At 44.8% G+C, this 228,250-nt stretch overlaps 1 long non-coding RNA gene across 1 annotated transcript; it reads right to left on the bottom strand.

Moving 5' to 3' along the window:
- Positions 1 to 253: 253 nt before the first annotated feature.
- LOC138267972 (uncharacterized) lies at positions 254 to 170,092 on the bottom strand. The gene is made up of 3 exons (XR_011199897.1): positions 169,825 to 170,092; positions 20,255 to 20,333; positions 254 to 708 (listed from the first exon to the last, which is right to left on the bottom strand). It is a non-coding gene; the product is annotated as an uncharacterized lncRNA (long non-coding RNA).
- Positions 170,093 to 228,250: the final 58,158 nt, after the last annotated feature.

Consider the following 228,250-nt stretch of genomic DNA (forward strand, 5'->3'; position numbering starts at 1 on the left):
GGCTGGTGTTTCTTCACAACAAATTAGTCATACATCTGATAATCCCTCAAAAGGCAAATCCAGGAACAACGCTCTTCTCTCTCAGTGTTGCAAATAATGTCACACAACATTTTTTGTGAGGATTGGTAAAGCCAGTCTAGTTAGCCAACAGATGCAGCTTCTTTACTAAAAAGAAAGTACATGATTAATTTATAACACTTGAAAAAGGTAAACAATCGTTTTTCTAGTCTTTAGTAGAAAAGCTCCAACAATGTTGCAAAATTCAAGGTATTTAATTTTTACGTATTGAAAAAATATGTGGTCTAACAACATTAAAACTGTCGACCACTATGTTGTGAAACATCAAAAGAAGTAAGTAAGTGGAAACAAAGTGAAAATCTCAAGATCATCAGAGTAGGAACAATGCATCAAAATCACAAAAACATAAAGCAAAAGTGATTCAAATAAACACAATCCTTGAAATTATTCTGCAGCGATCTCATACTTTGAACCAAGGCAGGTTTTAAGGCTGGAGGGCCATCAATGCTGTGTGGATACAGGTCAATATCCATGGATCCCTTTATTTTGGTAGATGGAGTTTGTGTTATGCCAAAATGCCCCTTAAGGTCCAGCACTGATGACTTATCGGGCCAACTAATATGAAATTGTCTCACTACAAGAGAAGCAGCTGCATGCGGGTGAGGTTCTCCTCCAGGCACATCCTTGGACCTTGAGAAAAGAGAAGGTGAAGAATAAAATGTTGTGGTGTTATTGATGATCCTACTAAATAAACCAAAACTAAAGTTTATATCTAGCCATTAAGATGTGTCCTAACCAGACTCTCAAAATCACATGTGCAGCCATACTCAAATTGCTGGAATACTTGGTTAAATCAACTGCTGGAAAGGAAAACAGCCTTTACAATGAGGCTGTTACCACACAATGTTACCACACATTACCTTTACCATGCATCGATTTCAACACATTAGCCTTTACCACACATACCTTTACCACGCACAATTTTACAATGCATATGCCGCTACCACGAATGGCTTTACAATGAAAATGTAAGTATTTTGCAGATAAGTATGGAATGCATACATATATGCTGATCCTATGCTTAAAAATTTTGCTACGTTAACAGAAGAAGAAGAAGCTTTATTCGGTATAAAAAAATTCATCCATTACAGCACATAATCATCAAAACATTATAAGAATACCAATAAAAACCATGTATAATAAAAGCACCTATCGTAAAAACATGTACATATAAATATATATATATATAGAAAAGTAATAAAATAAAATAAAAATAAAATAAAATAAAAAAACTGAAGAAAAATAAATAAGATCATTCTAAACATTCTAAATTTTTGCGCCAAGTAGTAGCTCCCTTCAGAAATGATCCCAGGCCCTTCCATACCAGTACATCTGAGGCCATTTGCAGCCACATGAAAGCCGGACGGTATTGCACAAAACCCTAGGGCCTAAGGAGCGGTAGTAGGAATCGGGTTCTAAATGGAGCATAGAAGACACAGAACAGTGTAAAATGGATCAAAGTCTGATGGGATACCCCATCACAGGGGCAGGGTCTAATACATTTCTCCCCATACTGACCTAGGGGGAAACACAAATTACTTCTAATGATCCCCAAGCGAAAACGAGTTATGAGAGACCTTTCCCTCACATCCTTGATTTCTAAAAGATATTGCTCAGGACCCACCCACATCTTTAGCATAGTAAATTCCCTGATCGATTTTTTCCTTAGAGCCTCCCCCTCCCTCTTGGTCTCCTGGATTCTCTGATAGTTATCCTTAACCCATTTTTTATCGTAGCTAGTTAGGTCTTTGGGATAATCAAACAATTCAGGCCGCCCCAGGTCATGAGCCATCTTCCTTATGTGCGACAACCAGGGGATATGTTTTACATGGTCGCAGGCCAAACAATCCCTTAGGATATCCCTATTAAGAGAGGCATGTTCGTTACTCCAAACTGAAATCCATAACAAAAGGGGAGCCAGCTGGGTAGTGTCCTGTACATACTCAAGGTCCAGTTCCAGGTGGAGGCAAAATCCAGGAATATTTTGACCAACACCCAGAAGCCTTCTACAGAAACGATTTTCTTCCCCCATAAGGGCTCGGGTATCCCTAAACCCCCAAAGTGCTGAACCATACAGAAGGACAGGTAGGCATTTCCGCCTAAAGATTTCAAGCAGGGGTTTGATCGGTTTGCTACCTACCCTAGCCGCGAAGTCAAAGGTTGCACCAACTGTTGCATGAAAAAGCACAATCCTTCTGGCAATACAGGGTTTCCAAGACCCTTTCTCATCAAAGATGACCCCTAAGTATGGGAACTCGTGGACTCTGCTAATAACTTGATCCTCCACCCTTAGCTCCCCAACCCTGCTCATAGGTTTACCACACACCATAAAATGCGACTTCTTAAAATTGACCTCCATCCCCAGTGCTGACATAAAGATGACATAAGCTCTAACTAATTCTCAGAGACCATTCATCGTGCGGGCCATAAGGACTGCGTCATCCGCATACGTCAGCACAGGGATATCAATACCCTTCACCTTCGGGACATCCCTGCAGTATTCTAGGTTAACAGACATTTTTAAGGTGAGCAAATCTGGAGTGTCACTGGTGTTGTAGAGTGCTCCTTATTGGAGCTGCTCTCCACCTAAATTTGGGAACTACCCAGAGTTCTCGCTTGTATTTTGCATATATATATATATATATATATATATATTTAACCAAGAAGGGTGTTTTTAGGGTTTAGGCATATGTGGGTATGGGTGGAAAGTTTTTTTTAGGATTTGGGGTGGACAACTAACACGACAGTCAGTTCAGCTGCTGTCTTGAAAGTTTCGGGGTGATCTGTCAAGCGGGGGCTGAGAAAAAGGGGGGTCCCAAATCGAGTTTACCCCATGCATTTTCTCATAGGGTCTTTAGACATGACTACAGCCTGATCCGCTAAACAGAATTACACCAAATTTGGCAGGAAGCTACATATGGGTGCCCAGATTTGTAATTTTGTATAAATTTGATTAGAAGTTTTAGAGATATTTAAGGAAAAATAAATATAGATGTCTAGGGATGCAAAGGCTCTGTGGATCCCAGAGATTTTGTGCTGAGATCTGATTAGCTGCCAACACTTCAACCAGGAAGTGTCGGCAGCCATTTTGGAACTCAGTTTCGGCTTGGGTGGTTATAGGGGGCAGGCTGCAAGGCCTGGCCATAGACTGTGCGTATTGCGGGGTTGGTTGTGTTTATGGGGGTAGGCTGCGGGTCCTGGATGCAGGGCAGGCCCTGTGGCCAATCCCCACCACGTATGGGCAAAGGCCGTGCGTGGCACGGGTGTTGGGTGCTTATGGGGAGTTGACCGCAGTGCCATGGCAGGAGTTACATTTACCTTAGGGCACGAGTTATAGTTACTGCAAATAACTGTTAACTATGACTGCTGAATTCCTATGGTTTTGGACGTTTGAAATGTGAGCCTAACTATAACGCCCTTGCAACCTTTTCATATTTCGAGTGAAAATATAAGAAAAGTTTATAAGAGACAGATTGGATTATCAGCATGGTCGAGTATACACCTTAGCGAAAAAATATGATGGGCTGAGATCAAAGGAAAAATTGGAAGCATCAAAGATCCCATTGCTGAGTGAAAGTGACATCAACTCGGGATCCTGGGGCCAGTGCTGATGCAGCAACAGTGGAGAAAATGGATTTTCAGAGGGAACTCTGTTTTGTACACATGACCACACGACAGGTATGAAGGACTGGGCAACAGATGGACCACAGAAGAGGAAATGCAGGACGAGGAGGGGCAAGAGGAAGAGGCCAAGGAAGGAGCAGGGGATGACAAAAGCCGGTGCCACTCTGCAACAACCTTAGTTGTTAATGTATCATCGGTTATTTTAAATGAGAATCAACAAAGGTTACTCAATTTAGGACTCACCTTTTGCCCCACAGGATGTGCGGACTTTGTGGATACAAGAATCGAGCTTTACAAATACATTTGCAAACTTAAACTCCATAAATACCATCAAATGAAAAGTGTAAATGGAAGTGGAAAGAACCCTACGTCGGATAGATACTCATCCTTTAAGATATAGGACATTCCTGATCTGTTGGAAATCCGCGACCTGGCAATGGAAGGTAATATGAATGAAACACAATTGAACATTGAGAAAATAACACCACCTCCAGATGGAGTACGCAATGAAAAAGATGGCTCAATCACATTAACTGGTAATCTAAAAAATATTGGATTTAACTTGGATAATCAAGTATCAAGTGGGATGAAGCCAAAAAGCTAATTTTGTCCTCAATTGCCAGCTGGAAAACACATTGACTTATTTCAGGAATTGGTGGTTGAACAAATTAACAACCTCTGAAAGGAATGGCACAATGAGGAAGGAAAAAAAAACTTTTCGGCTAAGGACTAGAAAGACATCCTCAAGTTAAGGAACAACCCCTCTCTCATCATTAAGCCCTATGATAAAGGGGACAAAATCGTATAGATGGACTTAAGCTCATATCAATGGGAAGCAAGGAGACTGTTGAGCAATACCACACATTATAACCGTCTTCCTGAAAATCCAATTAAGTATATGGAAGAGGAATATCATATATAACTAAAAGCTTGGTTTTAATATGGGCTGTTAGATTGGGAGGAGTATCAATACCTAAACATTGAGCATGCAACCAGGACTAGAAGATTCACAAGAATAGAGAGGTCCCCCTGGTAGGCCAATAGTAAGGTCAATAGGGTCCCTGTTGTAGAACACATCTAGGTACATAGATATATTTTTACAAAAGTATGTTACAAATCTTCCATCATACCTAAAAGATTCTACTGATTGTTTGAAGAAATTGGATGGCATACCATGGAAAGATGAATACATCATGGTAACACTTGATGTCACATCACTGTATACCTCTATTGACCATGACCAGGGAATGCGGACCTGTGAATACTTTCTGAGAGATAGACCCATAGAGTTATTAGAACACACAAAAAATGTCAATGGATTTGCTCAGATACTGCCTTACCCATAATATACTTCTCTTCGAAAATAAATATTATCTACAGGAGCATCGTACAGCAATGGGAACCTCTTTCGCCCTCACCTACCCAAACTTGTTCTTGGGGTGGTGAGAGAAAGAGGCATCCTGGACTGAAGAGAATGAAAAATATAATCAGAGCATTGCTATGTCGGTATGATTTATTGATGACCTCTTTATTTTTTGGGAGGTAGATGAGATGGATCTGTGCTACTTTGTTGAGAGGTTAAATCAAAATGAGAATAGTCTACGATTCACAAGCTCATACAGTAGAACACGTTGTAAGTTCCTAGATGTTGAAATGTTGGTCCTTAATAACTAACTAGTGACCAAAATATATAGGAAACCAACTGCCACCAACACACTATCACATGCCAATAGTGGTCAAACGGATGCCCTGAAGTGGAGTATTGCATATGGTCAACTGTTGAGAACTAAGAGAGTTTGCTCCACTAATGATGAGTGAAATAGAGAAGCACTGGATATGATTAACAGATTCTTAAAGCAAGGATACCCTCTTAAGTGTGTAACGAAGAGTGGACATTAAATCAAGAGAGCAGTTATTATATCCACTAGAGGGAGGTTCGAATGAGCACAGAGGCAAATTGAAGAGATTGTTTCTCAAGTATGACTCAGTACAATCTGGTGTTAAGAAAATATTACACAGGAATTGGCATGTATTAAATAGAGATGACAATTTGAAAACAATAGTGCAAGCAGGACCACAGATAACCTTTAAGAAGTCCAGGTCTTTAGGGGATATTTTAACATCCATCTTCCTGGATATTGATAAGAGGGGTGGAAACCTTGGGTTTTCGTGGAGGCTGCTCCTGTAAAGCGTGCCAATAAGGCTTAGACTGTAAGAGTTATCAGACTTTTGAGGGGTGTACTATATTTATTCAGGAGAATATCCCCAGAACCACTGATCATGTGGTCTATGCTTTGAAATGTAGATGTGACAAATTGTGTGTAGGCAGCACCATCAAGAAGTTAAAGGTCAGGATCCTCCAACACATGAGAGCAATTGTGAACGACGATAGAAGCTACTACTTAGCAGTTCTCTTGGAAAAAGTACCATGCTCGATCCTTGAATACCCTTGGGTATTTTGATGTAAAATACATCAGGCTACATCCAAGGGGAGGCAACAGGGAGAACACCTTATGAAGGGAGAAATCCAGGCTAATACTATTGTTGGGAACTGAAGTCCTGTATGGGCATAACTTGGATGCCGAAATACATGTGCATTTGCGATAAAACACACATACACTCTAGCACTTTTTTTGCTCTATTTGCATTGTCCAAGCCATTCCACTGTGGGAATTATTGAAAAAACTTTTTCTGGAAACTGTATTGTTGAACTTAGTTCTCTTAGACTAATTATTTCACTTAAATATGTCTGACTATCAACATTGTGTTGTTAATTTTGTACCGTCTAGACCACTCTGGCGTTGGTGTACCTGATCCTCAGCAGTTTATTGCTAATTTTGTACCACCTAGGCCATTTAGGCATTGATGTATTCAATCCACTGCACTTTATTGCATGATTTGCACTCTTTTGTGTAATTTGCACTGTTATTGACTACCAAGCACTGATTCACTTGACCTTGTGCACTTTATTGCATAATTTGCACTGTCTCAATAATAATTATTTGTATACTGATACACTCAATCTTGGTAATTTTACTGCATGATCTGCACTATTTCGGTTGTTTTAATGTTGATGTACCTGCTTTTCCATATTTTATGTCCTGATTACACTCTCTGGAGCACTTTTGTGCACATATATATTTATGTTTGCCCGGGGAGGTGGCAGCATGTTCCTTGGAGGTGGCGATCCCTGGGGTTGTGGGTGGGACTGTGCGTCCCAGCATATAATTCAATATTAGCCTCAGGGAGGTGGTGGTTCCTGGCCTGCTGGGAGGCGTGACCCCTGTATGAAATTAAATGTTTGCCCCGGGGAGGATGCGGTCCCTGGGGCTTCAGTAATCTTCAGGAATGGGGCCCCATACACCCCTCTCCTTTATTTCAAGTGAAGTGTTGGCAGCCAATCAGACCTCAGCACGAGATCGGGAGGGTTCACGGAGCCTTTGTGTCCATATATATACAAATTTGATTTTTTTTTTACTATCTCAAATGGATTTACCCCAATTACCAACATGGGCATTTCCTGCCAGATATGATGTAATTCCCTCCAGGGGTTTGAGCACTGTATTAAACCTTTTTGGGAGGAGGCCACGTGGCTTCCCTCGTCAGGGCTGATCTTGGCCCCAGGGACCCCATCCCCCAGGACCCGGTCTAAGTATTAAATTTTTTTTAGGAGAGGGGGCTGTGTGGCCCCCTGCCCCAGGTTCGATCTCGGCCCCGGGTACCTCATTTCCTGGGGATCGGCCATGTGACCTGGGTGCCCCCCATGTCACTCAGTCACAATGTGGGAGACTGTGGTGTGAGCCTGAAGGCCGCTGTAGCACTTTATTGCTCTATTTGCATTGTCCAAGCCATTCCACTGTAGGACTTATTGAAACAACTTTTTCTGGAAACTGTATTGTTGGACTTAGTTCTCATAGACTACTTATTTCACTTAAGTATGTCTGAGTATCAACATTATATTGTTAATTTTGCACCGTCGAGACAACTCTGGCGTTGATGTACCTGATCCTCAGCACTTTATTGCTAATTTTGCACCACCTAGGACATTTAGGCATTGATGTATCCAATCCGCTGCACTTTATTGCATGAATTGCAGTCTTTTGTGTGATTTGCAGTGTTATGGACTACCAAGCACTGATGCACTTACCTTGTGCACTTTATTGCGTAATTTGCACTGTCTCAATAATAATTATTTTTTATACTGATGACATCCTATGGCATTGATAGGGAATTGCATGTAGTACTTGCATATATATGAATGTATTAGCCCATTAGCACTTTAGTTTTCTCCATTGACATTGGCATCCTTATCTTGTTGTTCATTGGGATCTGTATTGGCATTCAATGCTTTTAGAAAATTATTGCTTTTATCAAATAGGCATCATTTGTAATGACGGAGGGTGCAATATTTGCTTACCCAGTGAACAAAAAGAATATAATGAATGTTAATGAATAGAAACGACAACGGTATCAATGGCAATGAAAGATTAGATAACTTCTTGTTACTATGTATTATTATTAGGAGTAAAAATGGCAGACGTGGTGACGGGATTTTGGTTGAAGATTACGGCTCTAGTGTTCTGGGCCAGGGAAATGAATGAAGGACTTTATAAAGGAAGTCTATCGAGAGCGCGTGCAAGGCCCTGTTGAAGGCGTAGCCGAAACATGTAGGCCGTTATATATGCATTCACTTAAAACACCAAAGGTTACAGGGACGTTATAATTACATTCTAAATTTACTCGCACAAAACCAGAGAAATTCAGCAGTTATAGTTACAGTTATTTCAAGTGACTATAATTTTCGGCCTAGGGTAACTAAATCTTGCACCCCTCCAATAACTGAGGGGTCAGGGTGTCCCTACCTTGGCCCCTTTACTTTGTTTTTACTTTTCTTCTGGAACTCAGCTTCAACCTAGTCCCAAGATGGCTGCTAACACTTCCTGCTTAAAGTGTTGGCAGCCAATCAGATATCTGCAGAGGAACAGTCGAATCCACGGGAATACTCGTCCCTATATCTCTATATTTTTTAAACTCTAGTTTCTCCAAAAGTTCTAAACTGATTTACACCAAATCACAGAAAGCGTGCTTTCTGGACCAAGATCTAGTTTTCTACCAAATTTGGTGCAATTCCGTTCAGCTGTTCATGTTGTACTCGTGTTCAATATTTTGAAAAATCGTATTGACATAGAATGGGGAAAAACTGTTCTGGGCCCCTCTTCTTCTCAGCCCTCACTTGACAGATTACCTGGAACCTCTCTAGAAAGCAGCTTAACTGAACAAAGTATAAGTTTTGAAAATTGTGTGAAGATTAGTCCAGCGGCACCAAAGTTATTGGCAAAAAAAAAACGCTCAGTCTTTGGTAAAAAAAAAAGTCCTAACTATAACTACCTAGTGACGACCGCCACTAGGTCATATATATATATATATATATATATATATATTGATTCCAATGCGGTTGTTCAAGATGACGCTCTCCACAGCTGGTGCATGTGCTGGAGGGTAGACCGAGCCTTCGAAATAAAAAATTTCAACAAAAAAGTCTCACCGCACTCCGTGAACGTAGTAGTTCCTTTATTCATCTAAATGTGCAAACAACCAAAGTGTTTCGACCACAGCGGTCTTTGTCACAGTTAGTGAGTCCTTTCACTCTATTGCCTTTTATGCTCAAAGTCACAACATCCCTTAAGAGGGATTATGAGACATGTAATATATCAATAAAAGGCAATGGGAATTAAAACAAATAATATAAAAAATGTTCTCCAAACATCTTTTTGGAATGGTCAAATTCATCGTTGTAACAGCTAATTACAATTTAAGATTGTGTACCTCTGAAATCATAGCATGCCAATGACCTTATATAATAATCTATATCTCTTAGTGTATCTCTTCTAAGTTAATCATGATTTTCTAGGTATGATACCCACTATGAACTTATATATATTTATACCATAAATATCCTACTATAGGTATAGTACCCTCTCCAGTCTCCTAAATTGACATGTCTGATCTTACACGACCATGCATTGAACATTATGCATCATTTCAAGAAAGGTTACATTTAGATTATAAATGCACATGAAGCTCCTCGTCATTATTCAAACCTAGGGGGGCCTTAGTTCTTAACTGAATAATATATCTAGACTCTAGCTGCTGTAATTTTTTTGTTCTATCCCCTCCTCTCGCATGCTCTGGAATATGATCTATCCCATAATATCTCAATGTTCTCCAACTATTCATCTCATGTGTTCTCAAATGGTTAGCCACTGCATAAGTCAAATCTTTGGTGCATTATTGCTCTTATATGCTCCAGAATTCTCTTTTTCAGCATGCAAATAGTACTGCCAATATATTTTAACCCACAATGTCATTCAATCACTATATACTGCATACTTAGTATCACATGTTATCCTATGTTTAATGTGAATTTCAGTGTGATTATGCATCAGAAATATCTTTGTGGATCTTCCAATTTTGCAAGCTTTACATCTATTGCATTTTATAAATCCTATTTGCTGTTCGACTAGCCAATTACTTCCAGATTTTTATGAAAATGGTTCTTCGCCAAGATATCCCCAATAGAAGATGCCTTACAATATGTTATTGAGGGTACGGATCCCACTTTGGGACCTAGTTCCAAATCTTTGGAGATCACATTCCAATGTTTGCGTAAAATATTCTTGATTTTTCCATTTTCTTTACTATAATTCATTATCACCTTCAAATGATTTCCTTCATCTGTCCTTCCATTTTTGGATGTTCTTGAAAACAACACATCATTACGACTAATTGTCCTCATTATCTCCAAATTTTTATTCAGGATACCTTGTCCATATCCTCTCATTTTAAATCTTTGAATTGTGCCCTTAAATGTAATTTGTGCTTCTTCATCATTTGAGCAATTTCTCCACATTCTTATTAGTTCCCCATATGGTATACTGTTCAATAATGGCTTAGGATGGAGAGTTCTCTCCATGTAATATACTATTTGTTTATGTTTTTTTACGCTATAGCGTTGTTTCTCTTCGGCCATCTTTAATATAATTTGCCAAGTCCAAAAATTTATTCTGTTTTGACTTGTTTCACATGTAAATTGTAATCCAACAGTGTTTGAATTTAAAAATATGTCATACATTCTTTCTGCGACCCATGCCAATAATGAATAAATGTTTGCTGAATCTCATCCATAATCTCTACATACATTTCATTGGTTATACCCCATGCTATTACCCTTTCCCACCAAACTATTACTAGATTGGCATAATTGGGAGATGGAGAAATTCCCATTGCTGTTCCGCATATTTGGTGGAAGATTTCCTGATTGAACATAAAGACATTATTTTTAAGGCATAGCTCATTCATGGAGAGTAGCATCTCAGTGTGTTCCAACTCTCTAATACTTCTTTGTCTTAAGAAGTATTCACAAGCCTTTAACCCTATTTCGTGCTTTATTGATGTGTATAAAGATACCACATCAATTGTTACTAAAAGATACTCATCACTCAATTGATGTTTGATAAAATTCTCAATAAATCTCCTGAGTCTTTAATACAGGAACTTAATTTCATTAGAATAGGTGCCAGATAATAATACACATAATCAGATATTCTCTCATAAAGTGAATCACATGCAGATACAATTGATCTTCCTGGAGGGTTGATCAACGACTTATGAATCTTGGGGAGGAAGTCTATTGTAGGAAATATTGGATTGTCTTTCCTTAAGAATTGATATTCATTGTCATTAAATAACAATTGGTGATGCCAATTTTTTATTTTTAGATTTATGTGATAAATCATCTGATTAATTGGGTTATGATTGAGTTTTTTATAGTTACTGTCATTATTTAGTTGTCTATATGCTTCCTTAATACAGTCCCGTGTTTTAAGAATTATAATATTACCTCCCTTTTCTGCTGGTTTTATTATGATATTATCATTTTTTGCTAAATCTTTTAGTGCCAGACATTCTTTTAAAGTTAAGTTCTCTCGTATTCCATGATGTATAGACTTTTTAAATTTTTCCAAATCTCCTAATACGAGTTCCCAAAAGGTATCAATCTAATTTCCTGGTGACAGGATTGGACAACATTTTACCTTCTCCTTAAATTTATTAAATTTGTGTTGGTTAGTATCAATATCTAATTTTTCCAAAAACTTCCATTTCCGTAAACTTATCATCTTGCAGGTCAGGATGTAAATTAAAGATAGTTTAGTTTTCAAATCTGAAATTTGATCAACGCACAGTTCCTTATTTTCAGGTCCATTATGCACCTACACTTTAATTAGTCTCTGATTCATGTGGCCGTGTTCATAGAATTTAATTAATTTTAATTTCCTAATGCATTTATAGATATCAATACGTGCATCAACATAATTGAAATGGACTTCTGGGCAAAAAGAAAGGCCTTTGTTTAACACCCGTTGTTTTACTGTTGTTAGTTCATGATCAGATAAATTAACCACAAGATTTGATTTCTCTAGTGTTTTTTCTGACTCCTGAGAAGATATTGTCTTCTTTCTTTCTCTTTTCGCTCTTCTGGGTTTTCTCTTTCTTTTACCACTCGGTCCAAGTTTTGCGTTCGTCCTTGACCGCTGCTCCTTCCTCTTCCTCTTCTTCTCGACAATTGTTGATCTAAATATAGTACTTAAATTTCCTTTAAAAAAGTGGTCACTGTCATGCCATCGTCGTGTCTGGAAGGCACCTCCCTTTCGCTTAAGTCAACATTAGATTCACTTATAGGATCCACAAGATCCAAGCATTGATTTAAATCATTCCACTTTCGATTCTGTTTTAAATTTTTTAATCTCTTTGTAAAAATCAATGTTCTTCTCTGTTTATAATCTTTTTCATCTTTCATAAATGTACTTTTTTTACGTTCTTGCACAGTATCTTCATATTTATCGAGGCGACTCTCCATATTTTTTCTTATCACTGTCTGTTCACTTTTATCTTCATGGTTTTGTTATTTCTCTTCAATTTCTACAATCTTACCATGAGTTTATTATTTTAACCCCATTCTTTGAATAATTCAGATTTCACACCTGAGTATGTTGGTATCATAAAAATAGGTAAGAGTCTTGGTATTCTGTTGACTTCAATATATTTTTTCAATGAAATTACTACATAACTTTTATTAATCTCTTTTTTATACAATCTCTCTAACTGAATAAAATAATTTTTGAGTGAAACGCCTCTATATTCGTTCTCCCGATGTGTCTGAATGTGAGTTTCAAATTCCTCATATGTCTTGGCAAAGACCGTTGTTGCTGTCATTAATCATTTAGCCTTTCTCGCTTCCATTCTTAAAGATACAAGTTCCAAAGTCAATAAAAGTTTACCTGCAGATAGTAATGTCACTGTCTATATCTGGAAAATTGTTCACAGTCCGTAATTTAGGTTTTAAACCATTTACAAATCTTCAGGCCACCTAGGCAAATATGAAAAGGAATCCAATTTCTCCATGTGGACTTACCACCTGCACAGTTATCACTCCGCAGGGATTCTCCGATAGCGTCCTGTGACGCTAAACAGGGAACTACGTGTTCTCCTTCTCGTTCTCCTTTTCCAAATGCCGGGAGCAGTCATCAATCCATAGCGATTCCAATGTGATCATTCAAGATGACGCAGTCCATAGCTGGTGCATGTGCTGGAGGGTAGACCGATCCCTCGAATTAACAATTTTCAACAAAAAAGTTGCACCGCACTCCGTGAACGTAGTAGTTCCTTTATTCATCTAAATGTGCAAACAACCAACGCGTTTTGACCAGAGCAGACTTTCTTTGTCACGGTTAGTGAGTCCTTTTACTTTATTGCCTTTTATACATAAATCTAAAAATAAAAAATTGGCATCAACAATTGTTACTTAATGACAATGAATATCAATTCTTAAGGAAAGAGAATCCAACAATTCCTACAATATACTTCCTCCCAAAGATGTATAAGTCATTGATCAACCCTCCAGGAAGATCAATTGTATCGGCATGTGATTCACTTTATGAGAGAATATCTGATTGTGTGGATTATTATCTGGCACCTATTGTAAAGACATTTAGGGCCAGATGTAGCAAACTTTTGCGAGTCGCAAATGGCCCGAATCGCTATTTGAGACTATGCAAAATCGGAAATGGGATTCAAAAACCCCATTTCCGACTTGCAAAAAGCGATGCGAGCCGTTTGCGACTCGCAAAATTTGCGACCCCATTTTGCGACCCGCAATTAGCAAGTCGCAATTTGCGAGTCGCAAAGCTTATGCAATTGCAACTCACAAATTGCGACTAGTCGCAAAAAGCCCATTTTGCACTTGCAATTTACCACTAACTCAGAGCAGGTGGTAACCATAACCAAAGTATAAAAGGAGACCCAGAAAGCATCTGGGTTACTCAAGATGGCGGAGATATACCTGATAGCAGTGAGGAGGAGAGTCCACGCCGCACAGCAGAGGAGGAGGAGGGGCCACAGACAGGAGAAGATATATAGAACAAAGCAGACTCTTTTTCAGCAAACTGAGGAAGAGATATACGATAAATATTGCCTTAGCAGCGCAGCCATACTAGAATTAATTGATTTACTAAAACCACAGCTAGAACACCAGACTCTGCGTGGCTGCGCCATCCCTACGCATGTGCAAGTGCTATGCTCACTGCACCTCTTGGCCTCAGGGAGCTATCAGGGGGTCATTGCTGTGGCAGGTGGGGTATCCCAAAGTGCAGTGTCAAGGTTCCTCAGGGCCTTCCTAGATGCCTTAGTCACACACATGTCTCACTTCATATACCTACCAAGGAATGAGGCAGAAATAAACAGCACCAAGCTGGACTTTTACAGGATTGCAAACTTTCCCCATGTCATAGGATGTGTAGATGGGACACATATTCAAATATGCCCCCCTGGAAACCTGGAACATCTTTTCCGCAATAGAAAGTGTACCCACTCACTGAATATTCAGATTGTTTGTGACGCCCATTATGTCATCACTGACATTGTAGCTAAGTTTCCAGGCAGTACCCATGACTCATACATTTTTAGGCATAGTGGGATACATCAACCCCTGGAACGTGGGGAATTTGTAGACGGATACCTCCTAGGTAGAGCTACAGACACCTTGCAGACATACACACAGGTCACTGTGCACACCAACCAGGACTTCCTAACAGTGTACTTTTTGTGCCCAAGAGGTGACAGTGCATATGCTCTAAGGCCATGGATCATGACGCCGTTTTTAACACCCAGCAATGAATGTGAGAGGCGATACAACAATGCACATAACAGGACCAGGAACCTTATTGAGCGCACCTTTGGACTCCTGAAAGCAAGATTCCGATGCCTCCACCGCAGTGGAGGTGCCCTCCAGTATACCCCCATTACAGCATTCAAAATTGTGGTCGCATGCGCCATCCTCCACAACATAGCCACCCGACGTGGGCTACCTCTCACCCCTGCAGACCCAGATCCTGATGATGAAGAGCAAGAGCAACCACATCGCCATCATGGGGATCGGAGTATAGCTAATCAAGGCAGACTGAGACGGGAACACATCGCAAGCCAATACTTTGGAAGGTACGTGTCAACCCCAACCATACTCACCTATTGACCAAAAACACCATTTGTTAAGTGGAACAAAAAAACTATTTAATTAGTGCAGAAATAGAACTATATACAAGTAATGAATGTTCATGGGCATGAAAATGCAAACCAGGCATGTGGCACATTGACGTCATGTGCCACTTCAACAGGACCAGGGTAATCTCTATGTCCTTCTGCTCCTCCTGTCAGCCTGGCTGGTCCCTGGTGCTTCTGCTGTGCTCTGCCTGGTACTCCTGAGCACCCTATTGTCAGTGGCAGAGACACTGCTCACTGTAGAGCCCTCCTCACTGTCCTGGGGTGTTTCCCCTGTGCCCCTGGACAGATGCCGTGCCTCCATTAGGTCTATGACGTGGGTGAGACGTCCCAGGCCCCTAGCCACATCCCCTGCGAAATGGCCCATTTCGACCTGGAGGCCAACTGTCCTCCTCGACAGGCCTGTGGTGTTCATCGCCAGCCTGCCGATGGATGTGGCCATCCTGTCTAGTCTGTGCAGTAGCTGACGGTCCCCGCGCCGCCCACCCTTGGCCTGGGCCAGTAGTCCTGCCGCCAGTTCCCTCATGGCTAGGGCAAGGTCCCCAGTGTTTGTCACTATCATGTCCATCCTGGAGTTCAGTTGCTGCATGCTGGCCTCGTTAGTGCGCACAAAGCGGTGCAGCACACCACTAATCCTCCCTAAAATGTTATTTTGTAGGCGCTGACCACACAGCAGCTGTGCTTCACTGGTGCTGGGAGGTTGTTGGCCGGATGCAGACTGCAGCCCTGATGTCCTGGACCTGCGTCGCCTGCGCAGCGGTTGCTGCCCTGTGTGTTCCACTGTCTCACTCCTGCCTGTTGCTGGCGCAGCCTCTTGGGACACAGTTGCAGCAGGTGTGGATACGCAGGGATGATGTTGGCCGTGCAGGTGGGAGTGCTGGCGGGTCCTGAGGTGTCCTCATGGGGCTGGCTGATTTGAGTTGTGGTGGTGTCTTGTGGGAGACCTGTGGGACATGGGGAACAGACTGTCAGTGTCTACTATCTGTTGCACACTTCCTAATAAACAATTGCCTATGAACTGCCTACTTGACTACATTTCCCATAATGCATCATTCTGGTGTTTGCTACCCTGAAATGGAGCTATCTTGGTTGAGCATGCCCCTGTGTACATGGTGAGTGGGGGTATGGCATTGATAGGGGTACAGGCATGTCACATGGTACTCACCGGTTGATGTGCTGGGCTCTGAGGTGTCCAGGTCCCCAAATCCTGATACTGCCTCCTGCTCCAGGGTTTCCTCCACCCTTTCTTCCAGGGGTGTGGGTGGTGGCACTGACGATGGTCCCCCTCCTGTGCCTCTCATCTCCCGGAGCCTTTCAGCCACCCTCTCCTTGGTCCGGGAGCAGAGGTCATACCACCTTTTTTTGATGTCATCAATAATCCTGTGGCTCACCCCCAGGGAATTGATTTTGTGCTGGATGTCCTGCCACAGGAGTCTCTTGGTGGCTTCTGGCACATTTAGGGCTGCCTTCCCAAATAATTTGTCATAGTGCTGACAGCATTCGTCTGTCAGCACCTCCAGCTCCCTCTCTGAGAACTTCAGTTTTCTCTTCCTTGGAGTTCCTTCCATGGCAGCTGCTGTTTCTCCTGTGTGCAGTTCAGCAGTTATAAAAGGGTGTGGTCCTCCCTCCTCCCAGGTGTATTAGTAAACTTCCTGGCTGTGATGTCATCATCATGTGCCAGGAAGTGTTTCCAGAGTGTTCTGGAGTGGTTTCTGGAGTGTTCTGCAGCACCTGTAATCAATTTACATGCAACTCGCAATTTGTGACACCCATTCGCAAATTGCGAGTTCGTTTTTTGCACGGTCGCAAAAAGCGACCTCGCAATCGGCGGACTCGCACACTGCGTTGCGACTCCGGGTGCGAGTCGCTATTTCAGCACTGTTTTTTTTACCTGCATTTCGATTTGCGACTCGCTTTTTGCGAGTCGCACCAACTCGCAAATTGCGAGTCGCAAATTTTTTGTTTGCTACATCTGGCCCTTAGTTCCTATATTAAAGACTCAGGAGATTTATTGAGAATGTTATCAAACATCAGTTGGAGTGATGAGTATCTTTTAGTAACAATTGATGTGGTATCTTTATAAACATCAATAAAGAACGAAAGAGGGTTAAAGGCTTGTGAATACTTCTTAAGACAAAGAAGTGCTGGAGAATTGGAACACACTAAGATGCTACTCTCCATGAATGAGTTATGCCTTAAAAATAATATCTTTATGTTCAATCAGGAAATCTTCCACAAAATACGCGGAACAGCAATGGGCATTTCTCTATCTCCCAATGACACCAATCTAGTAATGGGTTGGTGGGAAAGTGAAATAGCATGGGGTATGACCAATGAAATTTATGTAGAGAAAATTGCATTATGGGTGAGATTCATCGACGATTTGTTCATTATTTGGTGTGGGTCACAGAAAGAAAATATGACATATTTTTAAATTCTAAATTCTAACAATGTTGGATTACAATTTACATGTGAAACAAGTCAATACTGAATACATTTTTGGGACTTGACAATTTGTATTAAAGATGGCAGAATAGAAACAACGCTATAGTGTAAAGAAACGTCAACAAATACAATATTACATGGAGAGAGCTTCCATTCTAAGCCATTGTTGAACAGTATACCATATGGGGAACTAATAAAAAGGCCAAGAAATTGCTCAAATGATGAAGAAGCACAAATTGAATTTAAGGACACAATAGAAAGATTTAAAATGAGAGGTTATGGACAAGGTATCCTGCACAAAAAGTTGGAGAAAATGAGGACTATTAGTCGTACTGATGTGTTGTTTTCAAGAAGATCCAAAAAAGGAAGGACAGATGAAGAAAATCATTTGAGGGTGATAATGAATTATAGTAAAGAAAGTGGAAAAATCAAAATTATTTTACGCAAACATTGGAATGTGATATCCAAAGATTTGGATCTAGGTCCCAACGTGGGATCCGTACCCTCAATAACATATCATAAGGCATCTTCTATTCGGGATATCTTGACGAAGAGCCATTTTTCACAAAAATCAGGGAATGATTGTCTTGTCGAACAGCAAAAAGGATTTATAAAATGCAATAGTTGTAAAGCTTGCAAAATTGGAAGATCCACAAAGACATTTCTGATGCATAATAATACTGAAATTCACATTAAGCATAGGATAACTTGTGATACTAAGTATATAGTATTTGTGATTGAATGGCACTGTGGGTTAAAATATATTGGCAGTACTATTTGCATGCTGAAAAAAAGAATTCTGGAGCACATAAGAGCAATAATGCACAATGATTTGACTTATGCAGTGGCTAAGCATCTAAGAACACATGAGATGAATAGTTGGAGAACATGGACATATTATTGGATAGATCATATTCCAGAGCATGAGAAAGGAGGGGATAGAACAAAACAAATTATGACGGCTAAAGTCTAGATATATTATTGAGTTAAGAACTAAGCCCCCCCCCCAGGTTTGAATATTGACGAGGAGCTTTATGTGCATTTATAATCTAAATATAACCTTTCTTGAAATGATGCATAATATTCAATGCATAGTCGTGTAAGATCAGACGTCAATTTAGGAGGAGATTGGAGAGGGTACTATACCTATCTTAGGATATTTAGGGTATATATATATATAAGTTCATAGTGGGTATCATAACTAGAAAATCATGATTAACTTAGAAGATATACACTAAGAGATATAGATTATTAAAGAATATACTCAAATTCAGGTCCTTAGAGGCAATCAGGACATGCTGTCCCAGATGAATTTATTTTTGTTCAAGAAAGGAAGTGGCGGGGTGTTAGTTTTTAGTTTACCCAGGATCTCTATAGCCTGCATTAGAATAGAAAGATGAATATCAGGAGACAGGCTGATAGTACTTAACCATTCAAACTTCTATCTTTGAATGGTAGAGACTTTACTTCCCTAATAATAGCGTCAGAGTGTAGAGATACCTAAACACTATATACTGCAAAAAAATCATTTACTTAGAGCTGACTTTTTCCTAAAGAAACAGAAGCTGTGACCCCTTTAATTTTGGACAGTGGCCAAAAACAAATGCTGCATAGGCGCAACGTGGGGGCTAACCTACCAAAGGGATGGTACATTGTGATGAATATAGACATTCAGGGTGAAGGTTACACATTTATAAATATGTACACTCATAACTCACACCTCCAAAACATTCCGACCAAAATTATTAAGGAACATGCTGGTCAGGCGAGTTCTGGCCTCATCATGAGGAGGCCCTGAACGGAGTATGGGACCAGGTCCTAGATAGACCGGCTCAAGCCTCAGAAGACACTAGAGCGATGTCTAAATTGGTGGAAATTCTGATCTCTGATCAGAGGATGACAGACTTAGTCCACAGGCCATATAACGGAATAGATAACATTTTCATCTTGTGGGCACTATTGGGCAGGTTACATAAGGTACATACAACCAGCAGGGCCATTTCTGATCATTCACAAATTGAGCTGGAGTTGAGGGGGGAACCACATAGTGCTTGGGAAATGGAGGATGCAGGTACGGTTACTCAGGGATAGATAAACATGGAGGAGCGTCATCAGAAGGTGAACAACTGTTTTGTGGGAAACAACCCCCAACAGACAAATAATGATACACATAAGGATGCCTTCAAAGTGAGACTAAGGGGAACAGCATCATTCTTGACCACTAGAATTCATAGGTGTGAAAGACTGGTTGAGCATAGGCTCCTTAGAGACATTGAAGCAGAATGCAGAAATAAGAAAAAACCCTCTCTTAAACAACCTGTGGAGATAGTTATGATTAGAGGCCCACTCCAGGTGTTGAGAACAAATGAAGTACAATATGCTCTCCCTAGCCTAAAACAACATTTCTACAATAAAGGCAATAAAGAAGACAATTTTGCAGTACTATGACTGAGAAGACAAAAAGCTAGATTATACATTTGAAAGTTACGCTCACCTTAAGGTAATCAACTGGCAGATGTGAGAGGGATGAACCATATTTTCATTTTTGTGTAAAGATATCTACACAGCCAACCCTGGAAAAGAAAAAGACATAAAACATAATCCAAGGGATGTGTATTGGCCACAACTATTAGCCTCAATGGGGTGAAGAATTAGACAAATGTATTGAAGGTCAGGTGGCCATCTCTGCCATGAAAGCAATGAACTTAAACAAGACACCACAATTGCTCGGCCCACTGACAGATTTATCTAACACTTTCAACATGTTCCTTGAAGTCATAGCCACAATGAGTGAAGCTTATATCATACTTATTCCAATCATGGAAATCAGCTAGAGGAATGCATATCTTACCAACCTTTAGCACGCCTGAAAACCAACGCTTAGATTTTTACTAAAGTTTGCACTAATAGACTGGATAAACCTTTGCCTTCATTGGTCTAGGCTGACTGGGTGAATTTGTGCATGTTAGACAGGACTCAGACAATATTCATAGGATGCCACATTTGATTGAGAATTCAAAGTGGAAACGGAGACCAGTAATTCTAGTAGTGCTGGATGCAATCTTCTGTAGAATAGAAAGGTGACCAAACTGAAAGGATGGGCCTTTTAAATTACTGTTTCCTGGTAGCCAATGTCAAAGTGAACAGAATAGCTTAGACAAGTCTCCAGAGAGGCACAAGACAGGCTGTCCATTACTTGCTATCTTATATGCCCTGGCAATTCAACTGTTAGCTTACAGGTATGTAAATAGGCTTCAGTAAAGGGAATTCCATTCGGTGGCGAAGAGCATAATACAAGAATATTTGTTCATGATGTTCTCCTTACAGTCACTGAGTCCAAAACACCTTTTCAACATTAATTAAGATCTTAGAAAACTTTGAAATGTTCTATTGCGTCAAAATAAACAACAACGAGTCAAATATTCTCAACCTCACATCTCTCATATGTTTTCTAGATATGGTGTAAAGGTTGAAAGGACCCTGCCAGATTAAATGGATCTGCACATCACATAAATATTTCAGATTCAATATCACAAGTTTGGTAGGGGTATGAGTGAAAACCCACGGGTCCTCTTTAAAAACCTAGATAATAGTAGACCTGGTAAAATGGCGTAAATTATAGTTCTTTTGGTTAGGCCTTATTAAGGCCATTAAAATTAACATACTACCTTGACTACCTTACCTCTATGAAGCACTACTGTCCCTTTTTACCAAATTGAAGTCCATCTGAAAAACAAAATTGTCCTTCTTTGGGGCAAATGGTTGGGCTAGGTAAAGTAAGAAGTAGTGATGGCTCCATGAGAGACTCAGACCTAGCATGCCCAGACCATCTGAAATATTACTATGCAGCCCAGTTATGAATTATTTTTGAATGGCTGGTGCGAGAATAGTAAAAATATTGGCTCATATAGAGAAGGTATTGGCTAGGACACCGCCTGGCTACTTAGAAAGAGTTCTGACCCAAGAATTTATATATCCAAATTAACATGAATGCCCCATGAAATATGGGACAAATTGGTGAATAGTGAGGAGCTTGCCATGTTTCCTTCGTCACACACTTATGTATTAATTTGCTGTGAATATACATGTAAGTCAATTTGATAGGGACCGGCTGCAAATGTCAAAGCGCACCCTGTTCCTGGAAGGTTCCGATCAGAGACTGTTCAGGCTAAATGTATACATGTTCGCTCCAGGCTAGTGTTTCTTTACATATTACGTAAGTCTCCTGCGATTTTTGGGAGCATACCCAGAACCCTGAACTACACTGAGAACTATTTTTCACATAATCTACATTCATGTCACAGTCTTAGCTCAGACGTCCTTATGGACAACATTTTGGTTCTCATTCTTAAGCTTGTAATACATAGCTACTATTCACCTTTCTATTCGCTTTATGTTTCAATACTGATTTCTACTTTCGTACCAATACACAACACTCTTATGAACCTTTAAAGCGTTTTTTTATTGTGTACCTCACAGTGTTGCTTTGTCACTCACTCATTTGTGCCCTTGAAATATATTTGTATATATTTGTTATTTTTATTAAACACTTAGGTCCTCATTACGAGGCTGGCTGTCACAAGACCACCAGCCTCACGGTGGCAGTTAGACTGCCAACTGACCACCTTCTCCGCCTCCGTCTTGGGGTGACGGAGGTTGTGGTTGTAATCAGCCAGTGCGGTGCTGAACTCAGCACGGCCCTGCTGATTACAACCTTGTTCTCTTCCAGGGGTGGGCGGTGAGCTCCGCTCTACTGGCAGAGCTGACGGAATCCAGCCAAAAACTCCATTAGCCCCGCCAGGAGAGCAGAGCTCACTGTGGGCTCACTGCAGCCAGTTATGGGTCACACAGCACAAACACAGACAGTATGCGCTTGTGCTGTGTAGACATAACTCGGCTGCAGTGTGCACTCACCCGACATCAGCGGCATGGTGCCACTCGTCGGCGGCCCAGCAGCTCTGGATGATTCAAGGAGGCAGAGAGCCAGCAGGCCACTGGCAACAAGGACCCCCAGGGAACAAGGACCCAGGTAAGTCCTCGTTTTTTTTCTCTGCATACACTGATGCACAAAAGACCTGAACCGTCAACTTTCACGGCCTACGGCCCTGGTCTGAATTCAGGTCAGGGCCGTAGGCAGTAAAAGCTGTTGTTTCAGGCCTCTTGTGCAATGGCCCACCTTGTGTGCAGTCAGTGCACTTTATCATAGTTACCAAGGTTTCAATTTGCTTTTGTGTGCCATTTTCAGCTAGTGGGTTTGCTTATGTGTGACATTTTGAGGCCATATGTGTGAACTTTGAGTAACGCTTTATCTTGAATTGAATAAAGCAGTTATAACCATTAAATTAGATAAATATTGGGAAACTCTCGCATTGCACATTAAAATAGTTTAGAAATTGCCTAAAACAGATCAGAAAGCAAAGTGATTCTCTGTGAAAAGCAAGTACAGACTTAAGAATTCAGTCATTCAAGGAACAGATGACTTGCCAGCTATATCATGTCATGGCTTGCCGCTTTCCCCATCACTCCCCCTATGCCAGACCTCATAATTGCCTTGGGTAGCAGCGTTTCAAGAGCACTGACTTCTGCAATGCAAATTATACCCCCACAAAGTGAGCTGACTGGAGAGTTTAGACGGCCTTCTGGGAGCTAGCTTAGTATGAGTGACTAAGCATTTTAGTTCGGTAATGTGGACACCAGCACGAAAATACATTACTCTGACTCCTGATGTGTGGTACTTGGCAGGGCTGCTTTATTCCGTTTTATGTCTTTCCGCCCCTGAGGCCTACCTGTGTGCACAATAACAGAGTCCTGCAACCTCCAGGGCTCAATGCAGGGTCATTTCTTCAGAGCCAGTATGGGTCGCATGCGCCACGTCAACGTCACCACTATGCTCTAACTGTAGTAGTGGCTGCAGATTATAAATGCAAGGCCTGGGATAACCACAGCAGAACCCACTGGTAGCAATGTTTGAGTTGCGCAATGAGCTGAAGATGTTCGCACTGCCTCCTCGTCCATGAAGGCACATGCGCACAAGTAAGTGCATGTTAAAAATTCATCCCACAGAGCAACCGTGCTCATGTTGGTGCAGACTCTGCCCTCCAAGTTTAGGGCCATACCACGTAACAATTTAATTTATGGCACAAAAGCCAGTTAATGCATATTATTTTTTTAAGAACAATAAACTTACAGAGTTTCCTAGCAAAGGTTAATTGAGGCCTGCAAACCAAGATGGGTTGCAGTTGGTTGCTTAGGAGTCGCAGATGTGACCCCTGGAGGCCCTTAATTGACGTCCATGTGTTCAGGGGCCCCAAACATTCAGGGGCCCCATTCTGCCTAAGGCCAATGTATATCTGTGAGATATGGGATACTCAGGGGCCCTTCAACACATTCAGAAGGAGGGCCCCATCATTTTGCGTTACTCCATTGGGAGCAGGGGAATAGTAGCCAATAAAGAATATATTTTTCACAGCAATCAAATTTTGTCACCATTTCAGGAGTATAATGTTTGATGGATGTTAAGCAACACTTTATGATCGACTAAATATTGTTTAAGACTTGAGGGCTTATTTAGAAGGAACTTGCGCCGCTGTTACATAATTTGTTTTATGCATTGGCGGCACTGTTTTAGCTCCCTATTTACAATGTGACGCATTTGTCCAAATGCATCACTTTTCCTGGCCCTGCATAAAAAAAAACTGTTGTGGCTGCATCACGTTACATTTAATTTAATGTATGCAGAGTAGGCACTCGGTCTGAAAAAGTCTCTTATAACTGATGTAGTGCAGAATTCGTACTCCACCAAAATGCAGGCGTAAAGACTGACGTAGTGACTTTAAAACAGGAATCTGGCCATTTAGAGTCACTTCACACCCTGGAAGATGTCTGTTTTTCACATTCCCACCAGGTGTAGTCGGTCTACACATGTGAAACTCAGGACTGCTTGACCAAGCTGGGACAATGGCACATATGATATCATCATCCACTGCAGACAGGCTATGTGACGTAGTGTGCTTTTTGTAAGGGACAGGCCAGGATTGTCATTTCTCCATTGAGGAAAGGGTCCACACATCCAGGTTTACATACTCCAATGCACAACAGGTAAGCACACACATAAGGTAGATAATTCATGTATTGCCACTTCACATTCCAACTCATACTAGTTTTGACTTACATTACATTGTCACTCACTATGTCATACATAGTCAGGTCTGTACCTACACATACGTTGACTATGCCCACTGTAATGTAGCACATAACCATACTGCATACACTACCTCTCACATCCAGGACCAATGTAAAAGTGTAGAAGGTGATATTCCACCATATTACAGTCTTTTACATTGGTCCGCACACATTAGGCTCCATGCGTCAATCTGTACTGATGCATCGCCTCATTTGTTAACACATTGCTGAAGTTGTGTCAGTTCTGACACCAACTTCAGCAATACATCACTTTTTGAGTGGATGTATTGTGACATCTATCTTTCGGATGTGTCAGTATTTCTGACGCATCCTGGAACCCTACGCCATGGAACGTCTTATTGTAAATACCATGCATCAATGGTGTCTTAAAGCTTTTTGATGCAGCCCAAGTTGTTTTGATGCATCGCTGTCACAACAGAACAATGCATCAGTTCTTGTAAATGAGGCCCGGGGCGGGGGGCTTATTTAAAAGCCACTGTGCACTGCTGAAACATCACTTTTAATGATGGTCTGGTGGCGCACACTGCAGAGCCATATGTACAAGGTCACCTAAAGCCACCCTGCATGGCTTTTCATGGCTTTGTGTATGTGGAGTGAGGCAACGCAGTGCAAGTCGCTGCGTTGCCTCACACTGCAATAGGGAGGCATGTCCCATGTAACACCCATGGCATTCGACACATTCCCAGATTTACAACATGCTATAAACATGGGAATGCATCAAAATACGTAAGGGAGGCGCAAAGAGGAGAAATAACATTATTTCTCCTCTTTTTTCCTCTTTCTATGTGTGCTGCATTCTGCATCACACATAGTAAGAAGAAATCACCTCCATTGATTGTTTTTGCGCCGGAAGGTGACCATTCCTGCACAAAAACAATCCACCCTACAATGCAGACACCCTTGTACCATGGTGCATGGGTGCCTGCGTTGACGCATGGCAGCTAATTGTGCACCAGCGCTGTTGAATAGGACATAATTGTGCTGTATCTACTAGATGCGGTGCATTCCTGACTTTTCTTTGACGCAGGGCAGCGCCGCAAGAAGGTTTCCGGTGCTTCCCTGTGCCAAAAAACTGTGAACGTAGACCTGGTTTCTAATTTCCTACCTCGAATATTGGCCACTGTAGATCTTATATCATTATTCACAAAGCTGATAATCTATCAGAAGCTAAACCTAAGAACAACAGTCTTCTCTCTAAATATCACTCTACATTTTGTTGTTAGGACTGGTGAAGCAATTCTATTTAGCCCACAGCAACAGCTTCTGTATTAAAAATGAAGCAGAAGTCTAATTTGTAACACTTGAAAAAGGTGCGAAATCTTTCTTTCTAGTCTTTATTAAGAAAGCACAAAGGATGGTGCAAAATCAATGTGTTTAATCTCAATGTGTAAAATCTCAAAATCACCGTATTAGTATAAATACATAAAAATCATAAAAACATGAAATTCTTGAAATTATTCTGCAGCAATCTCATAGCAAGGAAGGTTTCAAGGCTATGGGGCCATCAAGGATCTGTGCATACAGCTCCGTTTCTATGGATCGCTCGAATTTTGCAGACGGCACTTCAACCTAATTTTGAAGGGAGATGGAATGCGTCCTGTTCCAAAATGCCTAGTTAAGTCTGGCACTGATGAGTCATCGGGCCAACTAATGTGAAATTGTCTCAGAATTGATGTGAAGAAGAGAAACAGCTCCATGCGGGCGAGGCTCTCCCCCAGGCACATCCTTGGACCTTGAAAAAGGAAAAGAAGAATACATCTTTGTGATATTATTGGTGATCCTACTGAATAACAAAAAATAGAATGTATCTTCAGTCATTAAAACTGTTCCAACTACACGCTCGAAAACGACATAGGGAGCAACACTAATATTTCGGGAATACATGGTTAAATCAACTGCTGAAAAGCCTCCTTTTTCAAAACATGTTTTAATGGTATTTAACAGTAGACAAGGGGTCGAGTTACGATTCACCTTAGATGTATTTATCCATTTTTGTCTGTAATCTGATACTGCACATACTATGTGCTTTTAAGCTTGATTCTTGTCTGCTCCTCACTGTCAATTTTATTACATTCTCATTTCAGTGAGTGATAACAATTTATGGTCTTTGCACTAAACTTAGATGGTAAACCTTACTGAAACAAACTCCTAATCTAGACAGAACTTCACAATTTACCCAGGATCTTGAACAACATCTGCAATCCTGCTCCAATTTAAATTAAGAAATTCCTGAAGACACATTAGTATATCATGACGTAGTAATAGCCCCCCTCTACTCTCAACACACATCAACCTTTCCAATAACTCATTAACCATGCCTTCGAGCCTGCACAACGCTCCTCAGCCTTTCAACTAGGTTTGTGTTATGCAAATACCACATACACACAGGTAGGTTACTTAAAGAGCTTTCAAAAGTATCATTACAGAAGTCCATCTGTTAATGCAACTCTGATGAAACAAATCTTTGGCCCAGTTTTCAAATCATCAAGAGTGCATTTGGTTTATTTTGCGAGTTCAAATTCACAATGTGAAGCTGCTAGATTTAAGTAATATACCCACGTGGTGAATTAAGGTAGTCAGGTATAGATTTACATGTAGGAAAGGCTAGTTAAAGAGGTGATGAGATGGTGTTCTAGGATGGGAAAGTGGGTGAACATCGACAAAATTATATGTTTGATGGATTCCAGATGCAACTGCATACGTATTCACACTAAGAATATGATCTAAGTTTTACTTCTGCCTAAGGATGAGTGAATATATATCCACAGCGGGAATAGGGAGGGAATACCCCAAAACTGGTGAGTTTCTTTAAGGGAATATTGGTTAAAAAGAGTTGAAAACAATAAGGTTTTAAAGTGCAAATGCAGTTTTGCAATTAATTTAGCATTGGTGAATCAGACCCATGCATTCTATCTAAACATCTATCTTTTTCTTGTAATCTCAGCAACAAAAAGGGGGCAAAGGATGCCTCTCTACGCTTAGTTGTAAATGTGTGAAGAATTAATGAGTATGAGATGTCCATAACTTTGAACAATCGTTGTCTCTTGCAAAATCAGAGGACATGAAGTGTTCGATTCACAAAGGGACTTACGACTCTTAAAGTTACGAGTGCAGAGTCTTGATGAAGCTGAAATGAAGGTTTTACATTTATTGACGCATAAACGTAGAGAGAAATAATCATGTGTGACTTTAACCGAACTAATAAAGATTGTACGGGGACAAAATGTGCCCTCAGAGTAGTTTGCCAACATTTATAAGCGTGCTTTATATAACGTGATGTATTAGAAGTGCATTAATCCGACATAATCATAAACGTGTGCTATGATTTTGCTTGTTTGAAATGTTTTAGCTTAGCATTACTTTAGTGCAGGCTTCGGCCTAGTTGCCTGGTCTCACGGTTTAGATGCTCGTATTTTTCCAATGTGCTAATAAACGTGTATTTTTGCTTGAAGCTGTACTTTTCCACTGAGATCGTTCACATGCTTATCTTAAGGTTTCGTGCCAGCCTGGCATATTTCTCTCTTTACTCCAAGGTCGATCTGCAGGTGCGGACAATGGAAGCTCTGAAAGTGAGTTAATTGGTATAAAATGTTGCAACTTGCGTACTCGTCTCCAAGGATAATGTATGCTTAAGTAAAAGCTTGAGAACTGTTGTTTTTGATTGGACAATTTGAAGCTAACCTATGAACCCTCCAATGGAAGACCCTACTGGATTTGAACTGTTGTCTATTTAAACCAGGTGCACGAGAAGAAAGTAGCCATTGCAGCCATTACAGCCATTACCAGCTATTGCCCGACATCACGCCATTCCGTAGCTATTATGGCCCACCTTGCTGCGACGCCATTTTGAAAGAGACTTCGATGCTTTCTCTAATCGAGAGAAAGAGACTTTAAATGATTCTTGCCCTAGAGACTTTAACTTTGATCCCTTGCATGAAGTAGTAGTTTTACCTTGCCGCCGTGAGGCAATTGCCCCGTCCACCTTGCCCCTTGCCCCGTCCCATGCTGATCGAGAAACGGTACCTGTGAGACGAAGACTTCCTTGTATGCTGATCGTAATTGGTAAATATGAAAGGAAATTGTAAAATTGCATTGTGTTTCTTTTAGGTAACCAACTGCTGGTTTTGATAAGATCCCTAGCTAGGAGTTTTTCTAAATTAATGTTGCTAAATTGTTTTCGCATGAAGCCCCACATGCCGATGCTAATTTGAGGTTAGATGAGGATTCCTTTTGTTGCACGATGCAATTTGAGACCTTGTTATGCTGACTAAATGTATGCAATTAGTTCATTACAGATTATAGTATTGGTGATTTGCATTGCTATTATCGAATGCCTTGTTATTCAAATGCTACATAGATTGCACCTGTTTCGCCGCTATGGACAGCTATTAATGTTCATTTATGTTTATCATTTGGTGTTGAGACACATTTATATTGTGCTAGCTTTGTTAATATAGGGAAATAAATTCACTAACTTTGAATAAACTGGTGTGGTTATTCCTGACTGAAAGGTCAGGGTTCGCCGAAATGTATTCTGGATTAATTGTTAAGTGTTATGTTGATCAGGGTATTGCTTATGTTCGTTATTGATTATTGATTTAATGAAATTGACTGATTAAGGGTGGCGAGGGTCCCACTTAGCCAAAAGTTTCATCGGCCTAAAGAGCGTCCAAATACAGGTAAATTATTAGTACGGAACGCTCTATCAGTCTCTGCATCATGGCAGAATTTCCGCACTGCAGTACGGAGGCTCAGTCACGAGTGCAGAGTTTCTGCTCTGTTAACTTTATGAGTCATAAGTCCCTTTGTGAATTGGGCATGGAGTGTTCTGCATTTCCTATTTTCTACATAAGTTTGAAATTATAACTCTGCAGGATCACTTGAGTAGCCTGTTTTCACATTTGGTACTCTGTGGCCCTGATTACAAGTTCAAGGCTAACCTAGTAACTTTAGAAACAAATCTTTGCCCAGGGATCAGAAGTACGAGTCGTGTAGTAATTATTGCACCTTCACAGTTTTCCCCTTATAGATTTGAGAAAGTTAAACCTGCCAAAATGTATTGGGGAAAAAGGCCTGTAAAAAGGCAAACATGTAGAATTGATTGAAATAGATACTAATTTTGCATGCTATGCCTCATTATCAAGTTAAAAACTAGGAATACGAGGTACTTACCAGACTGGATAAGATAGGTACCTCAGCCCACAAAACTTGTAATCAGGGCTTATATGCGCATCAGGATCATTCAGATAAACAGTGTGCCTATTTCCAGAACACAACATAAAGAAAATAGAATCTTTGCATACTCTAACTATTTAAACTGATTAAAAAAGGTGAATGGGTGATAATGCAGTTACTTTAAATTAAATGAGTACAATTAAACAACCTCATACTTTTATATTCTGTCTTATACAGAGAAAACACCAGTTGGAAAGTGGAATATTATGCATCGACGCTGGTTAGTCTTCACTATGTAATACTCTCACATTACTCCAAAGATAGTCCTTGGATTCATAATTATAAATCCTTAGCTCAAACTCAATAGTGTGGCAAAGAGCAGTCAGGCTTTACTAGAGGATGATGTGTTAAGCATTTCAGAGTACTAACATGGATGATAAGAAAACTCAAAAGAAATCTGACACCAATTTTAAAAAATAAAGCAGATTTTCATATTAATTTAGACACCAACACAAAGTAAGTCAGACACGTATAACCGGAGTTATGGATTTTCAAGTGAAAAATAATTCAATGCAGTTCAAGCTGTCAATCTTTTACCATTGTGGTCAATGGGGAAAATCATTAGTGACACTCAGTCACTTGCGGGGTGAGGTCAGAGTACCACCTTGTAGTTAAGGTTGTGTGAGTCCCAGGACTAATGCAACCATCAGGCCAATGTTGGGGCCCATGTGCAGAGGTCACCTGGCTGGCCTTAGTGCTGACCGTGGGAGCCGTGGGTGCTGAAAAATTGTACTTGTGACACTCGGTCACTTGCAGGTTGAGTTCGTTGGAGCCCACTGGTAGTTAAGCTTGTGTGGGCCCCTGGTCCAAGAGTCACCAGGCAGAACAACCCCACCTAGCTCAGGCGTCTTTGGTGGAGAGGCATGTGTGGCTATCCGTGGTGTTCAAATGGAGCTGCGGTTGCTGGCATTACCACTGAGATGGTGAAGTTGAGGAAACAGATGCAAAACTCGACAACAGAGCCACTGATAACATCACTGGACCACGTGCTTTTGGGTGATCTGATGCCCAGCGCTTCTTCAGCTCTAGTAGGTGCTCTTCACCTGCGGTGTGCAGGGGACTAGTGCCACTAGTACAAGGGAGTCTGTTCATGCCTTTGGCTCACAAAGAGTTCCTTGTTGCTGGGGGAATCAGTATTTGGTCCAGGACAAGTCACAGTCAAGCAGTACCAGAAAGGTTGCCACAGGTTCAAGGTATCTTGCCTTTGGTTTGTGGAGGTTTTTGTTGTCGTCGATGTGGGTCTTCTTCTGTCCTTTCTTCACCAGTTGTTACAGATTTGAGATTCTGGTGCCTGGGGTGCCCCTTAAATCCTAGATTTAGGGGCTTTAGGGTTGTAAATTCAAGTAGCCAATGGGGTACTAACCTCAGCAACTAATACGCCCCTGAGGTGACACATCAAGTGGGTTGTGGCAGCTTTTTTACCCATAATCCTCTATTTTGCCACTTTTCAAGATGGCAGATGTATTCCTCAGCTGTACAGACCAGGTAGCCCACGCTAGAGGTGTGGCTAGCATTCTGGGGGTGTAGGTCTTCTGACTAACTAATTTTCTCATCTGCCGGGTGCAAATGTACCTGGGGCAGGGAGATGGTCTGCTTGCATATCAGAGGCAGTGTGCCCTTTGAAGCTCAACACTTAGATGTGCCACTTCACTAGCCTTCTTTGGAGGGAAGGAGGTGTGACCTCCTTCACGTCCAGGCCTTTCTCCTTTCTCCTGGGAGCATTCACACTTCTGCCAAGGGGGTCAGAATCCTGTCTTGGCAGCAAAAGCTGCAAGCTGGCAGCCGGAGCACAGGAAAACCAGGGCAATTAGGTGGGAAACCTGTGATGTGTTTTGGGCGTCCCTTTAAAAAATATAGATACCATATGTATACATGATTTGCAACAGTAAGTGCCGGAAACCAATTATAAGTTACTGTCTGATTTGGTAACTCATTGGTAAAAGGTAAGATGCTCTTTTGGGACCCTGTTACCTTTCTGAGTTGGGATGGCAGTTTCAGGGGGAGTAGGCAGTAGTCCATGGGAATTATTGAAGTTTTTCAAAATTGAAAATGTTTGTTTCAAACGCAGTCCTGTTTCCTTTAAAGAAATCAAGCGCTTAAAGAAAGAAGTTTTAAATTTGAAATGCAATCACAGGGATGGTGGTCTGTTGTTCCTTTGCAGACCACCACCCCTATGACTATAGTGAATTGTAGGGAGTCGCAAATTACATCCCACCTAATTAATATCCATTAGGCAGATGGATCGGCAACCTCTACAAATCAGTATTTTGCTAACTGACCTACTAGCATGTGGTTCGGTTTCAAAATGCATTACTGGTTGCAAAAAAATGAGTTAAAGCTTGGCCCACTTTATGAAAACAAAATATCTTATTATCTCAGACCCTAAATGTTACCACTTTCTGTCCCCCCTTCAAATAATCTGACTGAGAATTGCCATTGAATCAGCACCCACTGTTGTGCACATGCCAAATATATGGATAACAGAACAAACGTTTTATCTGCATGCCATCAAAAAGATTGAATATCTCCTCTTTCCAAAGAACTCAACAAGAACTATGCAATCACTTATTATTAGTTGCCCAGCATTGTGCAAGGATTTACTCATGAAATTTAACAGACAGTGCTTGTTTCTCTCTAGGCTGTCTTGTACTTAGTCACAAGACTCTTCTCCTCCAAAAGGAAATGTGACCACATCACTCAGGTTTTTAAAATACTAATACGCTGTGGAAGTCTGGGAACAACCCAGCTTGAACTGCTGTCATGTATCGCAGTCCAAGTATTTATTAGGATTCTCCTGGAGTCACATTTATCCCAGTCTATTTAAGTAATATGCGTGAGCAAGTCCTGGAACTCTCCATGACCGTTAGTTGGATTCAGTCAATGACTGGAGATGCCTTTTCTATTTGTTGCATCTTAGTCACATGAATAGTATAATCAGTTACAATATTTCGGTTTTTCATTATTGCATTATCATTCAATGCCATTACAGTCTAGACAACACATGTTTTGTCCACAGTGATAAAAGTTTTATCAAAGCCAATTATAATGGTTGTCTCTTTTCATGGATGTAGAGCCAATAAATATATAGACAAATTTGAAGGTATCCCTCTCCCCATAAATGTCCATTTGAGTAAGGTCCACATTTGTACTGCTCTGCCTAATAATAAAAGCCAGAATATATTTCAAAATCTGTTGCCTTGCCTGCATAGCTTTTCTTCAAAACAAACCTCGCTGTTTGCCCAAGCATTTAGAGCCTCATTACAAGGCTGGCATTCCAAGTACCGCCAGACTCACAATGATGGTCGGACCACCTCACTCTAGGTGGCCTGACTGCCACATTACAACCCTGGCAGTGGGATCGCCAGGGAACCCCTGTCCCCTCCAGGAACATGGTTCCTAGTGGCATGACAGCAGTCGGTGTCGTGGTCAGCTACTGCGGCACTGAGTTCAGCACCGCTGCACTGATCATGAGTCCTGTTTCCACTAGCATTTCCATGGCTGGGACCCTGCCAAGGAAAGGCTGGCGGAAACAAAGTGCAGGATGCCACAGGGAGGCCCTGTACTGTCTACGACCATGTCGTGGGCAGTGCAGTTGCCCATCTTCCCAGCAGCCTCACAATGCGCACTGTCTGCTGTAGCAAGGGTGCCAAAGGCCCTCTCTGTGCCACGGCATTGGCCTCGGCTCCATGAGGAGCTGAGGCCAATGCTGCTGCATGGTTTACTCTGAACTGACCGGTGGAAACCTCTGATTTCAGAGGTTTCTGCCAGTCAGCCCAGTGATAACCTCTTAAGGTGCCCGGTGGGGGGAGACTGCCAGTTCAGGGTCCGTCTACTCTCCAGAAGTTTGGTAGTCGACTTGTCTGACGCCAAACCCGTAATCAGCCACTTAGTCATCCCCACTGCCTCAATATGCATAAGAAACAAAAACTGTCTTTTCCTCAAATCTCCACATTTTAAAATATCACAAACCCCAACCGAAACCTTCTCTGATGTGAGAAATGCCAGCTGAAACTCACCCATCTCACAGTTTCATACTTAACCCACTTTTCTGTTCTTTGGAAAAACAAAACATCAAAATACCCAGGTTTCTCTGTCTACTCTTTCACCTGTAAAATACTCTGTTCATTTGATTCGTCTGTCTTTTGTTTCTGTGGTTCATTCAAAGTTTGATCTTCCTCTATTTAATATAATACCATATATAATGTTACTAACCCTTGTCTGGTTCTGTATATGGGCCCTGATCATGAGTTAAGTGTAGTTTTAATTCGTTTTAATTAACGCATGCCAGGGTAAATAGCTCATGAATTTTTTGTACTCGTCTGATCATGAGTTAAAAACCATATGTGCTTTTTATTACATGTGCTCACTACCACATGTTTGTGGTCCACGTGCACTATTTATTTCCTATATTATTTACAGCATGTGATAGTTACCAAATGCAAAAAATAACACAAGTGATAACTAACACACAATTGCAAGTACGGCAGGTCATCAAAAACAAGTGGATAATACCATCTTGAAAGTCAAAGAACGTACTAAAAATTCCAGAAAGTGTAGAGAATAAGAGGGAATGCAAAACTGCTGCAAAACGCTAGATAATAATGAAAACAGCAATATAATGGGGAAAAAACACAGTATATGCACCTTTTGAGCTGAAAAAATTAATTTTGACACACACCCGCACACAGGGCGAGACCTACATACAAACAGCTATAGACAGATGATGGGTGCTTTGCTGAGATTTGGGGTCATGATGGAAGAGTATGGATGTGTTTTGCTTCTGATGACTGAGCGATATTAGAGGATGGCAATGGATTCTGTTTACCTTGTTTCAAGGTGGTTTGACCACGCAAAATGAATGCTTGCACACAGGAAATAGTTGTCGGTGTACTTTGGAGGTGTCCTGGGATGTTTCTTTGTGTTGCGCTGGTTGTTTCTGCTCTCCAGGGATTCATTTTTCACTGTAAGAACTTTCAGTGCCTGAAAATGGCCACTTCCCGGTGTTTTGTGCATGTGCAATTTATCTGGTGCAATATTTAACAAATGCAGTTAATTGCACGTTTGGTATTTAACACATGCAGTAAATAACACTTCAGCTGTGTAAAGCTCACAATCAGTGTTATTTAACACACGTTATTTACAGAACCCCACTGAATCAGTATTTACTTACAGTGCAAGTTTTCCCACCAAACTCGTAAGCAAGGCTACAATTTTCTAATACCTCTCAAAGTGCTGTCGAACTATATAAAACAGTTACATAAATAAAGGCCTTTGTGTCCCTCTGTTTTCCAGCCTAGTGATGTTTAATACACTATTTTGTGTCTCTTCAGCAAATGGCTTACAACATTTCCTGGTTTGCAAGAGGGAAGCAGTTAATTCTCTTACCTTCCCCTAGTAATTATTGAGAGATGAACACATTCTTCAGACAAATTTCATTGAAACTTCAAACAGTCTTGAACACTAATAATAATTAAACAAACACTTCTGTTGTATATCATTCTCTCAAAAATGAGACAAAAAACATTTTCTAAACCATCCATTTCAGCACAGCTTTGCCACACAGCTAGTGTCTGGACAAAATATTGAGTTTTAAATCTCAACATACAGAAATAAAGGAAAAAAATATTGTGAGACAAAAATATTGTGATGCAGAATTATTGTTGATAGGAATCTTGATTTTTAGGTAAATAATATAGAATACCTGTGTTGTTATTATCGTTTTCAATAATGTAGGTGTAAAAATATCGTTATTATTTTTATATGTTTTAGCTCATATATTAATTTAGTATTGGTAAATACTGTTTGTACAATTGTTAACAATATTTTTGAATATTGTTTGTAATTTTAAGTGATTATATTTTAAAATGTATTTGCTACTTGTAATTTAAAGTGTGATAGTGGGTTGTGAGGTTTGTAGGAGTACAAGGTGGGAAGTTAATCAAGTATAATTAATTATTAATGTATTATTAATTAGTTGATTTATTATTATTTATGTAAATTGTACCATTATATTTTTTATGTTATATATTAGGTGCACGTTTTTGGGTGTGTAGGGACATAGGGTGGGAAGTTAATTAAGTAACAATTAATTACCAATTATTTATTAATGTATTAATAATTATGAATTCATTATTAACTATGCTAATTATGTAATAATTATATTTGCTAAGTTATATATAAGATGCTGGCTGCTGGTCTGTGGGGGCACAGGGTGGGAAGTTATTTAAGTAATAACAAATTAATTATTCATTATTAATAATTATTTGATTGATTATTACCAATGCTAATTGTGTTATACTTATTTATTATAGTTATATTGTAAGTGTGAGCTGTTAGGTTTGTGGGAGAGTAGTTGTGTGAAACTTAAATAATACGATAATAACATTTTTAATTTATAATTAATTATTCCAATGTTTAATAATGATGTAAATTTATTAAATGTTTTTTTTTTAAAAATTATATAAACAATTTTCCTATAGGGTTTTATATTTCTGGCCATATAAATAATTTTCCTATTAAGTTTTATATTTCTGGTCAACTAAAAGGGTTATAAAAATCTTTTATGGGTTTTAAGTGAAGTACTTTCCCTAGTGCTGCACAGACAGGATTGGGATTAGTAAATATTATCCCTCTTGAGTCCAACACTTTCCTTACTGTTGCACAGACTGGTATTGGAAGAGTAAATTTAACTCCTCCAAAGTCCACCACTTTCCCTAATGCTGCAAAGACTGGGGGAATAGTACATTTCACACCTCATTGAACTCTAACACTTTCCCCACTGTTGCACAGTGGGAATAGTAAATGTAACCACTCCAAAGTCCAACATTTTCACTCCTGTTGCATGGATTGGAGTGAGACTAGTATATTTTACCTTTCTGAGGTCCAAACATTTTTCTACTGTTAGCACAGACTAGAGTGGTAATAGTAAAGTTTACTCCTTCGAAATCCAACGCTTTCCCTACTGTTGCACAGACTGGAGTGGAAATAGTGTATCCTTTATTTTCTGATTTAACTACTTATTTTAAAAATCTTTCAATATATACATATATATTATTATTATTTTAAATTTTATTTTTTATTTTTTAAATAGAGATTTTTAATAAATATTCTGTTAATGTTAGTTTTTATATTAAATTAATTTGGTATATTATTTTAATGTTTTGTACTTGTGTTTTAATTTTTTTATGTTTCATTTAAAAATACATAACTACAGATATATATATGTCTATATTTATACTTTGTATAGTAGTTAATTAAAAAAATAAGCTAAAAATGTAATATAAATTTTAAAATATATTTTTATTAGGTGTTACATTATATATGTATATGTAAACATGTATACAAATATATATATATGCGTTTTATATGAGTATATATTTACATATATTTTGAAATATTATTTATAATTATTTATCGTACATTAATGTTATATGTTGACATGTTTTAGATTTACTATTTTATACTGTATACATAATGAAGATCAATATTTTGTGTTATTTTTAAAGATGACTTACCATTATAAGTATAGGTAGACAATATTTTTGTCATCAATATATTTGACTCAATGTTTGCGTGTCTTGATAGTTATTGCTCCGATATTCTGTTAGATATCAACACAGCTGTAATGTTGCATGCGATCCAGCTCTGGGCCTCATCCCCTCTCCCAGTGTGGTTACAAGTTCCTGTGCTGGGAGTAAAGACACGTATGCATACTTCAGTTGGCACACGGGCACCAATAACGGCAAATCAGCCCGGTTGCACCAACCTTATTATATAACTGTTCATTTCCACAGTGGGCCTCTGAAGTGAAACATCATTCATACAGTATCAAATATGCTCAAGTGATTGCGAAGATGGCAATTCATCAAGAGTTGTTTATGAATAAAGGAATGATTCAAGTTCCAAACAGTCATTTCCTAGTGCGTGCATGTGCTGCTGTTCAGTAAATTGTTTACAGGTCATTACTCTGGCAACAAGAATAAAGGAGGCATATTTAAGGAATATGATGGTCCCCCTTCCCTCCTCATTTGAAGACGACAAAACCAGTAGTATTGATTGATACTCCCATTAAGTCATCATCAATCAGTAGGCTAGCAACCCCCAAATTAACTGACCACCTATGAGTCATTATTGTCCCATAAGGTGCCAATGGATCAGAGACTTCAATGTTTGTACAGAGCCTTAGGCACAGAAAATAAAAAGAGACTGACATGCCTTCTTCTGCACTGCGTAAGGCCTGGCACTTTTGATATCATATATAATTTCAGAGTCTATAAAAAGTCGGTTATATGATGGTCTGAAATAACTGCTGATGGGTACTTTCTTCCCAAACGTATTGTTGACTACGAAAGATATATTTTTCACTCCGCAAGGGAAATGCAAGGTGAGACTACAAAGGGCTTTGTGATAAAATTAAAGGATCAAATGCAGCACTGTAACTTGGACAAATACAATAATGAGGAGGCAGCAAGAACTCAGATTATTGCTGGCTGTGATTCTGAAATCTTCAGACAAAAACTGCTGAACAAGTCAAGAAAACTAAAAGACATTCTTTGCATAGCAAACCATCTTGCACCATTGAATATCAAGCAGAAGTTATGGGCCATAAAGTCAGGCAAGAAAGAAGTTGCTATACAAGGTTGTGGGGACGCACTCTCTAAACTGGGATGTTAAATACCTCTGTTTCAGATGTGGATTTAATTCCCTACACTCAGGTGTTTGCCCTGAGGGGCAGAAAACTGTGGATAGAAGGGTCACTTTCAATTAGTGTGTCGAAGTTTTAAGTAGAAACAAATTAACTCACGCTTGACACCAACCTCTTGATAACAGAACAGCTATGAAAGAGGGATTGAAATGCACCTCTTGTATTCATCACAGGGTAAAAGAAGCAGCGTCGTGCCCAGGGACACTGAGGTAACCTTGTTTGTCACTCTCAGATACTAAACAATCATAGGAACCTGAAACAACTTGTTATAGGCGTGGACAAAGGTGGAATGCCCATTCTATTTCTTGTGGACACAGATGACACCATTAATATGATGACAGACACTGATGATGCCACACTCTTGCATAAACCTGTTGTAAAAGACACTTATGTACACATATACTCCAGTGGATCATAAAAAGCACTCAAATGTTTAGATGTTTGAAGTCCACTTGTTAAACATGGTGATCATTCTTTGGAAACCAAAGTATATGTCTCTGAAGCCACTGCAGGCAGTTAAGCATGGCCTCTTCAAGGTTTTATGTTGCATTGCTCAACAGGTTATAAGGGAAGAGCCTAAGAACCATGAAGTTTGCTGATTTCTCTACACATTGACAATGATGTGATACAATTGCCTTACAATTTAGAGGCATTCCATTCACCATTCAAAAACAGGTTGAGCAAAAACTCGATACCCTTGTGAAACTTGACATCATTAAACCTGTTGAAGGTCTTACACTGTGGGTCTCCCCCATTGCCTCTGTTTCCAGGAAACAAGAGGAAAACAACATCTGTTTTTTGGTTGTGGATATGCACCAACCCAATTAAGCAACTCAAAGAGGGAGACATCTTGCTTCACGAATACAATACAAGGTACATTAGCTGAACGGTGCCTGCGTCTTTTCCAGCCTTGATCTGCACAAAGGTTACCATTAATTGGAGTTAGAAGTAGGCCTAGGCTCAATGTTTCATTCTGCTTGTGGAATTGGAGGACTTTGATGGCACCTCGTTACTCTTCTACCACAGAGTTCTGACCAAATTCTGCAAATTGCGATATGGAGGAATTTTATTTTTTTCCTGTGTGAGCCACGTGATGATAAGGGGAACAACAGGAGGCTCCAGTAAGTGAGCTGGCGAGCGCAAACAAGATTTGAGGTCCCGTGGCAAGATTTCAGGTTGCTAGGAAGGCTTCTGTTGTGACTTTATAACACAAGAGGTCACTGTCAGAGGGTCTGTTCTCAAGATTTTCCACTGGAGAAGCAGCAACTCAAAATAGTTTTTTGACCAGGCATTCTACTCGAACTGAATGTTCAGGTACACTTTTCAGCATGAAACACATTTTTCTTTATTTTCATTTTTTTCCAACAGGAAGGAAGTGCCACAGAGACTCAAAATTCCCCTTCCTGTCCAGAAGGCTACTCCCACTGCTTTGTCCAACTCTTGGTCATTTCTCATTTGGATTTGGAGGGGAAAAGATCACTCACTTTTTTGTTTGTAAATCCTGCTGCATTTATCATTGGATCTTAGGGATGTTTTTGACAGAAATCAAGTAAGTTAAATCATTTTTCGATAAGCTTGTTGTTTGATGGAGGGCGTACACCAGTTGTTGTTTTTTTACATTTGATTGTGGGTGTCCTGGAGTTGCAGTGAGGGGCCTATTTTACAATCTTTTTTTAGCTGTTGAATTCACAGGGAAAAACCTTGCACATTTTTGGGAGGGCTGGATTGTTTTTTTAATACTTTTTCTCCATTTTCTTCCATGTTGTTTGTGAATTTTGCACTAGTATTTTGCTCATTTGATTGTCTGGGGCCTAATCTGCCCATGGACCATGGCCAGACAGTATTGGGCACTGGGTGGATATTAAAAAACATTTGTTTTCTGTGCTGTATGTTATTTTAAAACATCTATTGATTTATAGATGGCCTTGGATTAAATGTAAAATGTGTTTTTTTTTTTAATTGTAAATTTTTCTGCAAAGTATTAAAGTGTTGTACTATGGTGTATTTTTTGATGCGTTGGGATGTTTGTGGTTGGGGAATTTTTAAAGTTTACTTAACTTTGCCAAATTAATCATATTGTTTTCGTCTTTGTTTACCATGCCTCCTTTCTTTGCTGGCCAAATGGCAATTTTTATGTGGCCAGTGGGTGTGTGTGTTTGCATGTGTTTTTGTCATAGTCCATCATTTTGTCTTTGTTCTAGGTCTACTTTGTTCTCTGTGCTATGAGGCAGGACAGCCATCTAGAGTAGCCAATGTGCATTTCCCATAGACTTGCTTGTGTTCTTTGTTGTCAATGCCTTCATGCTTGTTGTTGTGAACATGTGGCCAGTAGACAGTGTGTGTAGTCACTGTGCTTTTTCCATAAGTTTGCAAGTATTCTTTTTGTCCATGCCTTCATCCTTGGTGGCCATGTTTCAGGGCAACCATTTTGTGCAGCCAGCATGCTTTGCTTTTGCCATAGGCTTGCTTGTGTTCTTTGTTGCCCATATCTTCTTGCTTATTGTTCTGAACATGTGGCCAGTGTGTAAATCCTTTTTTTCCACATTTCAAAGCCTTTTTCTGCAGACATTGATAGAAGAGGCCTATGCCTTTTTGTTTTCTGATTATTTTTTCATTTTTCCCTGATATGAGTTTAATGTGCTCAATGATGGTTGAAGTAGAGTGTTTTTTATGCATTTTTCCATTTTCCCCTGTGCCTCGAATAGGATTTCTCATAGTCCCCAGGACACAATAGCTTTTTTTCAATGATTTGATTTTTCCCTGCACCCGTTGCCTGCCATAGGTGCCTCTTAGTTCATAGGAGCGCACCAGCAATAATTATGCAAGAATTATTCCTTTTTCCATAACACCCCCTGTCTGCCATAGGTGTGTCACAGACTGTAGGGGCACACTACCAATAACATTTTTAAGGATTTTTCTATTTTCTCCCGAACCCCCTGCCTGCCATAAGTGTTTCATAGGCGCACATCAGCAATACTTTTTAAAGAATTATTCAATTTTCCCCTGTTCCCACTGCCTCCCATAGGTGTCTCATATGTGCACACCAGCAATAGTTTTTGAGGATAATTCCATTTTCCCCTGCACCCCATGCCTGTCATAGAAGTCTCATAGGGGCACATCAGCAATAATTTGTTTAAGGATTATTCCATTTTCCCCTGCATCCCTCTCTGCCATGGGTGTCTCATAGGCCACAGGTGCATGCTAGCAGTTTCAGGACTGCTTAACCTGTTTTGTGGTTAGAAAGTATGTTTGTAAAGTGTAAATGCAGCACTCAACAACTATATATAAAATAATAATAATAATAATAAATAAAATACAGTACATTTTTTTTAATTTACAGCAAAAATGGAAAGCGTAGGATTGTACATATTTATCCATGGATGTACTCATTGGACTTTATCCAGTAAAATTTATAATAATTATAATAATCATCATAATCACAATAATCATAATAATAATACATAAAATGAAATCAATGTAGGCCCGCATTATGAGTCTGATAGTCCAAGGACTGAACTCAGCGCTGCCATGCTGATTACAAATTAGCTTTTGCCCAGCTTTCCATGACGTTCACCCCACCATGGAAAGGCTGACATTCAGCCAGTGCCGGGGGCCACAGGGGTTCCCCTGCACTGCCCATTCCCATGGCAAGGGCAATGCAGGGCCCCCTGCCTAGCCTCATCAGAATGAGTAAGGTCTGCTTTGCAGACAGTGTGGATTCCGAGAGTGCAGGTGTGCTACAGAATTGGCCTTGGCTCGCTTAAAGAAGTCAAGACCAATATTGTAGCACTGTTTCCCCCGGGCTGACCGGCAGGAATGTCATGATACAATGTTCACGCTGGCCAGCTCAGCGGGGAACATTGTAAGGTGAATGGGAGTGATGCCACCGGCATGACGGTGGCATCCTCCCCAGAGCATTGGTGATCCTGTGGTGGAACTGCCAATGCAGACCCTAAATTTATAGAAAAACTGAAGGCCTGAGTTTGTAAATATTTATCCATGCATGTACACATGGGACTTTATCTCATGATTTCTTTCTATATGTGTATCATCTTAAAATCTCTATGTATGTATACCTCCTAAGTGTGGCCATGTTGTAAGAAATACAGCTATACAGTGGAGCAGCAATGAAATATATGTAATTGATTCCAGGTATCTCTGAAGCCTTCTGCTTGCTTCGGTCTCCCAGGGCAGAATGCCCTCAACCGTCAAGAATCCTCCCCACCTTCCAATTCCCCTGCATTCCATAATAATATTCTCAAGATAGCCTAGACATAACACATTTCCCTTCCTAAAGTAGAAAAAATTAAATAACATTTTTTAAAAACAATAAAAATTACATAAACACAAATATACAGAAGAAATAAAGAACGACAACAAATAATTAAAATAATTTCAGAGTATGCAAAACAACTTTTAAACAGCTATAGCATTACATTTCCAATTACACAAAGTCTCTAAGTTTGAATGGTAGAGCACATTTCCTCGCATTACATTTCACTCTAGAAGCAACAGAATCCCTGTTCGTTACATTATCCCCATAATTCCTTTGATCTCCAGCCACCCTTACCTCTTCATAGGTTTCTTCAAATGCCTCATCGGATACAGGCTGTCCACAATCACTCTCACTCCCCACACTCTCAACAAGTCATGCAATTTCCTCACCAAACCCACTCCAACCTGCTACAAGGTGATCAAAACACTTACCTTCCTTAACGTCCTGACAGTTACCACAGCATTTCGCCACCCTTCTCACATTCCACACTTTGCCATCCTGCGTAACCACACTATTCCTTAACACCTTGACCACCTTAATAGCCTTCCCAAACTTGCTTTCAGTCTTTCTTACAAACCCCGGATTAGGTATTTTAACCCAATCTCCAACCACAAGGTTCCTTCACATTCCACTTTCTGTCACAAATTTCCTTAATCTTTTCCTGTTTGACCTTGACCCTTTCCCTGACTTCTTCCAAAGATATAAAGATACATTTTCCCATTCTTTGCCATGCTTCTTCTTGAACCACCATGGACATAATTTTGACACAGAATGTCTTCCCCTCAACAACCTGAAAGGACTTACACCTGGCGTGGATTGTGGAGTAATCCGATAATTCCATAATTTTTCTCTTAACTTTTCCTTCCACAAACCTCCAAACTACGTGCCCAAATAATGCTGTCTTTAAGAACTCGGTTAAATCTCTCCACCTGTCCGTTGCCTTGTGGTTCATCCAACGGAGTAGTAACATGTTTAATGTTGCAGTACCTAAAGAAACTCTGTGTTTCACCAGCAATCAGTTGGACCCCATTATCCGAAATCAAGACTTCTGGATAACCCTCCCTGGCAAAAATCTCCTTGAAAAATTCTATGATGATACCCGCTGACACACATGGAACCATTTTTACCTCTGGCCAGTTGGAAAAATAGTCTAAAAGCACTAAAGCATACCAGGCATCAGATGGAAGAGAATAAAATGGACCTGTAATGTCAAATGCCAATTTTTGCCAGGGAGAGGTCGGCCAGGAGACAGGTGTCAGAGGTGCAGGCACAGTTCTTAACATTTTTTCTGCGTTTACACAAACATCACATTCTTTGACAACTCTGTCCACCATTTTGTCTAAGCCCGGCCACCAGAAACGTGCGTACCAACTGTTTCACAGATGACATACCCGGATGCCCCTCATGAGCTATACTCAAGATGGTCTTCATCAAATCTCTCGGAGGAATTGTAGGAGGCTGGCCTGGCTTGTAGTGGGTACCAGAGGTACTTACACCTTGTGCCAGGTCCAGTTAGAAGAGGTGATTCTAGCAGCTTAGGCTGATAGAAGGTAGCTATGGCAAAGCAGCTTAGGCTGAACTAGGAGACTTGTAGAGCTCCTACTATACCACTGGTGTCATATGCACAATATCATAAGAAAACACAATACACAGAAGTACTAAAAATAAAGGTACTTTATTTTTATGACAATATCTCAAAAGTATCTCAGTGAGTACCCTCAGTATGAGGATAAGATATATACACAAGATATATGTACACAAACCAAAATTATGCAGGTAATAGCAAGAAAAGTAATGCAAGCAATATAAAGTTACAGTAGATTGCAATAGGAGCACATAGGTAAAGGGGCAACACAAACCATACACTCCAAAAGTGGAATGCGAACCACAAATGGACCCCAAACCTATGTGAGCTTGTAGAGCGTCGCTGGGACTGTAAGAAAACAGTGAGGGTTAGAAATATAGCCCACCCCAAGACCCTGAAAGGTAGGTGTAAAGTGCACCTACTACCCCCAGAGAGCACAGAAGTCGTGATAGGGGGATTCTGCAGGAAGAACAAACACCAGCAATGCAACAACAGTGGATTTCCAGAACTGAGTACCTGTAAGATAAGGGGACCAAGTCCAATGGTTGAGACAGTGTCGAGAGTAGGCAGGAGCCCAGGAAATGCCAGCTGAGGGTGCAAGGAAGCTGCCACCTGTTGGAAGAAGCATGGAGTTCTGCAAGAAAGAAGAGAGCTAGGAACTTCTCCTTTGGAGGATGGATGTCCCACGTCGCGATGAAGCTTGCAGAGGGGTTCCCACGCAGAAAGACCGCAAACAAGCCTTGCTAGCTGCAAGGTTTGCGGTGCAGGTTTTTGGGTGCTGCTGTGGCCCAGGAGGGACCAGGATGTCGCCACTTGGAGGAGGGGACAGAGGGGGCACCCAGCAACTCAGGGAGCCCTCACAGAAGCAGGCAGCACCCGCAGAAGTACCTGAACAGGCACTTGGAAGAAAAGTGAACTGGAGTCTACCCGAAGTCACAAAAGGGAGTCCCACGACGCCGGAGGACAACTCAGAAGGTTGTGCACTGCAGGTTAGAGTGTCGGGACCCAGGCTTGGCTGTGCATGAAGGAAATCCAGGAAGAGTGCACAGGAGCCCGAGCAGCTGCAAATCACGCGGTACCCAGCAATGCAGTCTAGCGAGGGGAGGCAAGGACTTACCTCCACCAAACGTGGACTGAAGAGTCACTGGACTGTGGGAGTTACTTGGACAGAGTTGCTGAGCTCCAGGGACCACGCTCGTCGTGCTGAGAGGGGACCCAGAGGACCAGTGATGCAGTCTTTTGGTGCCTGCGGTTGCAGGGGGAAGATTCCGTCGACCCACAGGAGATTTCTTTAGAGCTCCTGGTGCAGGGAGGAGGCAGGCTATCCCCCAGAGCATGCACCACCTGGAAACAGTCGAGAAAGCCGGCAGGATGAAGCGATACAAGGTTGCGAGTAGTCTTCTTGCTACTTTGTTGTGGTTTTGCTGGCGTCCTGAGCAGTCAGCGGTCGATCCTTTGGCACAAGGTCAAGAGGGAGATGCAGAGGAACTCTGGTGAGCTCTTGCATTCGATAGCTGAAGAATTCCCCAAGGCAGAGACCCTAAATAGCCAGAAAAGGAGGTTTGGCTACCATCTTCTGGCACTGGCCACTCAGAGCAGTCCAGTGTGCCACAAACACCTCTGTTTTCAAGTTGGCAGAGGTCTGGGGCACACTGGAGGAGCTCTGGGCACCTCCCCTGGAAGGTGCAGGTCAGGGGAGTGGTCACTCCCCTTTCCTTTGTCCAGTTGCGTGCCAGAGCAGGCTGGGGGATCCCTAAACCGGTGTAGACTGGCTTATGCAGAGATGGGCACCATCTGTGCCCATCAGAGCATTTCCAGAGGCTGGGGGAGGCTACTCCTCCCCAGCCCTCACAGCTATTTCCAAAGGGAGAGAGTTTTACACCCTCTCTCAGAGGAAGTCCTTTGTTCTGCCCTCCTGGGCCAGGGCTGCCTGGACCCCAGGAGGGCAGAAACCTGTCTGAGGGGTTGGCAGCAGCTGCAGTGGAGACACCGGAAAGGCAGTTTGGCAGTACCCGGGTTCTGTGCTAGAGACCCGGGGGATCATGGAATTGTCCCCCCAATGCCACAATGGCATTGGGGTGACAATTCCATGATCTTAGACATGTTACATGGCCATGTTCGGAGTTACCATTGTGACGCTGTACATAGGTAGGGACCTATGTACAGTGCACGCGTGTAATGGTGTCCCCGCACTCACAAAGTCCGGGGAATTTGCCCTGAACAATGTGGGGGCACCTTGGCTAGTGCCAGGGTGCCCACACACTAAGTAACTTTGCACCCAACCTTCACTAGGTGAAGGTTAGACATATAGGTGACTTATAAGTTACTTAAGTGCAGTGGTAAATGTCTGTGAAATAACGTGGACGTTATTTCACTCAGGCTGCCCTGGCAGGCCTGTGTAAGAATTGTCAGAGCTCCCTATGGGTGGCAAAATAAATGCTGCACCCCATATGGATCTCCTGGAACCACAATACCCTGGGTACCTCAGTAACATATACTAGGGAATTATATGGGTGTACCAGTGATGTAGGAAGAATAGGAATACATCACATACAAACAAACATAAGTTCCCAAATCCCAATACAAACATTTTAGGCTAGATAGTTGTAAACCAAAGTAAGTAGTGAGAGGCTTAATACATGACATGTTAAAAAAGACAGACTGTGGGATCAATAGAAAAGGCAGGTCATATTTAGGACAAACAAACACTTATTACTTGGGAAACGTATACACATGCTGCATTGTTAAGTTAGCTGTGCTGAAACACACAAGAGGCCCAAGCCACATTAGAATAAGACTTTTTCTTTAAAGCTGCAACAACTGTTGCTTTCAAAATGTTCACTTAGCATGAACAGGGTGGAACAGAAGGGTGTATCCTTCCTTAGCACAGGGGTCCTAAAAACCACAAGTCATTCATATCGTCTTAAGGGGAATTGTTTAAGGGTCAGATAAGTATTTGCAAGGCAGGGCTACCATGAGCAGCACGCAACATATAGGGGGTCATTCCGACCCCGGCGGGCGGCGGTCGCCGCCCGCCTGGCGGGAACCGCCATATAGCCGCTCCGCGGTCGGAATACCGCTGGGGCCATTCTGACTTTCCCGCTGGGCCGGCGGGCGCTAGCCAATATAGCGCCCACCGGCCCAGCGGGAAAGAGGCCTGCAACACTGAAGGCGGCTCCGAATGGAGCCGGCGGTGTTGCAGGTGTGCGACGGGTGCAGTTGCACCCGTCGCGCTTTTCACTGTCTGCTAAGCAGACAGTGAAAAGCTTCATGGGGCCCTGTTAGGGGGCCCCAGGACACCCGTTCCCGCCATCCTGTTCCTGGCGGTGGAAACCGCCAGAAACAGGCTGGCGGGAAGGGGGTCAGAATCCCCATGGCGTCGCTGCTTGCAGCGTCGCCATGGAGGATTCTCCCAGCCGGGGTTAATCCGGCGGGAAACCGCCGGACCCGGCTGGGCGACCACGGCTGTACCGCCGCGGTCGGAATGACGATTGAAGCACCACCAGCCTGTTGGCGGTGCTTCCGTCATTCGCCACCCTAGCGGTCTATGACCGCCAGGGTTGGAATGAGGGCCATAATCTCTTGTTGTGCAGAAAGATAGATATGATGAATGACATCATTGTAACTTACCCACCCATGAGGCCAACAAGTGCAAATGCTTCTTTCCAGAGGCACCTCATTATCTTATCTGTACTGCTTGTAGTTGCTTACGTAAATGCTGAACTCTTGAACACAGTTTTTTGTGTTTTTTACAGTATAAATGCTACTGGTGTTTGAACCAGAACTTCAGTCATGGCCTCTATGTGAGACTGCCTGTTGTTCCCAGCTGAAAATCGATTAAACCTATATTATTGTGTCAAAATGATTTGTTTTATTTTATTAACAGATTTCCCTCTAACATATTGGCGAGCTAAAAGCCTAGGAGCTCTACTTTGATCTCACCAACTGCTGGACTGGGGGCCCTGCCTGTCTCCACGAGGTGATTTGTGCACATTTTAAAGAGGTAAGGGAGATGCCAACATTTATGTAAAAATCTCTGATTTCATGGGGACAGATGGGTCTCAGTGGAAGGTAGTGAGGTGGACAAAGTACGAGGTCTGTTCCTTTTATTTTATAAAGACATTTACAATTTTGACACTGTAATGCATGTAATTTTTGTGTTTGCATGCAAGATTGTGTATGAATTGAGAGAATATTAAGGGATCCCGGTGGTAAGTCCGGAAGATACAGGGAGCTTGACTAAGTAAGTCAAAAGTGGTCAGGATTAGTGTTGGGGGATGAGCAATCAGTGTATGTTTTAAAGAACACTCATGTCAACCTAACCCAGAGTTTAAATCTGGAAGTCACATTTTTTTTAGTTGAAAATATTGAAAAGTTGTCCCCTCTATGAATCCAGAGGGAAGTGACCAGTAGTATTTTGTTTGCCCTAGTATGAAATTAAGAATTACTGTGTATGTATATTAAAATTTACTGTGTATGTATATGCATGTATAGACAGAAATGTGGCCACATAATAATGTCAATATATAAGTTTGTTATTTAGTGTATAATTTAGGAATAAGTATCAGACCTCCTATTCTTATGAAGGTTAAGTTATAATAGAATACTCAAAAGTAAAGTAATTGACTGGATTGGGCAGGTCCCAAAAAGTCAACTAATTAATTCCACATCCCTGAATTAATTATTCAATTTTATAATGGTTAGGCTGTCGCCCTCTGCAGCAGAACTGACCTTAGTAGATTAGCAATATCAATACCATAGAATCATTTTTTAAGTCAGAAGTTTATGAATGCCTAGGTATTTATAGTATATCACCTCTAGGCCTTAAAACAACCTACATTGACATAAGAGAAATGCCTGTTAGACAATTATAAATAATTATTCAAAGAACTAATACAAGGACATTGTCCTCCAAGTTAAAAGTAGTGTAGTAGCCTCATGATCCCCATAACAAATATTGACACTACTAACTATTATCCCCATTATGAAACTATAGAGCCTCAAGATTGGAGGCTAGATGAAATATCAAATAGTATAGACTGGGACATTCATACATATATTGAAGATATACAAATAGAAGGAGAATTATCAGCTACTATACATACAAATATATTTAACCACCTTTCAGATAGATGTGAACAGGATCTTCACATAATTAGAATAAAAGAGTTTATTTTGAAATCTACAAAAACTGTTGCAGTTGTCTTTCCAAGTACCCCTTTGAAGGCCTATAAAAAATGTTTTCTTCATGTGTGACACTGGTGCCACCTTGTGGCTGGAAAGTGAATATATTGAAGTTAATGCAATTTTTCAGTGGAACCATGGGCAACAGTCACGTGAATTCCCTTCAATAATAACAGACTCATATTTAGCATTAGACCTCCTACTGTATGCATTTATTAGGGACCTCCCAGTGTGGAATTTAGGATATGAGTAATTTATAAACATGTATATAGATCACAATAACATTATTGTTTGTTGTGTCAGGCAAACAAACCACTTAGGCCACACATTAAAGCACCTACCCAATATATATAATGAACAAAGTCTTTCAGAGATTAGGGATATATATATATGAAGTTCACCTTCACAGCCTAATAATAGTTTATGTGAAGTCTGGAAATACCATAGGAAGTAAATAGAAGCCCATTTAGAGTGTAAAAAATATTGTACAAAAGATTAAGTTCACTAAAGAGACATGGGGTCTCCTTTAGAACACATGGTTAAAGTGTTCTCCTGAGACAGGGACAAGATAGGAAAATACTGTAAGGAATGGCACAAAGCAACATTAAAACTTGCACATGTATGGCCCAAAGTGGGCACATTTGATAATACAATCAGAACACATGGCCACCTTCCTACAGAGTAAATTAAAGGGAAATAAACTAGAGAAAAGGAAGATCACACTAGACCTATGGAGGGTCTTTTGTGAAGCAAATATGAATGAGTCAAATACAAAGCCTCAGACCCTCCCTTCGGCTCCTCCAACCCCCTATCAAGATGTGCAATTAAGGTTAGGCAGTGCAAAGGTACAGGGCATGTATACTTTGCAACCTGGTGCCCCACACTCATTACCCACCTCTTCACATCCCCCTGCTGTGGGATATACAGACCCAGAGTATAGCGCACCATTAGAATCTTTTTCTAAACATAGAGAATATGTTCACCCATCTCCATGTCCTCAAAAGGCCAGTACACCACGGGAAATGTCAGGTGGGGACAGTACTAAATACATAGGGACAGTAGATGCCACATTTACACTTCATTTAGAGGACGAGATGTCCCCCACTAGGAAAAATGAAGGTATACCTAATGATGGATCAAGAGAGGCACAGATAATGGATGGGGCTAGAAAAAAGGAAGGTGTTTTGAAAAAAACGAGTACCAATATTAAAAATAAGACAAGAAGGTTAGCTTTCACACCAGAAAGTTCTCCCACAGAGTACTGGAGGTTAATATACCCAGGAGCAGAAGAGAATAGTGTAGGCAAGTGGGTCACAGAGCAGGAAGATGGACGGGTAGACAAAAAAGCGACTTGGGAAAAGGAGGAAGGGCCCCTGAGGCAGACAAGGGCCCTCACTAGGTCACAAATAATTGAACAAGAAGGACTAGATGACACAGTCTCCACACATAGCAGCTTAGGTGAAAAAGATCTGGATTTAGAAAAATCTTACAAAGGATCAGAGGGGGCATTAGATGACATCACTGAACATTTTAAAAGAATGTCCCTTCTTGAGGGTCATAACAAGGAACAGTCACAATATGTCTGTAAGGGAGAAGAAAACAATAAGACAGGCCAGACTTTACAAAAGAAGCCAAGAGAATTACAGAGATTAGTATTTGATGGGGCGAATGCACGCCCATATGAGAGAAAGGGAACATTTGATAAGGCAGGAAAAATGACACTGAGGAAAGACATGGCACATGCATTCCCTGTATGCCCTGGCAATAATTTGACGCCCAATGAAGTGTAGCTCAGTATGAAAATAGTTGGTATAATGTTGTCCCTTTTACTGACAACCTAGCAGGTTGGACAGAAGGATTGGCATCACAGATGACACCATGGCCGCGAGAGGGTTCCTTTGAACCCTGAGACTGGCTAATGCAGAAATGTGCATTTTTTAGGCCACAGGGGATCCTTACTGGGATTATCCCTATATGCAGAAAAGTTTAAGGGTGTGGCAGAGATATGCTTGTAAGTATGACTCTCGTCACCCTACTGGCAATAGGAATACAGTCCTGCCATAACTGCCCTTGATATTCAAGGGCCCACGGGTGCCTCAATATATACCATGGCCCCAAATGGACAAAGAAAATGTTTAAAAACAATTGCCACAACTTGCTGAGGGTGCTGGGAAATGGATAGAATCTCTGAAGAAACATACTGCAGGGATTACTCTTGCAATAGGGGACATTAAGAGTTTACTAAGTTCCCTTATAGGAGATGACACAGACACACTGTTCACAAAGGCAGGAGTAAAGGATGTAACATTGACCAACCCAAATGTGATGGGGCACCCTTTAATAGAGTACGGGGAATTGTTTGGAAACAACTGAGGAAAATGTATCCAGACAGGCCAGACATTGGGTCCCTTATGGCACAAGCAATGCAGCCAAATGAGGACCTAGCCCAATTCCTTAGCAGAATGAAGGAAAAATGGACACAGGAAGTGGGGGAGAGTTGGGATGTAACTGGACATAATGCAATACTATTTTTCAATATAGTGAAAAAGTGTCTGCCAGTTGAAGTACAGGATAAATTAGATAATATAGTTGCCTTAGAGGCCAAACCATGGACAGAGATACACGCACACATAATAAATATTTGTAAGAAGAGTCAAGAAAAGGAAAAGAGCGAGGAAGATAAAATAGTGAAAGCAGCAGCTAAATTGGTCCAGCAGAAACTAAAAAAGAAAACAGAGGAAGGAATTGCCACTGTAATGGCCAGGTGATGACGGCTGTCCTCACCCAAATGTATCCTTTAGGCCACAAACCAATTGAATAAATTTAGTGGCCTTCTTGATTCTGTCATGAAAATTCATTACCCTTGTGAACAAGTACTAGCCACAGCAGCAGCCTTTGCAGTAGAGAAAAGTGCTCCCATTGTCATGGGTGCACCCTTGACCCTGTATGCTGAACATCCTGTGTTTTCAATAATTCAGAAAGCTAAAACAACACTAACAACACGGAGAGTATCAGGCTATGAGATAATATTGTCACTAACATCCTTGAAGGTGGTTAAATGCCACACACGTCAATCCTGCTACCTTCTTTGCACACCCCATTTCAGACACTGATGATGATGCCCATGATTGTGCCACATATACTCCAGATGAGTGTAGCCAAGCAACCGAAGTCCCCATTCCAGGTAGTGTTGTACATTTTGTGGATGGATCGTCCACAATAGATCAGGACACAGGGGTAAGACATACAGGTGCTGCAGTGGTCAGAGTGATGTAGCACAACTCCTCAGACACACTGCAGATAACTGAACAGATAACTTTGCCATCTCAATATTCAGCCCAGGCTGGTGAATTAGTAGCTTTAGTGGCAGCCCTCAAACAAGGGGAAGGAGAAATAATAACAGTATACTCTGATTCAGCCTATGTCACTACAACAGTGCATTCCAGCATTAAGCGGTGGAATAGTCGAGGATTTCTCAAGTCTGATGGAAGCCCTGTCATGCACCGCCCCCTTTTAGAGGACTTGATACAAGCTTTAACACTGCCACACGCAGTTGCAGTAGTGAAATGCGCAGCCCAAACTAATGCTCAGGATTTTGTGTACTGTGGAAATGCCCTGGCTGATTGGGCAGCCAAAGATGCAGCAACACGCCCTCTTAGTGACACACATACCACATTTTTGTTAGCTAGTGAAACATTGACATCTTCAGACCCTTTGAGTGCATCCAGACATTACACAGAAACAGCTCACCTGCATATAAGAGAGATACAAGAAAATGCACCAGAGCATGAGAAACAGTTGTGGGAAGCTAGAGGATGCAGACAGACAGGATCAGATTTAATATACAGACAAATATCAATAGGGAAGCCTGTCATGCCCCAAGCATTGCTACTGATAGTTTTAAACCAGCTACATCTTCCTTCACATACTGCTAGAGACAATATGTCCCTCCAAATACGTCAGGATTGGTTTGTCCCTTACTTACATGAGATGATTATAATGTACACACACACCTGCACAGTATGCCAGCAGTATTCACCAAATCCCACCTTTGAGGTAATAGCTTCCACAATACCTCGCCCACAAGGTCCCTTTAAGGAACTGCACATTGACTACATTGATATGACTGACAGATGCAATCATTATCGCTATCGTATAGTTGTAGTCTGCCCATTCTCAAGGTGGATTGAAGCAGGAGCTTGTGTTCACCGTAATGCCAAGTCTGTTAGCCCTCTTTGCTTTGAGAAATACCCCAGGATCAGATCACCATTTGAATCCTCATCAAATAGTGACAGGTAGAACAATGAGCACATTTGTGCCATCAACTAGACATAAGTTGGAGACTGAGAGTGCACCTGAAGTTGTACAAACTGAAATGAATGAATACATGTCTGAGCTAACCAAAGTTGCAGTTATTTTCTAAACAGGTTACACGTGCAGCCAAGAAGCGCGCCAACGCATCTCCTGTAAAGGATCAACAAACACCATTACCTTTGGGAACTTTAGCAATTTTGCAAGACAATGGAAGAACTGCAAATTTAATGGACCCTTCGCAGTGCCATCCATCCCTTTGGACACCGAGCAGGAAAAAGAGGGGGGAGAACAGGAGAAGCAACCGGAGTAAAGCTTCCCTCTAAAGCTTCAATCTTAGACAATTCTTCTTTTAAGTTATGTATTTTATGTTTGTTTTTCCTCCTCGTTGCACTGATATTGCTGCGTTTAGCCCTTGGATATATATATTTTTTTAATCCTATATCAATTATTACACGCATGCGTAGAACTGTTGATAATTATACTGACCATGACCCTCTCCATATTGCTTTGTTTGACAATGTGTGGTATCAGCACATGCTCAGTATAGGCACATCCACATCCAACACCAGTTGTTATGTATGCTCTCTCATCCCCCATGCTGCTGGAGTAGATAAATTGCATCTCCCTAAAGAGGTATCCCCAAACATTACACATTGTCTCCTGCACCTATTTTTATGCAGAATGAGAGCACAGCTACAGCCAACTCACTTTAGTCCTGCTACTGCACGAGTTAACACAACTAGATTTGACACCACCCCAGAAGTCCTACAAGTCCTGACAGAAAAACAAGAGATAATGGAAGAGATATCAAGAATGAAGGAAGCAGGGCAAACAATGTTTCACCAAGATTGGGAAAAATGGGTAGTACGTCAAGGTACTTTTGGAAGATCTTACCCATCATATGAATGTAGTAACTATTTAGCTAAACCCCTGCTTCCTGATTGCGCAGGCAGGCCAGTTCTTAGTATCACAGGATCAGTATTTGCCCATGACAAATGGTACCAAGACACAAGGTCCACTAAGCTTTAATAAGATAATAGGCAAATGTCAGGAAATATGGGATGCGAACATACAGAGATATACATGGACAGGGACTACCATACACCCTAGAATAGCAATGAAATTAACACAGTTTTCTCTTCGTTTCAGAGGGAATGGGACAATGAAGGTGGGGAGAAACCTCAACTGCAACATGACCACCTACAACGCTGATATGCAGGGCGGCACCTCCAGCCTGATGGATCACTACTGGATGTGTGGGGCCCGGCTCCACATGCAACTACCCCCGAACTGGAATGGCCTCTGCTTCCTAGTGACTTTGCACATCCCCTCCCTGGTTATACCAGGTGTGGACATCTCTCAGTTACATGACCATCCCATGAGCCATCCAACAACCTTGCTTCACCATTACCGGACAAAACGAGCTGCTGAGTTTCTTGGTACTGAAGTGTGGAAAGACGTTCCACAGGAACATAGACTATTTAATGATGCCCAAATCTTTTTTAGTAGCATCCTACCATTCATTCAGGCGAAGGCAACTGCACGCTGGATGCAGATCACGCACTTTGAATTGATGAAGACCATAAATGCAACTGAAGATGGGTTCAATGCTATCAAGGAAGAACTCAGTGCCCTTAGGCTGATGTTAATGGAACACAGATATGTATTTGATTTAATGACGGCCATGGATGGAGGGGTGTGTAAGAAGATTGGATCTTTATGTGCCGGCCAATGATGCGGACAATGGGACATTAACTCAGGCCATTCAGACATTGCATGATCTACAAAAGAAAATGATCGATGAAGGGGGTGCCCCTGATGGGGGTTCGAGGGCTGGATCGAATGGGTGCCGTCCTGGATGTCGGGGTTGTTCAAGGTCTTGTTGCCTTTGATTGTGTTGTTGCTTTGATGTGTCTTATATTTCAGGTAATAATAGCATGTTGCAAAAGGATGACAGCTAAATTGGGAGGGACCGAGTAGTCGGTATGTGGTGATTCCCCTAGTTTCATTAGTAGATGGGAAGGTAGGAAAAGTAGTTGAATAATCAACTAGAGGGGGGAATGATGTAGGAAGAATAGGAATACATCACATACAAACAAACATAAGTTCCCAAATCCAAATTCAAACATTTTAGGCTAGATAGTTGTAAACCAATGTAAGTAGTGAAAGGCTTAATACATGACATGTTAAAAAAGACAGACTGAGGGATCAATAGAAAAGGCAGGTCATATTTAGGACAAACAAACACTTATTACTTAGGAAACTTATACACATGCTGCATTGTTAAGTTAGCTGTGCTGAAACACACAAGAGCCCCAAGCCACATTAGAATGAGACTTTTTCTTTAAAGCTGCACCAACTGTTGCTTTCAAAATGTTCACTTAGCATGAACAGGGTGGAACAGAAGGGTGTATCCTTCCTTAGCACAGTGGTCCTAAAAACCACAAGTCATTCATATGGTCTTAAGGGGAATTGTTTAAGGGTCAGATAAGTATTTGCAAGGCAGGGCTACCATGAGCAGCACGCAACATATAGGGGGTTATTACAACTTTGGAGGAGGTGTTAATCCGTCCCAAAAGTGACGGTAAAGTGACGGATATACCACCAGCCGTATTACGAGTTCCATAGGATATAATGGACTCGTAATACGGCTGGTGGTATATCCGTCACTTTACCGTCACTTCTGGGACGGATTAACACCTCCTCCAAAGTTGTAATAACCCTCATAATCTCTTGTTGTGCAGAAATATAGATATGGTGAATTACGTCATTGTAACTTACCCACCCATGAGGCCAACAAGTGCAAGTGCTTCTTTCCAGAGGCACCTCATTATCTTATCTGTACTGCTTGTAGTTGCTTCCGTAAATGCTGAACTCTTGACCACAGTTTTTTGTGTTTTTACAGTATAAATGCTACTGGTGTTTGAACCAGAACTTTGAACTTCAGTCATGGCCTCTATGTGAGACTGCCTGTTGTTCCCAGCTGAAAATCGATTAAACCTATATTATTGTGTCAAAATGATTTATTTTATTTTATTAACAGATTTCCCTCTAACACCAGCATGCCAATGTGAATTGGTAAATTTAGTCACTAGCCTGTTAGTGATAAGTTTGGAAAGCAGAGAGAGCATAACCACTGAGGTTCTGGTTAGCAGAGCCTCAGTGAGACAGTTAGCCATCACACAGGGAACACATACAGGGCACATCCTTATGAGCACTGGGGCCCTGCCTGGCAGGGTCCCAGTGACACATAGACTAAAACAACATATATACAGTGAAATATGGGGGTAAGATGCCAGGCAAGATGGTACTTTCCTACACAACCCCCTCCCAAACGAAGGACAATAAGACTAGCGATGACCTGATGAGTCTTCATTGTCTAAGAAGAAATATCTGGAAAGTCCATCTGCATTGGAGTGGGTACTCCCAGGTCTATGTTCCACTGTATAGTCCATTCCCTGTAGAGATATGGACCACCTCAACAATTTAGGGTTTTCTCCTTTCATTTGTTTTAGCCAAAGTAGAGGTTTGTGGTCTGTCTGAACAATAAAGTGATTGCAAAACAGGTATGGCCTCAACTTCTTCAGTGCCCAGACCACAGCAAAGGCCTCCCTCTCTATGGCAGACCAACGCTTTTCTCTAGGGGTCAAACTTCTGCTGATAAAAGCAACTGGTTGATCCTGGCCCTCAGAATTCAGTTGTGATAAGACTGTCCCTACCCCTAACTCAGATGCATCAGTTTGAACAATGAATTTCTTGGAGTAACATGGGCTTTTTAGGACAGGTGCAGAGCACATGGCCTGTTTGAGCTCCTCAAAAGCTTTCTGACAACTAGCTGTCCACAATACCTTTTTAGGCATCTTCTTACTAGTGAGATCATTAAGAGGGGCTGCTATAGAGCCATAGTTTTTAATGAATCTCCTGTAATACCCAGTGAGGCCTAGGAAGGCTCTCACCTGGGTCTGTGTTGTAGGGGGAACTCAATCCATGATTGTTTGGATTTTCCCCTTTAGTGGTGCAATCTGTTCTCCACCTACCAGGTGTCCCAGATAAACCACCTTTCCCTGCCCTATCTGGCACTTTAAAGCCTTGATAGTGAGGCCTGCCTTTTGCAGGGCCTCCAAAACTTTCCAAAGGTGGACCATGTGCTCATCCCAGGTGGAGCTAAAGACAGCTATATCATCAAGATATGCTGCACTAAAGGCCTCCAACCCTTGCAGGACTGTGTTCACCAACCTCTGAAAAGTGGCAGGTGCATTCTTCAAACCAAAGGGCATCACTGTAAATTGGTAGTGCCCTCCTATAGTTGAAAATGCAGTTTTAGGTTTAGCATCCTCAGCCAATTTGATCTGCCAATACCCTGCAGTCAAATCAAAGGTGCTTAGATACTTGGCAGAAGCCAGTGTATCTATGAGCTCATCTGCCCTGGGTATAGGGTGAGCATCAGTTTGTGTTACCTGATTGAGACCTCTGTAGTCTACACAAAACCTCATCTCCCTTTTTCCATCTTTTGAGTGAGGCTTTGGTACAAGCACCACAGGACTCGTCCATGGGCTTTCAGAAGGTTCAACCACTCCTAGATCAAGCATTTTCTGAACCTCTTGTTTTATGCAGTCCCTGACATGGTCAGGCTGCCTATAGATTTTACTTTTGATAGGCAAGCTGTCTCCAGTATCAATTGTGTGTTCACACCAAGATGTGGTGCATGGCACAGTTGAAAAGAGTTCAGAAAATTGTCCCAGGAGATTTATGCAGTTGTCTTTCTGTTCTGCAGTCAGACAATCTGCTAAAACTACTCCCTCCACTAAACCATCCTCTTCAGTGGAGGAGAAGAGATCAGGGAAAGGGTCACTTTCTTCTTCCTGTCCGTAACCTGTTGCCATGAGCAGGGTGAGATCAGCCCTGTCATGGTAGGGTTTTAGGCGGTTGACATGAATCACCCTAAGGGGACTCCTGGCAGTGCCCAGGTCTACCAGATAGGTAACCTCACCCTTTTTCTCAACAATCAGATGGGGTCCACTCCATTTGTTCTGGAGTGGTCTTGGGGCCACAGGCTCCAATACCCACACCTTCTGTCCTGGTTGGTACTGGATCAGAGCAGCCTTCTGGTCATGCCATTGCTTCTGGAGCTCCTGGCTGGCCTGAAGGTTTTTACTAGCCTTTTTCATGTAGTCAGCCATTCTGGATCTTAGGCCAAGTACATAGTCCATTATGTTCTGTTTGGGAGCTTTTAAAGGTTGTTCCCAACCCTCCTTCACAAGTGTTAGTGGACCTCTTACAGGGTGTCCAAAGAGGAGTTCAAAGGGGCTGAAGCCCACTCCTTTCTGGGGTACCTCCCTGTAAGCAAAAAGGAGGCAAGGTAACAGGACATCCCATCTCCTCCTGAGTTTTTCAGGGAGTCCCATTATCATACCTTTGAGAGTTTTATTAAACCTCTCTACCAGTCCTTTAGTCTGTGGATGATAAGGAGTGGTGAATTTGTATGTTACACCACATTCCTTCCACATAGCTTTCAAGTATGCAGACATAAAGTTGCTACCCCTGTCTGATACAACCTCTTTTGGGAAACCCACCCTGGAAAAGATTCCCAGGAGGGCCTTTGCCACTGCAGGAGCTATAGTGGTCCTTAGAGGAATTGCTTCAGGATATCTTGTGGCATGGTCCACAACCACCAAGATAAACCTATTGCCTGAAGCAGTAGGCGGGTCAAGGGGGGGCAACTATGTCAACCCCTACCCTTTCAAAGGGGACCCCAACCACAGGTAGTGGAATAAGGGGAGCCTTTGGTGTGCCACCAGTCTTGTCACTGGCTTGGCAGGTCACACAAGACTTACAAAAATCTTTTGTGTCCTCTGACATCCTAGGCCAGTGAAACAGGGGGACAAGCCTTTCCCATGTTTTGATCTGGCCCAAATGCCCAGCCAAAGGAATGTCATGTGCAAGAGTTAGGAGGAACTCTCTGTACTGCAGGGGAATGACCAATCTCCTGGCTGCTCCAGGTTTTGGGTCCCTTACCTCTGTGTACAAGAGGTTGTCCTCCCAGTAAACTCTATGTGAGTCACTGACATCCCCATTTTGCTGCTTGACAGCTTGCTGTCTGAGACTCTCTATTGTGGGACATGTTTGCTGTGCCACATTCAGCTCTTCCCTGGCAGGCCCCCCTCCACCCAAAAGCTCAGCAGTGTCTGCTGCCAGCTCATCTGGTAAAGGTTCTGCACAGGGAGGAAATTCTTCTTCCTCAGAAGGAGAATCATCTGTAGAGGGAGGGATAGTGGGTAGGGATTTACCCTTGCTACCCCTAGCTTTAGGGAGCACTTGGTCCATTGTTCCAGGATCCAAGTTACCCTGTCCTTTTTGCTTTTTGGCCTGAGCCCTTGTCAAAGCAAAAATATGCCCAGGAATGCCCAGCGTTGCTGCATGAGCCCCCAACTCCACTTCTGCCCAAGCTGATGTCTCTAAATCGTTCCCTAGTAGACAGTCTACAGGTAAATCTGAGGCAACCACAACTTTCTTTGGACCAGTAAACCCCGCCCTCCCCAGTTGAGATTCACAACAGCCATGGGGTGGCTAAGAGTGTTGTTATGAGTGTCTGTCACTTGGTACTGCTGACCAAGTAGGTATTGCTCAGCGTGGACCAGTTTCTCTATTACCATGGTAACACTGGCACCTATGTCCCTGTAGGCCTGAACCTCAACACCATTTATTAGGGGAAGTTGCTTGTACTTATCCATATTAAGGGGACAAGCAACCAAGGTGGCCAAATCAATGGCACCTTCAGAGACTAACACAGCCTCTGTGGTCTCCCTAACAAGACCAACCCCAACTAAATTACCAAAAGTGAGCCCAGCTACTCCCTTGGACTGGCTATTAGTAGGTTTGCTCCCACCACCACTGCTATTACTAGGGCACTAGAATTTGCAGTAGGGGTTGTGGTAGTGGGAGGTTTGGTGTTTTTCTTTGGACAACTGGCATCAGTTGTCCAATGGCCCTTGACTTTACACAAATAACACCAGGGCTTTTTAACTTGATTATTGGAAGAGGATTTGGACCCACTACCCCCACCAGAGGATTTTTGTGGGCCTGATGAAGACTCAGTTTTACTTTTGTCCCCACCCTTGTCAGAAGAATTACTATCCTTCTTCTTGCCATCCTTGTCACCCCCTGTATGAACTTTTCTGTTCACTCTTGTTCTGACCCATTTGTCTGCCTTCTTTCCCAATTCTTGGGGAGAGGTCAGATCTGAGTCCACTAGATATTGGTGTAACAAGTCAGACACACAGTTATTCAGAATATGCTCTCTCAGAATAAGATTATACAGGCTTTCATAGTCAGAAACTTTTCTGCCATGTAACCACCCTTCCAAGGCCTTCACTGAACAGTCAACAAAGTCTATCCAGTCTTGTGAGGACTCTTTTCTGGTGTCTCTGAACTTAATCCTGTATTGTTCAGTGGTTAAGCCAAATCCATCCAAGAGTGCATTCTTCAAAACTGCAAAATTGTTAGCATCACTTTCTCTAACAGTAAGGAGCCTATCCCTACCCTTTCCAGTGAAAGATAGCCACAATATAGCAGCCCACTGCCTTTGAGGGACCCCCTGTACCATACAGGCCCTCTCAAGTGCAGCAAACCACTTGTTGATGGCATCCCCCTCCTTGTAAGGGGGGACTTTCTTGTGCAGATTCCTGGAATCATGCTCTCTAACAGGATTACTATCAGGAATACTGCTGTTGCTGCCACCATGGGGTCCTAACCCCAATCTCTGTCTCTCCTTCTCCAGGTCTGAGGATTCCCTATCTAAGGCCAGCTGTTGCTGTTTAAGCTTCAGTCTGGTCTCTTCAACTCTCAGCTTTTTGAGTTCCCTTTCTAACATATTGTCTTCACGGTGGGTATGTTTGGAATGCTTGGACACAGAAGATAAATTGGAAACAACAGAGGGGGGTCAGTCCCTAACTGACTGAACCCTAATAACTTGGCCTCCAGGAATAAAGACTCCACTACTATGATGGGAACTTCTATTAGTACCAACATTACTAGGTGTCCTGCTAGGGGGCAGATCTGGAACAGAACCCTCCCTACCTCCCTCATGGAGATCCCCTGAGTCAGAATGGGAACCTTCTATTAACCTCTCCTTTGAAGTGCCTTCTTGGGACTCATCATTCACAATAAACATGTTATATAGAAACTGTTTTGTAGGGTTCTTTCCTATCACTAAACCTTTATCTAAGCAGAGACGCCTTAGGCTCTTGTAATTCAAATTGTCATAAGTAGTATTGACCATTTTAAGAGTAGAGTCTACCACAGACATGATAGCAAAAGGTTTAGAGACAGTGAGAAGGAAGAAAAAGTTTCAGAACTTTTTAAAGAACAGAGAAAAAACAAATCTAACTTTTTAGAAACTTTTAGAAGTTTTAGAATACTTTTCAGAACTTAGTAAAAAGTTTAAGAGAAGAAAAGCAAAACTTTTTGGTTAGGTGTACATACACTGAACTTGTTTTGTATATTTTTCTCTTATGAAAAGTATACAATGACAAAGTGGTAAGTAGTTACAAGTACTTATCCCACCGCTGCACAACCAATGTAGGAGGCTGGCCTGGTTTGTAGTGGGTACCAGAGGTACTTACACCTGGTGCCAGGTCCAGTTATCCCTTATTAGTGTAGAAGAGGTGTTTCTAGCAGCTTAGGCTGATAGAAGGTAGCTATGGCAAAGCAGCTTAGGCTGAACTAGGAGACATGTAGAGCTCCTACTATACCACTGGTGTCATATGCACAATATCATTAAGAAAACACAATACACAGAAGTACGAAAAATAAAGGTACTTTATTTTTATGACAATATGCCAAAAGTATATCAGTGAGTACCCTCAGTATGAGGATAAGATATACACACAAGATATATGTACACAAACCAAAATTATGCAGGTAATAGAAAGAAAAGTAATGCAAGCAATGTAACGTTACAGTAGATTGCAACAGGAGCACATAGGTATAGGGGCAACACAAACTATATACTCCAAAAGTGGAATGCGAACCACGAATGGACCCCAAACCTATGTGAGCTTGTAGAGGGTAGCTGGGACTGTAAGAAAACAGTGAGGGTTAGAAAAATAGCCCACCCCAAGACCCTGAAAGGTAGGTGTAAAGTGCACCTACTACCCCCAGAGAGCACAGAAGTCGTGATGGGGCATTCTGCAGGAAGAACAAACACCAGCAATGCAACAACAGTGGATTTCCGGACCTGAGTACCTGTAAGACAAGGGGACCAAGTCCAAAAGTCGCCAGCTGAGGGTGCAAAGAAGCTGCCACCTGTTGGAAGAAGCTTGGAGTTCTGCAAGAAAGAAGAGAGCTAGGAACTTCTCCTTTGGAGGATGGATGTCCCACGTCGCGATGAAGCTTGCAGAGGTGTTCCCACTCAGGAAGACCATAAACAAGCCTTGCTAGCTGCAAGGGTTGTGGTAGAGGTTTTTCGGTGCTGCTGTGGCCCAGGAGGGACCTGGATGTTGCCACTTGGAGGAGAGGACAGAGGGGGCGCCCAGCAACTCATGGAGCCCTCACAGAAGCAGGCAGCACCCGCAGAAGTACCTGAACAGGCCCTTGGAAGAAAAGTGAACCGGAGTCCACCCGAAGTCACAAAAGGGAGTCCCACGACGCCGGAGGACAACTCCGAAGGTTGTGCACTGCAGGTTCGAGTGTCCGGGACCCAGGCTTGGCTGTGCATGAAGGAAATCCTGGAAGAGTGCACAGGAGCCGGAGCAGCTGCAAATCACGCGGTACCCAGCACTGCAGTCTATCGTGGGGAGGCAAGGACCTACCTCCACCAAACTTGGACTGAACAATCACTGGACTGTGGGAGTCACTTGGACAGAGTTGCTGGGTTCCAGGGACCACGCTCGTCGTGCTGAGATGGGACCCAGAGGACCAGTGATGCAGTCTTTTGGTGCCTGTGGTTGCAGGGGGAAGATTCCGTCGACCCACGGGAGATTTCTTCAGAGCTCCTGGTGCAGGCTGCCCCCAGAGCATGCACCACCTGGAAACAGTTGAGAAAGCCGGCAGGATGAAGCGATACAAGGTTGCTAGTAGTCGTCTTGCTACTTTGTTGCGGTTTCGTTATCTGAAGAATTCCCCAAAGCAGAGACCCTAAATAGCCAGAATAGGAGGTTTGGCTACCAAGGAAGGAGGATTGGCTACCAAGAGAGGTAAGAGCCTATCAAAAGGAGCCTCTGACGTCATCTGCTGGCACTGGCCACTCAGAGCAGTCCAGTGTGCCAGAAACACCTCTGTTTCCAAGATGGCAGAGGTCTGGGACACACTGGAGGAGCTCTGGGCACCTCCCCTGGGAGGTGCAGGTCAGAGGAGTGGTCACTCCCCTTTCCTTTGTCCAGTTTCGCGCCAGAGCAGGGCTGGGGGATCCCTGAACTGGTGTAGATTGGCTTATGCAGAGATGGGCACCATCTGTGCCCATCAAAGCATTTCCAGAGACTGGGGGAGGCTACTCCTCCCCAGCCCTCACACCTATTTCCAAAGGGAGAGGGTGTTACACCCTCTCTCATAGAAAGTCCTTTGTTCTGACCTCCAGGGCCAGGGCTGCCTGGAACCCAAGAGGGCAGAAACCTGTCTGAGGGGTTGGCAGCCGCAGCAGCTGCAGTGGAGACCCCGGAAAGGCAGTTTGGCAGTACCCGGGTTCTGTGGTAGGGACCCGGGGGATCATGGAATTGTTCCCCCAATGCCACAATGGCATTGGGGTGACAATTCCATGATCTTAGACATGTTACAGGGCCATGTTCGGAGTTACCATTGTGACGCTGTACATAGGTAGTGACCTATGTACAGTACACGCGTGTAATGGTGTCCCCGCACTCACAAAGTCCGAAGAATTTGCCCTGAACGATGTGGGGGCACCTTGGCTAGTGCCAGGGTGCCCACACACAAAGTAACTTTGCACCCAACCTTCACTAGGTGAAGGTTAGACATATAGGTGACTTATAAGTTACTTAAGTGCAGTGGTAAATGTCTGTGAAATAATGTGGACGTTATTTTCACTCAGGCTGCCCTGGCAGGCCTGTGTAAGAATTGTCAGAGCTCCCTATGGGTGGCAAAAGAAATGCTGCACCCCATAGGGATCTCCTGGAACCCCAATACCCTGGGTACCTCAGTACCATATACTAGGGAATTATATGGGTGTACCAGTATGCCAATGTGAATTGGTAATTTTAGTCACTAGCCTGTTACTGACAAGTTTGGAAAGCAGAGAGAGCATAACCACTGAGGTTCTGGTTAGCAGAGCCTTAGTGAGACAGTTAGGCATCACACAGGGAACACATACAGGGCACATACTTATGAGCACTGGGGCCCTGCATGGCAGGGTCCCAGTGACACACAGACTAAAACAACATATATACAGTGAAATATGGGGGTAACATGGCAGGCACGATGGTACTTTCCTACATGAAGGCACTTTCCTTTCTTGAACAACATCTCGTTTTCCACTTCCAGCTCATCCTTAACGCTAGCAAACGGTTCTAACTCTGCAGCCACCATACCTCTACCAGGCCAACCATCCGTCACATACCTTTTTACCTCCTGCAATATATGATCATTCTTCACGTAATCCATCCATTCTTCCTCCTTAATGCTCCCAAACTCTACAATCATGTACCTTGACACAGTGGAAATTACTTCATTCTCCAACAGCTCACGAAATGCATTGTCCTACTTTGTTTCATTCTGTGGAAGTCTTGACAGACAATCTGCCACCGCATTACTCCTCCCCGGCACATATTCAACCTCAAAACAATATTCTTGCAACCTTCACACAAATCTGCCAATACGAGCTGTGGCATTCCAACCCCCGCCTGGAGAAAGAATACCCACCAAGGGTTTATGGTCAGTTTGAAGAATAAACTTCGTACCCCAAATATAGTCCCTGAAGTGTTCAACAGCCCAAATATACGCTAATAACTCCTTCTCAATCACTGCGTATTTTCTCTCCGTGTCATTGAGTGTGCGTGAGGCAAACAAGACATTCCACCTGTCCCTACCCCATCTTTGAGATAACACACCTCCAATCCCATACATGCTCGCATCCACCGTTACCACACATTGTGCCCCCACACTGAAAGGTCTCACAGGTGGCGCCCCCACAATTTCCCTTTTAATTCTCTCAAAGGCTTCACTTTGTTTTTCCACCCATATGTACTGGGCCCCTTTCCGCGTGAGTTCTCTCAAAGGTTCAATTTTTGTGGCGAAACTGTCTATAAACTTACTGTAGTATTCAGATAACCCATTAAATGACAGTAATTTCTCCTCCCGATTATCAGGAGCATTCACAATAGCATCCACCAAAGATTGTTTAGGAACCACACCATTACTGGATATGGTATGACCCAAATATTCTACAGATTCAGCAGAGAACTTACACTTTTTTTCCTTAAGAGTCAACCCATTCTCCCTCAATACCTTACACACATTTACCACATGTTCCTTGTGCTCTTTTTCATCCCTGGAAAATATCAATATGTCATCTTGAAAGCATTTAACATATTTGTCCATGTCTTTGAACAAGTGAAACATTGCTGTTTAAAAGACTGATGCCGCAGATGCTAAACCAAAAGGCATCCTCTTGAACTGGAACAAGCCCTGTGGGGTAATAAAAGCTGTAAGGTGTCTTGAATCCTCTGTCAACTCTATCTGATGGTACGCTGATCTTAAATCTAGAGTGGTGAAAATGTTGGCTCCTTCTAACAGACTGATCACCTCGTTGATTTTAGGTAAAGGGTGACAATTCACAATAATGTTCGCATTCACCGCCCTCAAATCCACGCATAACCTCAAAGATTTGTCAGGTTTACGGGTCAACACAATTGGAGAAAACCATTCAAAGGATTCGATTTCTTTAATCACATTGTCCTCTATCATCTCTGCCAATATACACTTGAGTTCTTCTCTAACACTTATAGGGGGTCATTATGACCCTGGCGGAAGGCGGAGAAGCAGCGGTAAGACCGCCAACAGGCTGGCGGTCTTTCCTCTGTGTATTATGACCATGGCGGTTACCGCCATGGTCATCCGCCGGTTCTCCGTTCCGCCCGCCAGGGCGGAGACGACCGCCGGGCTGGAGACCAGTGTCTCCAGCCCGGCGGCCGTCACTATACCGCCGGCGGTATTTGGACCCGGCTGACCGCCATGGATTTCTTGCCGTTTGAAACCACCATGAAATCCATGGCGGTAAGCACTATCAGTGCCAGGGAATTCCTTCCCTGGCACTGATAGGGGTCTCCCCCACCCCCCACCTGAATCCCTCCCCTGCCCCCCACCCCACCTGCCACCCCCCAAAGGTGGCAGGAACCCCCTCCCCACCCTGACCCCCAACATCACAGCACTCATACACACACGACACGCACGCAGGCACCACCAACACACATACATGCACACACACCGACATATATGCCAACATCCACACACACAGTCAGACACGCACACCCACATTCAAACATACACGCACACATCCATACAGAGATACCTACAGACATACACGCACTCATTCCCATACACACAACACCCATGCAAGCATACACGCACTCACACACCCCCTCTACATACACACACACACACCCCCATGCACGCTCACAATACACAACACCCCCCCACCACCCTAACCTCACGGATGATCGACTTACCTGGTCCGACGATCCTCCGGGAGGGGACGGGAGCCATGGGGGCTGCTCCGCTGACACCACACCACCAACAGAACACCGCCACGCCGAATCACAGGACGTGATTCGCTGGGCGGTGTTCTGTTGGCGTGGAGGTGGAGCAACCTCCACTTCCCCGCCGCCCGCCAGTATGGCTGTTTGCGGCTCTCCGTCCGTAAAAGGACGGAGAGCTGCCAACGGTCATAATAGGGCGAGCAGCAAACCGCCACCACTGGCGGTCTTCCGCACGGCGGTCCCTCGGTGGTCTTGAAAAAAGACCGCTGAGGTTGTAATGACCCCCTTTGGCACATTTCGGAGTTTTTGCACAACAGGTTTAGCATTAGACTTAACCTTTATCTTGTGGATGTAATCCTCCAATTTTCCTAACTTTTCAGTGAAAACAAGTGGAAATTTGGAGTTGATCCACTCCTTGTTTCCCCATCTTCCTAGTGCCAAGACTGGTTCCTTGCTCCTGGGGTTCAATATTATGTTCCATTTTCCTTGATCCTTCCAACCCAGAACATTCACACCTTTTGTTGCCAAATACAACTTAATATTCGCTTTCCTTTCCATAAACACGATCTCCGTCTCAACAAACCCCATAACATCAATCGTCGTGCCATCAAAACTCTCAGCCACAATGTCAGGTTCATTTAAAACAGTCATGTCCCAAATTCCTTCAAACATATGTTCAAAATAATCCTGCACAACAATCATCCATGGCGACCCCGAATCTGCCATAAGTACCAACTTTCTTCCTTCCACCAGCACCTCACACATAGGTCGTTTTAACTCATTTCGATTTTCACCATTACCACTCTTCAGTGACAACACAGTGCCACAATGTTCATCACTTTTCACCACCTCACTGCCCCATCCCTCCATTTCACATTTTCCAACTTTCACACACGCCATTTTCCCTCTCAACATATTATTACGTTTTTTAACATATCGACATACCCTGGCAAAATGTCCTACTCTACCACAATTCCTACAATCCTTTCCTATAGCAGGACACTGAGATGACGACGCTAAGTGACTCAAACTACCACACTGAAAACAAGCAAATTTTTCTACTCTGTCATACCTTTCTTTTTTTCCTATTACACTGCTGCTGGTACTTAAATTACCATTGGAATTCCCTTTCACAGCACCTACAACATCCAATTCTATATTACCAGCTTTGTCCGACTCTTGCACGTTTTTTATCCATTTTTCGGACTGCTCTAACGCCTTAGCCGTTGTAATAACATCTTGTAATTTAGGATCCCCCCATAACCCACAAATGTTCCTAAATCTTCCTACTTTTTACGTGCACAATAATTTGGTCTCTGATCATTTCATCAATCATTTCTCCAACATTACAATGTACCGATAACCCACGCAGTGCCGTCAAAAAGTCATCAAAAGATTCGTCAGGATCCTTGTGTAGAGTTTAAATCTATTCAAAGCAATGCTTGGTGTCGGCTTGAATTTATTCTCCAATCTCAATAACGCTTCTTTAAATACATCCATATCTCCATCGCCTTGTCCCAACACAGCAACAGGTGGTAAAGTTCTGAATACCATTTGTCCCTCCGAACCTAAAAAATGCAGCAAGATATTTTTTTTCTTTCTTGGGACATGTTTACATCATCCATCGCCTTCATATAGGTCAAGAATTCTTCCTTCCATCTGGACCAAGGCATAGGAGGATCACCTTTTGTTTGTAAAAATTTAGCCGGTGGTTCAAATTGCATCTTTAAAAAAGAAATTCAGAACAATTCTAAAAAAAAATATATATATTTAATTGTTCTCTTTTTTTAATTTTTTTTTTTAATATGTAAACTTAAATTCAATGTACAAGTTGTTAATTGTTGTTCCAATTGAGAGTCTTTCTTCGACTTTTATTGTAGTGCAAACAGTCCTCTTTCTATTTTCATTTCAGCCAGGAAAACATTTAAGACAGGAAACCGGAAGCTTGATACCGGAAAATCACAAGCTCCACAAACTGTTCAGCACCAGATGAGGTAAGCCGCTGCCATAAAGTTAAACACAATACGCGGCTAATGTGTCTTAAAATCCGCACACACCAGCGCGAGTTGCTTCCAAATCAAAGTACAGTACTAGTACAGCAGCGCGTGTCTTCAACACCGCAGCGCGTGTTAGTACAGCAGCGAGTGTCTCCAACACTGCAGGGCGTGTTAGATTAAGCGCACTACATCGCCACTGAACCAGAATGCTGCCGCGCAATGAACCACAGTGCGCGTGCAGCGTGTTTTAAATTCCGCTTCATGAACGGCAAAATTCACTGCCGGTAAAGTGAATTGTAAAGTAACTAAAGTTATAGTTACCACACCCGGTCATCAATTCAGTGTCCTCCTCGTCCACATGTTATAAAGAGCCAAGCTTATGAGGTCTCCGTAACGGAAAAAAAAACGAAGAGAGAGAAAAAAAAAACTTCAATGACGCGTCCAGGTCCGAAATGGAGATACTGTAACGAAAATATCTCCAAACTCTCGTCGCCACTGTAAGAAATACAACTATACAGTGGAGCAGCAATAAAATATATGTAGTTTATTCCAGATATCTCTTAAGCCTTCCGCTTGCTTCGGTCTCCCAGGGCAGAATGCCCTCAACCATCGAGAATCCTCCCCACCTTCCAATTCCCCCGCATTCCATAATAACATTCTCAAGATAGCCTAGACATAACACATGTATCTACAAATTTAAATATTTTCCTCCCACTGCAGAGAAACAAAAATAATTAATGTCCAAAAACCTCAACAAATCTCCACTTTATACACATCCTATTCCTCTTCCAGAATATCCCCTACCTCCACTCTCTAAATCAATTCAAGCATCTTTTACTGGGTGTTTGGACAAAATAATGAGTTTTTAATAACAGAATACAGAAATTGCTGCCAAAATATTGTGATACAGAAATATTGTGATGCAGACATATGGTTGTTAATAATATTGCTTTTTTCAGGTCAGTAATGTTATTAATATTATCATTGTTGTTAATATCGTTTAAAAAAATATAGTTGTAAAGGATATAGTTTTGTAATTATTTTAATCTGTTCACTGTATGTGTGGTTATTGTTTGTATAATTGTTATTAATATTTTTAAATACAGTATGTGATATGATTTTCAGTGATTTAGAATTTTCAATTTGTTAATAGTAATTTATGGTGTGGTAATGGTTTATAGAGTTTGAAGAGGGAGGTCAATTAAGTAATTATTAATTAAAAATTAACTTTTAATGTAAAATTCATTTTTAATTGATTATTAATTTTGTAAATCGTGTAATATTTAGTTACATTTTATGTGCGGGTTTCTGGGCTTGTAGGTGTATAGGGTGGGAAGTTAACTGGATAATAATTAATAAATAAATATTTATGAATTTATTATTGATTATTTAATTAATTATGTCAGTTATGAAATATTGATTATTTTAGGTAAATTTTATCTACCTGCACACCTAGCCTGCCTATTGCCTGTGGCTTCTAGTTCCTTGACTGATCCAGTGACACCGCAGCTGCCTGGTTTTTCCCACCGGGGTTTTCCTGCTGGGGTTTTCCCACTCACTGTTCCCCCCATCAACAGAAGCTTTGCCCACCATAGGGCCTACTTTATGCAGGCCACAGTGTGGCCACATCAGTAGGTACCTGAACACCTAGCATGCCACTTGCCTTTGGCTTCCAGTTCCTGCTCGTTCCAGACTGATCAAGTGATGCCACACCTGCCTGGGTTTTCCCACAGGGATTTTCCAGACCAAGTTTTCCCACTCACGGTTCTTCCTGCTAACAGAAGCCCACCCACCCCAGGATCTACTTAATGCAAGTTGCAGCGCGACCGTGCAGCGGATTCACTGTGCCGGCACGCCGAAGGTACACCAAAGGCAAGCCCTTCCTTCACCTGTCTGCGCCTGGACTGTGCCCAGTGCCACAATACCTGGCTCTCCCTCCCCCTAAAGATACATCATCGCCGGGCTCTACACCCTCGGCCCCCGCAACAACCACTGCCAACACTCCGACCCACGCTCATGTTAGTACCTTTCACCTGCACCCACTGCCACTTCACCTGCCACTAGCCACACACAAGCCCTCCGAACAGTCCCACCCTGAACACACCACGGGCACCACCTGAACAAAAACACCAACCCGACGTGCCTCTCTCAACACACGCTCATTATGCAAGCATTCCACTGAATTATTGGACCTCATTGCCACCCTCGCATCCGACATAGTCTTCCTCAACAAGACCTGGCTCAGCTCCACATCTGCTCCAGACATTGCCACAGCGATCCCCGATGGATATAAAATCACTCACCAGGATCACACCAACATGCTGGGAGGAGGAACAGTTGACATCCTCAAAGAGATCATACAGTGCTCTACCACCACCGACAACACCACCACTCCCATGGAACATCTCAACTTCAAGCTCCACATGGATGACGAAACAAACAACAGAGGCACTCTCGCATACTGACCCCCAGGCCCGCACTCCAGCTTCTGCAACACCATTGCAGACTTCATTGCACCCCTAGCTTTCAACTCCAAGGACTACATCTTCCTTGGCAACCTAAATGTTTGCATCGATGTCCACAACAAAACCACTGAACACTTCATCAACAGTATGAGTAGCCTCAGATTGACCCACATCTTCCACAATCCTACACACACTGCAAGACACATGCTGGACCCTATATTTACCTCTAGCAACCGGGTTAAATACAGCCATGTCACAGAACTCACAGGGACCGATCACTCCATCCTCCACTTCAGCACCTCCATTCCCTGCACCTCTACCTCCAAGATGACCAGTGCCCCCCACCAGAGGTGGAACAAAATCTCAGAGACCAGATGGGTGGATGCCGTCAACACCTTCAGCCCCACTACTGCCACCAATTGCGAACAGGGAGTGAAAAACTGAAATGCCTAGATCACCAATTGCGCCAACAGCATCATCCCCATCAAGAGCAGCATCCTTTAAAATCCTCCAAAAAGACCAGCTGGTACACTCACAAACTCAGAACAGTGAAACAAGACAGCAAACAGCTGGAGAGGTGATGGCACACCAGCAAGGACAACTCCTACAGAGCAGCCTTCAGGACTTCCCTCAACCTGCCTGCTGAGGGTAAAAAAAGGAGACAGCCCTTGCCGCACACACGAAACTAGCACCAACATCAAGGAACTTTTCAACATTGTGAAGGAATTCTCCAACCTGGCTGCCAGCGAAAACAACATCACACCCTCACAGGAGCTGTGCGACAACCTCGCCCAGTTCTTCCACAACAAGATCACAGTCATAGAAGCTTCAAACCCCAACTTGCACCTACAGACTTCCTCAACTAATATGCCACCAGCGTAACCGACACAAACCACACACTGACCACCTGGAACATCCTCTCCACCCAAGACATCACCTCCACCATGAAATCCATTCACTCGGGAGCTCCGACACATCCATGCCTGCACCACATCTTCAACCTTGGAAACCAAAGGATCAGCCAGGAACTCACCACCCTACTCAACACCTCTATCACCACCGCAATATTTCTCAGTGCCTGAAAACATGCTGAAGTCAGACCCAAAAACTAGCAGCCAATCCCCCTGCTCCCATTCCCAGCAAAAGTACTAGCAAAGATCATCAACAAGCATCTCATGACATAACTAGAGAGGAACCATCTATTTGACGCCTCCCAATCCGGCTTCCATAGCAATCACAGCATCAAAACTGCCCTGATCGCAGCCACCAATGACATCTGAACCCTCATAGACTGAGGCAAAACAGCAGCTTTGATCCTCCTCGACGTCTCCGCAGCCTCTGACACCGTGACCCACTACATGCTGATCGAAAGACTCCACCACATCTGCATCAAAAGGGTCGCTCTCAGATGGATCACCTCCTTCCTCACTGGAAGAACCCAAAGGATCCACAGCCTACCTTTCACCTCCGAAGCAAAGGAGATCACCCACAGTGACCAAACTGCTTTATGCAGGTAAGAAGAAAAACAGTCAGGACAATGAATGTATTAGATTTATCACAACGTTTTCCAGTCAAGCTTTTAGTGTAAGAAGAATCTTGAATACTAATTGGTCTATTCTGAAAACTGACAATGTACTGGATAAGTACATTCCTGAAACCCCACATATAACCTTTCGGAGAAGAAGGTCATTGAGGATAATTTATGTCATAATATGGTAACTACCGATGGGAATAGGAAAGATCAATGTGAATGTTTCTACTGCTGTATGCAGTGCAAAGCCTGTGCTGAAAGCCATTGTTGCTCAGGGATTAGGATCCTGGGAAGCAAAAGGAATTTTAAAATCAAGGTGTGTATAATTGCAATACCACTTATTGTGTATATGTTTTAATTTGTCCGTGTGAGAATTTGTATAGTGAACGTACAATTCACAGAGCAAAGAAATGCATTCTGGAGCACAAGAGAGCAATATGGAATAATAATTTACAATATCCTGTAGCAAGGCAAATCTGACTTTCACTTCCAAAATGGTATTGCCCCTGATATTTGGGGAGGGAACAGAGAACCTTAGACTGAGAATCCTTGAATCTCTATAGATTTTGGATTTCAACACCTTGTATCCAGGGGGTTTAAATTTGAGCAAATAATTAAATGTGCATATTGTATGAATAGAATAATAGGTAATTTTATTTCTCCAGCTTCTTGTGTGTGGGAATTATATTATGTGTTTTCATGATTTTAACTTGTATAATGTTTGTTTTGTATTTACAGGTTTTCACTTGGTGATTGGCACTCGTTGTATATTGGGCACTGAATACTTTGTTGTAACTGCATGAGTACATGGGCATTATGGGGGTCATTTTGACCTTGGCGGTCTTTTTGAAAGACCGCTGAGGGACCGCCGTGCGAAAGACCGCCAGTCACCCAACCATCCAGTGACCTGCAAAAAGAGTCCACACATTTCAACCAAGTTTGGGATATCTTCTTTTTGTAGGACCTAAACTTATCCCTGTACTGCTCACGGGTGAGACGATATCTTGTAAGTAAGGCATCCTTCATGATAGAGTAAGTGAGCCCCTGAGGATCCCCTACGGATGTCAGAGTGTCCCTTCCCTCTACCTCAAAGTGCTTCCACAGATCCACCCCAATGTGCTTCAGGGACCATGTTCATGTGGAGAGCTGACTCATACCCCTTAAATCACAGATAGATATCATCCTCCCTCTTATAATCCTTTACCAAGTCCTTTGGTATGTTACCCTCCTTTCCGGCTGCACTGAGGTACTCCTGCCACCATCTCTGCTAGACTGGCTCCTCTGATCCAGCTCCCTCAAGCTGAGCTCATGAGCCAGCAGTAACTTTTTCTCTTCAATGGCCAGCCTCCTCCCTTCCATCTCCATTTTGAGCCTCTTCAATTCTATCTGGTGAGCCCTCTCTGCCTGTCTGTCCTGCAACTCTTCAGGAGTCAGACGCTTGGATGACACACTGCTACCCGGCCTGGTGACCCTCCCTCCGAGGCAGAACAGGCACATCCACCACCACATTATGAACACTATTCACTTCCTCACCCTCATCCTCCTTCTCTGTGTGCCCCTCAGCATCCTTGGCTGTCACCCAGGCCCTCAGTGCCTTTTGCAGCTCCTCCTTCCTGGTGGTGCTCTTAATGGGACAGGCAAGATCCTTACAAAACTGCTTCAGTTGAGCCACTGTATACTCCTCCAGTTTCTCCAACTCCAAAACAGCTTTTAGAGACACAGCTGATGCATTCCCAGATTGAGACATGGTGGAAAGGTTCACTCATATATGCAAAGTTTCCAAAAGAACAGAGAGTTCCCAAGAGAAATAAAATAAAAAAAATCACCAAAAGTATGGAAGCAGGAAAAAAGTCCAAAAAGAGAAAGAGAAAAAATCAAAAAGAGAAGTAGTATGCAGTCACGTAATGTTCTGCACTGAAAACAGTAGTGTCACTTAATCACTGTTTGTCAAGTACAAATACAAGTCTTATCCCAACCGCTGATCACCAATGTTAGAAATGAGGTCCCTGGTTGGCAGTCAGTTTGCACTCTGTCCAAGCAGGGACCCTCACTCTAGTCAGGGTAAAAGGAGATAAACACCTGGTCAACCCACTCTCGCCCCCTTGGTAGCTAGGCATGAGCAGGAAGTCTTAACCCAGAAGCAACGTGTAAAGTACTTGTGGCAACACACACAGTAATACAGTGAAAACACTACAAAATGGACACCACACTAGTTTAGAAAAATAGATAATATTTATCTAAATCAAACAAGACTAAAATGACAAAAATCCAACATACACAAGTTAAGATATGAATTTTCAAAATAATAAGAGTCTTACTCCATAGAAAACAATGGAAACGTTGTTACACAAAGTACCTGGTTTGGATAGAAAATAAAGCCGCACGGGTGAGCGTGCCTCGGACAAAACTATAATGCATTGATTCCTTACTCGCAAGTGAGGCCGTGCGTCGCTTCTTCTCCGGTCGCGCAGGCAATGTGTCGATTTTCTCCCTCACCAGAGAGCGATGTGTCAATTTTCAGATGGGCACCTCGGATCCAGGCAGGCTTTTCGTCGATTTGCCATGGCCAGCGATGTTGCATTTGAAATCTGGTCGCACGGTATCAGGAAACTGAACTGCGTGGGGTTTGCGTTGTTATCAGTAGCTGCAAGTGGGTGTTGCATGTCGTTTCTCCAGCTGCAATGCGTCGATCTTCCAGCTGCGATGCAGGTGGAGTGTCGATTTCAGCCACGAGGCCGGCGGCACATCGTTTATCAGCCGCATTGTGGATGGTGCGTTGAATATTTCCCGGCACGGCGGTTTTTACATGGATTTCTGACCTTTACCACCAGCTTCACCTCTCAAGATCCCAGGTACTGGATAAGGTACCACTGGCAGGGCAGGAGTCTCACCAGAGAGTCCAGGTGCTGGCAAAGGAAGTCTTTGATGGCCCTGAGACTTCAAAAAGAGGAGACAAGCTCAGTTCAAGCCCTTGGAGAGATTTCTCAAGCAGGAATTCACAACAAAGTCCAGTCTTTGTTAACTTTCACAGACAGAAGCAGCAACTGCAGGATAGCCCAACAAAGCACAGTTACAGGCAGGGGTATTACTTCTCCTCAGCTCTTCAGCTCTTGTGCTCTGCAGAGTTTCCCCTTAAATCCTTGAAGAAATCTGATTTTCAGGGGCTTGGGGTCCAATACTTATACCCCTTCCTGTTTTTGAAGTTGGCAAACTTCAAAGGAAAGTCTGTTGTTCACACGATTCTTCCTTGACCAGGCAGGCAGCAGACACAAACCAGGGGTTTGAAGACTGGAATTGTGAGAGGGCAGGCACAGCCCATTCAGATGTAAGTGACCATTCCTCCCTCCACTCTAGCACAGATTGCCCATCATGGTATGCAGGCTACTCCCCAGCTCCATTTGTCTCACTGTCTAGAGGGGATTCACAAACAGGCCAACTGTCAGTCTGACCCAGACAGGGACTCCACAAACAGGTAGAGTCACAGAATGGTTAAAGCAAGAAAATGCCCACCTTCTAAAAGTGACATTTTCAAACTAACAATCTAAAAAACAACTTTACTAAAAGATGTATTTTTAAATTGTGAGTGCAGAGACCCCAAACTCCACATTTCTATCTGCTCCCAAAGGGAATCTGCACTTTAAAGTTATTTAAAGGCAGCCCAAATGTTAACCTATGAGAGAGATAGGCCTTCCAGCAGTGAAAAACGAATTGGGCAGTATTTCACTGTTAGGGCATGTAAAACACACCAGTACATGTCCCACCTTTAACATACACTGCACACTGCCGATGGGGCTACCTAGGGCCTACCTCAGGGGTGCCTTACATGTATAAAAGGGGAAGGTTTGGGCATGGTAAGTGGGTACACTTGCCAGGTCGAATTGGAAGCCTAAAACTGCACACACAGACACTGCAGTGGCAAGTCTGAACCATGTTTATAGGGCTACTCGTGGGTGGCACAACCAGTGCTGCAGGCCCACTAGTAGCATTTGATTTACAGGCCCTAGGCACCTCTAGTGCACTCTACTAGGGACTTCCTAGTAAATCAAATATGCCAATCAGGATTAAGCCAACTGCTCATGCAATTTACACAGGAGCACTTGCACTTTAGCTCTGGTCGGCAGGCGTAAAGTGCCCAGACTACCAAAAACAGCAAAAACAGAGTCCAGTACACAGTCAAAACATGGGAAGCAGAGGGAAAAAAGACAGTGGGGTCCATGCTAAGGATGCCAGGTCTAACAGTTTGTGTGTGTGTGTGTGTGTATATATATATATATATATATATATATATAATATATATATATATATATATATATATAATATATATATATATATATATATATATATATATATATATATATATATATATATATATATAAATATATATTCACTTAAAAAACAAAGATTACAGTGACGAGCTAGGTTCTGAATTCACTCACAGAAAACCAGAGAAATTCAGCAGTTAGAGTTATTTCAAGTAGCTATAACTTGCAGCCTAAGGTAACTATAACTCCCACCCCACCATACACAATTTTGTCTTCAATAATTTGACTTCTAATGTTTCCTTGATATCTTTATTGTCATAATAAAAGTTGTCATGAGTGCTGTAATATCCGGAGTAATTAGCAGTGCATGGTGAAGGCACAAGTTATAGTTACTTTAGCCCGCAAGTTACAGTTATTTGAAATAACTCTAACTACAACTGCTGAATTCCTCTTGTTTTGTGCGAGTACATTTGGAACATAACTATAACAAATTTGGTGTAATTCGGCCCAGCAGTTTGGGCTGTAGTCGTGATTAAAATCCCTATAGGAAAATGCTTGGGGAAAAGATGTTTTAGGGCCCCCCTTTTTCTCAGCCCCCGCTTGTGGGATCACCCCGAAACAATCAAGGCAGCAGCTGAACCGACTGTCGTATTAGTTTTGAAAATGTTCATCAACCAGCACCAAAGTTACTGGCAAAATAAAAAAATGCTCTTCCTACGGGAACTAGGAACTAACTGTAACTACCTACTGGTGACCGCCAGTAGGTAATATATAATATATATAGTTATCTTAGATAGAGGTTGACTATCATTTATACAATTATTTAAGAATTTTTGTATATTTGATTGGCATATTTAATTATTTTCTTGGTAAATTGTTGTCTTAAGACAAAATTAATTTTAAGTTTTACTATGATCAGAACTGAGGGTGTATCTAGCCATAGTTATTATTCGAATATCTGCCTCTTTCCTCTATTCCACCTTTTTCATTACTCCTCGGTATGCTAGATACCCAGGTGTTATAGGCTGACCTGAGGTGGAGCACTTGCATAATACAACTGTAGCGATAGGGGTTGGCTGAACATTTTGAATTATTCAACAGGGGTCTACTGAAAGGTACAGTATTGCTCATGAAATACTTATACTATTTCAGCCGTACTTAAATTATGACTTATGCCATTTGGGCAGGAATTTTAGATGTAAATTTTTGCTTCGCCCTGACAGCAACACGTTGGACCATTATGGATGTGATTGCCATCATGAAGATGTATTGCAATTTATTTCATTGCGCTGCGGTCTATGACCGCCTACCGCAACGGTGTGCAACGCTAGCGCAGTTACCCCACAATCCCATTGTCCCAGTTTAGAGGTCAGGCAGCAGCCATTTCAGGGGCCCACATGGCTTCATTTACTACTGCGTCACGCATAGCTAGGTCTATACTCAACACACATACAGGAATGCTTTTATGTCTGCTGTAGTCTTGTGTGTAACTGTGGGTACATACCTGGAGGAATAGTGACTGGTTCTTCGCTGTTGTCCTTCTTAGGCACCGTCAGCTGGGACATATGAGAAGATGGCGGAATCCTCCGGTGTACCGACCGCTGGTGGACCTGTTGAAAATGGAAGAAAGACATATCATCGTCACCTACCGGTTTGACTGTGCCACAATCCAGGAACTATGTACCCAGTTGGGGCCAGACCTGATGTCACCAATCCGCGATCCAACTGGAATCCCCCATGACGTGCAGGTGCTGTCAGTGCTCCATTTCCTTGCAAGTGGGTCATTTCAGACAACAGTGGCCATGGCATCAGGGATGTCCCAGCCTATGTTTTCCAACGTGCTGTCCAGAGTGTTGTCTGCCCTGCTGAAACACGTAAGGAGATACATCATTTTCCCTGAGGATGAGGATTTGCCTACAGTGAAAGGTGACTTCTATGCCCTTGGACATATCCCCAACGTCATAGGTGCTATTGATGGGACCCATGTAGCTCTGGTTCCCCCCCCACAGGAGTGAACAGGTGTACAGAAACCGGAAGAGTTATCATTCCATGAATGTCCAGATGGTCTGTTTGGCAGACCAGTACATCTCGCAGGTAAATGCAATGTTCCCTGGCTCTGTGCATGACGCCTACATCATGCGGAATAGCAGCATCAACTGCAGAGCCACCGTGTATGGCTATTGGGGGACTCTGGTTACCCCAACCTTTTGTGGCTATTGACCCCAGTGAGGAATCCCAGGACCAGGGCAGAGGAACGGTACAATGATGCCCATGGGAGGACTAGGAGGGTAATCGAACGCACCTTCGGCCTTCTTAAGGCCAGGTTCAGGTGCCTCCATATGACAGGTGGATCCCTATTCTACTCACCGAAGAAGGTGTGTGACATCATCATCGCCTGCTCCATGCTCCATAATTTGGCATTGCGACGCCAGGTGCCTTTTCTGCAGGAGGATGATCCAGATAACGGTGTTGTGGCAGCTGTGGAGCCTGTGGAGCCAGTGGACAGTGATGAGGATGAAGCTGAGGATGAAGAAAACGACAACAGGGAGTCAGTCATACAGCAATATTTCCAGTGACACACAGGTGAGAACATTTTCTGGTTTAACATTACATTAACTTTCACACGTCTACCTCTATCCTGTACCGACATTTCACTCACTATTTGTTAATTGAGTTGTACCCTTCCATTTCAGTTTCACAAGTGTGGTAACCTACGTGTCAACTGCTTGCATCCTTCAAGGGCTTGTGATGTGTGACATTGGTATGTTAGCCTTACAATGGGTAACCCATTATGACACTGTAATTGATAATACAAAGTTGCAAATCATAGACTGACAAAAGATTTTTTTGGCTTTCAAGGGTGTTTATTTATGTGCTAAAAAAATCAAGGAAGGTTGTAAAATGGTGATGGGTGATGGTGGAGGAATGTCCATGGCAGAGTCCAGTCTATGGGGGTCATTCTAACCCTGGCGGTCGGTGATAAAGCGGCGGCCAACCCGCCAACAGGCCGGCGGTCCAAAAAATGGAATTCTGACCCTGGCGGGAACCGCCAACACAGCCCGCCACATTAACACTCCGACCGCCACGGCGGGACCGACAAACAGCGCGGCGGTCACCGCCAACAGGCAGGCGGCAGACAATGTACCGCCCACCCTATCACAACTCACCAATCCGCCACCTTTTCCGGGGCGGGAGCCCCGCTGATAAAAACACGGCGGAAACAGACTACGAACTGGAAAACGCTCACCTATACACATTCCATGAGGAAAGAGGACAGCATGGAGCCCGAATTACACATCCTACCGGCTATTGTCTACCTGCTCATCTACCAGGAGTACGAACGCCGGCGCAGAAGACAACGGTGAGTACTGCACCTACGACACAGGGGAGGGGGGAGGAGGAAAGCTTACGGGCACACACATACGCGATACACCCACCCCCCCCAACCCCTCCCCCAATACCTACACACCAATGCAGAGCAACAAGTCAGAGTGACACCCCCCAAACCCCCCGGAAGAATGCAAAGACATAATTCAAATGAAGTTTAAAATTTATGTATAAAATAGGTTCATTTAAGTCATGGTAAATATGCCATATGAAATATACAAAAGAAATAATGAACATAGTGCAAAGTATAAACATAGTCAATAAGTCCTGCACAGTCCGTTCAATATCCATAGTCCGTGGGCCAATGTGTACAAACACATGGGCAAAGCCCACACAGGAGACCGGAAACCATTGGAGAGAACACTGCTGGGGCATCAGATGAGAAAACAACAGGCACCTCAGGGGGAATGGAAAGGGGGGCACCTCAGCCACATGAGTCCACGACGCCAGATCCACGAGGGGCCTCCATGCCCACTGTACCATCCTGGGGAGTGCAAAGCCACAGTCCATCAGATGGATAACCGACTCCACTGGTATTGGAGGAGGCATGGTGCCCAGAGTGCTTCGTGAACACCTGCTCGACACAGAACCGGCACTGTCAATGGACCAGCGGTGCTTGAGACGGCGGTGCCCAGTGGAGCGGTGCTTGAGATGAAGGGCCCAGCGGAGCGGTGCTTGACAGGAAGGGCCCAGCGGAGCGGTGCTTGAGATGAAGGGCCCAGCGGAGCGGTGCTTGAGATGAAGGGCCCAGCGGAGCGGTGCTTGACAGGAAGGGCCCAGCGGAGCGGTGCTTGAGATGAAGGGCCCAGCGGAGCGGTGCTTGAGATGAAGGGCCCAGTGGAGCGGTGCTTGAGATGAAGGGCCCAGCGGAGCGGTGCTTGACAGGAAGGGCCCAGCGGAGCGGTGCTTGAGATGAAGGGCCCAGCGGAGCGGTGCTTGAGATGAAGGGCCCAGCGGAGCGGTGCTTGACAGGAAGGGCCCAGCGGAGCGGTGCTTGACAGGAAGGGCCCAGCGGAGCGGTGCTTGAGATGAAGGGCCCAGCGGAGCGGTGCTTGACAGGAAGGGCCCAGCGGAGCGGTGCTTGACAGGAAGGGCCCAGCGGAGCGGTGCTTGAGATGAAGGGCCCAGCGGAGCGGTGCTTGAGATGAAGGGCCCAGCGGAGCGGTGCTTGACAGGAAGGGCCCAGCGGAGCGGTGCTTGAGATGAAGGGCCCAGCGGAGCGGTGCTTGACAGGAAGGGCCCAGCGGAGCGGTGCTTGAGATGAAGGGCCCAGCCGAGCGGTGCTTGAGATGAAGGGCCCAGCGGAGCGGTGCTTGACAGGAAGGGCCCAGCGGAGCGTTGCTTGAGATGAAGGGCCCAGCGGAGCGGTGCTTGAGATGAAGGGCCCAGCGGAGCGGTGCTTGACAGGAAGGGCCCAGCGGAGCGGTGCTTGAGACGGCGGGGCCCTGTTCAGCGGTGCTCTTCACGGCGGGGCCCTGTTCAGCGGTGCCTGTCTTGGCGGGGCCCTCTTCAGCGGTGCTCCTCACGGCGGGGCCCTCTTCAGCTGTGCTCCTCACGGCGGGGCCCTGTTCAGCGGTGCTCTTCACGGCAGGGCCCTGTTCAGTGGTGCTCTTCACGGCGGGGCCCTGTTCAGCGGTGCTCTTCACTGCGGGGCCCTGTTCAGCGGTGCCTGTCTTGGCAGGGCCCTCTTCAGCGGTGCTTGTCCTGTCTTTCAAGGGAACCAGACCTGGCCAAGACTCCCCGCTTAGTCGCCCTCCGACCTTGCGGTAGCGGGGCCCTCCTGTGATGGAGTCTTGTGCCCATGGGTGTCGTCCGTCACACCCGGTATGGGGCTGGTGGGGCTCTCCTGGTGCGCTCGGCTGCTGCATGTTTTCTCCGCCCTGCTGCCCTTGCCCTCCTTTGCTGCAGCTCTCGGGCCCTTGCCTCCCTTAGATGATGTGGCAGGTGACGTGGCAAGGCCACTCTCCGTGGTGGCAGCCGTCTCAGGCTTTTCGCGCCGGCCCTAAGTTTTCTTGTCCTCTTCCCAGGGGGTGGGCTGGCTGTCCCCTTGCTGCTGGCCGATGTTCCTTCCCTAGGAGCTGGTGGACTCCAATAGCCCTGCACTATGGTGATACTAGATGCAGGGCAGGTGGTGGCTGAGGTGCTCTTTGGACTCTTACCAGATGGAGGGGGTGGGTCAGGTGATGCAAAGAGGTTAATTTTGGAGAGGAAAAGTTTTTTAGGAGCAATGGGAACGGTAGGTGCAGTGGGTATGGGAGTGGAGGAAGAGGATGTGGTTGTAGGAGAGTCAAGTGTGCTGTCTTTGGGTGCAGGTGCTTGGGCTGGAGGCTGTCGTGAGGTGGATGGCTGTTGGGTGGGTGGCTGCCTGCGTTTGTGTGGTTTGGAAGAGGGGGTGACAGACACAGTGGGAGAGGACACAGGGGACGTGTAAATGGCAGTGGGGGTGGTGACTGCACGTGTGCTGACTGTAATGGAGGGTGTGCTGGTGATGGAAGTAATGGCTGATGGTGGTGTGCATGCAGGTGTGAGTGGAGACGTCACAGGGAGGGAGGAGGGAGACGAGGAGGAGGGGGACACAGAGGTGGTAGTGACTGTTGGCATGTCTGCATCTGGATGTTGTTTGTGTGAATGCTTGTGGGATCTGTGGTGCTTATGTCTGGATGAGCTGCCCTTGGGTGTTGAGGTGTGTGCAGGCTGGTCTGATGGTGTGGATGGGATAGGCTGAGGAACAGGAGACTGGGACTGGGTAGAGGGAGTTAGAAGAGGGAGGCTGGAGACAGGGACAATGGCTGCCGTCAGTGCTGAGGCCAGAGCGTGGAACGATCGCTGATGGGCAGCCTGACCCGAATGAATGCCCTCCGGGTATGCATTGCTCAGATGCACCTCCCTTTCCACCCCCTGGATGGCATTCAAAAGGGTAGACTGCCCAACAATGAGCGTCCGGAGGAGGTCAATGACCTCCTCACTGAGGGCAGCAGGGGTAACTGGGGCAGGGCCTGAGGTGCCTGGGGCGAAGGAGATGCCCGCCTTGGTGTGCGAGCGGGCACGGGGCGAACGCTGAGGGGCTGCTTGGAGGGCGGAGCTGGTGCGCTGGGTGGCGGCTGTACCTGTAGTTGCGGTGGGCACGGATGTTGCCGCCACCGCAAGGGAGCTCCCTTCCGAGGACGTGTCGGTGTCGCTGACGTCTCCACGGGTCCCCGTTGTGGAGCTCCCCTCGCCCTCCGTCTCACTGCTGAACTCGGAGTCCGTTGCATGGCCCTCCGGGGCCATGTGAGATGCAGCTCCCTCGTGCGCCGATGCCACTTCTCCTCTGCCTGATGATGCTAATGCACACATGCACATGAAGAAAAAGAAAATGGGTGGGGGGGAAAAATGAAGACAGGTTGAGTGCATGCATTGGCAACACCGTTGGCGGAGAGGACAGACACAGAAGCCCCCTGAACTATGCTGCGCAATCGGGGTACACTACTCAGTTCTTGTGACTAGGCCTACAGGTCTATGTAAGACAAATGCACACATGGGTGATGGCGGACCATGGATAGCTGTACTTGGCACCCTACAGAGGTGGGGGGCGGGGGCACAGGGCCATGGCTAACGGAGGGGACTAGCCTACAGAAAGCGCCCTGGCCTTGAGTTACCCACAGCCCTCCTCCCCCACCCAGACACCTCCACTGCACGCAAAGATAGCAGAATGTGCTGATACTCACCCCGTTGTGTCTGCTGTGATGTCCTCACGCGCCCATCCAAATCGGGGTAGGCCACCGCCAGGATCCGGGACATCAGGGGGGTCAATTGGCGGCTGGCACCCCTCCTACGTTGGGAGGCCATCCCCAGCAGAGACTCTGCGGTCTTTCTGGTCCGGCGGCGGATGTCCTCCCACCTCTTTCGGCAGTGGGTGCCCCGTCTGTTGTGGACCCCCAGGGCCCGGACGTCCTTGGCGATGGCACGCCAAATGTCGACCTTCTGATGGGCGCTGACCTATTTGACATGTACAGGGTGGGAAAGGAAATATCATCACTTTTCAGCATGGTAGATGTGAGTGGACTCCCCCTCCCAACCTTGCCATGTGGCACATGTTCCCATCTGTCGTGCGTTGCACTCCTCATTCGCTCCCCCCCCCCACCATCTTACATACACCCCACTCAACACAGGCATAGCCCATTCAGCGTGCACCCTGTGTACTAACCTGTTGGTCTGGAGGACCGTAGAGTAGCGCATACTGGGGGAGGACCCCATCAACAAGTTTCTCCAATTCTTCGGAAGTGAAGGCAGGGGCCCTTTCCCCAGTCGCAGCAGCCATTGTATCTCCCAGACCGAGGTCACAGCAGCACTTGCAGGATAGGTTCTCTCCTGTGGATGCTCAGGTCTCGAGTGATTAATCAGATAGAAAATGGCGGTCATGCCCGCGGCGGTGCGTACCGCGACCGCCGGCGCACATTGTCATTGGCTCCTGAGACCCATAGGGTTCAATGTTAACCAATGCTGCTTTGCGCCGCGGTCTTCGACCGCCTACCGCCATGGTGTGCCACGCCAGCGCAGTGACCTCACATCCCACTTTCACACTTCACAGGTCAGGCAGCCGCCATTTCAAGGGCCCACATGGCATGATTTCTACTGCGTCACACAGGCCTAGGCCTTGCATTGCCACTAATACAAGCCGTTCCATGCATAGCGATTCGTGTACTGTGCAAGCTGTGTGAACGAACCTGTGGGTTGCTTGACTCTGTGCTCCATGTTCTCCTTCCTAGGCACCGTCCGCTGGGACTTGCTAGGAGAAGGATGAATCCTCCCGTGTACCGACCGCTGGTGGACCTGTCGACAATGGAAGAACGACATATCATACTTACATACCGGCTTGACAGAGCAACTATACATGAACTATGTGCCCAGCTGGAGCCAGACCTGATGTCCCCCATCCGCCAACCCACAGGGATTCCCCCTCTGGTGCAGGTTCTGTCAGTACTCCATTTTTTGGCAAGTGGGTTGTTTCAGACAACAGTGGCCATATCATCTGGGATGTCTCAGCCTATGTTTTCAAAGGTTTTGTCCAGAGTGTTGTCTGCCCTGATGAAATACATGCAGAGCTACATTATTTTCCCTGAGGTGGGCGAATTGGCTACAGTGAAGGGTGATTTCTATGCCCTTGGACATATCCCCAACATCATTGGGGCCATTGATGGGACCCATGTGGCTTTGGTTCCCCCCAAAGACAGTGAGCAGGTGTACCGAAACAGAAAAAGTTATCATTCGATGATTGTCCAGGTGGTCTGTTTGGCTGACCAGTACAGCTCCCATGTAAATGCCAAGTTCCCTGGGTCAGTGCATGACGCGTATGTCATGCGAAATAGCAGCATCCCTTATGTGATGGAACAGCTACAGAGACACCGTGTGTGGCTTATTGGTGACTCTGGTTACCCCAACCTGTTGTGGCTACTGACCCCAGTGAGGAATCCCAGGACAAGGGCAGAGGAACGCTACAATGAGGCCCATGGGCGAACTAGGAGGATCATAGAAAGGACCTTCGGGGTCCTGAAGGCCAGGTTTAGGTGCCTGCATATGACAGGGGGATCCCTCATGTACTCACCAAAGAAGGTGTGCCAGATCATTGTGGCCTGCTGTATGCTTCACAATCTTGCATTGCGACGCCAGGTGCCTTTTCTGCAGGAGGATGGTCCAGATGGTGGTGTTGTTGCAGCTGTGGAGCCTGTGGAGAGTGAAGAAGAGGAAGACGACGGGGACGACACGGACAACAGGGATACAGTCATACAACAATACTTTCAGTAGCACACGGGTAAGAAACAGCCACCCCAATTTACATTTACTTGAGGCCTCATGCGTCTCCACTGTCTGTGTTTCCCCCCAGTTCCTGTTAACTGATTTGTGACTTTCCCTTCCCTTTTCAGAGCTGTATGACCCACTGCCTGACTTCAGCTTTGTTTGCCCATGGACTAAAGCTTATTGAAATTGGTATGTTGTCATCACAAACTAACTGGACATTATTGAACCGTTATGTGTAATACATTTGTTAAGAATACAAGCAGACTCCTGTTTATTTAAGTGGAATAAGTGATTTATTTAAAGTGCTAGATATAGGTAAATGATTGGGAAACGGGGATGGGTGGGGGTGGAGTAATGTCCATGGCAGAGTCCAGTTCTCAGTCGCACAGGTGCATTGTTCATATGCCTGTGGAAGGATGGAGCAGGGGCAGTTCAAGGTTGGACGGGGTGACAATGTGGGACAGTGGGATGACATCAGGGGGTATCTTAGGCTGGCGGGGGTCTTGCAATCCTACTCTGTCTTCTTGTGAGATCTCAGGTTCCGCTTGCAGGGTGGTTCTTCTTCTGCAGGAGGTGGGGTTCTGGTGGCCTGTCGTTGTGTGGGGGCCTCCTGTCCACTAGCGCCGGCGGAGGTGGTAGGCAGTTGCTGTCCTGGGCTAGTGACAGGGGCCCTTTGGGGTGCCACATGGTCCCGCAATGTGGTGACGATCTGGGTAAGGGCCAGGACGATGGTCCCCATTGCGGAACCGAGGTTCCTCAGTTCCTCCCTGAACCCCATGTACCGTTCCTCCTGCAGTTCCTGGATCTCCTGGAACCGGGCCAGTACCGTCGCCATCGTCTCCTGGGAGCGGTGGTATGCTCCCATGATGGTGGAGAGGGCCTCTTGGAGAGTCGGATCCCCGGGCCTGTCCCCCCCCTGTCGCACAGCAGCCCTCCCAGTTCCCCTGCGTTCCTGGGCCTCTGTCCCCTGGCCGGTGTGCCCACTACCACTGCCCCCAGGTCCCTGTTGTTGTTGGGGTGGTGGGTCAACCTGGGTGCCCTGTAGTGGTGGACACACCGCTGATTTACGTGCCCTGGAGACAGAGGCATGGGCCCGCTGGGTGGGAGCTGTGCTGGTGTTCCCAGAGGGGGTTGGGTCTGGTGTAGCCTGTGGCTGTCAGTGGGGAACCGACTGTCCAGAGGTCCCAGATGGGCCGGGCTGGTCGTCTGGCTCCAGGGAGACAGAGCTGCTGTCATCGCTGGGGGCCTCTTCTGGGGGTGGGATGGCCATCTCTGGACCCTCCGTGGCGGTGTGGTGGCGTTCGGGTCCTGCAGGGGTATAAAGGTATGGTTATTGCTTCTGTGTGTGGCATTTCGTGTGATGGGTGGGTGTCCGTGTCCCCATGTGCAGGCATTTCCTTGTGGGGGCTTTTGTGAGGGTGGCTTGTGGGGGGATGTGTGTGTGCAGTAGGCATGCTTTGGTGATGGGTGTCCATGCTTTGGGGTTGCATGCAGGGCTTGGTGTTGGGATGGGTGGGTTGTGATGGTGAGGCTTTTGCTAGGGGTTGGTGTGATGGGGGAGGGGGTGATGGTGGGGGTATGATTTGGCATTCATGTGGGGTGGGGGTGGGAAGCAGTAGTGAAGATTTGCCTTACCAGAGTCCATTCCTCCGCCTACTCCAGCGAGGCCCTCAGGATGCAGGATGTGCAAGACTTCCTCCTTCCACGCGGTAAATTCTGGGGGAGTAGGTGGGGGTCCGCCGCCAGTCTTCTGCACCGCTATGTTGTGCCTTGATACCATGGAACGCACCTTCCCCCGTAGGTCGTTCCATCTCTTCCTGATGTCCTCCCGATTACGTGGATGCTGTCCCACCGCGTTGACCCTGTCCACTATCCTTTGCCATAGCTCCATCTTCCTGGCAATTGTGGTGTGCTGCACCTGTGCCCCGAAGAGCTGGGGCTCTACACGGACTATTTCCTCCACCATGACCCTGAGTTCGGCGTCACTGAACCTGGGGTGTCTTTGGGGTGCCATGGGGTGGTGTGGTTGAGGTGTTGGGTGGCGTTTGTGGTGATGAGTGTGGTGCGTGTGGTGGTGTGTGGTGTTTGGTGCGTGGATTCTGTTTGGGTGATGGTGTTGTGTGCCTCTGTGTTGTGGGATTCGCTATTCTGTGCTCTGTCTCTAGCCTTCGTCAATGATTTCGGGTTGTAGGGGCTTGTGGGTGATGTGGGTGTGTGTTTTATATTGTGTTGGGTGTGTGGGAGTGGTGTTAGTATGTGTTTCAGGTGTGTGTATTTCGAAGTGACCAATGTGGCTGAGTTTTCTATGTGTGTGTGTATTTTGACCGCGGCGGTGTGTACCGCCAATGGAATACCGCGTTTGAAAGACCGCCGCATGGATTTGTGGGTCGGAATGGTATGGGCGTGTTTCTGTTGGCGTGACGGTGGAGGTTTGGTCAGCGCTATTTTTTCGCTGACCTTTGGTGTGGCGGATTATTGAGGATGTCGGGTTTTCGGCGGTTTGGCAGTTGCGGGTCAGAATGACCGTGGCGGTTTACCGCGGACGCGGCGGTGTTATGGCGGGCTTCTGACCGGCGGTAAGCGCCTTTTACCGCTGAGGTCAGAATGACCCCCTATGTGTCTCACAGGTGCACTGCCCATCTGGGCATTGGAAGTGGAGCTGGGGCAGTTCCAATCTGGACAGGGTGACAAAGTGGGGGGACAATCAGGGTGGTCTTATTTCCTGGCGGGGGTCTTGCCATCTTGCTCTGTCCTGTTCCTGGATCTCAGGGACCGCTTGCGTGGTGGTTGTCCGTCTGCAGGGCATGGTGTTGGGATGGGTGCTTGGTGTCATGGGTAGATTGGTGTGGATTTGGGGTGATAGGGGAGGGTGTGAGGGTGGGGGTGTGTGATAGCATGCAGGTAGGGTGGGGGATGTGATAGTTAAGATTTGACTTACCAGTGTCCCATCCTCCACCGACTCCTGCGAGGCCCTCAGTATGCAAGATGGTCAGGACTTGCTCCTCCCATGTTGTTATTTGTGGGGGAGGAGGTGGGGGTCCGCCGCCAGTCCGCTGCACCGCGATGTTGTGCCTGGAGACCGTTGAATGCACCTTCCCCCGTAGGTCGTTCCACCTCTTCCTGATGTCCTCCCTATTTCTTGGGTGCTGTCCCACGGCGTTGACCCTGTCCTCTATTCTGCGCCATAGCTCCATCTTCCTGGCTATTGATGTGTGCTGTACCTGTGAGCCAAATAGCTGTGGCTCTACCCGTAGGATTTCCTCCACCATGACCCTGAGCTCCTCCTCGGAGAAGCGGGGTGTCTTTGGCGTGACATGGGGTCTTATGTGTGATGTGTGGGGTGGTGTATGTGTTGATGAGTGTGGTGAGTGTAGTGGTATGTGGTGTTTTGTGCGTGGATGTTGTGTGGATGATGGTGTTGTGTGCCTCTGTGTGATGGGGTTGTCAATAGCTGTGCTGTCTCTCTGGCCTTCTCTCAGAATTTCTGGTTGTAGGGGTTTGGGTGTGATGTGGGTGTGTATTTTATATTGTGTTGGGTGTGTGGGAGTGGTGTGTGTATGTTTATCAGGTGTGTGTATTTTGAATTGTCCAATGTGGCGGTGTTTTGTATATGTGTGTGTATTTTGAGCGCGGCGGTGTGTACCGCCAATGGAATACCGCGGTTGAAAGACTGCCACGTGGATTCGTGGGTCGTAATAGCATGGGCGTGTTTCTGTTGGCGTGGAGGTGGAGGTTTTGTTTCCTCCAGTTTATCGCTGACCTTTGGTGTGGCGGTGTTGTGTGGGTGTCTGAATTTCGGCGGATTCCGTGTTGTGCGTCATAATAGCTGTGGCGGTCTACCGCGGCCGCGGCGGTGTATTGGCGGTCTTCTGCACGGCGGTAAGCGCCTTATACCGCTAATGTTGTAATGACCCCCTTTGTGTTAAAGCTACAGTTGATCACAAGATAGTTAACTGACAGGCTGCTGCTGGTGTTGAAAGTATGTTTCAGTCTGCATGTAAGAATGTTTTAGTGATATGGATGATAAAAATATTTGAAAACCTCTAGAAAATGTGTCCTCATTTTAGCTTTCTAGAGCACTAACTATAATTTCTATAACAAAAAGAATCCTCTTATTTTTCAATTTCTAAATGAAGAACTTTACATTTGAGTTGGCGGTGGGAGCAGCCCACAAGTGCACCGCACTTGGCGTGCGGAGCAGAAGACCACATCAGGCCACTGAGCGATAGCAGAAGATACACAGGGTCGCTGCTGCAGGCTGCGCAAGGCCGTGTCCTGAGGTTGGAGGGTGCTGCAGCCCTGAATTGGGGCCCCCGCACACACGGTAGAGTGACCAGAAGAACATGCAGATCACCAGCACAGTGAGAAATGGAGCAAACAAACAGGAAAACAATCTGAATAAGGGCCGCCTGCCGGAGCTCAGGTGTTGTGGCGAGCCCTGGGTACATGTGCCGTCAGATGGAGGATCTGTGAGTACACTGCAAGGCTGCTCGAGACACAGGCTGGGGGACCACATGCAAATTGATGCCCGCTGACATTGTAACTTGGAATGAGGATACCCACACTGGCCACAGGTGGCTTCCCACCCCACCACTATAACCGTGAGTGATCAATTTAATACACCCACATTAATGCCCCACTTCCCAATAGAGGAGATTAGGACCTAAGTGTCAACTGTGGTGTTGCTGGTGTTGAATAGGTGCTTCTATCGGGGTGCGCTGAGGGGCCTATTTGTCTACATCTCAGGTGGAGTGGGAGACACACTACCTCACGCATGGGAAAACAGAGACTCAAACATGGGGAGCACCATGTGGGGACATCGGTTTTGGACCACCCGCCACCAGAGATGGAAAAAGACGCAGAAGCGGCCCTAACTCTCCAGGCACAGTTTATTTATTATTATTTTTTTTATTATTATTTTATTTTAAAGATTTTTATTGTAAACACTGCAAAATGATACATAAGCCAATGAGGGAACAAGATCCCCACATTTTTGCAAACAATAGTACATAATGGGTCAAAGAATAGTGGGGACATGGAAAGCCTTGGGGTGCTGCCAATCGTATTTTGAAAAACCTGTCCCGTCGACAGGTATAAAAAAAAAAAAAGGAAAAGGAAAAAAAGAGGGGGGAAGAGAAAGAAAAAGGAAAAGATGTATGTGAGAATAAGTAGTTCGCTCCTCGCTATGTCGGGATCCTGGTTGGGAGCAGGCCATGGTGCATGTGGGTAGGAAGACGTTACTTTTAGACCGGGCATGTTTATTTTGGAGGTCATAGCACCAGAAAACGGATATATGCCAGGATAGTAAATTAACAGGGTAACAGGTCTTTCGGGACATTAGAGCCTGGGTCTTCTATCCTTGCTCGGCATAGGAAAAGCTTAGTACTCAGTGTCCTCTCCTGTCCTCCAAGAAATGGTTCTATGAGGAAGAGTATGCTAGAGGAAATAGGCGAGGCCGGAGCCAGTATCCTGATACGGTAGAGAGGAGAGAAGGAAGAGAGAGGAGAAAAGAGAAAAAAGACTAGTAGATAAAGAAGGAAGGAGGAGGGGAAAGAAGAGGGTGGGGGAGGGGAAAAGAGAGGGAAAGTGGGGGTTAAGGGATGAATGAATGGAGGGGGGCAGGGGTAGGAAAACAAAAAAGGGGGGGAGGGAGTGGCAGGTGGCGTCCTACAGGCTACGGTCTTCTCTCAGTGAGGAAGGGAGCCCACACTTGGCTGAATATTTGAGCTTGATCTTGCAAGTTATTGATGATTCTTTCATGCATAGTGATACGACTCATGGCTGTGATCCATTCTTCCGAAGTTGGGGGAGTCATCGACCTCCAATGGCAGAGGATGCAGATTTTTGCGGTGGCTATTGCTGTGTGCAGCAACCTTTTGCGTGGTCTAGAGAGATCCAGGAGGGAAGTCATGTCTTGTAAAAGTGTAAGAGAGGGAGGGAGGGGTGACGGAAGAAGCATGGAGTCAGCTAGAGTGGAACTCATCGCGTCCCATATTGGTCGGATCGTTGGGTAGTCAATTAAGATATGTTTTAGGTCACAGCATGTCTCTGGGCATCGCCAGCATGTCGCAAGTGGGAGCAGTCCTGTTCTATGCAGTTTCGCTGGGGACCAGTACCAATCATGCAGGACCTTGAAAAGGCAAAACTTTAAGCGCGCCTCCGGGGTACCTCTGTCCAGGGCCTCTAAAATGTCCTCCCAGTCATCTGGGTCAAAAGTCTGTTGTAGTTGGGTTTGCCTCTGTAAGCGTAGCTTATCTAGGAGAGTCTGGGAGTAGAGTGTTCGGGTGAGTAGGTCGTAAAGACCTGCCATGACTCCCCTATCGTGTCCCCATTGTTGAAGGTAGGACACCACGGGTGAAGATTGGGACCCCCGTCGGGCAACGTCGGCCCCCTGCCTAATGCAATGTTTGAGTTGCAAGTATCTCCACTCTTGACTCGGCTGGAGATCAAATTCTTCCCGCAATTTATGAAAAGATTTGAGTGAATAATTTTCCAGGATCTGGGAGAGAATGTGAATGCCAGCCCTCTTCCACTGTGGCCAATTGAGCACTTCGCCACCTATCTGAAGTCCACTGTTGCGCCACAGGGGTGCTTGGGCTTGGAGGAGAGGATGGACTCCAAGCAGGCGGTGGGCCCTTCGCCAGGCGGCCTGGGATGCCTTCAAAATAGGGTTCACCGGGTTGGCGGATGGTATGTCATCACGGTAGGGCCCTCCGAGCCCCTCAACAACCTTTCCACGGCAACCCATTGGGGCGGGTCCGACTCTTTGGACAGGACGTGAGACAACTGGGACAGGTGCAGTGCTAGTGAATAATGCTCCACCAACGGGAGCTCCATACCCCTGTGGGATCGACGGGCTATGAGTTTGGCCGGCGATAAGCGTGGCTGCATGGAGCCCCAAACGAATGCTCTGATGAGTGTATCTATATTTCGTAGTGTGTGACGGGGGACCTGCAGTGGGAGAAGTCCCAGAATGTAAGTGAAGCGGGGAATCGTAACCATCCTGACCGCTTGTACTCAGCCCCACATCGAAAGGCCTAGTTGGTTCCATTTTGCAAAGTCAAGTTTAATTTGTGCGATGAGAGGCTCAATGTTGTCCGCCACCATGTGCACCAGTCCCGGATTAACTAGCACCCCCAAATATTTGAGGCGGTTCGGTGTCCATCGGAATGGGAAGCCTAGGAGGGCCACTTTCGTAGTCATCTGCGAGAGGGGGAGCGCTGCACTCTTGTCCCAGTTGATGCGATAGCCGGAGAGGGTTGCGAACCCATGTATGAAATCCAGCAACGCTGGGATGGATTGTTCTAGATCTGTGAGAGTTAATAGGACGTCAGCGGCATATAAGTAGATTTTAGAAGTGCCTTCCGGCAGTGGGAAGCCTATTACGGAAGGGGAGGATCGGATAGCTGCAGCAAGGGGGTCCATGGCTAGCAGGAACAACAAGGGCAAAAGGGGGCAACCCTGTTGCGTGCCTCTACAGATAGGGTAAGGGTCTGAGAGGAAACCTCCGCAATTAAGTCTCGCCGCCGGTTGGTCATACAATAGCCGCACCATTGAAATGAATCAGTTTCCCAGACAGAATCTCTCTAATGTTGCAAACAAGTAAGGCCACTCTATGCGATCAAATGCCTTTTCGGCGTCTAAGGACAGAGCTAGCGCCGCCTCCGGTAGGTCCCTCAATGTCAATAGGGTATGGCATAGGATGCGCAAGTGGTTTCTAGAGGTGCGGCCTGGTACGAACCCCACTTGTGTGTGGTGGATCAGGGACGGTATAACTTTGCGTAGTCTATTTGCTAGGATGCTTGCTAGTATTTTGATGTCACCGTTTAGGAGGGATATAGGTGGGTAACTGCCACACAGCAGGGGGGCCCTTCCGGGTTTAGGTATAATGGCTATTGTGGTGTTGTTGGAAATGGCTCCCAGGGCCTGCATCGAACAGGCTTCGTTCAAGGCCGCAAGTAGAATGTCGGTCGCCTCTTTCCCTACCCATTTATAAAATTCTACCGGAAATCCGTCCTCCCCGGGTGATTTATGGTATGGAAGGTCTGAGATAACCCTTTCTATTTCCTGACTGCTAATTTCCCCTTCCAAAAGGCCGCGTCCCTCTTCTGACAAGGAGGGTAGGTCAAGGCTCTCCAAGAAGGCTGTGATTTGGGCAGGGTTGGACGTTGTCTCTGGAGTATAAAGGTGTCTATAGAAGGTTGCAAATTCATTTCCAATTGCTTGTGGGTGTGTTAATATTTCTCCAGAGGAGGCGCGGATGGCCGGGATAGTGAGAGCAGCTGTCCTCTGACCAAGCTGAGCTGCCAGTAGGTGCAAAAGAGGGCTGCTCAGTGTATTGTCTAATGAGTCGACGAATGTCGAGTTCTAGTGTCGCTTGTTGTTCCTTTCTGTCATTGTTCGCCAATGCTGCGTCTTTCATTAACTGTCCCCGTATCGCTGCCTTGGCTGCAGCCCACATGATTTGACTAGAGTCAAAAGTGCCTAGGTTGTCTTGGGCGTAAGTGGTTGCGTGGTCTTGTAACTGTAACTTTCCCTGGGGAGAACGATAGCGGTGGACTGCACGTCTCCAGGGTTTACGGCCCGGGGATACGAGACCCATTCGGATGTCTACGATGATTGGGGAGTGGTCCGAGAGGCCACCTTCTAGTATACAATCGTCTTGAGTGTGAGCCACTGGGTTGTGGGATAAGAGAAAATAGTCAAGGCGGGATTGGGTACCGTGTGCCAGTGAAAAAAAAAAATAAATTCCCTGTCTGCCGGGTGTGTGAGCCTCCAGTGGTCCACTAGGCCGTTTTCCGATAGTATATCGGTGTGTAGGGCTCTGTCTGCATTGTTGCTTACGCCCATGGGTCCCGTTCTGTCCAGTACTGCGTCTCTGACTAGGTTCCAGTCACCCCCTATTGCATAGCGGGATGCTCCTATCTCAGTCAAGAGTTGGTTGAGTTGTAGGAAAAAGAGGCGTTTCGGGCCCGTTGGTGCGTAAACAGAGCCCACGCATAGTGAGGCACCGCCTATCTTTAATTTAGCAAATATGTAACGGCCCTCAGGATCCGTCCATGATTTAATAACTGTGTTAGCAGTAGCGCTACCCCGCATTTCCTTGGGGTATTTTCCATATTGGGTGATGTTGGATTACTGCTAGACAGGACTGTGCTCACCCAGTCGCGGCGCAATTTGTCAGATTCTGGTTTATCTAAGTGCGTCTCTTGCAATAGGGCAATGTCAGCGCGTTTAGAGTTGAGATAGGATAGGATTTTTTTCCGCTTTATGAAGTGGGTAAGGCCATTTACGTTCCATGGTATGATCCGTACAGGCACTGTTGGTGCTGTGTTCGGGTTGGACATCCCTGCGCCTTATGGACACCTACCTAGTGGGGGTAGAAGGAGAGAGGAAGAGGGGGAAGTAGGAGTTTGACGCGACTCTTGAAACGAGGAGGGAGGGTAGGCAAAGGGGAATGTAGGGGTAGGTAAGTGGGAAAGATGGAGAGGGAGGGAAGAGGGGTAGATGTGTGAATGAGAAACAAGTGAGCAGGACTAAGAGAAAGAAGAGAGATAAGAGGCAAGAGAAAGGAATAAGGAAGAAAAGAAAAGAGAAAATCGGGACAAAGGTCCCGGCCTTCACGAACTGTTACCTGCGGGTCTAGAACGCAGGACTATTGAGCTCCGGTGCCCGACCAGCGGGCCCCAGGCCGAGGGGGGCGACGCCACATGGCGCCCCAGTCCCCTCCTGGTCTAGTTCTCCCCACTGCATGTGGATCTATGTGACTTAAGGGGTAGGCAGGAGAGTATGGGGAGAGGGCTGTATGTATATTGTATGTGGCTCTTGTGGTGACCCATGTCGAAAAGTCCAAAGACCCGGAGTCAGGTGGCGCAGTACCGCTAGGAGAAGCGAGGAAGGGGTGGGGGGAAGGGGAGGGGAAGGAGAGGAACAAAGGGCATGGATAAGGTGCTGGGTGGACCTGCAAGGATTTTGCGAGATTAGATCAACGTCTGGGTCGCGCCTAAGCAGATATAGCAATAGTTCCCATGTGTAGTGGAGTTTCTGTTTTTGATTTGGGATTTTTGAGGGGGAGGAGCGGGAGGGATGGGGCGGGGTGGGTGGAGCGCAGTGGGGAAGCAGGGGGTGCTGCGCCGCTGCCATGTGCTGGCCTGCTGCAATTATCCGATACCGCTGATAAAGGGGAATCAGCACCAATCATGAAAAGCAATCCAAAATAGGACAGAATATTAACAAGTGGGAACGATACGACAGGTCTGAGGAAGTGCCTAATTTTTGCTTTTAGACAGATAAGTAAATAGATTGAGTGGGGACTGTGTTGCTAGAGGCAACCAGATTTCTCAACGTCTAGAAAGAGAAATTAGAAGCACGAGAGATGTGCGGGAATACGTGATTATAGATGGTTATGGCAGAGTTGCATCGGGATTATTACAGGATTATAACCGGAATATAACATATAACATGCAGGGGCAAGCAAAAAAATAAACAAGGGCAGCCAAGGGTGAAAGCCCCTCGTAGCATTATATCTGTTAGTTCACAAAATCAGGTACTCATCACTCTGGTTCGTCCTCTCCGCACCTGGTCCCTTTGGTGCATCCAGGGCAGTCCGCGGGCAGCAGCAGCGAGTGCCCCCCAGAGTCCGATGCTGCCTTTTACTCTGGTGGGGGCCGCAGTGGGTTTTAAAGGGGAGCGAGATTTGTCTCTGTCCGATGTCTGGTTATACATCGTCACCGCCTGGAGCACTGGGCCCCTGTCGTCACAGGTTTTTGAGAGTCTGTCCAGGTCTCTTCCTCTGGTTTGGGGATCAGTAATGAATCTTCCCTCCGATTCGGGTGCTGGTTCTGGATGGCCGCCTCATGCGGGTAAGTCCTGTGTGTCCAGGAGGGTCTGGGGTGCCATTTCCATGGTGTGGGACTGGTCGTGGAGCCCATCTAAAAAATGCTCTCAGATCCTCTGGTTCGTAGAAGTTCCGTGATTCCCCGTTCTTGGTGATCCACATCCTGGCTGGTTCGAACAGGCCTAATTTCATGTCTAAATGACGGAGGCGAGTACGGAGGGATAGGAAGGCTTTCCGTCGTTCGGCAGTCTCTTTGGAGAAATTAGCTGAAAGTCGTATTTCCAGGGCGCCCGATCTGAATGGGCCGTGCATTCTGGCTGCCTGTAGCAGTTGGCGAGCCTGCATGTGTCGCAGCAAGCAGACTATAATAGGACGGGGCGGCCGTTCCCATTTTGTCTCTTGGGGCCCAGCCTGTGTGCCCTTTGGAATTCCAGAGGGGGGTCGAACGTTACCTCCGTTAGTTTGGGTAGCGTTTCCCGCAGGTAGGAGAACAGGTCTGTACCCTCGATGACCTCCGGAAACCCAAGGAGGCTGACGTTGTTCCTGTGGTTCCTGTCTTCCAAGTCAATCAGTTTACTACGAAGGTGCAGGAGTTCTTGATCTCTGTCGGTCCAGGAGGCTACCTGCGTTTCCACTGTAGCCACCCGCTGATCGAGCCCGGAGATTTGCGACTGGAAGCCCGCTATGTCCAGGCGCATAGATCTTGTCTCCGCTGTCAGTGCCACCATGGCACTGTCCATGCCTTTCAGTTTACGACTCACCGCCGATATATCTCCTGCAGTATTCGGTCCATTGTCGTACCTTGTGTGTCATGTACCATGCTGCTACAGGGGGAAGGAAGGGGGACCTCCGCAGAAGGGTGTTTCTGTTGGTGCAGGGCTTCAGAGAAGAGTAGTTGGCGGGCTGGCTTACCCAGTGTTTTGCCCGCGGTCTTGCCCCTGGGCATTGCGCGTTCCCCCGTGCAGATAGGGATCCGAGAGGTATCAGCCTTTGGCTCTGTAGGGGCAAAGAGTGTAAAAAGGAACGGAGGGGGACAGATGGAAGGGGAGACAGGTAGTCGCCAACTTCAGGTGCATATTTTACTGACGCACAACAGGGTCTCGAGGAACAGGCCTCCAGTCTCCCGGGCAGCGCAGGGGTACAGGCGCTGATGTTTTCTCAGGCGATCTTCCTGTCCTCCAGAGGAAAAAGAAGGTCAACGAAGTTGGCTAGTGGCTATTGGCATTTGACATTTGACATGGGGTGCAAGAAGGGCCCATCATTGACAATGGCGACAATCCTCCCCTACCTGAAGGTCGTAGCATGCCTAGGATCCCCGACAGGAAAGAAAAGAGGAGGGAGGTGAGGGGGGGCTCCGTCGGACCCTGCTCCAGGTTGGTTGAGAGGGTGAGGGTCCACCTAGATCGTTTTGGCATCTCCGTCGTGCCCTCCAGGGCGCGAACTCTCCTATGTCCGAGCGAGGGGGGTGAGAATTGAAAGTAGGCATCCCCGTCGTCCCTGGTGTCAGTCTAGTAGTCCACCTTGGCAAAGTGAAAGTGAGGTGCGTCTCCCGGGTGGGGCCTCCCCGCTGCTCCAGGCCCTGGCCGTGTTCTTCACAGTAGGCCTCATTGCAGGGAGATGGCAGAACCTGGTGTGTGGTGGCAGGTGGGGGCCGGTGTGGACTTTAGTGATGCCCCCGTTCACCTGGAGGCAACAGCCCACGTCTGGGTCCTCAAAAGAAGGCACCGAGGACCCAGATCTTCTGGCCAGGTGGGGGAGGGGTCCCCAGCTCTCTCGCTGCCTCCCGCGGGCCGCCCGACCCCCCCCGACGCTCCCCAAGCTTCCGGGCGAGGGGAGTAAGGGGGAGAGCAACAAGGTTGAGTGAGCGAGCGGGGGGGCTTCGGGGGAACCACCGTCTCCGGCGGCCTTAACGCAGGGAGGTGCACCGCCCGGGTCGAGCCTTCTTTAATGTGAGGGTGCGGCTTCAGATCTCGCAGCGGGCCTCTGCGCCGTCGCTTGCGTCTCCGGAGCGCTCGGGAAGGAGGGCGCGTCTCTTGACCCTCCCGCGGTCGTCCATCCGGCGCCGGCCCTCGTCGCCTGGTAAAGCGATGGCCAGGAGGGGCTTTCTGAGCACCCCCAGCCCCGCCGTCCTCGGTCGGCTGCCCGCCGCCTTGCGGAGCTTGGGACCTATGCGGCCATCGTTAATCGTGGCCAGACCACGCCCCCTCCAGGCACAGTTTAATAGAATACCAAAGTGGCATTGAGGCAGGACATCGGAATCTTGTCTGTAGGACTCAGACTGCTATGAATGGAACACTATAAATTGGCAAGCAGAGTGAAAGAGGTGGAAACAGGACTCGGAGAGGTACAACTAGCCCACCTGGACCCCAAGGAAGCAGGTGGGTGAGCTGGCAAACAGAGTGCAAATTTTGAAGCGAAGGGCTGAAGATGCTGAGGGATGCAACCGCAGGAACAATGTCCAGGTGGTGGGTCTTCCGGAAGGCTCAGAACAGGAAGATATGGTGGCTTTCTTGGAAAAATGGTTCTCAACAGTAGTAGCGCCAGAACGCTTGACACCCTTTTTTGTTATTGAGTGAGCTCATAGAGTCCCTGCTAAACCTCCGCCACCGGGTAGACCACCATGTCCGATCATTGCCAGACTGTTACACTTTCGAGATCGGGACTCACTGTTGCAGAGAGCCCAAGAGGATGGACCATACACCATAGGAAACGGGAAAGTGATGCTATTTCCTGACTATACCTTTGCAGTCCAAACTAAACGAGCTTCGTTTTTGTTGGTTAAGAAGGCACTTTGAGATGCAGAGGTTAAATATTCCTTGATGTTCCCAGCTAGACTGAAGATAATGATGGACTGCAAGACCCATATCTATGACGATACAACGGCAGCATTGGACTGGCTCGATTCCTACAGAGCAGGAATAGCGCCTCCTGCAAAGAGACCACGATCCGATGGTGACCAGTTGAACCCGAGAAAGAGACACCAGAGAACACTCCCCAGGGGGATCCCAAGGAAACCGAGCAAAACGAAAACAGACAGACTCAGGGCAGTTTCCCTGCAGGTGGCAGCAGCCATGATGTGCAAAACGGGTTTGGACTCGGAACAGGACAGTATGTCAGATAAGCTTAAGGTGGACTCTGAGTCGGAAAGCTCCACTCTGACTCGAGAGGTCCTGCCTGGTGTGACGCCAAAATCAGCAGAAGATCTACTTTGACTTGCATCATGGCCCATAGCGTCGGAGACCTGAGATATAGATAGGAGTCACCCTTTTAGTTAAGGGGGTTACCTGCTATGCTGCTGGAACTGTATTGTGAAATGCAGCCACAGTGGATGACACACACTGCACGAGGCCAGGAAGATGTGGGACACTGAGACCGGTCGTTGGCAGCCTTGGACTAAGGAAATAATGCCCCCCTCCGGGGTGAGCCCTGGAGTGGGCTGGAGCCTCACTGGAGCCTTTTTCAGCCCTTACTTCCCTTAACCCGCAGCAGGAGCTGGGTGAAGCAGACTTGGTGTGTTTGGTTCCTATTGTTCATATGTTTGGATGGCCGGCGCAGGGCTGGGGATGGGGAGTTTTGTGTTGGGGTTGGTGTAGTTTTGTCATCTCTGGGACAAGATACTTTCCTATTGGGTTGACTAAACACAAGCTACAGTACTTGAAACAGGTGGGAACTGTAGCATATATGGTTGTCATATGACAGATGCAGGCAATGTATTGAAATGTATATCCTGGAATGTACGAGGAATGGGTTCTGCACATAAACGCTATGCTATTCATTGCTACGTGAAGCGTAGAGGGGTACAGATAGCCATGATACAGGAAACGCATCTGGTACGCAAAGAGATTGAATGCCTGCACCGCAGAGGGCGAGGTCACCTATTCGCAACCTCCAATTCTTCTCATGCCCAGGGGACGCTAGCGTGGATAAGGGAAGGTACCCTGTTTGAACCATTACTGTCTCTGATTGACACAGAAGGCCGATATATCCTGGTGACGGACAGACTGATGGGCAGGGAAATCACACTAGGCAGGATATATGCGCCTAAGACCAGCTTTCCTTCTTTCAGTCCTTGTTCACACCTTTGGGGCAGTTAGCGAGCACTGCCTTAGTGCTTGGAGAAGATTACAACTGTGTGATGGACATAACACTAGACCACTCCACTCCACCTCTTCCTGGCACCTCTGCCTCCAAACTGGCTACCAGCTTTGCAAACTGCCTAAGTCAATGGGGAATAGTAGATATCTGGAGGGTTCAACATTGTAAAAATAAAAATTACTAATTTTACTCTCCCATTTACCCCATTGCACACACGGCTGGACGCATTCTTCTGCCCTGACCGTCTGAGTAGCTGTGTAACCTTCAGAGAGTATCTTGGAAGAATGCTGTTAGACCACAGCCCTATACTTCTGGGGCCCCACCTATCAGGGGATAGACCAGCGATCCCCACATGGCGCCTGCAACCAGAGATGCTGGAAGACCCACTCTATAGGCAAGCATTACATACAGCAATCAGCGATTACTTCACTACAAATCAGGGCACAGCGTCCTCCCCTTTGCCGGAATGGGAAGCTTTCAATATGGTCATCTGGGGGCACTGTTTGCGACAATCTGTGGGCATTAGTAAGGAACTCACTGCAGAGTTGCATAACCTAGATTCAGTTTTACACACAACCTGGAGACTTCCAAGACCCTAGAAGCCACAACAAACCAACAGCTGTTAGACACCAAGAAACAATATGGGGATGTTTTGGAAAAGTTGAGGTGCCACAAACACAGCACCTACAGGGCTAAAGTACATGCAGAGGAGGGAAAATCAGGGAGATTACTAGCATGGCTGATTAGACCTGAGTCCCGGGATTCTCCAATCACACACTTGATGACTGAGACAGGGGCTCGGGTCTGTCTACCAGAGGACATTAACAAAGAGTTTTGACAATACTACGAATCTTTATACTGTATGCCGACGACACTGCTGGACGACACAATAAGGACTTTCCTAGACAACCTTCCTCTCCTGAACTTACCTCTGGCCACCAATAAGGAAAAGGAGGACTGATAACCCTTTTAGAAATTAAGAAGGCTATCAAAGACATGGCGAGGGGTAAGACCCCAGGCCCAGACGGACTCCTGGTGGAGTTCTACGCAACATACATTACCTTACTAGCACCAAAACTAGAACAAGTATATGCTGAGGCTTTACGGTGTGGCTGTCTTCCGGCCTCTACCCGATGTGCCACGGTTGTACCCCTCCCCAAGACTACAACACAAGGAGCTCTGGTAACAGCCTATCGTCAACCATCCATGCTCAAATTGGACTTTATAATATTAAGCAAGATCCTAGCATCCAGGCTTCTCCCCCACATGCTAGCTCTAATACATGAAGATCAAAGTGGGTTTATCCAAAAATGGAGCACGTTGGTTAACCTACGGAGGCTCTACCATGTGCTCCACCACCCTAAGACCTTAGACCAACAGGCAACATATATTATGTCAGTGGACCTCGAGAAGGCTTTCGACTTGGTACGCTGGGACTATCTGTTAGAAGTCATGCGCAGGATGGGACTGGGTGCGGACTGGATTAAATGGGTTACTTTATTGTACGAGAAACCAACAGCAAGGGTGAAAACAGGAACTACCATTTCTGAGGAGTATAACATCTACCACAAGAAAAGGGTTGCCCACTGTCTCCCCTCTTATTCGCTCTGGCCACAGAACCCCTGGCAGTGTTTTTTCACCGACACAGGAGGGGTGAGAGTATTATGATAGAGGGTTTAGAACACATCATCTCCCTCTATGCTGATGTAATTTTACTATATTTATCCAAGGGTACGAAAGGAGATTGGAGAGCACTCCAATGCCTTGATGAATTTGGAAGACTCTCAGGCTTAAAGTCAACAAATCCACAACATATTTGTTCCCATGTCGACAGGACACCCCTTTAGCACAGGATTTACCCGAGGAAATCCAGTGGGCACCTGTGACCTTCAAGTATTTAGGAATACAAATTTACCACCAACTATCAGACATGAAGGAAGGGAATCTGGACAGGGCGTTGTGCTCCTTGTACATGAGTGTAGCCTTCTGGAGATCGCTGAGCTTGACGCTTATGGCCAGGGTAGCACTCTCCAAGATGGTGATGTTGACCAGGTTGCTTAATTATTTTACTAACACACCAGGGAAATTATCAGGGTCATGGTTCAAACAACTCAGCACGTTGCTTAGAGAGCTCATTTGGAACGGGGATAGGCATAGAGTTGTACTTCACATACTACATAGACCAGTAGTGCAGGGAGGCCTGGGAGTACCAGACTTCGATTTGTATTATTTAGCAGCCCACCTGCAATAGGTGGCAAAGTGGCTAGATGACACCAATGACTGGGTCTTTGACAATGTAGTGGTGATGCCGCACCATCACAATCTCCTGGCCAAACTATTGTGCCCTAGAATACCGATGAGCTGACAAGGGGTATTATTACAAGTAGCATTGTATGGGTGGCATAGAAGCGTAAGAAGGTCCCAAAAGGCTCCACTGTACGCACAGCATCTACCCTTGGTGGGTCTACCACATGGGACACTAGCTAGCTGCTTTACTAAAGCTCAATTACGAACTTGGACTGTGGCTGGGGTAAGGACAACTGGTGATTGTTTTGAAATGTGAACCCTAGTCCCACTAGCAGACATAACTGAAATATTTCACATACCCGCGGGGCAATTCCTGATATATGAGGCACTAACACGGACATTTGGAGACTTATGGGGAAAAGGGAGGGAAGAACCCCTTCAACATCCAGTATTGAGTGCTTTACTAATGTTGGGGTCTGCTAAATGACAAGTGACATGGTTATATAAAGCGTTGTCTGTCATGGTGCACTTGCCCTTGGACACACTCAAGGCTAGATGGGAGACAATGTTAGGCCACCCCCTACCAGAAAAGGACTGGGAAAAGATACTTTCGTACCCTCAGACAATATTCCACAATACTAGGTTAAAGTATATACAGTTTAACTACCTTCATATGACATACCTTACTCCGCATCGGGTGCAGGTGATACATGAAGGGAACACATTGAACTGTCCAAAGTGTCTCACACTAGATGCCGATTTTAAGCACATAGTATGGGAATGCTCCATTGTCCGAACCTCCTGGGAAGCAGTGCAGCAGTGAGTTGAGGACAAAATTGGGAGGGTAATCCTGCTGACTACGGGTGGGTGCATGCTAGGGAATTTCACCCGACCCGTAAAGCGTAAGGTAGACACAAAATGTATAGACTTAGCCCTTGCATTAGCTAAATTCAAGATTGCAATGCATTGGAAGGCCAAGTCAGGGATCCCAATGGAGACATGGGTCCAAGAAGTATCCATGTGGGCGATGGCAGAAGGACGTCTTCTGTGTTGGAAAGGCGTGCGAGGCATACGAAGACAACCAGTGGCTGAACTGTGGCTAGAAGTTTTAGAGAACTGGGATGCCACTCTAGAATTTGAATCAGAAGATGAACCAGATATTGCAGACCAAAGTGAATAGGGGTAAGGACTGACACCTAATAGACGCTTATGTCATGCCCCTAACGCCCTGACTGGATTGTCCATGGAAATCCCCCAAAACAACACCAAAAAAAACATATGCACTAGCTACATTGCTTCAAATGATTAGTCCTCAGGACAGATGCAACCCACATATACATGGACAGTAACAATAAATCCAAATGACCCCCTGATCCTACAGTTTCTAGACACATAAACACACAGATACAGCCCCTTCTTTACTAATTGTGATACCCCAGGACATAAGATTGACCCAGAGATGACCAAGTCAGTTTCATAGCTTATACTTAAATATTAAGAAGATAATCATTAATAACACACATTATTCTCACCATCCCCCCATACTCAACATATGCCAAAGGGGACCAAAAACCAGCCATATTGAAATCACATGTGCCAAATAGAGACGGCCATAGACCCAACCCCGAGCACAAAGGGGCTAGTCTTAGGAATTTGAATGACACTACTTGATCACAACACCTTTGCATTACCATCTTAGTACAGAGATTATGTCAGAACCAGTGCCCATACCTGAAGAAAAATAGCACAGAAAATGTGGCGATGGTAACTGGCCAGATTTGTTTAGAGTATAATAATGTATATACCATTTGATAGATGTGGTAAAGTCAAGAGAAATTGTAAATGTGAATATGTATGCAAAATGACAATAAAATATCTTTAAAAAAAGAGTATGTTGTAGAAAAAATATTTTTGATTTAATTTACATACTGCATAGTTATATTTTTTATATTATACTATTTTTTAATTGATGTTTTTAACAATTTTATTGAAATTAAATGTTTGTTTTTATTTAGATATTTATTTTGCAAAAGTTTATTTTTTTAATGTTAGTGAAGTCAAATACTTAAATGTTAAATATGTATACAAATTATTGTTTTAGTTTACTATAAATATACATCAGATTTAATATATATAGGTTATTGTTTTATTATTTCTATTACTTTATTGTTTAGTTTTATTTTATGTTCTAGATATTTTTTGTGTTGATTACATTGACAAGATTTATTAGATAGCAGTAGTAATAGTGAATTTCACCACTTTACTCTTAAACACCTTCTCCAAAATGGCTTATATAGGAGTTGGGATAGTAAATGTCACTTTAGTTTCCAACTCCTCCCCCTAATTGTTAAGGGGCTGATTATGAGTTTGGCGGACAAAAGCATCCGCCCACCAAACTCCCGACGGGGAGGTCGCTGCTGTGCTGACAACCTCCCTGCTGGCCCAATTACGACTTTCCCACTGGGCTGACCGGCAGAAACCAAGGTTTCCGCCGGTCAGCCCAGTGGGAAAGGCGCAGCGGCTTTGTTGCCAACTCATAATAGAGCCGGCGGCAATGTTGCCACACACAGGGGGAACCAGCACCCTCAAAATGCACATCAGACAGTGCCCATTTAGAGGGTGATGGGCATGGGGAACCCTGCACTGCCCATGACATGGGCAGTGCAGGGACCCTCCTGTGGCCTCCTGTACTTGTTGTCCACCAGCCTTTTCATGGCGGTCAGACTGCTGCCCTGGCGGATTACAACCAGGACTTCCGTCAGCCCATCGGGATCACTGATCCTGGCGGGGATGGAGGTAGGTTGGCAGGTCTGTCCACCAGCCTCGTAATGTGACAGTCGGATCGTCACAGCTGCGATGCTGGCTGTCTTCAGACCTCCACCCTCATAATAAGGCCCTTAGGTTGGAATGGGAATAATAAATATCACCCTTTTAGTGTTCGGCACCTTCTGCTAAATGGTTTCAATTAGTGTGGGGATAGTAAATGTCACCCCTTTAGTATCCAACACCTTCCCCTAAATGGCTGTAGATGGAGTAGTAATAGTAAATGTTACCCATTTAGGGCCTCATTATAAATTTGGTGGTCTTTTGGCAAGACCGAGAGCCATATTAAGACCCACACAGCGAAGCCCTCCAACATCCAGCCAAAATCCAAAACCGCCAGGACACTGGAGGACGAGAAAGAGGCAGTGCCACCACCAGCACCGCCAGCCCGCCTAAAAATCACGATCCTATTACAATCCACAAATCACAAGAGCGGTTCTTTCATGGCGTAATACTAATTGCAGTGCAAACCTCAGCGGTCACATCAGTAATACACAGTACCACATTAGATAGTTTGAAAACCCCACACCTGACGCACATTCCCATACCCAACTCACCTACATGCTTCACTATAAAACACACCCCTTCACACCCCACATTCCTTTGCAACGAAAACAATATACACTGCTAGATATAGTCCGCACAAAAAATATGACTAACCATAGAATAGGCACCCCTACACACTTTATGTAGCACTCATCCCACAATGGCACAATAGACCCAACACATACATTAGTACCCCAATCATTTGACCCCACCGGCCAACAACTCACATCACAGCACCCACACCTAATCACCAATTGTTATACCTTGTCAATTTTTTCTCAACCTCACCGTCTCGTCCACCACTACCAGGACCCCACAAAAACATCCCTGTTTCACAGATGATGAATCAAGGGTCATGGTGGACAAAATCATCAGAGTAAAGCCACACCTATTTGGAGCACAAGTCCAGCAAATATCTATGGCCAGGAAAATGGAGCTGTGGCAAAGAATAGTCAACAGGGTGAATCTTGTGAGCAACTATCGACGCATAAGGGAGGACATCAGAAAAAGGTGGAATGACCTCAGGGGAAAGGTGCATTCCATGGCCGCCAGGCACCAGCTGGCAGTCCTCCAGACTAACGGTGGACCCACACACCTCCCTCAAAGTTCACATCATGGGAGGAGAAGGTCTTTGACATCCTGCATCCTGAGGGCCTGACAGGGAGTGGAGTCAGGTAAGTCACTACACCAATAATGTCACCAAAACATTTTGTTTTGCTTGCTCACTGATCACCTTTAGACATATTAACAGGCAACACACTCACCACCCGTGTCCAAATGTCCAAATATCCCCTGTGGCATACTACATATCAACTGAACTTGCCTGGGGCACACTGTCTGTCTATGGCATGAGTAGTACAGGGACTGACAGCACTACAACTATCAGTAGGCACTATTCCACCTTTAAGGAAACCAGAACAGTGTACTACGAGTTAAATAGCCTTGCATGTTAAAATAACAATCAGTCCAACCCACCTGACTTCTCCACTATTGTACACTCCATGGCAATAACAACAATGCCATGGCCATCTGTCATTACTATTACAAGCAACACACAGCTACAGCTGTGTCCCCTACCAAACTGGCCTTTAAATCACTATCTAAACAATGTCAGGTACTCACCTGAGTGGGGCACCAATATAGGAACCTGGATATACTTGCAGTACACCCATATAGAGGCCCAGGAATAATTGTCACACCTATACTGTTTGCCAGCTCGTTTACCATAGTACATTTTGCAGCTGTTAGTTGACTCAATGATGCTATACACCTAACTAGAAGCTGACTTTTCATTATCAACTCATTAATCAGACATAATATGAGTCAATGAGCAGTCATCTAACCACCAAGATACACCAACATCTTGTAGCAAGGTGTAAGCAATTTGTAATATCTGTGTCCCATATAGCTCTATCCAAGATTTGGAATCAGGTGTCATCATATCTGGGGATCATGTAAAGGCTTTGTGTGCATGTCACATAGCATGTCTAGTAGTCAAACTTTGATATCAGATGTTGCATTACTTTCAGCAACTGTGTGTTCCATTTCTTCCACAGGTAACCTAGCCAGAGTCACCATGAAAAGGATACCAGAGACTGCCACTACCCCTCTGGATGAAGGCCGCAGTGAGGAATTCTGCCCTGGATTTGTGGACATTGAGGACAAAGCTGGCCCATCTGGGACACCTGGTGAGTCAACAACTGTTAGCCTCACCTTGCCCTCATCGACTCTTCACAGCCCTGTTGCTACAACATCACAGGCAACCATTTGCCCACAAACCTGTGTTCCAAGGACAGTGTCTACCATCCTGTGCCCTCCAGTGCAGGTACCTGAGTCTCCTGTCCTAAACCCAAACAATAATGGACCTGGCATCAGAGGGAGTGGGCCAACTGTGCCAGGGGCACAGACACTTGGGGTAGGGTGCATGGGAGGGATGGCGTGGGCCAGAGGATGGAGGCTCCTATGGATACAACTGGCCAGGACACCATCTCCCAAGTCTTGGGAGCTTACCAACAATCCCAGGGAGTGATGGGCCAGGTACTAAACCAGGATGGGGGAGATCAAGCAGCTGCAGAAGGGAAACCACCAGGAAGTCATGCAGCATTGGCAGGCCCAAAATGCCAACTTGGCTTCCATTGCAGGGGTGCTGGGAGACATGAATACCATCCTGAGTAGATTTTGTACCCAACAGCTGGCCCCTTCCACTAGCAATGAGACATCAGCCCCTTCTATATCTGTGGCTGCTAGTAGAATGGAGGCCCTGCCAGGGGAAAGATATGCCTCAGACACCCCTGCCTCTGTAGCTGAAGAACCCCCCCCCCCCCAGAAATGTGGATGTCCCCCCAAACATCCTGGAGGAGCAGATGCAAAGACCAAATTCACTGCAAGGAAGTAAACCTCTACTGATTGGTTCACCTTGTGTGGCACAGATACACCCTGTTGAGTGTTCTGAAACATATCTTCATTTTCCTATGGTATAAGGACACTGGACATGTGTCTCTAAATGCTGTAGCAGCTACCCTAATGATTTTATCCACCATGACTGAACCCTTCACTGTTTATTTTGTGTTATATTGGATCCAATTCACTCATTTTGCTGTGCACTCCTCAATAAATGCAACTTAACCACAGATCATGTGTGAGAGTCATTTATCAACCATATTTCACTATCATCTATAACACCTCTTGACAAAAAAGTTTCTCTCTAATGTAAAATATTTGTTAAGTCCCATCTCATATGTACTGTTCAATAAGGCTTGATTTTGCAGTGTGTCATAATGAAAGAAATAACTCAAATCACTGTTATTGAACTTTCCCACGTATAGGTTGGGAGAATGCCAATGATACCACGGAGAGGTACTGCTGCTCACTTCAGTGTTTCAGCATAGGTATCAATCACTAGCACCCCACAGACTTCTGAAGTTAGGGACATGTCAGTTGTTCACTATCCCAATAGACAAACATATTGGCTCAATGCATCATCAGCTAAAGCCTTATCACATACCCATACCATAGATCCCAAATGACCATACTCCATGAAACAGACAGAGGTCAGTACAAAGGCCCCCAGTCATGGAACCTTCCACTTACCATGGTCAGGTATCAGTAGGCCTGCTACTCACTTACGTGAGTCTTGATACACATGCACAGTGGCCTGCAGTGAGGAAACACACTGACAGCTACATACAAGTTAGTTATTACCAATATAAACCAATCTGATGGTTAAGGGTATGGATTGCACAGGATGACATGTGTCAGAGACGCACAACGGGGCCCACCTCCCATGGCAAACAGGTCTATAGTGTGGAATAGGACACTGTCATTCCACTGTCCTGAGAGTCTGGGCATAGAACTCACACACCACAAATCTCATTCCTGACAGTACCTGTTTGAATCCATGTTCACCTCATATTTAAGTCTTCAAATCCCACCTGCCTGTGACACTGTCTGATATTGCCAAATGAGGATAGCCTTGTGAAGTAACCTGCAAAATATTAATGTCAAACATAATAGAATAGTCTGCATTGAAACAAAATCATTACACAGTCAATTCCCATATTCAGTGGTAACTCTGACTGTGCCTTGGGATAAACGTAGACTATGTTGATCAAAAACTGCACACTACTCTTTGTAATATTTTGCATGCACATCTGAGTTATGGGCTTTGAAGCTACGTATGACCCCCTTGATGGTCATACTAAGACCATAATCAAGCATTCCCAACCTCACCAATACCCCACTGAGCCACTGAAAGTCAGGTGAAGTACTGCGTGTTGAGATCAGCCCTGATGTCTCCAGCTTCGTCCTCATCACACTCATCCTCACTTGGCAAATCTGCATTCTCAACCGTAGGAATTGCTGGCCCCCCTCATCTGGTATAAATGGGATTTGACTTCTTAGTGCGAGGTTGTTGAGCATGCAGCAGGCCACAATAATTTGACATACTTTGGTGGGTGAGTAGAGGAGGGCTCCACCAGACTTATCAACGCTACGGAATCTTGCCTCCAGGAGCCCAAAAGTCTTCTTCATGATAAGCCTTGTCCTTCCGTGAGCCTCATTGAAGCTGCCTTCCACTGGCGTGGTTGGGTACCTCACTGGTGTCAACAACCAGGCACAGTTTGGGTAACCTGAGTCCCCTGTAAAGTAGGTTTTAGAAAGAAAACCATAAGTAATGGAAATCCACACATTTGTTAGCAGATGAATGTTATAGACACACATGACATATGTGACGTGCCCACCAGCCAGGCCTCTCTGTGTTTTGTCGTGTCATCAGCAGTGGGATATTGCTGTTCCGCATGATGAAAGAATCATGGACTCACCCCGGGAACCTTGCACAAACTTGTGAAATGTAAAGGTCAGCCAAACAGACCACTTAGACATTAATGGAGTGAAAGCTTTTCCTGTTCCTATACACATGTTCATTGGCATTTGGGGTAACAAAGGCTACATGGGTGCCATCTATAGCTCCAACCACATGTGGATTGTGTCCCAAAGCATAAAATTCAGCCTTCACTTAGGCCAAATCTTCATGTTGTGGAAATCTTATGTAGCTGTCCAGATGTTTCAACAATGCAGACTGTACAGCTTTCAAGACCAGACTGGACATAGGCTGAGACATCCCTGCAGTTAAGGCCACTGTATCTTGAAAGGACCCTGTGGCCAGGAAGTGCAGCACTGACATAACTGTACAATGGGTGGTATTCTATAGGGATTACGAATAGAAGGCATCAGATCTGGCTCAAACTGACAGCAGAGATCCATGATTTATGCTTTTCCAGGCGGTAGATCTGAATGACATGCCGCTCCTCCATGGTCTGCAGGTCTGCTAATGGACAGTACACTGGAGGTTCTCTCGCTCTTCTCATTCCAGATTAACTATGTGGGTGCAAACCAGAATGTATGTGTAACACTCGTTCTGTACAGCATAAGCATGATTACACCTATGTCACAAATAATGCTATAAACTGCCACATGAAACTGTTAAAACATACACAGAACATACCTAGGCAAATAATGGCTTATTACTGCATTCACATCCCCTTTCCTCTATCATGTATTAGAAATGGAGAAGCATGTCACTGACAGTCTATGTGACAATCACATTCTTATAATGTTGCACATATATGGTACACATATACCAGATTTCAGATTGTCATTGCTCTGCTGACTATACTACTACGTGTAAATTACTCAATACATATCAATTTTACATCCTGTACATACTACATGCACATTTCTATGTGTTTGCTCAAAGCCAAAAGTGAACACAATGTCGTAGATATGTTTCACAGCTTGTGACACAACGTTTAAATACTTTGGTGGTCATTACAACCCTGGCAGACGGTGTTAAAGCAGCAGAAATACCGCAAACAGTCCCGAGGATAAAAAAAGGGAATTATGACCCTGGCGGAAACCGCCAACAAAGACAGCCACTTTAACACTTCACCCGCCACGGCGGTACAGACAAGCAGCGGCGGTCACCGCCAACAGTCAGGCGGAAGACAATGTACCGCCCACACTATTACAACCTGCCAATCCGCCACCTTTTCCGGGGCGGATTCACTGTGGATAAAAACACGGCGGAAACAGCTTTTGCTATGGGAAAACGCTCACCTTAACATATCCCACGAGGAACGAGGAATCCATTGAGCCGGAACTCCAAATACTCCCTGCCCTTGTGTTTCTGCTCTTCTACGACCAACAGCTATGTAGGCGCCGCAGACAACGGTGAGTACTGCACCTACGACATGGGGGAGGGGGGAGGCAAAAGTTAGGGGGACACACACCAAACACCCCCAACCCCACCCTCGCATATTACAACATACACACCAATGCATTCACAAAAATCACAGTAACAACCCACAATCCCCCCGGAAGAATGAATACACAAAGTGAAAATCAGTGAAAATGTACAATATACATGCCAATATACATGTCATACAAAAATATACAGATATATATTTGAAAATCAGTCAGAATTATATACAAGACGAGAAGTAGTGCAGATATGTACAGAACAATGTCCGTGCACCATCAGTCCAAAAATACATGGACGAGGCCCACAAACGATACCTGACTACAATCGGAGAGAACACTGCCGGGGCATCAGATAGAAATTCTACAGGCACCTCAGGGGGAAGGGAAGGGGGGGCACCTAAGCCGGATGACTGCAAAGCCAGATCCACAACGGGGCTCCATGCCCATTCATGCCCTCCTGGGAAGTGCAAAGCCACAGTCTCTCAAGTCTCTACAGTGGGGGGTTTGCCCACTGTGACATCCTGGGGAGTGCAAAGCCACAGTCTTTCAAGTCTCTACAGTGGGTGGTTTGCCCACTGTGCCATCCTGGGGAGTGCAAAGCCACAGTCTCTCAAGTCTCTACAGTGGGTGGGTTGCCCACTGTGCCATCCTGGGGAGTGCAAAGCCACAGTCTCTCAAGTCTCTACAGTGGGTGGTTTGCCCACTGTGCCATCCTGGGGAGTGCAAAGCCACAGTCTCTCAAGTCTCTACAGTGGGTGGGTTGCCCACTGTACCATCCTGGGGAGTGCAAAGCCACAGTCTCTCAAGTCTATACAGTGGGTGGTTTGCCCACTGTGCCATCCTGGGGAGTGCAAAGCCACAGTCTCTCAAGTTGATGCAGGTCTCTACTGGTACTGGGGGAGACTGGTGCTCAGACTGGATGAGTCTCCCCGTGAAAGGTCATGTCCTGTCACTGTCCCAGCTGCACATGGGATAAGGATGCCTGATGTGGCGGGCCATTCATTCCTACCCGGTGCATTGCCCTGTTCAGAGGTGCTTTGCCATGGCGGTCTTTGCCCTGTTCAGCGGTGCTTAGCCATGGCGGTCTTTGCCCTGTTCAGCGGTGCATTGACATGGCGGTCTTTGCCCTGTTCAGCGGTGCTTTGCCATGGCGGTTCAGGACAGTTCAGCGGTGCTTTGCCATGGCGGTCTGTGCCCTGTTCAGCGGTGCATTGACATGGCGGTCTTTGCCCTGTTCAGCGGTGCTTTGCCATGGCGGTCTTTGCCCTGTTCAGTGGTGCATTGACATGGCGGTCTTTGCCCTGTTCAGCGGTGCTTTGCCACGGCGGTTCAGGACAGTTCAGAGGTGCTTTGCCATGGCGGTCTGTGCCCTGTTCAGCGGTTCATTGACATGGCGGTCTTTGCCCTGTTCACCGGTGCTTTGCCATGGCGGTTCAGGATAGTTCAGCGGTGCTTTGCCATGGCGGTTCAGGACAGTTCAGCAGTGCTTTGCCATGGCGGTCTGTGCCCTGTTCAGCGGTGTATTGACATGGCAGTCTTTGCCCTGTTCAGCGGTGCTTTGACATGGCGGTTCAGGACAGTTCAGCGGTGCTTTGCCATGGCGGTTCTGATAAGGACATTGGTGTGTCTCATGACGTTTCATCATTGCCCAGCGGGGCTGTGGCAGCCGGAGCCCTCCAGGGCACTGACTCCGGTGGTGGCGGTGGTCTCCTGACCAGTGACGATAGTGGGGCTCTCCTGGGCACTGACTCCGGCGGTGGCGTGGTCTCCTGACTAGTGACGATACTTGGGCCCTCCTGGGCTGTGACTCTGGCAGTGGTCTCTGGACCAGTGATGATAGTGGGGCCCTCCTGGGCTGTGACTCTGGCGGTGGTCTCCGGACCAGTGACGATAGTGGGGCCCTCCTGGGCTGTGACTCTGGCGGTGGTCTCCGGACCAGTGACGATAGTGGGGCCCTCCTGGGCTGTGACTATGGCGGTGGTCTCTGGACCAGTAACGACGGTGCTGGCGGTTGTGTCTCGACCGCCGGAAATGATGGCGCACTTCTCCGCCGTGACACTCACAACAGGCTGGGCAGACTTCCTCTGGCCCTTCCCCATCTTTGGTGGAGTCACAGCTGACTCTCCAATCCCCTTGGAACCCATGTCAGTTGTTTTCCCACCTGGAGTCTTAACACAGTCCCGTCGTCCACTCTCCAATTTTATTGCCTTTACAGGGGGTGGGCTGCCAGTGCCTTGGCTCCGGGTCCTATTGCCTGCCCTGGTGGCCGGTGCACTCCAAAAACCTTGAACAGGCACCACTGGTATTGGAGGCTTTTTGGCTGAGGCGCTACGACGGGACTGATGAATTGGAGGGGTTGGGGTGGGGGCAAAAAGGTCAACTTAACAGAGGGACAGCTTCTGACGAACACTGGGATGGGTAGCTGGAGGGCGTCTGGGAGTGGAGGAAGAGGAGGTGGTTGTCGGAGGTGTCACTTTAGGTGTTTTGGGTGCAGGCGCAGGTAATGGAGGCTGTCGTGAGGTGGATGGATGTTGGGTGAGTGATTGCCGGCGTTTGTGTACTTTGGGAGGGGGCGTCACAGACACACTGGGAGAGAACACAGGGGATGTGTAAATGGCAGTGGAGGTGGTGAGTGCAGGTGAGCGGGGTGTGGTTCTGGGTGTACTGGTGCGAGTCCTAGTGGCTGTAGATGTAGTGCATGCAGGTGAGAGTGTAGACGACACTGGGAGGGAGGAGGGAGAAGAGGAGGCGGGGGACACAGTGGAGGCAGTGGATGTTGTTGTGTCTGTATGTGGGTGAGGCTTGCGTGAGTGCTTGTGGTGTGTGTGGTGCCTATGTTTGCTTGAGCTACTTGGGTATGTTGACTTGTGTGCATGCTGGTCTGTAGGTGTGCTTGGGATGGGCTGGGGTACAGGAGATTGGGTCTGGGTGGAGGAAGTTGGAGGGGGGAGGCTAGACACAGGGACAATTGCTGCCATCAGTGCTGAGGCCAAAGATTGCAGGGTTCGCTAAAGAACAGCCTGACCAGAATGAATGCCCTCCAGGAATGCATTACCGTGTTGCAACTCTCGTTCTACACCCTGGATGGCATTCACAATGGTAGACTGCCCAACAGTGAGTGACCTGAGGAGGTCAATGGCCTCCTCACTGAGGGCAGCAGGGGTGACTGGGGCAGGGCCTGAGGTGCCTGGGGCGAAGGTGATGCCCACCCTCCTGGGTGAGCGGGCACGGGGTGAACGCTGAGGGGCTGCTGGGAGGGCGGTGCTGGTAGGGGAGATGGCGGCTGTACCTGTAGAGGTGGGGGGCACAGATGGTGCCGCCACCACAAGGGAGCTCCCATCGTCGAACAAGTCTGTGTTGCTGCTTGGTGATCCGGTGGCTGACGTGAAGCTCCCCTCGCCCTCCGTCCCACTGGTGCATTCAGAGTCTGTGGTATGGCCCTCCATGGCCATGTGGGATGCAGCTCCCTCGTGCTCCGGTGCCACTGTACCTCCGCCTGTTGATGCTGATGTACAAAAGGACAGGGAGAGCAGACAAAGGGGGGGAGACAGAAGAAAGAGGGTTTTAGTGCATGGCATACCGCTACTGTTGGCAGACAAGACAAACGCAGATGCCCCCTGCATTACGCCGTGCTCCTGCCCTCTGCACATGCAATTTCTGGGATATGGCCTATATGGCAATGGTGGACATCGGCGCACATGGATGCCACAGGGGCAACTATACCTCGACTTGGCACTCTGCTGAGGTGGGGTAGAGTGCCACATGGGCTACATTACGGAGGGGCCTTGCCTACCTAACTCGCCCTGGCCTAGGGACACTCACAGCCCACCTCCCCCACCCAGACACCTCCACTGCAGGCAAAGTCTGCAGAATGAGGTTCTACTCACCCCCTTGTGTCTGCTGTGATGCCCTCAAGCGCCCATCCAACTCCGGGTAGGCCACCGCCAGGATCCGGAACATCAGGGGGGGTCATGGTGCGACGGGCACCCCTCCCACGCTGGGAGGCCATCCCCAGCTGAGCCTCCGCCGTCTTCTTGCTGCAGCGGCGAATGTCCTCCCATCTCTTACGGCAGTGGGTACCCCGTCTCTGGTGGGCCCCCAGGGTCCGGACCTCCTTGGCGATGGCACGCCAAATGTCCCTCTTCTGGTGGGCGCTGACCTACATGACATGCACAAGGAAAGAGGAACAGTCATTACCAACTGCACCGTCGTTGTGAGTGGCACCCTCCCTACTCTGGCCATGTGGCCCATTCATTCCCATGCATTAATGTTCTATGGACTCTGCCCCCTTCCCTCTTCCAACCAGCCCTCTCCACCCAGGCCTAGCCCATACAACGTGCTCCCTGTGTACTAACCTGTTGGTCTGGAGGACCATAGAGTAGCGTGTACTGGGGGAGGACCCCGTCTACCAGTTTCTCCAACTCCTGTGCAGTGAAGGCAGGGGCCCTTTCCCCAGACGCAGCAGCCATCGTCGCTTCCAGACCGAGGTCACAGCAGCACTTGCAGTGTAGGTCCTCTCCTGTCGAAGGTCAGGTATGTAATGATTGAACAGATAGAAAATGGCGGTGACGTCCGCGGCTGTGCGCATCATCACCGCTGGCGCACCTGTTCATTGGCTCCTGGGACCCATAGGGTCCAATGTTAACCAATGCAGCATTGCGCCGCGGTCTACGACCGCCTACCGCGACGGTGTGTAACGCCAGCGCAGTTACCCCACAATCCCATTGTCCCAGTTTAGAGGTCAGGAAGCCGCCATTTCATAGGCCCATATGGCTTCATTTCATACTGCGTCACACATAGCTAGGCCTACACTCAACACACATACAGGAAGGGTTATGTGAGTGGTGTAGTCTTGTGTGTGACTGTGGGTACATACCTGGAGGACTAATGACTGGTTCTTCGCTGTTGTCCTTCGTAGGCACCGTCTGCTGGGACATATGAGAAGATGGCGGAATCCTCCGGTGTACCGACCGCTGGTGGACCTGTTGACAATGGAAGAGCGACATGTCATCGTAACCTACCGGTTTGACCGTGCCACATTCCAGGAACTATGTACCCAGTTGGAGCCAGACCTGATGTCACCAATCCGCCATCCGACTGGAATCCCCCCTGACGTGCAGGTGCTGTCAGTGCTCCATTTCCTTGCAAGTGGGTCTTTTCAGACAACAGTGGCCATGGCATCAGGGATGTCCCAGCCTATGTTTTCCAAAGTCTTGTCCAGAGTGTTGGCTGCCCTGCTGAAACACGTAAGGAGATACATCATTTTCCCTGAGGTGGAGGATTTGCCTACAGTGAAAGGTGACTTCTATGCCCTTGGACATATCCCCAACGTCATAGGTGCTATTGATGGGACCCATGTAGCTCTGGTCCCCCCCCACAGGAGTGAACAGGTGTACAGGAACAGGAAGAGTTATAATTCCATGAATATACAGATGGTATGTTTGGCAGACCAGTACATCTCGCAGGTAAATGCTATGTTCCCTGGCTCAGTGCATGACGCCTACATCCTGCAGAATAGCAGTATCCTTGATATGATGGGTCAACTCCAGAGGCACCGTGTATGGCTTTTGGGGGACTCTAGTTACCCCAACCTTTCGTGGCTATTGACCCCAGTGAGGAATCCCAGGACCAGGGCAGAGGAACGCTACAATGAGGCCCATGGGCGGACTAGGAGGGTGATCGAACGCACCTTCGGCCTCCTGAAGGCCAGGTTCAGGTGCCTCCATATGACAGGTGGAACCCCATTCTACTCACCAAAGAAGGTGTGCGACATCATCATCGCCTGCTCCATGCTCCATAATTTGGCATTGCGACGCCAGGTGCCTTTTCAGCAGGAGGATGATCCAGATGACGGTGTTGTAGCAGCTGTGGAGCCTGTGGACAGTGATGAGGATGAAGCTGATGAAGAAGACAACGACAACAGGGAGTCAGTCATACAGCAATATTTCCAGTGACACACAGGTGAGAACATTTTCATTTTTAGCATTACATTAACTTTCACACGTCTACCTCTATCCTGTTTTTCGATTTAAGTCAACATTTGGTAACTGAGTTGTACCCTTCCATTACGGTTTCACAGGTGTGGTTACCTACATGTCAACTGCTTGCATCCTTCAAGGACTTGTGATGTGTGACATAGGTATGTTAGCTTTAGAATGGTACACCCATTATGACACTGTCATTGATAATACATTTTTACTAAATCACAGACTGACTCCAGATTGTTTTGTGTTTCAAGGGTGTTTATTGAAGTGCTCAGAAATGGGAGGGGGTTGTAAAATGAGGATGGGGGATGGTGGAGGAATGTCCATGGCAGAGTCCAGTCTATTAGTCTCACAGGTGCACTGCCCATCTGGGCATAGGAAGAGGAGCTGGGGCAGATAAAGTATGGACAGGGTAACAAAATGGGACAGTAGGAGGACAATCAGGTTGGTGTCATTTCCTGGTGGGGGTCTTGCCATCTTGCTCTGTCCTGTTCCTGGATCTCAGGGACCGCTTGCGTGGTGGTTGTCCGTCTGCAGGGGGTGGGGTGCTGGTGTGTTGGTCCTGTGGCGGGGCGTCCTGTCCACTAGCGCCGGCGGAGGTGGTGGTCATTTCATCGTCCTGGCTAGTGTCAGGGGCCCCTTGGAGTGCCACGGTGTCCCTCAAGGTCTGCTGGATGTCCTTCAGCACCCCTACGATGGTGCCCAGGGAGGAGCTGATGGTCCTGAGCTCCTCCCTGAACCCCAAATACAGTTGGTCCTGCAGGCGCAGGGTCTCCTGCAACTTGTCCAGAACCGTCGCCATCGTCTCCTGGGAGTGGTGGTATGCTCCCATAATGGAGGAGAGGGCCTCGTGGAGAGTGGGTTCCCTTGGCCTGTCCGCCCCCTGTCGCACAGCAGCCCTCTGGACCGTGTGCCCACTACCACTGCCCCCAGGTCCCTGTTGTTGTTGGGGTGGTGGGTTAGCCTGGGTGCCCTGTAGTGGTGGACACACCGCTGATTGACCTGTCCTGGGTAGGGAGGTTTGGTCCCGCTGGGTGGGTGCTGTGCTGGTGTTACCAGAGGGTGGAAGGTCGGTGTTGGGCTGTGCCTGTGCAAGGGGAACCGACTGTCCCGAGGCCCACGATGGTCCGGGCTGGTCATCAGGATCCAGTAGGGCAGAGCTGCTCTTGTCACTGTGGGCCTCTTCTGGGGGTGGAGTGGTGTTGTCTGGACCCTCTGGTGTGGTGATGGTCCTTCGGGTTCCTGCAGGGGCATAAGAGCATGATTATTGCATGTGTGTGTGTAATGGTGTGCAATGGGTGGGTGTTTGTGTACCCCAGTGCATGCATTCCTGTGTGTGAGTTTGTGTGGTGATGGATGGGGGGGTGTACTGGGTATGTGCAGTGGGCATGCTTTAGTGAGGGGCGTCCATGCTTAGTTGTGTCATGCAGGGCTTGGTGTTGGGATGGGTGGTTTGTGTCATGGGTACATTAGTGCGAAGTTGTAGTGATAGGGGAGGGGGTGTGTGATAGCATGCAGGTAGGGTGGGGGATATGATAGTTAAGATTTGACTTACCAGTGTCCCATCCTCCACCGACTCCTGCGAGGCCCTCAGGGTGCAAGATGGTCAAGACTTGCTCCTCCCATGTTGTTAGTTGTGGGGGAGGAGGTGGGGGTCCGCCGCCAGTCCGCTGTACCGCCAAGTTGTGCCTGGAGACCGTTGAACGCACCTTCCCCCATAGGTCGTTCCACCTCTTCCTGATGTCCTCCCTATTTCTTAGGTGCTGTCCCACGGCGTTCACCCTGTCCACTATTCTGCGCCATAACTCCATCTTCCTGGCTATTGATGTGTGCTGTAACTGTGAGCCAAATAGCTGTGGGTTTACCCGGACGATTTCCTCCACCATGACCCTGAGCTCCTCCTAGGAGAAGCGGGGGTGTCTTTGGCGTGCCATGGGGTGGTGTGGGGGATGTGTGGGGTGGTGTATGTGGTGATGAGTGTGGTGAGTGTAGTGGTGTGTGGTGTTTTGTGCGTGGATGTTGTGTGGGTGATGGTGTTGTGTGCCTCTGTGTAGTGGGGTTGTCTATTCTGTGCTCTCTCTCTCTGTCGCCTTTGTGTCTAATTTTTGGTCGTAGGGGTTTGTGGGTGATGTGGGTGTGTGTTTTATATTGTGTGTGGGAGTGTTGTTTGTATGTGTATCAGGTGTGTGTATTTTGAATTGTCCAATGTGGCGGTGTTTTGGAGATGTGTGTGTATTTTGAGCGCGGCAGTGTGTACCGCCAATGGAATACTGCGGTTGAAAGACCGCCGCGTGGATTCGTGGGTCGTAATAGCATGGGCGTGTTTCTGTTGGTGTGGAGGTGGAGGATTTGTTTCCGACAGTTTATCACTGACCTTTGGTGTGGCAGTGTTGTGTGGGTGTCTGAATTTCGGCGGATTCGAAGATGTGTGTCATAATAGCTGTGGTGGAATGCCGCCGCCGCAGCGGTGTATTGGCGGTCTTCTGCACGGCGGTAAGCGCCTTTTACCGCCAATGTTGTAATGACCCCCTTTGTCATTCATGTATGAGCCTGAAAATGGCAGCTGCCTGACCTACTGTACTGGACATTAGGAAGTGACCTAACTCCGCCAGTGTATGTCGTCATGGCTGTAGGCGAATACAACTGTGGTGGACATTGCCATTGGAACACGTTGCTGCCCTTGGTGGACTTGAGCCAATGACGATATCTGCTGGCGGTGGCGGTATTTTACGTGGCGGATGTGACCGCCATCCTAGACTTCATCTCTCACTTGACTCCTGACACTGCTGCCAGCAAAACCTCCACAACCTGAGCTGCTGTTATTGCCTCTGGGAGCAATCATGCCACATCCTACAGGTGATAGGGCTCCCGCGTTCTCCCTGGAGGAGCTTGAGAAGCTTGTGGAGGAGGTCCGTACCCTTTATGAATAGCTCTATGGTGCACCAGAGGAACAGGTAATTGCAAAGCAGTTGCAATCTTTGATGGTTTAAGTGTATGATGATGTACAATAAATGTGTCGGTGTGAAAGATTGTGGTAATGTGTGTTGGTAGATGGGCATGTGCATATGTGTACAGATAGATTTTGAGTCCTGAGACATAGGAGACAGTGTGTGAAGTATGTACCCTGACACAACTACAGACTGTAATACATGATCATTGAAGGTGGTGTGCATATTACTTGGAAAGATATACCATGTTTAGAGATATGCTTATGGTCTGGTCACATGTTTCAAGGTGACACCTGGTGCTGGATGTGTATGTTGTATTCCTGTCTCAATATAACACATGGCCTGACTGCAGATGGTCATCCCTCATTGAAGGGTGATGTTGAAGGCAGTCTGAGTAAGGCTAGTTGTGCTAACTTGTATTTTCACCCTGCTTGTTTTGGTATTGTGTATGTGGACATGACAATCTCTTCTTTTATGTGTCATCCATGCAGGTCAACACCCATCAGAAGAAGGGGATTTGGTGTGCCATCACCAAAAAAGTGTGGACCCTGGGGGTCTACAGCTGGTGGAGCACCCACTGTAGGAAGTTGTGGGAGGACCTGAGACGCAGGGCCCGGAAGACTGCAGAGGCCCAGCTAGGGATGTCCTCCCAAGGAGGTCACAGAACCTATTGGACCTTGACCCCCACTAATGGCCTGCACATTGGCGGTGGTCTACCTGGTGTTAGATGGCGTTTGAGGGCAGCACAGCAGCCACAAGGGGGTAAGTACAGGTTTAACACATTTTCATCTGTTTACCAGGGTAGCTTATGAGGTGAAAGAGTCTAAGCTGTGACAATGAGGTAAGTGCAAAGGATCATATATATTCAAGAAACACATTGATGTACAGTCCCCAACATTGGAACACAGGTGTGCACACACTTATTTGCATAGTGCCAAATTACTTTCCAATGTGGTCCCCTCTGTACTGAAGCATATGATCACGCACATGTGACTGTGTCCTCTGTATACCGCTATACAGCTTTTCATACCCTGCTGGTTGTTCCTTTCCACCCGCAGGTCTATATTCCCAATATCATGACAGTAAGTTGTCCAGGTCCCTGCTTTCTGTCCATTCCAATGTCCCTTGATCCATGTCTATGTGCAACATAGAGTCTGACAAGTTGAAGTCATTCGTACTTTTTAGAAGAATTCTGATGACTGACAGCATCATGTGAGGCTGTGATGTCCATCTGACATTTTACATGCCGTCCATGCAAAACTTTTTCTGACCTGTTACAAGGTTAACCTCTTTGGTAAGTGAGGGATGTAAATAGGCCTCTTAGGGTGTCATCTGAGTGGACATCCCACATGTTGGTAACCATAGAGGTATTGCTAGACTCCTATTGAATCACATACATTGGTGTCAGAGCAACGAATGTTAGTGCCATGTTCATGTTCTGTCGGTGGGAACTGGCTACCCAGCTATTTCCTTAGCCATAGTGTCGTAGTCATGATAAATAGGCCAAGACATCTTATTCACAGTTACAATTTTAACTGGCTCTTGCCAATATCATGTGTACATTGAAAGGTTCAGTCATGAACGCACATTGTCATGAGTTATCAACTTACTTTCTGTTACTCTTTTGGAAATGTTTGGACTCCTTGTTTTATGGAAACGTATTGTTTGCACAGATACCAATGTGGTGCAGGTGTGGTAGTTCACATACACATGGGAGCGGAATGGTATGTGTATTCTGGAATTTGGCTTGCATCATGGTGGGTGTAGCTGTCATGGTAACCCCAGATATAGTTTGTGTCTCTGAGTTTCCCCCAAACAGATGTAAGGCTGGTCATGTCTGATGTGTGGATAATGATGTTGTCACTCACTCTATGGGCTATTGATGAAATAGTAGCATGATATGTTGAACTGTATGTTAACTTTCATGCACATGACAGGTGTCCATTGACTTGAAAGAGTAGATATACTACCTGTGGTTGTATGTGGGAAATGCTTTGAGCTTATTAGGCCCATATATCACTGCTATACGTAGTTTTCAGAAGGACAATGACTTAGATGACTTGGTTCACAAAGTATGTATCATCCATTCCTACATCACTATTGGTACATGTGTAGGTGACATGTTTTCTGACTCTTTCATCATCTACCATTTGGTTATGGCAAATAGAGTAGTTGTGTGTTTGGGAATTTTCATTGTGAAGGTTGTGGACTCAGTGACATGTAGTGGGTACGGCTTGTATGCAACATTATGTCATGTGTTTACTATATCATGAGTTGCCTTGCCTGGTACATGACATCAGGCCAAATCGTCAGTATGTGATTGAGTTTGTGTATGTCATATGTGGATATCAATGTTACCCCTCTTTCCCATAGCTTGTTTGTTGGTTGAATGGGCAGTGCAGGGACCCTCCTGTGGCCTCCTGTACTTGTTGTGAACCAGCCTTTTCATGGCGTTCAGACTGCTGCCCTGGCTGATTACAACCAGGACTTCCGTCAGCCCGTCGGGATCACTGATCCTGGCGGGGATGGAGGCAGGTTGGCAGGTCTGTCCACCAGCCTCGTAATGTGACAGTCGGATCGTCACAGCTGCGATGCTGGCTGTCTTCAAACCTCCACCCTCAGAATAAGGCCCTTAGGTTGGGATGGGAATAATAAATATCACCCTTTTAGTGTTCGGCACCTTCTGCTAAATGGTTTCAATTAGTGTGGGGATAGTAAATGTCACCCCTTTAGTATCCAACACCTTCCCCTAAATGGCTGTAGATGGAGTAGTAATAGTAAATGTTACCCATTTAGGGCCTCATTATAAATTTGGTTGTCTTTTGGCAAGACCGAGAGCCATATTAAGACCCACACAGCGAAGCCCTCCAACATCCAGCCAAAATCCGAAACCACCAGGACACTGGAGGACGAGAAAGAGGCAGTGCCACCACCAGCACCACCAGCCCGCCTAAAAATCACGATCCTATTACAATCCACAAATCACAAGAGCGATTCTTCCATGGCGTAATACCAATTGCAGTGCAAACCTCAGCGGTCACATCAGTAATACACAGTACCACATTAGATAGTTTGAAAACCCCACACCTGACACACATTCACACACCCGACACACCTACATACTTCACTATAAAACACACCCCTTCACACCCCACATTCCTTTGCAACAAAAACAATATACCCTGCTAGATATAGTCTGCACAAAAAATATGACTAACCATAGAATAGGCACCCCTACACACTTTATGTAGCACTCATCCCACAATGGCACAATAGACCCAACACATACATTAATACCCCAATCATTTGACCCCACCAGCCAACAACTCACATCACGGCACCCACACCTAATCACCAATTGTTATACCTTGTCAATTTTTTCTCTATCTCACCGTCTCGTCCACCACTACCAGGACCCCACAAAAACATCCCTGTTTCACAGATGATAAATCGAGACTCCTCTTCTCTCCGTCTTTAATAAAATTAAAACATTTTGACGTAATAGCTAGAAAATATTCTGTCGCAGACTTTCCCAGTGCCATGCATGATTACCTCATGTAGTTTGGGTTTTTTGTTAGCAATATAAATCTGCCCTGCCAAGAGTAAACACTAACCTGTCAGGCTCCTGGCATGACCTGCAGCTGGTGCAGGATAGATGGCCACTACTCCCAGGACCCCAGAGCTTATTTTGGCATCTTGTTTATGCTGAGAGGTGACACCTCAAAAAGTGGTTAATTACTATACTTGATAAGTGTGTCAAAATAGTTGATATCATGTGGAAATACAGGGAATCCATACAGCAAGTTTATGTCTATTATTCATTAACACAAAAGGCGATCAATTGATATTACAGCACATGCACCATCTTTATAGGTGTCATCTATGGATTATGTGAGCGGGTCACACAGTAAAGACTGATTTATGTATGACTGGGTCTAAACTGAGGTGACATGGTGGATGAAAAACAATGGATAGGGATGAGACCTGAGTGACTGCAATTGGCTGAGATTAATTCAAGCATTCCATCCACCACCTTGTTTTTGATACCCTAAATGTGACGGGTATGTCCTGATGTTGGTCCTGTGCTCACTGTGCCACTGGATTTAAGCTATACCTGGCTGATGACCCCTAATAAAGGAGACATTGGTCCTGGGTTGCTTGGTTTCCAGTTCAAGTAGAACCTGGCCTGGCAGTGCGGGCTGTAATGTTCCCATTGGGGCAGGGTCAAGACTGATTTCCCTGTGGCTTGGTCCAAACTGAGGTGTTGTATTGGGTGAAAAGTGATGGGCTGGGATCCTGACCTGAGTGAATGCCAGTGGCTGAGAATAATTCAAGCATTGCATCCATCACCTTGTTTTTTGATGCCCAAAGTGTGCCCAGATGTGGGTCCTGGGCTCACTCTGCCACTGGAGCCTAGCTATAGCTGGCTGATGAACCTTAATATGGGCAAAACCAGTCCTGTGTTGCTTGTGTCTCTGTTCAGGGAGGTCCTGGCTTAGCAGTTCAGGCTGTACTGTTCCAACTGGAGCAGGGTCAATATTAATTTGCATATGGCTAGGTCCACACTGAAGTGGCATTGTGGACAAAAACTATGACTGGGATTTGGCCCGAGTAATTTCCAGAAGCTGATATTAATTCAATCATTCCATCAGCACCTTATTGTGATGCCCTAAGTGTGATGGGTATGCCCAGACATAGGTCCATGCAGACTGGAATCAAGCTATACCTCGCTGAAAGCTCTAATAAAGGCCAGGTGGTACTGAGTAGCTTGTGTTCCAGTTCAGGAAAGACCTGACCTGGCAGTTTAGGCTAAACTGCTCCTATTGAAGTAGGGTCAAGACTGATTTGTATAAGACTCAGTCTAAACTGTGGTGGCATGGTGGATTGAAATGCAGCCCTGAGTGAGTGCCAGTGGCTGATAATAAATCAAGCATTCCATACATTACCTTGTTTTTGATGCCCTAAGTGTGATGAGTGTGCCCAGCCATTTGTCCCGTACTCACTGTGCCACTGGAAACACGCTATATCTGGATAATGAGCCCTGATAAGGGTGAAACTGGTTCTGTTCAAGGATGGCCTTGCCCATCAGTTGAGGCTGGACTGTTCCTTTGCCTTTGGAGCAGGCCCAATACTAATTTGCATACGGCTAGTTACAAACTAAGATGGCATGGTGGGCAAAAAAGGAGGATTGGAATGGAGCCCTGAGCGAATGCCAGGGGCTGAGATTAATTCAAGCAGTCCATACATCATATTGTTTTTGATGACGTATGTTTGGTGGTTATGTCCAGACATTGGTCCTGGGCTCAATGTGCCACTGGTGCCACCAAAATGAAGTTATGCCTGGCTGATAAGCCGTAATAAGGGTGAAACCAGTCCTGCATTGTTTGTGGTATATTACGGTATGGTTTTATTTATAATTTCAAGGTTATAAAATTAAGTATAACATTCATCAAATGAGCAGCGCTTCCCCCTGAATTCGTCCCATCCCACATCTCTTCTTTTCCCCGCCAACTGCCACCCTCAGAATCTCCATGATTTGCCGTTCTATGGGAACAGCGCATGCCACCTGCCTCTTCATACTATGCGGACAGCGTGTGTCAACATAACACCACACATCTTCCCCCAACAATATTTTCAGATTATTCCTTAACGTTATAACATTCATAGAACATCCTGACTTTAGATGTGATAGCAATATTCACATTAATGTCTTGCAATATAGAATTAAAACCTATAACATTTCTAGATGGCTAACATTTTTATACATATATACAATTACGTTTCTTTTCTGTAAATGTTGCAATAAATATACCTTCTTAAATAGACTACTTTACCCCCTTATATAATTTTCAAGACAGGTTGGAATCTTTTTCTTCCTCTCACTGCACCTAGGCATGTTACTTCTCTGCAATCACACAAAATTATCATTCACTTCCTCCTCTCTATTGTTGCATCCGATACCATATTATATCCGCTTCCCATCATAAACCCACCACACCTCTCATCACATTTCGCATTCAACCCATCTGAATTGATTCTCTCATTTATGCACACAGCCACACATAGCAAATTCCATATTCTTCCATCCTCTACTTGAACAGCACTTCCTAATACTTTACTAACTCTTACTGGTTCTCACCAACAGGGCACCCACCTTCTCAATAAATCCAGGTTTCTTTATCCGTACATATTGAACTTCTACTATCTTAGAAATATCATTACCACTACCATAGTATCTCCTCGTGCGTATCTAATACTGTTCCACTCTGTCCACCATTCCCTTATCAACTAGGTAACCACATTTTTTGTAATTCATCTCCCTTAACCACCAAGGTACTAAACTAGTTGTCAGTTTCCTTTCTCTTAGTAGTTCGAAAGTCATTCTCCCTGTAACTTAATGCAGTATTATTCTATATGATAAAAGCATGCTTTGTAAAGATTTCTTCCACGGAATACTAGCTTTCAATGTTTATTGAATAACTTCTTGTATGACCCTGTTGAATTTTCCACTTGCCCATTCGCAGCAGGATGATACAGAGTTACTCTTCTGTGTCTTATTCCATGATTACTCAAATACAATTTCATTTTAGCAGACACTAGTTGTACCCTACTGTCTGATACCAATCCTTCCGGTACTCCTTCCCTTGCAAATACATCTTCCAAAAATTCTACCATCACATCTGTCGTAATTTTCGTGGCAAAAGGTGTAGGAAAGTACCATCTTGCCTGGCATGTTACCCCCATTTTTCACTGTATATATGTTGTTTTAGTTGTATGTGTCACTGGGACCCTGTTCACCAGGGCCCCAGTGCTCATAAGTGTGCCTGAATGTGTTACCTGTGTAGTGACTAACTGTCTCACTGAGGCTCTGCTAATCAGAACCTCAGTTGTTATGCTCTCTCATTTCTTTCCAAATTGTCACTAACAGGCTAGTGACTATTTTTACCAATTTACATTGGCTTACTGGAACACCCTTATAATTCCCTAGTATATGGTACTGAGGTACCCAGGGTATTGGGGTTCCAGGAGATCCCTATGGGCTGCAGCATTTCATTTGGCACCCATAGGGAGCTCTGACAATTCTTACACAGGCCTGCCACTGCAGCCTGAGTGAAATAACGTCCACGTTATTTCACAGCCATTTTACACTGCACTTAAGTAACTTATAAGTCACCTATATGTCTAACCTTTACCTGGTAAAGGTTAGGTGCAAAGTTACTTAGTGTGAGGGCACCCTGGCACTAGCCAAGGTGCCCCCACATTGTTCAGGGCCAATTCCCCGGACTTTGTGAGTGCGGGGACACCATTACACGCGTGCACTACATATAGGTCACTACCTATACGTAGCTTCACAATGGTAACTCCGAATATGGCCATGTAACATGTCTATGATCATGGAATTGCCCCCTCTATACCATCCTGGCATAGTTGGCACAATCCCATGATCCCAGTGGTCTGTAGCACAGACCCTGGTACTGCCAAACTGCCCTTCCTGGGGTTTTACTGCAGCTGCTGCTGCTGCCAACCCCTCAGACAGGCATCTGCCCTCCTGGGGTCCAGCCAGGCCTGGCCCAGGATGGCAGAACAAAGGACTTCCTCTGAGAGAGGGTGTTACACCCTCTCCCTTTGGAAAATGGTGTGAAGGCAGGGGAGGAGTAGCCTCCCCCAGCCTCTGGAAATGCTTTCTTGGGCACAGATGTGCCCAATTCTGCATAAGCCAGTCTACACCGGTTCAGGGGACCTCTTAGCCCTGCTCTGGCGCGAAACTGGACAAAGGAAAGGGGAGTGACCACTCCCCTGACCTGCACCTCCCCTGGGAGGTGTCCAGAGCTCCTCCAGTGTGCTCCAGACCTCTGCCATCTTGGAAACAGAGGTGCTGCTGGCACACTGGACTGCTCTGAGTGGCCAGTGCCACCAGGTGACGTCAGAGACTCCTTGTGATAGGCTCCTTCAGGTGTTGCTAGCCTATCCTCTCTCCTAGGTAGCCAAACCCTCTTTTCTGGCTATTTAGGGTCTCTGTCTGTGGAGAAACTTTAGATAACGAATGCAAGAGCTCAGCCGAGTTCCTCTGCATCTCTCTCTTCACCTTCTACCAAGGAATTGACTGCTGACCGCGCTGGAAGCCTGCAAAACTGCAACATAGTAGCAAAGACGACTACTGCAACTCTGTAACGCTGATCCTGCCGCCTTCTCGACTGTTTTCCTGGTGGTGCATGCTGTGGGGGTAGTCTGCCTCCTCTCTGCACTAGAAGCTCCGAAGAAATCTCCCGTGGGTCGATGGAATCTTCCCCCTGCAACCGCAGGCACCAAAAAGCTGCATTACCGGTCCCTTGGGTCTCCTCTCAGCACGACGAGCGAGGTCCCTCGAATCCAGCAACTCTGTCCAAGTGGCCCCCACAGTCCAGTGACTCTTCAGTCCAAGTTTGGTGGAGGTAAGTCCTTGCCTCACCTCGCTAGACTGCATTGCTGGGAACCGCGACTTTTGCAGCTACTCCGGCCTCCGTGCACTTTCAGCGGAAATCCTTTGTGCACAGTCCAGCCTGGGTCCACGGCACTCTAACCTGCATTGCACGACCTCCTAAGTTGTTCTCCGGCGACGTGGGACTCATTTGTGTAACTTCGGGTGAGCACCGTTTCACGCATCCTCGTAGTGCCTGTTTCTGGCACTTCTCCGGGTGCTACCTGCTGCTAAGAGGGCTCCTTGTCTTGCTCGACGTCCCCTCTACCTCCTGGTCCAACTTGCGACCTCCTGGTCCCTCCTGGGCCGCAGCAGCGTCCAAAAACGCTAACCGCACGATTTGCAGCTAGCAAGGCTTGTTGGCGTTCTTTCGGCGGGAAAACACTTCTGCACGACTCTACAAGGCGAGAGGGATCCGTCCTCCAAAGGGGAAGTCTCTAGCCCCTTGCGTTCCTGCAGAAATCACAGCTTCTTCTGTCCAGTAGAAGCTTCTTTGCACCCACAGCTGGCATTTCCTGGGCATCTGCCCATCTCCGACTTGCTTGTGACTTTTGGACTTGGTCCCCTTGTTCCACAGGTACCCCAGATTGGAAATCCAGCGTTGTTGCATTGTTGGTTTGTGTCTTTCCTGCATTATTCCTCTAACACGACTTCTTTATCCTTAGGGGAACTTTAGTGCACTTTGCACTCACTTTTCAGGGTCTTGGGGAGGGTTATTTTTCTAACTCTCACTATTTTCTAATAGTCCCAGCGACCCTCTACAAGGTCACATAGGTTTGGGGTCCATTCGTGGTTCGCATTCCACTTTTGGAGTATATGGTTTGTGTTGCCCCTATCCCTATGTTTCCCCATTGCATCCTATTGTAACTATACATTGTTTGCACTGTTTTCTAAGACTATACTGCATATTTTTGCTCTTGTGTATATATATCTTCTGTATATTTCATATCCTCTCACTGAGGGTACACTCTAAGATACTTTGGCATATTGTCATAAAAATAAAGTACCTTTATTTTTAGTATAACTGTGTATTGTGTTTTCTTATGATATTGTGCATATGACACTAAGTGGTACTGTAGTAGCTTCACACGTCTCCTAGTTCAGCCTAAGCTGCTCTGCTAAGCTACCATTATCTATCAGCCTAAGCTGCTAGACACCCTATACACTAATAAGGGATAACTGGGCCTGGTGCAAGGTGCAAGTACCCCTTGGTACTCACTACAAGCCAGTCCAGCCTCCTACATTGGTTGTGCAGCGGTGGGATAAGTGCTTTGAGACTACTTACCACTCTTGTCATTGTACTTTTCATAAGAGAAAAATATACAAAACAAGGTCAGTGTATATACACATAGCCAAAAAGTTTTGCATTTCCTCTTTTCACTCTTTTCTAAGTGCTGAAAAGTACTTCTAAACTTTCAAAAAGTCCTTAAAAGTTTTAAAAGTTTTTTTTCTCTGTCTTTCTAAAAAGTTCTGAAAACTTTTTTCTCTTTTTCTAGCACTTTAACTCTCTCTAAAAATGTCTGGCACAGGCCAAAATGTTGATCTGTCCAAACTTGCATATGCCCACCTTAGCTGGAAAGGAGCAAGGAGTCTCTGTATAGAGAGAGGTTTGAGTGTAGGGAAGAATCCTTCCTTGGAATTGTTACTTAACATGCTTAGAGAACAAGATAAGGCTATAAGTGCCCCATCAGTTGAAAAAGTACCTAATAGTTCCCAATCTGATTCAGGGACTCCCCCAGGAAAAGATTCAGGAAAGAAACTTCCTAGCCTGCCCATTACTAGACAGTCTAGCATAGTTGGTAATGATGATGAGCCACACCATACAAATAGTGTTGTCTCACATCATAGCAAAAGCATTTATTCTCACCATACTGGTAGTAATGTTTCTGTTAGCCAAGCTGTTAGGGTGGCTTCTGTAAGGGACCGGTCTCCTTCTGTTCATTCCCATCATACCTCTGTATCTAGGAATGTCCCTCCCACCAACCCTGATGACAGAATGTTAGAGAGGGAACTCAATAAGTTGAGGGTGGAACAAACCAGACTGAAGCTTAAAAAGCAACAGCTGGATTTGGATAGACAGTCTTTTGAACTAGAGAAGGAAAGACAGAAGTTGGGTTTAGATACCCATGGTGGCAGCAGCAGTATTCCCCATAGTCATCCTGCAAAAGAGCATGATTCCAGGAATCTGCACAAGATAGTTCCCCCTTATAAGGAGGGGGATGACATTAACAAGTGGTTTGCTGCACTTGAGAGGGCCTGTGTTGTACAGGATGTCCCTCAAAGGCAGTGGGCTGCTATCCTATGGCTATCATTTAGTGGAAAAGGTAGGGATAGGCTCCTTACTGTGAAAGAAAATGATGCCAATAATTTCCAAGTTCTTAAGAATGCACTCCTGGATGGTTATGGCTTAACCACTGAACAATACAGGATAAAGTTCAGAGAGACCAAAAAGGAGTCTTCACAAGACTGGGTTGATTTCATTGACCATTCAGTGAAGGCCTTGGAGGGGTGGTTACATGGCAGTAAAGTTACTGATTATGACAGCCTGTATAACTTAATCCTGAGAGAGCATATTCTTAATAATTGTGTGTCTGATTTGTTGCACCAGTACTTGGTGGACTCTGATCTGACCTCTCCCCAAGAATTGGGAAAGAAGGCAGACAAATGGGTCAGAACAAGGGTGAACAGAAAAGTTCATACAGGGGGTGACAAAGATGGCAACAAAAAGAAGGATGGTAAGTCTTCTGACAAGGGTGGGGACAAATCTAAAAATGAGTCTTCATCAGGCCCACAAAAACACTCTGGTGGGGGTGGTGGGCCCAAATCCTCTTTTAATCAGAACAAGGAAAAGAAACCGTGGTGCTATTTATGTAAAATAAAAGGCCATTGGACAACAGATCCCAGTTGTCCAAAGAAAAGCACCAATGTTCCTACCACTACAACCCCTACTGCTACCCCTAGTGTCCCTACTAATAGCAGTGGTGGTGGGAGCAAACCTACTAATAGCCAATCCAAGGGAGTAGCTGGGCTCACTATTGGTAACTTAGTTGGGGTTGGCCTTGTTAGGGAGGCCACAGAGGCTGTGTTAGTCTCTGAGGGGGCTATTGATTTAGCCACCTTAGTTGCTTGTCCCCTTAATATGGATAAGTACAAGCAGCTACCCCTAATAAATGGTGTTGAGGTTCAGGCCTACAGGGACACTGGAGCCAGTGTGACTATGGTCATAGAGAAACTGGTCCACCCTGAACAACACCTACTTGGTCACCAGTACCAAGTAACCGATGCTCACAACAACACACTTAGCCACCCCATGGCTGTTGTTAATCTCAACTGGGGGGGGGGTTACTGGTCCAAAGAAAGTTGTGGTAGCCACAGATTTACCTGTAGACTGTCTACTAGGAAATGATTTGGAGACATCAGCTTGGTCAGATGTGGAGTTGGAGGCCCATGCAGCAATGCTGGGCATCCCAGGGCATATTTTTGCTTTGACAAGGGCTCAGGCCAGAAAGCAAAAAGGACAGGGAAGCTTGGATCCTGGAAAAATGGACCAAGTGCTCCCTAAAGCTACGGCTAGTAGAAGCAAACCACTTCCTACTATCCCTCCCTCTACAGTGGATTCTACTTCTGAAGAAGAAGAATTCCCTCCTTGTGCAGAACCTACACCAGAGGAGCTGGAAGCAGATACTGCTGAGCTTTTGGGTGAAGGGGGGCCTGCCAGGGAGGAGCTGAGTGTGGCACAGCAAACCTGTCCCACATTAGAGGGTCTCAGACAGCAAGCTGTCAAACAGGCTAATGGGGATGTCAGTGACTCTCACAGAGTTTACTGGGAGGACAACCTCTTGTACACTGAGCATAGGGATCCTAAACCTGGAGCTGCCAGGAGATTAGTGATTCCTCAGGAGTACAGAAAGTTCCTCCTAACTCTTGCCCACGACATTCCCCTAGCTGGGCATCTAGGGCAAATGAAAACTTGGGACAGGCTTGTTCCCTTGTTTCATTGGCCTAGGATGTCTGAGGACACAAAAGATTTTTGTAAGTCCTGTGAAACCTGTCAAGCCAGTGGCAAGACAGGTGGCACCCCAAAGGCACCCCTTATTCCACTGCCTGTGGTTGGGGTTCCCTTTGAAAGGGTAGGGGTTGACATAGTTGGACCCCTTGACCCTCCTACTGCTTCAGGCAATAGATTTATCTTGGTGGTAGTGGACCATGCCACAAGATACCCTGAAGCAATTCCTTTAAGGACCACTACAGCACCTGCAGTGGCAAAGGCCCTCCTGGGAATATTTTCCAGAGTGGGCTTCCCAAAGGAAGTAGTATCAGACAGGGGAAGCAATTTCATGTCTGCATACTTAAAGGCCATGTGGAAGGAGTGTGGTGTAACTTACAAGTTCACAACACCCTATCATCCACAAACAAATGGACTGGTGGAGAGATTTAATAAAACTCTCAAAGGCATGATTATGGGTCTCCCTGAAAAACTCTGCAGGAGATGGGATATCCTTCTACCATGCCTCCTTTTTGCCTACAGGGAGGTACCCCAGAAAGGAGTGGGCTTCAGCCCCTTTGAACTTCTTTTTGGACACCCTGTTAGGGGTCCACTCACACTTGTAAAGGAGGGTTGGGAACAACCTTTAAAAACTCCTAAGCAGGATATTGTGGATTATGTACTTGGCCTCAGATCAAGGATGGCTGAGTACATGCAAAAGGCCAGCAAAAACCTTCAGGCCAGCCAAGAGCTCCAGAAGCAATGGCATGATCAGAAGGCTGTTTTGGTTCAGTACAAACCAGGGCAGAAAGTGTGGGTCTTGGAGCCTGTGGCCCCAAGAGCACTCCAAGATAAATGGAGTGGACCCCACACAATTGTTGAAAAGAAGGGAGAAGTCACCTATTTAGTTGACTTAGGCACTGCCAGGAGTCCCCTTAGGGTGCTCCATGTCAACCGCCTGAAACCCTACTATGACAGGGCTGATCTCACCCTGCTCATGGCAACTGATGAGGGACAGGAAGAAGACAGTGATCCTCTACCTGATCTCTTCTCTTCCACAGAACAAGATGCTCTTGTGGAAGGTGTAGTTTTGGCTGATTGTCTTACTGCTGAGCAGAAAGACCATTGCATAAATCTCCTAGATCAATTCTCTGAACTCTTCTCTACTGTGCCAGGTACCACTTCTTGGTGTGAGCACACTATAGATACTGGAGACAGTTTACCTGTCAAAAGTAAGATCTATAGGCAGCCTGACCATGTCAGGGACTGCATAAAGCAAGAGGTTGTAGTGCTTTCCTCTTAGCTGGTTTCTAAGCACTAACATAACACAACAGAAATGCACTTCTGAGGTCAAAGAAGACTTTTATTGTTGTTAATTCTTCCCCAACCCCAATTTTTATGTATGACGAATTAGTAGCTTTCAAGTCCGCGTTAATCAAACAAAATATATCAGTTTGCAATATACACAGCAGGTTATATTTATAAGATATTGAATGCAAAGCAAAACAAATACTTCACCGTGTGGGAACTATCTACATCTTCATCTTTCTAAGGTCTGCAAGCTGATGACCCCTGTCAGCCGCGAGAAAGAGATTCATCTACCCACACGGGATTGCTGGCAGCTGGCGCCAAGCTCCAGCACGAGGTCCGGCAGATTCGAATCTGACTCTCTGCAGCCTGTTACATTAGTTACAAAGGTGTGACCCCTCCTCTCAGTCCTGGGAAAACTGAGCAAGCCTTTTGGAGACTGGCCAGGTCTCCAAGACTTCTCCTGTTCCCAAGCTCAAGCGAAGAGAACAACACCATGTACCCTCTCTTATCAGGTCTAGTCTACTGTGAGAAAAACATCTTGGTTCTCTGGTGCAAAAACACAGCTTGGAAAAATACAGCTTGGATTCTCAACTGCAATGTCTAACTCCACGTTAAAGGCAATGGGCAGCTAACCTAAATATCAAATGCAATGTCTAGTGTCATGTCAAAGCCAATAAGCATCTAAGCTGAATACAAAATGCAATGTCTTATATCATGTCAAAGCCCATAGGCAGCTGAGCTGAATACAAAATGCAATGTATAATATCATGTCAAAGCCAATAGGCAGCTGAGCTGAATACAAAATGCAATGTATCAAAGCCAATAGGCAGTTAAGCTGAATATAAAATGCAATATATAATATCATGTCAAAGCCAATAGGCAGAATATCTAATAGCATGTCAAAGTCAATAGGCAGCTAAACTGAATACATCATGTCAAAGCCAATAGGAATGCAATGTCAAAGCCAATAGGCAGCTAGACTGGATACAGCATGTCAAAGCCAATAGGCAGAATACAGAATGTAATGGCTAATGCAATGTCAAAGCCCATAGGCGGCTCAACTGAATACAGAAAGTAATGGCTAATGCCATGTCAAAGCCAATAGGCAGAATACAGAATGTAATGACTAATGCAATGTCAAAGCCCATAGGCGGCTAAACTGAATACAGAAAGTAATGGCTAATGCCATGTCAAAGCCCATAGGCGGCTCAACTGAACAAAACATACCATGTGCTACTGGTGAACATTGAGCAACTAATATGCGCAGTGGTGAAACACAAAGTCATTGGTCAAAACAAACTCCATCAAATGGCAGTACATTCCGCCCTTTGACCAATGAATTTTTGTTTCACATATCTCTTGTTTCAAACAAAAACAAAAAACAAAAAACATCAGCACAAAAAAAAACATTATCAGCAAGTCACATTTGAATGATCAAAACAATCCCTGTAAAGCAATAGAAGTGAATTAACACATTGATCTCATAACCTTTCACATCAGATACATCTACATAGAGAAGACTGGGCAATTTTTATACTCTGAATGAGTCTCTAATTCAACAGTGTTAGCAATTTGATGTGGCATGAGTTCTGCTCATGTAAAGGTGCACGGTCCACCTGAAAGGTTTGCTGGAAGATAAGCAAAAGTCAGAGTTCCATATGAGAGGGAAAAAAAAAAAAACACAGCTTAGTTCCAGTGGAAGAATGCAATCAAACAAGTTAAACTTGAACTGAAGGCGCAGTTTGCGCAAAATGGATCCATGGTGCTGGCACTTTACTCAGCCAGGTTCAGGTTGGGGGTTCGGTCCCTTCCCCGACCCCACACGCACACACCGGAAGGGGGACCACACAGAACACTCAGGGACAGTGGCGAAACGTGGTAGGATCTGCAAAAGAAACAAGTATGACTTTTCTTGCAAATAACATTTTTCATTTAAACTGCACCCTTTCTCTTTCTTTCCCTGTTTTATTATCAGCAGGACGTTTTTGGGGCCCTTTGTTATATTCTCTGCAGGTTCTGGAGGGTCACTTGGGGCTTCAGCCCACACACCAGCACTGAGGTTTTTATCTGCTGCACCACAGCTTCCCTTTTCTTGCACTGTCAGAAGGGCTGGGGCAGACTCATTCTTTACCAAACCTCCATTCACTGCACTTTTGTCAATTTGGGCCATTCTGTCTCCAATTTGTATGAATAAATCAGATTCTTTTCTAGGTATCAGCATAATTTCGATTTTTCCTTGGTAATTTGCAGCAATCACTCTCCCTAAAACCTGATCACTTTGCCATTTCTGATCTGGTAACTTTCCTCTCCCCAACTGCTCTGTGACTGCTTGCATGACAGATTGCTTTTGTGCGTGCTGCACAGTTTTTATCAAAACTAGGGGAATGTGCATCTCTCTCATCTCTGCCCACCTGTAAGTGGCTTTTTCTCTCAGCTGTTCACATTTCTGGGGCACCCACTTAGCCATCCCCACTAAGGCAGAATTCTGGGTGTACACTTCTCTCTCTGAATTTTTCTCATTAACATCTTGTAGGTAATTGAACCAGTTAGGTGCTAAAACATTAGCAATGAACCAAAAATCAGCGTAAAAATGACACATCTCACGTAGCTCTTGCTTTAAAATCTGACACACATTATACAACGCTGTTCCTTCTACTGTGCCAGAAAGCAACATTTCAGTCAATGAATCATTAGTAAAACAAACATGCTTTTTATCTTCAGTGGACACGAATTCAAATGGTGCACACAATTTCATTGGTAATTCTTTTACCTGTGGTACTCTAGCCCTGTCTTGCAAGTACCAGATCCATTGTCTGATTCTAGCTAGGGGCACTATTTTCTTTCCTTGTTCATGATTTAAATGTACATAAGTATTTCCTTCTTGCACTGCGCAGAAACCTAAAGTCTGCATTATTTCATTTGCCAAATCACAAGCGCGCAGCTGCATATTATTTTTCACAGTGACCATATACAAAAGTGTTAGGATTTCTCTCAAATGAGGGCTTTTCTTTTTCCAAAAATCAAACAAGCTAATGAAACTCGGTGTCTCTTTCTCTAAAATCTTTCGTTTTACTTGTGCATTTTGCAACGGTAACTCGTAAATCACATTCTGGTCTCTCTCGTCCGTGTTATCAGTTAAGGAATGCATTTTGGCTGCCAAAAACCCTGGCTCACACGAAAACTCAAAGCAGCTCGGAGCTGTCTTAACCCCCTCATTACTGGAATGGGACAAGAAAGATTCTTCAAAAACAGCCTTTTTATAACTTTCAGTCGGGCTAATTTGCTCACGTAAATTCCTATTTTCATGTTCCAACTTCCTACATTTCTCCTGCATTTCTCTGTAAGCAGATAAAGGTATCCAGACCTTTCTGTCATCATTACTTCCAAAAGACACGTTTTCTACATATGTACAACAGGAATTATTTCTCAAAACACCATCAGGCATTTTAGCTACACATGCATTTTCTTCTGTAATTCCCCAAACAGAAAACAATTCACAGTTTTTCTTAGCACCATCAGGCAGTTTATCAACACATGCATTCTCAGACATGGTCTGCGGTGCTACTGTGATTCTCCAAAAAAAACAATTTCTGTAATTCTCCAAACAACAAAAAAACAATTACACTTTTAAAGTGTGCACTTAGAAATCTACCAACTCGTCAACACCCTCTTAATCACCTCTTAATGACCGACACCGCACTCCTGGTACCAATTGTAGTGCTTTCCTCTTATCTAGTTTCTAAGCACTAACATAACACAACAGAAATGCACTTCTGAGGTCAAAGAAGACTTTTATTGTTGTTAATTCTTCCCCAACCCCAATTTTTATGTATGACGAATTAGTAGCTTTCAAGTCCGCGTTAATCAAACAAAATATATCAGTTTGCAATATACACAGCAGGTTATATTTATAAGATATTGAATGCAAAGCAAAACAAATACTTCACCGTGTGGGAACTATTCACAGCTTCATCTTTCTAAGGTCTGCAAGCTGATGACCCCTGTCAGCCGCGAGAAAGAGATTCATCTACCCACACGGGATTGCTGGCGCCAAGCTCCAGAACGAGGTCCGGCAGATTCGAATCTGACTCTCTGCAGCCTGTTACATTCGTTACAAAGGTGTGCCCCCTCCTCTCAGACCTGGGAAACTGAGCAAGCCTTTTGGAGACTGGCCAGGTCTCCAAGACTACTCCTGTTCCCAAGCTCAAGCGAAGAGAAAAACAACACCCATGTACTCTCTCTTATCATGTCTAGTCTACTGTGAGAAAAACATCTTGGTTCTCTGGTGCAAAAACACAGCTTGGAAAAATACAGCTTGGATTCTCAACTGCAATGTCTAACTCCACGTTAAAGGCAATGGGCAGCTAACCTAAATATCAAATGCAATGTCATGTTAAAGGCAATAGGCAGCTAACCTAAATATCAAATGCAATGTCTAGTGTCATGTCAAAGCCAATAGGCAGCTGAGCTGAATACGAAATGCAATGTATAATATCATGTCAAAGCCCATAGGCAGCTGAGCTGAATATAAAATGCAATGTATAATATCATGTCAAAGCCAATAGGCAGCTGAGCTGAATACAAAATGCAATATATAATATCATGTCAAAGCCAATAGGCAGAATATCTAATAGCATGTCAAAGTCAATAGGCAGCTAAACTGAATACATCATGTCAAAGCCAATAGGAATGCAATGTCAAAGCCAATAGGCAGCTAGACTGGATACAGCATGTCAAAGCCAATAGGCAGAATACAGAATATAATGGCTAATGCAATGTCAAAGCCCATAGGCGGCTCAACTGAATACAGAAAGTAATGGCTAATGCCATGTCAAAGCCAATAGGCAGAATACAGAATGTAATGACTAATGCAATGTCAAAGCCCATAGGCGGCTAAACTGAACAAAACATACCATGTGCTACTGGTGAACATTGAGCAACTAATATGCGCAGTGGTGAAACACAAAGTCATTGGTCAAAACAAACTCCATCAAATGGCAGTACAGAGGTGCAGAAAATGTTAGAACTAGGAGCGGTTGAGCACTCTGAAAGTCCATGGGCTTCTCCTGTGGTACTTGTACCAAAACCCCATTCCAAAGATGGAAAGAAGGAAATGCGGTTTTGTGTAGACTATAGAGGTCTCAACTTGGTAACCAAAACTGATGCTCACCCTATACCCAGGGCAGATGAGCTCATAGATACACTGGCATCTGCCAAGTATCTAAGCACTTTTGATTTGACTGCAGGGTATTGGCAGATCAAATTATCAGAAGATGCTAAACCTAAAACTGCATTTTCAACCATTGGAGGACATTACCAGTTTACTGTAATGCCTTTTGGTTTGAAAAATGCACCTGCCACTTTTCAAAGGTTGGTGAACACAGTCCTGCAAGGGCTGGAAGCTTTCAGTGCAGCATATTAGGACGATATAGCTGTCTTTAGCTCCAGCTGGGATGATCACCTGGTCCACCTATGGAAAGTTTTGGAGGCCCTGCAGAAGGCAGGCCTCACTATCAAGGCTTCAAAGTGCCAGATAGGGCAGGGGAAGGTGGTTTATCTGGGACACCTTGTTGGTGGGGAACAGATTGCACCACTTCAGGGGAAAATCCAAACAATTATTGATTGGGTTCCCCCTACCACTCAGACTCAGGTGAGAGCCTTCCTAGGCCTCACTGGGTATTACAGGAGGTTCATTAAGAACTATGGCTCCATTGCAGCCCCTCTTAATGACCTCACATCCAAGAAAATGCCTAAAAAGGTATTATGGACAGCAAACTGTCAGAAAGCTTTTGAGGAGCTGAAGCAGGCCATGTGCTCTGCACCTGTCCTGAAAAGCCTTTGTTACTCTAAAAAATTCTATGTCCAAACTGATGCATCTGAATTAGGAGTAGGGGCAGTCCTATCACAACTTAATTCTGAGGGCCAGGATCAACCTGTTGCTTTTATTAGTAGGAGGTTGACCCCTAGAGAAAAGTGTTGGTCTGCCATAGAGAGGGAGGCCTTTGAGGTGGTCTGGGCTCTGAAGAAGTTGAGGCCATACCTGTTTGGCACTCACTTCAATGTTCAGACAGACCACAAACCTCTACTTTGGCTAAAACAAATGAAAGGTGAAAATCCTAAATTGTTGAGGTGGTCCATATCCCTACAGGGAATGGACTATACAGTGGAACATAGACCTGGGAGTAGCCACTCCAATGCAGATGGACTCTCCAGATATTTCCACTTAGACAATGAAGACTCATCAGGTCATGGCTAGTCTTATTGTCCTTCGTTTGGGGGGGGGGGGGTTGTGTAGGAAAGTACCATCTTGCCTGGCATGTTACCCCCATTTTTCACTGTATATATGTTGTTTTAGTTGTATGTGTCACTGGGACCCTGTTCACCAGGGCCCCAGTGCTCATAAGTGTGCCTGAATGTGTTACCTGTGTAGTGACTAACTGTCTCACTGAGGCTCTGCTAATCAGAACCTCAGTGGTTATGCTCTCTCATTTCTTTCCAAATTGTCACTAACAGGCTAGTGACTATTTTTACCAATTTACATTGGCTTACTGGAACACCCTTATAATTCCCTAGTATATGGTACTGAGGTACCCAGGGTATTGGGGTTCCAGGAGATCCCTATGGGCTGCAGCATTTCTTTTGCCACCCATAGGGAGCTCTGACAATTCTTACACAGGCCTGCCACTGCAGCCTGAGTGAAATAACGTCCACGTTATTTCACAGCCATTTTACACTGCACTTAAGTAACTTATAAGTCACCTATATGTCTAACCTTTACCTGGTAAAGGTTAGGTGCAAAGTTACTTAGTGTGAGGGCACCCTGGCACTAGCCAAGGTGCCCCCACATTGTTCAGGGCCAATTCCCCGGACTTTGTGAGTGCGGGGACACCATTACACGTGTGCACTACATATAGGTCACTACCTATATGTAGCTTCACAATGGTAACTCCGAATATGGCCATGTAACATGTCTATGATCATGGAATTGCCCCCTCTATACCATCCTGGCATAGTTGGCACAATCCCATGATCCCAGTGGTCTGTAGCACAGACCCTGGTACTGCCAAACTGCCCTTCCTGGGGTTTCACTGCAGCTGCTGCTGCTGCCAACCCCTCAGACAGGCATCTGCCCTCCTGGGGTCCAGCCAGGCCTGGCCCAGGATGGCAGAACAAAGGACTTCCTCTGAGAGAGGGTGTTACACCCTCTCCCTTTGGAAAATGGTGTGAAGGCAGGGGAGGAGTAGCTTCCCCCAGCCTCTGGAAATGCTTTCTTGGGCACAGATGTGCCCAATTCTGCATAAGCCAGTCTACAACGGTTCAGGGGACCCCTTAGCCCTGCTCTGGCGCGAAACTGGACAAAGGAAAGGGGAGTGATCACTCCCCTGACCTGCACCTCCCCTGGGAGGTGTCCAGAGCTCCTCCAGTGTGCTCCAGACCTCTGCCATCTTGGAAACAGAGGTGCTGCTGGCACACTGGAGTGCTCCGAGTGGCCAGTGCCACCAGGTGACGTCAGAGACTCCTTGTGATAGGCTCCTTCAGGTGTTGCTAGCCTATCCTCTCTCCTAGGTAGCCAAACCCTCTTTTCTGGCTATTTAGGGTCTCTGTCTCTGGGGAAACTTTAGATAACGAATGCAAGAGCTCAGCCGAGTTCCTCTGCATCTCTCTCTTCACCTTCTACCAAGGAATCGACTGCTGACCGCGCTGGAAGCCTGCAAAACTGCAACATAGTAGCAAAGACGACTACTGCAACTCTGTAACGCTGATCCTGCCGCCTTCTCGACTGTTTTCCTGGTGGTGCATGCTGTGGGGGTAGTCTGCCTCCTCTCTGCACTAGAAGCTCCGAAGAAATCTCCCGTGGGTCGACGGAATCTTCCCCCTGCAACCGCAGGCACCAAAAAGCTGCATTACCGGTCCCTTGGGTCTCCTCTCAGCACGACGAGCGAGGTCCCTCGAATCCAGCAACTCTGTCCAAGTGGCCCCCACAGTCCAGTGACTCTTCAGTCCAAGTTTGGTGGAGGTAAGTCCTTGCCTCACCTCGCTAGACTGCATTTCTGGGAACCGCGACTTTTGCAGCTACTCCGGCCTCCGTGCACTTCCGGCGGAAATCCTTTGTGCACAGTCCAGCCTGGGTCCACGGCACTCTAACCTGCATTGCACGACCTCCTAAGTTGTTCTCCGGCGACGTGGGACTCCTTTGTGTAACTTCGGGTGAGCACTGTTTCACGCATCCTGGTAGTGCCTGTTTCTGGCACTTCTCCGGGTGCTACCTGCTGCTAAGAGGGCTCCTTGTCTTGCTCGACGTCCCCTCTACCTCCTGGTCCACTTTGCGACCTCCTGGTCCCTCCTGGGCCGCAGCAGCGTCCAAAAACGCTAACCGCACGATTTGCAGCTAGCAAGGCTTGTTGACGTTCTTTCGGCGGGAAAACACTTCTGCACGACTCTACAAGGCGAGAGGGACCCGTCCTCCAAAGGGGAAGTTTCTAGCCCTTTGCGTTCCTGCAGAAACCGCAGCTTCTTCTGTCCAGTAGAAGCTTCTTTGCACCCGCAGCTGGCATTTCCTGGGCATCTGCCCATCTCCGACTTGCTTGTGACTTTTGGACTTGTTCCCCTTGTTCCACAGGTACCCCAGATTGAAATCCAGCATTGTTGCATTGTTGGTTTGTGTCTTTCCTGCATTATTCCTCTAACACAACTTCTTTATCCTTAGGGGAACTTTAGTGCACTTTGCACTCACTTTTCAGGGTCTTGGGGAGGGTTATTTTTCTAACTCTCACTATTTTCTAATAGTCCCAGCGACCCTCTACAAGGTCACATAGGTTTGGGGTCCATTCGTGGTTCGCATTCCACTTTTGGAGTATATGGTTTGTGTTGCCCCTATCCCTATGTTTCCCCATTGCATCCTATTGTAACTATACATTGTTTGCACTGTTTTCTAAGACTATACTGCATATTTTTGCTATTGTGTATATATATCTTGTGTATATTTCATATCCTCTCATTGAGGGTACACTCTAAGATACTTTGGCATATTGTCATAAAAATAAAGTACCTTTATTTTTAGTATAACTGTGTATTGTGTTTTCTTATGAAATTGTGCATATGACACTAAGTGGTACTGTAGTAGCTTCACACGTCTCCTAGTTCAGCCTAAGCTGCTCTGCTAAGCTACCATTATCTATCAGCCTAAGCTGCTAGACACCCTATACACTAATAAGGGATAACTGGGCCTGGTGCAAGGTGCAAGAACCCCTTGGTACTCAATACAAGCCAGTCCAGCCTCCTACAAAAGGTCCCATGAACTCTATAGCTAATTTTCTCCAAGGTCTATCTGGCAATGCTACAGTAACCAACGGTACCTTACAGGGTTTGGCACTTTTATGACTTTGTGCACATACTGTACATTCTTTACCCATCTATCTATCATTGCATCAATTCCTGGCCACCAACAATTTGCTTTAATTTTACTTTTCATGCTAGACATTCAGCCATGTCCTATATGACCATTCGTCACCAAGATCTCACGTAAAGGAGGAATAATTTTGTCACCTCTTGACACTACATCATTACTTACAGACAATTCTTCCTTTCACTTCCAAAAAGTGGTACTATCACCTCTCATTGCTAGTTCACTCTGCCCCCTTTATTTATGTAAGATATAATAGATTGCAATTCCTCATCTTTGCTCATTTCCCGTAACCACTCTTCTTCAGATAGCAACACACCCGACACACTTTGGTCTTTACACACATTATTCAGCACATCTTCATATGTAAACGCAACCTCGCATTCCATTTCCTTATTCTCTTTTTCTCTAGTTCCACCATCCATAGGAAGATGTGGCAATCCATTGGTTATCACATTTTCTCTACCAGGAACTAATTCAATTTCAAAATGATACATTTGTAGTTTAGAAGCTAATCTTGCCAACCTTGGCGATAGATTTCTACCCCCTTCAGGTCTAAGTATGTTCACGAAGGGTTTGTGGTCTGTACTTATTTTAAATCTTCGTCCCCAAATGTATAACTTGGCACAGCCAAAGATGCTGCTAGTAATTCTTTTTCAATCATGGAATAGTTCCTTTCTGCCTTGTTTAAAGTACGTGAAGCATACGTCACTATCCACTTGTACTTCCCCTTCTTCTGTACTAAAACTGCACCTATGCCATATTCACATGCATCTACTCAGATAATGTAAACAATATTCATTTCAAATGGTTTTAAACAAGGAGCTCGCAAAATCTCCTCTTTGATGCATATAAAATTGTCTCTTTGTTCCTGTCCCCATCCAAATGTAAAATTCTTCTTCAGTAATTTGCCTAGGTTCTCCACTTTTATAGAATTGTTCTCTATAAAACTCAAATAAAATTCAGTAAGGCCAAGGAAGGATATTTATTGTTCATTACTAGTTGGTTCTGGGGCCTTCACAATTGCCTCCACGTGTCCTATTTTAGGACATATACCATCTTTTGAGACATCATGACACAAATATTTTACTCGATCCTTGCCATATTTACATTTCCCAGATTTTAATGTTATTCCTTTCTCATTCAGTACCGATAATACACACTCTAGGTTCTCATCATGTGTAACTTTGCCTTTTTCCAAAAATCAAAATATCGTCCTGGAATACCTTAGACCCATTTATATTAGTCAATAGTCTTCTCATTTCTCTTTGAAATACAGCTAACACACTAGTCAGTACAAAAGGCATTCTTCTGATTGGGAAGGCCCCCTCCATTGTTATAAAGGCAGTAGAATGTTTAGAATCATTATCTAACATGATCTGGTGGTATGAACTAAATAAGTCTATTGCAGATAAAACAAAGGCATTACCTCTGGTAACGGATATGTGTCTACCCAAATTGCTTCATTACCAATGGAGGAGGCTGACCTGGCTTGTAGTGGGTACCTAAGGTACTTACACCTTACACCAGGTCCAGTTATCCCTTATTAGTGAAATGTAGGCTGTGTCTAGAAGCCAGATGTCTAGAGGTAGCTGTGGGCAGAGCAGCCAAGGCTGAACTAGTAGACATGCAAAGCTCTTGCAATACCACTGTAGTCACACGGTACTCACACACAAGAAAGACAATACTCAGTGTTACCAAAAATTAAGGTACTTTATATTAGCAACACAAGGACAAAAATATCTTAGAGGCTATACTACCTTAGCGTTGTCTGCCCTGTGGAAAAGCTCACATAGCTGCAAGTTCAGGCCATTGGTGGTGAAGGTGCACTTATCAGTGCTATCCTATGAAGGGACTACATTTCCCATGTTTTTAGAGGCAGCGGCCATCTTGGGGTGTGGCTGGCCTATAAAGCCCAGCCACACCCAAGCTTGTGGCTCACTATTTTGAAGACTTCAATGCAGTCAGACCTTGAGGGACCTTCCTCTGGAGCAAAGCAGCATTTCTTCAGAGCAGCTTGGCAGTAACTCGAAGGTTCCCAGTTTCCATGGGGAATTCAGACACGAGTAGGTCCTACTTGTGACGGTAAGGTCTTGATGAGCCCAAGCCAGAAGGGAGTTATTTCTTCCTAAGTTACAGTGTTCCCCTAGCCTAATGAGCAAGGCGTTTTCAGGCCACTTTGATCAGGTGCCTCTGGCCACTTCATTTTAGCACTTCAGTTCACAGCAATAACGCGCTTTGGCATAGTGCTCCAATTCACAGCAATAACACGCTTTGGTATAGCGCTTCAATTCACAGCGTTACCACACTTTGGCACAACGCTTCAGTTCACAGTAATAACGCGCTTTGGCGTAGTGCTCCAGTTCACAGTAACAACACGCTTTGGCATAGCGCTCCAATTCACAGCAATATCGCTCTTTGGCACAGCACTCGAGCTCACAGGAATAACGCGCATTGGCACAGCGCTCCAGTTCACAGTAATAACGCGCTTTGGCGTAGCGCTCCAGTTCACAGTAACAACACGCTTTGGCATAGCGCTCCAATTTACAGCAATAACGCACTTTGGCTCAGCGCTCCAGTTCACAGAAATAATGCGCATTGGCACAGCGCTCCAGTTCAGAGGAATAACGCACGTTGGCACATCGCTTCAGTTCAAAGGAATAAAGCGCATTGGCACAGTGCTCCAGTTCAGAGGAATAACGCATGTTGGCACATCGCTTCAGTTCAAAGGAATAAAGCGCATTGGCACAGCGCTTCAGTTCAAAGGAGTAAAGTGCATTCACAGAGCGCTCCAGTTCACAGGAATAACGTGCATTGGCACAGCGCTTCAGTTCTAAGGAATAAAATGCATTTTGTTTAGCGCTTCAGTTCAAAAGAGAAAAAGCGCATTTGCCTCAATATTCAAAAGCGCTTCAGTTCACAGAAAGCGTCCTTGGCACAGTATTCAAAGCGCTTTTAATTTACAGGAGTACAATTGTGGAAATGTTTCAAAGATAAGCAAATCACAGTTTCATTGTTTTAGTAAGCATGATATGTGAGATACATATTAAGGTGTTTTATACTATGTGAAATACACATTTAAGTGTTTACGAGTTTCAAAACTGAGATCTAACGTTTAGAGTTTTATCAATGCATAAGTGGTTCCATGATTGATATTCAAGAGAGTGTCCATAGTCTAAGGCTCTTGTCTTCTCAGGATTCTGAGGTCTCAGTTCATTTTGGTTTCATGATTTGAAGAAAGGGGCTATTGCCCAATTCATAAAGAGTTTCAATCTGATATTACGGAGATGCATGTATTCAAAAACTCTATTGGTGAGTTAGATTGTTATGAATGAGTATATGCATATTTGTTCTAACTTTTTCCTTTCAGATCTCTCTCTCAGCAGTTCCCTACCCTAATTCCCTTCCCCCATGCCTGGCTTCATCATAACTCTGTGCTATCAAAGCTTTCTGAGTTGGTGACGCCGGGAGGTGGGCCTTCTTGTTCAGCAGCATGCAGATCCAGAGGAAAAGGCACTGTGACAAAAAAGTTGTCTATTGTAGTAGAAAAGTTATCCACTAGTACAGAAGCTGTGTTACTTGTTGATACTGAAATGGTTGCTATAGGACTCTATGGTTTTGCATAGTTGTCTTGCTTTAGACTTTCTGCTTACCAAGAAAAGCAGAGTCTGTCTGATGTTAAATGTCCATTAATGCTGCACCTACTTCCCTGATAACAGTAAAGCCTTGAAAAAATATATTAAGAACATTACTGATTTAAAGGTGTTAGAAGCAACAGGTGCTTGCTTGGGAAGCAACTGGAAATGATTTTGTTGCTGTTGGCAGATGGTTTGGGGATTTGCGAGGTGGAATAGTGGGTTCTGTTTTGAGAACACTTGTGATAATTGCCTTCTATGTGATATCTTTATTTGTGATCTTTAAGGTGTACGGGAGGGAAAAGGCAATGAAAAGAGTGAAGAGGACGAGAGAAGAGATTGAAATGGAGACGAGTCAGTGAAGATATTATGATGAGATGAAGCATCTTGAGGAGACTAGGCAAACATTCATGAAACCTTTGGGGTTTTGATTGATCCAGGTGATAAGGGTCTTATCTTGATTGTGATGGCTTGATTCACCATCAGAGGGGGGATTGGAGAAGCATAATTTTGGCTTCACCTCAACACATCACAGAAGTAGCAGAAAAATGTAATCAACAACATATATTCGGTGTGACTTAACATTGTTAATGTAAAGTGAAGCATCAAACCGTATTACTGAAGGTGCATTCACTGTAGAAATTAGAGTTTTCATATATACGTGTGTTTTCTAATTTTTAAGTGTAGTGTAAAATTGTAGTTATCACTCATTATTAAATTTGGATTTCAAAATGCTGCATTCATTGAAAAGCACACTGCATATGTAATCATGAACTCTCTTATTCATGTTTGCATTTATTTTGACATGTTGCTTGCCGTTATATTTAAGTATTAAAAAGTGCACATTAACCATGATTTGCTAATTTAGCATGAGTAGGCCTTCCATTTTAATGTGAAATGTATTTTTCCGTGCTCTGCATTATTTTTCTTTTGCAGGTGTGCATCTGTTATTCATTAGCTAGAGAAATTAGTATTGTGTATTGTTGAAAGCGAGGCCTGAGAAGGACATTTTGGCAAGAACTGGAATATTTAATGAGCCAAAGAAGCCTCCTATTCCTTGCCTGTCTGAGAAGAAGAGAATCAAGGTTAACCTAGTTCTGTGGGATGGGAGAAGTACTCCATATTACAAGTTTGCTCTATGAGAACAAGAAATATTTGGAGTCTCCGGATGACGCAAGTAGATATATGGTTGTGCCTGAAACTTTTCACTTTAAGTTAGTATTCACCTTGTTAGAGAGATAGTAGATTATTTTAGACTTGGAGGGGGGCAGGCCTCTCTGACCCCTTTGCCTTTACAGTGCGAGGCTTTATGCTATCCCTGATTCTTTGTTTCTGAAGACTTCTACAGGAGTCTTTGAAATGCCTACCTTGCTCCATCCCAAGACCCTTGAGACTTTATCCTATTTAGCTTAGAACCTAACTAGATGTCCTTAATTTTGTTCTTGCTGAGGAGAAGCAATCTCCTATTCTTTTAAAGAATATGCATTTTTATTTCTTAGTTTCTGCATTGCTGTGACTGTAATCCTTGAGATTGAATTTATTCTGGCACTTCAACTTTGTTGGTTCTCATTTTGTATCTTTAAAGTTTAATTCTCTTATGCATCTATATCGGATTGATTACTAATTTGTAATAAATCTACTAAACTCCAGTAATTATTCCTTTTTGTGTGGCCAAATGGACTTCACCAAATTGTAAATTGTAGATTTGATGCTAACTCCTTTGCCTCTTAGTATACTAAAAAGATCCAAGAGAAGACTGACCGCTACTTCCATGCGTGCTCTTGCACAGAGAGGGGTGAGAGCAGTGCTTAAATTAAATAAATAAATACCAGGGACCTCATCAGGAGGCCACTTCAGCTAGCACCATTCATTGCCCCTATCAGAGCAGCCAATGACACTACCAACACAACTACTAACCTTCGTTCTCCTAGTTAACAAAGTGTGAAATTCAGACTTTTTTAGGCCACCCACAGTTATAACAAGATTTGCAATGCAATCGGTCTTGCATTTGTGAGAGTTAGAGCTATTGGCACTGGAAATGACAATGTCTGTTACCCATGTGTTTTGCTTTGGAGTGGAGTGGACGTATGGGGTGTGGCGTTGAATTATGTAGGTTGAATTGGAATTGTTAGTTGTGGAATTGTGTGCAGTGGAATTATGTGGACAGTAATTATGTGGTGTTGAGTGTACTGGGGCTATGTGGAGTGAAATTGTGTGACATGGAATGTAATTCCATGACACCTCTGCAACACCATCAACAGCTACTTCGAGTCAGCCACCTTCCCAGAAAGCTGGAAACATGCAGAAGTCAACGCCCTGCTGAAGCTGAACTATCGGCCGATCTCCCTTCTCCCCTTCCCAGCCAAGGTCATCGAAAAAATCGTGATCAGCCAATTATCCCGGTTCCTGGAAGACAGCAAGGCGCTCGACACCTCCCAATCCGGATTCTGCAAAAACCACAGCACCGAGACCGCACTCATTGCTGCCACAGACGACATCAGAACCATGCTCGACGAAGGAGAAACAGCAGCACTCATCCTCCTGGACCTCTCTGCAGCCTTCGACACGGTATGTCATCACACTCGCCGCACACGCCTTCACAACGCCGGAATCCGCGACAAGGCTCTCGAATGGATCTCGTCATTTCTCGCTGGCAGAACCCAGAGAGTCCGCCTTCCACCGTTCCAGTCAGAAGCCTCCAAGATCATCTGTGGCGTCCCCCAGGGATCAACTCTCAGCCCAACGCTTTTCAACGTTTACATGGCCCCACTCGCCAACATCACACGAACCCACCACATCAACATAATATCCTACGCAGACGACACCCAGCTGATCCTCTCCCTCATCACGAAAGACCCTACAACTGCAAAGTACAACCTCCACAACGGACTTCACGCCATCGCCAACTGGATGGAATCAAGCCGCCTCAAGTTAAACACGGACAAGACAGAGAGCCTCATCTTTGACGCCAACCCCTCAGCATGGAACGACTCCTGGTGGCCCACCTCCCTAGGAACTGCACCCTCGCCCGCCACTCACGCACGCAACCTGGGATTCATCTTGGACTCCACACTCAGCATGACTCGGCAGGTCATCACAATCTCCTCTTCCTGCTACAATACTCTCCGTATGCTCCGCAAGATCTTCAAGTGGATTCCCATCGAAACCAGGAAAACTGTCACCCATACCTGGTCAGCTGCCGATTGGACTACGGAAATGCTCTATATGCAGGAACAATGGCCAAACTCCAAACAAAGCTGCAACGAGTCCGGAACGCTTCCGCCCGCCTCATTCTTGACGTCCCACGCCGCAACCACATCTCCCCCCACCTCAGGGACCTACACTGGCTACCCGTATCGAAGAGGATCACCTTCAAACTCCTCACCCACGCACACAAAGCCCTCCACAACACAGGTCCAGCCTACCTCAACGACAGACTCACCTTCCACATCCCAACCTGCAATCTTTTCTCCGCCAGCTTCGCCCTTGCCTCCGTCCCCTGCATCCGCCGCACCACCACCGGAGGAAGATCAGTTTCCCACCTAGCCGCCAGGACCAGGAACTCCCTACCGCTCCACCTTTGCCAGACCCAGGACCTCCTGACATTCAGGAAACGCCTCAAGACATGGCTCTTCGACGAGTAGCGTCCCCCTCCCCCAGCGCCTTGAGACCCTAACGGTTGAGTAGTGCGCTCTATAAATCTATTGATTGATTAAATCTATTGATTGATTGAATTATGTGGAATGGTATTTTGTGTTGTGGAGTGGTATGTAGTGGAATTTAACTATGTGGTGTGTGGGCAGCTGAATTTTGAGGCATGATGTGGAATTCTGTGGTGTGGATTGGATGTATGTGGTGTGTTGTGTAAATGTATTGTTTGATAGCTGTATGGCTTAGAATGAAGGGAAGCTAAAGTGGCATTTAGGACCAAAAAATGTACACTGACAAAGAGGTAGAGATCTGAAGGTTGAACGACGTGCTAAACACTGGTGGAAAGAAACACTTCAATTATATTATGAAAATTAATTTAGTAACTGTGTCTGGAGATTTGAAGAAAGATTGCTGAAATGAAACAACCCAGAAATATGAGGTAAAGAAATAGAATAGAAATAGAAGTTATCAAAATGCTTCAGTGCCATGAAGAGATGTTAAATAAATGCTCTGTTGATAATAAAAGACGTGGTCTGCATTTTGTTTATGTGCTTGCCCCACAAACACTACAGCTCAAACATAAAAAAATGCAATGTAAAAATGTTGTTCCATTTCAGAATACACAATGTGCTCTTTTATAAGACATCCAAAAGCAAACTTTACATTTCTATTTCTTTCTGAAATGTGTTCTTATAAAAGCAGCTCTTAAGGCAAAATAAAGGAGTACTAAGCTATGAATATCTTGTGACAGAAGTATCCACCCATCTCACCAGACAGAGTTAGAATGTAATAAGATAGCCATACTTAAGAACCCACTACTTTCTTCATTCAGATCACGGTTCATCTGCTGTACAGCAATTTCATTATTTTGCCGGGAGACTCCTCGTTCTTAGATGTGTATAATATTATTTTGTCAATAAAAATTGGAAGAAACACACATACACGCACGTTAATTATAATTGCATGCATGTCACACGCATCACGCCCCTGAAGAGGCACTACGCAGGACAGCACGCTTCTCCGAACCCCAAAGTTATTTTTTTTCCCAGCGGTAATTGTTATCAAGCACAACGTATAAACTGATATAAGCATCTTTCATTATGACCATGGAGAAGTTAGCCAGGATGTGTGCATGAACATTAGCATTGTTTGTTACAAGACTCCTGAATTGAGTTATAATAAGTTTAAAACGAATGAGCACAGATGAGCTGCTTGCAAAGTATTCTGCATATTAACTCTGGTATTGTATGTGGGCCGGGGCAGAGGATTAAATAGCCTGAAGTGGCTTGCAGCTCAAATGTGTCCGAGTTTATGACAAAAGGCGTGGACTACCTGCTACTGATAAACAAGCATTTGCAATGTAATGGGACTTGGGTTTGCTCGAGTTAGAGATATTAGCCTTGTAAATTCCTAAATGGACTTTTCTTGCAGCATAAATTGGAAATGAAAAGTAAAACAGTTGACAGAAGCAAGTAAATTCAAAGTGCCACGGCCACCACGAACGTGAACGCGATCGAGAGAGTTATTTGCTCTCGGCATGAATGTCTAGTAAAGATTGTGGCTGGGATGAAAAGCAAACCGAAACCGGAGGAGGGGCGATCACACGCTGTAACCGGAGGAAGCGTGACTGTAGTGTTGATGGCCAACAAAAACGTTCACTTAGTGAAATCGCCTGGTAGGGAACTCAGCACACAATGGAGGGAACAATGGAGGGACATTTCACAAAATGCACCAATAAAAATGAAGCATGTAAGACAAGCACAACAAAGAATGAATAGCTTGAGTGGCCGTGGTTAAAAGCCCACAGAGAGATTACAAGACAGATCGCTTGCGCGCTCGACCCAAAAAATAATTGAAAGTAGTTTTAGACTTTTTGGAAAGTCTGCTAATGAATTGTCCAAAGATGTTACTCACCAAAAACACACTTGTATACTATCTATTAAGACATTTCTCCATACATAGAGTCCTCCTTAATATAAGCTTACTATGGGGTAAACTCAAACACATCAGTGTGACTTGGCTGCATCCATGATCTCTATAATACATGAATTTAAACTGCAATAAATCAAACAATATTACAGTATTAATAGGGCCAAAGAGGAAGTACGTACATATGGTATATCTCCTAATCGAAAATGTATCACTTTGCACGTTTGTGGCAAATGTTCCCTTTGTCTTCCTTCGTCATCAGCCCCTAAATCTAAGGGGCTGGAGGGGTGATACAATATTACAATTAGGTTGTTAATCTAACACTGCTTTCAGAGGTGTGTACTGACAATTCATTCATGTCCCTTTAAGATCAATCCACCTAATGTACCAGGCTGGCACGTTAATAAGGTAGTAAGTTGAAGGCATCAATTTTTCCAAACCACCCTGAGAAACTGTAACACCCCCCCCCCCACACCCCTCCACCAGCATGACACATGCATGCATCTGTCACAATAAATGAAACAAATGTAAGCATTGAAAATATCCACAAGAGGCCGTTAACAACAGAGCGCTACAGTTTAAGTGAGACCTAAAAATGTCTTAAACCAGAAATTAAATCCCCTAACGTATTTTAAGTGAGGTCAAACCTCTTCATAAACAAGAGCCCTCTTTCCTCGTTGACATATTAGCATGTTAAGGGCCTGGAAGAAACAAGTGGTGCATAATAGGGTGGAGTATTCAATATCACCTGGTAAAAACCATTACTTTGGGGTGAAGTACTTACCTGGTGTAGTGAATATCTCCTATTTCAAGTTTCCAACTAGGAAATGAGGCATAATTTGGAACCCTCTGAATTCTTCCTATTTTGTCTTTTTTTCTGGGCCTTTTGTGGCCTGCAGAAATCTTCCAAATGAAAACAATGGAGGTGTGATAATTATCATACAACTAGGGCTTTTCCTTTCCTGTGGAACCATCTGATTGTATGCCTCCAGCTTACATCCAGTGCCAAGTCAGAGAGGCCAAGGAACGAATGGGCACAGAGCCAGAGCTTACCTTCCACTCCCTGCCTTCCTAGTGCCAGGGCTAGAGATACATCCGTTGAATAGGTTGGACCTTCCTGGCCTCTTTATTGCGCTTGAAATGTAAGTATATCAGAAAATACTATTTCTAGGTGAAAGAGCATGAGGTTTTACTGTGCAATTGCTTGGGACTCATGTAAAAGGTTGGGGCTGCCCAACATTTTCACGCTTCTACATACTACCAGAAACGTGTTCTTATTTACATCCAGCGGAGCCTTCAGGGCAAGGTCAAATCTCTTCCATGGCCTAGGATAACAGAGACCAGATGAGATTTCCGACACACCAGATCCCAAGGCAAGTGGGCATAACTCTAGAATGGAGGAGCCCAAAAAAAACCAAGCATTTGCAATGCAATGGGTGTCGCGTTTGCTCGAGTTAGAGCTATTAGCGTTGTAAACTAGAGGATGCATGGCACCGCATATGTGCAGCGGCGGCTGCTGCAGATCTCCAGGAGAGGGCGGGCGGGGATGTGGATAGGGTTGGGGGAAATTTACAAACATATATATATTTTTTTATACGAGCGCAGTGTAAAACAGGAAAGAAAAAGAAAAAGTAGTTCAGAAGCCATGCTGAAAACATGGTGCCTCGTATGTTTTCAGTAGTTGGCCAGTGCGCTTGAGGAGGGCTAAGCACCGGAAAAGACATGACGTTTGCATGCCTTTCACTAATGAAATCAAGCGATTTTTAAAAGACAAGCCCATGAACCAATGAAAGTGACGGGCATGACATGGGCATGTTTAAAAGCCCACAGAGAGATTACAACAGGGGCCAGAGAGCTTGCGCGCTCAACCATAACCAGTAAGACAATTGGGGCCGTATTTATACTCCGTTTGCGCCGAATTTGCGTCGTTTTTTTCGACGCAAATTCGACGCTAAACTAACGCCAACTAACGCCATATTTATACTATGGCGTTAGAGGCGTATAGCGCCAAAGTTCCCGGAATGTGCGTCATTTTTTAGCGTGAACCCCTTCCTTGCGTTAATGATATGCAAGGGAGGCGTTCCCGTCTAAAAAATGACTCCCAGGCCTTTACGTGGTATTTATACTCCCGGGCAAAAGAGACGCCCGGGAGTGGGCGTGGCTAAAAACGGCGCATTTGCGCCGCTTTTTAACGCCTGGGTCAGGCATGGCGTTAAGGGACAAGTGGGCTCAAAATGAGCCCAGAGTGCCCTCCCCTGCCCCCAGGGACCCCCCCTGCCACCCTTGCCCACCCCAGGAGGACACCCAAGGCTGGAGGGACCCACCCCAGGGACATTCAGGTAAGTTCAGGTAAGTATTTTTTTATTTTTTTTTTATAATTTTTTTTGGCATAGGGGGGCCTGATTTGTGCCCCCCTACATGCCACTATGCCCAATGACCATGCCCAGGGGACAGAAGTCCCCTGGGCATGGCCATTGGGCAAGGGGGCATGACTCCTATCTTTACAATGATAGGAGTCATGTTGATGGGGGATGGGCGTCGAAAAAAAATGGCGCAAGTCGGGTTACGGCGATTTTTTCGACGTAACCTGACTTGCCCCATTTTAAGACGCCCATACGCCATTTTCCCCCTACGCCGGCGCTGTCTGGTCTACGTGGTTTTTTCCCACGCAAACCAGGCAGCGCCGGTCTGATTGCGCCGTCTAACGCCATTCCATAAATACGGCGCCCGCATGGCGCTTCAGAATGGCGTTAGACGGCGCAAAACTTTTTGACGCTAAACTGCGTTAGCGCAGTTTAGCGTCAAAAAGTATAAATATGGGCCTTGATGCTTTGGGTGAGCTGAGCAGCAAAGAACTGCATGCAGATGGTATCCTTTAAAACGAAATACACTTCTTGGTGTTATACTGCCAATGTTTGTTTTTTTCAACAGGGAGGGGGAGCACTAACTAACGTGTTAATATTTCCAGATTTTATTACATTTTCTTTAACTAAAAACAGGGGCCGACTTGGCCATGACAGTACTTGAAATCTCCACCTACGATCTGTACGATGTAGACTCGCTTCACATTCAAGGTTATACTAATGGTAATAAAACACACGCCATATACACATATAATATACAAATAATATGAGTTAATGAGGCAGCCTTTTATCAATCCATTTCACTGTAATCCCATTCCCAACAAAAAGTGTTCAGTGTAATTATTTTTTTTATACATTTTCCTCTTCATAGATATGTGTTAATGGTCTAGGCGTGAAGGAAACACATATACTAAAACAGCACCCTCATTCCTATGACTAGCATGTACTTGCACTTATGGCCATTTCAAGCACTGGCAAAACTGAACCGCGTTTGAGTATTATGAATTATTCTCGGGTGCCACTGCAAGTACTGTGCCATGTGTGAGTTTCGGACTGAAAGGGCCACAGGCAATGGGAAGGTCCGATGAGCCAGACTCGAGGTGGTTGTGAAGGGAAGAGTGGGGGTCAGAGGTAGCAAAAAAAATGGGAGATGGAAACAGAAAGAAGGAGCAAGTTAGAGTTGGATGGGGGGGGATAGTTTGATGAGGGAGAGTGTTCCAGCTCCGTGGTGGTGTACAGCGGCAGGGCACTGCACTGTGGCGCACTGACTGACCTCCACTAGATTGTGGTCATGTGAAGGTGCCGCAGGGTGTATACATTTTTCTCGCTTAGCGCTGACCTGTACAGTCTGATTCCGGATCACATGACAGGGCAGGGCTGGCGTGCTAGTGGCTGCTCTTACGATTGGACGGGCCTACTGGATGATGCCACTAGAGAGCCTTAAACACACGTATAGGAAAGCGGCTGGCTGGCATGCTGACACCTGATCAAAGGGAAACACTGCCGCTCCACTTGGCGGCCATTACAGTAAAACTAGAGCCCTGCGCGGCTGTAGACCGCAAAGAGCTTGGAGCAGCAAGTGAAAGAAAAAAAGAGTAAGGGTAGCATTAAAGGGCGAGATGATTTCTGCACTGGATGATGCCACTAGAGTACCTGAAACACATATATAGGAAAGCGTGTGCTGTGTTTTTCTTTTTTTTTTAAAAGGCATGCGGCCTCCTGAAGTGGCTGGCATGCTGACACCTGAATAAAATGAAATACTGCTGCTCTACATGGCTGCCATTACAGTAAAGCCAGAGCTCTGTGTGGCTGTAGACAGCCACAAGCTCAGAGCGGCGAGTGAAAGAAAAAATGGAGTTCACAAAAAAAACACATGAAGATGAAAGTGGGTTGATACGGTAGTGGAGGATGCTCCATGGGTGGATACAAGTGCCAATAAGGAGGGACAAAGACAAAGGATTAGCCACTAGCAAGCAAGTCAGCCTCTTTGTTGAACAATCGAAGTGACCAATAAAAAGACACTAGGTGGGTTGAAAGCCCACATACTGAATACAGCATGTCTCAGAGAGACAGTGCATGCGCTGCCTAGTCCCAATATAAAATAGCTTGAGCTGCAGGTATTAGTCATTTTCAATGTATACTGAATTATTAAACAACTGTTTTTGTGCTCATCTCAAAATTAGAGAAACAGCGCCACCTGTCATAAGTACGATGTTGATAATTAAGTGCAGATGCCGCATATCAATCACTCGGTGGAAGAATCAAAGTGCAATAAGTAATTTTGTAAATAAACAGATTACCAGGCACAAGTCAGTCTGCTCCCTAGTGTCTCATGAACCATTTTACAGCATGTTTGCCAAACCAATGTGTGCATGTTTTCAAATTTTATTTTTATGAAGCATGCCAGCTGGAGCCCAGCAGCATGTAAAAAACACAGCAAAAGGCAACAATGTGGCGCTCTGCAGATACCAGGACAAAACTTTCATGGGAGGTGTAAACCGGAGGGCTCTCTTCATGGATGTAGAGTGAAGGGTGATAAACCTACACTATTAACCATTTGGTTTCCCAAGTAGGGCTGTGACCCTAAGGAGACACAACAAAAAATAAGGTAAAAGAAGATAAAGAGAAACGCAAGAACGCTCGCTATGAATTCAGAAGCTCCCTTTATGTGTGGGGTCAACAGGCACTAATTTTTGACTGGCCATGACAAAACATAAAAATTAAAAAAGTATGGTAAAAAGTGCTGAATTCATTTTTAAGTAAATAACAGCACACATCCAACTCCTCTATATATCACATTAATACCACCTTGAGCACTCCTTAAAGCAACACGGAGCGCTGACGAGGAAGGAGAAGCACACTAGTGAGAAAGATGGAAAACATATGCACTTTTGTGCAGTGCTAAGACAAGAGAAAAAAGTTGTTCCCTAAATGTGAGCAGTGAAAGGACATAAGTAAAGATGCTGTGGTCAAGGGGCGAGACAGAAACAAATGGTCAAGGCAAGCCAATCAATAAAAAGCAACCACATGAGAGTAACAATAAAGACAACCAATGGTAAGCAATGGGTGAGCTGCAAGCCTCTCTATTTTCTTGGTTGAAATATTTAATTCCCTGTGAAAATGTAGTTTCCTTGAAGTAAGGAAACTACGGGGGTTATTCTAACTTTGGAGGAGTGTTAATCCGTCCCAAAAGTGACGGTAAAGTGACGGATATACCACCAGCCGTATTACGAGTTCCATAGGATATAATGGACTCGTAATACGGCTGGTGGTAAATCCGTCACATTTCCGTCACTTTTGGGACGGATTAACACCTCCTCCAAAGTTAGAATAACCCCCCACATATTTAACAGTTGACATAATTTCTTGTTTTAATTTTTTTTTAATGATTTTTCTTGCATTGCAATTCCTCAAGATAATTTAAAGCTCAACAAATTAATACAAAGAACCCAGTAAAAGAAGACTTACAAAAACATACAATAAAGTAATATAGCAGTGCTGCTTCCAGTCAGAAAGAGGAAAACAAGCATTTGCAATTCAATGGGACTCGCGTTTGCTCGAGTTAGAGCTATTAGCGTTGTCAATTCCTAACTGGACTTTTCTTGCCACACAAACTGAAAATAAAAAGTAAACCAGTTGACATAAGCGAGCCGATTCAAATCGCCACAGCCGCCATGAGCGTGTGCGCGAAGGAGAGACACAAAAGGAAAAAGAAGTTTGTTCCAATCAAAGTTATCGGCAAAAGTGCAATTATCCATGTAACAGGGTCGGTGGCTAAGGTGGTAACAAAACCGCCCCAAGGAGGGACAAACATAAAGCATTAACCAATGATAAGAAATAATTTTTAAAAGGCAAGCCCATGAACGAGTAATGGGCGTGCGGTGGATGTGGTTAAAAGCCCAGATACATACCAACACGTTGGAAAAGCAGCGCTTGCACGCTGCTATGCTCGACCTAACCAGACAATAAACAGGAATTATAACATCATACATCATCAAAAAGGCTGGCCCAGATGTTCTCGAGGCACGTACGTCCCTTAGCACCTATAGTCCTGAGCACGGCCGCTTCCAGTTCATGAATTTGACAGAACCTGGCCCCCCATTCTAGTACGGAAGTGGGGAAAAATCAATCCAGGCTCTCGCAACACAAAGTCGGGCGGTGACAATCGCAATTGCAACCACTGCCAAGTCTCTAGAGTTTATAGCAATTTTATATGCAGGATAACATCTTTCTTAGAGAAATGTACGTCATACCCCAGATGACATGGAAGATGATGCACAATCCCTGCCCAGAAGCTAATTTAACAGGGGACATGCATCAAACATGTGGACAATATCACCAGAGTGCCACACTTGGGACAACTTGTCCTATTATTGGGAATGTTCCCGGCCTATTTACAAATCTTTTCAGGAGTGTAATATAACATGCAAATCGTTCTGATTCGCTGCATTTTCAGATTAACTGACAGAATCGAAAGACTGACAATATCGAATGCATCTGTGAGGTCATTGAGCGAGATAGCCATATCGAACGGACTGCTCCACATTTCTGCGAACAAAGGTCAGGCAGCATCTCTATAAGCACAAATTATGTTATAAATTAATCTAATGGATGTAGTGTCCTGCTGGACATGTTCTAGTGCTCCCACCAGCCACTCTGCTGAGAGCTGGCATCTACACTCACCCCACACCCCACCATCACAGGCGTCACCAGTCAGGTGACCCTGCTAATAAAAAAGGCCGGGGGCACGTGCCCTGGGACAGTTATACCAACCTACAACTATGTCTCTGCGTCATCTTATTTAGCAGTATGAGAGCCTAAGGCCCCCAACACCACAATGGCGACGAGTGGGTCTGCCCTAAGTGCGTGCTGGCCACTACTTTGCTGTTCGTTGTGGGGGAGAGTAGCCTGTGCATAAGGCACCCCCGCACCCACAGCCAGCACGAGGAACACCAGTGCAACACTAGCATCCCCGGTGAGGTGCCCAGCAGCTGCCTCGAGGGTCGTGATAGAGTGAGCACTGCTATAGTGTGGTTCCTCAAGGGGAGAGCGGGCTGCCAGCGAAGCCACAGTGTGTCCACAGGTGACTGGACCAGTAATCGGCATGCGACAGGCTACATCAAAACCATTGATCCTCCGCCTCGCCTGCCGCCGTTTGTGTCACGGCGAAGGAGAGAAGGTGCAGTCGGCGACCATGCGGTGGAGGGAGCGCTGGATGAAGGAAGCAGCCGGCACAGTCAGTCATCACCTGTGGGTCAGAGGGGCTCTCACTGAGTTGTGCTGCCGTCCCTGCCGCCTGCCAGGGTGAGCTGCGGTGCTTGGGCCCACGAGGCATAGTGAGCCTCTGCTGCCAGTGCATTCTGAGAGCCGCCGCAGCGGTCTCTCCCCATGGTACTGAGCTGGCTTTCAAAAGTCAATGGCATACAGGGATGGTGGCTGCGGTGCCACCTAGCTGTGGCCTGTCTGCACCGTACCCAGAAGGCTGCTGCTGAAGCACGCAAGAGAAATCACCAAGGGCCAGGGGCAAGATACAAGCAGCTCTGCTGCCCCGCAAAGAGAAATGCCTACAGGTCCTAATTATCTTGCCCCAACCAGCAAGACACATTTTTGAAAAAGAAAAGAAAAAGTGGAAGTGAGAACTGCACTTACCATATGAGGTGAGCTGCAGCTCCGGCCACCAGTGAATGGAATCACCGGCCCGTGCCATCGAGGACCACAGCCAGAGGAAAGACTGCCTTGGCCTGAAAACAGTGCCACCGTGCCATCTAGTGGCCAAACAGAGTTACTGCATCTTTTATCAAAAATAAAACAAGCATTAGCCAGAACAGACTGCAGCACCAAGATACTTACCGTGCCCACAGATGGAGGGCTGCAGCGCACACGAACAGTGACTGCGCAAAAGGAGCAGAGGTGTGGAATCACTGCACAGCAAAAGGAGACACTGCTGCTGCCGCTGCCCAAACCTGCCTCAGCCGAGCAGCAAAAGCGTAAGAAAGACGCAAGTACCCTGTGAGGCCCCAGGAGAATGCACATGGCATGCGCAACCCCTAGCGGCCATCAGCCACCACTGCCGCCAATGGGAAGACAGTGCCACATGCCCCAGGCAGTGATAGACATCACTTCAAGTCAGGAGGATGGGTATGCCAGGCGCCAACAAAAGGCACCCATAAAGGAAAGAGACAATGTCAGAGGTGCGCAGATGGCTGCGCCGGTGAACCTGACAACACGGGCAGGAGCTTGAGAGACAGACAGAGCCCCCAAGAGCGTGATACAATGCCAGGGAGAAGAGGCCGTTCAAGCCAGCCAAGGCACAAGATGGCCACTGTTGGCCCATCGTTCAGCAGGTCAGCAGAACTGACAAACCCTGCCAAGCAGACGGAGGTAGGAGCATGCGCTGCAACAGCGCAGTCTCAAGGCACAAGCGTGGCGCCACAATGTTTTTCGATAAGAGAGAGCACCATTTTAACTCCCGGTCAGCTCTATCAGACAAGAGAACTCGGAGAGCGGTGAATAATCATTGGACCATCATCAAACAACATATTTCAGATAGGTCCCCCCCAATTTAATAGGGGCGTCCACAATTCCACATTTGTCCTATTGCTCCGCGTGTTCAAATCCAAGTTCGACAAGCGAAAAGCCGCGTTAAGCCAATCCATATACACCGGAGGGGAGTCTTTCATCCCGTTTTTTCAAATTTCATTTCTACCCAACAAAATTACATAAAACAAAAATTTAAGTTTAACATTACTCACGCTGCTCCTTACGCCCTCCTCCTGTAACTGTCCAAATATTATCAATGGTAAAGATGCAATAATTTCCCAACCCAACATAACTGATACTGTATCACAAACTTCCTCCCAAAATAAACGAATACTAGGGCAATCCCAAAACATATGAACATCCGTTGCTCCAACACACCCACATTTTAAACATGCAGGGCCAGATGTAGCGAAGCGTTTGCGAGTCACAAACGGCTCCGACTCGCAAAATGCATTTCCGACTCGCAAATAGGAAGGGGTGTTCCCTTCCTATTTGCGACTCGCAATGCAATTCAATTCCAAATGGAATCGCAGTTACCATCCACTTGAAGTGGATGGTAACCCAATCGAGGACCCCTTCCTCTTTGTGACTGGAAAAAAACTATTTTTTCAGAGCAGGCAGTGGTCCAATGGACCACTACCTGCCCTGAAAAAATCTGAAACTAAAGGTTTCGTTTTTTTTTTTCAAAGTGCAGCTCGTTTTCCTTTAAGGAAAACGGGCTGCACTTAGAAAAAAAAAACTGCTTTATTAAAAAGCAGTCACAGACATGGTGGTCTGCTGTCTCCAGCAGGTCTGCTGTCTCCAGCAGGCCACCATCCCTGTGAGTGCCCATACTCGCAATGGGGTCGCAAACTGCGACCCACCTCATTAATATTAATGAGGTGGGTCTTTGCGACCCCATTGCGAGTTGCAGAAGGTGTCTGAGACACATTTCTGCATACCAAATTGCGACTTGCAATTTGCGAGTTGCAGGGACTCGCAAATTGCAAGTCGCAATTTGTTTTTTTGCTACATCTGGCCCTTAATCACTTCTCCTTTCTTAATCTTAGAAAGCTTATTCAGCGAGATATAGGCTCTATGTAGAGTGTAAAGATGATTCTTCCTCAACGAGGCTGGCTTCACTACTTCGTAAAGAACCGACACAGACTTCTTCCACCATCCACAAACCTTATCCCTGGGCATAAGATTACCCCAAAGATCAATGGGCAGTATAAATTTCCTGTCTAATATTTCTACCATTTCCCAATACCAAACCGCCAACTTCTTTGAAGAGACGGAGAACTCTAGAAAATAATCCTCCAATACATTTACTACCCCCAGAACCCCCTTAATTCCTCTTTCCCACTCTTTCATCTGCAAAAATTTCAGCCTAGTCAGGGATCCACCCGTTATCCCTATTAACTCCTCCCATGAGAGCAAAATTCTATCACGAAATAGGTCACCCCAAACTTCTACCCCCGCCTTTTTAAGTGGTAGCGCTAAAATGTCTTTAAAGCACTCTGGAGTACCCGGGGAGTCCCAAATAGGCGCATGGTAGCTATAATAGGCAATTCCGACTCGTCAGCTCAGCTGATATCAACTCTTCGCCAGCCCTTGCAGAAGTTTCAACGTAATCTTTTTGAAGAACTTAGGATCGCCAAATTTAAAAAGGAAATGCCTTGAGGCCCCTTTAACAGTTGAAACCATCGCCTTGTACATCACACCCACTGCTGAAGCATCTGGACACAAAAACAACATCCTTGAATTCTTAAATAAAAAGGCCCAAGCATAATATGTCAAATCTGGCAGTGCCAACCCTCCCTTTTCCCTTCTTCTACGTAATTTCTTCCAAGATATCCTTGACCCCTTTGAACTCCAGATAAAACCATTTATCGCCTGCTGAATTTTATCCAAATACCCTTTATGCATTATAAGAGGGATAGCTGAGAACACAAAGTTCCATTTAGGCAAGATAAACATTTCAATCAAGTTAACTTTCCCAAGTATCGTCAAAGGGAGATGTGCCCATTTCTGCAGTATGCCTTTACACTCTGCTAACAATTTTCGTAAATTCCTTTCAACTAAATCCTTAAGGTCGTGAGTCACTAGAATACCTAAATACCGTACTTCCTGCTTGCCCCGTATCGACCCTACCTCCATGTTCCATAGCATAGTTTTGGTTTTTCCCACATTAACCCGATATCCAGATATGCTTGCAAATTGTTCAGCCAATTTTATAACTGTATCGAAGGCCAATGATAAATTATTAGTGTATATCAAAAGATCATCTGCATATAAGGATATTTTTTTTTCCCAGCCATTACAGCAAAAAGGGGGGATGAGTCTATTTTGCCTAATCTTTCTGGCAAATGGTTCAATGTACAGGTTAAACAGGACAGGAGACAATGGACAGCCCTGCCTAGTACCTCTAGAAATTGTAATAGGCCCTGTATGATTCCCGTTTACCAAAACCTTAGCTAAAGGAGCTGTATATATCTGATCAATAACCCCACAAAACCTAGCCTCTAAGTTGGCCCGCCTTAAAATTGGTTTTAAATAGTTCCAGGTTACCTGATCGAATGCTTTCATTGCATCTAAAATAATAATTGCCAGAGGTGACCCAGAGAATGTAGCCAAATCGATCGCCCCAATCAATTCAAATGTCAACTCATGCAGATATCTACCTTTAGAAAAGCCTTTCTGATCTGGGTGAACCAAATTGTTGACTACCTTACTCAATCTATCCGCTAAAATTTTAGCTAATAATTTATAATCGCTATTCAACAGCAATATAGGCCTATATGAAGCACATTTTGCCGGGTTTTTATCCGGTTTCAAGATCAATGAAATAATAGCCTCATTCCACGAAAGAGGTATGCTACAACCATTCTCGAAAATCCCCCTGAACAGTTCTGTCAGAGCTGGGATAATCGAGTCCCCTAATGCCTTATATACTTCCACTGGAATGCCGTCTGGGCCCGGGGCTGTCCCATTCTTACTGCTATTCAGGACTCTCCTAATTTCTTCTGACGTTATTGGGGCATTCAATACTTCCTTCTCCTACAGTGATATACATGGAGATATATCAGACCCCAGCCAATCCGTCACCATATCCTCTCCCACCTCCAACACCTCCATATACAACTGTGCAAAACATTTTGAAAAGCAGATTCAATAGCGTTATTATCCGTTACTTTTTACCCTGACTGCTCCACTTCAATCTCCTTAATATGATTCCTCACCCGATCTGCTTTGCACTTCTAAGCTAAAAGCTTCCCAGCGTTTTCCCCATACTCAAAATGAGCCAATTTACTTGCCTCCCATCTCTTTAAAATTCTACCCTGTAATACATTCTCCAACTGTTTTCTCAACCCATCAAAACTAGCCCTCAAGACCTCTGTCTCACCTGATTCCATCGACTCAGCTTTATACTTCAACATTTCTTGTTCTTTCATTTCATTTCTGAACAACTTATGCTTATAATGTGAAATATTTGTTATCTTCCCCCTTATAACAGCCTTGAAAGTGTCCCATACCACCGACAATGGAGCGGACCCTACATTTACACTAAAGAAAAACTATGATTCCTTGCGTAATTGCATTACCACTTCCTGGTCCAACAATAAAGAGCGATCAATGGTTCATCTATTACTGATTGTCCTCAGCAGGAAAGTCATATCTAAGACGACCGCAGAATGGTCATATAAGTGAGAGGGCAGATAAACTACCTTCTCCACAACCTCTCTCAAACGTATATCTAGCAAAAAATCGGGAGGCATGTCTATATTTCTTATTAAAAAAAGAAAAATCCCTGTTGTTTCCCTCTCTTTGTCTCCAAATGTCACACAATCCAAATTCTTTCATCATCCACCTTAAATAGTGTTGCGATTTGGGAGTGCCTAACGACTTACAGTTATCCCTATCCAGCTCATTGTCTAGCACAACATTAAAATCACCCATCATAATAACTGGGTCCGAGAATTCAAGCAGCTGAGAGAAAAGCCGTCTTAGAGGTTTTGTGTCATCGCAATTGGGGCCGTCGTACCCCACTAAGACCAAGTTTCGACCATTAAGTTGTACTTTAACTACAACCCAACGCCCTGCTGTATCTGATCTTACCTCCAATATTACTAAATTTACCTGTTGAAGCCGTTTAAACAAAATCGCCACACCCTTAGTATGATAGTTGTGCTCTGTGCATACAAATGCTTGAACCCACCTCAGCTTTTTTATTAAGCTCATACACTCAGCTTTTGCTAAGTGGGTTTCTTGCAAAACCAAAATTTGTGCAGTTGAGTCACGCAAATACTGCAATATTCTATCCCTTCTTCCTCTAGTTTTCAGACCATTAACATTCCAAGAGAGAATTTGCAGTAGTGTACCCCTTGCCCCCTGGCCTCTCCCCCTACTAGCTATCTCTCAAATGTTGCAGAAAAAATAACTGGGGTGAACAAGGCTCTTTTTTTTGCTTTTTCTCCCCCCCCATAGTACCCATCCCCCCACCTCCCACCCCCTACCTACTGCACCCGTGGAGAACCCACCCCATATAGAGACCATTGTTGGTCCCGTTTTTAGAACGCCCCTGCATTCCTGGGTGAATTTAACTCAAAAAACATCAAGCTCCACTAAATTACAGTCTGCCCACTCTTAACCACTGCCAATAATTCATCCGCTTCAGTTATGTCCCTGATATTGTACATTTTGTTATTATACATGACCCGGAGAAAGGCTGGGAATTTCAACTGAGCCGAAACCCCTAAACTCTTGAATACCTCCAGGCGCTTTCCCAATTCCCACTGCCTATCCATGGTAGATGTAGACAGATCAGACCTAATCTCAAATACAACATCGTTTACTTTTAGAGATTTTTGTTTTAACGCCCTAGACAGAATCTTCTCTTTCATCTCATACGTCAAAAAATTTATCAAAATCCTCCGAGGTTTACTACTGTTCATCCGCATCCTAAAAGGGTCCCGATGGACTCTCCGAATGTCTTTTCCAATTTCCTCGTTGCTCTCCTCCAGTCCCACTGCAGATTTAATGAGAGAGACCACAAAGGCTTTAAGATCATTACCTTCTGCACCTTCTGGAACTTTCAAGAGCCTTAAGTTATTTCTTCTTGAATAATTCTCCAATTGCTCTATCCTATTTTGTAACACCTGCTCATTTCCTTTCAATGCATAAATCTCATCCTTATGTCGGCTCGATTCCTCCTTCATACCGTCCACAGCCTCTTCGAGGACCTGGGTTCTCTCCATCAGGCCATCGATCTTTCTTTCCAACATCCCGCAAACCTCTCTTATCTGCCCTTGATTTGTTTCTGAATTTGCAAAGTCTCTCTTTACATCCTCAGAGATAGAAAGGATCACAGCCTCAAGAAAAGGACTCTGAGAAGGTGGGGGGGGGCTACAGAAACTAGAGCGGCTTCCACAACTAACGGTAGCAAAGGGTCTTGTGGATGTGAGACAGCCGGGGTTAAACTCCAAACTTGAAGGGCGTCAAGCTGTTCCTTACCAGGCTGCGCAGGGGGAGATATCTTCCCCGACACATCTCCCTCCTTGTTCCCTCCATTAGCTTATGAGGGCAACACCGTATTGTTATCGGCCAACCCCCTGCCCTCGCCAGAGGAGTCAATAATCTGTAAGTCAGAAGCCTCCATCACCGCTTTGGCATGACCGGGCGTAAGCTTAACCACCTCAGGCCTAATCTTAAAGTACGATCTCAGGGAAGGGGTAAGCTTACTTCTCCCTTTAAGCTTATTTTCCCCTTCTTTCCTCAAGGAACTCCTTCTTCCCTCAGATGTTTTTGCTGTATTCTTCTCCCTGCCTGAGCCCCCTTACCTTCCACTACAGAATTGGCTTTATCAGCCAACCGCTGACCAACTCCTTCCGCACTCGTAGTACCTGAGGGGGGTGGGGGGGTATCACAGTCCCCCCTGCTCTGTCTTACCGTTCTTCGAGCTGCCCTGGCCTCCGTCTCCGCATCTGCTCCAGAAATGCTCCGAATCGGAGCTCCTAGCCTCGCCTGCTTCACCCAGGCAGCCTTGCTAGCACTGCCGCTGTTCCCCCGAAGGAGAATACAGGCCACTCCTCTTTGTGTCCGGCACAGCTACAGCGTGGCACGCCACCACTGTGCAGCCCCAGCTGCCTTCCTCCTCTCTTCCGGGTTCTGCGGAGGACACATCCGCGAGTCAACCACACCTCACAAGGCAGCACCGTCTCTTTGCTGCACCCAGGAACCGGAAGCCGTACTAGCGCGCTGCTACAATGGCGCAGCCCGCCGTGTTCTCCAGGATTGCCTCACAATGGTGTTTGTGGATGTATAAGTGGCACAGTATATTTGATGCAGATTTCCCCCCAGATCCGATGTATTTCCTTAATAACATTGAACCTCACCCGTTTGAAATAATTCGGGTCAGACTGCCTGCAAAGGCAGAGGTTGAAATTCGATCGTAAAGCCAATTGGTAGACCAAGTGATAGGGGATCAGGGTCATGGTATATAAGTAGATTTTGAATATGTGATGCAAAACCTGCCCAAAAGTATAGTTTAAAGTCAGGAAGTTGGAGGCCAACTTGACTGACCTATCGGTAGTTTCATTTTAACATATTGCCCGCCTGGCTCTCTTGTACCCCCAGATACAACTACTAATGAGCCCCTCAAGGCGCTAAAAGAATTGTTTCGGGAGCCTCAGCAGGATCGCCTGAGAGAAGTAGAGAAATTTGGGGAGAATATTCATTCTGATTATGTTGCACCACCCTATCAGACTAAGTGGAGACGGCTCAATGATCTCAATTTAACCGTTTCGCTGCCAGGCCTTCTCCCCGTCAGGTGCCAGGCCTTTTTTTTGGCTATTTGGGGGAGGGCGTGCTTAGGCACTCATAACTTTTTATCCACATAAGCTACCCACACCACATTTGTGTCCGTTGTTCCAACATCCTAGGGATTCTAGAGGTACCCAGACTTTGTTGGTTTCCCTGAAAGAGACCAAGAAATTAGCCAAAATACAGCAAAAATTTCGTTTTTTTTTTTAAATGGGAAAAAAGGGCTGCTGAAGAAGGCTTGTGTTTTTTTCCAGGAAAAGGGTTTGCAGTGCTAAAATCACCAGCTTCCCAGCTTTCAGGAACAGGCAGACTTGAATCAGAAAACCACATTTTCAACACAATTTTGGCATTTTACTGGGACATACCCCATTTTTACAATTTTTTGTGCTTTCAGCCTCCTTCCAGTCAGTGACAGAAATGGGTGTCAAACCAATGCTGGATCCCAGAAACCTAAACATTTATGAGAAGTAGACAAAATTCTGAATGCAGCAATGGGTAATTTGTATAGATCCTACAAGGGTTTCCTACAGAAAATAACAACTGAAATAAAAAAATATTGAAATTGAGGTGACAAAAACAGCAATTTTTCTCTACGTTTTACTCTGTAACTTTCTCCTGCAATGTCATATTTTTTAAAACACTATACCGTTACGTCTGCTGGACTCTTCTGATTGCGGAGATATATAGGGTTTGTAGGTTCATCAAGAACCCTAGGTACCCGTAGCCAATAAATGAGCTGCACCTTGCAGTGGGTTTTCATTCTATACGGGGTATACAGCAATTCATTTGCTGAAGTATAAAGAGTGAAAAACAGGTATCAAGAAAACCTTTGTATTTCCAAAATGGGCACAGGATAAGGTGTTGAAGAGCAGTGGTTATTTGCACATCTCTGAATTCTAGGGTGCCAATACTAGCATGTGAATTACAGGGCATTTCTCAAATAGACGTCTTTTTTATAGACTGCCTTTTATTTGGAAGGAAAAAATGAAGAGAAAGACAAGGGCAATAACATTTGTTTTGCTATTCTATGTTCCCCCAAGTCTCCCAATAAAAATGGTACATCACTTGTGTGAGCAGGCCTAGCGACCGCAACAGGAAATGCCCCAAAACACAACGTGGACACATCACATTTTTCCAAAGAAAACAGAGGTGTTTTTTGCAAAGTGCCTACCTGTGTATTTTGGCCTCTAGCCCAACCGGCACCTAGGGAAACCTACCAAACCTGTGCACTTTTTTTAAACTAGAAACCTAGGGGAATCCAAGATGGGGTGACTTGTGGGGCTCTCACCAGGTTCTGTTACCCAGAATCCTTTGCAAACCTCAAAATTTGGCAAAAACACACTTTTTCCTCACATTTCGGTGACAGAAAGTTTTGGAATCTGAGAGAAGCCACCAATTACCTTCCACCAAGCGTCCCCCCAAGTCTCCCGATATAAATGGTACCTCACTTGTGTGGGTAGGCCTTGTGTTCGCAACAGGAAATGTCCAAAAACACTATCTGGACGCATCAAAATGATCACAAAAAAAAAACACCAGTTTCTTCGGGGAAGGAGGGGGCCTGCGTTTTTGGTCCTGGGCTCAGTAGCCATCTAGAGAAACCTACCAAACCCAGACATTTCTGAAAACTAGACAGCGAGGGAGTCCTGGGAGGTGTGACTTGCGTGGATCCCCCAATGTTTTCTTACCCAGAATCCTCAACAAGCCTCAAATTTAGCTAAAAAATAAAAATGTTCCCACATTTCTGTGTGGGATCACCGCACGGGACAAATTATCTACCACCCAACGTTCCCCTCAGTCTCACGGTAAAAATGATACCTCACTTGTGTAGGTGGGCCAAGTGCTTGTGACAGGGAAGAGCCAAAAACATGGCGAAATTGAGGGGGAACCAAAGTGGGTCCAAAAGGACAGTTTGGAAAAAAATATTTTAGGCTGACAAGTGCAACAGAATTGTTATCGGTATACATGAGACAATGCTGGGTGGTAGGAATTTTGTGGATTCCTGCAGATTCCGGAAGGTTCCATCACAAAAATGTGGGAAAAATGTGTGCTTTCCAGCAAAGTTGAAGGTTTGCATGGCACGGTGGGTAAGGAAATGGTGCGGGTGCATGTGAAGCACACCACCCTGGAATCAACCAGATGTTTAGTTTTCAGATGTGTCTAGGTCTTGTGGATTTTTCTACATGGCAGCATCCCAAAGTAAAAAAAAGGGCAGCCCTCACCATTCCAAGTGGGACAATTTTGAGAGTTACCAAGCTCTCATGGCCCAAATGTAAAACAAAAACCAAAAATAATCTAATGTTCTCTTGCCTGCCATGGGATAAGATGTTTTAATGTACGGGGGAGAGCTGAAAGACTGTTAGCCCCTTCAGTTCGGGTGGGGGCATAACCAGGCCCATACTGATTGGTAGCCACCACCCCACTATTTTTTTAATTTATTTTTATTCCCTGGCATCTGGTAAACTTTCTCTCCCCCCGAGGTGTGGATTGGGGTAATTGGCCACTCTGGCCACTGGTGGGCAGAACATCTTTGGCCCCATTTATTTGGGGTGGGGGTATGGGGGTAAAAAAAATCTTCCCTGGTCTCTGGTGGGCTTTCTGCCCTGGGCCTTCCAAAAATAGGCCAATCTGCCCCCAAGGGGGGCAGTTATGGCCAACAATAATGTGCCCCCATGGGGAGCGACCCTTGCCCAAGGGGCTGCCCCCCCCCAACAAAACACACACATACACATCCAGCAATCCATGGTGCCTAGAGGTTTCTGCCCCCTTTAGGGCAGATTGGCCTAACAAAAACAGGTCGATCTGCCCCCAAGGGGCAGAAATGGCCTAAATAAAATTTGCCCCCCAAGGTCGCTCCCCATACATAAAAACATAAAGTAAATAAAAACATATATACATCCCTGGTGTCTAGTGGTTTTCTGCACCCCTTTCCCCCCCGGGACAGAAATGGCCTAAAAATCATCTTCCCCCCTGAGGAGCGGCCCTTGCCCAAGGGGCTGCTCCCCTTATGCGCAAGTATGAATAAAATAAATAATCCCTGGTGTCTAGTGGTTTCTGTCCCCTCCGGGGGCAGAAATGGCCTAAAAATAATTTGCCCCCCTGAGGAGTGGCCCTTGCCCAAGGGGCCGCTCACCTTATGCGCAAGTATGAATAAAATAAATAATGCCTGGTGTCTAGTGGTTTCTGCACCCCCGGAGGCAAATCGCAAGGCCGATCTGTCCCCGGGGAGGCAGAAATGGCCTAATAATAATTTGCCCATCTCCCCCCTCCCCCGGGAGCGACCCTTGCCTAAGGGGTTGCTCCCTAAACATAAAAAAATGAGAAAAAAACAACAACAAAATCAGCCCTGGTGGTTAGTGGTTTTGGCCTAGAAATAATTTGCCCCCCCGGGGAGCGGCCCTTGCCCAAAGGGGAAATGTGCAAAAAAAAATCCCTGGTGTCTAGTGGGCATTTCTGCTGCCCCATCGCATCGCGATCAGGCAGCAGAAATGCTGTGTGAGACAAGAAAGGAAAGGCCTTTCCTTTCCTTTCTTGCCTCTCCCGCCCCACCTCCCGGTCGGAAGAGAAATGCAAAAGCATTTTCTTCCGGGATCGCGCTCAGATTTCAGTGGAGGGTGGGGTCAGGTGTGAAAGGGGAAGCGATTCCCCTTTCATCCCTGACGGAGGGGTGTGGGTGGGCCGGGTGCAGGACGAACCGTGTGCCTGGACGAGACCAGCTCGCCCCAGGCATCCTGGGGGTTAATAATAACAGACTTTAGGAAGATGCGATAATTTCTAGAAAAATTGATTTTAAAACCACATGTTTGTATAGTAACGGTACTAGTCATATAGTATGTATTCAGTGAACAATATCAGGTCAAGGGATGGTATGTCATCAAACACCCACAGGTTTTGCCAGCTAAGGAAGTTATACAACTCCCCAAAACACTGATCATGCACTTTAGACATGCTGTGAACCCAGTAACCCCAGAGTTGTTTGATTATAATATGGATTACAGATTTGAACGACCCCATCCCTGGGCTACTATCCACTATATCAGTCACACATTAAACAAATATGTTGCAAGGAAACATATATACACATCAGCGGGGAGCCATTATCAACTAGCTACATATTAATTAACAGATACACCTCCATTCTTTTCACTTTTTCTTTTATTGAAAAACATTTTTCTTGTAAACTCCTCTTTAAAAAAAACTTTTTACTTGCGAAGTTTCTTTACAGTAATAACTTTGTGATCACATTTTAAAACAAAGTAGAAGTCCCGTGAATAGTTCTTAATATTCTGATGTAGTCACAGCCAAGATGTGTTTCGCGGCTCACCAGCCGCTTCTTCAAGGCTGTGAAAAGTAAGCATACAAAGCACAAAAAATATCACTTATCATTTACTGTGTTCACATTTTTATAAAAATACCACATAACAGACAAAAACATCATCATATAAATAGATACAATAAACACATCCACAGAGTTCTTTTATACCTGAAAAGGGAATACGTCAAATCTAAATAGAGTAATACACCTCAAGATGTTATTCTCTATTGTATGCAGGAGGATTTTCAAACTCTAACCAACATGACACTTTCTCTCATGTTCCTATTCCACATACATTTATAGTTCCCACTGGAGTTCTCTGTATTTATAAAATGTACTGGTATCACAAGTAAAAATGATTTTTCGAAAGATGATTTTATAAATAATTGTTTTCAATAAAAGAAACAATAATAGCTCCCTGCTGATGTGTATATGTACCCCCAGAGCGGTACCAGCTCGTCACAACTATGTGTAGCATGCATGCCCCATGACCAGTGCCCTTGAGCCTAATGCATGCTAACACAGGACATGGTTTGAGACCCAGTGAGATTATCAGCAGTACCTGATATATATATATATATATATATATATATATCCAATCCAAAAGAAATTTCAAACTCTGGCACTCCTTGCAAATTGATGGTCTTTGTTTATTTCAAAAATTCCATTGAACCAAACATAGGGCGACGCATTTCAACCATCACGGTCTTCTTCCTTGGCCCTTCTTACAAACATTCAACAAAAGGTGTGGCCCCACCTACTTTCTATATATCCACTAGTCCTTAGACATAGAAAAAATCTTTTTTTTCTTTTTTTTTTTAAAAATATTTTTATAGCTATAACAAAATCCATGGTTATAATGTTAATTACTGCAGAATTGTGAAATAGATTCAGAAGATCCATGCTGGTGGCAGGGTTATTTCAAGATGGCAAATCTGTAGAGCAGTCACACTGTTCTCTTCTAATGCATGCAGAAAACTGGAAAGCTCACAAGTGTCTCAAATAGTAGATCTCCTGAAACCAGGTTTTGATTGTAGTCCTCCCTTCCATGCATGTGTGGAAGACACCATTCTCCATTCTAGATACAGATACAGACCCCCTAGTGCCAACATGAATTCACTCTTGCTTCTTCCAGACTATTTCATCGGTCAAAATATGAAAGAATCTTCTTTTGACCTGGTGAATCTTCCTGTTGGTTTCAGAAATGCAGTTTTGTACACTTAACCATTCATAAGGTACAAAGCACTGATAAAACCTCAATACACCTAAGTCATAACTCCAATTGTTAAGGAACTGTATTAATTATATCACCTATGTTAGTGTTCTGCAATAATCCGTAGCACTGAATGGAAGTGTTTGATTAGCTTTCAGGGTCGAATTGTCCATTAGCCATTTATCCCACTGTATATTACCCAGTGGGGTTGGAGCCACTGAAGGCTGCTTTTTAAAGACGAGGTCCACTGCATTTGTCTCCCCCCAGGGATAATGGCAGCTTGGTGTGGATGGCGGCGACAACTCCTGCCATGTTCTGCATCTGAGAAACTGCATCCGGGCAACCACGGCCACATACGAGATGAGGCTGGGGAGAACAGGGGAAAAAGACACACGTAAGGGAGGAACCTGAAACTATGGCAGGTTTAAAATGCACCCCGTGTGCAGGTGTCAGCGACGCAATAAGACTGAAGGCGAATTTCTGAAACTTGGATCGGCAAGTACGATTTTTCTTCTCTCTCTCACTCTGTCGGCTTCAAGCTGCCACCCTTAAGATGCCATGTAAAGGGGGAAAAGGGGGAGAGGGAGAGTCAATCGGGCAGGATATACAAGGAGGCCTCAACATTAGAAGGGCAGCAATAGGGACTATCTTAATAGTTCGGCTGAGGAGGCTACACCAGAGGCACGAGTGGCATTTTTCATATCCCTAAATGCTTAGTGTAGAGAAATATGCTCTGTAAGGAATCGATTATCACAATAGATGGGGACACTTGGAGCCGCAATCAATCCAAAGCCAAAAATTCTGATTTCATCAACCAATAAGCACCCATGACACTGTTTCATGAAAGGTGAGTTTAGGGTGGCACGTCAGGTGCCCCCAGAAGGCGGTTGGAGCTCGGGGAACAACAGAGATGACCCACATAGTTGTGGGTGAGGTTTGCGGCTCCTTAAGCTTTTTGCTGCAGCAATTCATTGTGATGCAGAGAAAGCCTACTGCAGCGCAGGGTCAGCGCAGTCGGCGGATCAGCTCTACAGACAGGTATTCGATCTTTGAAAACCCATCTGTCTCTCTCCTTCCTCTCCGGCCCCAACAAAGAGACAAAGTATTCGAGAGGTGACAGGCAGAGTGCAAGCACCAATTAAATTGATTAAGTCTTCCAGGACTCCTAGAGTTCAAGGGACCACAGGCATGTATAGGTCGGCGGATACGGAAGACAGGTGGAACCTCTTCAGTCTGCAAGGAGATAAGGGAGAAAATTTGAATCTTAATGTGACGGTAGATCCATCCATATCTGAAAATCAAAATCTACAACTAGAGTCCTCTATTCCCTCTGAACAACAGAGATTCAAAGAAGATCGGAAGGTGGCTACCATGGAGCCCTCTTGCTGACCTGAACCCTCCCTTACTGGCTCTGCCCACGGATGCAATGGTGGCTTTTCGGGACATAAATCTCCCATTGGAAGAGGTATCAACATCACCACAAGGTTCACCACAAGCAATGAAACTACAATAAATATGGAAAACTTCTGCCTTGAACCGAATTATCCACTGTTTTCCCCACCTCTCTTGAAAATCCAATTGGGGAAAGGGAAAGCACGACTACAACCAGTAGAGAAGAAGGTAGACCAAAAATATGATTGCTCAGTTTGCCACAAGAGTGTCTCCAATATGAAAAAGGATTCACACCTTTTCAAAAAAGGTAACTGGGGTACTGGACCATCCTCTGGATGGAGCCTCAATCTTTTCTCTGCCATCCTCTACAGCATCTCCAGAGAATTCTCCCTATCATGAGACTTTAAATCTGGATGTCACACTCAATGTTTCAGTAGCACAAGCTCCACAGTTAACGGAAATACTTCAACAGATATTAGGAGAGCTTAAACAAATGGAAAATTGACAAACCAGGGCACACAGGGAGCTGCAAGAGCAACTCAATGAAATAAATGAAAAATTGCAGCATCTCAGCATTAGAATGAATCAGGCAGAGCAAAGGATTTCTAATCTCAAAAAATTACCAAGCCAAAATGGATTCATTAACAACGAAGGACAAAATTAAAGTATCAGAGATGGAGATGAAGCTTGAGGACATGGAGAATAGATCCAGCTGCTCAAATGTACACATTGTATGGGTTCTACAAGGGAGAGAGAGTTCAAGACCTGATTAAGTACATCTCAGATCTGATCAGACAGTACGTAATTTCGGAGCATAATAAAAAGATAGATCTCTCCACTATGCATGCACACCGAGTACCCTCCTTCAAACCCCCAAAGGCCAGATTTCCATGCACTTTAATGAAAGCAATACAAAATAAAGGATTTCACACATCTGTAACTTTTCACTCACATTTTTTTCTGATATGTCTGAGGCCACAGCACAACGTATTCTTAAAGAACTCTAAGTCCATGTCCCTGCAGTTGTTATGCCACGATAAAGGAATCACGGATTACAAATGTGATGTGTTGTTTATGGGCTCTTACCAATTGTCTTTTCTCTTTTTGTTCTTTTTTCTTTTCCTCTTTTGTTCTTTCTATTCTATTTTCATTTCTAAAGAAGGAAAACCATTTTGTAACAAGCCGCAGTTGCAGACGGAGAATCAGTTATGGTTGCGAGCCAAGGCTCCCAGCTAGGAGGGGAGGGAGGATGGGGCTGGGAAAGGAAGGATCAGAGCTGATTCTTCCTGAGAGACCGAGGGGGTGAGGCTCACGGATATTTCCACTCCAGGGGTGGGAGGGGCTTGTAGGAGGTAGGGAGGGGCTGGGGTAGGAAGGAGCAGGAGTACGGAGGGGTGGTGGGAGGAGTAAGGAGGATGGACCTTCAAAGGGCTCAAAAAAAGAATGCAGCACAATTTAGAGAACTCATTGGAAGTAAGTCAATTTGGTACACAGAAAGATATGGCTCTTAGATCTTTGAAAATTATTTCATGCAATGCCAAGGTTTAAATAATAGAATCAAATTTCAGGTGATGGTTGCTTGGGTCAGATCCTTAAAAGCAAGTGTAATATTTTTTCCGGAAACATACCTAAAAGGCAAACCCTAAGAACAGCAGATTGTATTCAGCAGTCATTTTTTGCCTCTTCACATCCTCCAATTAGAGGGGTAGCAATTTTGATTGTTAAAGAATTACCATGCAAAGTCATCTGGGTAATTAGAGACCCAATGCTAGATGGATTTGGGTGAAAGTCAAGGTACAATATCAATTGATAAACTTCATTAGCTATTATGGTCCCATAGAGGATTCACCTTTGGCCTTAGAAGCCATATATAATATTGTGAAAGAGACTCTTGGCTTTCTAGCGATAGGGGTGATATTAATCTAGTCCTGAATATTTCTTTAGATTCATCTCACATTAATAGGCACCAGAACAAACTCAAAACCATCAGGATACTACGATTACTAAATCAAGATTTAGCACCGGTGGACCCATGGCACATTGACTACCCACAAGTAAGACAATATACCTGCCATTCTAAAAGATATTTCAGTCTCACGTATTGATTCTTTTTTTAGTATCGCACACCCTTTGTCGAGATCAATCAGAAATAATTAATAATTAACTCTCAGACCACTCCGTGATCACATTAGATATCAGCTTGCCAGCTCGACGGTTCCAGTGTTCCAAATGGGTTTTCAATAAAACATTACTCACTAATGAAAGTTGGGTTGAACGGATGTGTCAAACATTAGAGGATTATTAAAATCGTAATACTGCCCCTGACTTCGCGATGTGGGAAACATTGAAAGCATTCTTTAGGGGTTGAGGTCATCGCCTTTCAGGCAAATCAAAGACCGTTAGAAAAGACTTAACACCTGCAGCTACAGACTGCTTTAAATCAGGCTACCATGGTATATAGCCTCACTCCAACTGTGCGAACCAAAAGAGAGGTAGCTCAGGCAGGTTGTAATTTTCAAGATTTTTACATGACTACATAAATATTAAATCATTACTCATATCTCCAAAAATATATGAAGAGAACAAGCATATGGGCAAATACCAGGCCTGGCTAGCAAAATAAATGCAACATCAACCCAATTAAGACAATTTTAGATCCTGCGACAGGCACATTAGGATCTCAACCTCAAGCGTTAGCAGAGGCTTTTTGGGATTATTATTCAAGACTTTACTTGTATTCTTATAGATTCTCTGTGGAGATAATTTAAAGCTGGCTAGATGCCATTACCATGCCAACAATAACAACAGAGCAAAAGGAAACTATGACTGCTCCGATAACTATGGTCAAAGTGCAGCAGGAGATTAACTCTTCATCTAAAGCTAAAGCCTGTGATGTAAACGGGCTAGCCAGGGAAGTTTATAAAACCTTTTTTCCATAGTTGAATACATTCTTAGTCAGGCTTTTTAATCAGATTTGTTTTGGCTGTAAAATTCCAAGCACATTTACAGACTCCATAATCATTCAGCTTTCAATTAAAAAAAATATGTAGTACAAAGATATAAATTCCTTTGGTCCGATTACCCTACTCATCAGAGGCTACAAATTATTTACTAAAATTATTGCAAATCCATTAGCATTGGTAGCTCAATCAATTTTCCCTAAAGATTGAAATGGCTTTCTTCCAGATAGGAATATTACTATCAGTACAAATTACTTGATCCAAGCAATTGATTATTTTACAACCCAAAAAATTAAGGCAATGGTCATAATGTTAGACGCGGAAAAGGCTTTTGGCCTGGTCCAATGGGAAGTTTTATTTGCCATTCATATTAAATTCACTTTCCCTCCAAGTTTCACCCAGCTACTTTAAGATGTTTATTCAGACATGAAGGCCTATATAATTATCAATCACAGACCAGCAGGAGAGGTCAGTACCAGACGCTGAACACATCAAGGATGTCCCATGTCTTCTATTCTGTTCTCTTTATTCAACAAGCCATTAGCCTGTGCTATTTTCCAGGATCTCAATATTACTATCCCAGTTTATTGAGTGGCCAAACTTAAACTTTATGCTGATGATATGGTTTTATATCTAGCAGCTGAGAAAATAAATATCTTGCATGCTTTTGCAAAGATCAATTAATTTACGCTTATAGATGGCTAAAAGATAAATCTCACAAAATTTGAGGCTCTTCTTTTCAATTGTTCACCAGAAATCCTACCTATAACAAAGAAAGTCTACTACCCTAACTCAATCCATATGATATTTAGGAATTTATGTTTTCCCCGAAAATTGATGATCTATTCACTCTCATTTACATGTCCTCTCTTTCGAAAGTGTGTGATCTATTAAAATAATGGCAAAATCTGCCATTGACAATTGTAGGCTGGGTCGCCTTGATTAAAACAAACATTTTACCTTTATTTTTATTTACCACTATTATGATCAAAGTTCCACAATCTGTTTTTTTGATATAATTGATTCAGAAATACATCATTTTATTTGTCAAGGGAAGCAAGGTTTAAAATTCAGGCTATTCTACTGGATCAGGAAGAGGGAAGATTGGCACTCCTTAGACTAAAAACATATCAGCCAACACTTCTAGATTGGCTTATAAGAGGGATAAAAAATATATAAAACAATAGTAATATTTATTTAAGTAACATGTTACGTATGTTGGAAATCGATTGTTTTGCATTTATGAAAATCCCCAGTTTGCCCAAGACATATAGATATAGGATTTCACAGATCATTATGGATCGATTTAACAGGACCTGGGAGGAATATGCGGTCCCTCGCTACACTCCCAAGTGAAACTCACGGAATGTATACCTCTAGGATTATGTTTAGGCTGAAAAACTGTTAGTCGTTGCATCAACTTGGGATTTGAAAGAGTGAGAGATTTCTATCAAATTTATGAATTTATCCAATGGCAAACTTTAACTAGGCATAACCCCACTATTAGTTCTTTTTTTAATTTAGTTATACACAAATGAAGCATTTTTGTGCAAGCTATAAAGCAGAGACATTGTTATTAGCTGAAAAATATCAGTAAGGAGTACTTTTTATCAGGACTAGTGGGTGTAGGAAACTGGTATAGAATCTTGCAAACAAAGTATCGGGGGCAAATTGATACGATTTTTTAAATAAATCAGCTTCTTTAATGGGCTCTAAAAGTGAAGTCATTCAATGGAAATTTCATAACTGCTGAGTGGCTATTTGCGCTGCCAGCTATAAGAGAATGGTGTTTTTTTAGTAAATGACTTCTCTATTACACAAGCCAAAATACAAAAAAAATCCATCTGGGGGCATCTTCAGCATGCTTTCGGTGTGCACAGGGGAATGGAGACTGGTTGCATACAATATTTACTTGTACTAGAATATGTCAATTCTAGCTGGAGATTAGTTTTAGAAATTAGTACAATACTCACATGTAAAGTGTTTCCTGACGCTCCTGGAGCATTATATGGTATCATGACTCTGCATACCAACTTGTCGATAGGACAGAGTCAATTTTTTTATCTCTACCTTGATAGCAAGGTCACTGATTTTAGTAAATTGGAAATCAAAAACAATTCATACACACGACCAATGGATTACACAAATGCACACAGTTAAAATACGTGAAAATCGCTACGCTAAGAGAGTGGGATCTTTGAAATGATTCAGAAAATTATGGCAAAATTGGGATGATGGAAGGACATATAGATTTCGAGAGGGCTGGAGAGACTACTTTTCATGTAGTTTTAGTACCTTAATAAAATGGCTGTCATGAATCTGTTATGTATTCTTCTTATATTGTCAATTATAGGTATTTTATGTATTTTTCTGCTGCATTTCATAAATAGAAATTTTAAAAAAGGATCGACTCTTGCTACTTCTTCAGACTATTTCATCAGTTAAAATATGAAAGAATACATTTTTGACCTGCTGAATCTTTCCGTTGGTTTCAGAAACGCCATTTTGTTTTCTTAACCATTCACACCTCAATATGCCCAAATCACAGCTCCAATTGTTATTGCAGTGTATCAATTCTATTACATATGTTAGTGTTCCGCAGTAGTGGCTGCTGTCAGGAAGAGTGGAGGGGTGGGGAGCAGTAAGGGGGCAATAAAAATAAAATAACCTGCCGCATCGGCGCTTCTTTCACTCCTGCTGCCTTGATTTCTTCCTCCCCTTCCCACCCAATCTCTACACTTCTCTCATACTGTTGCCAGTATGAGAGAAGCACCAGGATTGGCCTGAGCGGGCAGAAATGCCGCTCATGAAAGGAGTGGGAGCCTGTGCTTAGTCTTTCCACCCTGCCTTGCAACACAGCCGGGTGGAGAGTTCTAAGTGCGCATGTCAGTTTGGCTGGCATTGGCCGGCCAAACTGACATGTGCACTTAGAAGTGCACATACCAACACTCCCCACCGGTGACGTTGGTGTGACTGGCCCGCCCCGCCATAACTAAAGCAGAAAAATAAAGTGATAATAACATACCTTTATTATCACTTTATTTTTCTGCTTTCAATAGCAGGGCTTCCGCCATAGGAGAGGGGCCACCCCTGGTGTTCCATAATAATCCGTAGCACTGACTGGAGTGTTTGATCTGCTTTCAGGGTCGGATTAGTCATTGACCATTTATCCCACTGGGCCTTTCTCGCCGGGGCTGGGGCCACTGGAGGCAGCTTTTTAAAGACGAGGACACTGCCTCTGCCTCCCTCCCCTTGGGGATAATGGCAGCAGAAAAAGCAGGAGTAAAAGGAGGGAGAGAACACAAGAGAGAGAGAGAATTAATGAAAGGAGAAGGGAATGGAACAGGACTGGTTTGAATGTTTTTAAAAAGGTCTCTTTTTGTTTCTCAGTGTGGTGCTGTGTGCAGCACTCACTTCCCACTTTGGTCTAGTTATTTTGTAGGGACATAGAACTGTTGAAAATAGGGTTCTTTCTTAAGTGAAAAGGTGCAGTGTGCTTACTGGAAGGGCAAGGTCGTTGTGGTTTCTAGTTAGTACATGATATACTACTCTTGCAAACCTTATGGAGTTAAATACATAGCAGTGCATCTTATATCTTGGCATGCGCACATTGTGAATAGCTAGCTTTGCTTCCTCGGCTTGTACACTTGTAGAATTTTGCCACTCAGAGATCAGCATTTTGAATTAAGGAAGTCTGGAAAAACACATCAGCTATTCTCACAAAGAGAAAGGGACAACTTGAATGCTTCATATTTGTAAGGTCTCCGTTAACAGGGTATGATTTAATTCAGGATTTTAACATCCCTGTTGAAGTGAAGTAATTGCTCAATCCCAATACATAAACTTGCACACCTTGCCTAATGTCATCATCTTCCATCTGTATATTTTCAGCCCCTTCAGTATGCTCGAATGAAGATGCCATATCTTGATGAATACTATGCAACTGAAAAGCAAATTAGCTTTGCTAGTCAATATCTTTGCAGTAATATCTAAGGACCTCAGTCGCCTGCGTCCACTCCAGGGCTACGATATTGTGCAGTAACCAATTACTGTTCCAAGATCTAGAGAAAAGCTGTTATCATCACCCCTCTCTCTGAGGCGCATCGTATTGTAGCTCACCCTCTCTTTTACCACATCCGCTTCTCTCTTCCTGTCTTTCAGCCTCTCTCTTCGTCATGCCCCATCACTGTCACCCATCCATCTACACAGTCTGTTTCTCTGTTCATTCTCTTACGGGCGTGCGCAAAGCGCTCCGTCCCATGCCGTAATCTCTCTTTGGGCTTCTAAGCACGCCCATGTCGTGTCAGTCACTTTCATTGGTTCTTGGGCTTACCTTTTAAAATCCGCTTGCTTTCATTTGTGAAAGGCATGCATACGTCATGCTTTTTCCAGTGTTTAGTCCACCTACACAGCACGGGTAAACTACTGAAACCATTCGAGGCTTGATGTTTTCAGCATGGTTGCCGGACTACTTTATCTTTTTTATTTTCCACGCAGCGCGATCACGCTGTTTTTTTTTTCTTGTAATTTGTGTGCCAAGAAAGGTCCTGTTAGGAGTTTACAACGCTAATAGCTCTAACTCAAGCAAATGCGAGACCCGTTACATTGCAAATGCTTGTTATTTGTTCCTTTAATATTTATAAATCACTCTTTCTCCCCTCTCCCTCCTTAACTGCCAATGTATTCCCTTTTTCAAAATAGTTTACTCTCTATCTCCATTTCATTTACAGACTCACCCCTCTACCTCGTCACCCCTTGTCTATCATCACGTTTTGCCTTCTCTAGCTTATCTTCCCTGACATTTACTGACTCTTCCTCCCACCTCACCTGGCGCCTATCTTTTCCTCTCCTCTCACTCCTCGGAGGTCACTGCCTTCCTTGCCTCTACCGCTCCCTCCTGACCCTTTTCCCTCTCTACCTCTCCCTCTATAAACCAACCTCTCCCTTCCCTCCTTCATAGCTTTCCTGTCCTACCTCATGCCTCTCATTGTCAACTCCTGTTTCTCCCATCTCTTCTATTTACCATTCTTGGAGAGTCACAGCTGCAGCTCTCACACTCAGACTGTCTATGACCCTGCTCAGTCTCTGATCGTTGCTGGGAAGCTCTCTTTTGATTCATCCTCATCTCTCACATTCTGAGCACCTACTCTGGCAGGCTTTTCACCTTGAACCATTCGTGGATTTCTCACTGGGGCTTTGTGAGGTCTTCTATCTGCAACACCCCTGCCTCCCTCCCCTGGCTCAGCACTGTTGCTAGACTAGGGACCCAGCAATTTCTCTCCCATGTAGCAAACCTTTCTTAGATGTAAAGAATATATGTATGTATGTATGTATGTATGTATGTATATATATGTATATATATATATATATATATATATATTCATTCCAACCAGGGCCAGAGAGACAGTCACATGCGCTCTCAAAGTACAGAAAACACCCAATATTTTATATATTAACAAACCCAGCCCCACACTGCCAGTGGAGCCAAATGCCATTACCAACACAACTTGTAATCATCATACTCCTGGACTATTCCAGGCCACTAAAACCTGTAAGAATGGCCTGCAGGTGCTAGTATTATTCTTTTTCAATACACATGTGATTGTTAAATACTCTAATGCGCACACCTGGGCACAAATAGCCATGTGTGCAGTGCATCACAAATGAACACTATAAAGTGAATACTATGAATAGCTTAATTTTGTTGCATTAGTTTTGCACGGAATTATTGCATAAATGGATGTGTGATTCAGACCATAAAAGGAAAACATGTCAGATAGTGAGGCAGTTTATCAGAACTGGCTTGGGATATTGTAAGTCCTGAAGAAAGCTGGGTGACCCAATGGGCAAGTAAATGCTGAATGAAATATTTAGACTTTAAAATAGATGTTGGGAAACTAATCATCTCACTAAACATCTATCCTTATTTCCTTGAAATAAAAAAGCAGAACAGAGAGTTATCTTTAGGCTACTTTAAATATTTTATCAGGATCCGTGAATACAAATATCAAAGTGCTCCCTACTGGAATGTGGTACAGCTTCTCTGGGAGCATTAGGATTCCCAGGCAAGGACTCAATGATGACCCATACAACAGGCGTAAAGTGGGTGAGGGTCCTGTACAAAAATATATTATATTTCCTTTGAGGTGGGTACAGGGATCTATAAGCCATTTGGACTAGTAGGTGACTTCCTTTTTTGTAAAACACATAATTCATTAGCCAGCCAATGCACACTGTGAAGCATAACACTTTCCACAGCTCAGCAAAAGTGCTCTTCCTGCTGTTCTAGCAAATTAGTACAACGCTCATTTTTCTCTTCATTGGGCATTATCAACAGTTTATATTTCTTTAATTGGTGTTTTACCCCCACATGATTTGCCTCCTGTATTAAATCACGTTGGTTTAGTGAGCATGCTTGGCTTGCAGTCAACATTGGAAGTCTCCAGGCTTCCCTTACCTGCTCCGATTACCCACGGGAGGTGATATGCAGCATTGTTGCAGCACACCTTTCATTCCTCTCAGGTTTATTCAGGAGGTCACAGGGAGCATATCTCTCTTCTCTCATTCTCTCTCTCTTTCTGTATATGTAATTTGAGAAGTTTAAATTATAATCTTCATGTAATATTGCATACAATACTTATATGTGTACGACTTTCAATACATTGTATTTTTCGACAAGTTTCTCAACACGTTACCAGCCTATCTGCTTTTCTGGAGGGCATAGACACGAGTAGCTTGAGATAATTTGCCACACTGCATTTGAAACCTCTGGGGAGGAGGATGGTAGGGGAGACCTGCCCTGATAGGAGTCTGTCAATGAGAGATAAGTTACTGTAAGAGCTGCCACCCAGTCAGCAGCGACTCTTTTTCTTTAGTCAATACAGCATGTAATTTGCCACTCCAAAGCGTCATCTTTTAGCAGCTTGCTAGACCACTTATCCTCATGCTCAAAACACAAATACGGCATCCTGAAAAGATTCTAAGGGCCAGATGTACTAAGGGCCACATGTAGCAAAGTCCGATATTGCGACTCGGAAATTGCGAGTCTGTCCGACTCGCAATTTCTGAGTCGCAATATCGGATGCAGAACGGTGTCTCAGACACCGTCTGCGACTCGCTATGGGGTCGCAAAGACCCACCTCATCAATATTAATGAGGTGGGTCGCATTCTGCGACCCCATAGCGAGTCCCTGCACTCACATGGATGGTGGCCTGCTGAAGTCAGCAGACCTCCATGTCTGTGACTGCTTTTTAAATAAAGCAGTTTTTTTTTTCATTTTGCAGCCCGTTTTCCTTAAAGGAAAACGAGTTGCAAAATTAAAAAACTTCCGAAACCATTTCGTTTCGTTTTTTCAGAGTAGGCAGTGGTCCATATGACCTCTGCCTGCTCTGAAAAAATATTTTTGGCGACATTCACAAAGGGGAAGGGGTCCCATGGGGACCCCTTCCCTTTTGCAAATGAGTTACCACCAGTGTGACACTGGTGGTAACTGCGAGTTGCTTTGAGACCGCATTCGCGGTCACAAAGCAATTCTGAATTGCAATGCGAGTCGCAAATAGGAAGGGAACACCCCTTCCTATTTGCGAGTCGCATTCACAAATTACGAGTCGGTACTGACTCGCAATTTGTGAATGAACATCGCGTTAGGCTGTTTGCATGGCGCAAACTGCGATTTTCGCAGTTTGCACCATGCAAACGGCTTCCTACATCTGGCCCCTAAATTCTTAATTTGCAACTCGCAAATAGAGATTCTGTAGAAGTTGCTATTTCTGAGTCGAAAATAGGTATGTACGAAGGCTGCAATTTCCTAATAGCGATTTCTACGGAGTTGCAATCTCCATAAGGAAATCGGTATTTAGGAAAGTGCTAAATTGCAAATTCCTATTAGGAAATCGCAAATTAAAAATGAAGCCCAAAATGCAGCTGGATGCAGTTTGATGGTATCAGAGCCCAGGTGGAGGATAGTTACAGGGTGTGACCACCAGCTAGAGGCCTAACATACCTACTGGAAGCAGGGAGTGGGCCTGAAACACTGCTGCCAGCACAGGGAAGCAAGAGCACACCACACCATGGCTGCAGAGGATGGGAAGGAAGCTGGGAGCTGCAGAAAAATAAAAATGAAGTTTTTTTTAAAGGGAGCTGTAGGTGCTGACAGAGGAGTTTGTGGGAAAACTGGACCCGGTGTTTGGGAAGGCCTCCTTCAAAGTTCCTGAGGCCCTGAATAACACCATTTGGAAGGGGATACTAGAGAAGGTAAACTCCTTGGTGGTGAAGCAGAGGACCATCCGCGAAATTCCGAAGCAGTGGTATGACCTGCTCTTCCAAACCAAGGACAAGCTGGCCAGCAGAATGGCAGAGGCACATGGGAATAGAGGAGGACCATCAAGACACCCCTTCCCTCGGACCACCATGGAGACCCTGATCAAAGGGACCCTCGAACCGGAGAATGTGTCACTGGTGTTGGGGACATTGACCCTTCCATCCAGCAGGTACCAGCCAGAGTAAGTCATTTACCCCTATGTCCCATCCAGGCCATGATGTTAGGGAATCCACATCACATACATCCCAATATGAAATACTTCATTGAGGTGCTTGGCCCATCCAGGCAAAGCATCATGGGAGTTGTAGAGCACTTCATCAGCATGCTGTACTGAGTGCTGATGACCATACCAAACAAATGTGCACATCTCCAAATGCCATACACACATGCAGCAAAGTCACAACATTATAGAGCCAAAATGTATACCATTTATTTACAAATATTATGTACATACATGTCCCACAGATCACAGCCCGGATATTTCTGCACTTGTGGCAGCTGAAGGGACTACTGGGAGTGACATCCTTCAAGGACCTCCAACACCACCATAACCTCCAACCTGCACATCTACACCAACAGACAGGAGAGCCAACACCTCCCCACTTTTGCAGACAGAGATGGCAACCATTCCATTATGAGGGAGCCCACCCAACAGAGTTTAGGTCTGTGAGCAGGTGCAGTGAGACCCTGCCATAGGTGGCCTACACCCCATCCATCAATTGTGGCTTGAGAGATCCAACCTAAGAGCACAGTACCTGCAGAGCAATAAAACTGGGAGGGGGGGCATTAAGGAGCTGCAGCACCTGACCAAGGGGCAGTCGAGAAGGGGCAGGAGTGCTGGCAATCTGCAACGGAGTTCAAACACAGGGTGCAGTTTATGCGCCACAGGTAGTACATTGGACATATAGACACTTTCACCAGATCCATCAATCGCCTGGCAAATGCCACATAAAGCCTGGCCAGACGTACAGTTAATATTCCAACTGATATGTCCTACTGCTGCTAGGACTTTACTTGTGGGATGGTGCAGGTCACAACTGCACTCAAAAGCATTCAAACCCACAACTTGTCCCTGCTCCCATTTTCCTCCCGTCTGAGAGTGAGGAGGAATCAAGCATCTGTGGTGTGTCTGCACAGGAGGCCTGCCCAACTTGGCATACATGCCGCCACCCCTCTGCGTCTTATACAGCATCTAGCCCATGACACAGTGCAGCTGAAAAGCAAGGCAACACAAGTGGAAGCAAAAAGTGAATACATCACAACTCGTTGTTTTGAGTTATCTTATTTTGGCACATATTTTGCACATTAACATGTATATTTATTCCGCAGTGGTAGCCACCTGAATAAAAGGAGGCCACTGAGTTGTGCACCAAGCACTACCCTATGTGTGATGCTTCATTTCTAGGAAGTCATGTCATCTCTTACCTCATAAATAGTTGTTTGTTATCTCTGTGCTTCCTGCACATCCCTCAGCTGCATGGTTCAGTTCTGTTGCCCCTGTATGCTGTTGGTCATCGCCAAAGTCAGGCTCAATGTTGACAATATGCAGTCCCCGCCTCATTCAAATGTTGTGCAAGATGGCACAGGTCGCTATGATTTTGCAGCATGTATGCGGCCTGTAGAGAAGTTCCTCCTCAGACTTGTGGATGATACATAAGCAGGACGTTAGGATTCCAAATGTTCGCTCAATGAGTGAGCTTGTTGTCTTGTGTGCCCTGTTGTATCGTCTCTCACCTGGTGTTCTTGGAAATGGGTAAGGTGTGAGGATCTAGGGTCATAAGGCATATGCACTGTCATCTTAGGAGCATGAGAGGGGCAACCATTAAGTCCCATCACATAAACACTCCTAGCCAGTGCATTCATTAAGGTTGAGAGTCTCTTACCTAGCAGGAACCCATCTATAAATTCCCTCTGTGCCAGTTGGTTGTGTATTCCACAGTGGCGGAACATGAAGGAGTCGTGGGTGCTGCCTGTGTATCTGGCCACAAGGTCAGTGATAGCACAGTAAGCGTCACACACCACCTCCATATTCTGTGTGTGGGTACGCTTCCTGTAGATGTATTCTGCAGCAGAAGGGGGGCCTATGGCAATATGAGTGCCATTGACATAGCCAAGTACATTAGGGAACTGTGCTACCCTATAGAAATTCAGTTTTGTTTGCTCCAATGCGGGGGTGTAATTGGGAAATAGATGTATAGGTTCAGATTTCCAACCATTACCTCCTAGGGCCTTAAGGAAGAACCTTGAAGATGTGCTTTCTGACACCCCCATGCCACTGCTATGACTGTCTGGTAACTCCCTTACGCTAGGAGGTGTAGGCAACACAATACGTGCACATGAGGAGGTATGGTGTTGCTTCCAAGTGTTGGGGTCTGTAGCTGGGATTGTAATTCAGCTATCAGATCAAGTATTACCTGACCACTCAGTCTGTACTGGTCTATGATCTCCTCCTCCGTCAAGTTAAAGAGGGTGACCCTCAATCTAAATATCCTCTCCTGTCTCCTCCTCCTCCTCCTGTCCCTCACAGCCAGAATCCTCATCCTCCTTGCCAGGACGTATAATGCCACCATTGTGAAAGAGCCAGATGCATTTTGGTGGTCTTTTATAGTTTGCACTTGGTTACCACCTGCATTGAGTCAGTGGTAATTGCATTTCTTAAAAGCCTGTTTTTTTGCCTGTTCACAAATGGGAAATCCTCAGTACTTGCAGTTGCAAATTGCAAATAGGAAATCACTATTTGCAATTTCCTAATTTGTCGATTTCAAAATGCAATTTCTACAGGGTAGGAATCGCATTTTGCGATCGCATTTTTGGCATTCATACATACCGAATGCCGGTTTTGCATTTCTTAATGGCCCGAAATAGCAATTCGGTCCATTAAGAAATGCAAAATAGTTTCATACATCTGTCCCTAAATCCCTTGGGGAACAAAGAAATAATAACTAAGTAGAGCAATGCTGAGACGTCTCAGCAAATACATGATTTCATCCCATCTCATTTGAAGGATATTGAACCAATTTATATTCCCACGAACAACATGAGGAAAGTATCATTCTTGGGTGACCCGTTTTTGAGACGAGAATCATCCTATGATCATCTGTCCCTACTCTCTAATGCCTCTGATTCAGTTTCTTGCCCAACTGGGACATTTGTAGATATTGAAGATGATTACCGTGGGAATTCTGCAAACCCCAAACCTTTACCAGGCCTTAGTGGGGTAATTTACAACTCCTTAGAATCCCCTTATTTTGACCCAAAGGCAGGGTGAATTTGAGCTGGTGCTGGCCGGCGAGGCTCACCAGCTCATATTTTTGGGGACTGGCACTTTTATTTTCTCACTAGGCATTTATCAAGAGCAAGAGAATGAAAAACCCACACATTGGAAAGACGGAAGTAGACAAATAGAAAAAAAACTGTCTTGAAGGAAGAAAACAGGAACCTGCAGGAGCAAAAAAAGGAGCAGAGAGTGTCTAGCATTGGTATCCATCACGCCGATGTTTAATTACACCAGCATCTGAGCTGAGCTTCAGGTACCTCCATTTTTTCTTTCACAAATTAAACCCTCCGCCTAAGGTGATAATCCATCCCAGGTTAAGGAAGTGGGCTCCCTTTATTTTCATTTCCCAATTCATAGCCCATTGGATTATGAGACCTTTAGGTAAATTGAAGAGGAACCACCTTAGTGCATATTGTCTGAGATCTGTTATTCCTCATAACTTGGCGGTGGCAACAGTTATTGACCCATCTATTGTAGTCTTTTTATCTACGAAAGGGAAGGAACCTAAGAAAGAAATTGATATGACCATTTTTCAGAGGACAAACTTCGGGACATTTTGAGGCCCTTGCACCCAGATAATGGAGATCACAGAGGGTTCAGCAGTTTCCAAAACCCTGGTTGATTTGGTCCTCCTGACAGGTTGGAGAATGCCAATGTGGCAATTGCAGTGGAACGAAGAAAGACTTTATTGATGAGAATCATTTAAAAGTTGACCAATATGCTGGATAAAGAGTTTGGTCCAGATGTCAATGGTCATTTGTTCGGTGACATTTGTCTGGGATAGCTTTTCTTAATTTCAGACTTTTACTTCCCTGGATAAAACCTAAAAATGTCTGTCTAATAAAGTATTTGCTCTTTATGTTTTGGGAAGGGCTAGTTGAGGCAGAGGTCGTTCTCCAAACCCCAAATGTTGGAGCTCTGATGATTCAGCCTTTTATGCCAACAGAGAAGCTCATAATGATAGGTCTGGCAACAAATGGAGATCAACCCTCTTTTTCCCTTCCATGGGGAGGCCTCTACAGACAAGGGTTCAATTGATGAAGAAGACGCTCATGAACAAATAACGGTAGGTCATTTACTCTTAAAATGTTTTTACTCAAGAATGTTGGGTGGCAGACTCACCCTCTTTCTTTGCAATTGGACACTTATTACATCAGATAAAAAGATAAAACAGACAATTCAGGGTTACAAGATAGACTTTTATTTTCACCCATTTCAATTGTCTCCTCCTAATCAATAGTTTTCACTACATTAGAGAAAACACTCATAACGCAAGAGGTGGTAGAGAAGGTTCCATTATACTTACAGATTTTTCTCAGAAATGTATTTTTGATTGGAAATCCAATGAGGTTATCTCCTCTCATAAACCAACTTTTAAACAAACTAATGATGTTCAACCACTTCATGATAGAAGGGGTGAATTGCTTGAGAGAATTCTTACAAATGAGAGATCGGTTGCAAAAAGGTGGATCTGAAGGATTCTTAACTCTCAGTTCTTATTCATCTTTCCCACATATAGTTTCCTTAAATCAGGTGGAAGAACAAGCTGTATTCTTTTCCATCTCTCTCTTGCAGCCTGTCATCATCCCTTTGGTGTTTCACAAAACTCTTAAAACCAATAGTGGGTTTTTTGAGATCTCTCAGAGTTTGCATTCTTATTTATCTATACACGTTGTTGATAATGGCCAACTCTCACAAAATCCCTACCACATACATATCATGGTTGGTACCTCTGCTTCAACAGATGGGTTTTGTGATAAACCAAAAGAAATGTGTTCTAGTTCCATCCCAGACTATCCGGCTCCTTTGGTTTATAACATATTCCATCAAACAATCTTTTTTTCTTACTCAGAAGAAGATAAAGCTAATGAGGAAAATAAGGCCACTATTCCAGAAGAACTGGTTTTCCCTCAAGCGGTTGGTCTGGATTGCAGGACTGAAAATCCATTCAGGCAATTTTTCCAGCTCTGGTCCATTATGGGGCCCTTCAGTGTCTAAGAGTGCTGCAACTTTCCAAGGGCCTTCCTTGCTCAGCATTCATTTACCTTTCTCCAGAGGCAAGGGAGGAGTTGGGTTTTTAACTCCCTAAGATGGAGGCCTTGAATGGAAAATACATTCTTAGCCAAGCCCAGGTATCACAGTAGAGTCCAACATCAATAAGGCAGGTTGGGGACAGGTTGCGGAGACATGATTACAAGAGGAATGACAACTACTTAGACCTGGTCTCTGGTTCCATTGTCCTAACACTATTTGACCCCAAAGTGAACTGCTGCTTTTCTCTACAGATGGACAATGTATCTGCTGTCTATCACATCAACAAGATGGGAGGGACAGGATCCAAGGGTATAGCAGAACTAGTTTGTGATTTCTGTCACTTTTGTCAAGACAGAGGAATGATGCTCCAAGCAGAAAATCTCCCAGTAATTTCCAACTGGCATATTGCAGTTGCAGATTTCTGCAAGACAGAAGCAATCGGTCTCTGGACTCCAAAGCTTTCCAGAGGATCTTTCGCCTTCAGCGTCTGCTTAAGATAATTTTATTAGCCTCCCATCTCAATATGAAGGTTTACAGTTGGAAGCCAGATGTGAGACAGAAGCAGTAGGTGCTTTCCTTCAGCAGTAGGGAGCTTTGCAATTATCCTTACATTTTCAATGATCCTCATTCTGCACTCTGATGCACATCAGGAGAGATTTTGCATCTCTTGTTTTAATGACTTCTTTCTGGCTACCCAAAGTCTGGTTCCCTCAACTTCTAGAACCCTCTGTATATTTACTCAGAATAGTGCCATTTTGACTCCTCCAGGACCTTTAGAGCACTCCTCATGACCTAGTTTCACAAGGACAATTACATCTACTAGCTTGCAGGCTTGCAGGTCACCTTGGCATGTCCAGAAACGTTGCAGGATATATTGTCAGTTAGAAGCAGACTCATAGGATCATTCAACTAGAGCCAGTTACAAATATGCCTGGTCAGTCTTGGTTGGCTGTTGTGTGGGACTACAGATCAATCCCATACCTGCTTCTCCGGCAGATGTAGTAAATGTCATTTTATCCTTATTCACAGTAGGTAAGGCCTATGGAACAGTTAACACTTTCAGAGCTGTGAGTTCAGCTAGTAATATTCCAGTTAAGGGGGAATCCACTGGCATATATTTCTGGGCTGCAGGGCCTTGAAGTAAATTCATTGGACCCTTCCTCTAAAGCTGAAATATTATTCTCTATGGGATGTGAAGGTGGTATTAGATTTACTTTTGCCATGGCCTGCCAATGATTTTCTTTCTTTAAAACAGTTATCCCAAAAATGACTATGGTCCTTGTCTTACATCATTTGAAAGAGCTCTGATTTCAGAGCCTTTGAGGTGCACAACAGATCTTTTTCTCCACAGTATTACTTTTTATATTACTAGACGTACCAAGACTTTGTCTACCTCTGTTTAATATCCTGGTACCCTAGATTGTAAAACAATGTGTGATTACCTGTCTTCATTTCTATAAATGCCAAACTTCACATTTTCGTCCTTTTTCAGATTCACAGCTTCTAATTTCTTTAAAAAAAAAACCTTAGGCTCCAGTTTCTCCTTCGACTCTCGTCAGATGGTTCATGGCTGAGGCGTGCATTGATGTTTCCATTTTTGGGGCTCATTCAACATGAGAGGCCATGGCGTCCAAGTCTTATACATCTTTGGAAGTCTGGAGGACAACTTAAAAGCAGCAGATTTGTCAAATGAGCCACACTTAAGACTGATATTTTGGCAAAGCTTCAAACTTGTCACAATCAAGCCTCTGGTATTTGAATAGAATGGAAATCCTACCCACCAATATGACAGGAGGTTTGGATTCTATTAATTCTAATTATGATAAAGAGGCAAAGTATCCCTCCTTTTCTCTCTCTTATATAATTCTGTTTTTTCTCTTGTCCTAAGATATTCAATCCCTTTGGCCTTGGGAAAGTTATTCAACCAATATTAACACTCCTATGGACATTGTTGATTCCTGCTTTCAGCTATGCAACTTCAGACCTTTTTCAAGGTGGCAGGTTGACTTTTTCTTTAAGTTTACAAGATTGTTCTTCTGATCACAAAGAAGAGGGAATTTGCTGCTCTGCAGAGAGTTACGCTTCCCAGTGTGCTATGATTGGCTAACGTACTATGAGGCCACACCAGGACTGCAGTGCTGGCCTTCAGTTCATATCTGCTTGTTAAGATTTTCATCCATGTTGGGTGTTTCACTTGTTTTTTCTTTGCAACTAGTTTTAGTAAAGGAGACTATAGTCATATTCTTCAACTCTGTGTCTTTCACAGAATCCAAACCTCCTGTCACATTAGTGGGGGAGATTTTTGTTAGCAGAAGAGTATTGTTCCTTCTTTACAGTACATGAGGCTTAAAACTGTACCCTATGCTTGATAGGAAGCCAATTATGTTTCGGAAAAGGCTGGCTAGCATGTGCATAGCTTAGATTCTCGGTAATCAGTCAAGCCATAGTGTTTATTATAACCTGAAAGTTATGTAACAAAAACTGTGGCACTCTAAATAAAGGGAGTCGGCGTAGTCAAGGCGTGATCTTATGAGAGCTGCGACAGTCAAATACTTATTGCCTGAAAATAATAAAGGGAGAATGTTACCCTCAATCATAAGATGCTAAGTACAAGAAGATACAACAGAGGAAATTTGAGTATTTGACAACTGACTGTCACTCTTCAGCCAGAGGCTCTTCATCTGTTTAGAGTTGTGGGAGACTCACAAAGATTAAATAAAGGAGGCAGACTCGCGTTACTGGAGCATTAACCCTGTCTTCATTACCCCACATGTACACCCGACTACTGACGTCAACCCCCCCCCCACAATGTAATTTCCCTTTTGGCGCCTCCCTTCATCAGCATTCATGCATTCATCCCGCTCACATACTAATGCCTGACCTTACAACCTGTACAGAAGGAGTAGGTAAAGTGCCCTTCTCAGAGAGCCAATAAGCATCCAAAAAGAGGTCACTATGACCACTGAAAATAAGGAAGAAATTAAGTTAATTACCTGTAACTGTAGTTCTCGAGTACTGGTATCTTTCAGAGATTCACATGTTTGAATCATTCCCCATCGGCGAAGTGGGAGTGCCACAGTACCATAGAAAAGCAGTGAAGAATAAACTACATTGAAGTTAATGCACAGGCCAGTCACTTTAATAGCTTACCATTGTTATTAGAAATGACCTAAAGTCCAACCAACCAGGCGACAGCACCCTTTAGAACCTTCACCACAGAGGCTCCAGTCTCAAACACGAGAAAATGTAGTTATAAATATAAGCATATGAAAGAAAGGTCAGCCTCTATGAGGAGGAAGGTGGGTCATATGTGAATCTATAAAAGATACCAATACTGGAGAACTACAGTTATAGGTAAGTAACTTATTTTCTTCTCCAGTACTGGATCTTATATAGATTCACCTGCTTGAATCATAACATTCAGCTGTGAACATTGCAGCTATAAACTTAACAACAATAATGTAGCGGAAGGTGGGAAGAACAGTGGCTCACCTTATTGAAATAGATAGAACTGTTTTTCCTATTGCTGTATCCGTTTTCTCCGCAGAGTCCAGGCAGTAATATTGATTAAAGGTGTGCTTGTTGGACCAAGTTGCTGCTCGGCATATCTGTTAAATGGGCACACCAGCAAAAAAAAAAAGCTCATGAGGTGGAGAAAGTTCAGGTGGAGTGGCCCTTGACTTTGTTGGTCAACGATTTCTTGCCTGTCAATGATAAAATTGTATGGCCGAAGCAATCCATCTTGCTATAGTCAGTTTAGAAACCCCTTTATGAGGTCCCTGTTGGCTACGAATAACTGATCTGCTTTGCAGATGTTGTGAGTTCTGTGTAGGTAGAATTTTAGACTTCACTTGACATCTAACTTGGCATCTAACATATGTATGATCTTTCTGCTGCTGACTGAGGATTAGGGAAGAATGTTCCCACTATTACTGGCTTGTTTTGGTGAAAGTCTGAAGGGATCTTGAGTATGAATTTAGGATTGGTCCGGAGGATCACACTGATTATAACTGGAGGAAAGGTTGATTGATTGTGAATGCTTGGATGTCGCTTACCCTTTTGGCTAAAGTAAGGGCTAACAGAAGTGCTGTCTTCCAAGGAAAAAATTTGAATTCAGCTCTGTGAATGGGCTCAAAGGGATGCCTAATGTGTTGTGAAAGCACAATACTAAAGGTGCCAAGAGGAAGGAGGAAGTTTCATGGGTGGTTGGAGGGGACGTTCTGAATAGTCCTTTAAGGAACTGCTTTATGATCCTGGAAGACCATAGAGATGGAGAGTTACTGGATCGTCTAAATCTGGAAATCGCTGCAAGGTGAACTCTGATGGAAGAGTGAGATAGACCAGATTTTGCTAGTTGAAGTCGATATGGAACTATCTGCTCTAGAGAGGATGTGAAAGGACGGATACTGGAGTCCATACATCAGACACAGAAGCATTTCTACTTAAGTTTGTATGACTTATTAGTGGTTTCTGCTCTTGCATTAGCTAGGATTTCTCCACAGTCGGATGGAATATTCGTTATTGCAAACTCATTCAACTCAGGAGCCAGGCCGATAAATGAAGTGATGTGGGATCGGAATGATGGAGCTGGCCTTTGTTCATCATCAGCAACAATGGTATCGGTTTCAGCTGAACATGAGGTTGTTCCAAGAGAATCAGGAGCTCTGTGAACCAAAACTGCCTTTGCCACCTAGGAGCAACGAGGAGAACTCATCAAGGCTTGCTCTTTAGTTTCCTTAGAAACCTTTAGATCAATAGAATTGAGGGAAAAGCGTAAGCATAGATGCCTGACGATCTGATCGAAAATGCATTACCCACAATCCTTCCTGTGGTTGCCAGCTTGCGAAGATTTGGCATTTCCGGTTCTCACTTGTCGCAAACAGGTCCAAGTTTGGTTTGCCCCAACTATGGAAAAGGATGTTGATTGAACTCCCATGGGTAGCAGGTGGTGTTGGTCCTGTCAATGAGTCTGCGAAGATATTGGATAATCCCTAGCACGTGTTCCGCTCTCGGCATAATCTGGTGTCAGAGTGCCCAGTTCTATATTTCCTGTGTTTACTGAGATAGTATTGGTGAGCTTGTTCCACCCTGTTTGTTTAGATAGTGCATACTTGTGATATTGTAGGTGCGGATGAGAACCATCCATCGTGCTATCTTGGGCGGGAAAGACTTCAGTGCCAAAGCAATGGCCTTCAGCTCCAGAAGATGTGCAGTCGTGATTGTGGGACACTGCATTTTCCTCTGATTGTCATGTCCTGGAGATGAGCCTCGAGGCACAGATGAGCCTCGGGGAGTCTTTTGTTGTTATTATATACTCAGGAATCTGTGACAGGAACAAGAGACCTTTGGAGAAGTTGGATTTGCACCACCACCATAGCGTGTTTTTTTTATCATTGTTGAGGTAATTTGAATAGGATTGTCGAACAATTTGGTAAGAGGGGAATGCAGGAGGAGATCATCCCTAGGAATAATTTACAGAGTCAGACGGAAACTGACTTTTTTGTAATTAACTTCCATGCCAGTCGTTGACATTGTTTTGCCTCTCTTATGGGGCGAAGACCTTGGTTTAGATAGTATCCAAAAAAGTGATGGTGGTTGTGGGTGTTAGATGCAACTTTTGATTGTTCACAGTGAGACCTAAAGTGTGGAATAGAGATAGACCGGTTGAGGTATCTTGTGCTGCTTGTTTGTATGTTTGTGTTTTTATCAGCCAGTTGTCCAGGTAAGGTAATACCTGCACTCCTTCCTGTGTGAAATAGGATGCCACAGTATTTAACATCCTGGTAAAAGTCTGAGGTGCCGACTTGAGCCTGAATGGCAGCACCTTCAATTGGTAGTGGCTGCTGGCTTCTTTGAATCACAGAAACGTTCGGTGTTTCGGGTGGATTGACGCTTTAGGTATGCATCATGGAGATCTAAGGCTGTCATATGATCTCCCTGATTGAGAAGATGCAGTATATCCTGAAGAACACAATTCAAAAGGACTGTTTCTTTAGGAATTTGGTGCGCTTTTGAAGATCTAAGATGGGGTGCCACTCTCTGTTTTTTTCTGGACAAGGAAGAAGCAAGAGGAGAAACTGATTCCTCTCCGAGTCTTTGGGACTATCGCTATTGCTCGCTTCTGCAGCATGGATGACATCTGCAAGAGTAGTTCCTTTAGGTGGGGGGAGGTGGTCCTCTTGGTGGAGTTTTGAGAAACTCAAGAGTATGCCCCGTGTGATGACATTGAGAACCCACCTATCGGATGTTACCTGGAGGAGGTGGAAAATTCAGCCCCCAGTTTGAATTGAAGACCCTACTGCTGTAAGTGCTGTCTGGCAATGTCTCTGCCTTGGGAAGGTAGATTTCCCTAGGAGGACTGCCTGTATGCCGTGGATGGCGATTGTCTGTATGGTTGTTGATGTTGTTACAAGTATTGTTACAATATTGCATATGGGAAACTTATGGACAACAGAAAACCTATTCATGGCCGCACATTCCTATAATATCGAGTATTGTATAGGTGCTCAATACATTCAAAACATGCCTGTTGTCGAGCAGGTGTGTCGGAACAAGAAAACTTGTACCAGCAGACTAAATTTATATCCAAAAATGGGAATGGAGCACACATAGAAAAGTATCAATATATTATCAATTCCGAAGTATTCATGAATCACTAAATTGTGTGAGAGAACTATAGTGATATAAATATGCCCAAATGTGGTATTAGTGCAAAAAGTGCTAATTTGAGAACAAAAAAACAAAAACAAAAAAGAATATTCTTGATCATTAAATTTAATATTTACAAAAACAAGGTATACACAGTTCCACAATGTGAGTATAATCAGGGAAACCACACTGGGTCCTGATCTAAGGAAAAGATCGAAAAGAAAAGAAAGGAAACCAGGTCCCTGAAAAATTAATTATTTTGGAACAAGAGCCCTCACTCACCAAAGGTGACTTGCTTCATCCTTGGGCTCTGCTCCACGTCAGGCCGGCGCTGCAATGCCTGACGGGCCCCTCAAGGGGGGGGCTCTTTGCCGGAGATCTTTTGAGATATATGGCCGGTTTAGAAAGAATAGGGTATAGGATTGGAAAGATTCTATTTAAAAATAACTAGAGGTTAGGCAAATTTTATTGAATAATCCAACCACTGTCATGATTAAAACCAAAGAACGGGGAGGGAAAAGAACAAGGTCTAGGCTCCCCAAAAAATTATTCACTTCCTCACTCAATTTGAGGTTAGGAATTGTACGTACAGGATCCCCTGTACGATTTACCAAAAGGTCAACATGTTTCTCGCTATTGATGTCCTATGGATCTAACGCGATTCTTCAGGACCTAAACTACCTAATCCTATGTGTAAATGTAACCTATAGTAAGGAATATTAGTGTAATGCAGGGACCTGAAATGAGAAGAATAACAAACAAAAAGAACAACACATTATTCACATGCACAATATCTACAGTAATGTGCTCTGTGCAAATCCACACATAGGAGAAATATGCCCACTGTGGATCAACGTGTAAATGAATGTGAAAATATTGATGAAAAAATGCTTACCCTCCTCATACTAGTGGATGAGCCGCATCAGGTAAAGCACCAAGTAACAGAGGTCCTACTGAGCTAAATGCGTGAGTTCAATTATCAGATTGTATTTAGGAAGAAAGACAAAAACAGTAATACCGGGAAGTTGAGGGATATAGCGTTTGCCAAACATTCAAGTGTCCCATAATCAAATGTAACAAGATGCTACACATATTATGACTGCCCAGGTATTTAGAGTTCACTTAGCAGAGAATATATCAAATAAATGTAAAATACGTGGTGTGCTGATTGCAGATGTTAACAGGATATGAAAGGAATGTCATAGACACATATATGCATAAGTATATATAACTATATATGTACTTTGATCTACAGCTTATTAGCCAGTATCCTTAAGTCTAGAGCTCGAAATTCAAGGATTAGCGCAAATATGCCACCCACTAAATTAAGGACTTCGGATACCCACATCGGGCTTCAAACGAGTCCTAATTAGTCTGACGTTCTCAAAACGCCGTAGCCAAGTCCGCAGCGGCGGTGTCTCCACACGAGTGTTCGTGGTGGGAAATGCGTGTATACAACAAAGGACCAAATCGGAGGGTATGTAACTATCTTTACCCAAAGTAACGTGCAGGGATCCTAAGGATTCCCATCTAAACACCCAACAGTATTTACATCCACTTACTTGGGACCTGTCCGAAGTTCGCAGCATCACCTGCCTTGTCTCGGTGTTCCTGGAATAGGAAAGAGCACCCGGTGGGTTGGGCTATGTATCTTCGAGCCTCAGCATAGAAAGAGGACAGAAATGGCGGCCATCTTGTGTTAGGTCCAACAGTGGGATGGAAATTAAAGAGGGACTCCATCATGTATGCCCCAAAGAAAGAAAGGGGTCGGCCATCTTAGTGTTGTGGAAACCCAATTCAAAAGACACAGAACCAGGGCTCAAATGCACGTGTCAAAAAAAGAATGGGATTAAGAAGCAAATTGCTCAAACTCAAATAAGCATAAAATCCATGGAAAGAGGTGGAATAGCCACAACAGGTAATGAGTGTACCTACACCTGGTCAAGAAATTCCTTAATCATGATCGATGCACAAAGTCTGTCCATGGTATGTCATCGTTAAGTCCTATAATATGTGTCTTAAGTCGATAGACCCAACGTTGCTCTTTTTCAAAAAGACGGTTTGTGGATTCTCTCAGGTCTCTGATGGTCTCAAGTATAACCCACCTGAGATCGTTAGGGGTGTGATGTAAATCAATGTAGTGTTTCATCAATTTTGTGGAGGACCTCTGACATCTAATAGTACTGCGATGTTCATTTATCCGAATCTTGATCATCCTAGTGGTCATACCTATGTATCGTAGTTTACAAGGGCAAGTGATCATGTAGATACAATTCTTAGTACGGCAATTGGTATGTATCCTTAACTGCCAGGTATGGGGTTCTCCCAAATCTAATTCTTGGGTGGTAGTGGTAAGTGAGCAAACATTACACCCACCACAAGGATGATGTCCTCTGACCCCCAGCCAACGTGTCCTTTTCAATTCTCTAGGTTTTGGCACAACAGGTCTAGTATGGACTAGTAAATCTCTAATGTTTTGAGTTCTTTTGAAAGCAAAAAGAGGACGTTCTAGGGATTCTCCCGAGCTGTTCAGGATACTCCAGTGTCTCAAAATGACCTTCTTGACACGGTTACTCAGAGGAGTATGAGTCCACAGTCTTTTTCAAAATCATGACGAGTCTGTACTTAAAAGTCTTGAAACAGTTTGAAGCTGAAATTGAAGGATCGACTACCCGTTGGCACACGATATGTAAGGGCACCCTACATTTGGATGTCAGATTGATTTTGGACAATTATAGGCTTCTATTCCAATGGAGACTTTTAAGTACAGACTCGTCATGATTTTGAAAAAGACTGTGGACTCCTAACTCAAATAAAACACAATAAATATTAAAAGAAAAGCCTTGATAAAGTCCTTTGTAGGACAAAGCATGTGTTGGCTGAATTTGGATGAACTTTCCAATCTATTTCCCTATTGGATGAAGAGAAATCCTTCTGCTTCAAGTCATCAGAGTGGATAATTTCCACTCTTATAACCAAATTGTTTGATTTTGTATATATTCGATTATGAATGTTTTAAGGGAAGATCTGTTTTGTTCTTGACTTAAATATAGAAATTGTTAAATTTCTGGTGAACATCTCTATGTAACAATAGGTCATTTGGTATATTACTTTAGCTCTATTGTAATTTTTGCAAATTCTTTTGTGTGTATTAAATTTAATGATCAAGAATAAAAATAAAAATAAATTGTTCTCAAATTATCACTTTTTGCACTGATACCACATTTGGGCATATTTATATCACTATAGTTCTCTCACACAATATAGTGATTCATGAATACTTCGGAATTGATAATATATTGATACTTTTCTATGTGTGCTCCATTCCCATTTTTGGATATTGTTACAATGTTGGCTCTGTTAAGGCTGATATTGTTGCCTGTAATACTGGTATTCACCTCTAAAAAGGGGATGCCCCTGCCTCCCTGAAATGGCTGTTACTGGAATTGTAGAGTGCCAAGGGATTTGGCAGTTTCTGTGTCAGCCTTGATCGACTGAAGCGCATCATCTACATGCCTTCTGAATAAGGACTCACTGTCATAGGGCATATCCAGAATCTTTGGATCTCCGAGCAAAAAGAAGTGGCCTTGAGCCATCTCTGCCTTCTGAGGACAGCTGCGCCCCTAGTTGTCTAAATCCTGTGGATGACACATCTATGGCACAATCAATAATCTTTGCAGAAATCCTTTCCCCTTCCTGTAGAATTGTTTACGCTTCAATTTTTGCATCCTCTGGCAAGAGGTCAATGTATGTGGTGATGTCTGGCCATATTTGCCAATTGTACCGCCAGAATATTGCCTGGGAGTTTGCTGCTCTCAGGGTCGGGGCTGCCATGGAAGGGAAGCGCTTCCCAATGCTATCCAGCCAACGACCATCTCTGTCCGGTGGAGAGGAAAGAGGAGTAGATGGATTTTTAGAGCAGCGTTGGGCTGCTTGCGAAAATACAGAGTTTGGTTTAGGTTGTCCTACCAAACATGCTGGAGAGTTGTCAGAAGCTTTGTGTTTTTTGTCCAGCCTAGGGAGTACTGCTGAGACTGTTGCTGGGTTCTTCATTACCTTGAGGTCTTCTTCCCATATAAATTCTGCAATAGGGATTGCTCGAACAGACTTCTTGGTGGGTTCCTTAAAGTCATACAGAAAACAGTTCGACTGGTTATTATGGATAGTTGAATTCTCTTGGCAGCTCGTTCCATATGATTATGAAAACCAAAGATGTCCTCTGGTGGTGAATCAACTGTTGGCAGTGTGGAGGGGGGTGGTGTTTGAATGAGATAAAGCGAAAACAACAAGTGATGGACGGAATGCTGAACATTGTCAAACACTCACCCCCAGTCATAGATCTGGGTTTAATCCATCGTTCTTTTGCTCACCATGCCACCCCAGTTTGGACCCAGCCATATGCAAATCAGTCTTGACCCTGTTCCCCATGGGAACAGTCCAGCCCGAACTGCTAGGCCAGGTCTTCCCTGGACTGGAAACAAGCATCCTGGGACCGGTTTCGGGGTTTCACCCCTCATCAGCCAGGCTAGCTTGAATCCAGTGGCATGGGAAGCACGGGACCCACGTCTGGGCATACCCTTCCCACTTAGGGCGACAAAGCAAAAACAACAAGTGATGGACGGAATGCTGAACATTGTCAAACACTCACCCCCAGTCACAGATCTGGGTTTAATCCATGGTACTTTTGCTCACCATGCCACCCCAGTCCAAACTGGAAAGGCATGGGCAGCAAAAAAACGATGGATTAAACCCAGATCTGTGACTGGGGGTGAATGTTTGACAATGTTCAGCATTCCGTCCATCACTTGTTGTTTTTGCTTTGTCGCCCTAAGTGGGAAGGGTATGCCCAGACGTGGGTCCCGTGCTTCCCATGCCACTGGATTCAAGCTAGCCTGGCTGATGAGGGGTGAAACCCCGAAACCGGTCCCAGGATGCTTGTTTCCAGTTCAGGGAAGACCTGGCCTAGCAGTTCGGGCTGGACTGTTCCCATGGGGAACAGGGTCAAGACTGATTTGCATATGGCTGGGTCCAAACTGGAAAGGCATGGGCAGCAAAAAAACGATGGATTAAACCCAGATCTGTGACTGGGGGTGAATGTTTGACAATGTTCAGCATTCCGTCCATCACTTGTTGTTTTTGCATTTGTCGCCCTAAGTGGGAAGGGTATGCCCAGACGTGGGTCCCGTGCTTCCCATGCCACTGGATTCCAGCTAGCCTGGCTGAGGAGGGGTGAAACCCCGAAACCGGTCCCAGGATGCTTGTTTCCAGTCCAGGGAAGACCTGGCCTAGCAGTTCGGGCTGGACTGTTCCCATGGGGAACAGGGTCAAGACTGATTTGCATATGGCTGGGTCCAAACTGGAAAGGCATGGGCAGCAAAAAAACGATGGATTAAACCCAGATCTGTGACTGGGGGTGAATGTTTGACAATGTTCAGCATTCCGTCCATCACTTGTTGTTTTTGCATTTGTCGCCCTAAGTGGGAAGGGTATGCCCAGACGTGGGTCCCGTGCTTCCAATGCCACTGGATTCCAGCTAGCCTGGCTGATGAGGGGTGAAACCCCGAAACCGGTCCCAGGATGCTTGTTTCCAGTCCAGGGAAGACCTGGCCTAGCAGTTCGGGCTGGACTGTTCCCTTGGGGAACAGGGTCAAGACTGATTTGCATATGGCTGGGTCCAAACTGGAAAGGCATGGGCAGCAAAAAAACGATGGATTAAACCCAGATCTGTGACTGGGGGTGAATGTTTGACAATGTTCAGCATTCCGTCCATCACTTGTTGTTTTTGCATTTGTCGCCCTAAGTGGGAAGGGTATGCCCAGACGTGGGTCCCGTGCTTCCCATGCCACTGGATTCCAGCTAGCCTGGCTGATGAGGGGTGAAACCCCGAAACCGGTCCCAGGATGCTTGTTTCCAGTCCAGGGAAGACCTGGCCTAGCAGTTCGGGCTGGACTGTTCCCATGGGGAACAGGGTCAAGACTGATTTGCATATGGCTGGGTCCAAACTGGAAAGGCATGGGCAGCAAAAAAACGATGGATTAAACCCAGATCTGTGACTGGGGGTGAATGTTTGACAATGTTCAGCATTCCGTCCATCACTTGTTGTTTTTGCATTTGTCGCCCTAAGTGGGAAGGGTATGCCCAGACGTGGGTCCCGTGCTTCCCATGCCACTGGATTCCAGCTAGCCTGGCTGATGAGGGGTGAAACCCCGAAACCGGTCCCAGGATGCTTGTTTCCAGTCCAGGGAAGACCTGGCCTAGCAGTTCGGGCTGGACTGTTCCCATGGGGAACAGGGTCAAGACTGATTTGCATATGGCTGGGTCCAAACTGGAAAGGCATGGGCAGCAAAAGAACGATGGATTAAACCCAGATCTGTGACTGGGGGGTGAATGTTTGACAATGTTCAGCATTCCGTCCATCACTTGTTGTTTTTGCGTTTGAATGAGATAGTCATCCCATTTGCTGGGAGCCGAAGAGGCATCTCTAATCACACCTTCCTCTCTGTCTTCATCACTAGACGGAGGGCCATCCACTTGAGGGTCAGCTAAGGTAGCAGCCAGTGTTGGTAGTGGTGTCACTGGTGCAGCAAATAGTGGCAAAGAACATGCTACAGGTGAGCTGGATGCAGGAGATGGTACTCGTTTTGGCGTGTGTGGCAAATAAGTTGCTGTTTCTGATTGCAGAAACCTTTGGTAATAGTCCTGTAACATGCTGTAAGCCACTTACAAGCGACATTGGAACTGGAACAGTAGGGTCAGGTTGTTCCTGGTCTCCATAAGTGGAATATTGTTCCTGGTTATGACAAGAGTGTTTTGTAGGATAATGCTCATCAGAGTATAGCTGATTTCTTCATCATCCTCCTGGTACTTTACGTGCAGCTCAGATGGGCTACGTACCACACCAAACAGAGCTTCTTCCTCAGAATCATCGTCATCCAAGAGATGAGCTGGTGAAGCAGGTGGAACTTTACTAGAAGTGTGAGAAGGTAAAATGGTCTCCGTTGATGATTTGCATTTAACTGTGATCAGTGATAATCGTGTGAGTTAAGTTGTTGTTTTAAAAAGGAGTGTAAATGATGATGTTATCTATGGGTCCTTTGTCGACAGATCTCTCGTTGACGAGTCTGTCATCGTTCTCACCAACAATTGCTTCGTCGACTATGCCAACGCCGATAGCGCAGTCGTCAGTAGGTCCGTCAACAGATGGTGTTGTGTCTACGGGGTGTCTCTCGTTGATGGGCCTGCAGATGATCTGTTTATCAACAGTTTTGTTTTTGAGGTGACAGGGAGGGCCGCTGTGGACGGTGATGATGCCGTCGATGAAGTCCTCTGATTTGGAAGTATCCTCGTGGTTATTATTGACAGGGGCGAGGATGAAATAATCATGGGCAAAGCCGCTGTGTTAAACATCAACATTGCTGTAGTCACTGTCATAGTAGAAGCCACTGTTGACGAGACACTCGTCGACAACAAAATGGATTTTGGGGTTAAGAGTGTCGAAGTAGATTTTGTCGACTATGGCAAAGATTTGGATGATTTCTTTGAAGGAGCTTCCATGGTGGAAACAGTAGAGGGTTCAGAATTAACTTTTCCTGCAAAACGTTTCTCCTTTTTAGAGGTAGAAGAACACTCCTCTTTGTTAGACTGCTCCTGATGGTGTTTCTTTTTCACATTATGTGGTGAACTTTTAGACCCCTTTCCAGGAGACCTTTCACGTTTTTGTGATCTTTCAGACTTTGAGGACCCATTACGGTCTTCTTCAAAGAGAGAGCAATCCTTGGATTTTATCTTTTGGAGCCATAATAAAAGCCTAGGCTCTCTGTCTCTCAGGGTTTTTTTGTGAAAAGGTGCAGCAAATCTTGCAGTCTCTCACCTGGTGTTGAGAGTGAAGGCAGTAAATGCAGCCCTTATGTGGGTCATTTGAGTGGAGCCTCCTCTTTCCACAAGTGCCTAAATAATCCTCTTCTAGTTGGAGCTGACATGTTGGTTTAGTCAGATAAAGTGTACATATGTATATTTTAAGTTATATAAGTTTTCCTGAAGAAAACATTCTCTCAGAAGCTGAGAAAAAACTGGAAACTGAGCAGCGCTCTGAGATACTCCCATCACATGACATGTTTTGGAAAATCTGAGAGATGATAGCCTCTGTGGTGAATGTTCTAAAGGTTGCTGTCGCCTGATTGGTTGGGCTTTTGGTCATTTCTAATAACAATGATAAGCTACTAAAGTGAATGTCCTTTGCATTAACTTCACTGCCTCTCTATGGTACTGTGGGTCTCCTACTTCTATGACGGGAAATGATTCAAGCATGTGAATCTATGAAAGATCCAATACTGGAGAACTTTGTTTTGTCTGCATTCAGTTTAAGGTTATTACTCCCCATGTCCTCTCAGATGAATCTCATAGTTTGCTGAAACACAGAGTGAGATGAGGTATTGCACTAGCAACTGAGTTCGTCAGCATACACTTATGCTCTAGTGTCTCTCTAAGCCAGGGCGTTTGCTCAAACATATTTGCGGACAATGAAAATCCTTGAGTGACATTGAGCTGACAGATAACTCTTAATCAGTGTCGGATGTTAATCTTACTACCAGTGTCTCACTGAATGAAAAAAATACCATATTAGGGGCGAACCCCTAAAAGCATTCACATCAACACCGTCAAATCAAATGGAATGACTGACCATGTCAAAAGCTGTTAACAGGTCCAAAAGGATCAATTAGTCCAGAGAGCGGGAAGGCATGGGTGGGTGTAAGGAATCTGCAGATAGTTTGGTTCTCTATCAGATAATTCATTACCAAAGGTAAGTAACGTCCATCTGACATGAGACTTCTAGCTGCAGATTCCTTAACTTTGAATAGATACCCAAGCCATGTCCTGGTGGTGGGCTGCAGACAAATTCTTTCAGACTAGAAAGTCCAGGCGAAATGCCCTGCAGACCTGACTGTCCAGGCAGTAGTGTTTGGCAAACATGTGCAGGAACGCTCATGTTCCTGCCTGAAAAATGTCCAGGACTGGGACTCCACGATCTAACACCATGGTCCAAGCTTTTCCCCCTAGTGGAATGGGCCCATAAGCCCTCAGGAGGCTGCTTCTAAGCCAGGGCATAGCAGATCTTTATACAGAGAATGACTCAGTTCTAAATGGTTATTTTCCGTACTGCCCGACCCTTCTTTCTTCCCAAATACCCCACAAAGAGTTGGTCATCCACCCGGAACTCTTTTGTGCGGTCAAGGTAAAACAACAAGGCTCTTTTTGGGTCCTGTCGGTGGAATTGCTCTTCTTCCATAGGGGATGTTGGGGGGGGGGGGGGGGGGGGGGGGGGAGGGACAAAAAAGGTGGGCAGGCTGTTTGTCCCAAATGAAATTAAGGGACGACCTTCGGGAGGAAAGAGGTACAGGTACAATGCACTACCTTATCAGGTAATACTGTGACAAATGAGGCCTGGATGACAAGGCCTGTATGTCACTCACACTGCAGGCAGATGTTATTGCCACTAAGAAGGCTGTCTTGAGGGTAGGCAGCCGGAGGGGACAGTTGTGCAGGGGCCTTAAGAGAGCACACATGAGGTATGTGCGAACTAAATGAAGATCCCATCGAGGGATGATAAAGGGCGTAGGGGGAACATATGCACACGCCCTTAGAGAAACCTATTTAGAGTCTGGGACTTAAATAAAGAGGGTTGGTCAGGCAGCCGCAGAAAAGTTGTTAGAGCAGAAGATAGCCCTTAAGAGTGCTCCGTGTAGAGGCCTGCTGGGCAAAAGACAGAATAAAAAGAAGAACATCAGAGAGTGAAGTAGAAAAAGGCTTCTCTGTGCAATATATTACAAATCTTTGCCAATGACAGGCGTATACTATCTTGGTAGAGGAACTCCTGACTGCCAAAACAACATTACAGATTTTAGGAGGAAAGTCGAAGGCTGTCAAAAATGTCACTGCTCAGTCTTCACTCATGAAGGCGTACAGTGGAGAACCCTCCCCAGCTGCTGCAATAGAAGATCCTCCTGAAGGGACAGCCTGATCGGAAGATCGATGCTCATTTTCAGAAGCTTGGGACATCAGACTCTCCGTGCCTAGTCCGGAGTCACAAGGATTACTTTGGCCTGGTCGCTTTTGATCTTCTTGAGAACTCTGGGCAGGAGCGTGTGGTCAGAAAGGCATACAGGAGGCCTGAGTTCCACTTGCGACAAAAAGCATTGCAAAGCAATTGCCAACTTGGAAACTCCAACGCACAATACTGCTGATATTGAGCATTCTCTTCGGAGGCAAATAGATCTAACCAAGACTCTCCCCACTGCTGAAAGAGACCTTGTACTACCTCCAAATGGAGAGGCCACAAGTTAGCCGCTAGGCATCAATGGCTGAGTTTGTCTGCCCTGACGTTCAGAGATCCTTCCAGGTATTGAACCACCAGGGTTATGCCCTGCTGTTCCTGCCATGTCTAGAGACACAGGGCCTCTTGACAAAGGCTCCACGACCCCACCGGACCTGTTTGTTGCAGTATTACATGGCGGCGGTGTTGTCCATGTACACCTGCACTAACTTCCCCTTGACAGAGAGAATAAATGCCTTCAATGCTAGTTGGACTGCCCGGAGCTCCAACACACTGATATGGAGTCTGGATTGTGCCAGAGATCAGAGTCCTCTGATCCCCACCTCTCCCAGATGGCCCCCCTATCCCAGACGTGGCACATCTGTAACTACTGTAAGGTCTGGTTGGGGAAGGGAATGGAGTCTGCGTCTGACCCAGTCCAGGTTTAAAATCCACCACTGCAAGACTTTTGCAGTTCCCGCCGAGATCTGGACCATGTCAGAGAGATTTCCCTGATGCTGCGCCCACTGGAACTTCAGGTCCCACTGCAGAGCCTGCATACGTCATCTGGCATGATTTACCAACAGGGTGCAGGAGGCCATGAGGCCCAGCAGCCTCAAAGTCACTCTCACCGAAACCCAAGATAAAGGCCGAGACATCAGTAACATAGCCTGAATATCTTGGATTCGCTGCTCTGGAGGATAAGATCGAAACTGCACTGTGTCCAGAACAGCTCCTATGAAAGAGAGCGTCTGAGAGGTAGTGAGCAGCAGGTAATGACTGTGGGCCGACAGGATGGGAATATGAAAATACGCATTCTGAAAGTACATCACTACCAACCAGTCTTCTAGGTCTAGGGCAGACAAGACCTAAGCCAACGTGAGCATCTTGAACTTCTCCTTCTTTAGGAAGAGATTTATGGTCCATAGGGCTAGAATAGGCCGAAGACCCTTGTTCTTTTTGGGTATCAGAAAGTAGCGGGAATAACAACCACTGCCTACTTCTGATATCGGTACCCGTTCTATGGCTCCCTTGGCCAAGAGGGCCGTAACTTCCTCTTAGAGTAGAGACAAATGATCCTCCGCCAGCCGTTTGAATGTTGGTGATATTGGGGGAGGAAAAGATTGGAAAGACGCGGCACAGCCCTCCCTGATGATCTGCAGTACCCATGCGTCTGATGTGATGGACTGCCAGTTAAGGAGATGACGGTGAATTCTTCCTCCAACTCGGCAAGCATGGTCCTACAGAACCAAACTCAGAGGGCTTTGAGGCTGCAGCTGCCGGGGGCTGGGTGGTGGACTTCTGGGTTCCAGACCCTCTAGGTCTGAAGGCACCACGCCCATATTCTTGCATAGCTTAGGGTGGTTGCGTAGGATGCCAACTGACAAAGACCGGGTGCGGTGCTACGCCCCTCCCGTATCCAAGAAAGGGGCGAAAGGCAGAATGTGGCTGGGGAGGTTGCTGACAGGCCCAAGGACTTGGCAGTAGCCCGAGATCCCTAAAGTGCACCAGCACTGAGTCTGTCTTCTCGACAAACAAGTGAGTCCCATCAAAAGACATGTCCATCAGGTTTGCCTAGATGTCCTCGAAAAACCAGATGTTCTCAGTCAGGCATAGTGCCTGTAAGGCCACAGTCAACACAACTGCTCTGCCAAGAGAGTCAGACATATCCAGGCCACACCGAATGGGGATTTTCGCTGCGTCCCTCCCGTCTTTTACTGCTTGGGAAAGTATGGCCCGGGACTCCTCCTAAACAGTGTGTGAGAAATGCCCCAATAAACATGAGGTGTTCACCGAACTCAGTGCATGCTGGAGGAAGAAAACATCTTCCCAATATAGTACAGCCTCCTGGGTTCCCCATCCGGGGGAGACTAAGGGAATGCACTATGGGAAGTAGAAGCCTGGACTACCAAGCTCTCAGGGGTGGGGTGTTGGCTGAGGAAATTAGGGTCGCCCGGTGCAAGGCGATGGCAGTGAGCAATCGTCCTATTTACAGGAGCCTCTTTGCTGGGCTTGGACCACGTTCCCAGCAGGACGTCCGTAAGTGCTTCATTAAGGGGCAGCAGGGGTTTGGAGGTGGAAGCCCCAGGTTGAAGAACTTCAGTTAAGATGTTTGTCTTGACAGCCACTGAGGGCTGTTTGAGGTCAAGGACCTCCGCTGCTCTAAACATATCCACAGTCAGGGGTGAGAGCAAGCCAGAATATGGAGAGGTGTCCAGTCCACCGGCCTCTCCTAGTTACTAATACTAGTCCATAGGCCTCTCTAACTGGTGTTCTAAAGGGTTCAGTGACCCCTCCGACTCTTCTCCCATGCCTGGCTGTGACCAATAAAGCTCAGGCAACGATTGGGCAACTGTGGACAACATCCGCACCCGAATCGACGTTGTGTGACGCCATTCTGGCTCTGGATCGTCCAGAATCAGAATGGGACTGACGTAGCCAGTGGGCACCAGCGCCACCAGGAGCATCGGCATCAGGACCGGGGCCAGAGAAGGCTACCTGGGTACGACAGGCACCGGTACAGATCCGGTGTTGGATCCGTGAGACCCCATCGGTTTCAAGACCGAAGCCGCCAGTGGGGAACCTGATGGGACCTTCTCCAACCCCATGGGCCCTGAAGGTGCGCCAGAGGGGTTGGCCTGCTCGAATACGTGGTGCATAGCCTTGTAAATTTTTGAGCAGGTGTCAATCAGGCTCCTGGAAATAGGGGAAGTCGCGGAGTCCAACTGGGCAAGGGCTCCACAGACCCATGCCAGGAACGCCGATGTTCCCCGCTCGTCTTGTCAAACGACGGATGAGGTGAAGTCGTAGTCTTTTTGGACAACTTTTTTGTTGTACCTCTTCCCCAAGTGTCCAGAGGGCCGCAAGTGTGACAAAGAGGACTTGGGGCTCCTGGAGCGGCCCGTGCCCTCTTTCTCAAACAAGACCTCTGAGAAGTTGCGCGTGCCGGTCTCATCGAATGCCAGGCCGCAAGCAACTTTAGGGACCACTCCCTCAAAGCCTTCAGCGCCATGGCCCGGCAGTCCGAGCATGACTTAGAGTTGTGGTCGCGCTCAAGGCACCAAAGGCAGACGAGATGAGGGTCAGTAACTGACATGTTCCGGTGACAGGCGTCATGCAGTTTGAACCCTGCCCTCTTAGATGACATCTCTTGACAGACTAGCAAGAAAACACTTCGTTTTTTTTTTTTTTAAAAGGCCTGTCCAACAGAGACAGAGGGGATAGCTCTCTCCAGATCTGCGCTAACTGGCACAGAAAGAACTGATGCCAGCAAGCCTGAGAGGTGGCTATAATGGGACCGCAACATCACTTCAGACGACAACAGCGTCACACGGAGCTAATGGAGCCACCTGACGGCAAGCCCAGGGGTATTGCTCGAACAAAAGTTTCCGGATCCAGTCTGACGCCTGGGGAAATTCAAAGGTAAAGGAATCTGCAGCTAGAAGTCTCTCTCAGATACTGTTTAACACACAGCAGAACACCATGCATCCCCCAACACCCAATCCTGGGCTCATCTGTGGCCTCCCTTGTTCTGTTTGGAATGCACCTATCTGGAAAGAGTAAATTCCCTCTCTGGCAAGGGAAAAAGTGCCAGTGCAGTGCACCGTTTGTTGGAAATGGAACTTTTGAACCTAGCACAATGCTGTTGCGCCAAGCTTCTTACCAGTGACCCCAGTTTGCCATACTTGGTTGCCTTTCAAAGCCAGTATTTTGAATCTGTTTGGACTTCAGAAGAATATCTAGTGGGCTGCTGGAAGAGACATCTTACCAAACCAGGTCTCTGGAAGTTGCTACACTCTCTCAACCAAAAGGTGGGACATTTTGCTCTAATTGGCATAGAGGAAGTACTTCTGAATTACCAGACCACAGGTTTCTCAACTGTGTGATTTTAAGCAAATAACATTAATTCCATGTCTAATTGCTTGCCTGTAAATTTAGAACACTTTAGATTATTTTCCAAAGAGGCTGTGTGTAACACAGGACATCAATGTCAATTCCTAAAATGAATATGCTACAGTAACCGAATGGAGTAAGCCACCCAATATGCCTCTTGATAAAACAAAAAGTCTTGCTGATATATACCTCTACCCCTGCACATCCCCAAATCGGACCATGAAAGCATAGTAATGTCTCATGCATTCCCTCTCACAGTTGATTACATTTATTAATTGTTCAGGAAAATGCACCATTTGCTCTATAAACTGCACCATTTGACCATATTTCTTTTCAAAATTCCCCCTTTGAGTAAGGCAGACTTGCTTGCTACAATTCTGGTCAGGTATTAAACAACTAAACTTTCAAAGATCCACAAGCTCATACTGATCTCTAACATTCTGGCTTTTTCACAGTTTACTTGACGAGAGTGTGTTGGTATACCTTGCCAAATTAAGTTAATTCTTGCAGAATATGCAATGAGTTAATCTTTTGTGCAAACTAGCAGCATTCAAGAATGAGCTAACAACTAAATGTCCCTTCACACATACTCTCGACTCCCCTGCCTCAACCAAACAACATCCAGAGGGGTAGTGAGAACAGCAATGACTTAGGATGGTGTCCCTACAGGCAGTGAACCAGACCAGTGGTGGTAGTTGTAACAACCTCTAAAGAAAAATGTTTGGGAATAATTATTTATTTATATTTTAAACAAATTCACATAGTTCAGCCCTCATAATTTAGGAAAAGTATAACAGGCAGAACCTCATTATGGCCTTTTCCCCAATCTATAGAAAAGCAGACTTGTCTTTGAAATGCCACATTAAAAAGGCATCCATTTTCAGCTTCTGATTGTTATGGTTCTCCTAACATTTTTGTCAGTGTTCTAGCACTGTAATTAATCTCTGACATATGCACAGCCTACAAAACTACTATAACACAACCTGTGGTATGCTCGATGGGGACCTAACCTGAACAAGCAGATGTATAGGCCTAGTTAAAAAATACCTGATTGAAGCAGGGTTGCTCCTCTATGTTACATGTATAATGTAGAGCAAAGCTTCCCCAACTTTTCAGAACAACTCCCCACTTTTAGAAGAACAAACTTTCACAACCCATTTAGCGTTAATGGACATGAGACAGAAGAATTTCCAATGTAACTAACGTTTGATCTAATTATTTTTGTAATCTGCTGTAACATAGGAACACACAGCACTGGGAACAAAAGTGTGCCTGTCGGTGTCATGTTGAATTTACTTTATAACAGGGGCGGCCCCTCCACTATGCCAGAGGAGCGTCGCCCCTCTACTAAAAGCAGAAAAAATAAAGGAATAATAAAAGCATTTTATTATCCCTTTATATTTCCGCTTTCGTAGGGCAGGGCCAGCCTACTCTACGTCAACAAGTGGAGGAGGAGTAATGGTGCGCTTCTAAGTGCTCAGTGCCCCACTCCCTCCCTGAGTGGCATTTCTGCACACTCAGGCCAATCATGGTATTTTTTTCATGCTGTGTAACAGCATAAGAGAAGTGTCAGGATTGGCTGGGGAGGGAAGAAGACGAGAGGCTGGAGTGGGAGCAGTGGATAACAGCAGGGCAGATAAAAAAAAATTCTTTTTTTTTTACTGCTCCGCCTGCACGCGCTGCCCCGTCCCCCACTTTATTCCTGGCAGCAGCCGCGACTGCTTTATAAACCAAATCTTAGCATTTTGAGGGAACAAGTGTGTTTACTTACCTTGTTGTTTGCTCATTTGTAGAAGATGTAGATTATGCAGTGCACAGTTATGTGGCTGTACATTAGAGAGTGCATTAATAAGGACTGTACTGGCTCAAGAGCCATTCAGTGTGAGCCATTTCTTAATTCAATTTTATTCCACGACTGCTGGTAATATGATGTTACTGTCCTGTGAGGTAGAAAGCATTATACTCAATACATGGTCGACCCATCAACCTGCACCAATTACATCTCCTCTGAAGAATTTAATTTCCTGCTTCTTCATAGACGCGGTTATTGGTGTGGGCTGACAGGTCCCTTTTATCTCAAGATAAGCATTGTAGGCCTATTTGTAATTATTATGCTCATTTTTATTTAAAACATTTCTAACATTTAGGAACTAATTACAGTAAAAATAAGAACATGCCTAATAATAACAAATATGCGTACTCGCATATACCAGGACTTTTGCAACCAACCAAAAAGTGACTCACTTTTGGAACCCAGTTTGGGAAATGCCGATCTAGACCCATAGTAGAAGTTTACAAACACTACAATCCAAAATATCCAAGTGCTGTGCAAATACTTCATGAGAAATTAAGTTATGTGGGAGAGGTGAAACCCTAGTTGGACTCAAAATTATACCTGAAGGCTATTCTACAGGGTGCAGTAGGGATCATTAAAGATCCTTCACAAGACAGTCAGTTTAGACCCAATATAAACTTTATTGTGAGCCAGGGATGTAACCCTCATATCAACAGTAGATGCTTCATCTTGATGGGGAAAACAGAGGAAATAGAGACAGAAGGTGGTCTTTGGCTTCTGTAAGGGGTCATGCAATTAACCTATGGCCTCAACAATTTTGGAATCCCTAAGACAATTTCTGGTCATTCAAGAAGGTGGAAGAATTTCACAAAGCTTGCAAAATATAACAATGCTTCCCAACAAGGTTAATGAGAGCACACAAAACATGAAGGAGAGAAAGCATAGAGAAACGGAGAACAACAAACGGAAAGATTATGAAAGAAAAGCCACAAAGATCAATCATTAAAATATAATCACAAATATCCAACAATGTAACATTAACTTTAAATAAATATTTAATAAAATTGCAAAGAACTACATAAATATTATTTAAGGCTTGATACATTAATTATGGCAAGAATTGGGCTCCTGGGCAGTAATATCGTCTAAGGTGGATGACAAGAGTGCAGATATCCAACTGACACCAAACAACAGATAACCCAAAGCTGCTGGCACTAGAACCAGCTGGTTGAATCGTTTTTCCCTGAGGGAGTCAACATATCTATTAACAGTCACACCAACATGATGACATACAGCTACTTGCTGTCATAAAGGACTTGTAGCCAACAGAGGGCTGTCAGTACCGGCCTGTTTAAAAGTATTAGAGCCTGCAGAGTAGTGGTTGTACTCTGACTCTGAAGTATAATGAGGTCACATAATTAGAGCCTGACTAGAGCTATGTACTTACATCACAGGTGATAATTCTATTGGGGAAATAACTCACAAGGTTACACTCTCACCTCTTTAAACAAGAGTTATGAACTCCTGAAATCAATATGATTACCTGACATTTCATGACATTCCTTGCTTCTGTACACTTCTTGGTTCCATACTAACCCTGTATGGTTACATTAATTTACGTTTCTAAATATGAATAATTATAAACTGGAGGCAAATCAAACTAAGCCAAACGCATACATCTAAGGTGCTGTTATTACCTATCATTAAATTATCAACACAACAAAATAAAACAACGTAGTGTTGAAACATTTCTAACACTCACCCCCAGTCACAGATCTGGGTTTAATCCATCGTTATTTTGCTCGCAACATCACCGCAGTTTGGACCGAGCCGTATGCAAATCAGTCTGGGCCCTGAATGTGGGGATGAATGTTTGCATTGTTCAGCGTTCCATCCATCTTTTGTTCTTTTTGCCTTTGTCACACTAAGTGGGAAGGGTATGCCCAGACGTGGGTCCCGTGCTCACTGCACCACTGAATTCAAGCTTGCCTGGCTGATGAGAGGCGATACCCTGAAAACCGGTCCCAGGATGTTTGTTTTCGGTCCACGGAGGCCCTGGCCTGGCAGTTCAGGCTGGACTGTTCCCATGGGGAGCAGTGTCAAGACTGATTTGCATATGGATGGGTCCAAACTGAGAAGGCGCGGTGGGCAAAAAAAAAACCTGATGGATTAAACCAAGATCTTTGTAACTTGGGGTGAATGTTCGCATTGTTCAGCGTTCCATCCATCATCTGTTCCTTCTCCTATTATTAAATTATACAAGCATAAGGGGAGATGAAGATGAAAGACACCGTATATCCTCCAAAACATTCCCATCTAATCACAACAAATACAGAGTATGAAGAGAGAGTGCGGAAGAACACTGTATTAAATATCCCTAGGTGGAAAGACCATAATCAGTTGTTTTGGATGAGGAAGCCTCAACTACATAAAGCCTCCTAGCTGAAGTAACACCTGTACATACAGGTGGCATGAGGAATTCCTACCTTGCTTGCAAGGAGATAACCAGGTAGGGAACAATATAAGTGTTGGCTGTCAACTGAAATACTGATGTGAAATCAACACACATGGGCCCTCATTACGACCCTGGCGGTATAGAACCGCCAGGGCCGCGGCACGCGGGAGCACCGCCGACAGGCCGGCGGTGCCCCGCGGGGCATTCTGACCGCGGCGGCTTAGCCGCGGTCAGTAAAGGGAAACCGGTGGTCTCCTGCCGGTTTCCCGCTGCCCCCAGGAATCCTCCAAGCCGGCGCAGCTTGCTGCGCCGGCTTGGGGATTCCGACTCCCCCTCCCGCCATCCAGTTCCTGGCGGTTCTCCCGCCGGGAACCGGATGGCGGGGGGGGGGGGGGGAAGTCGCGGGGCCCCCATAAGAGGGCCCCTACAAGTATTTCACTGTCTGCTTGGCAGACAGTGAAATACGCGACGGGTGCAAATGCACCCGTCGCACCTTCCCACTCCGCAGGCTCGATTACGAGCCGGCATCCTCGTGGGAAGGTCGTTTTCCCCTGGGCTGGCGGGCGGACTTTTGGCGGCCGCCCGCCAGCCCAGGGGAAAACTTGAAATACCCGCCGCGGTCTTTTGGAGGGCGGAATTCTGGCGGGCGGCCTCCGCCGCCCGCCAGAATCAGAATCAGGGCGATGGTCCTTAAAATGAAACTGCAACTTGAAACACGCTACACATGTGATATTGTGATTCTGTGGAGACAAAAAAATCACATGCACTCAACCATGCATCCTAACTTACCCAACTTGGGTGGGTGCTCTACAACGTGGTCAGATGCAAGGGGGGGGGGGGGGGTCGGCTCCTGTAGTCACACAGTAATAGCACAGCATGTTGTTAATTGATGACATTTCAAATATTAGGCTGAATCTATAATCACAGATGTGTTTCTTTACGATGAAATAATCAGGATGGCCAAGTCTTTTAATAAAATGCTGCTTATGGCTAAAAAGTAGGGCCATCAGGTTTGTAAAGTAGTCTGTAGAAGTATCTGGATCCTCCCTGTTTAGGTAGTCTAAATTTATCTTAAAACCCAATGATAGCTTACCATGCTTGTGCTCACCCAACTGGGGGCCAATAAATGCACTTACCAGCGGCGTTTATCTAAACCGATCTTCCCGGTCTGCCGAACACCGATTAGCAGCAGCAGGAAACACTGCTAAAAGCAGAGGCGGATGCTATATTGGGGCGTGGCTGAGAGCATATATAGGGCCAATGTCAGCCAATGGTGAAGCCATGGTGGCTTACTACTGATTCACATATTGTGACATGCCATCGAGGCACATTATTGCATAACATATAGAGACACGATATTATTATAATAATGTGATTTATAAAGAGCATGGTTACTCTGAACAAAGTGTCCCCGCGCTAAGCAAGTAGATTCCATACCCTACCCCAAAAGATAACACGCTAGCTCCTAAGATTGCCTAAAAACAAAAACACGTTTTGAGTTTCTTATGGAAGCCTAATTCCCTGCTAAAAATCCAAAAGAGGTTCTACCCAGACAAGCTTTTGTTATCCTGGGAATAACAATACACACAGCTCCACCAGATCTGAGATTTCTGTTCAGTACATACCACTTTGCCAAAGAACGTAAGCACCGAAGTCCCTTCCCATTTGGAATTTTGTGACAAAAACACAGGGCAATGAAGAGAACTTTCTTCCTCACAGAGAGCCAGTGTAAGTTGGCAAGAGCGGACCCAGTAGGCGCATGTATTGGGATGTTAAGCAACAGACGTGCAGCCACATTCTGTACTCTCTGGGGTTTAGCCAGTCTACCTTGTAAGACACCAAGGTACAGCACATTACAGTAATCCAGCCTGGAGATGACTAGGACCTGGACAACTGATTTCCTAGTTTCCTCTGGAAGAAAGCCTACGATTTTGCTCAGAGTTTTCAAAATTCCACAGCACTTTCCCTTCAGACAGGAGTTCTGGCTTTCATAGGATAGATTTGCATTGATCCAGAAACCAAGGGTCTTTACTTTTAGCTAAGGCGTCCGTATAGGCCCTAGCACATCTGATCACCATGCAGAGGACCAAATTGTGGTTGTTTCCCTACTAGCAATACCTCACTTTTACTAGCATTTAGCTTGAGGCAACTCTGAGACATCCACTTCGCAAGGTCAACCAGACAAGATCTCAGCTGAGTTGCAGATGCTCCCCTGTCCTGGGAAAGAGTGATAATAAGTGGAGTGTCATCGGGGTATAACACAATGCTATCCCCATGACGCTCAATGACCTCTGCAAGGGGGCGCATAGACAGATTAAACAAAGCAGGGCTCAGGGCCAAGCCCTGCGGAACACTCTGCTACAGGGGCACAGCCTCCAATAAAAAGGGTTTTTGAACAACCTGAAAAGTGCGTTTCTAAAGGAAGGATGCTATCCAGCAAAGGGCCGGCTGTCCAACTCTGTTATTCCACAGCCGTTCCAACAGAATACTGTGGGAGGTGGTATCAAAAGCTATACTTAAATGCAGCATAATCAAAGCCGCAGTTTTGTCTCCGTCCGCTATCTGTCTCACGGATTCGGATGCTCACAGCAGTGCTGACTCAGTGCTGAACTGTGGGCGAAAGCCAGATTGTGTCTCAGGTAATAGATCCTTCGCTTCAATGAAGTAGATCAGCTGATCGTTCAAATGTTTCTCGGCCACTATGGCTAAAAAAGGGAGCAGAGAAATCAGCCTCAGATTTTCTGTTTTTGCAGTGGCTATGATAGTCATGGGAAATGTCGTTCACTTAGAGGCATGGCCAAAAGGGTAAACTAGTGAATGTCGTGTCAGTTCAGGAAAGGAAAGGATTATGGGAGGAATAGTTCAATTTGATTAAACCACAGTTCTTCTCATTTAGTTACTAGTGATAAACTGAATAAAATTCTGCATCAAAAAGGTACTCAAATTAAAACATGAGTCTTTCTATATAAAAACAAAGGATCTATTGATGCAAATGTGTCATGAAAAAAAAAAAAAATTTTAAGTCAGAGGTGATTAAGGTAGATGTAATTCCATCCTCTACGTACATTGGATAATTACCATATATTAATCCCTCATAGGAGATACTGACTCCTTAACAAGGGTATTATTTGATCAAAGAATGGAAACGAGAGATCAAGATGCACGATTCCTAGTAATTCGGTATAAAAACCCTATATTTGTTAAACTCAGTCAAATGGAGTTATACTATTGTTCAATCCGAAAGTATACCCCTTAGTGACTGCAGAGTCACAAAGCACCCCAGATGTAATTAGAGTGGATTTTTATTTTGTCTTTTATTATTTCTGACCACATAACATCTATAGGGAGAAGGGAGAAAACAAAGGGCTTGCAAAGATACAACACAGCTCTATTCAACTATGCCCATGGAATATCCTCATTCAGGCTTTTCCTGTTTGTAATTTTTCAGTAACATACCATTCAGTGTCATAAGCACATTAGCAGAATGTTTCTTCTCCACAAAATGTTTAGTGAGGTTGGTATTAGCTTCGGATAGTTCTACGGTGTTGACTAATCCTAGTTCTTATTTTACGGGTCGTCATCCTAATATATAGGAGATTACAGGGACATTTGATAATACAGATAACATTGGTGGAATTAAAATTGGTAAACCCGTTCAGTTGTCAAGGTGTGTGTTGTAGGGCCTAGTTCAAATTGTTCTGCCTTTTTTTTTTTGGAAAGGACACACACTGCAGTTTCCACACAGGAAATGACCAGAAAGGGCGACCTTGCTCAAAGGAGTTTTGGCTGTTATCTGGTCTTGTTTCTTTGGGCGTATGTGCACCTAAGTGTCACGCAAACATCTTTCTTTTCTAAAGGCAAATATAGGCTCCTCAAACTCCAGGGAACCTGAATTCCGTAGTCACTAAGTTTATTTATCTTTTTTTTTACTTCAAGAAAATTTGGACAGTAATCCTTTCTGTGTTCTTTTTTAGCTGAGAGGCAAGTAGCTGTTCCCTGATGTTGTTGAGCACCCTTTTTGCTTTTTTGATTGGTTGTGGATACTTATCAATCAGTTTCTTGGTAAGCTTCTCCGCACGATTCTCAAACGTACTGTTATCTGTACAATTCAGACATAAGCATAAGAACTGTCTTACTGGAAGATTTTTCTCTCAAAGAGCGAGGACGAAAACTATCAAATCTTAATTGTCTGCTCCTATCAGTGGCCTTATAAAAAACTCTGTTTTCAACATTCCATTGTCTGGATAGATGCTTAGATCCAGGAAGGTCAGATCTGGTTCGTCCAAAACCATGGTGAACTTTAGATGTGTGTCAAGTGCATTTATCCATTCTCCAAACATGCTTACTTCCTCAACTGTGCCTGTCTGAATTACAAAGGTGTTGCCACTAAATCTTTTCCATAACATCATATGTTATTTGAAAGGGTTCATGTTACTGTAAATAAATTCGACTTTGAAGGAATGCACATACAGAAAAGTTAGACTTGGCGCAAAAGTGCTTCCCTTGGAAGCATTGTGGATCTATAAAAAGTATTTGTCCTCAGATTTGAAATAGTTCCTAGGTAGGGCCAAGTGTCAACAGTCTAGTATAAAGTCAGTGGAGTAATCAAGTCCCAATCCATGGCATTCAGATGTTTTTAAACCTTCAACAGAGTAGACTCTTGAGGAATACTGGTCTATAGGGGTTCAACATCCAAACTTTGCAGCAAATCTTCATCAGGCTCAAACTTCAGGCCATTCAATAGGTTCATTACATCTCCTTTGTCTTAAGTATGGTGGAATTTGTTTTTGACCAATGGTCTTAAGAAAAAACAATATAATCATAGAAGAGAGAATGGCTCCAGCACTAAATTTATCCCTGACATTATAGGGTACACCGGATGGGGAACCTTGTTCTTGTGCACCTTTGGAAGTATATAAAAGTAGGGGACCTTGGGTTATTTGTTGATTAAAAATGCAGCTTCTTGTTGCATCATCCAGTTGTTCTCCAATCCATTATTTACTAAGAATGTGATGTCTTCCATAACCGCTAAGATAGGATCTCTATGAAGACGTTTATGTGGGGTTCCTCGGGTCTCCTCCATGAGCCCCACACAGTTCAATCTCTATATGTATCTGTTAGGAGAGGTCATAAAACCATATGGTCTGTCGCTGGTGTCCTATGCTGACGATACTCAATTGGTCTTTTCCTTTTCCACTAAATCTAATATCGATTACTCCTCACTGACCCCTTGTCTTCAAGCAGTAACCAGAAGGATGTCTGACTGCAAACTTAGATTAAACAAAGACAAACTGAGGTGATGTTGTTAGGTAATCACTTCCTTCAGGGGCCTCAGTCACCTATCCCAGATTCTCTGAAAGCCCTGCCTCATCCTAAAGATAACATAAAGAGCCTGGGATACTGGCTTGACTCGCGACTCACCATGGACCATCAATTCAAAAAGACGACCATCACCTGTTTTATTCTTCTCAGACTTTAACGCTCGTAGTCCAAGCCCTGATTATCTTGCATCTAGACTATGGCAATGCTCTTTACCTTAGCTCTACCAAGTATGTGGTTAAAAGACTACAGGTGGTTCAGAATGCCACAGCTCGGCTCCTCTTGAATATTCCCAGACATCAACCCGCCAAATCCTTCATTTCCTTCCTCCACTGGCTCCTGGTGGAACAACAGATAAAGTTCAAATCCCTGTGCTTCATACACAGAACACTACACAATAGAGGTACTTACTAGGATCTGTTGCTTCCTTCTATATGCCTCTCAGGTCTCTCAGATCCTCAACAGCCGCTCTGGTCAGACTTCCTTCGGTGAAGAGAGCCAGGTTGGGGTGGTAGATCCATGTCCTACTTAGGAGCTAAACTTTGGAACTCCCTCCCTCCAGAGCTCCCGCTGACCAGCCAAGAAATCCCCTTCCACAGATTGCTTAAAACCTGGTTATTTAGAGTATAACCCCTTTGTTGGTCTGTTTGGTTCCGTGTTAGGGCTGTGAGGCCTCCGAGTAGCCATGCACTCTACAAATACACTAAACTAAACTTTATAATCAAGACAAGCCAGTCACATACATTTCCATGCAATAAGAGACCAGTTCCTCCTGAAGCACTTATCTTCAAGAAAAATCATTGGCTCATTGGTTGCCATCAACCCACAGGCGCCGCATTTCCTCTCAGGTACCCTGTCATCACTGTCCTATGAAGTAATGTTTTCACCTGTGTTTCCTGAAGGTCAGCAAGTGATTCCCAATCGCTCAATTGGGTTAGCGTCTGTGTAATGGATGTGTCTCCAATAAGTGATGGTGCTGACACAATTGATGAGAATTCCTCATCATCAAAAGATAAACCATCAATAGTGGTTAACTAATTCAGTAATCCACTTGATTATCAAACAATCCTATGGGTATGTAGTTCAACCCTAGATATATATCACAGCTTAGCCGCTGTTCAGAACTACATAAGCACAAAGGCAAATAAAGAGGAGAAAGTCAATGTACAGCCTCAAAAATGTTAGCACATCTAATCAGAACAAGTGTATGAAGAAAGAGGGAGGAAGAACATGATGTTCTGCATGCCACATTACATGGTTGAGGCTTTCTCATCCAGAACAACTGGATCTGGTCTTTCCACCTAGGGACATTTAATATGGAATGCACTATTATTAAATTATACATGTCATATAAAGTAAGCGTTACATATCAAGCCATTGGAAATGCAGATTCTCAAAGAAGAAACAGTTAAATACATTCAAATAAAAAAAGAGCAAAATAAAATGTATTACAAAGTTCTCCTGGAATTATAAGATCCAGGACTTTTGCAAAAGTTTTAGAAATGGCTTAGTACTTGCAATTTTGCCAAAGAAAGTCGTGAAAAGTGTAATTGCATTTAGGCACCCACCACCTTATTTGAAGTAGTGTGAGCACAGGTCATTTAGCAAGCTGTAGCCAATAACTGTGACTATTCTGCCTAAGCCTTTCACACTATAACTCTAATCAAGTGCCTAGAAATCCACAATTGGCTGGAGCATTGCAATTACTTTTAGGGAACACCTAGAGATATTTAATGTCAATTAAATCACTGCACCATTTCTGAAAACCTAGGGCCAGATTATATGTTAGCGGTAAGAATACTGTGTCACACCACAGTATCCTTTTTGCCAAGATAATGATCCACTTGGCCAGATTTAGAAGGGGGGCTGACCATTGGTGTAACAAAAGTAGAGACCGCTAAGTCTCTGCCATGGTTACACCCCTCCAAAGGCCCTGAGTAAAAGCTGCTGGAGGTTGACCTCTATGTCCGCCTACCTAATTTAGATGGGTGGACTTACAGGTCTGTTTTTACATACAGGTCAGTTCCTATTGCCCGTCATTACCAGGAAAACCCTGGCACTAAGTGGCAATGAAAATTGCTCAATGCTCCCTTCACCATAGGAGATATCTCCCATGGCAAGGGGGCATGTTTGTTTATTTTCAATATCTAGAGGCTACGCCGAGCAGCCAGAGGGATAATCCTTGAGTAGCATCCATAAACAGGACATACAATGTAAAGTAAGCAGGCCATGGAACATTCAATGATTCCATCAGCATTCAGCCTCAGCAACCAGACTTGGGTAAAACCACAACATATCCAGTAAAAGGACCTAAAAATTAGTGCAACCCTTGTTCACATCCATCAGCAGCACAGTGACCAAAAAGAATGGCTTAATTCAAGGACATATCCCTTTGTGGAACCATTAGTACTGAGGAGCAGCACACAGAATGACGTAATCAAGGTTTAAGACCTTTAGTGAGTGATGTCAGAAACGAATGGTGTAATTAAGGAAAATATCCACAGGCAGAACCTCTAAACCCACGATCAGCAAACAGAATACAAAGGTAACACACAAGACAGTGCTTTAGCATCCAACAGTCAAAATCTTGGGCCTGGCCCCAAAATCCACATCCAACAACAAAACACAACTGAGCAGGAGTACAGAACAGCCTCACCCTTCATAATCAACCAAGCATTCCTAATTGACAATAACACCTATCAACTAGCATCCTGACTTTATCCAGAGATATCCAAACAGGAGCAGCAAAGAGAAGACAGAGTTTTTTTCAGTACACTATAATCTCACCCAGTTGTGTTAACTCATATCAAGAAAGCACATGGCACTTCAGAATCAAATTATCTCAGCCCAAAGTCTCATGCCACCCTTCAGAATCCAAGGCAACACACACATGGTGGCACTTATTTCAGTACCCAGGACCAAAATCTAACCCCATTAGCCATTGTTTCAGTATCCAATCGTCTCATCCAAGACAATTACTACAGCAACATACAGCACCACATTTTACAGTTTCACAAGGACTGATATTCAAGCATCTCAAATTCAAACATGGCATCTAGGGAGAAGCTTCACAATGCAACGGCCTCACCTTGAATTGAAATGTAAAAGACAATGGGACCTCTCGGCAAAACAAGGATCTACCCTCACTGTTATCCTAACACATAGATCTAAAATCGATGGCATCTCCTCACTACATAATTGCTGACCAACCACCAGGCCATTACATTAACAGAGAAGATCTCACTTCATAAAAGTCATCTTAACCACTCACATTTCACATACTTTAAATGAGTACTAAAAGGACAAACTAACAGACCAACCTTTGGCATGACTAAAACTCCGAGTTACTTGCAGACAAAATATCTTCTGGTAGGGAGAGAGGTAGGAGCATGTTAAGAGGTTAACGACCCCTGCCCAGGTCCACAATCCAGGAAGCCCAGGCAATCATGGTTTTGTTGAGTCTAAACAAGGATGGTGTTCATGCCATAAAGTGTGTCACTTTCTTTGGAACAAGGTCTCCTAAGTCCTCGTATGAGGAATGGCAATGTTACAGTTTAGGTGGATATATCTTGTTACAAGACTGATAGCACTGCATGACTGCAGACAGACATCCATGCTTTAGAT

Source organism: Pleurodeles waltl, chromosome 12, assembly GCF_031143425.1.
Source record: "Pleurodeles waltl isolate 20211129_DDA chromosome 12, aPleWal1.hap1.20221129, whole genome shotgun sequence".
Lineage (NCBI taxonomy): Eukaryota > Metazoa > Chordata > Amphibia > Caudata > Salamandridae > Pleurodeles > Pleurodeles waltl.